The sequence below is a fragment of the Schistocerca americana genome, chromosome 8 (genome assembly GCF_021461395.2).
Source record: "Schistocerca americana isolate TAMUIC-IGC-003095 chromosome 8, iqSchAmer2.1, whole genome shotgun sequence".
NCBI lineage: Eukaryota > Metazoa > Arthropoda > Insecta > Orthoptera > Acrididae > Schistocerca > Schistocerca americana.
The window spans coordinates 333551594-333839951 of NC_060126.1; the positions used below are offsets into that span (position 1 = coordinate 333551594).

At 42.6% G+C, this 288358-nt stretch overlaps 1 pseudogene; it reads right to left on the bottom strand.

The window, feature by feature from the left end:
• Nucleotides 1–113262: 113262 nt before the first annotated feature.
• On the bottom strand, nucleotides 113263–113379 carry LOC124546186 (annotated as a pseudogene).
• Nucleotides 113380–288358: the final 174979 nt, after the last annotated feature.

Sequence of the window (288358 nt, forward strand, 5' to 3'; positions counted from 1 at the left end):
CGTATTTCAGTTTCCAGTGACCGGTTCACTGAAAGAATTGTTCACAGTTACCAGTCACTTGAGTTTGCAGCTCGTTTAATACCCATAATGACTAGGAATTGCCTCTGTGGTATCACTGTTAACAATGTGGATAAAACTGAATTATTTTCTTTGAGATTTGTTTGTATAAGTAGCTAACTGTCATTGTGCAGGTTCCAGAGTTTCATAATAATGTGAAATCCAATTATGGTTTTCTTCTCCTGTAGACCTTCATATATTATTTATTAGGTAATTCCTTTGGAATTAATTCCAATGATGTTGAAACTTCCTTAGAAATTTTGAAAACATTAGGAGATACATTAAATAACTCGGTAATTTCATGAATTTTAGTTCAATTGATGACTGTTGTGGAAATTCAAGTCCAAGCTCAAAGAAAAAGTGTATATTAATAGCTTGCCGTGAAAAACAATGCCTGTCAATTTTTTCGTTAAATGAAGCAGAAATAAAAACGTTTAATTTAAGCACTGTGCAAGTCTGGTTTTGTGTCATAAAATCTGAACGTTAATTGTATGAATGAAAGAAAGGTTTGAACAAAACTCTCAAAAGCGTGAAACAGAAAATATCTGAAAGATTTAGAACTGTTAGCGAGAGTTAGTGAACCCTTACTGAGGAAAATCTACCAGACGGAACGCTCTGAATTGTAAGGGAGACGAACACTACTGATTCCCATAATTCTTCAATCTGATTAAAACGATTCAATAAATTATACGGATAAAGAAGTCGCAAAATTATTAAGTTTACCTCAAGTAAACGTGTATAGGAGATGTCATTAACGAGCAATACTATACAGAAATTCGTAGCTGACAAGAAGACGATGCTTCTTCTTATCTCACTACACCTGCCTACAAAGCCAGTCACTCAGGTTTCGTGCAAACCCCATTTTATCATTTCGAGAAAAACGAAGTTCCTAGTATGGTCGATGAACGCCACACATTCGCATACAGCAATGCCAATGACTCTTATCATCATCATCATCATCATAATTTAAGACTGATTATGTCTTTCAGCGTTCAGTCTGGAGCATAGTCCCCCTTATAAAATTCCTCAATGATCCCGTATTCAGTGCTAACATTAGAGCCTCTTCTGATGTTAAGCCTATAACTTCAAAATCATTCTTAACCGAATCCACGTACTTTCTCCTTGGTCTACCCCGACTCCTCCTACCCTCTACTGCTGAACCCATGAGTCTCTTGGGTAACCTTGCTTTTCCCATGCGTGTAACATGACCCCACCATCTAAGCCTGTTCGCCCTGACTGCTACATCTATAGAGTTCATTCCTAGTTTTTCTTTGATTTCCTCATTGTGGACACCCTCCTGCCATTGTTCCCATATACTATTACCTGCAGTCATCCAAGCTACTTTCAAACCCGTAACCTCAACCTGAATCCACCCAGCTTTCGCTCCCATGCAACAAAGTTGGTCAAAAGATTGAACGGTGCACAGATAACTTAGTCTTGGTATTGACTTCCTTCTTGCAGAAGAGAGTAGATCGTAGCTGAGCGCTCACTGCATTAGCTTTGCTACACCTCGCTTCCAGTTCTTTCACTATGTTGCCATCCTGTGAGAATATGCATCCTAAGTACTTGAAACTGTCCACCTGTTCTAACTTTGTTCCTCTTATTTGGCACTCAATCCGTTACCATTGACATTACTTTCGTTTTGGAGATGCTAATCTTCATACCATAGTGCTTACATTTCTGATCTTGCTCTGAAATATTACTTTGCAAATTTTCAATCGAATCTGCCATCACAACTAAGTCATCCGCATATGCGAGACTGCTTATTTTGTGTTCAAATATCTTAATCTCATCCAGCCAGTCTATTGTTTTCAACATATGATCCATAAATAATATGAACAACAGTGGAGACAGGTTGCAGCCTTGTCTTACCCCTGAAACTACTCTGAACCATGAACTCAATTTACCGCCAACTCTAACTGCTGCCTGACTATCTATGTAAAGACCTTTAATTGCTTGCAAAAGTTTGCCTCCTATTCCATAATCTCGTAGAACAGACAATAACATCCTCCTAGGAACCCGGTCATATGCCTTTTCTAGATCTATAAAGCATAGATACAATTCCCTGTTTCACTCGTAACACTTCTCCATTATTTGCCGTAAGCTAAAGATCTGGTCCTGACAACATCTAAGAGGCCTAAACCCCCACTGATTTTCATCCAATTTGTCCTCAACTAATACTCGCACTTTCCTTTCAACAATACCTGAGAAGATTTTACCCACAACGGTGATTAGATACCTCTGTAGTTGTTACAATCTTTTCTGTTTCCATGTTTAGAGATTGGTGTGATTACTGCTTTCGTCCAGTCTAATGGAACCTGTCCCGACCCCCACGCCAAACCAGTTATCCTGTGTAGCCATTTAAGACCTGAAATTCCACTGTATTTGATGAGTTCCGATTTAATTTCATCCACCCCAGCCGCTTTAATGCACTGCAATCTGTTGACCAGTTTCTCCACTTCCTCAAATGTGATCCTATTTCTATCATCATTCCTATCCCATTGTACATCGAAACCTGAAACATTACTGATCGTATTTTTACCTACGTTGAGCAACTCTTCAAAATATTCCCTCCATCTGCCCAAGGCATCAACATGATTCACCAGCAGTTCTCCTGACCTGTCCAAAATACTTGTCATTTCCTTCTTACCTCCCTTTCGCAGACTGCTAATTACACTCCAGAATGGTTTTCCAGCAGCTTGACCCAAAGTCTCCAACCTGTTTCCAAAGTCTTCCCAAGGTTTCTTCTTGGAGGCTGCAATAATCTGTTTGGCTTTGTTTCTTTCTTCAACATAGCTTTCTCTGTCTACCTGAGTTGTAGCCATTTTTGATACGCCTTCTTTTTCCTTTTACAGGCTGCCTTGACTGTGTCATTCCACCAAGCTGTTTGCTTCATCCTACCTTTGCACACTTCTGTTCCAAGACATTCTTTAGCAACTTCTAGTACTGCGTCCCTGTACCTTAGCCATTCCTTTTCCAATGACTCTAATTGACTACATTCAACTAACTGGTACCTTTCTGAGATCACTGTTATGTACTTGTGCCTGATTTCCTTATCTTGAAGTTTCTCCACTCTTATCCTCCTACATTGGACCTGACCTCCTGCACTTTCGGCCTCACAATACCAATTTCACTGCAGATTAAATAGTGATCAGTGTCATCAAAGAATCCCCTGAATACACATGTGTCCCTCACAGCCTTCCTGAATTCCCGATCTGTTATTATATAGTCAATGACAGATCTGGTTCCCCTGTCTTCCCAAGTATACCGGTGAATGTTCTTATGTTTAAAAAAGGAATTTGTCATTACTAAGCCCATACTGGCACAGAAATCCAAAAGCTGGTTCCCGTTCCTGTTGGCCTCCCTATCCTCTCCAAATTTACCCATAACCTTTTCATACCATCCTGTTCGATTTTCAATCCTGGCATCAAAATTACCCATGAGCAGAACACTATCCTTGTCCTTTAATAACTACATCACCGAGTGCGTAACAAAAACTATCCATCTTATCTTGATCTGTCCCTTCACAATGCGAATATACTGACACAATCCTAATTTTCTTGCTAGACACTGTAAAATCTATCCATATCAGTCTTTCGTTTATATACCTTATTGCAACTAAGCTGGGTTCCATTTCTTTCCTGATGTAAATCCCTACACCCCATTGTGCTATTCCTGCTTTGACTCCTGACAGGTAGACCTTGTATTCTCCCACTTCCTCTTCTTTCTCACCTCTTACCCAAATGTCACTAACAGCTAAAACATCCAACCCCATCTTACTTGCAGCCTCTGCCAGCTCTACCTTCTTCCCAGAGTAGCCCCCATTATAATAATAGCTCCCCATCTCGTTACCTTTCGTTTGCCGAGTCGTACCTGAAGAGTCCCTCGTTTGTCAATTAGAGGTGGGACTCCGTCACCTCCAAAGGTACGAGGTATTTTGCTCTGATTGTAGCCAGCATCATATTTAAAGTACCAGGGAAGCAGGTTGCTAGCCTTACTTGCCCAGGTCCCATTGAGTTTTACCCCTAACGGTTAAAGGGCTAACCGGTAGATTTGGTAGTCTTTGCCGTCTGAGCGCAAAGGTGACCACGACTCAGAATATGTCCGAGATGCCCAGCCTTATTCCAAAGTCACTGGTATCCCGACTGTTAGGACCGCTTACTTGGCCACTCATACGTTGCCCGTGGTTCATAAACTAGGACATGACAACAGGAACCCACACCATGAACCACAACTCTTATCAATGAATTATTTCCACAATTTAATTTCTGTCTTCAGGAATGAATATCAAGCGAAATTAGAACAAGAAATTTAGAATAAAGCTGTTTATTTGCAAAAGTCTTTTAATAGAGATAGTAAGACCTGGAAAAATGAGAGGGAATAATTTTCAATGTCTTATCACCATTAGCGAAAGATAACTGATTGCTTTTGTTGGGCTGCTATCCTGGATCTAGCGCCACCTCTTTAGAAAGATTACGAAAAGCCTGATAATATAATTCAGACTCCACCCTAAGCTAGTAGTGTGCCTAATTCTCTCGATAACAAAAGCTTTCGATAGTGTAAAGCACTTTCCAGAAAATTGTCAGACAACGTATTTCCGATAACCATTTGTCTTTTCAGGTTTATCAGCGGAACAGTATTGTTCATTTCAGGTTTACCAGCGGAACAGTATTATTACACTTCAGTCAGTTTTGCATTGTCTGTTTGCATCACCACATTTTACGAAATGGGTCAAGTATGTCTGGCACGCAGCACGATATGCAGGACAACAGCCACGAACATTTTTTACTCCGTTACTGTTATCTGGCTCAGTGCATTATTTTTTCTTTTATCAGGGATTCCTGACGGAAGAAAAATTTTTGTTTCTGCCATCGAATTGACACTTTGTATTTTTGTGTCGACTACAGGGAACAAACAAGTAACTGTTTAATTGTTAGAACAATATACATTACTCAAAATTGTCACAAGAACTATGCTACAGAAATTATTGTAGAAAATATAATATCAACAAATTTAAGTCCTGATTGATAGCTGACTACTGTTTTATACAAAAAACAGATGGCAATGTTGTAGGGAGGCAACTGGGGAAGACAAATTTCGCTCTATCTCAGAACCTGATGCAATGAAATCAGTGAAGAGAAATTAAATTCTCATACCTGTGTTGTGTTTGTGTAGCAATTATTTGGATTTTTAAGTGAAGATATGCGGCTGTCTACTCCAATAAATTGTGTAGTGATTGAACACTACGTTACAAAAGAAAGAATTTATTTTTAATGCATTTTAAAAGAATATCCTGTTACAAGAAGAATGTGCCAGTCCCGAGTTCGAGTTTCAGTCCGGCACGCAGGTTTAATCTGCCAGCAAGTTTCATATCAGTGCGCACTCCGCCTCAGAGTGATAATCTCATTCTGGAAACATCTCCCAGGCTGTGGCTAAGCCATGTCTCCGCAATATCCTTTCTTTCAGGAGTGCTAGTTCTACAGATTTGCAGGAGAGCTTCTTTTAAGTTTGGAAGGGAGGAGACGAGGTACTGGCAGTAGTAAAGCTGTGAGGACGGGGCATGAGTCGTGATTGGGTAGCTCAGTTGGTAGAGCACTTGCCTGCGAACGGAAAAGCTCCCGAGTTCGAGTCTCGGTGGGGCACACAGTTTAAATCTGCCAGGAAGTTTCATATCAGTGCACACTCCGCTGCAGAGTGAAAACCTCATTCTGGAAATTTGAAACGTGTTTAACACTGACGGACTATTGAAGATTTAGGCTCTTGGTTCATTAGTTTTAGTAATAGTTACCTTTCATTGTTCTCATGTCCTGGCGATAAGACGTGCTGTGTAATTACTACTCAAATTGTGCTAAATTATGAAACGAACTACTGAAACAGCACCATTTTCTCATTTACGATATCATGGATCCCAGCTCCTGTAACTCAGGAAGGTTAATACTATTTAAATTTTTTATGGAGAATTTAGCTGCTCAACAATAGAGGTAAGTGAATGTGTTCATCTGTTTCCCTTCGTGACCGCCGATGTCAATTTCAGTAATTAGGTCATATTTGATGGGACATTTAGAACCTGCAGTGTTTCTTTTCGTTATTTTACGAAGTCGGATTATTTTGTTTCTTAGGTGAATAAATGCGTTTTATCCACAATTCTTTTTACCCAGGCCACGGGGAATGATAGAACGTACGTGCCTCTATCCCGATCGTACGTTCGCATATAACTGAGTGTGGACCGACGTAAATATACTTATGACCCATTTCCCTTACAGTATTAATTCTTATTTTGAACCCCTTACTCGCGAATGTCCGCCCCCGGTAGCTGAGTGGTCAGCGTGACAGAATGTCAATCCTTAGGGCCCGGGTTCGATTCTCGGCTGGGTCGGAGATTTTCTCCGCTCAGGGACTGGGTGTTGTGTTGTCCTCATCATCATCATTTCATCTCCATCGACGCGTAGGTCGCCGAAGTGGCGTCAACTCGAAAGACCTGCACCAGGCGAACGGTCTACCCGACGGGAGGCCCTAGCCACACGACACTCGCGAATGTACGTGCCCTCTTACTTTGTGTAGTCAGTCGGGTGTATTTCTTAATAACGTTACTTTTAATATTCAGTGGCTTAGTTGACCTTTGCCTGTGTCGCAACGGCGCTTCAAGTGAAATATTTATTACGTCACATTCGTGTGAACTCAAAATTACGACACCGGCTGCCTTAGTTTCTATTTAAAGGGGTGATTGCAATTTTTGCTATTCACCTTTAACTTCATTTTATATTTCTCTTCGAATGCCCATCGTCCTACAACACTGTATTTCCTGCTTCCGCTAAGATTACATGAAGCGATGTTTAAATGCTCACATCAAAAGCCTATCATGTGCGTTTGAAGGTTATAGGCAGTGAAAGGCGGTTGTAGTGCTCAGATGCATATTTTAGTTGAAAATAAGTGTCGAAGAGCAGGGCTAAGAATCTATCCGCTATTATTTATATGTTTGCTGCTCAAACAGTGACTGTAGCATGCGAATCGCAATGAAAAAAAAAAAAAAAAAACATTAAGCCTTAATGTCGCATCGACGACGAGGTTTCTAGGGAGGCTGCACAAGTTTGCACTCGGAAAGTATGGAGAAGGAAATCGACCGCCTACTTTACCCCCATTTATACTAGAATATTTAGGGACACCACGAAATGCATGAGTATGGGTGGCAGGAATGGAGTGTTGGAGTGTAACATGTTTTCCGCAAATGGCAAATACGGTGAAAAACAGGCTTACTGTTGCTTAAATCGGCGACGGCACAGGAAGCATGTTTCACAGCCATTTTTAGACGGTTTAGACGGCACCAACAATATTGATTGTCGGTGTAAACATGACTGTCACATTAACTGAATTCATGATTCACTACGACACAACAGCCATTGTGAAACACTTTAATTTTCTGTGTGTTTAACCTGATCAGAACAGAGGTTCTGGACCACTCTTTTATCTTACTAGTGCTTTACAGCTAGAGTGCTTTTTATACAGTAATCACGTCAGAAAAAGAAAATTCTGTCGGACTAACATTTTGCGGCAACCTTCTCCGAATCCATGGTGGGTGAAAAACTTTGCTATTGTGCTATTGATTGTCACTGATATTTGGAAGGGAACAAAGAAAAAATTTATTAAAAACATTTGTCCTTGATAAGCAAGATTCGTGATCTTACTCTTACATAGTATTTAAAGAATCCTTTTTTCTTAGATTTATTGTTACCAAGAATTCAGCCTGGCGTGTACACTGATGTAAACGCCCGTTCCTGATGTTCAAAATGTTGACTTCTGAGAAAGGCTGTCAAATTATTGGAAAAAGTTTCCACGTTTATTCGGTTCGAACAACAAAACCGTACCAAATATATCATCTCTGTTTTTCGTAACGAAAGACTTATGCGTATCATTCATCTATGGTACCTTCTTTATCCATCCAATATTTATGACCTTTAATAGAATTTATCAAAGAAAGATTATAAGCCATGATTATTACGTCTTTCGCCGTGATACCGTAGCAAAGATCGACTGCTTGAAGAACGTGTTGCTTTAATTGCTCCTCGACATCATAGAGAAAACTTTTTCTATTTAGAAACTAATGTCTCTCTGGGAAATTTTCTTACAGTTTCTTGCTTAAGCTGGACAAACAACTGCAGCTGTATGAAGTGATAACCCCTCCGTTTTAACGTTACTCACTATTGCAAGCTTGATGTCTGGAGCGACGTTTCCTCAGTTTGTGTTTTTTATGATTTCTCAACATATTTCCCTGAAGCTACTTAAAAAGCGCGGGGATAGGCGGCCTCGGGTGACAACCTTCCACGAAATTATTGTAACAACCAACAAGCAAAAATTTTAGACAAAAACTGAGCTGAAAAAACGGACCTTGAACCCTTCCTCAATATTCTTAAGTAATATAAAATAGTTGTGATATAGATGTAATTGAATGATAAGTGAATAATGAGAGTTAATTACACCAATAAATGAAAATTCTCAACTGCAATAACACGAAAGTACTAAGAAAATGTCGAAAGCTGTCCCCAGGAACTAAAAACTTAGTGTGTCCTACTTAGAATATTGTGATTTGAGTTCAGACAGCCAGAAAGCAACGGAAACAAGAATCTTGACGTTCGAAAACCAATGTTGCACAACAGTACTTCTTCAAGACAGTAGTGAATGACATATCCTGGGGCCCCAGAAACTGTTCTGTGTGTGTTACAGCGTTCTGAAAAGATGGGATAGGGATTTTCTAAATTGTATGTAAATTGTAATGGCGTGAATGGCGAAACCGATAGGTATTGTAAAGTAAAATAAATAATATATCTATCGCAGTTATATAGTCTTTGCGGAGTAATGTCGTTATTCTTGGAAATTATTGAGGCTGTGGAAGTCGAACGTATGAAAGCCTGTAAAACATTCAGCTGCCCCTTAACACAACAAAAAGTATCATAGTGCTAATCTCACAGCCATTGTTGGTTTATTGCGCATGGGTATAATGATAATGACGACGAAACAGAGCTGTGGGAACTAGACACTTACTTTAACAGGATGTGCACACACACAACCCCCCACCTCCAACCCCCCTCTCCCCCCCCCCAACACACACACAAAACGTGTCTTGTTTCAGACCTTATAACATAAAATAAAACAGTGCAGTACATAAAAGAGAACAAATTAAAATACTACAACAGATATATGTGACTGGCTCATCACTAACCTAAAATACCGCAAAAAGTTAACACCCTCGAGGACAACGTCACTTTATTGACAGCTGATGTGGCAGGTAGTTCACCAGTGTAGGAGTATATGGTAGCAAACTCAGACAAAATGAAACACACATGTCACAGTGAAGGACGCTCAGTACGCAGTGTACCCTCCTCGCATGCAAACGATCGTAAATGTGCTGAATGGCATCCTGTGATAGACTGACCCAAGCGCCTTGCACTTTCTATTGCATTTCGGCAATGGTTCTTGAAGGTTCTGGAACTTAAAGTTTAGCTCGCACTTCGCCATGTCCCACAATTTTTCAACTGGTGACATATCTGGTAATCTCGCTGGCCAGGGCAGTTGTTGTAATCCGTGACGAGTACGCTGTGACGCTGCAGCCGTATGTACGCGTGTATCGTCATGATGCAGAAGCACATTACCTTCCCATTGAGGAAGTGTCTGTAGCACGAAGAATCCAACCAAAGCTATGTAACGAGCACTGGCTTACCTTATCCTGAAGAGACACCGCCTCACCAAGTTTTTGTTGTCCATTCCTTTGACTCGAGGTCTGGAGACCACGGCCGTTCACTATTGTCATAAAATGAAACGCCTAAAGCCGTCTTATTTACTGTATAGCTACCAGCTTCGGCGCTTCAGTGCGTCATCTTCAGGCCCCAGTTGATGCTGATTGGGTTATCACGATCCATATATACGCTGCATCAGTGGCCAACAAAATTGGTTTACGCAATCATCAACTGAGATCTCACCACTCCAACCATCAACAGTTATCACAGTTACAGATGGACGGCTGTAGCCGTTTCATTTTCTTATCTCATCAGATGGACGACGTTTTCGTGTAGGTCCATCACTCACATACACACAGAAAACAATGACACTCTTCAGCCAACTTTTTCATGACACCAGAGTAGCCATCTTTAGCGGTGTCCTGGCTCGAAGCATACGTGATTTTAATGTTGCTGCAAGTATACAGTTTCCAATGGTGCTTAGTGACACGTCGGGTGCAACACGTGCCCACATTTCTTCTCTAGATGATGGTCGTTTGATCCATCGGTCATTGCCGCTCTCAGAATGGGTCAATCTTAATGTGCGTTTGTTCTAAGCGGACATCCAGAACCTGGTCTACGGGTCTGGCAGTGCTCCACAGGCAACTGAAAGCAGCTACACACCAGTCATACGTGTACAGCAAATCGCCGGTAAGTCCATCCACTTCCCGCAGGCCCCCAATACTACCATATTCAAATGGCTGTAGTTGTTTAATAGGAGTACGTATTCGGCAGCAGCCGTGAAATAAATGTTGCATATATTGTTCCGTCTAAACTCATCACAGTTGCCATCTGCCGGATTATAACAGAGGCCTTCTGTGCACCGTCTGATCTTCGATAACCGTGATAAATGGATCACTAACCTTAAAACCCCTCAGAATGCACTTACAAGATCATGGTGCCACAGAACACAGTCCTTCAGGGTGTTGCATACCTTTTCCGGTAACGTATAGTCAAAGCTGCTCTGCAACTCACTCAAGCATCTCCCATAATAGTTTAGGACAGACATAGGGCAAAATGCAGTCTTGCACTTAAACTTATATATCTCCAAAAATGGTACAACTAAAACAGTAAAACTCGAGAACATTATGTAAAACAAATGCTTGGTATTCTGCGCAACTTTTGTTTGAAACTGCACATCGACATACTGTTTATAAGGATTTCAATTTTATTTCCCATTGTTTCTATTATTACCTTTTCTCGTAAACTAAACAAGCAACAAAACGTGTGAGTTGCATGTGTGTGTGTGTGTGTGTGTGTGTGTGTGTGTGTGTGTGTGTGTGTGTGTGTGTGTGTGTGGGTGTGGGTGTGTATGCTAATGTGTGTCTTGTGTTGACGAAGGCCTTAATGGCCGAAAGCTTTAACTGTGAGATTCTTTTTTGTTGTGCTTATCGAGCAATAAAACGGAAAATTCACCGTTTAAATCTGCATAAGAGCCTAATTAAATGTGTGGAAAAGATTTCTATATGCTCATGGCTGCCTTGAAATTAATTTTTCAGTTTTGCCTCCACAACTGCACTATTTTTCTCAAATTTTAAGGGAGAAATTTCCCCAGAGAAAAGATAAGGGAAGAATGCTGCACAGTATCATTCAGTAAGTAATTCTGAAGAACAATGTTAAATTTCAGAATGTTAGCTCTTATAGCTCCTGAGAAGAGGTAAATAACAGCTCAAAGAAGTCATTTTACAGCAATTCGCATTTAAAATTTTTATTTCAGTTTTTGAGAATGTTGCTATACCTATAGTGACTAACATAGTCCATATCCACAATTTTTTTCTCTTCCTCATCTTCAGGGAATCACCTGTTCCCCTGCCTCCTTTGCCTAGCCAAATTATGCGTTTTTTCTTCTGCTGCCTGAGCTGTCTACAGTAGCACTTCATCGATGCTCCTGAGTATCTTGAGTTGAATACACTTGGGTGGAAGCCTCGTCTCTGCAGGCACTTAATACTGCCTACATTTCTATTATTGAACACTAGACAGGCATCACAGGCATCAATCTTCACAACAACTGAAAATACAAGTACTGTTTTCGGACAATGCATCCACGTAAGGTGATTGTACAATTTCTGTATTTTCCCATGTATACATTTTGCAATAGTTCAGGAATGGCTAGGTATCTCTAAGTTGGTTTTATAGCATCTAATATAACATGTGACAAAGCGTGTTTGTGTGTGTATGGCTTTGTATTGGCGTCTGTCTCAAGATACGTCACATTACTATCAGCGGAAAGTTTGTGAAAGAATATTGCCCACACGCCTTGCTGGATTGTTTTCACACTATGTGAATTATCCCTGATAGCTTTTCCACAAGATATTTCTAAACTATTGCCTTGTCTGTCAGTCTTTAGCACCTGGCAGTGGCTTTCCATCATCGAAAAACCACGTTGTAAACAAATGAAAAGACAATCTTTCTTACGGACTTCGAGAATCATCTGCAGTTCGTTTCGATTGTGTGAACGAAATATTAGCGCACAAAAAATTTCTGGCGTACAGAAGGTGTGGATCACTGTATAGAAAGAGGGGGCGTGTAAGGCGCAGACGACCAAAGAAACTTGTTTAAAACATATTTCTAGTCAGGTAGCGATTATCAAACTTTGCGATGATTTTTTTAAAAATCAGTCTAATAAATTACGCCATAAAAATACGAATTTTTCGCAACTATGCCCTACATTTGCCCTTAACCTGAATAATTAAAATAATTAAAAAGAATTCAGGGTGTCTCTTTTAGACACGCCTATTTTCTTTCTGCCTTTTTTTTAACTCAATAAGACGTTGTTGTTCATTTCGTAACGGTGTCTGTTAATTGTGTGAAGTTGCATCAAGCAATTAATTAATTAATACATAGTTTGGCAGCAGGCCATATGCATTTCTTTGTGTATATTCCCTCCTGACGCAGCCCTGTATAGTGCATACGAGGGCTATTGGGAAAGTAAAGAACGATAGGTCGCGAAATAGAAACCACAGTGAAAATCAAAACCGTTTTATTTACAACAGTTAGCTACACCTTCGCGCTACTTCTGTACACAGTCGCCGCTTCGATTTAGACATCTGTCGTAGCGTTGTACCAACTTTTTAATTCCCTCGTTATAGAAGACAGCAGCCGGTGCTACTCGACAGTTTTCTACTCTGGACTGCAGCTCGTTGTCTGTGTCAAAATACTGTCTTCATAGCCAGCGGTTCATCTGAGCAGAGATGAACCTCAGGGGTAGCCTATTACGGGCTGTATTGTGGGGATCAAATACGCTGCAGGAGCATCTTCATTGCCCCTGCAGAGTGCGGCGGAGAATTTTCGTGTAGAAAGAACCGCATGACAGTTATGTTATGTGGATTGCATAGCTTCGGGCGAAATCTTCCGCCAGGCCCTCACACTTGGCGGGAGACGCTAATTTCTATCCATCTTTACGTTCTCACTATGAGCTCAGAACTGAAAACAGCGACATGATGCGATCGACGGGTGTACTGGACACAGTCCCCAACGCATCTATGCAAAGGTTCATCAGATTTTCACTGTATTTTCCATTTCACGACCGATCGTTCCTTACTTTCTGAATAACCCTCGTACAATGAAGAGGCTCAATACTTACTTTTCATTTCCTGCTTTAGTCGTCGGTAATTGAGTTTATTCGGCCGAGTATGAATACACGGTTGAAGTTAGGAACAAAAGTAGTTCTCGAAAACTCACATGTCTTACTTGGATACTCGTTACAAGAATACAGAATACTTGGGAGCATTTCGATATGAGTTGCTGGCACGTTTTTGGCAACGAATTCGGGATTGCACTGAAGCATCATCTATATTCCTGCCAGAAACTGCAGCCAGGAAATTGAGTTTACGAGAGAGATGACCCACTCCCCTCGTGGGAAGACGGAGGGTCAGATGGCTTTGAGGACACACTCGTAGCGCTCAAGTTACTCCAAGTCCGCATTTCGTGGAACGTGATATCGCTCTATGTGAATCGCGTTACATCTGGTATTACTTGAGGCAGTTGCGGCCACATTGATAATCATAGCAGTTAGGGGTGTAGAATTTTGTTTCCTAAGGAACTGTACAATCGAGTGTGAAGATTATCACAATAAAGGGTGTTCTCATTCTCTGCTTTGGAGGAAAGATTGTTTGAGATCCATTCCATTTTATTCCTCGCAAAAGACCACTTGTGGTTCAATAACAAAAAATCACACTCAGAAAGCAGGGGCAGGGACTGGGACACTCTTGGTTCAAAGAATCACCCAGAACTGTCGACAGAGAACATTTCTTGCATCTTTAAAAGGATCTGTGCTTAAAGCATATATCAACTGCCACGAGAATGCTGTAAAATTCTGGGTCCAAAGTAAACCCCCTAAGCGGGTCGAAGTCTTCTATTGTCACTCATAGATTAGTTTGGGGTGGTAATAGAAGGCAGTCAATGGAATCTGAAGTTCTCGAGTTGAAAAAAATCATTTATGCAGGAGAATCGTACAGACATTCCATTGCTTGAACGCCGCACAGACTCCTTCATATAAAACATAGAAATAAGCATCCTTGGCGTTGAAAAGCAGCTGAAAATGTTGAAAACGAGTACGTCGCCAGGTACTGACGCAATCGCAGATCGGTTTTCCAGACAGTACTCATCAGCGTTGGCTCTCATACTTATACTGCATTTATTGCAAATCTCTCATCCAGTGGAATGACTCAAGCTATTGGCAAAAAACGTTGGTGACATCCCTACACGAAAATGATAAAACAACACATCTACAATATTACAGACCAATACCTTTAACATTTCTTTACTGTAGAATTCTTGAATATCCTAAACATCTACTAGATTATATTCTATTCTATTCTAAACATCTAGTGACAAATCAACATGGATTAGAAAGTATCGCTCGTGTGTAACTCACCATGCTCTTTACTGGCACAATACCCTGCGAACGATGGATAAACAACAGGGAGATTCCATATTCCCATACCTCCATACAACTTTTGATATAGTGCCACATTGTGGACTGTTAACGAAGATCTCAGCGTACGGAATACGTTTTCAGATATCTGAGTGGTTCGAATGCTTTTATACAGTAGAACCCAGCAGATTGTCCTGGACGACGGGTGTTCTTGTGAGACTAAGATACCGTCAGGAGTGCCCCAGGAAATGTGTGATAGGATGTCTGTTCTTCTCCTTCGACACGGAAACGATCACTCGGATAGCGTGAGCCGAAGATTGCTAATTTCTGTGTGGTATGATTGATGGCAGCTTTCTTCAAATGCCCGAAAATTTGAGGAAATACAGATCAGAAGGAAAAGCAATCCTGTAAGGTCAGAATAAAGTAATAATTGTTGACCTGTGAAATAATTTTGAGTCTGTTCTGATAAGTCAACTGCAGGTAATATAAAGTACATATAAATATTTATTAAAAATTATATATTTTGTACAGTAGCACCAAATATTAGCCTCACTGTAAGAAATCGATAACTTTCTGTCCAATATGGTTAACTGTAAAACATATAAACTGCGGACATTATTCTTTGTCAGACTAACTTAATTTTTTTAAAGTTCTTTTTTCAAAAAAACTTTTTGAAAGGAATGCTAACAGTATCAATGTGATCTTCGTTTACCTTCTGTCTGTAAATCTCTATGTCGCAAACATCAATATACGAGAATGAATAAATTCGTGAAAAACAACGTATTACCCTCCATGCGAAAAATAGGTCATAGCGAAGGCTACCTTTGTTGGGAATTTTACTATCTTTTGGAAAGACGTGGTGGCATCAGAAGGTGTGAGGGTAGTGCTGGGTGTGAGCAGAGATTCATCGGAGCCAATAAATTGAAATGTGATGATGTACGCGTCTAAGTGAGTTACCACTGATATTAAAAGATTAATTAATGCCAGCTTAAAGTTAGGATTTAAAATTAAGATATTAAAATCATTTTTCTTTAAAAGCAATTGATAAGGTGTTAAAACTCTACGTGTTACAACTAAACGATGTTTATATCTTCAAGTCGGACAGAATCAGAACTGACGTAAAACAATGCCTCTCCAAGCAGTAAACTGTAAACGGCATATTCTTTAACAGTTGGAAACTCATAATTTTTTGGGACGTACAATCGCTGCTGACTAGAATTTCGAATGTTTTTGTTCATTTATTTGTGTGACAATGAATATTTCGGTAACAAAACTGCTGTAACTACAATGCAGTTTTTAGGAATTTGATGCGTATTAGTGATATTGAGATTACCAGAAGTGTAACGTAACGTTACGAACTCTTTGAGGTAATGAAAAATTAAATATAAAAATAAATATTTATATTAATGATATTGAGCCTAGGACCAATGTAACGTAACCTTGCAAACGTAACCTTGCAAACGTTGTAAAGTAATGACGAATTAAAAGTTAAATAAATTAAGCTGTGATGTTGAACGTTGATGTAATTCAGTTTATTTACGCAGCTCACAACTCTTGTACATATTACACTACTGGCCATTAAAATTGCTACACCAAGAAGAAATACAGTTGATAAACTGGTATTTATTTGACAGATATATTATACTAGAACTGACATGCGATTACATTTTCACGCAATTTGGTTGCATAGATCCCAAGAAATCAGTACCCAGAACAACCACCTCTGGCCTTGATACGCCTGGGCATTGAGTCAAACAGAGCTTGGATGGCGTGTACAGGTACAGCTGCCCATGCAGCTCTACACGATACCACAGATCATCAAGAGTAGTCACTGGCGTATTGTGACGAGCCAGTTGCTCGGCCACCATTGACCAGACTTTTTCAATTGGTGAGAGATCTGGAGCATGTGCTGGCCAGGGCAGCAGCCGAACGTTTTCTGTATCCAGAAAGGCCCGTACAGGACCTGCAACATGCGGTCGTGCATTATCCTGCTGAAATGGAGGGTTTCGCAGGGATCGAATGAAGGGTAGAGCCACGGGGCGTAACACATCTGAAATGTAACGTCCACTGTTCGTTTGTGTAACATTATTTCCAGTGCGTTATATATCATCTGATTTTTATTACTAATCAGGAAATAACCAGAAAAATAACAACTGGGTGATACGCCAGTATGGCGATGACGAATACACGCTTCCAATGTGAGTTCTCCGCGATGTCGCCAAACACGGATGCGACTATCATGATGCTGTAAACAGAACCTGGATTCATCCGAAAAAGTGACGTTTTTGCCATTTGTGCACCCAGGTTCGTGGTTGAGTACACCATCACTGGCGCTCCTGTCTGTGATGCAGCGTCAAGAGTAGCCGCAGCCATGGTCTCCGAGCTGATAGTCCATGCTGCTGCAAACGTCGTCGAACTGTTCGTGCAGATGGTGATTGTCTTGCAAACGTCCCCATCTGTTGGCTCAGGGATCGAGACGTGGCTGCACGATCCGTTACAGCCACGCCGATAAGATGCCTGTCGTCTCGACTGCTAGAGATACGAGGCAGTTGGGATACAGCACGGCATTCCGTGTTACCTCCTGAACCCACCGATTCCATATTCTGCTAACAGTCATTGGATCTCGACCAACACGAGCAGCAATGTAATGATGGGATAAACCGCAATAGCGGTAGGGTACAATCCGACCTTTATCAAAGTGGGAAACGTGATGGTACGCATTTCTCCTCCTTACACGAGGCATCACAACAACGCTTCACCAGGCAACGGCGGTCAACTGCTGCTTGTGTATGAGAAATCAGTTGGAAACTTTCCTCATGTCAGCACGTTGTATTTGTCGCCACCGGCGCCAACCTTGTGTGAATGCTCTGAAAAGTTAATCATTTGCATATCAGAGCATCTTCTTCCTGTCGGTTAAATTTCGCGTCTGTAGCACGTCATCTTCGTGGTGTAGCAATTTTAAAGGCCAGTAGTGTAGTAAAATTATGTGGTCAGTTGATCGTGCCTTCTATATTCTGCGACCTCTACGACCGAAATCGCGTGACAGACCACGCTTGCGTAAAGAATCTAAACAATTATAGCAGCTGTTATGATTTACTTAAATATATTTTCAATAGATGGCTCCTTCTACATTGAATTTATAAAAATTTCTTCAACTTATTTTAACTTAAACCAGTTTTGTATTTTTCGTCACTGTTGGTGAACGAAATCTTGAAAACGATGCCAGTCATTAAATTTGAGTCATAAATATGGGAGATGTGGCTTAGCGCCAACATGCACCATTGAGAACAAATATATGTAATTGGTGTGCTGCCTGCATCAGCCACGGCTATTAAACATTGGGGCGTAACTGTTGCGAAGCCACGTGAGATGAAAGGAGGAAGTAAAATCCGTAGCAGGGGAGGCGATTGGTCGACTTCACTTTATTGGGAGAATTCTTGGAAAGCGTAAACCTAGTTGACAACACTTGTGCCACCCATTCTTCTGCACTTCTCTGTGTCTGGTGTCTCCAACAGGTCGAATTAATTGAAGATATCGAATGAAATCAGAGATCTGTTGCAAATACACTTCTTGGGCGAACGGCATTTTTGAACTATCTATCTTACATACAGATTTGTTGCTCGTTCCTGTTGGTACTGACAATTACGCGGGTATTACGGAGACGAGAATCCCTATTCGATAAAACACTAATGAGAAAGTTTAGAGAACATGTGATTGCGACAGACTGCAGAACGATCTTACTGCCAACAGCGTACATCTTCTGTTAAGGAAGGCAAAGACAAGAGAACTCAGTGCTTGCATGAAGGCACGTAGACAGTCGCTTTTTTCTCGCTCCGTTGGTGAGCGGGACAGGAAGCGCAATGATTGGAAGTGGTACAAAGTGTACTCTGCCGTGAACCGTGTGGTGTTTGCCGAAATATATATATAGACATGTGATGTAGAATCAGGAAGCTTGGGAAGAACAACAGGAAAACTTGGGTGGAACAGCAGGAAAACTTGGGTGGAACAACAGGATTAACCTTTTTTATTTTACATTTGGAGTAAATTATTGCTGAAAAACTATGTAAACCTAGTTCGTGTATCTGTCTGTGTGGTTTAGAAAGTAAGTCGATGACTTTTTGACAGATATAGTGTGTCTGCCACATGTCGAAGCCTGTTGAGCATGCCATAGACGGTCCGGACCCCCCCAATTCACCTAAATTAAATTACACATGACCCAGTTGCCGTGTAGTGAAATTTTGAAAGATATTTTGATTTTCAATCGTACGACGAAAACGGGATATGCAGTATCGATAGTCATCAAGGTGAGCGATAGATTTAAACTATCTATACCTACACTGGTTATGACCCATCCCTATTTCAACCAAGTTCAGTTATTGCTCTGGTTCAGCATAGGTGCCTTGTTAATAAGTTTCGTTCCAACTTCCAGAATTTAATAAAAGTGGGTGTCGTTTATTGCTTTTGTGCTATGAGCTTTTGTGATAGTTTCTAATTATCGAAAAGTATGTCACATGGTCTACAAGAACCAAACATTAAGTAGTGTGTTCACCATTATCGAGGTGAAACATAAATAAAAATGACTGTATGTGACTCAAAATGAACTACAAACATTGATTTATCTGCGAAAGGTAATAACACTAACTGTAAAAATATACAATATAGATCGATAAATGCAGAAAAGACATTATTTTTACTGTATGAGATTATAATGTGATTATCTTTGTCAGAGTATAAAATACAATGCAATGCTCATTCTTCTGTCTAGTCTGTTTAGTTCTGTTCGGTCTGGTGTTAGCTGGAATAAGGTACGCAAGCTATTGTGCTGCGCTAGCATTTGTTTCTGTCGTAACGTAATTGCAAATATTTAATGGTGTAAACTGTGTCCTAGTAAGAATATATTAGTATAAAGTGATCTCCGTGTGTTATTTCAAGAACCTACGCCACATTAATCTTATGAAAAGAATATTTAACGAAAGTTATTTAGCATGTTTCCAGCTACTGCGGAGCGAGTAACAGTGATCTCTGACTGTCAACATTTAGCCACCATACCTCTGGGTATGACCATGCGGTGCATCTGACCTGCGGTCGTCGCAAGGTGACGCTGGCAGCAGTCCACATACGGAGAGGTGTGTTGGTGCATGTCAGAGTACGGTGCATGGAGTAAGTGTGTAGACGTTTTCAGACGTGTTAATGGTGACTGTGTGGAAAATGGCTCAAAGAACACATATTGATGACATTATGAGGGTTAGAATACTAGGGCGACTGGAGACTGGTCAAACACAGCAGATCGTAGCACGGGCCCTCCGTGTGCCACAAAGAGTGATCTCAAGATTATGGCAACGATCCCAGCAGACAGGAAACATGTCCAGGCGCTACAGCACGGGACGTCCACATTTTACCACACCACAATAAGACAGATATCTAACCATCAGTGCCTGCAGACGGCCACGGAGTACTGCAGGTAGCCTTGCTCGGGACCTTACCGCAGCCACTGGAACAGTTGTCTCCAGGCACACAGTCTACAGACGACTCAACTGACATGGTGTATTCGCCCAGAGACCTACAAGGTGTATTCCACTGGCCCTGGTCTCAGTAGAGCCTGTAAAACCTGGTGTCAAGAACACAGTACCTGGTCATTTGAACAGTGGTCCCAGGTTATGTTCACGGACGAGTCCAGGTAGAGTCTGAATAGTGATTCTCGCCGGGTTTACAGATACCAACCGCTTAACGTCCTTGAAAGGGACCTGTAAGGAGGTCGTGGTTTTATGGTGTGGGGTGAGATTATGATTGGTGCACGTACACCCCTGCATGTCTTTCACAAAGGAATTGTAACAGGTCAGGTGTATCGGGACATCACTTTGCACCAGTATGTCCGCCTTTTCAGGGGTGTAGTGGGTCCCACCTTGCTCCTGATGGATGATAACGCACGGCCCCACCGAGCTGCCATCGTGGAGGACTACTTTGAAACCGAAGATATGGAGTGGCCTGCCTGTTCTCCAGACCTAAACCCCATCGAGCACGTCTGGGATGCTCACGGTCGACTTATCGCTGCACGTCTTCAAACCCCTAGGACACTTCAGGAGCTCCTACAGGCACTGGTGTAAGAGTGGGAGGCTATTCCCCAGCACCTGCTCGACAACCTGATCTAGAGTATACCAACCCGTTGTGCGTCCTGTGTACGTGTACATGGTGATCATGTCTCACATTGATGTCGGGGTACATGAGCAGGAAACAGTGACGTTTTGTAGCACATGTGTTTCGGGACGGTTTTCTCAACTTACCACCAATACCGTGGACTTACAGATCCGTGTCGTGTGTGTTCCCTGTGTGCCTATACTATTAGCGCCAGTTTTGTGTAGTGCCAAGCTGAGTGGCACCACATTCTGCAGATATCCTTAATTTATAACCATGAGTGTAGTAGTTTAATGCTAGCACCGGATTCATTAAGTGGATGGTCGTAGAACCTTAGCGTAGCGATATTTCAATACTTCACGAAGCAGCTGAGTGGTTAAACATCATTACAAGTAACATTAAAGCACAGTCAGTGCAGAAAATTGCACTTAGATTTGTCTGTGTTACCCAAAAAACTCGTTGATCAAGAAAAATATCGTCCAAATAGTGATAGTTGCATTTGTTTGAATAAATTAGCTCAATATACTTTCACTAATAGCCCAAATGGCAAAAATCACCCAGTCTGGTCACATGGCGATACTCTATTATGAAAATCAGTTCCCATACGGAACGATATGGAGGGGTTTATGGGGAGTAGGAGGGGTATGGGATGACAAAACAGTTCGTTCCTTCTCTAAAAGATTTTTTTAGCAGGCTGCTTGAATTCCTCCGAAGCGAATGTGGTCTGAGTCACGCCCTCCCCCTTTCGTCGAAAATCTACTTACATTCTTGCAATATTATAATAACTAAAGTTAGAAATTCCATGTGCAAATAAATCTTAAAATATGAATGCATTCATGAACTGTCAAATGACCTTTTTTTTTTTTTGATCATCAGTCTACCGTCTGGTTTGATGCGGCCCGCCACGAATTCCTTTCATGTGCTAACCTCTTCATCTCAGAGTAGCACTTGCAACCTACGTCCTCAATTATTTGCTTGACGTATTCCAATCTCTGTCTTCCTCTACAGTTTTTGCCCTCTACCGCTCCCTCTAGTAGAATGGAAGTCATTCCCTCTTGTCTTAGCAGATGTCCTATCATCCTGTCCCCTCTCATTATATCAGTGTTTTCCACATATTTCTTTCCTCTCCGATTCTGCATAGAACCCCCTCACTCCTTACTTTATCAGTCCATCTAATTTTCAACATTCGTCTATAGCACCACATCTCAAATGCTTCGATTCTCTTCTGTTCCGGTTTTCCCACAGTCCATGTTTCACTACCATACAATGCTGTACTCCAGACGTAAATCCTCAGAAATTTCTTCCTCAAATTAAGGCCGGTATATGACATTAGCAGACTTCGCTTGGCCAGAAATGCCTTTTTTGCCATAGCGAGTCTGCTTTTGATGTCCTCCTTGCTCCGTCCGTCATTGGTTATTTTACTGCTTCGTGACCATCAATCCTGATGTTATGTTTCTCGCTGTTCACATTTCTGCTACTTCTCATTACCTTTGTCTTTCTCCGACTTACTCTCAAACCATACTGTGTACTCATTAGACTGTTCATCCCGTTCAGCAGATCATTTAATTCTTCTTCACTTTCACTAAGGATAGCAATGTCATCAGCGAATCGTATCATTGATATCCTTTCTCCTTGTATTTTAATTCCACTCCTGAACCTTTCTTTTATTTCCATCATTGCTTCCTCGATGTACAGATTGAAGTGTAGGGGCGAAAGGCTACAGCCTTGTCTTACAACCTTCTTAATACGAGCACTTCGTTCTTGATCGTCCACTCTTATTATTCCTTCTTGGTTGTTGTACATATGGTACAGGGCTATTACAAATGATTGAAGCGATTTCATAAATTCATAGTAGCTCCATTCATTGACATATGGTCACGACACACTGCAGATACGTAGAAAAACTCATAAAGTTTTGTTCGGCTGAAGCCGCACTGCAGGTTTCTGCCGCCAGAGCGCTCGAGAGCGCAGTGAGACAAAATGGCGACAGGAGCCGAGAAAGCGTATGTCGTGCTTGAAATGCACTCACATCAGTCAGTCATAACAGTGCAACGACACTTCAGGACGAAGTTCAACGAAGATCCACCAACTGCTAACTCCATTCGGCGATGGTATGCGCAGTTTAAAGCTTCCGTATGCCTCTGTAAGGGGAAATCAACGGGTCGGCCTGCAGTGAGCGAAGAAACGGTTGAACGCGTGCGGGCAAGTTTCACGCGTAGCCCGCGGAAGTCGACGAATAAAGCAAGCAGGGAGCTAAACGTACCACAGCCGACGGTTTGGAAAATCTTACGGAAAAGGCTAAAGCAGAAGCCTTACCGTTTACAATTGCTACAAGCCCTGACACCCGATGACAAAGTCAAACGCATTGAATTTTCGGCGCGGTTGCAACAGCTCATGGAAGAGGATGCGTTCAGTGCGGAACTTGTTTTCACTGATGAATCAACATTTTTTCTTAATGGTGAAGTGAACAGACACAATGTGTGAATCTGGGCGGTAGAGGATCCTCACGCATTCGTGCACCAAATTCGCAGTTCACCAAAAGTTAACGTGTTTTGTGCAATCTCACGGTTTAAAGTTTACGGCCCCTTTTTCTTCTGCGATAAAAACGTTACAGGACACGTGTATCTGGACATGCTGGAAAAATGGCTCATGCCACAACTGGAGACCGACAGCGCCGACTTCATCTTTCAACAGGATGGTGCTCCACCGCACTTCCATCATGATGTTCGCCATTTCTTAAACAGGAGATTGGAAAACCGAAGGATCGGTCGTGGTGGAGATCATGATCAGCAATTCATGTCATGGCCTCCACGCTCTCCCGACTTAACCCCCTTGCGATTTCTTTCTGTGGGGTTATGTGAAAGATTCAGTGTTTAAACCTCCTCTACCAAGAAACGTGCCAGAACTGCGAGCTCGCATCAACGATGCTTTCGAACTCATTGATGGGGACATGCTGAGCCGAGTGTGGGAGGAACTTGATTATCGGCTTGATGTCTGCCGAATCACTAAAGGGGCACATATCGAACATTTGTGAATGCCTAAAAAATCGTTTTGAGTTTTTGTATGTGTGTGCAAAGCATTGTGAAAATATCTCAAATAATAAATGACGCGTCTCTCCCTTTAGCTTACCCCTACTGTTTTCAGAATCTCGAACAGCTTGCACCATTTTATATTGTCGAACTCTTTTTCCAGGTCGACAAATCCTATGAAAGTGTATTGATTTTTCTTTAGCCTTGCTTCCATTATTAGCCGTAACGTCAGAATTGCCTCTCTCGTCCCTTTACTTTTCCTAAAGCCAAACTGATCGTCACCTAGCGCATTCTCAACTTTCTTTTCCATTCTTCTGTATAATATTCTTGTAAGCAGCTTCGATGCATGAGCTGTTAAGCTGATTGTGCGATAATTCTCGCACTTGTCAGCTCTTAGCGTCTTCACAATTGTGTGGATGATGCTTTTCCAAAAGTCAGATGGTATGTCGCCAGACTCATATATTCTACACACCACTTCCCCGAATGATTTTAGAAATTCTGATGGAATTTTTACCTATCCCTTCTGCCTAATTTGACCTAAGTCCTCCAAAGCTCTTTTAAATTCCGATTCTAATACTGGATTTCCCATCTCTTCTAAATTGACTCCTGTTTCTTCTTCTATCACATCAGACAAATCTTCACCCTCATAGAGGCTTTCAGTGTATTCTTTCCACCTATCTGCTCTCTCCTCTGCATTTAACGGTGGTATTCCCTTCCACTCTTAATGTTACAACCGTTGCTTTTAATGTAACCAAAGGTTGTTTTGACTTTCCTGTATGTTGAGTCGGTACTTCCGACAATCATATCTTTTTCGATGTCTTCACATTTTTCCTGCATCCATTTCGTCTTAGCTCCCCTGCACTTCCTATTTATTTCATTCCTGAGCGACTTGTATTTCTGTATTCCTGATTTTCCCGGAACATGTTTGTATTTCCTCCTTTCATCAATCAACTGAAGTATTTCTTCTGTTACCCATGGTTTCTTCGCAGCTACCTTCATTGTACCTATGTTTTCCTTCCCAACTTCTGTGATGGCCCTTTTTAAATATGTCCGTTCCTCTTCAACTGTACTGCCTACTGCGCTATTCCTTATTGCTGTATCTATAGCGTTAGAGAAGTTCAAACGTATCTCGTCATTCCTTAGTACTTCCGTATGCCACTTCTTTGCGTATTGATTCTTCCTGACTAATGTCTTGAACTTCAGCCTACTCTTCATCACTACTATATTGTGATCTGAGTCTATATCTGCTCCTGGGTACGCCTTACAATCCAGTATCTGATTTCGGAATCTCAGTCTGACCATGATGCAATCTAATTTAAATCTTCCTGTATCTCCTGGCATTTTCCAAGTATACCTCCTGTTCTTGTGATTCTTGAACAGGGTTTTCGCTATTACTAGCTGAAACTTGTTGCAGAACTCAATTAGTCTTTCTCCTCTTTCATTCCTCGTCCCAAGCACATATTGTCCTTTAACCTTTTCTTCTACTTCTTCCCCTACAACTGCATTCCAGTCGCCCATGACTATTAGATTTTCGTCCCCCTTTCATACTACATTACCCATCCAATATCCTCATACACTTTCTCTATCTGTTCATCTTCAGCCTGCGACGTCGGCATGTATACCTGAACTATCGTTGCCAGTGTTGGCCAGTTGTCAATTCTGATTAGAACAACCCGGTCACTGAACTGTTCACAGTAACACACCCTCTGCCCTACCTTCCTATTCATAACGAATCCTACACCTGTTATACCATTTTCTGCTGCTGTTGATATTACCCGATACTCATCTGACCAGAAATCCTTGTCTTCCTTCCACTTCACTTCACTGACCCATACTATATCTAGATTGAGCCTTTGCGTTTCCCTTTTCAGATTTTCTAGTTTCCCTACCACTTTCAAGCTCCTGACATTCCACACCCCGAGTCGTAGACCGTTATCCTTTCGTTGATTATTCAATCTTTTTCTCATGGTAACCTCCCCCTTGGCAGTCCCCTCCCGGAGATCCGAATGGGGGACTATTCCGGAATCTTTTGCCAATGGAGAGATCATCATGACACTTCTTCAATTACAGACCACATGTCCTGTGGATACACGTTACGTATCTTTAATGCAGTGGTTTCCATTGCCTTCTGCATCCTCATGCCGTTGATAATTGCTGATTCTTCCGCCTTTAGGGGCAATTTCCCACCCCTAGGACAAGAGAGTGCCCGGAACCTCTATCCGCTCCTCCGCCCTCTTTGACAAGGCCGAGGGCAGAATGAGGCTGACTTCTTATGCCGGAAGTCTTCGGCCGCCAATGCTGATTATTTATCTAAATTTAGGCAGTGGTGGGGATCCTTTTTTTTAGCGGGCAAGTGGTCTACCAACTTTTTTTTACTTTTTTTTAAGAAAACAAATAAAAACCTCTTGTGTATGAAAATAAAAGACGACGATCTTCGTAAGATAACACAATGTCGTTTGAAAACGTAAAGCATAAAATGTAGCTATATTTCCGCAAAGGCCTTCTTTTTTATTGTTTTTTATTTTTATTTTTTTTGTTAACATAAATGAGTATACAGTCTCACCATCAGCAGCATTTTTTTTTTTTTTTGGGAGCACAGGAGAAAGAAAACAAATAGACTGCAGATAGAGAGCTACGTGTGAAAAGGATAAACATGTGTAAGGAGAAAAAAAATTAGGAGGAGACAAGAGAAGTGAAATAAAATAGAAATACTTTCCATGCCATGCTCCACTTTGGCGCGCCATTAGAACAAAATGCATTCTATCATTGACCATTGAAGGGGAACGTGGATCGTCCAGTCTTGACTGGCACGGTTCGTTGAGATTCCAGCTGTGAGGTGGGTTGGTGAAAATACCATGTAAATAGTTCGCGAAAGTGGCCCGATAGTGTTGATGCCGGCGAAGGGTGTGGTGATGTACTTGGAGGCGTGTCCAAAAGTCCGCCGGATCGACGATGTCGTCCCGGAAGAGGTAGTTGACAGCAATACCACTGATCCATGTGATAGCGTGCCACTTAGCCGATGGAAAGTAGGTCGTGTCGGGATATATCACCAGGGTGGGAGAAACGTGATGTGGTGGTAGTCGGAGGTAGAAAGCCACAATCTTCTGTACGAGGGTCCAGACATCTGGTGCTGGCCCAAACTCAAATGATGTAAATCTGTATCTTCGACATAGCACTTGAGGCACAGGGGTGAGTCCACCAGTGCGATGCGATGCAGTTTCTGCCTTATAGTATACTTGCCGTTGACGAGAAGGTACCACATAGAGGTAGTGTCAGTGGTGTGATACGGTTGGTGGATCGTTTTCCAAACTGTAGGCCATGAAACCTGGGGTGACGTGTTTCGACGGGGTTGCGAGGTGGAGACTTTCGGAGAAGGCAGTAGATGTTGCGGGTGGTTGTCTTCCTGGTCCTGGGGAGCACGGTGCATATGTAGCTGTACTCCAAAAAGAAACGGCCGATATGTGACATCGGAGGTGGGATGTGTGCCAAAGACGTCGGTGGGCGTGTCGAAACAGGTGCGAGCTCGGTGGTCAACATTCCAGTAAAACTATCATTTTGGCTTCTCCATAACCGGAGCATAGTATTGGTGTAAAGTGCCGTAGTCCTGGCTCTCACATTAAGCAGATCGAGGCCACCATCCCGCTTCGGTAAGGTGAGAGCTTCATACTGGGCTTTGAAGATGTGTCCAGAACAAATGAAATAGCCGAAAGCCGCCTGTCATCTGGCGACCATTGTCGTAGTGATGGGCAGAATCTGCGCTACATGGGGTATCCGGGCTGCCAGATGGGTATTGACGAAGGTGACTCTCTGGCACATATTCAGCGGGCGTAGTATGTGATTTTGTATGTTGGCCCGGATGCGTTGCAGCAGCGCCCGAAAATTGATCGCCGAGGTGCGGTGGGTGTCTCGCGTGTACACTAATCCGAGACAACGAAAGGTGTCCACCAGTTGAAATGGGACTACGCTGTCTGCGGGAAGGCCGCGGCCGATCTTCATGGCGCATGATTTTGCCACGTTCATAGCGCTCCCCGCCCCTGCACTGTAACGGGTAATCCACTGCATCGTAGCTTGTACGTCAGCCGCTGAACGTACGACGAGGGCCAAGTCGTCCGCGAAAGCTCGGCAGCGGAACATATGATCCCGGAGTGGAATACCTGTCAAACGTTGCCGTAATCCGCAAATGAGTGGTTCCATCGCAATGGCATAAAGCACCGTCGACAAAGGGCAACCCTGCCGTACTGAGCGTTCAATCCGTATAGGTTCTTCAAGTCTGCCGTTGACGAGAAGTCTGGACGTTGCTCCACGAAGGAGCCGCATAATCACTTGCGTGAACGTCGGGGGAATTGCCATTCGGTCCATCACTGCGTTGAGGAATGCATGATTGACGCGGTCAAACGCTTGTTTCAAGTCGATGGAGATTAAAGCGCCTGGCAGTCGCGTGTGTGTTGCCACAGCGATCACATCTCGATATTCACTGTATATTACGATCGCCGCCTAAGGATGTTTGTTCGTGGGAAACAATGTTCCGTAAGACACGTTTGAGTCGCACTGCTAGAAGGCGTGTGAAAATCTTGAAGTCGGCATTGAGTAACGTGATCGGCCGATAACTGTCGAGTCGTGTTCCTCCTGCGGGTTTCGGGACTGGTACAAGTAAGCCTTCCATGAACATGGGTGGCGGGTTCGCCGCGCCGGACAAAAGTTCCCAATACATGTCCCTCCATCGTGGCATCATCAAATCTTGGAAGGTTCTGTAAAATTCGAGAGGTAAACCATCTGGGCCGGGAGATCGATTCAGAGACCCTTTGGGCACAGCGCCTTGGACGTCGTCGGTGGTCACTTCAGCAGTCAGGAGGGTTGCAGCTACTGCGTTTAGAGTACCAAGTGTCTCCTGGGCAACCTCATCAATGGCCTCTGCACCGGCAGTTACTTCTTGATAGAAAAGTCTATAGTACGTTGTGAATGCATCCGCAATGGTAGCTTGCGAAGTCAGCCGTCGTCCATCAGGTAAGTCTAAAGTTGTCATTAAAGCCTGTCGGCGTCGACGAACATTTTGAACAATATGATGCATAGAAGGTTCTTCACCGTTAATCCTATTTTGGCTGTGTGCTCGTACAATAGCTCCCTCTAGACGGCATCTGGTCGAGGATAAAATCTTTGCCTTGATGCGTTGAGCTTCTTTTAGTCGATCCGGGGATGGAGGATGATCCATGAGTTCACGTAGAGCGCTATAGTAGAAATCAGTTGTATGGTGATTCCAACTGGCTTTGTCTCTGCCATAATGTGTCAATGTGCGTCGGATGGCCGGTTTGGCGCACAGCAACCACCACTGCAGTGTGGTCTCGTAACGCATAATGCGTTGAACACTGGTGTGCCACGTGTCGGTGACCAGTTGTCGACATTCAGGGTCCCGCAGTAGTGCGACATTGAGTTTCCAAGGTCCTGCACTGCGCCATGTAGATTGTCGACGTAGGTTCATGGTACAGATGTAGATGTCATGATCCGAAAAGGCAGACGGCCAACGTTCTGCGTCGAGGAGAACTGATTTTAGAGCGTTAGAGATGTATATTCCATCAAGTAGGCTGGCGGAGTGGCTCGTGATGTGTGTATACCCCGGGCGGTCGCCGTGTACCACTCGCCAAGTGTCGAGGAGACGAAGGCGGCGGACGAGGAAGCGAAGTTCGGGACAGGTGGTGAAATGGGGGTATTGGTCTGTGCACCCGAGAACACAGTTGAAATCTCCACCTACGATGAGATGACCGTATCGGCCGAGGAATAAAGACGTGATATCTTCTGCGTAGAACTGGGAGCGATCACTCCGTTTATCAGTGCCTGATGGGGCGTAGAGATTTATGATTTTGAGTCCTTCAACTGTTATGGCCACCCCTCGCGCTGTTGGGAGGTATGCGACATCGGAAACTGCAATTCCTTCTCGGAGGAGGATGGCTGCGCCTGTGTGTTCCATAGCTGCAGGGGCGGCGTACGTCTCATATCCATAACACCCAGTCAAAGTCGCTGTCCACAGTTCTTGTAACAGGGCGATGTCGATGTCCGCTGCTCTTAGCGTGTCACAGAGCAGTTGAAATTCAGCGTGGGAGCCGATATTATTAGTATTGATAGTAGCTATTCGGTACGCCTGATGGGAGATCCGTGCTGCCGATAGCTTCGTAGCTGGTGAAGATTGTTGTGGTGGATGCTGTAAGTCCATAGAAGTCGCAGGAGTCGCCGTAGAAACTTCCTCCATTTTAGTGTTGGTCTAACGGAGAAACAGATCTCATTTCCGCATCAGATGGAGGTGGGAAATCCGTGACATCCGCCCATGAAAAGTGTCCGACAGGTTTGACATCGGCGAGAGGTGGCAGCGCTGGCCGAGTCGGCTCAATTGCGTCGGTGACAACAGGCGTGCTATGTTCCATGGCTTCTGGGCGCGGGGCATGCGCACGATCTCTGTTGGACGGTTCACCGTCTTGTGGATGACGCGTCTCCGTGGCAGAGGAGCAAGTGTTATCGTGTTCTCCGTCGGAGTGATGTGGCATCTCTTCGTCCTGCGGAGGGGGCTCAATGGTCGAATCTGATGTCTTGCGGCGTTTTTTTCGTCGTTTGGGCGACTTCTGCTTTCGGAAATGAGTTTCGGTGTCTGAGGAAGGAAGAGATTCACGTCGTTCCGGTACAAAAGCCGCGGGTGCTATGATGCGGTCGTCATTCTCCAGAACACTTTCATTGGTATCCTTGTGATCTTCTAGCGTGGGTGTGTCCGGCTGTTGGACATGTTCACGGGCGGCATCGCCGGTGTCAAGGTGCTGGGACGCCTCCGGGTGTATCGGACCAGAGAGACGCTCATGAACGGCGTCTTGTGAGGGCTGGACGTGCAGTGTCGCCGCATAGGTGACTGGAAGGGTGGTCGTGGTTCTGTCGCTGTTCGTATCGTCGGGGCTTAGTTGTGTGATGCGGCGTTGCAGGCATTCATTACGGACGTGGCCTTCTTTGCCACAACCGGAACATGTTCGAGGTTGTCCGTCGTAAATGACCACCGCACGGCAGCCGCCGATAGAAATGTACGATGGAACGTGCCGTTTTAGATCGATTCGGACTTGTCTCACACCATTAAGCACCGGATACGTCGTAAACTGTGCCCATGTCACGGCTACTGAAACGTCCCCTTAGAACAATTATACATGACTGTGCTTAAACTGACACACAATATTTTTGCGCAACGCAAACTGACTTTCAATAATCCCTACAAAAGAGTGGCCCTGAGTAACATTAACCTATACCTTTCACAAATCACTTATGTCACAAAATCTTCATTACTCGAACTACTGCAATACAGCGAGCGCCACTACTGCCAGCTATATGAAAGATTCAAACTACTGAAGGCACTAACTACTGATAGGCATAGTTAGCAAATGAAAGATTTTGATAGAGAACAAACAATGTATTTACCTAACTAGTGTTCAAAAGTCATAATACATATAGCAGTTCATGACATCCAGTCTTACATATTTCAAAACTCCGTCATTTCTCTCCCCACATCTACCACTGCTGGCGGCTCACCTCCAACTGCCAACGCTACGCGCTGTTAACATCCAGCTGCCCTACACTACAATGGCAGATATTCCAACAACAATGCAAACCAGCCACAGACTGCACACAGCACAGCCAGTGATTTTCATACAGAGCGCTACGTGGCGTTACCAATATAAGAACCTAAACAGCCTACTTACATAGCCCCCATGCTCCCCAGAAAAAATTTTACAAATTGTTTTGGGCACTGGCCAATACGTATTTTTTAAAATTTTTTCACAAGTACAATAACAAAGAATTCAAATGCACACACTTACTGATACAATGTTGGTCAAAAGCTAAAATTTTCTCACAGTCCATAAAGACAGTCCTGATCGTTCATCACAGTAAAATTGCAGTGTTTTTCTCAAAGTCTGAGCAGTGAAAGAAAATGCACACGGAAGTAGTGGATTTCCATAAAGTCAGAAGAAGTAGTGTTGTCCTTCCAATGGAAGATCAGTGCTGACTCTTGACACGCAGACAGGTAATGGGCCAAAACAGAGCAAACCCACAGCAGAGTCCGTCGAAGTTTGGAAGAATATTGGTAGGTAGGTCATCACAGAGAAGACCCACTGTAGTCCTTGTAGGGATGGCCAGCAGCCATCTGCTGCGACTGTGCAGGTGCACAATCACCATCGAAGAGTCTTGCAGAGAATATAGCAAGTCCATAAACCACCACTTGTGCACTCACACAGTTTTTGGAATTGTCCTTAGAACCAGCAATGCTGTTATCCAGTCCCTTGCTGAATAATTAACACACGTGCAAACACTAAAAGTCCCTACTTCTCACATATTCGGAGTTTTGAAATATGTAAGACTGGATGTCATGAACTGCTATATATATTATGACTTTTGAACACTAGTAAGGTAAATACACTGTTTGTTCTCTATCAAAATCTTTCATTTGCTATCTATGCCTATCAGTAGTTAGTGCCTTCAGTAGTTTGAATCTTTTATTTAGCTGGCAGTAGTGGCATTCGCTGCATTGCAGTAGTTCGAGTAATGAAGATTTTGTGAGGTAAATGATTTGTGAAAGGTATAGGTTAATGTTACTCAGGGCCACTCTTTTGTAGGGATTATTGAAAGTCAGATTGCGTTGCGCAAAAATATTTTGTGTCAGTTTAAGCACAGTCATGTATAATTGTTCTAAGGGGACGTTTCATATGTCGACCCTTAGCTGAGGATACCTCACTGGAATCTTCTGATTTTTTCTTGTAGTTTGTGTAATTAGTGTAGCGTTAGTTTATTGCTAGCGCGTAATTGTAGAGATAATCTCCTTTGTAGTTGCAGTCTTTCATTGTTGTACAGTAAAACAGTTGTGGCATGCATGTAAATTTGCACCAAGTATTTCGCAGCTGTGCTTGCAATTAACTAGATATTTTTTTCAGTGCTATGTTAATGTGTTCTCTTACTTTTGCTCTTCAAATTGTGCTTTTCTGTGTTATCGTGTGAAATATTGTGACAACAATGGCGTGTGAGAAACGTAACACTAGGCTCCAAAGTAAACTGAGAAATAATAGTGACGACAAGCGTAGCTTATCAGCACCACTGTGCAATGAATTAACAGACATTCAAAGTAGTTATTTGGTTATTGTGCATAGGGAAATGGAGCGGGCGGCAAATAATTGTGTAGACAGTGAAATAATTAGTGAACAGGGAAGCATTATCGATCGATAGGTCGGCAACAGCTCGCCTCAGGATTCCGAAATGACAGGACACAATATTGCAAATACTGTAGACTCAGCTTTTGGGTCCTCACCGTTTTCTCAAATGAGTCAAGACACATTTTCCGCTTGTCAAAATGTGAATGTTGCCGGTGCAAATTCACTGCCGAAAAGCACCGAAGAACATGTTTCAGACACCAGTGCATTGTTATTACAGTTAATGCAACAAATGGGACAAAGGCTACAAAAGTTAGAAACAATGGAACAAAATCTTCAAAAGTTAGACACAATGGAACAAAATCTTCAAAAGTTAGACACAACGCTTGAATAAATTCAGAAACAAATGGGACAAAATCTTCAAAAGTTAGACGCAATGGAACAAAATCTTCACACCACGCTAGAACAAACACGTGAAGATTTGACTACTGAGTTACATAAAATCGAATCGAAATCTCAAAAAGTCTGTAACGACGTAAAAACACAAATTTGTGAGCATTTCCAACCTATTTTTTCACGTCATGAAAATGCATTACGGAATCACGAAGCAGCCATAAAGGAACTGCAAACTATTGTTCATGAAAATCACGACATCTTCCAAGCTAAAATTGACTCAGCTGCATCTACCGATTCGGTTATGCAACTTGCAAAAACTCAGGAAAACTTAATAGACACAGTAGATACGATTTCAACACAAATGGACACACTGAAACTTGGTTCAGAAAAACACACAGACGAAATAATTTCACTAACGGATAAAGTAGCCGAACTTTCAGATCAGTTCACTAACTTATCTACAAAGGTAGATGATGATCTGAATGACACAAGACCTGTAGCCTTCACGGACACTGAAGAGTATGAACAAATTAGAAAATTCAAACAAAATCAAAATCAAATCAATACACAGTATAAAAGAGAAATCCGGGAAGTACAAGATCAGTTGGCACAAACAATACAAGAATTACATATTTCAGAGTACACTCGCGCTCCAGTACGGGAAGAGGGACATAGAAATACGGAACAACCACAAAATAATAACACAGGACACTTCCGAAATTATGAAACGTCCCCTTAGAACAATTATACATGACTGTGCTTAAACTGACACACAATATTTTTGCGCAACGCAGTCTGACTTTCAATAATCCCTACAAAAGAGTGGCCCTGAGTAACATTAACCTATACCTTTCACAAATCACTTACGTCACAAAATCTTCATTACTCGAACTACTGCAATACAGCGAGCGCCACTACTGCCAGCTAAATAAAAGATTCAAACTACTGAAGGCACTAACTACTGATAGGCATAGTTAGCAAATGAAAGATTTTGATAGAGAACAAACAATGTATTTACCTTTCTAGTGTTCAAAAGTCATAATATATATAGCAGTTCATGAGTTCCAGTCTTACATATTTCAAAACTCCGCCATTTCTCTCCCCACATCCACCACTGCTGGCGGCTCACCTCCAACTGCCAACGCTACGCGCTGTTAACATCCAACTGCCCAACACTACAATGGCAGATATTCCAACAACAATGCAAACCAGCCACAGACTGCACACAGCACAGCCAGTGATTTTCATACAGAGCGCTACGTGGCGTTACCTATATAAGAATCTAAACAGCCTACTTACACTACGTGGCTCTGGACTCTTCCGAAGGGGCTTAGCGCCGCGATGACTTCATCTTCATTCACCTCGAAAGGCAGTTCGAATACACGGATCGTCCGAAGGCCAAGTCCTGCATGGTTGACATCCACAGGCCCGACGTTTCCGTCGGAGTGCCGAAATTTTAGTCCATGTCGCGTCCTTAGAATAATCTCGTTGCAGGCAGCGTCGGAAGTCATCTTAACATAAACGACGCTGCTAATGATCGATAGGTGTATGCCAATGAGTTCGTCACGGGGGATCTTCACGTTTTCGCGTAGGAAGCGTTCGACGGCCAGTGCTTTGGGTCGGGCGTATTCATTTGAGAAGGTGAACTTGTGAGTGTTCTTCCTGTAAGATTTGGCCATTAGAACTTGTTCGACTGAGAAGCGCTGCGACGAGGAAGTAAACAAAACACTCCGCGCGCGCAGCGGCGTGGACGGCCGAGCGCGGTGCGCACTGCTGCCCTGCCGAACGCAGACTGTGGATCGAACCCGGGACCGAAGACGTTTTGATTATGAATCAAAGTCGCTACCCCTAGACCACGGGTACATATGACTACACGTGCATAATTAAAGGTAAAACATACAATTTCAGAATTCAATCTTTTGTGGTGATGCATTTTATTTAGTTTTAGGACAATGTGAAGCAACCAGTTTTTTCAGATTCTCCACCGACTTGAGATAACTCTGCATGTTGGGGCGCTGAGCTAGTAATCCCCGGATTCGGAAGGTGTGGTGGTTCGAATCATCCGCCAGAATCTTGATAATGGTTTTTTGTGGTTTCCCATTTGCAGCTTAGGTCGGTGTCGCTCCCTTACAATAGGCCATATCGAGTTTCTTTCCGATACATTTCTTTCCTGCAGGATTCCAATTTCCTAAAAGATGCAACCCCTCTGCTTAAATGAAAAGAGCTGCATCGAGCCAAGCTGCTCTCTGGAGACTCCCGGCACTAAAGGCCATATGAGAAATAAATTTTAATCCAAATTATCCTCATTTAGGCTCATGCAATTGTCTGTCGGGACAGTCTTAAATGCAGAAAATGATGTATCTTACATTGCAAGAAGTGAGAGATGCTTAATTAAATGAGGAAAGTTGGGAAATCATCCCCATTAACTTGGAAGAAGTGAAGAAAAAATGAACTCTGATAACTAAATCGAAAGAATGTAGTATAATCTAAAGTGAATATCCGGGAAAAGAAATAAAAATTTAAACTTTGATATTTGCTTATGGCATTTTGATTCTGTCAGAGAAAGCAAAAAACTTCGGGACAAAGTTGTACAGAACTGTCGGGGTTTTGAAAGGAAGGTTCAAGATCAACAGTGACAAAACCAAAACAGGGTTAATGGAATACAGTCTAATTAAGTGAGGCAATGCTAAAGGAATTACATTACGAAATGATAACACTAAAAGCAGCAGATGAGTTTCGCTATTTGGGCAGCGAAATAACTGACGATACAAAATGCAAAGTGGCAATAGTGAGCAAAGAATTCCTGTAAAAGAGGGATCAAATATAAATTTAAGTGTCAGAATGTATTTTCTGAAGGTATTTTTATCAAAAATGGTTCAAATGGCTCTGAGCACAATGGGACTTAACTTCTGAGGTCATCAGTCCCCTAGAACATAGAACTACTTAAACCTAACTCACCTAAGGACATCACACACATCCATGCCCGAGGCAGGATTCGAACCTACGACCGTAGCGGTCGCGCGGTTCCAGACAGTAGCGCCTAGAACCGCTCGACCACTCCGGCCGGCGTATTTTTATCGTGTGCATCCGTGTACGGAAGTGAAACGTAGACGAGAGTATTTCACATGAGATGACAACAGAAGCTTTGGAAATGTGGTGCTACAGAACAATGCTGAAGGTTTGGTGACATCACCAAACTAATGGGGAAACATTGAATGGAGTTGGAAGATTGGAAAGAAAAGAACTTTATGACATAAAGTGACATCACGAAATCCTCAGTTTATTGTTAAAGGGAAGTGTAAGATAGAAGTTGTAGAGGGAGACCAAGAAGTGAACAGAAAGTACGTTCAAATTGACGTAGGTTGCAATAGTTATCCGGAAATGAAATGGTACGCGCAGGATTACCTAGCACGGAGAACTGCATCAAATGGGTATTTTTATGACACCGTGGCCACTGTTAACATAATAAAGGAAGACAGACACCGTAAGGTTCACTTTAAGTTTATTCTGATTACCAATTTCGGCTCTTGCCACCGGTCACGGTCACATTCAGGTCATTAATGAAAGGAGGACAAGAGGTATTATATTACACAGCTGACCAAAATGTTACAGAAATATACATCCCAGAAGTGTTTGCATTTTTATGTCACACTACAGTAAATTTTTTGCTGTCCTCTTTCATTATGCCGGGGGCGTGACGATTTCCTATGGCAAGGGCGGAAACTGGTAATCCGAATAAACATAAAACTGACGCAGCCTATGTCTTTTCTCACGTCTTCATCGAATGACACAGTGACTAATCATTCGTAGGAAAACGTGAAGACAAGCAAAAGTCTGAAACTAGTTAAGGATTCATGCGTTGTTCGTTTAATGAATGTATTTCTTGTTGGAGAGTGTTCCTCTCAGACAATTAAAATATGAGAGGATAGTCATACATACGAAGACCAGCGGTCAGGTTTGTCAGACGGAGACCGGATAATGCTTCACCTACCATGTCACAAATACATTATCGAATCTGTCACGTGTATTATTACCCTGATACTAAAGTGGAAATAATTTAGGATTCAAGAGAAATAATTCAGGCGAGCTGTGATAGATGGCTCTGAGCACTATGGGACTTAACTACTGAGGTCATCAGTCCCCTAGAACTTAGGTCTACTTAAACCTAACTAACCTAAGGACATCACACACATCCATGCCCGAGGCAGGATTCGAACCTGCGACCGTAGCGGTCACGCGGTTCCAAACTGACGCGCTTAGAACCGCACGTCCACACCGGCCGGTCGAGCTGTGATAGACACGAGCTATTCATTAAGCGGTGACAGCTGACAAGGACTGTCTCATGGTTATTGACGGTACAGCGGCGAGAGTGGATAGACAAGCACCAACATACACACACCCACACACCCACCCACCCACCCACACACACACACACACACACACACACACACACACACACACACACAAATACACACGAGGCCAACAAAGGAGAAATGTAGAGCGAATGTTGATGGTAAGCGATACGACAGGTGGGACAGAATGACGCAAGGATTCACACGCATCATCCCAGTGGTGGAGACAGGAACCGACAATAAGTGAATTAACTACATGTGCAGGTATAAAAGCTCTATGATGATAAATTTCGATGTGTCACGTGGCTTTTAATGATACAAAGATATTATTGTCTTTCATTCTTTCGGCTTTGTCGGCATTGATGCCGTTTCGTTGTTTCAGTATTCCTGTAATTCACTGTTTTTCCCGCAGGAGTTGAATAACAATAGTGGCTAATCATCTCTGTAAATACAGAGATTTTTTCAAAAAGTGTCATATATTCGTACCAAAGATAATACTATTGAAATGTAAACAAAAGGTCCTGTAAACAATGGCCCAGTATAAGAATACTTGTTACTATATGTATCGTTTGAGCAGTATCAAGAACTGTCCATACTCAGTGGTGTTCCTGCTGACATCAACTGTTCGTCTCTTATTGGTTGTGTTAGTTTATGTGTTTGGTACTAAGGCTGTGACGCTGCTGCCAGAGACAGCCCATTCTACTGCCTCCTACATCACCTGCTCCGTAAGTGTCTTTATAAGGTTTCGTTGGCATGAGAACGTTAGTTATTTCGTAGTGTATGGACAGTCTAAAAATTGAAATTGATTCCTTGCAACAAGTAGCTGACATTACGCAGGGTGCGTCAGGGGTGAAGGTACATGCTTTGGTGGGTGACAGTGTTAGTAATTGTAAACAAAAAACGTCAAATGAACATATGTCCTGTTCTTGGAATAGGCCAAATACAGGCGACTGTAGTGAAACATTGTGACCTAATGTTCTCTTAGGTTTTGTACATTTCCTCACAAAAGATGTTCAAAAGGTCCACCGCGAACTACAATGCATTTTGCAGCTCTCGTAGACTGCTACTGTGTTCCCGATCTGAGCCCATTCGTACGTAGCGCTGTATTCCATGTATTCCGTGTGTCAACATTTACCCGCTGCAACTATCAGGTGTGGGTAGGTGAAAATCTGGACGCTACTGAGAAAATAAATTGTCAATAATGTTTCTCAGTGAATGTGTAGAGCCGTGTTATTGACGAGCAGCTCATCGGTCCAGATGTTGTAGAATTGTCTTAATGGATTACATTTTCTGGATTTCCTTCAAAATGTGTTGTGATTTTCAAACGGCTTTACGTCGCATTCGGTTAAGTAGAGGGCATGTGTTCATTTGAAGTTTTTTGTTCAGAATCAGCAATACTGTCACCCGTGACTGACCCTGTATTCTGCTATGGTTTACCCACGGTGTTCATGGACAGCCACTTGTAATGTACCCGAAATTATGTCCTCAAGGAGTTTTACGTAACAAGGACAAAGAACCACGATAGATCTCACACAATGGGAATGCCGGATACGCGAGAACTGATGATGCAACGGGCGGAATATGATCCTGAACAAGTGTACGAAAAATTTTTGTATGTCGCCATGCTAAATCAGACTCCTGTATACTGACTCTCTTAATTCATATCATTTACAAGGTGTAGAAACTCTTAGCCCACTAGATTACCATGTTAGATTACTCATCTGATAGTCGATTGTAAGATGGAAGGCTGGAATTCCGTAGTTCATGCCATTTTAGAGTTAATAAATAACGACAATTACCACTTGAAAACAGACGAAATTCCTCAAATGGTGAAGGAAGCAAGGCATCAAGTTCGGTTTGATATCAACGTGTGGACAGGGAACGTGGGTTAGAGTCATTCGTCCATATACCTTAGCGGATAAATTAACAGGTACTGTTTAACATGAGCTTCGATGCGACAAATTACTCGCGAAATTAAATAACGTTACTCTTGAAGAGAGTCAAGGGAGGATGTTTATACACAACGGGGCACCTTTTATTTTCTGCTCGTCGTTGGGTGGATCTATCGTAGTCTATGACCAGGAAGTCTAGTAGCACGGCATTCCCATTCTCCTGTCCTTATCTCTTAATTTTCTGTGTGTGGTGACATTAAAAGGCATTGGTGTACGGGATATCTATCTGCGATGTGCACATGTTACAGGATGTGCATATCATGTGTCTGAAGGCATGGAGACGTGGCTATGATTGAAGGACGTGTACGAATCGGTGGCCACAATATCGTGCATCTCTTACGGGAGGTAGTGTCCATGTCGCGGCAAATACGTGTCGTATGTGCTTATAGGGCTTATTTTTTCTAATGTTTATGTTCTACCTCGTACAATAATATGGGACTCTGAGTGCCGTGTATGTAGTACGTTACCACTAACGTGACGTACATCATCACCATTATCATCATTCATCTGGAAACCACTGTTCGATGAAGGTCTCCCCAGACCCCCCATAGAGTTAATGTCTTTGTCATAAGTACAAACTGTTCATACACACTGGCAGTAACCGTTATCGTTCAGAAATATTGGAACTCTTTACTCTATTAGAAGCACTCCCCCTCCCCCCCCCCCCCCCTGCTCCATGTCCTTCAGTTGAGAAAATTGTCAACTGGCTATAGACGACATTGATAATTTGTACAGTTTTGTTTTGGACGTGTTTGTTGTACATCACTTTTAACGTAAACGATTTTGAGACCGACTTTAAGTCTGCTCTGTTTATTTCCGTAATTATTTGTTCAACGTTACCTGTACAAGTGGCAAGGAGTGCTACGTCATAACTAAAACGAATGTTGTTGGGGTATGTTCCGTTCACTAATATTTCTACTTCTTACCACTAGTTTAGTGTTTTGAAAACATCACATACGGCTGATAAGAGTACTCGGTACTACCGCTTCCGGTTCCTACATGTCATAGGGAATCATTGCTACAGATGATACAGAGAAGGAATCAGACTCCGGAACAAAAGTGCACATTTACAATTTCGATGGGCAATACAGACGTCGGCGGGATGAAGTAAATTCACGAAATAAGTAATTCTTAATTTATATAGAGTACAGTAACAAGATTGTCACCCAGCCTTACGTCTAAATGTTACTGGTAACACGCATTAAGTGGTTTAATCGATAACGTATTTTTAAGTAGTGTAGGTGATCTAGTTTTGCATACCACTCACGCACATGAAAGCATTAAAAAGGCGAATTAAGTGAAAGCGAATAATAGGCAACGGAAAATGAATCGTTGATTCATTAGCAACAGAGAATTAGTCCTTATTACTGCGAAATGCTGCACTTGGTGAGGAATATGCTCCTCTTGTTAACCCATCAAATATCACTGAGAAGTAGTTACAACTTTATAGAGATTATCAAAAAGAGTGATTTTTAATATACCGGGGAAAAATCACAACAAAGTAAAAAACAGTAGCAACTCCGGAAAACTAAAGCACATGAGACGTAAGTTAAATATCTTAACACAGCAGTGCTGTGCAAACTTTAGGTATATAAACTAAAATGACAGCAATCAATTCAGTCAAGTGTACACAGCAGACATGTGTTTGTGTGCCACTAAAAGTCTGAGTGAGACCGAGGGATTAGAGGGCTTGATAGAACTGATTCGAGATTAATTTCATGAACAAAGTGTTACATACGTCCACTGGCAGATTGTAGAGAGGTTCAACAGAGGCACAAGTGGCTATGTGGTTAAATATTAGTCCTCCCATTGTTAACAAACTTTGAAAGAAATTTCTAATTGCAGAGCTAAGACGAGAAACATTACAAACACTGTTATTGGCACTCGCAGCAGCCGTGGAATAGAAGAACGGTAGGGAAGCCGTCTGCCTGTTGGATGTGACATTTATTAGTGGGTAGCAGCGACCATAAAATCTTTTCAGTTGAAACTATATTCATGCAGCTCTATAAAGATGAAATCATAATATCGCACTCGCCATTAAAACTGCATTATCATGAAGATGACATGCAATAAACGCCTAACTGGTAAGACGTGTAGTAAGTGTTTGGATACGCAAATGAGTAGCACTTCATCGCAACCGGTAAAAGTACCTTGGAGGTGATAAGGCGATACACATTCCGTATAAGGGGGCGGCTCTAAATGTGGGACGGCACGGAGTAAGGGCCACTTAGTATTTCTTGGATTTGTTGTGGAACAGTGAAAGTGTGCAGCGCTCGGATTAAAAGAGCGACATCACTTCGCACTTTGCTAGAGCTTGGGTAGTGTACAGCTCAGCTCTCAAGTTTGCATGAATTTTATTTATTTTTGCGTGTCAAAGCAGGTGAACGGTGTAATTTTCAGCATTAGCTTATACTTGTAAAGGCAGTATTTAAGTTTTCAAATGTCGATCGTATTTTAATAATGAAATTCCACTAACCCAAGTCGGTCTCTGTTTCGGCCGTTTTAACGCGAGATGTCAGTCGGACAATTTGGCCCACACTAAAGTCGTGTGATTGCAGACGTACAAGAAACATTTTCCTTTTTTATTTCAAGGGAAGGCTGAAGAAAAAGCACGTCAGTGAGAGCCGATGGGAGTGATGCTACACTCCAATGAAGCGAGCAGTTTCAAGTGATTTGGTAGCTCAAACGACCGAAACTGCTGCTTCCGATCGATTTAATGTTCCTAAAAATACATTCCAAACGAGGTTGAAATCATTATAGGGAATCAACAGACATCTGTGACCCCTCTGATGGGGTTTCTCAAACCAACATTTAAACAAAAGGAAATGTTTGTAGCACACACAATAGTTTTAGACTCCAGGTTAATGCCACCAGTTAAGAATGAGTTTCAAAAGTTTGCTTACTATCTGGCAAGATGTATAAAACTATCTCGAAGATTTAACAGAAGAAAGAAATTGACAGGCAGAGAGTTCTGTCATATCTTTATGAAGAAGCACCCAGAACTAATAGAAAACCTAAAGTCTTGTATATTTGATATATAAACAGATTTACTTTCTTTACACCAAAATAAATGATGAGGTAGGATTTTGTGCAGTTACGCTTTATTTCAAAACAATAAGTGTTTTGTACCATTTTTGGCTTAAGTTCCCATACTACCTGCCGCTTCCGTGTAACTTTAGCTTAGGCACAGGGTTTCTCATTCAGAATTCGCATTTGAGTGTTGGAGGTATGTGAGGTCTTAACATGCTGCGTGTAAGAATAAGAAAAATCTACCAATATCTATCGGAATTGCGAGAGCAGTGACATACATTTGTCCTGCAAAGGACCTTTCGCCTGGTACTGGGTGTATTCTCGTCTGGCGTTCGTTTGCAAGAGAAATACGGGAGTCCAACATATGACTGTTAATTTGTCTCGTGAGAGAAAAGTAACTGAAGCCGTCATATCAAGTACTACCGTTTGTAGTCTGTTAGTTATTTGTGACTTCAACAAGACAATGCTTCCAAATTGTTTCCTAACTGTTTCAGTAACATGTGATTAAGGCAGCCGTGGCACACGCCGTGGACGCCCATGCCATGGGTGGGGGGGGGGGGGGGGGGCAGTTTTGTGGGGGGCAGTTTTGTGACAGGCGCAAAGAATGAGGAAGAAAGGGGAATAGACAAAGTGAAGTAAGAGGGGAAAAAGAAAAAGAAGAAGGAAGAAATTATGGCAGGCACTAAATAGGAAGGGGTGAAAAATGTATGAAATAGAAGTTTGAGGAGATTCAGACTGAACTTTAATGAGCAGCGGTTCCCAAACTCAAGCCTTTCATTGATGCTGAGGTGCTCGCAATTTGTTTAAGGGTATCAGACAGAAAAAATCTCGATTCAGCCAGCCAACGCAATAAAAGTGCTACTAGATCATTTTCAGGTTATTGTTTTATTTGTTACTGTTTTGTATTGACCGGCAATGAAACATTAAAAAAAAGTATTGGTTAAAGTTGCAAGGAATGTTACTTTTGACAGTGGGTTATTTCATAATATTAACTCTATCATATGTACGAGAATTTTTATGCGTGTACTACCACCGTAACATCAAGTTGATTGCTATGAACTAAACAGCATGCTAAGCAGCAATGGGGATTAGACAAAAACTGTATTGACGTCATGAAGGTTGAGCAGTAGGGTAGGCGTGGGAGCGGGGATAGGGGCGCAAAGCAGAAGTATGCCTGCACGCCTGTTTTCCCAGTTACGCCACTGGAAGCGACAGAGCTGACTCGAGTCAGAATTGGTTTGTGACAATGTCAGCGCTCCGAAGGTCGATGCCACGACGCGTGAATAAGGCGCTTGGGAGTAGTAAACGTTTAAGAGAAAGGTTTCTTAAAATCAGTGGTTCTTGAGTGAATATCTTTTGCCCTGTGTTTACTGCTACTGTTCCCAATTATAGGAAAACTCATTTGTCTGTAACTGTGTTGCCTTGTTTGATTTGTAATGTGTCGCATACTCTATTACAGTCTCAGTCTTCGATAGATACGGTACATACACTACTGGCCATTAAAATTGCTACACCACGAAGATGACGTGGTACAAACGCGGAATTTAACCGACAGAAAGATAATGCTCTGATATGGAAAAGATTAGCTTTTCAGAGCATTCACACAAAGCTGGCTCCGGTGGCGACACCTACAACGTGCTGACATGAGGAAAGTTTCCAACCGATTTCTCATACACAAACTGCAGTTGGCCAGCGTTGCCTGGTGAAACGTTGTTGTGATGCCTCGTGTAAGGAGGAGAAATGCGTACCATCACGTTTCCGACTTTGATAAAGGTCGGATTGTAGCCTATCGCGATTGCGGGTTATCGTATCACGACATTACTGCTCGTGTTGGTCGAGATCCAATGACTGTTAGCAGAATGTGGAATCGGTGGGTTCAGGAGGGTAATATGGAACGCCGTGCTGGATCCCAACGGCCTCGTATCACTAGCAGACGAGATGACAGGCATCTCATCCGCATGGCTGGAACGGATTGTGCAGCCGCGCCTCGATCCCTGAGTCAACAGATGGGGACGTTTGCAAGACAACAACCATCTGCACGAACAGTTCGACGACGTTTGCAGCAGCATGGACTATCAGCTCGGAGACCATGGCTCCGGTTACCGTTGACGCTGCATCACAGACAGGAGCGCCTGCTATGGTGTACTCAACGGTGAACCTCGGTGCACGAATGAGAAAACGTCATTTTTTCGGATGAATCCAGGTTCTGTTTAGAGCATCATGATGGTCGCGTCCGAGTTCGGCGACATCGCGGTGAATGCACATTGGAAGCGTGCATTCGTCATCGCTATACAGGCCTATCACCCGGTTGTTACTTTTCTGATCATTCCCTGATTAGTAATAAAAATCAGATGATATATCACAACTGGTGTTACCCATTCTTTCTTTACTCTTTTCATCTGTTTGACTCGAAACGTTTCCTTAGCAGCCCTTTTGATCCCATTTTTAAAACGATCCCATCTTCCTTCCTTGCATTCCGTTTCTGCCCTTGCATCATGATATCACAATGTGCATTCTCTAATTTTTCACAACTCCCTTTGTATTTCAGTTTCTCAAAGTTAATGTGCTCTCTCTTCTATCCTTTTCAGGTTCTTTTCAGTTTAACTAGAACCTCAGCTACTACTAATATATCATCTGAATAAATATCTGCCCCTGGATAACTTTTGACACTCTTTAGGAAATTTCGGTATATTTGTTGTATCGTTATGTAATCCATTTGATATATTTTGTTGTCAAATCGAGATATCCCAGTATACTGTCGCCTTTTGTGGTTATCAAATAGACTATTTCCAACTACCATGAAATTTTCATTGCAGCATTCCTACAATCTTTGCCCTCTCTCATTTCTTTATCCCAGTCCAAATTTTCCCAGAGCTTTTCCTTCCGGTCCTTCACCAACTACCGCATTCCAATCACTTATTATGACAATACATGCATTTCTTTTCTCTCTCTCAGTTAAGTTTTCTATCTTCTCAAAACATTCTTCTACCTATTCATCTGAATGAGTACTAGTTGGCATATAGACCTGGATGATAACTAAGTCTTTCTTTCTCCCTTTCAGTCTCACCATCATTATTCTTCCACTAACATATTCAACTTTGATAACGTAGCCTTTCAGTCTTTTGCCTATCAAAATTCCAACCCAATACATTCCACCAATATCTCCACCTGAATAGTACAATCGAAGTCGGCTCTTTCTAGTAGTCAGCAACCACCCCTTGTCACCTCACACATTCGAATACATCCAATTTGGTTCTTGTTATTTCATGTTTGGTGTTGTCTAATTTCCCTTCCTGGACAATGGTTAAAACATTCCAAGTCCCAATCCTCAATAAGTCTTCCTTCTTCTTCCCATTCTTTTCTTTTCCATTTACCCTACTCTCTGGAGTCCTCATTGTATTCCCCCTCCGGAGATACGATTGAGGGGAAGCTTTACCTCCGGAATATTATACAAGAAGGTCCATTCCATGAACGTCTAGGGAAGTAATTCCATTGGCGGTTTCCCGTTGCGTTCCGCTTTCCTCCACATCATGGCGGCACGCTGACCCAGTTTCACGCTGGAGTTGGTTACCCAACCTTACACTGGGTTGCTCAGATTAACAGGGGCACCACGTATAAGTAGGATTGTGGAGAATCGAGGTGCCAGAGGCTAAGAGAATGCTCTTGTTGAGTTCTTATATTAGCATCTCATCCACATTTTTAGCCAGAGTCGCAAGGTTGTAGCAGCGACTCCCCCAGTTTATCTCCCGGGCCTAAACATAAGTATTAATATTAAAATGAAATATAAGAAGGTGGGAATTCACAAAGATTGTAACCGTTGAAAATACCATACAAAGTGACACTTGTTGTAAAATCCAGCTGTAATTTTGCAATTAATATAAAACCCTTGTATTCCCTTACTCGATTAGAAAGATTAGTGGGGGTAACGTACGGACATGGGTTGATACTGTTGTGGTCTCCTGTCCAGAGACTAATTTCATGCAGCTCTCCATGCTTCTCTAGCCTGTGCAGCTTTCTTCATCTCCGAGTAACTATTGCAACCCACATCCTTCTGAATTTTCTTAGTCCATTCATCTATTGGTCTACCACTGCGATTTTTACCCTCCACGATTCCCTGCAATACTAAAATTTGTGATCCCTTGGTGCCTCAGAACATGTCCTACCAACCGGTCCCTTTTTTTAGTCAGACTGTGCCACAACTTCCTCTTCTCCCCAATTCTGTTCAGTACCTCCTCATTAGTTATATGATTTACCCAGCTAATCTTCAGCATTCTTCTGTAGCACCACATTTCGAAAGCTCCTATTCTCTTCCTGTCTCAACTATTTATCGTCCATATTTGACTTCCATACATGGCCACACTCCATACAAATACTCTCAGAAATGACTTCCTGACACTTAAATCTAACTCGATGTTAACAAACTTCTCTTTTTCAGAAAAGCTTTCCTTACCGTATGAAGTCCACATTGTATATCCTCTCTACCTCAAACATCATCAGTTTTTTTGCTCCCCAAAATACAAAACTCATCTACTACTTTAAGCGTCTCATTTCCTAATCTAATTCCCTCAGCATCACCTGACTTCATTCGACTGGATTCCATTATCCTCGTTTTGCTTTTATTGACGATCGTCTTATATCCCCTTTCAAGACACTGTGCATTCCGTTCAACTGCTCTTCCAGGTCCTTTGATGTCTCTGACAGAATTACAATGTCATCGGCAAACCTCAACGTTTTTATTTCTTCTCCATGGAATTTAATTCCTACTGCAAATTTTTCTTTTGTTTCCTTTTACTGCTTGCTCAGTATACAGACTGAATAACATCGGCTATAGACTACAACCTTATCTCACTCCCTTCATAATCAATGCTTCCCTTTCATGCCCCTGTAGTTTTATAACTGCCATTTGGTCTCCGTACAAATTGTAAATAGCCTTTCGCTCCCTGGATATTACCCCTACCACCTTCAGAATTTTAAAGAGAGCATTTCAGTCAATATTGTCAAAGGCTTTCTCTTAGTCCACAAACGCTAAAAAATTAAGTTTTTCTTTCCTTAATCTGTCTTCTAAAATAAGTCGTAGGGTCAGTATTTCCTTTCGTGTTCCAACATTTCTGCGGAATCCAAACTAATCTTCCCTTCCATTCGTCTGTAAAGAATCGTGTTAGTATTTTGCCGCCATGACTTATTAAACTGACAGTTCGGTAATACCTGCTTTCCTTGGGATTGGAATTATTACATTCTTCTTGAAGTCTGAGGGTATTTCGCCTGTTTCATAAATCTTGCTCACCTAATGGTAGAGTTTTGTCATGGGTGGGATGATTAATGTGTAGATACATTAAAAAATACTTAAATAAGTAAATAAAAATCTGGGTTCCAGTCGCTGTCCTGCATGGACTTTCAGCTTTCACCATTGAATTATTTCAATGCCCAGTTGCGTCTGATGTTGGTACCCCCCTTGAAATACTAAAACTAAGAGTGATTAGGAATATTAATGGTGGTGTAATTTTTATGCCGAATATTTATGTTGAGCATTTTTGCTCGTTTTAAGGTAATTCAAGGTAGCAGAGTGAAGTTAGAATTACTCGTACGTGACGAGAAACCTGTCATAGCTTGATCTATCGAATTTAAATGAAGCCACAGTAAATCAGATATAGCTTAAAGAGATCATCGTGCAACAGTTTTCCATACGTTGTATACATTTTTTGAGTCTTTCGAGGAAATCACCCTTAACTTCCAGTACAACTACATTTACACAGTATGATAAACATTTACTTTCTCATAAACCAGTCTTTACTGCTGTTTTACACATAGCCATAAACGTGGGTATACATATTTACGTTGCAAATTACACAGCTTCTAAAGTGGCAGCTGGAAAAGTGCAACTGCAAAAGAGACAGCCTTTTTAAAGGGAGCGGTTCTAGCTTCCGCTGGAAATACTCTTGTTTACTCAAGCACATGGTAATGAACTTATGAGGAGAACACAGCAAGAGCCATAACCGATTCAGCAGAAACTTTCGCTTAGAAGAAGAGGTGTTAAAATAAGCGGACAAGTGTCTCGGCTTATCCGGAGATACTAGACCGTTTCTGATTTAGATCCCTTTTAGAGTAGGATAAGCTCAACGACAGGTGACACAGTGGTTAGCGTCGTGGCACCCTTCTTTTGCATCTCGTGTTCGAAATTCGATTTCCTCGACAGACACAAAATTTATACAACGTACGGAAAAGTGTTGCACGATGACCTCTTTAAGCTATACTTGATTTACTGCGGCTTCATTTAAATTCGATAGATCAAGCTACGGCAGGCTTCTCGTCATGTACAAGTAATCTAACTTCGCTGTGCTACCTTCAATTACCTTCAAATGAGCAAAAATGTTCAACAGAAATTTTCACCATAAAAATTAAACCATCTATAATATACCAAATAACTCTCAGTTGTAGTGTTTCAAGGGAGCTGCCGGCCGAAGTGGCCGTCCGGTTAAAGGCGCTGCAGTCTGGAACCGCAAGACCGCTACGGTCGCAGGTTCGAATCCTGCCTCGGGCGTGGATGTTTGTGATGTCCTTAGGTTAGTTAGGTTTAACTAGTTCTAAGTTCTAGGGGACTAATGACCTCAGCAGTTGAGTCCCATAGTGCTCAGAGCCATTTGAACCATTTGAACCAAGGGAGCTACCGGCGTCAGACGTAACTGGGCATTGAAATAATTCAATGGTGAAAGCTGAAAACCCGTGCAGGATAGCGACTGGAACCCTGATATCCTGATCCAAGCAAATGGTCCCCTTAACCACTTAGGCTTCCCGAGTGCGCTTTCTAATCTTTTCTTAGATATCTGGCGTACTGCAGTTAAAGTTAGATATCGAAACAATTACGTTTGTCATCTTCAAAATGATTCATTTGTTTTTTACACGGAATTTCACTTGCTGGTCTGAAGACACAGTATTGGAAAATTCCGATTTGTGCTTCGTTGTCGACAAATTATGATTCATTTAAACATTGGGTTAGGCATGTTAGATTGGAAATTTTGAAACAATAACTACTTGTTTTCTTCTTGCTAATTTGTGAGTTAATCCCTTGGTTGACAATATCCTTATTATGCTCCCTGAAACATGCTACTGTTATTGAATTTGGGTAATTTGTTTACTAGAATTGTTGCAGTCGTATTCATCATACGTCGTTATTTATCAGTTATCACGAGAGTTGACTTTTGTGTACTTCCTTTCAAGCATAGCGTTTAAGGTTTTGTGGAAAAGGTAATAGAATTTTTGATTTTACTGTAGTGAGCACTGGGCCAATCAATTATCAAATGAATTCAGAGGATATGACGTAAAAGATGATCTTCGACACCAAAATTTCACCTATCCGTACATTTAACGTCTACTCACTTTTGAGTTTTAATTGTGCTAATCGTTTTGACAATTCGTATTGAAGAAGCAAAATAGTAGGGTAAATTTCCTTCGTTTGTTTACAAACCTAAGTGAAAACGTGGAAAGGAGCATAATGTATTACAGACTACAGGATTGTGACATACACAAGATCAGACGTTACGGAATTCTGTCTGGAAAGTGCGATTACATAACATGTAAGAAACGTGGGAACAATACGAGCAGATTGGCTCAGGCTAAGAACAACAGTAGGTGAAATAGTTAACGATCTTTCGCATAGGTGAAGCTATTTCGGAAAATAACGGTGAATCTAAATGTAAAATGTAGATGGCCAGATGGTGGTTTGTACATACAATCGGAATCGTGCTAAGGTCATAAATTGACTGTCAGCTCAGACTCACTTGTGCACTCACGTGTGCAAAGGTAGGCTTTAGTGACGATATCTTTATTGGGGGCAAACATCAGATTGTCGAAATTCCTACTATTTTTGCAAATCTGGTTGTGCCTGCAGATAAATTTATATTTAAAAAATTGTCCACCGTTGCAGAAAATCACTGCTCTGGTGGTTTCTTACACCATAGAGCGAGCTGGGCCCTCAGAGATGCACTTTACTACACTTTCTGTGAAACAGTGAAGTAACGTTTCTTTTTCATCAGTATTATGACTCATATCATACGACCCATCCTATCCTCAGAGTAGCACTTACATCCAACGTCTATCATTCCGGCTCTACCATATTCCATAATTTCCAAATTTTCCGTTCCTCGCCAATTATTTGGAGAACCTCTTCATATCACTCTACTCATCTCTACAATTCTCTGTAAGATCGAAATTCCGTTCTGTTCTTGTCTGTTGTTTCTCTTTGAGAACACGTCACAAAAGCTTTAAGTGAGAGTGGGGGTTCTCGTAATACTACTGCCGAACATGGAGGCGCCAAAATTGCTTTAATAAATAGAGCCTATTGACAAAATCACTACAGTAAATTTACTTGCGCCAGTGGAGTGATGAAGGGGAAACTGATTTTTTTTTTTCAGGATCTCTGTCATAAGAGTACCAAGAGTCGTCACCTTCACATTCAAGGATATTCAACTTCTTGTGAAAGTTGACGCTGCTCTAATGATTGCCACATAATGTGAATAGACTCTTTACCTGACTGGCTATTGCTAGCCGAATCAGCGTTCTTCACAAAGACAGCTTAAGGTCAGTCGCAGACAACCAACTTTTAATTCAGCAACTGTCTAGAGCTGGGAAAGGAGATGGGACACCATGCATGGTTGCGTGCTCTTTACGCGATACTTTCTGTACAGAAAGGTAGTGCAAAATTATGGATTTGTGAGATCCGCAGCACCTAGATCCTCAATAAACGTAAACATGTCTACTTTTTACTTGAAATTAAGAGTGATTTGAAAATGACATTAAGTATAGATATTACAAATGCGCTTGACTGTGACACTTAGTCGAAATTAGTTAAATGCAGGATTAAATAAAAATCGCGTTACTGGCTAATACGGACCACACTTACATTTATTAAAAGTCATGTAGTTAGACAGTAAAAGTGTCGACGAACTGTCGAATGACTGCGACCAAAGAGTCGTACAAGTATAAGCCGGCAGCTATATGGCTATGTACCGGCAATCCCGTAAAGTCTATTATGCAGTATGCTATCGTTATGAAGCGCTTCAAGAATCTGAAAGAAATGTTACGTTCTGTGATAGAGGCCTCGGAGGAGTGGGAACTTCGACAAGCTATATGGTATTTTCAATTGATTATGTGGAAAAAGAGCCTACAGAGTTCAATGGTCCAGTGTTTAGCACAATGGTTTCGCAATCTGAAAAACGACGGTTGAAACCCGCCTCCGGCCATCCAGATTGAGGTTTTCGGTGATTTCCCTAAATCGCTCCGGCAAATGCCGGGATGGTTTCCTTGAAAAGGACGGGCGACTTCTCTCCCCATCCTTGACAGGTTACGAACTGGTGCTCTGCCTCTAATGATCTCGATGTCGACGGGACATTAAACCCAATCTTCCTTCCTTTTTCCTATCAAAGAAGCCTAATCTCTGTTTAAAACCACTGATTTCGATATCAATATCAATTATTTGAAATGATTACGTGAAGAGGTGTCTTTGGCAGTCGTACTCACATTAAAAAAACTTTTGCATCACCTCGGTCCGAGAGCTCCGGAATATGTACAGAAAATTGGAACAGAGATCAACATAAACATCATTTCCGCCCTTTATATTGCTCATGAAAACCAAAAATTGAATGTTGTACCACCATACATCGAGACCTTCAGAGTTCGTGGTCCAGATTGGTATACACGCCGGTACCTCTAATACCCAGTAGCACGTTACCCAGTAGCACGTCCTCGTGCATTGATGCATGACTGTATTCGACGTGGCACACTATCCGCAAGCTCATCAAGGCACTGTTGGTCCGGATTGTCCCACTCCTCAACGGCGATTCGGCCTAGACCCTTCAGAGAGGTAGGTGAGGAAAGTCGTCCCGAAACAGTCCTTTTCAATCAATCCCAGGCATTTTCGATAGGGATTATTAGGGATTATGTCTGGAGAACATGCTGGCTACTAGCCGAGCGATATCGTTATCCTGAAGGAAGCCATTCATATGATGTGCACAATGGGGTGCGAAATGTCGTCCATGAAGACGAATGCCTCGCCAATATGCTGCCGATATGGTTGCACTATCGGTCGGAGGATGGCATTCACGTATCGTACAGCCCTTGCGGCGCCTTTCATGATCTCTATCGGTGTACGTCGGCTCCACATAATGCCACCCCAAAAACGTCAGGAAATCTCCACCTATCTGCACTCGCAGGAGAGTGTGTCTAAGGCGTTAAGCCTGACCGAGTTGTCTCCAAACACGTCTCCGACGATTGTCTGGTTGAAGGTATACGCGACACTCATCGGTGAAGAGGATTTGATGCCAATCCACAGCTGTCCATTCGGCATGTTGCTGGACCCATCTGTTCCGCGCTGCATAGTGTCGTGGTTGCAAAGTAAAGATTGACCTCGCCATGGACGTCGGGAGTGAAGTTGTGCATCATGCAGACTATTGCACACATTTTGAGTCGTAACACGGCGACCTATGGATGCACGAAATGCGTTATTCAACGTGATGGTGTTGCTGTCACTGTCAGGATTCCTCCGAGCCATAATCCGTAGGTAGCGATCATCGACTGCAGTAGTAGCCCTTGGGTTGCATGAGCCAGTCATGTCATCGACAGTTCCTGTGTCTCTGTATCTCCTCTATGTCCGAACAACATCGCTTTGGTTCACTCCAAGACGCCTAAACGCTTCTCTTGTTGAGAGCCCTTCCTGGTACAAAGTAACAATGCGGACGCAATCGAACCGCGGTATTGACCGTCTAGGCATGGTTGAACCACAGACAACATGAGCCGTGTACCTCCTTCCTGGTGAAATGACTGTAACTGATCGGTCGTCGGACCCCTCCCATCTAATAGGCGCTGCTCATGCATGGTGGTTTACATCTTAGGGCGGGTTTAGTGACAGTCAAAGGGACTGTGATGCAATATCCACAGTCAGCGTCTATTTTCAGGAGTTCTGAACCGGGGCAATACAAAACTTGTTTTGGTGTGTGTGCTGTGGTGGTCCATCTGGATGAAAAAGTAATAAATTAATAAATTTCATAACTCCACCAGGAAGTGTTACGCATTATTTTTCATAACTTGCAATGTGTTGATTATAAATATGTTCCATATACACTATCTCATCAAAAGTATCCTGACAAATATTAGTGGATATTAATATGGCGTATGTCCACCCTTCGCCATGATGATATTCTCAACTGCTAGGGGCATTTTCAGCGCGGTGTTCCAATTTCTGTACAGAAATGACAGTCCCTTCTTCTTCAAGTGCTGCAACTAAGAAAAGCAGTGATGTTGGACGCTGGGGTCTGTTGCGAAGTCAACGTTTCATCGCATTCGAAAGGTGCTACTTTGGTTTCAGTTTGGGACTCTGGGCAGGCCAGTCCATTTCAGAAATATTTTTGTCCACAAACCGTTGCCTCGTAGCCGAGACGCACTGTCATGCAAGTACAAACAATCGTCGTTTCCGAACTGTTCCCCTACTGTGCACGGTACACAATGCTGTAAAGTGTATTCATATCCCATCGCATTTATTGTTTTCTTAATCGCAGTGAGTGGACTATAGCCCCAACGACGAGAAACGCATCCACACCATAATCCCACCTCGTTCGCACCTTGCTGATGGTACTACACAAGATGACAAGTAACGCTTCCCAGGCATTCCCCACGCCTAACCCTTCCATCGAATTGTCACAGGGTAGAGCGTGATCCTCCACTACAAATCACTCGTTTCCACTCATCCACTGTCTTCCTCAAGCGTCGCTTTATATTCACTACAGAAGTTTCAGACATTTAAAGGGCTGCTCAGCCTTTGTACTCAACTCTTTAATTCCACAAGCACAGTAATTTTGCCAGCTGGGCTACTGATAGCATTCTGGAACTTGACGATGATTCCTTCAGCTGATTTCATCCGGTTTTTACAACTGCGCCCCGCAATTCTATGGTCCCTATCCTCCGATACATGAGATCTGGTTTGTCTGGATTTAGCCATGGTTGTTTCATTCATGTTTCCATTTTACAGTCACCAACATTCGACTTGGGCAGCCTTAGAAGTATTGGAATATTCCTGATGGATTTGTTTTGCAGATAACATCCAAAGGCTAGTTCCCGTTCAAATCAATTAGCTCCCAGACCGAGTCAGTCTACTGCTACTGCTCCTCTACTGACCGTAATATACTCCCAGCCTTCTTGCACCACACTGGTGTTGCGATTTGATTAGAAACGCTACTGCCGAGTGTAAGTTTACACCCTGGTAGCGATCAGTTCAGCTTGTAAGCCTTCCACTTGTCTGTCCCACCATGCGTCTGCTAAATTGGTTCTGCATTCTGACAGTGGTAGCTGTTGCTAGCCTGTTTTTGGGGTGTATCCCATTTATTGGAATCTGAAAGCTCGAATGCTGAAGTAATTTAATGAAATGGTGCCCATTTCATTATTGTAGTCAATTATTGATGGGTGATTACTACGAGTATATCAGCAGAGGATTAACATTTTATATAACAAATGCCAAAGTCTGTTGACAGTAAAATAGGAAAAATAACACAGGTTAAACGTGATGACACATAAATGAAGAACAGTTGGCAACACAGATCGAAACAACAAATAATTAGCACTCGTCCGTGTGGCGTTTAGTTGGTAAAGACTAAGGTTTATATGTTTACTCTTTCTGCCCTGAATCAAAACATGGATAACCCAATGAAATTATCTAACGCTGAGTTGACTTTGATGAAATAATTCTTCACGGAAGTTGTACTACATTGTTGGAATAAGTGACGAGACAGTGATTGCCCTCACAAGCCAGAGTAGCAACACAATGCTCTTTCTCAAAGTGTAGCATTGTCTCAGGTGATGGTCATGGTGCAAGCGTCTGCAGAGTAGCGATGTGCAGTTCGTTATCGTGGGCAAAATATGCGAAGTCGCAGACTGGCGATGTGTTAGACGGATCGCAATTACTCTCTGATGGATCCATGAAATCTCGGCAGATTCCAACATATGACACTCTCATTTGGCAGTCATATCATGGGCTAATCTGGCTCACTTATATGGCAGTTTGTACAAGAAGATCAGTCGTCAAGGCGGCAGACCTGATACGAATAATACGGCACAGCGAGTTGTGCGAGATGACTGGGGTCTAAACTGACGCTGCAGCTAAGACTTCACCACAGGCTCCTCCGTCAAGAACAGTGGCAGTGTAAAGACACGTCTAGGACAAATGTCCAAGTGCAGCCGACTCATAACAAGAGTCAAGACCAGGATATCCTCTCCAGACTGGAGACTGAATCAGAAGCCCCATTTCTCCACTCGTCTCTTCCCATAAAACCTCAGTAAACTGGAAAAGCGCCCCCAAAAAGGTTTCGTGCCTCTAGCTTCCGTCTAGCTCGTCTGCTCAATCTTCTGACCAATCCGAATCAAAGTTAATAATATAATTTTCCATCCTGAAGAAGCAGTCGATTCCTGTCTTGTAGATAACTGCACAGGGTTGAGGAGACACACTCTCGAACTGTTTTTCCAACAGCCACACTAAGCACCACGTTTTGCGTTTCTGTTTAGCCCTAAAGTGAACAACACATTTATCACATAGGTCATCATCAAGACAGGCAGAACATCGTAGTATGTCCGACCAGTGATCTCGCCTTAAGTACACCACTGGCCATTAAAATTGCTTCACCACGAAGATGATGAGCTACAGACGCGAAATATAACCGACAGGAGGACGATGCTGTGATATGCAAATGAATAGCTTTTCAGAGCATTCACACAACGTTGGCGCCGGTGGCGACACCTACAGCCTGCTAACATGAGGAAAGTTTCCAACCGATTTCACATACACAAACAGCAGTTGACCGGCGTTGCCTGGTGAAACGTTGTTGTGATGCCTCGTGTAAGGAGGAGAAATGCGTACCATCACGTTTCCGACTTTGATAAAGGTCGGATTGTAGCCTATCGCGATTGTGGTTTATCGTATCGCGACATTGCTGCTCGCATTGGTCGAGATCCAATGACTGTTAGCAGAATATGGAATCGGTGGGTGCAAGAGTGTAATACGGAACGGCGTGCTGGATGCCAACGATCGTATCACTAGCAGTCGAGATGACAGGCATCTTATCCGCATGGCTGTAACGGATCGTGCAGCCACGTCTCGATCCTTGAGTCAACAGATGGGGAAGTTTGTAAGACAACAACCATCTTCACGAACTGTTCGACGACGTTTGCAGCAGCATCGCCTATCAGCTCGGAGAACATGGCTGCGGTTACCCTTGACGCTGCATCATAGACAGGAGCGCCTACGATGGTGTACTCAACGACGAACATGAGTGCACGAATGGCAAAACGTCATTTTTTCGGATGAATCCAGGTTCTGTTTACAGCATTATGATGGTCGCATCCGTATTTGGCGACATCGCGGTGAACGCACATTGGAAGCGTGTATTCGTCATTGCCATACTGGCGCATCACCCTGCGTGATGGTATGGGGTGCCATTGGTTACACGTCTCGGTCACCTCTTGTTCGCATTGACGGCACTTTGAACAGTGGACGTTACATTTCAGATGTGTTACGACCCGTGGCTCTACCCTTCGTTCGATCCCTGCGAAACCCTACATTTCAGCAGGATAATGCACGACCGCATATTGAAAGCCCTGTACGGGCCTTTCTGGATATAGAAAATGTTCGAGTGCTGCCCTGGCCAGCACATTCTCCAGATCTCTCACCAATTGTAAACGTTTGGTCAATGGTGGCCGAACAACTCGCTCGTCACCATACGCCAGTTACTGCTATAGATGAACTGTGGTGTCGTGTTGAAGCTGCATGGGCATCTGTACCTGTACACGCCATCCAAGCTCTGTTTGACTTAATGCCCAAGCGTACCAAGGCCTTTATTACGGCCAAAGGAGGTTGTTCTGGGTACTGATTTCTCAGGATCTATGCACCCAAATTGCGTGAAAATGTAATCACATGTCCGTTCTAGTATAATATATTTGTCCAATGAATACCCGTTTATCGTCTGCATTTCTTCTTGGTGTAGCAATTTTAATGGCCAGTAGTGTAAGATGTTTTGACTTTAACAAAGGTGCGAAGCAAGGGGTTAGTCTCTCCACTGTCCTATTCAACATTGCCCTGCATAGTGCAGTAAATAAAATCAACAAAAGAGGCACCATATTTATGAAAACTAGCCAGATATGTGCATACGATGATGACATTGCTATAGTAGGAAGAAATACCAATACACTCCTAGAAACATACCGGGCAATGGAAACAGAAGCCTTAAAAATTGGCCTCATAGTAAATGTAAACAAAACAAAATATATTGTAATGTCACAATCTGAGGCCAGAAGAACCCCTAAAAACCTAAACATCAATGGGAAACGCTTCAATGGAGTGTCCTCTTTTAACTACTTGGGAGCCCTAATAACAAATGATAACAGTATTGGAAAGGCTATAAGGGAAAGAATACAAGCAGGAAACAGAGCTTACTTTGCAAATATGCAGCTTTTCAAAAGTAGCCTTGTTACAAGAAAAACTAAATTGCTAATATATAATTCCCTAGTCCGCCCAGTTATCACATACGGCTCAGTGGTATGGACGTTGTCAGAACACGATAAAAATGCTCTAAGAAGCATTGAGCGGAAAATACTACGCAAAATCTATGGGCCAATAAGGGAGGAAGAAGGCTACAATGCTGAATTACAAGAGTTAATAGAAGGCAGGGACATAGTAAAATTTGTTAAATCACAGCGAATACGATGGCTAGGACACTCGGAGAGAATGGCAGAGGATAGAATTCCAAAGAAAATGATGAAAGGTATGATCCATTCAGTTAGGCGAAAAGGGAGACCTAGAAGAAGATGGATCGATGAGGTAATAATGGATATCAGGAATATGGGAGTCCGGTGGTGGAAAAGAGCAGTAAATAACCGAGAAGTGTGGAGGAAGATTGTTGAAGAAGCCAAGGCTCACCAAGGGCTGTAGAGCTACTGAAGAAAAAGTGTAAGATGTTTAATCAAAAGTACCCAGACACCAACATGTAATGCGGAATTGACTAGCTATCACGAAAGGTGAACAGAGCAGTATAAAAGGATAAGAGAACAAAAGTCTCTCTCTCACACTTATTTTCATATTCAATGCTACTCTTTAATGTTGTTATTACCCCTTATACATCATTAGTGTGAGATGACAGTAAGTTATGAACCTAAGCAGGCACTGATGGGTACATGTTCAATGCTAATGCATGTGGGATCTTTATGGGAGATCTACTTCAAATAGTATTTTGTGCAGTTGAGAAAAAACGGTGAGTTTCGTCATTTTACAGTAAATGTCACAATGAACTTCTGGCCCAGAACCGTCTTGCAGCTTACAGGGAGAGAAATATCTCGAACCGGGGACAGAATCTTGGTGCCAATAATGTCTTGCACTGGTGTTCAGACAATGCTGAAAGCTATCCACAAAAATTTGTATGCAGTAATGAATATGAACGCCTTATTCAAAATGCAACAGGATTTAATGAATTATTTATAATTTAACTTTCCTTACTATCAACTAAATGGCTTAAACATCTCTGATACCAGCTGATAGGTTTCCTATTGTTGTACGAACAGAATCATTTTCAGTGGACCCATCTCGATATGATGCAGAGGGCGTAAACACAGGCTGGTGAGATATGTCACGGCGCATCCAACAGCACATTTACTGTATTGTTTGTTATCGCTGCGTGTATTTTCTCTTTGGTTGCATTTGCTGACATCCATTTAATTACGATATCAAAATGTTAAATTCTCATGGGTTCCTCTGCTGGGATTAACTTAGAAATGGTTATTTGCGCTGCGGGAATTAAATCAATATGTTTAAATAACAGCGGACACTGGTGAGAGCAGACGAACCGGCGTATCGTGCAGTTCGAATTTCAAATATACTCAGTGACAGGCACAGTTAACATAGTTTGTGATGTTATTGCATTCCTGGTGAAAAGACAGATCAAGTGGGATAGAAAACAATGATATGAAATGGCGACTATAATTTCTGGGGCTATAGGAACTGCATAACGTCAGTGTAATACGATCCGTGTCTACGTTACACCAGGTTTCGGGCTGATTTTCAATTCTGATGGGAGAAATGGGCGATTTGGGGAAGGTCAATTTTTTAAAGCCCTCTCCTCCAAGTACAGTTTTCTTCGACAGATACCTTAACTTAAAAAAACGACAAAAACATGTATAATTGCAATAATTTGCTTACATGGTGGTCAGTATATTGCTTCATCATAACCGAAAAAACCAGCAATGCAGATAAATAGATTATCCGAAAAACATTTGTCCAGAATTTATACAACAACCTGTTTCATGCTATAGTTTTAACAACTATAAAAACGATATACTATCACAACTTTTACCTCTTAATTTACATCGTTATTTAGCAGCGGAGAATGCTCCTGATGCCGGCCGCGGTGGTCTCGCGGTTCTAGGCGCGCAGTCCGGAACCGCGCGACTGCTACGGTCGCAGGTTCGAATCCTGCCTCGGGCATGGATGTGTGTAATGTCCTTAGGTTAGTTAGGTTTAAGTAGTTCTAAGTTCTAGGGGACTGATGACCACAGCTATTAAGTCCAATAGTGCTCAGAGCCATTTGAACCAACCATGCTCCTGATGTTGTCTTCTGTCAGTTGCATGCAATGTGTCGGTTCCGTCTGTGGACCCACGAACCGTGTCGGACTTGTTATGGGTAACATATGTGGTCAGCCCGTGAATGGACTACATTTGCTGGATACAATGATTTTTACAACCAGTCCAGTGGGCTAAACCTCTAGAAAGTTACCGAAAATTGCTTTGTGTTAGACGATGAGTGTAATTATTTAGTTTCTTGCCATTTTCGAGATACTTGGTTCTCATGATACTGTACTCCCCGAAAGGTAGCTGAAAAGAAATTATTGTATATGGAGAAATACAAAGGCGTTAATGAAAATGTTGACTGAGAGATACCTGATCCCCACGACGCAACAACCACTAGGATTGTCTATGGACCTAGGGTTAATGAATAAACGAAAAGCCACCCCAGCTGTTGAATTACAACTGTATTAAGTCCACACGTCCTATTTCGGCCTACATATTAGGCCATTATGAAGTATATCTGAAACTGCCAAATGTTAATATACAGTATGATGAACATATATGTATTTTTATAATAAGAGATGAGAGAGAATGTTCACATATGTACAGTACAGACTGCAGAAAGAATATAAAACTTACATTATGCTGCAGAGAAGAGCTTCAAATGGTAAAAACAGTCAAAATCAAACAGATTTAGAACAAATTCGACCCAGTGACATTATGAGATGATGACCTGGTCATCATTATGTGAAGTTTATAACCCGATACATGAAAACTTTTAGAATGCAGAGTTATTTTCTGACGTGTTTCAGAATTACAACTGCATGTTTTTTTTTAAACCTATTAAAATAGCTGTTTAAAATTAATAAAAGTACCACCCATGTAAACCTGAACTACTTTAATGAGTTATAACATGTTAACCAACATTCCTAATAATGGGACATATTTCCAATTTTGTGAGATGTTGATACACAATTGGGAAATTTCATACATACATATAAAATCCTCACAGTAAATGTTGGAAGTTCCCTCCACCAGGGCAACTGTACTCGTTTCACCATATTCCTCGAGGTTCTGTGAAGTGCGTCCTCAGCAATATTGCTTATCTCGTATGTAATGCCCTCACGAAGTTCTGCAGTTGCCCTTGGTCTATTATTGTGCAATCGGCTTTTATGAAATCCAGGGGAGGGACGAGTGGAGGGGAGAGGCGGATTAGGTCAGGTGAACAGGGGGAGGGGGGGGGACGAGCACAAATTTTTGTCATTATTCGGTTTCCAAAGAAGCATGGAAGCGTTACACGTGTGACACTGCTCCATCTTGTTGGAAACAAACTTCATCGAGCTGCTCCACAAATGTATTGAAGATGCCCGTATAAACTGTAGTGTCTAAGGTCGCATCAAAGAAAATGGGCCAAAACTGACACCGCGCACCAAACTCCAAGCTTTTCAACATGCTGTGATATTTCGGGGATCATACGGTGGTTTACACCAGCCCAGTATCTGCTGTTTTGTGTGTTGATGTAACCTGACAGATGGAACCATGCCTCATTTGTAATCCCAGTTGTGGAGAGAATGTCTGGACCTTGAATTAGGAACTCCTGAAACTACCAAAGGTAACGCATTTTTCCTCCTGATATGTTTCTTGCATTGCTCTGTGTAGTCACAATGTCCGTTTCTTCGCAGTAAATTGCCTGTTTCCTGGGTCAATCGATGCAACGCGTGTCTCCTGACTCAATCGACGGAACGGCTTCCTTGGAGAGTTCTGCGAGCGTCTTCGGACGCTGTCAGTTACCTCTGCTATCTGTGACGGTCTATGTTCACCACTGTCACTGCGTAATGCACCAGTTGCCTCCACCTTCCTTTCGGTCGATAAAGACTTCGTTAGAACATAGCACACCGGGCAGGAATCCTGCACATGTGCGGTGCACTTGCACGCGTGCAGTTAACAGGTGTTCCGCGTGCACACAGGGGCATGCTGGCCACCCGCTTATCTCCCATCCCCACCATACCTTCCGTCCGCTCCTTCCTCTGTAATGCGTTTTGTTGCCTAGCTTGCTTTATTGAGTGTATGAATAAGGTTAGTAGGAGTGCTTGAAAGAAATCATGGTTTGAAAGAGTACCTATTACCTACGGTACGTTTTATTTAATTACCACAGGTGGAGTTTACAATACGTTTAATATCTGGAACAAAATTTCAACATACAGACAAACACAAACAGTTACGTAAATTTTCATCACTGACGTTTGCTCTTAACCGAGACTTATTAATTCAGCAAATGGTTTTCCAGCTCTCGCTATATTAAGCGCAGTCTTATAACTTGCGCATACCGCTGGGCTATTATTGTTGTCGTCCTGAAAACTTTAAAACAGTGCTCAGTTAGATGAGAGACATGACGAGAGAAAGTCACAGATCTCTCGTGACAACAGCAACTACGACAAATTCAAATGGCTCTGAGCACTATGGGTCTTAACTGCTGTGGTCATCAGTCCCCTAGAACTTAGAACTACTTAAACCTAACTAACCTAAGGACATCACACACATCCATGCCCGAGGCAGGACTCGAACCTGCGACCATAGCGGTCGCGCGGTTCCAGACTGTAGTGCCTAGAACCGCTCGGCCAATCCGTCCGGCCAACTACGACTGATTCATCTGGTATCGTCAGATCGCTCTTCTTAAGCTCAGTCAATTCCCCATCCGCTCAGAATCCGACGATAAATTGTACACGTCCTTGGGAAATTTATTATAATGGCCTTTAATACTAAACTTCCGTTGACCAGCGAGAATACTGCCACATCTTAAACATTTCGAATTTTCACGTTTTTGCAGAAAGAAAAAATGATTCTCCCATTACTTTTTAAAAGATAGCAAATCTCCACTTCTCCGTTTCTTGAAATACAACTTTCACTACATAGTGCTCGCTTCGCATCAACGTCCGCAGCTTAGCCTGGCACTCTACACTGCAGCAAACTGCCGGCTGTCGCCACAGCCCCGGTCGACGCCTGCACGCGAGCAGCACACGTGCAGCGCTGTGCGCTCATGAGCCGCGTGCAACGTTTGCCCGCCCCTGCTCTAAAGACTGTCAGTTGTGTTGCAACCAAAGTGTCTGTCTCCCAGTATGTTTTCGCAATAAAAAACCACTTTCGAAGTCTGTACTGCATATTTATGCCAGCTAATGACTGCAAACGAATCACTAATTTTCTCGTTATTTACTGTCCCGCGCCCCGAACTACACACTCACAGACTTCACAACACGCGACCAACGAGGATACGAACGAAATAACGTGAGCCGAGCAAGTGTGGCACTATACCGGACAAAGGACCTCATGCGCCGAAACAACAATCAGCTTACCAACGACAGCCGGTACTTCTGATACTCCCAGAGCTACTGAGATCATTAGAGCAACTTTCCCGTTTCTACGAGCTTTCGGAGAGAAATTATGCTCCACTGAAGTAGTTCTGGTTTTTCGGATCCCCCTGTAGTTGCAAAGAACAAGGCGCCCTGGTCCAACGTTAAGGTACAATATCAAACAAACAGAATTCGAGCCAGGACGCATCGTCCATTGCTTACAAAGCTTTGTTGACAAACAACTAGCTACAGCTGGGAACTTGCGGAATATTTTTAAATCAAATTGTCAATACTAAGCAGCAGATAACCAAGAAATCCGTATTCCTTAATGTGCATTGGTCATTACGCGTCTTTATCTTGGCTTTCTTCACGTGAGTGTAAGTTCCTGTCCATACATAAATGTCCATAAAGTAGCTTTTCTTCGTTGTACACACGGTTACAAGCTTGTTTTCGATGGTGTGTGCCTTGAGGCTAACTTATCAGTGTACCTTGAGACTATCTAACATGAGTTGAGCTGAAAGCTACGTTCCTTTTGAATTCCGTCTGTTCGTTATATCGTGTTTTTAAATTTCTTCCAGTTTGTGCAATGTAGTTCGTCCCATAGCCAGTGCAGTGAATTATGTGTATGGCACTATTTCAGCTCTGGCCGTGCGTTTTGTTAATATCGTAAATTAAAAGGCGTAAAAAGTGTCAGTCGAGATTTATATGAGATTTGGACATCTATTTTTTTAAAAGCGTACTTATTCTGTTTGAGAAGTGAGCATTGGAAGGTAATGAAGCAATTTTTTGTGAAGAAACAAGGCCGGCCGGAGTGACCGAGCAGTTCTAGGCACTACGACCGCTACGGTCGCAGGTTCGAATCCTGCCTCGGGCATGGATGTGTGTGATGTCTTTAGGTTAGTTAGGTTTAAGTAGTTCTAAGTTCTAGGGTACTGATGACCTCAGAGGTTAAGTCCCATAGTGCTCAGAGCCGCTTGAATTTGAAGAAACAAGTTTGGTGTCAAATGATTCTTTTTAACGTTCGTCAAATTGTTCTTTTCATCCATAATCGTGCTTTAATAGTCGTTATTTCGCGGTGTATTTTGCAACCAGCCAAGAACCTTCTCAACTTACTGAATATTTAGTGGCAGTTTAAGGTCTGTTCATGGCAAGATGAAAAATACCTTTTTATTCTGAGCAGAATGGAAGCATGTGGCTAGAATAATTACGTCGCAAGATGTAATCGTATAATAGATTCCCTAAACTTGTCTGTCTTCATTGGTGGCAACGGAAAGATCTAATAAAGTATACTGTCATCCCGCTGGTGCTCGACCGGGAAAGTAATATGACATCATTGGGAACGAAGCTCCTTTAAATCCCTTTGACATTTATTGTTTTATCGTTTACTATTGGCAACTTATCTGAAAAAAGTTTGCGATGTAATTGTGATTTACGTCATATAGCTCTTTTCATGCCAAACAATGGTAACAGTGTTAAAGCAGGTGGTTTTACAGCTTTTATAATTACGACACGGTCATTTATCTCATGACGTTTAACAAAAAAAATGGCTCTGAGCACTATGGGACCAAGCCCATATTCTCCGGTAACCCTTTATTCTATTCCTTTCCCTACAACCGTATTCCAGTTCCCCATGACTATTCATTTTAATCTCCCTTTACGTACTGATTTACCCACTCAATATAGTCATATATAAGCTATCTAGCTCTCCGTCTTGCGACGTCGGCATATGTGCCTGAACTGTCCGTGTCAGTGTTGGTTTCCTGTAGATTCTGATGAGAACCACCTTATCACTGAACTGTTCACAGTAACTCATATTCTGTCCTACTCTCTTATTCATAACGAATCTACTCCAGCTTCACCATTTTCTGCTGCTCATCTGATCAGAAATAGGTGCCTCTTTTCTGGAGATATAACGTCACAAAAATACAAGGATGGGTAAAAACTGCCGCATCATGCTTTACGTTTAGTTTTATTACTTATTAGCTACTAACTCTATTCGCAACAAATCTTACAGACAGTATGCACATATGCAGCTGAATGTACCTGTGAAATGATACCGTACGTCACACAGTTCACTAGATATGGCGTCACTAGATATGAGCTGCATGAAAACGATAATGCATGCCGAAATTCTCTATAGGTACAGGTTAAGTATGTGTACAGTTATACGTGAAATATGTTATACATGTTTGAAATATATTGTAAGTAGGCTGTTTAGGTTTTTACGTTGGTAACGTCATGTAGCGCTCTATATGAAAATCACTGACTGTTTTGTGTGCAGTCTGTGGCTGGTTTGCATTGTTGGAATTTGCTATGGTAGTGTTAGGCATTGGCGTAGCGTTGCGCAGTTGGAGGTGAGCCGCCAATAGTGGTGGATGTGGGGAGAGAAATGGCTGAATTTTGAGAGCATATATATATATATATATATATATGATGACTTTGGAACATTATTAAGGTAAATACATTGTTTGTTCTCTATCAAAGTCTTTCATATCAGTAGTTAGTACCTTCAGTAGTTAGAATCTTTTGTTCAGCTGGTAGTATTGGCGCACGCTGTGTTGCAGTAGTTTGAGTAACGAAGATTTTTGTGAGGTAAGTGATTCATGAAAGGTATAGGATATTGTTAGTCAGGGCCATTCTTTAGTAGGGATTTTTGAAAGTCAGATTGCGTTGCGCTAAAAATATTGTGTGTCAGTTTAGAGTTGATCAGAATAGGTACAGAGCGAAAAGTTTGAGTACGTTCATTTCTGCTCAGCTGTTTGAAAATCAAATAATGTAAGAGGTTTATCAGCACAGTCATTCATAAATTTTTCTAAGGGGACATTACAATATATGTGACATCTGCGTACCCTGACCAATAAGCGGGCAGGAACCTCCTCCTAAAGAACTGGATCGATTTTCTTACCAGCTGCAAAGATATATCGTGGATATGGGGCGTTTGATGGAGGTGTCATAACTTGGAAGGGGAGCGAGGAGGAGAAGACGGGCAGACAAGGAGAAGCTGGAGTTAGACAGAGGTAGAGGAAGAGGAAGTGGACCGAGAAAGGGCGAGGAGAAAATATAGAAAGGGAAGTGGATGAAGTGGATGGGAGAGGAAGGAGCATAAAATGGGCTCTGAGAGGTGGGAAGGAAGTGGTGGACAGATAGAGAAGGAGCAGATGAAGAAAGGCTAGTGGAGATGGACAGAAACGGAGGGGGAGGGGGGAAGAGGAGGAGACAGACAGAGGGGGATGGAGGAGAGTAATACACGGTTTAGGTAAATACATAGCCAGGTGATGTCAGGTACTGAGCTAGTGTTGTTATAAATTTTTCCCAGTACCAGAGTAGCGCCTGATAATTTCTTACATGTTTGTTCTGAAGCCTCAAGGTAGTAAAATTGCGCAACTTTTTTTTTGTTTTGGTGCCGCACTGGCTTCAAAATAGAGTGGTTTTTTGATGGTAAGTGTATTTTCGATTGACGACTTCTCTCCCAGCTCCTCGTTCTCCACCTTCTGACGCGTGCTTCGTGACCCCTAATCTATCACCAGTGTCATTCCTCATTAGTTTTGACTTTCTTGGTCTACTCTCAATCTATATTCTGTACTATTTAGCATAGTCATTTTCTCAGTAGGCCTGGAAATATTTCCTTCGCTTAAAATGTAGATAGAAATGTCATCAGAGATGATCCTGTTCATATTATTTCACCCGAAATTTTTTTCCCGCTACTGAAACTATCTTTTCCTTCCGTCATTGTTATTCCCTTGCAATAATTGAACAGTAGAGGAGGAAAATTTTATTTTTATCCTAAAGTTTAGTCATACCACTGTTTTTTTTCCAATCTTATTGTTTCTTATGGGTTGCTATATATACCGCATTAACTCGTCTTTCCCTGCGGCTTATACCCACTTTTCTGGGAAGTTCTATTGATCTGTACAATTGATTTGTAGGCAAAACCTATGAAAATTCTTGATATTTCTTGTCTTGGTTCTATAATAAGCCTCAACGGCAAACTGCCTCTCCAGTACATTTACCTTTCCTAGAGCCAAGCTCAATGTCCCGAAGAGATGTTGATTTTCTTTCCCTTTCTTCAATACAAAGTTCATGTCAACTACTGTCAAATTACTTCAGTGTTCCACCACTTTCCATACTAATTTTTCCAAATAATTCTCTTAATCTTCAGCCTACTGTTAATTATTTAGTCGTCGTCTGAGTCTCAACCAGCTCCTGGGGGCGCCTTATAATCCAGTCTCTGAATACGGAATTTCTGTCTCTTATGTAATCCAGCTAGTGTCTTCCCTTGGCTCCAGGACTAGCAGATATATCTCTTCCTCTTGCAATTTTTAAAGAGTTTATTGGCTATTATCAGCTGAAGTTTGCAGCTGGGCTCTACTTCCTTCCTCTTCTCTCATTCCTACTTCATATCTCATATTCTCCCTTAACATCGTACTTAATTCTTTCCCCTACCACAAAATTCCTAATCCCATGATTATTACATACGCGAGTTAGTCATTCCATAACGTCAAGTACTCTCTCGCTCTTCATCTTCGGCCTATGACGTTGACATGTATTACTAAATTATTGTCTTAAGAGTTAGCTTGCTTTCGAATTATTGAGAAATTTTCAGAGTACCTCACTTTCTGACCATCTTTCTATTCGTGACGAATCCTTCTCCCGTTATGCCATTATTTCCTGCTGTTGATATTATTTTATGTTCGTCTCGCCAGAGATCGTTAGCTTCCATTTCATTTGAGAGAACCCCACTGTATCTAGGCTGAGGCTGTACTTCCCTCTTTTCAGATTTTCTTATTTCTCTACGACATTCCGAGTTCTGACATTTCAAGCTCTGATTCTTAGAATGTTACGCTCAGATTAGTAATTGATCCTTATTCATGATTACCTCCTCCTTCAGTTCCCTTTGGAAGGTCCGAATGGCCGGGTCGTGACACTTTTTCTGTTACTGGCCACGTGGATACACATTTCCTGTGTAGTTCCCATTACCTTCCGCAGCCTCGTGCTGTTGATCACTGCTGGTTCTTCCACATTTTAGGTGAAGTTTGCCATCCCAAGGGCAAGAGGTACCGTGTCTGCCCCTCTACCCTCTTCGACAGTACCGTTGGCAGAAACAGGGTGACTCCCTCTGCGATGATAAAAATTAAGAACAGGATAGCGGTACGCAAACATATGCAAAAACTCAACGAAGAGCAGAATACAAATACAATTCGACGGCACGAAATATTCAGATTGGTCTTTGTTCCCAATGTCTAAGCATATTAGCATAACTGATTATAACACATCTCATACTTCACAATGTACCAAATATCGGATGCGAAAAACAAAGCCGACCTTTGTGACCGAGCGGTTCTAGGCGCTTCAGTCCGGAACCACGCTGCTGCTACGGTCGCAGGTTCGAATCCTACCCGTGTCATGGATGTGTGTGATGTCCTTAGGTTTGTTTGGTTCAAGTAGTTCTAAGTCAAGGGGACTGATGACCATAGATGTTAAGTCCCATAGTGCTCAGAGTCATCGGAAAAACAAAATTTCATTTACTGTTGGGTGAGTCGGAATTCCAACCTCCGACAGAAACAATAGAAAAAAATCGTCACAACCTATTTTAGAAATACCTTCACGTTGCTCTGTCCTACATATTGCCTCTATTATTCTTAAGAACTAAGCAATCACCGGGACACTAAGCTAACAAGTCAACAGGACAAATGTCAGTACTTTATCGAAGGACACAGTAAGCTCCTATGTATTATGTGGTCTATTACAGTTTTAAATCAGTGAAAATGCAAGCACAAATTCCAGTCACAGGCTGTTTAGTAGATTTTTCGAACATTCAATGAGCATCTTTTTAGTTCACTCTGCCAGTATATAATGTTTTATTGTTTATAAGAGATGTCTTCGGAATCCATGTTGTTCTCTCTTGAAGAAATCACTTTGTTTCATATGCTTCCTTATATTTCAGTATAGAATATGGTCCATATTTCTGCCAGAAGTGGAGATTAACAATATAGGACACCGGTTGATCGGATCACTTAATCTTTTTTATTTGAAATTTAGTGTTATCTTGCTCATGTCTTGTCGCAGGGAACAACTCTGAGGTCATCATAGAATCATCGGTAGGTTGTGGTAAGGTGGGGAGCTAACTCACATGTAACGAAACTGAACGTCTGACGAGGCTTGTGTTCTTGTGGAACTATCAATTTTAGCTGCTTTTCCTCACTATTCACACTGATTACACAGTCCACAGAAATTATGTGTTGATAGTATTATTGGATTTATCTGAAGGGTCATCCGACGGTAGACTTCGAAATATGTAACTTTCGTTTCTTTATTATCGGTTTCAGCTCCTCACCTGTCAACAAGTGCCTTTATTTTTCCAACGACGGAAAAGAAATATCTTCAGTCTCATTTTCCTTTTTCTATTCAGCTGTAGTTATTGTTGTCAAACAAGGGCCAAACGATTCCATTACAAGGTTCTGATATCGGTAACATGTAAATTAGTTCAAGATAGAAAAGGGGAAGAAAGTATTAATTTTCCATGTTTGTAGTCCTTACGAACTGAAGTCCCAACTATCATGAATTACCAAGGAGACTACTAAAATTTCGTTAGTGAACGCTTCACTTTCTGATATGCTGGAACGTGCGTTTCCTTCAAAAACCTTGCATTTGTGACTTTCTGCGCCACTTTGCCCTTTTGTTGATCAACAAATTTTTCAGTACCATTCGTGCATGATGGGAGTGTACAGTTTCTATCGATTTAAACAGTCAACATATTTTTTTTTCTAGACTTTTATCGACTTCATTGGACCTGACGCACAGTGTGTCTTTCCCAAGTTAAAGGATTCTGATCATTGCCTCAGAGGTGAAGTAACATATTACATGTTGATAACCTTATTGGTTTATCAATTTATTTTTTAAAATCTTTGTAGACTGATAATGAACTAAGTTTCCACGCAATAACCTGGAATTAAACCGACTCTATTTGTGGTCTTCTACTCAAACACCCTTCCATAATTCATTTACGTCTAAAGCATGTCTTATAAAAGGAATTGGGTGCACTCAGCCTTTGTAAGGCAAACTGACGAGCTACTTGATTGAGAAGTAGCTGAATCGGTTTCGTAAACTGACATACGCTGACCACGTGCCCCTCCATATCCGCATCCGGTGACACCTGTGGGTTGAGGATGACACGGCGGCCGGTCGGTACCGTTGCGTTTTCATGGCCTGTTCGGGTGGAGTTTAGTTTTAAATGACAGATGTTAATGAACAATCAAAGATTGCATCTATTAAACGTAAAAGAGAAAACTCTGTAAGAAAAACTACTCTCATATTTCTAAGAACATGTTCGGTTGTGCAAGAAAGCAGTCTTCTTATAATTCATTTCTGTTTCTAAATTCGATATATTAAGGGCTATGTTGTCGAAAGGCCTGTGTTATAAATTTCTTTATGGAATAATCACTGCCCACACATATTAGCGGGCTAGACGTGCAAGAAGAGTCAGTGAGGTTCTGGAAGATATACATCTGTCCTTTTGGACCCTTTCCACCTCTACATACAGTGTGTTTTTCCACACCATGGTGATATCTACTAGCGCAATGATAGTTCATTCAGTCGGACGATCAAGTCATGACTGCTAAAGTAATGGCCTAAAACTACTTTGTAAGTGTTAGGCTCACCAATAATGGACAACATTTTCAAATAATTTTGGAACCCAGTACTCGATATTCATTGTCATCCTTCTGATTATTTTTACAATACAGAAGAAGTCTAACAATAACCTTCAGTACTACATAAGGCTCATAGTTTATGTTTATAGCGTACGATTTTGAATCTGCTTTCTAGGATAATGACCATAGTAACTCATAATCATTTCATCAACTGCTAGATTTTCCTGAAAAACTCCGAAACTGCGACAATTTTGTAACAGAGCTACTACTAGTAGTTTTGTTCGAGTGATTTGTCACTTTTGTTTCCACTGACCTGTTTATTAGCATTGTAATGCAATACAGATTTCAGTTCCAGTTACCTATCGCGAATCGCATCCTTCACTGTTTCAACTTCGACATTATCTGTTTCACTGACAACTAATGATAGCCAGTAAAGATAAAGAATCAAACAGATACACGAATCTCATAGGACAAGAAGATTTCTTCCCTCAGTCAGGAAATGAGAAAATTTGGCGATCAATGACAATTAAGTCTGAAAAAGACCGAAAAGATAACATTTACCACGTAAATGAGGAGAGCAAGTCTTAATGCACTGGAGCACGAAATGCAATAAAGTATGTCGTCCTTCACTATTGTGCGCGTCATTTACGACGGCGGCCGAGTTTAGGTTCGTTCTGCGCATCTGATATCACAAAACACAGTCAGCCAATGAACTGAGAACGACGTTGCCAGAGCTCGACTTCAGTGCAGAGTACGGACGAGTGTCTTCAGTTTCAGAAACGTTCAGTCATAAATAAAGTAGTAGAACAAAAGCAATGCCTTGATAGCAGACTTCCTTTCATAGAGGAAAAAGCATTCTTTATACCAATTGATTCATATTCTATCAATTAATTAAACCAAACAAGCAATAAGCCTCCTAATTCAGGCGATAGCATGGAAAAGTGTTTGTATAGATCTCACGAACCGCTTTTTTGCTATAAAGAACAGCGGTAATTGTTTGTTTCCTATTTTACTTCGGCGAAGCGTGAGTAATTTATAGTCATACCAACAGTGTTTGTCGGTATTTTGCGTGACGCTTTACAGAATTCAAGGAGATTTATTGCCAGATGGGCTGCGTTAGCGTAATGGTTAGGTGTTGCGGTGCTATGCGGAAGGTAATGAGTTCAAATCTTGTGTGGTGCATAATGTCTTCTTTATTCAAAAACAATATCGAAGTGTCTTACTTCATGAATTTTATTCGTTTGAATGTAATTTTTTGAAATTTCTGGTGCTTTGTCTCTTCATTAACCCTTTCGCTGCTACAGAGACGTGCTCCCCGGATTCCGCGCGGTGCGCGATTTTATCATCACTGAACTGATCGCCTGCGCAGACACATGGTGTTCCGACTGCTTGCAGGCACGGTTACTCAGCGTGTTCGGTCAGAGGGTTAGCAGCCCCCTGTAATAAAAAAAATAAATCTGAGTTAATAGATAAACAACGAATTGAAACGAGTGTATTTCGGCGTCAGCCACGAGCAGATGCAAAGAACGAAAGTCAACAAAATGAGATTTAAAAAAAAGAGTACCCTTGTGTATGTGCCTTACCTTTCATTGATTGAAATGCTTTAAAATAAAGCCAAACGTGCCCCTTGTAAATAAAACTTTTGTTACAGTCGCGAAAGATGGAATATTTTTCAATATTACATACGACACCTATCTGGTACTTAAATGAAGTGAGATACTGTTATACAGTAAATTTTATATGAAATTTAGGTATCTTGTCCACATGTCATTCTCAACATTGTGGCAACTAAAATCGACCATAGGGAAAGTATACGCTATGGACTTTTACCTCTGCAAACTCTTCAAAATATCGTGCAATGGTTTACTACATTTAATGCTGCATAATAACTTCGTTGAACATCGGAACAAAATTAAGTCATTTATGGGGTTAAGGTATCAGTCTACAGGATGTGTAAAAATCAAATTTTTGGGCCAAATAGGTTTTGTGAAATCGAATGATAAGTGTGTCAAAGCAGTCGGAACACCATGTGTCTGCACAGGCGAGCATTGTAGTGTTGACGATATCGCGCACAGCGCGGAATGTGGGCAGCACGTCTCTGTAGCAGCGAAAGGGTTAATGCGGCCGTGGTGGATTTACTTCATGAACTGCGCGCTCCCCCCTAAACGTAAGTTTGCGAATACTATACTATGGCGCTGCTTCTTTTGGCGCGTGCAACTGGCAACACAGCAATCTCCCGCCAAGATAAAAGAATAGAACTATAGTTCCAAACAGTATTACATTACACAAAAGTCAGAAATGACAATACTCTCACCTTATACATAGCTACTCTAATGAAAATAGAAGAAATCAGCGGACTCTGCAAAAGCGCCCGTCATGGATTGGGCGGACCCTGAAGCCGGAGGATCGAGTCCTCCCTCAGGCATGGGTGTGTCTGCTGTTCTTAGCATAAGTTAGTTTAACTAGTGTGTAAGTCTAGGTACCTATGATTTTGGATTGGATTGTTTGGGGGAGGAGACCAGACAGCGAGGTCATCGGTCTCATCGGATTAGGAAAGGCCGGGAAGGAAGTCGGCCGTGCCCTTTAAAAGGAACCATCCCGGCATTTGCCTGGAGCGATTTAGGGAAATCACGGAAAACCTAAGTCAGGATGACCGGACGTGGGATTGAACCGTCGTCCTCCCGAATGCGAGTCCAGTGTTCTAGCCACTGCGCCACCTCGCTCGGTTAGGTACCTATGACCTCAGCAGTTCGGACCCTTAGGTATTCACACACATTTCAACATTTGAAATAGGATTCAGTGCATTTCGAATCACAAGAGGAAACAGAAAAACAAAAGCTCTCTGTCACCAGGGGACATTTTCAGCTCAGATTTGACAGAGAGAAGGAAATTTTGGTCGCAAAGAATAATAAAGGTGTTGCACTAGCAACTAATTTTGATACCCTGCACCCTACCGTCAATGTCTAAAATTGCAATTCATCCCCGAAAGAAAAGCTCAGTGCTCAATAATCATATTCACTGGATAGACAAAATAATTCCATTAGAGATGTCGATCTAAACGAACGGCTAAACCAGAACCATACAATTGCCGTGAAATGCGTATCTGTGATTTGAAGAGGTGTAATAATTCTTCTATAGTGAAAGAATTCAAAAACAGATTGTCAGAACATACCCGGAGAAAGGCCTTGAAATAAAGTTAACTAAGAGAAGAACAAAACTCGTCTCATCTTCCAAAGCTTATATACCAGCCATACGACATGACTAGAACCTGCACGTCATCCAGAAAAGAAGATGCCAGTCTAACAACTGTAAAGAGAGCTTACATTATAGCCGGAAGTGTAACGTTACGTGCTGTATAGAATGCTTTACCAAATATCATATCAGGAGCTAATAATTCTGATTTTGTAAAGATTTCCCCCTCGCTCCCCATGAACCATTGACCTTACCGTTGGTGGGGAGGCTTGCGTGCCTCAGCGATACAGATGGCCGTACTGTAGGTGCAAACACAACTGTTGAGAGGCCAGATAAACGTGTGGTTCCTGAAGAGGGGCAGCAGCCTTTTCAGTTGCTGCAGGGGCAACAGTCTGGATCATTGACTGATCTGGCCTTGTTACACTAACCAAAACGGCCTTGCTGTGCTGGTACTGCGAACGGCTGAAAGCAAGGGGAAACTACAGCCTTGATTTTTCCCGAGGGCATGCAGCTTTACTGTATGGTTAAATGGTGATGGCGTTCTCTTGAGTAAAATATTCCGGAGGTAAAATAGTCCCCCATTCGGATCTCCTGGCGGGGACTACTCAGGAGGACGTCGTTATCAGGAGAAAGAAAACTGGCGTTCTACTGATCGGAGCGTGGAATGTCAGATCCCTTAATAGGGCAGGTAGGTTAGAAAATTTAAAAAGGGAAATGGATAGGTTTAAGTTAGATATAGTGGGAATTAGTGAAGTTCGGTGGCAGGAGGAACAAGACGTTTTGTCAGGTGAATACAGGGCTATAAATACAAAATCAAATATGGGTAGTGCAGAAGTAGGTTAAATAATGAATAAAAAATAGGAGTGCGTGTAAGCTAGTACAAACAGCATAGTAAACGCATTATTGTGGTCAAGATACACACGAAGCCCACGCCTACTACAGTAGTAGAAGTTTATATGCCAACCAGCTCTGTAAATGACAAAGAGATTGATGAAATGTATGATGAGATAAGAGAAATTATTCAGATAGTGAGGGGAGACGAAATTTTAATAGTCATAAGTTACTGGAAATAGATAGTAGGAAAAGGGAGAGAAGGGAACGTAGTAGGTCTATATGGATTGGGGGTAAGAAACGAAAGAGGAAGCCGCCTAGTAGAATTTTGCACAGAGCACAACTTCATCATAGCTAACACTTGGTTCAAGAATCATAAAAGAAGGTTGTATACATGGAAGAATCCTGGATATACTAGAAGGTATCAGATTGATTATGTAATGGTAAGACAGAAATTTAGGAACCGGGTTTTAAATTGTAACACATTTCCAGAGGCAGATGTGGACTCTGACCACAATCTGTTGGTTATGAACTATACATTAAAACTGAAGAATCTGCAAAAATGTGGGAATTTAAGGGGATGGGACCTGGATAAACTGACTAAACGAGAGATGTACAGAGTTTCAGGGAGAGCATAAGGGAACAATTGACAGGAATGGGCGAAAGAAGCACATTAGACGGATAATGGGTGGCTCTGAGGGATGAAGTAGTGAAGGCAGCAGAGGATCAAGTAGGTAAACTGATGAATGGAAAAAATATAAAAATGCAGTAAATGAAGCAGGCAAAGCGGAATACAAACGTCTCAAAAATGAGATCGACAGGAAGTGCAATATGGCTAAGCAGGGATGGCTATAGGACAAATGTAAGGGTGTAGAGGCTTATCTCACTAGGGATAAGATAGATACAGCCTACAGGAAAATTAAAGAAGCCTCGAGGGAAAAGAGTACCACTTGAATGAATATCAAGAGTTCAGATGGAAACCCGGTTCTAAGCAAAGAAGGGAAAGCAGAAAGGTGGAAGAAGTATAAGAGGGTCTATACAAGGGCGATGTACTTGAGGACAAAATTATGGAAACGGAAGAGGATGTAGATGGAGGTGAAATGGGAGATACGATACAGCGTGAAGAGTTTGACAGAGCACTGATAGACCAGAGTCGAATCAAGGCCCTGAGAGTAGATAACATTCCATTAGAACTACTAACGGCCTTGGGAGAGCCAGTCCTGACATAACTCTGCCATCTGGTGAGAAAGATGTATGACACAGGCGAAATATCCTCAGACTTCAAGAAGAATATAGTAATTCAAATCCCAAAGAAAGCAGGCGTTGTGAAAATTACCGAACTATCTGTCTAATAAGTCACAGGTGCAAAATACTAATGCGAATTCTTTACAGACGAAAGGAAAAACTGGTAGAAGCCGACCTCCAGAAAGATCGGTTTGGATTCCGTAGAAACACTGGAACACGAGAGGCAATACTGACGACTTATCTGAGAAGAAACATTAAGGAAAGGCAAACCTACGTTTCTAGCATTTGTAGACTTAGAGAAAGTTGTGACAATGTTGACTGGAATACTCTCTTTCAAATTCTAGAGGTTGTAGGGGTAAAATACAGGGAGCGAAAGTCTATTTACAAATTGTACAGAAACCAGATGGCAGTTATAACAGTCGTGAGGCATGAAAGGGAAGCAGTGGTTTGGAAGGGAGTGAGACAGGGTTGTAGCCTCTCCCCGATGTTATTCAATGTGTATCTTGAGCAAGCAGTAAAGGAAACAAAAAATTCGGAGTAGGTATTAAAATCCATGGAGAAGAAAGAAAAGCTTTGAGGGTCGCCGATGACATTGTAACTCTGTCAGAGACAGCAAAGGACTTGGGAGAGCAGTTGAACGGAGTGGACAGTGTCTTGAAGGCAAGATATAAGATGAACATCAACAAAAGCACAACAAGGATAATGGAATGTATCCGGGTGATGCTGAGGGAATTAGATCAGGCAATGAGACACTTAAAGTAGTAAAGGAGTTTTGCTATTTGGGGAGCAAAATAACTGATAATGTTTGAAGTAGAGAGGATTAAAATGTAGACTGGCAATGCAAGGAGAGCGTTTCTGACGAAGAGAAATTTGTTAACATCGAGTATAGATTTAAGTGTCAGGAAGTCGTTTCTGAAAGTATTTGTATGGAGTGTAGTCATGTATGGAAGTGAAACATGGATGATAAATAGTTTGGACAAGAAGAGAATAGAAGCTTTCGAAATGTGGTGCTACAGAAGAATGTTGAAGATTAGGTGGGTAGATCACGTAACTAATGAGAAGGTATTGAAGACAATTAATAGAATTGGGGAGAAGAGGAGATTGTGCACAACTTGACAAGAAGAAGCGACCGGTTGGTAGGACATGTTCTGAGGCATGAAGGGCTCACAAATCTAGCATTCGAGGGCAGCGTGGAGGGTAAAAGTCGTAGAGGGAGACAAAGAATTGAATGCACTAAGCAGATTCAGAAGGGTGTAGGTTGCAGCAAGTACTGGGAGGTGAAGAAGCTTGCACAGGGTAGAGTAGCATGGAGAGCTGCATCAAACCAGTCTCAGGACTGAAGACCACAACAACTACAACACAGATTTTGGGTTAGATCATTTATAAACGTGATAAGGAAGTCTCTAATCGTCAAGTCGCCGTGAAATTGTGCCTTTAATGTACAGTGGCTTATAATTTCATTAAACTAGGCGCATGATATGGACGGAGCGGAAAATATGAGCGCTTGCTTTGCGCAGACTTAGCCATCTGGATGCCCCAGATAATTTTTTTTTTTTTTTGCTCATATTTTGTTTTGGCTCTGGAGGCAATAACTATGCAGAGTTTAGAGAGTTTAGAAGTGAATATTCACTCAAGGGTACAACCATGCTCCAACAACTAGTATGTACTCGCGTTTTGCGATCGACAGATGTGCGCAATGTATTTGCTACATAGTATGAGATCCTGTGTACTGATAAGTGTAGTCAAATGGCATTGCAATTGACGCCAGTATTACAGCAATTAACAAGACATCAACGATTCAGACGGGTCAGCCTTTAAACAGGGATGCCACTCAGTAAACACCTTGGCCCGATACATAGAAGGAAAATAAGAGCGACGGCCTAAACGAATGAAAGTAATAGGGGTTCAATATTATTCTAAAAGGATTAATTACATTTCATTATTAACCGTATTGCACAATCCATAACATATCTTTGCGGATGCGAAAGCATACTCATGAACAATAGATTTTTTATCAATTTAAATATTTTTATCAATTTTAAATGCCCGTACGGAAAGACACGTTACACGTCTGGCCCATACACTATGTCACTCATAGTGCCGTAATCTGCAGCGTTTGAATGTGTTCCAGAGTGAAATTTGCTCGTCATTTTTGGTCCACTCTGTGGGGCCAGAATTATTCAGGCAGAGGTCACAGTTACTCATGCGCCATTTTATTTATCCGTTACCTATTACATGATTCTACATTTCGTTCGGCGCATTTCGCGCGTGGACAGAGCGACGTTTAAACCTGACACGTTGCATAATACCAGATGAAAGCTTCACAAATAGATACATAGCGCACAAAGCTCGGCCAACCCTTTGAGTCCGTCATTGTTTAACAAATGTGCAAATATGGTCTCTTTGTCAGGCATGTGCGACTGGTAAACAAATGGAACGCTCTGAATATTTTAAAACGCCCGTAAATCCGTAATTTTTTTATTGACTTGTCGACTGGCTACATCAAATGAGTTACAAATGAACCGTTTTTAATTATTTCCCTGGTTTAATTCACGGCTACTCACTGTCAGGATGTCTCTATTGTGCTGCTTAGTCGGACTCCAGCCCTCTTTCGCAAAGTCAGGCGTTGTCGGCAGGAAATGCAAAGTGGACTGAAATTATATCTCTCGTCAAAAGTTTTAGCTCCAACTGCTGATGCAAACAGTTCATTCATAAATCAAAAGAAGTATCGAAAGAAACATTTCTTAACTCATTTCAAAAGTTTTAAATTGTTAATTAACTGTGTTATTTGACCTGTGTTTAAAATTTGTTTATAATTCCCTAGCCTGAAATTAAAAACGCTTACTGTACCGATTAAAACACACTGCCGAGAAACGATAAATAAAAAGAGAAACATCATTAAACGTCCTCAAGTTTCACTGCCACCAGGGTATAATATCTGCATACGGATGGATTGTAGTCTCGGTGATTCATTTGTCATGGTCATCGCCGATCAGATGGCGCTCAGAGAGCCTGTCTGCGCACTCTTTGTTTTGAATATGCCATCAATTACTATACTGAGTTTAGAAGTGAACAGATTTAAACATTCACTCAGGGGTAGAACCATGCTCCACCACTAGTACGTACTCGCGTTCGACAACTTCAGCCATTTTGACGTGGCCGCATTGTGGGCCTGTGGGCAGCTGAGTGGACATACGGTAGTGGAAATCTGCGTAAAGCCATGGATACTTGTAGGAAAATTAACAGTGTCGTTTGAAACAGTTGCGCACAATGCTGTAGTATGAGATCCCGTATACTGACAAATCCAGTCAAATGGCGTTGCAATTGACGCTAGTAATGCAATAATTAACAAGAGATCAACGATGCAGATGGGACAGGGTGGAATTCGGTATAAAGGCAGTCGGCTATGTGCGTTGTTAGTGAGTGCGTATATGTCTTTTCTGCAAACAGGAAACAGAAACCATTAGTGTCGGTGAATATAGTGTACATAAATCACGATTTTGACGTTACCACGTGAAAACACAAAAATCAGTGTGTAGAAGTCCGCCCCCGGTAGGTGAGTGGTCAGCGCGACAGAATGTCATTCCTAAGGGCCCGAGTTCGATTCCCGGCTGGGTCGGAGATTTTCTCCACTCAGGGACTGGGTGTTGTCCTAATCGTCATCATTTCATCCCCATCGACGCTCAAGTGGCCGAAGTGGCGTCAAATCGAAAGACTTGCTCCGGCCACCGGCCACGGGTGCCCCAGTCACACGACATTTACGTTTCTAAGTGCGTAGTAGGGATGGGACTCTTTAATTGTCCAAGAAATTGAGGCTTTCAAGTACAGTGATTTATAATTTCAATAGATGGTGCGCACGATATGGACGGAACGGAAAATATGAGCAAGGAAAAAAAAATCTGAGGCATCGAAATGGTTACGTTTCCTCAAAGCAAGGGGCCACAGACCGTTATTTTCCTCAGCTTGTTGCTGATTTACAGTTTCCAGTAGGTTTCAGACGTGTACGACAAATTCTGTGAAATGATTTAAGAACCACAGAAACCTGCTCCAACACCCAGATACAAAGAGAATAGATTGGAGTTTTCTGAAAACGTGTGGATTTGAGGATGGGATAAAGTTAACTTCAGTGATGAGAAATTGTTTCATTCAGATGGTTCAGATAAATTTCAGAATGATTGTCGTGATTCGAGAACAGAGCAGTAGATAAGAATGTGCAGAAATTTTGATGGTGTAAGTGCTGTGATTTGGAAAACCTCCTGTAATAAAAGTGAGTCAAGAATTCCTTAGCTGTACACTAGGCTGGTTCGGTGATTTGGGGGAGGGGACCAAACAGAGAAGTAATCGGTACCATAGGATTAGGGGAGGGTGGGTAAGGATATCAGCCGTGCCCTGTCAAAGTAACCATCCCAGCATTTGCCTGAAACGATTTATGGAAATCATGGAAAACCTAAATCAATATGGCCTGACGCAGGTTTGAACCTTCGTCCTCCCGAAGGCGAGTCCAGTGTGATAACCACTAAGCCATCTCGCTCGGCCAGCTTTACACTAGAATGAAATCTAACATGTACACTGAGATGCTTAAGACAGAGTGAATAAGAATGTATGTGGTCCTAGGAGACGAAAGTCTAATGTTTCAGCAACATAATGCGTCTGTTAATGTTTCTGCTGAAACAAAGAAGTAGTTTGAAGATATAGATGTCGATAACTTACTCTGGTCTGCACGAATCCTTGATGTGAACCCCTTGGGAAAACCTTTGGAGAAGACTTGCAAGTCCTGTTTATAGCAATAAAAGGCAGTTTAAAGCTGTATATGAGTTGGAAATAGCGATACAAGAAGAGTGGGCGATAATTTCAGTGCAAGAACTACAAAACTAACAGAACCAATGCTGAAGAGAGTTTTTGAGCTAATTAGGAAAGACAGAGGTTGGACGATTTACTACCAGTGTATCAACATAACAGGACAGTTAGTGCCTTTATGATACTTTCTATCTAGGAAATGCAAACGTCTTACTTTGTCACTCGTGCTATAATGGAAATTATGTAATTCCGTCATGATTTTTTTGTCTTATGTGTTTCTACTACTTATATAATAAATTCGAAATACGTATACTTCAGGCATTGGATATTACTTTCGTGGGAACGTGACGTTACACTGATTTCCACTATTGTGTAGATGGATTGCTGGTCATGTTGGCCACGATGTATCGGTGACGCGTCGCTACTCACCTGTGGAGCAGGTTCTGGACCTTGGTGTAGTGTAGACACATTGTGCGAGCAGCGGTATTCCTCAGATCGTCATCCAAGGACGACATCTGGGTACACGTAGCACCTTCCGCGTCATCAGGGTCCACTGGGAACCGCCTGCTGGCAGCAGGAATAACATCACGTGTACTGTACCTGTGACAAGGCTACCACTGACACTACGACACCGTGAAGCATGGCTTTTCTGGTGTCTTGAAAGAGTTGACTGCTGTGTGGAAAGCCGCTCTGGCGTCTTCACTGATGAGAGTAGTTACTGTCTGTATGCGAATGGTGGACTTACACGTTTGTAGCTGCCCACTAAAGTGTGCATTCGGTGACGGCACACAGTCTCTTTCCAGGTTTCATAGTGTGGGAGGAGTGAGGCCATCAGTCACCACCCACGTTCACATCTGATATTTCTGCATGATAAAGTAACCAGGTTACCGCTACACTGAACATGCTGTTATCCAATGCTACATTCAGTTCTTTGACAGGAAGTTGATATGCTTTTCCAGCAGGATTATGCACGCCCACGTACGGCTACTACGACGAAACATGGTCTTCCTGGTGTACAACAACTATCCTGGCCACCACGATCATAAGATGTCTCACCAACAGAACACCTATGGGACATGACGAAGCGGGAACCTATACTTTCTCCAGATCCTCCAAGAGCCATAGCTGAATAGCAACCATGAATACACGCCTGCGTTGTCACTAGAAGGGATGAACTGTTTATCGATGGAATTTGCTTGGAATTTTGTGAATGTGTGGTGTCTGTTCTTTCGGACATGTGTGGAACAGACACCACTCGGATTCCGCAGATGTTATACGTATTATGTAAATTGAAAGTCGAGGGGGAGAAAGGAAAGGAAACGGGAGGAACTATAGATGTCAGCTGCATAAGCACTATATAAAGAATCATGCGACTGATTCGTCTAAATGGGTTATGAATCCACCACCTTCAGTGTGGTTGCACAGTTACGTTCGACCTCTTGCGAGAATCTCAAAGTAGCGAGCATGGAGCTCATGGGCGGAGAATGAAGACACGTGGTGCTGGGTGGGAGTGTGGTTCGGCCAGGATGCGTCCTGAGATAGTAAGCGCAACTGCGATAAACACTGTGTCCGGACGGTGAGGTTTTAACTCAACTGCCTAGTTAGCAGATCCCGGGTCGATCCTGGTCTGGCATTCATTTTCATGGACTGTGCGGCATGGGTCTGTGTGTTTGTCCTTAGGATAATTTAGGTTAAGTAGTGTATAAGCTTAGGGACTGATGGCGTTAGCAGTTAAGTCCCATAAGATGTGACACACATTTGAATATTTGAACACATTTTCACTCGGGATCCCACGAAAAGTTCAAAATCAGCTGACATCAATACTTCCTTTCCTCGCTCCCCCCCCCCCACCCACCCACACCTCCAGTTTCAATATACATAATTTGGTATGACTTTATTATCATATACCTCTACAATGTCAGTCAAATGTCCTTATCTTTAATGGTGCTACATTTTCTTTTCCTCGTGGCAGTGTACATCAATACCAAGAAGTGTGTGAGATTAAATTTTTCGTCTGATGACGCTATTTTAATTTTCTTCAGGAACAACAGTTGTTTAGAGACAATTTAAATGACAATAAAAACAGTTGTGGTAAACGGTGTTGCTCTGTTATTCTGTTATTCTGCGCAACGGATTAATCTGAGATGCTCCTGCAAAATGCAATTTCCACCCCCACACTACTGCAGAAGTCAGACAGACGCCTCTAACGTTCTAAAGTGAAATGCCTGAAAAACGTTCACCAATAAATATCTTCTGGAGTCGTCTGCTGTAAGGAAATGACACAAAAATTCACAAAATTTCTTACGTAACTAGTGGGATACTTGGATACTGGAGTAGTGCTAGTTAGCGTAAGAAAAACATGAAACTAACGAAAGTTATTATTTATTTTGCAAAAATTTTGAGAAATCACAATGGCACTTTTAGTTATGAATTAAACAAGTTACATCCTGGTTCTTTCCGGAATGTGTAGTTACCTCTCAAGTATAGGATTCCGTAATTAAATTTCTATACACAGTTTAAGATGGTTGTTGACTTGGCAGAATGGCTGGGAGGCGCGCCTACTGAACTTGAATAATTATCCTTTAGAATGTTGCTAGGTACGGTCGAGGCTGTTGCATGTGAAATGCAGTGAAGTGTACTGTTGTGGAGGAAATATGGGGCTCGCAATAGCTGTAGCGCACAATACTGTAAGCTGCAATGACTGCTGTCTGCGCCGCTCGCTGCTGACAAATAATAACTCTCTATCTGGATTGACCTTCGCCAATCAAACTCTCAATATGCCTTGATGAAGTAAAGGATTCCTATTCGCCCCTAGTGTAACTATTGGCGTGGTACACTGGTCAGATAACCAGTCCACTGCGATGCCACTCAAAATTCGCTCGCAGGCGTTTAACTATAACTCTGTCCGTTCACACCGCACAGTAAGTGTGTCAGCCAACACAATGAACAACGCTTAATCACAAGGACTCAGTATAGAGTAGCACTTCGATTCGCTTTCGATTGAGGTGCTCTCCCAGTGAAGTACTGAGGAGAGACTTCTTCCTCACTCCAAGAGCAACAACGGAATGGCCCGTCTCCACGCCAGACGTGAAGGGGTATATCTTTCAGTCTCTTCCATTATTCCTTCAGCTCAAGGCATCAGAAATATCGTCTGCCAATCAGCATTGCGCTCCTAAAACGGGAGAATGACGTTTCGTTTAAGGCGACCAATCCGGAAATGTGTAGCATTGGCGTTTGGCGTTTGCTGTCTCCCTGTGAAAATCTCTGAAACTGCGTGCTGTGTGCAAAGAATGTGTAGGCTGGCCGCTCCCACACAATGTAGCGGAATTTGCTTTTAAGCCAAACACGGGGTTGTTCCCCCCTTTCACTCGGGCCCACACTGTCCGCTACACATAGGCTGGATCGTCCGCTGAAGGGACGGGCGTCCCGTTGTGCGGTTTCTCTCCCGATATAAAAGCTTCTGTGACCGTCGTGTCTGGAATGTATGTGTGTACACCAGCCTCGAGTATTTCAACCACGGTGCGCTTACTTGTTAATTGCATATCATTTACATGAATTCATACAACATTGACTTCATCTTATCGAGTTTGGGTTCGAATGAAGCGTCTTGATCTGCGGAATATGATTGTGAGGCTAGAATATGTAAGCAATGAAGGACAGGAGACCACGACGTCTTACACAATGAGATAGTCCTTCCTCGGTACATTTTCAAAATTTTCGTGTCTGTACCTCAGGTGATGTGGCTCCTGCTAGCCTCATTGAAAAAAGACATAGTTTAACAGTTCTATCAACTCTCCTGCTACCGATCGAAAGATGGATGACTGATGTCTCGATTCTGTTGTCACCTTTTATTTTATTTCTTCTGTTGTTTCACGGTTACTTTTCGCAACTGTCTTTATTTACTGCGGTTGTTTTGTATGTATGGTGCTAGTTGAAGCTTGATAATAAATTCGACCGAGGAGAGCTTACTACAGAACTGCTAAAATCCCCACGCAAATTTTTATTTGGAATGCGAAAGTTGCTACAAATATTTGATTCTTTTGTATTGTCATACAGTATCAAATGTTTGGAAACTCATCAAATTTAGCTAATATTCCCGAATCCAGAAACATTTGGTATGAATTATTTGTGAAACGAATTGTAGAACCTCCTGTAAACGCCTTTTCAAAGACCACACTGTAGTAGCTATTGCTGATCCTTAATGAAACGATCATCAATAACACATCTCTACATCAAACCAAGAGAACTGTTCACAGAATCAATACCATCAATAAGACTTCTTCTCACGTTGGTCCAGAAATCTGTTCATTATAAGAGAGAACTCATTTTCGAAATCTTATATCAACTAGCTACTAGTATAGTTTATGAAGTATCTAAAGGGTACTTTTGAGACCTACTTTGGTTTCATCGATGGACTTCTAAGCAAAATCAACTGATAAAATTTATTGTTAACTATGTCATGGAATCTGAACTGTACATAATATCTATGATGTCACAGTTTCATTCCAATAAACCTATCTACGTAAGTAAGCCGTGCAGACTGCTTTTTTTGTATTTGATGATGTTCGTCTAAGATTGCTTTTTAATCATCATTTTCATTTTAGTGCACATAGATTGAAATATTGATTATAAGAAATTTAATTAACCTGTAAATGTAAAAATGTACATAATTTAATTTCTCTGTCCTTATGCACCATCCAATAACGAGCAGAGGAAAGAACATTGCCTTATTGAATATGTTGTTTTGTCTCTCTGACATGTTAGTTGTCGTCGAAGACCATAGAACTGTGCGTACACGGCACTAACGAACCAAATTTAAGGTGGTCTGATCTACTCTTTATTAGGGTGGCCCATGCATTTTAAAGTCATCATTTTATCAACAACGAGCAGGCATACCCAGGAACAAATATAGAATATCATAATACAGTAATGATGAAGAGTAAACTAAGTTTAAGCGAATCATCCGGAAGAAGCGGTATGGAAAGATGTGTGATATTGAAGTACTGATGTATGATGAGACGCCTTTGAAGTTCCCCAGATATGTGGATGCTGCGGTAAGAAACATCACAGTAGGTAGTTCAGTTCAAGAGGAGTGCACGCCTTGGTTTCGCTGCACTTTCTATTTACTTTATCCCTAAGTGATTTATGTTTCTGTATTCCAGCCATGACGTGATAATTTTTGTACCTACTTGTTTAATCGATCAACTGAAGTATATTTACCGTTGTCCAAGATTTCTCCGTAGTTACCTTGTTTGCACCATCTATTATCTGTAGTCCCTAAATCGCTTCAGGCAAATGCCGGGATGGTTCCTATGAAAGAGCACGGCCGATTTCCTTCCCCATCCTTCCCTCACCCGAGCTTGCGCTCCGTCTCCAATGACCTCGTTGTCGACGGGACGTTAAACACTACTCTCCTCCTCCTCCTCCACTTTAAAAACAGGAACTACAAATAATGGATGGTGCAAACAAGGTAACTGCGAAGAAATCTTGGACAACAGTAAAAATACTTCAGTTGATCGATTAAACAAGTAAATACAAAAATTATCACGGAATGGCTGGAATACAGAAACATAAATCACTTAGGGATAAAACAAATAGAAAGTGCAGCGAAACCAAGGGGAAATGGCTACACGAAAAAATGAAGAAATCGATAAAGTAATGATCGTCGTATTGAGTAGCTCATCAAACAGAAAAGTCAAAAAGAATTAAAAGCAAGGGGGCAACATTACGAGTTTTGTGGGAATTCCAGTGCTCAAAGCAGAGGAGAGGGTGGAAAGGTTGAAAGTGTGGGAGGACTTGTATCATGACTTGTTAGAGGAAGGAACTGGACTCGATGTGGAAGAGACGTGCGATTCACTTTTAGAGTCAACCTAGGAAGTTTAAAGAGCGTGTAGGGCAGAAGATAGCATTTCGGAGGAATTTGTAAAATTATTGTGGGATGTAGCAACCAGATGACTAGTCAAGTTTTTGCGTAGAATCTATGAGACGGACGATACAACATAGCTCTCGGAAAAGCATCAGCTCCAAAAATGACTAGATAGCAAGCGCTGTTAGATGCAAGAACTATTGCAAAATTCCCTTAATAGTTAATCTACCCAAGTTTCTGACAAGAATAACATTCAGAAGATTGGACAAACAAATTGAGGATGTGTTAGATGATCAATTTGGCTTTAGGAGACATGTGCGCTCCAGAGAGGCACTCCTGATAAATCAAGACACGGTTGTAGGATTTGTAGATGTAAAGAAAGTGTTCGACAATGTTAAATGACGCAACATGATCGTTATTCTGTGAAAAATTATCATAAGCTATAGGGAAAGACAAGTAATACACTCCTGGAAATTGAAATAAGAACACCGTGAATTCATTGTCCCAGGAAGGGGAAACTTTATTGACACATTCCTGGGGTCAGATACTTCACATGATCACACTGACAGAACCACAGGCACATAGACACAGGCAACAGAGCATGCACAATGTCGGCACTAGTACAGTGTATATCCACCTTTCGCAGCAATGCAGGCTGCTATTCTCCCATGGAGACGATCGTAGAGATGCTGGATGTAGTCCTGTGGAACGGCTTGCCATGCCATTTCCACCTGGCGCCTCAGTTGGACCAGCGTTCGTGCTGGACGTGGAGACCGCGTGAGACGACGCTTCATCGAGTCCCAAACATGCTCATTGGGGGACAGATCCGGAGATCTTGCTGGCCAGGGTAGTTGACTTACACCTTCTAGAGCACGTTGGGTGGCACGGGATACATGCGGACGTGCATTGTCCTGTTGGAACAGCAAGTTCCCTTGCCGGTCTAGGAATGGTAGAACGATGGGTTCGATGACGGTTTGGATGTACCGCGCACTATTCAGTGTCCCCTCGACGATCACCAGTGGTGTACGGCCAGTGTAGGAGATCGCTCCCCACACCATGATGCCGGGTGTTGGCCCTGTGTGCCTCGGTAGTATGCAGTCCTGATTGTGGCGCTCACCTGCACGGCGCCAAACACGCATACGACCATCATTGGCACCAAGGCAGAAGCGACTCTCATCGCTGAAGACGACACGTCTCCATTCGTCCCTCCATTCACGCCTGTCGCGACATCACTGGAGGCGAGCTGCACGATGTTGGGGCGTGAGCGGAAGACGGCCTAACGGTGTGCGGGACCGTAGCCCAGCTTCATGGAAACGGTTGCGAATGGTCCTCGCCGATACCCCAGGAGCAACAGTGTCCCTAATTTGCTGGGAAGTGGCGGTGCGGTCCCCTACGGCACTGCGTAGGATCCTACGGTCTTGGCGTGCATCCGTGCGTCGCTGCGGTCCGGTCCCAGGTCGACGGGCACGTGCACCTTCCGCCGACCACTGGCGACAACATCGATGTACTGTGGAGACCTCACGCCCCACGTGTTGAGCAATTCGGCGGTACGTCCACCCGGCCTCCCGCATGCCCACTGTACGCCCTCGCTCAAAGTCCGTCAACTGCACATACGGTTCACGTCCACGCTGTCGAGGCATGCTACCAGTGTTAAAGACTGCGATGGAGCTCCGTATGCCACGGCAAACTGGCTGACACTGACGGCGGCGGTGCACAAATGCTGCGCAGCTAGCGCCATTCGACGGCCAACACCGCGGTTCCTGGTGTGTCCGCTGTGCCGTGCGTGTGATCATTGCTTGTACAGCCCTCTCGCAGTGTCCGGAGCAAGTATGGTTGGTCTGACACACCGGTATCAATGTGTTCTTTTTTCCATTTCCAGGAGTGTGTATAATAAGTACAGGAATCTAGAGAAACCAATATGATTAGAAAACCAAGAACGAAGTGCTGCAATGGAGTCTTTCACCCCTACTGTTCAGTATATGTATCCAATAAGCAACGAAGGAAATTAAAAAAAAGTTTCAAGACTGCGGTTATAATTCAGGCTGAACGATATCAATAATAAGATTCGCTTATGGTATTCATGCCTCATTGAAGGTAAAGAAGATTTACAGGATCTGCTAGGTGAAATGAACATTCTAATCGGCACAGGCTGTGGTCTGAGAGTAAACTGAAGAAATAGTAAAGTAGTGAGAAGTAACAGAAATCAGAACAGAGAGAAACTTCAGAACTGGGGATCACGAAGTACACGAGGTCAAGGAATTATGCTATCTAGGCCGCAAAATAACCTGTGATGAGCAAGGAAGCAGAACACGAAAAACCAGATTGGCACTGGCAGAAAGGGAATTCCTAGTCAGGAGAAATCTATTAGTATCTAATGTAGGCCTCAATTCGAGCAATAAATTATTGAGAATGCACGTTTGGTGCACAGGATTGTGTGGTGGTGGATCATGAACTGTAGAAAAGCCAGAACAAAAGACCATGCAAGTATTTGCACCGAGTGAGATGGCGCAGTGGTTAGCACACTGGACTCGCATTCGGGAGGACGGCGGTTCAAGCAGGCGTCCGGCCATCAATATTTAGGTTTTTCGAGATTTCCCTCTATCGCTCCACACAATGATGGTTCCTTTGATAGATCACAGCCGATCTACTTCCACATCCTTCAGACAATCCGAACTTGTGCTCCGTCTCAGAAGACTTCGAAGGATTTGACATGTCTGAAAACTAGTTAGACTGGTACTGTAAGGAATATGGAGATCCTCCGCAGAATCAGGGAAGAAAGTTACATGTGGAAAACACTGACAAGAAGAAGGAACAGGATGGCAGGAGACATCTGTTAAGACGTCAGGGAATAGCATCAACGTTACTAGTAGAGGGAGCTGTAGGGGATGAAAACTGTTTGGGAAGATGGAGGCCAGAATACATCCAGCTGATAATGAAAGCCAACGTTGCAAGTGCCTCACGGGAAGAAGTCGTTGGCGCAAGGAAGGAATTCGTGGCGATCCACATCAAACCACTCAAATGACCGATGACTTAAAGAAAAATCGGTGAGTATTTGATGACATATTCAACGACCCAGTAGACATGTCATTCTACCAGCGTGAGTTTTGTATTATGTTACCAATCATTCTGAGTATGATGTGTAATATTTTACAGAGCTATAAGTTTCTGAATTTTATGTTGCTGTGTTTGTCGATAGATTAGGTAGCCTAGGAAGCTCTTTGGTTTGTAGCCGGAGTAAACTGCTAGTAGAAGTGCCTAGCAGTAAAGGTGGTTCCTGCTGTGATTTTATTCATTTATTGTACTGTGTTTAAGTGATTGCCCGACTGTAATGTGCTATGAGAGGAGAGTGATAAAGTTCTACCTTCTGTTCTGTTGTTCTTGGTTGGTGCCTGCTTGGGAGTCACATGAGCTGAAACGACTATATATAGTATTGCTTAGAAAGATTATTTTTATTTTATTACTGTGTATGTACATGTTCACATAAACATTAACTCTGCACTCCGTCTTCAGGCCACGAGTGGCCTACCGGGACCATCCGACCGCCGTGTCATCCTCAAAAGAGGATGCGAATAGGAGGGGTGTGGGGTCAGCACACCGCTCTCCCGGTCGTTATGATTGTACTCTTGACGGAAGCCGCTACTATTCGATCGAGTAGCTCCTCAGTTGGCATCACGAAGCTGACTGCACCCCGAAAAATGGCAACAGCGCATGGTGGTCGGATGGTCACCCATCCACCTAACACCGTTTAACGTCGATGACCTCATGGGAACCGATGTATCCACTGCAGCAAGGCCGTTGCCGAACATTAACTCTGGCTAGAATATTATTGATTTGTTAGTCCACATTCCGTGGATCTCATTGTGTTTAGGTGAAAATGTTTAAGCTTTCGAAAATAATTTTATAAAATAAGCTCACGCCAGCAGAGCCCCCGGACCATATCTTACTCCACCTAAATTACATCTCATTTGTGTCAAGAAGCAGCTGAAATCGAACCTTAACTACTCACCAACGTTGCATCATAATGCGAGACCCACCAACACACTGCCTCACAGCACACAGTTTGTGGGTCAATGCACTATCGCAACGTCCGAAAAAGAAAGGTTCAATATTAACCAAAGCTCCGAAGGTTAAGAAATGCAAAATATGAAAAAACTTTTAGCTTTCATTGTTGTGTGTGCCTTTGTATCTAAGTACACGACATCGGGCAATCTTTTAATGAATGCGAATCGACTGACGGAAGCTATTTTAATTTTGTCCCCAAAAACCTTCCTCTTCGGCAAAAATGTGCGTGACCTGGTGCCCAAATAGCTAATGGCACTAATGTAACTGTAAAATAATCAGTAACTTGTGTCACACATTTTATTTTGAAACGAGAGTTTTCCGATCAATAAAAAGTATGAAGGCTGTTAGGGAACTACGTTAGGTCTCTACTATACATTCCCTGAAATATGATTTAATGTACCTTCTGTGGAGGAAATCAATGTGGACTCAAGATGACATATGTCTATTACTCGTGTAATATGTGGATACGATGTGAGACATTTCTCGTATAACAAAAGGAATGAATGGATTTCAATGATACTTTACAAGAAAAAGTCATATGATAATAAAAGGAAATAAAGCGTAAGGAAATTCTGTAAATTGAGGGAAAAATACGAGGGGAGAGCTAAACAGAACAGAAGGGAAGAAAGTTTAATAGACAGAAGAAAACAAATAATGTTTCAAGCAGCGAACAATGTTAAGAGCTGAAAGTGTTTCCCATAAGCGTAATGTAATATGAAGAGCTTATGTGCCTATGACTATTTTGGAAGTTAACTATGGCAGTAAAGTAAAGACTGATTTTAGGATGTTGATTTAGTGAAGAATGCGGAAGAAACAGTGCACATCTCAGATGAAAGAAAGATACAAACACCAAATGGAACAACTGTCTCCAGGAGAAGAAAAAGGTGATAAACTATTTATTACATCACTCAAGCCAATCGATTGCTGTGACTGATGAAATTGTGGAGGGAAGAAAAAAAAATAAGCGTAAGAGACAAGTACTTGGACGTCATTAAAGATGGGGAAAAGAAAATATATCAGAAGAGACTAATTTTTGGGAGTAAGAAATTCTGAGCCTAACGATCTGTATATTAACGAGAAAAAGAAAAGAGATGATTATCGTATTAAGTGGTCATAACTGGAGAAAACTACGTTACATGGAGCGGTGTGTTGTGGATATAGCTCGCTGATTCGCCTATTTCCTCGGTTGACAAATTGGCATATCGACGGCTAGTGGGTGGGCCTGTTGTTTTGGGATATTATTGACGGGAGCAATTTTCAGGAAAAGCTCTCGAAACTGATTGGTCCGAGTGACACTTCATAAAATTAACCCCAACCACGGCTGTCGGCAGCTGTGACGTTAAGAGCATATTGAAAGCTTTTAAAACCTGACCTGATATCTGTGTCAATGGCTCTTCCGTGGTTCACGTACAGTCCGGTCTCTCAACGTTAGAGTACTGATGGTCAATTTTCCACAAGTGAGTCCCCTTAGCGTATCCTAAGTACTCAACATGCCTCATACATTAATATTCCTGAGTTCCGCTGTGGACATTCATCGCGGTTTTTTGCAGCTGGTGTTTTCGCTATGCCAATTGTGACAGTTAAACTATGTCTCTAATTGTTGACAAAACAATGCTTTTAATAGAAATGATAGGCGTATTCCGAGAGTTTATAGATGTTACGATAATGCGAATATAATAAACATAAAAAATATTACCATTTGTTGACTTGTGTTTGGGTTGTGAGTTACTAGAACCCTGTTGATCCTTCTTAGGAAGGCGCCACTCAATCGGATGTGGATTTATACCGGTTCCAGTGTGGCAGCCTGTCGAAGCTTCGGTTATATTACATGTACCCCTGTAATGTGGTTGCATTGTGGTGAGAGGCAGTTCATCTGAAATCTGGCAGTCTCCAGCGAATGGACGCCGGTTTGTTGTTCTGTTAAGAATCGCGTGAAAATCTAGTAGCGAAAGCGTTTCGTGACTGCAAAAATTAGTCATACAGCATGGGTTTCTCTATACTCTAAAATTTAGCACATAAAGCTATGATACTGCAGATTTAATGCTTTAACTCGCATCGATGTAACATTCATAATGCCGAGGAATATCTAATGAATGAGTCGGTTGCCTCTACAAATGGAGCAGATTTTTATGTTAGATATGTAAAAGATAACAGGTACTAGAATTTGGTTATCCTCTTCTGATGATTTCTTTATTTTGAATCATCAGTCTTCTGACTGGTTTCATGCGGTCCGCCACGAGTTCCTCTCCTGTGAAAACCTCTTCATCTGAGAGTAGCACTTGAAACCTATATCCTCAATTATATTCCGAATGTCTGTCTTCCTCTACAGTTTTTGACCTCTACAACTCGCTCTAGTACCATGGTAGTCATTCCCTGAAGTCTTGACAAGTGTTCTCACATTCTGTCCTTTCCCCTTTCCAGTGTTTTCCACATATTCCTTTCCTCTCTGATTCTACCCAGAACCTACTCATCCCTTACTTTATCACATTGTTTTGTTGCACTACATCGCAACTGCTTCAATTCTCTTCTGGGTTTCCCGCAGTCAATGTTACACTACCATATAATGCTGTATTCGAGACGTACATAATCAGAAATTTCTTCTTCAAACTAAGGCCTATGCTTGATAGTAATAGACTGCCGTTGGCCGGGAGTGCCCATTTAGCGTGCTAGATTGCTTTTGATGTCGTCCTTGCTCCGACCGTCTTTGATTATTTTGCTGCCTAGGTAGCAGAATTCCTTAACTTCATCTACTTTGTGACCATCAATCCTGGTGTTAAGTTCGTCACCGTTCTCATTTCTGCTACTTCTCATTACCTTCTTCTTTCTTCGTTTTACCCTCAACCGGTATTCTGTACTCAACAGATGTTCATTCCACTTAGCAGATCATTTAATTCCTCTTCACTTTTAGTCAGGTTAGCAACGTCATTAGCGAATGGTATCATTGATATCCTGTCACCTAGAATTTTAATTCCCCTCCTGAATCTTTCTTGTATTTCCAACATTGCTTCTTCGACGTACAGATTGAAAAGTACACTGCACATCTGTCTTACACCTTTTTTAATCTGACCACTCTTAATATTCTCTCTTGGCGCTTGCACGTATTGTACATTACCTGTCTCTCCCTATAGCTTACCCCTATTTTTCTCAGAATTTCTAACCTTTTGCACTATTTTACATTGTCGTTTTTATTTCTAGATCGGCAAATCCTAAGGATGTGTCTTGAGTTTTCTTTAGTCCTTCTTCTATTATCAACCGCAACATCATAAATGCCACCCTGTTGCCTTTACGTTTCGTAATGCCAAACTGATCGCCATTTAACATCTCCTCACTTTTTTTTCTGGCACTTGTCAACTCTTTTAGGCTTCGGAATTGTGTGAATGATATTTTTTTACGAAAGTCAGATTGTAAGTCGCCAGACTTACACATTCTACCCAACAACGTGCAGAGTCGTTTTGTTGCCAGTTTCCCTAATGATTTTTAGGAGTTTTGATGGCATGTTATGTATCTTTTCCGCCTTATTTGATCTTATGTTCTCCAAATCTCTCTGACGCTAATACTGGACCCCCTACCTCTTCCCTCCTTTTTCTATCACATTAGACAAGCATTTCCCTCATGGAGGTCTTCAATGTACTCTTTCCACCTATCCGCTCTCTCCTCTGCATTTAATAGTGGAATTACCGTTGCACTCTCAATGCGTCCACTCTTTCTTTTAATTTCAGCAAAGATTCTTTTGACTTTTCAATATGCTGAGTGAGACCGTTAACCAATCATTTCTATTTAGATTTATACCCATTTTTCATGCAGGCATTTCGTCTTAGCTTCCACACACTTCCTATTTATTTCATTCCTGAGCGATTTATTTCTGCATTCCTGAATTTCTCTGAACTTTCTTGTACTTCCATCTTCCTTCGACCAGCTGAAGCATTTCCTCTGTTTCCCATAGTTTCTTCGCGGTTTCCTTCTTTGTAGCTATGTTTTTCTTTCCAACTTCTGTGACTGCCTTTTTTAGAGATACCCATTCCTCCTCAAATGTACTGCCTACTAAACTATTTCTTACTGCTTTATCTATAGCCTTAGAGAACATCAAGCGTATCTCGTCATTACTTAGTACTTCTGTATTCCACTTCCTTGCATACAGATGATTCTTTCTGACTAATCTCTTAAGCTTCAGCCTACTCGCCATCACTACTAGATTGTGCTCCTGGGAATGTCTTACAATCCAGTATCAGATTTCCGAATATCTGTCTGACCATGACAGAATCAAACTGAAATCTTCCTTTATCACCAGGCCTTTTCCAAGCATACCTCCTCCTTCTGTGATTCTTGACGAAAGTATTCGCTATTACTAGCTGAAATTTATTACAAAACTCAATTAGTCTTTGACCGCTCTCATTTCTTGCCGTCAACTCATATGCGCTTCTACCGTTTTCTTCTACCCCTCCCCCTACAACTAGATTCCAGTCCCCCATGACTATTGGCTTTTCATCTCCCTTTGCGTACTGCATTACCTTTTCAATATCATCATATACTTTCCTATCTTTTCGTCTTCAGCTTGCGACGTCAGCATGTATACCTGAACTATCTTTGACTGTGTTGGTTTGCTATCGAGTCTGATAAAAACAACCCTATCATCGAACTGTTTACAGTGACACACTCTTTGCCATACCTTCCTATTCATAACGAATCCTACTCCTGTTGTACCATTTCCTGCTGCTGTTGATGTTATCCTATAGTCATCTGACCAGAGATCCTTGTCTTTCTTTCCATTTCACCTCACTGACCCACACTGTAGCTAGATTGAGCCTTTCCAGTTGCCTTTTCAGATTTTCTAGCTTCCCTACTTTCATTCAAGATTCTGACATTCCGTGACCCGACTCGTAGAACATTATCCTTTCGCTGGTTATTCAATCTTTTTCTCATGGTCAGCCCCTCCCGGAGATCCGAATGAAGGACTATTCAGGAATAATATACCAATGGAGAGACGATCGTGACAATTTTTCAGTTACAGGCCATATATCGTGTGAATACATGTTAGTGTTTAATGCAGTTGGTTTCATTGCCTTCTTCATCCTCATGCCGTTAATCATTGCCGATTCTTCCGCCTTTAGGGTCAGTTTCCCTCCTCAAGGACAAGAGACTGCCCTGAACCTCTGCCCACTCCTCCACCCTCTTTGATAAAGCCCTTGGGAGAATGAAGATGACTTCTTATGCCGGAAATCTTCGGCCGTGAATGGTAATTATTAATCAACATTTATGCAGGGACGTGTTTAGAACCTGGGAGCGAGGACGCTTTGATTACTAATCAATGACGCCACCCCGCCCTAGACCACGGGTTTGAGGATAGCTTGTGTTTTTTCACTTTTATTGCAGGGAATTACCTGAAACTTGAACGGTAGGTGACAGATGAGCTGTGATTTGAAAAAAGGAGCGTGGAGTGTCACAAATACCACTCGCACTGTAACGATGAATGTAATGGGGTATGGAGGTGTTTCACATGGGCTGACGAAAAAAAAGTGAGACACCCACTAGGGGAGGATGAAACGAAATGAAACTTTGCGAGTTGGTAGGAATGTAACGTTATTATAGTGATTCCAACATCGAATCAAATTTGCGGAAAACTGGGCATTACAAGCCAACTTATCAAAACTACCACAGTCTAATATATACAGTCGCAACACTGACTGCTGTGAAAACGGTTACCATCTGACAGCTAAAACGACAGTACCGCCCCTAGCGGGGAGAAAGTCAGACATAAGATTAATGTCTGTTGCCCTACTTAATTACCTATGTAGTTTTTATATTTGCATTCCATATATTAGCAAATGATCGAGAAAACATGAATGATTGTGAAATGAATGTAAGACTATCCGAATCTCACTGATTCAGTGACATAAGCTACAACTTGTTAATGACGAAAACGAGTACTTTCGAATATTTTTATAACTGCAGCTTATTCCGCTCAAAGCAAGAAAATATGAGCACTTAGTTCATGAGTGAGAAGCATACACTTTTTTTACTGTCTGTTCTTATTACAATATGCACTGTTTTCGAAACTTAACTATTTTGTATGGGCTGTAAATGATTAGCAATTTCTTACACTTCTCTCGACTATCTAATACACGAATATTTTTGCACTTTATTTCACTTCACTCGACTATCTAGAATTCAAATGGTTTTTTAATGTAATTATTTTAGCTTCAAAAGCGAATATATTGAAGATTCTTGCCGTTTTTGGGCTCAGATACTGCAATAATTGTGGAATTGCTTTCTTCTGTGATGGTGAAAGCTGTATAGATTTTGACATTTTATCATCATGTATGTGTGGTTATCCCTTGAACTCCAGTTGGGGTGGCTTATTTGGTACGCCAAATAACACGGGTATTTGCATTCCATAAACGTTTCCTGCTCTCAGTATTCACTGATGTGACTGTGTGTGAAATAACGAAAGCTTCGTGTCACTGACTAGGTATACGACGTCTTTCTGCAAAAGACCATGTCCTCTGCTGCTTCCTAGCCAGTTTTTGTTATCATAGGTAAACGGTATTCTTCAGAGGTATCGTAAATACATTGTGATGTAATCTGTTGTTGTTGTGGTCTTCAGTCCTGAGACTGGTTTGATGCAGCTCTCCATGCTACTCTATCCTGTGCAAGCTTCTTCATCTCCCAGTACCTACTGCAACCTACATCCTTCTGAATCTGCTTAGTGTATTCATCTCTTGGTCTCCCCCTATGATTTTTACCCTCCACGCTGCCCTCAAATACTAAATTGGTGATCCCTTGATGCCTCAGAACATGTCCTACCAACCGATCCCTTCTTCTGGTCAAGTTGTGCCACAAACTTCTCTTCTCCCCAATCCTATTCAATACTTCCTCATTAGTTATGTGATCTACCCATCTAATCTTCAGCATTCTTCTGTAGCACCACATTTCAAAAGCTTCTATTCTCTTCTTGTCCAACTATTTACCGTCCATGTTTCACTTCCATACATGGCTCCACTCCATACAAATACTTTCAGAAATAACTTCCTGACACTTAAATCTATACTCGATGTTAAGAAATTTCTCTTCTTCAGAAACGCTTTCCTTGCCATTGCCAGTCTACATTTTATACCCTCTCTGCTTCGTCCATCATCAGTTATTTTGCTCCCCAAATAGCAAAACTCCTTTACTACTTTAAGTGTCTCATTTCCTAATCTAATACCCTCAGCATCACCCGACTTAACTCGACTACATTCCATTATCCTCGTTTTGCTTTTGTTGATGTTCATCTTATATCCTCCCTTCAAGACACCATCCATTCCGTTCAACTGCTCTTCCAAGTCCTTTGCTGTCTCTGACAGAATTACAATGACATCGGCGAACCTCAAAGTTTTTATTTCTTCTCCATGGATTTTAATACCTACTCCAAATTTTTCTTTTGTTTCCTTTACTGCTTGCTCAATATAGAGATTGAATAACATCGGGGAGGGGCTACAACCCTGTCTTACTCCCTTCCCAACCACTGCTTCCCTTTCATGTCCCTCAACTCTTATAACTGCCATCTGGTTTCTGTACAAGTTGTAAATAGCCTTTCGCTCCCTGTATTTTACCCCTGCCACCTTTAGAATTTGAAAGAGAGTATTCCAGTCAACATTGTCAAAAGCTTTCTCTAAGTCTACAAATGCTAGAAACGTAGGTTTGCCTTTCCTTAATCTTTCTTCTAAGATAAGTCGTAAGGTCAGTATTGCCTCACGTGTTCCAGTATTTCTACGGAATCCAAACTGATCTTCCCCGAGGTCAGTTTCTACTAGTTTTTCCATTCGTCTGTGAAGAATTCGTGTTAGTACTTTGCAGCTGTGGCTTATTAAACTGATTGTTCGGTAATTTTCACATCTGTCAACACCTGCTTTCCTGCTTTCCGGGGGGTTGGCATTATTATATTCTTCTTGAAGTCTGATGGTATTTCGCCTCTCTCATACATCTTGCTCACCAGATGGTAGAGTTTTGACAGGACTGGCTCTCTCAAGGCTGTCAGCAGTTATAATGGAATGTTGTCTACTCCCGGGGCCTTGTTTCGACTTAGGTCTTCCAGTGCTCTGTCAAACTCTTCACGCAGTATCATATCTCCCAATTAATCTTCATCTACATCTTCCTCCCTTTCCATAATATTGTCCTCAAGTACATTGCCCTTGTATAGACCCTCTATATACTCCTTCCACCTTTCTGCATTCCTTTCTTTGCTTAGAACTGGGTTTCCATCTGAGCTCTTAATATTCATACAAGTGGTTCTCTTTTCTCCAGAGGTCTCATTAATTTTCCTGTAGGCAGTATCTACCTTACCCCTAGTGAGAGAAGCCTCCACATCCTTACATTTGTCCTCTAGCCATCCCTGCTTAGCCATTTTGCACTTCCTGTCGATCTCATTTTTGAGACGTTTGTATTCCTTTTTGCCTGCTTCATTTAGTGCATTTTTATATTTTCTCCTTTCATCAATTAAATTCAATATTTCTTCTGTAAGCCAAGGATTTCTACTAACCCTTTTCTTTTTACCTACTTGATCGTCTGCTGCCTTCACTATTTCATCCCTCAGAGCTACCCATTCTTCTTCTACTGTATTTCTTTCCCCCATTCCTTTCAATTGTTCCCTTATGCTCTCCCTGAAACTCTGTACAACCTCTGGTTCTTTCAGTCTATCCAGGTCCCATCTCCTTAAATTCCCACCTTTTTGCAGTTTCTTCAGTTTTAATCTACAGGTCATAACCAATAGATTGTGGTCAGAGTCCACATCTGCCCCTGGAAATGTCTTACAATTTGAAACCTGGTTCCTAAATCTCTGTCTTACCATTATATAATCTATCTGATACCTTTTAGTATCTCCAGGGTTCTTCCATGTATACAACCTTCTATCATGATTCTTAAACCAAGTGTTAGCTATGATTACATCTACATCTACATCTACATCTATACTCCGCGAGCCACCTTACGGTGTGTGGCGGAGGGTACTTATTGTACCACTATCTGATCCCCCCTTCCCTGTTCCATTCACGAATTGTGCGTGGGAAGAACGACTGCTTGTAAGTCTCCGTATTTGCTCTAATTTCTCGGATCTTTTCGTTGTGATCATTACGCGAGATATATGTGGGCGGTAGTAATATGTTGCCCATCTCTTCCCGGAATGTGCTCTCTCGTAATTTCGATAATAAACCTCTCCGTATTGCGTAACGCCTTTCTTGAAGTGTCCGCCACTGGAGCTTGTTCAGCATCTCCGTAACGCTCTCGCGCTGACTAAATGTCCCCATGACGAATCGCGCTGCTTTTCGCTGGATCATGTCTATCTCTTCTATTAAGTTGTGCTCTGTGCAAAATTCTATCAGGCGGATTCATCTTTCATTTCTTAGCCCCAATCAATATTCACCTACTACGTGTCCTTCTCTCCCTTTTCCTACACGCGAATTCCAGTCACCCATGACTATTAAATTCTCGTCTCCCTTCACTACCTGAATAATTTCTTTTATTTCATCATACATTTCTTCAATTTCTTCGTCATCTGCAGAGCTAGTTGGCATATAAACTTCTACTACTGTAGTATGTGTGGGCTTCGTATCTATCTTGGCCACAATAATGCGTTCACTATGCTGTTTGTAGTAGCTTACCCGAATTCCTATTTTCCTATTCATTATTAAACCTACTCCTGCATTACCCCTATTTGACTTTGTATTTATAACCCTGTAGTCACCTGACCAGAAGTCTTGTTCCTCCTGCCACCGAACTTCACTAATTCCCACAATATCTAACTTTAACCTATCCATTTCCCTTTTTAAATTTTCTAACCTACCTGCCCGATTAAGGGATCTGACATTCCACGCTCCGATCCGTAGAACGCCAGTTTTCTTTCTCCTGATAACGACATCCTCCTGAGTGGTCCCCGCCCGGAGATCCGAATGGGGGACTATTTTACCTCCGGAATATTTTACCCAAGAGGACGCCATCATCATTTAATCATACAGTAAAGCTGCATGCCCTCGGGAAAAATTACGGCCGTAGTTTCCTCTTGCTTTCAGCCGTTCGCAGTACCAGCACAGCAAGGCCGTTTTGGTTATTGTTACAAGGCCAGATCAGTCAATCATCCAGACTGTTGCCCTTGCAACTACTGAAAAGGCTGCTGCCCCTCTTCAGGAACCACACGTTTGTCTGGCCTCTCAACAGATACCCCTCCGTTGTGGTTGTACCTACGGTACGGCTACCTGTATCGCAGAGGCACGCAAGCCTCCCCACCAACGGCAAGGTCCATGGTTCATGTAATCTACCATTTCTTAAATCCCAGGGTGGGTAGGAAAATAACTAAACAAAAATGTTCAGGAAATTGAAGGTGGGGGTGGGAGGTATAAAAGGAAAGAAAAAGGAAATGTAGAGAACTATTGATGTCAGCACGTATTTTCACTCGTCGCCACTGATTCTGCACAAAGCCCTGATGCAGCTGACATCAATCGTTCCTACCCTTTCCTTTTCTTTCTCCCCATCCACCTTTAATTTACATAACACGTGTTGCAGCTGCGGATCTCGCGTGTTGTCTATTCCTTCGGACGCGATTGATTACTTTTTTAGTCATCAGTCTTCCGTCTGGTATGATGCGGCCCGCCACCAATTCCCCTCCTGTGCCAGACTCTTCATCTCGAACTAGCACTCGCAACCTACGTCTTAATTTATTTGCTTCGGTGTTCCAATCTCCACTATCATGGAAGTTATTCCCTGATGGCTTAACAGACGTCCTAATATCCTGTCCTTTCCTCGCCCATTCTCCGACGAATCTCCTCATTCCTTACTTTATCAGTCCACCTAATTTTCAACATTTTTATGTAACACCTCATTTCAGATGTTTTGGTTTTCTTCTTTTCTAGGTTTCCCACAGTCCATGTTTCACTACCATACAATGCTGGGTTCCTAACGTTCATTCTCAGAAATGTCTTCCTCAAATTGAGGTGTATGTTTGTTACTAGTAGACATCTCTTGACCAGGAATGCCCTTCTGCCACTGTCACTGTGTTAGACTGTGATCTGACATTGCGTCCCCTCTGGCGTGGATGCGTGCACTAATAAGAAAGTATGTCATAAACCCTCAGTGTCCTCTCCTCAGTGAAGCTGGACAGTAACTATTGTTGCTGATACCCTGGCTGCTGGCAATCGGTTCGAGGTGATGTCCAAGCAGATCTCACTCATGTACTACCAAGGACGATTGTGGCGATCTTTCAGGTAACAGAGTACCTCAACATCGTGCAGCAGGTTCATAGCCACACGCGACATGTGTGGGCGAGCATTGTTTAGTTGAAAAATGACGCCACGTACTGTCGCATGACAGGCCCCAGGAGATGAAGCAGAATCTCCGTGACGTACCATGGTACCATCTGAGTTCCCTCAATTAATACCAGTATTTATATGAAGTCGTACCCGATTTCTGTCATGCCGTTTAGTTAGGAGTAACACTGCATAGGGATGGGAAAAACTGCCTAGTTAATGCCGATACTGGTAAACTACTGGCCATTAAAACTGTTACACAACGAAGGTGACGTGCTACAGACTCGAAATTTAGCCGACAGGAAGAAGATGCTGTCATATGCAAATGATCAGCTTTTCAGAGCATTCACACAAGGTTGTCGCCGGTGGCGACACCTACAACGTGCTGACATTAGGAAAGTTACCAACCGATTTCTCATACACAAACAGCAGTTGACCGGGGTTGCCTGGTGAAACGTTTTTGTGATGCCTCGTGTAAGGAGGAGTAATGCGTACCATCACGTTTCTGACTTTGAGAAAGGTCGGATTGTAGCCCATTGCGATTGCGGTTTACCGTATCCCGACATTGCTGCTCGCGTTGGTCGAGATCCAATGACTGTTAGCAGAATATGGAATCGGTGGTTTCAGGAGTGTAATACGGAATGCCATGCTGGGTGCCAACGGCCTCGTATCACTAGCAGTCGAGATGACAGGCATCTTATCCGCATGGCTGTAACGGATCGTGCAGCCACGTCTCGATCCTTGAGTCAACAGATGGGGAAGTTTGTAAGACAACAACCATCTGCACGAACAGTTAGACGACGTTTGCAGCAGCATGGACTATCAGCTCGGAGACCATGGCTGCGGTTACCGTTGACGCTGCATCACAGACAGGAGCGCCTGCGATGGTGTACTCAACAACGAACCTGGGTGCACTAATGGCAAAACGTCATTTTTTCGGATGAATCAAGGTTCTGTTTACAGCATTATGATGGTCGGATCCGTGTTTGGCGACATCGCGGTGTACGCACGTTGGAAGCATGTATTCGTCATTGCCATACTGGCGTATCACCCGGCGTGATGGTATGGGGTGTCATTGGTTTCACGTCTCGGTCACCTCTTGTTCGCATTGACGGCACTTTGAACAGTGGACGTTACATTTCAGATGTGTTACCACCCGTGGCTCTGCCCTTCATTCGATCCCTGCGAAACCCTACATTTCAGCAGGATAATGCACGACCTCATGTTGCAGGTCCTGTACGGGCATTTCTGGATACAGAAAATGTTCGACTGCTGCCCTGGCCAGCACATTCTCCAGATCTCTCACCAATTGTAAACGTCTGGTCAATGTTGGCCGAGCAACTGGCTCGTCACAATACGCCAGTCACTACTCTTGATGAACTGTGGTATCGTATTGAAGCTGCATGTGCAGCTGTACCTGTACACGCCATCCAAGCTCTGTTTGACTCAATGCGCAGGCGTATCAAGACCGTTATTACTGCTAGAGGTGGTTGTTCTGGGTACAGATTTCTCAGGTTCTATGCACCCAAATTGCATGGAAATGTAATCAAATGTCAGTTCTAGTATAATATATTGGTCCAATGAATACCCGTTTATCATCTGCATTTCTTCTTGGTGTAACAATTTTAATGGTCGGTAGTGTATTTTAGTTTTTACGGTATTTGTTTGGTCTCGGTTATAACAGGTATTCTTCTGTTCTACTATTAACCAGGTAAAAAGAAATTTTGATGATCCAAATCATAATGCTAAAATTTTTGTTTTTAAATAAACTTTTTTAAAGAACGAGTAAATTTATTCCATAATATGCACTGCTTTCAAATACTGCGTTATTATAGAAAATGCGGAAAAGCTACCAGTGCTATTCCAGTAAGAATGACAACAGAAACGAGCAACAAGCACATGGCGCAAGAGTTGGTACAGCATAGCTGGGGCAATAATGTGTCTGTTGCCATGTGACGTGGCCCATTTAGATAGTACGCCTGAACGTGCAGTGTTCTGCACTTGTCCCATCTGGTCTATATGGTCGTATCTCTCTGTCATCGACTGACGTCAGCTGTATTACGGAATAGCAGCATCCCACGTCTGAAAGGATTTTAGGAAGTGCGGTATCAATGAAGTTCAATGGTCCATTTCGTTTAAAAGTTTGTAAACGAGAGGAGCCACAGCAAATCTTCAACATAATATACGGTGAAAACTTGAAATTTAATAGCTTATTCATGGTTTAAATTAAAAACAGAAGGCAGCTGATCTGTGGCCTGTGTCTACACACCATACCTTTATCTGGTTTTAGCCTTTGAACGGACAAATTAACACGAAAAATGGAGTTCAGCAACCTCAGTTTTCGCCCTTTAGCACTGACTATTCGTAACGTCGAAATAGTGGTAAGACCCGCGGGTACAAGATTTTTTAACGAAGTTTCAAAAAATTTGAATCAATGGGAGAACACTGGTGATTTTTTTAGTAATCAACCACTTACAACTTTTCGAGAAAAGCGGTGAATAGTGTAGCGAATAAGTTTTCTTCCGTTTGCCTATTTAATTGAATATTTTGATTCTTGTTGTCTTGAAGCTGAGAGAGTTTCAATTTTTCAATCTTTGTTCGATTGCTATGTTTACTACAGGAAATAATAGGAATAGAAAACTGAAAGTCAATTATTTCAGGAAAGTTTGAGCGGTTTTAATAATCCGGTTAAACTTACAATGGAAAAAAAGACAATCTAACGGAAAACTGTGTTTCAGCGATAACTGTCTTTCGTAACACCGCTGTGCGTCTCCAAAACATTTGAGGAGTGGGACCTCTCCCCAGGTCATCGCAACACTTGCCGGTCATCCGCGTTTGAGCAGATCCTCAGCGGCCAATGCTTAACAAACACGACATCACTCCATAAGCAACATTTGTGTTGCAGGGTTAACTGGAGTCTACCCATAGGGCACTGATTGTCTGGGTTGATTGCTGCTAGTCTCCATCCACTGGTACAGTATGACGCAGAATGTTCCAGGGTGCCCATGACCTTGTAACGTAATTTCCCCACTCTGTGTCAGTTCAGTTATATTTATTTCTTCAAATGGGCAGTGCAGACTATTTTGTGGTGGCAGAATGGCTGTCACATAAGCAAACAGATTCCACGACATCCCATATTTAGTGGGTAGTGCAGTAGAAAACCTTGCCCCAACGTAGTTGGTGTGGGGTCTTGCCCACTCGTTGCAAATACGGTGCCTATGGGATGCAGTGTTCTTCGAATGCTATACAAAAATTCTAACTAATAACATTTGTAGTTTTATTTCCAGAAAGCAAATGACAATACTTAAGTTTGGAGCTTTGCAATCAGTAGTCGCAAACGAGGGGCGACTTGCAATATAAGTTAGAGTCTTTGACATGTGAACTGTTCAGGCAAGTTGACACACGTCACTGATAACTGAAGTCCGCGATCCGAGCGGCCGATCTGCGCACCCGAGGCTAGCACGAGCGACATCTATATTCACTTTTTCCAGATGTCGCTTCTCGCGAGGCGCGCTCCAGTTCCGTGCACATTGGCCGACGTTTCCTCACCGCCTTCTCTGCTCTGCGTTCCGCATCTTGTGGTTACGCTAAAACAGTTTGCATTCTTTGATGGCTCTCTGGGCCTGCTCTGCTTTTTCTGTGGTTGGTGGGTCATAATGCCTTACATGCTTCTGCGAAGACGATGCAGCCCCCCCCCCCCTCCCCATATACACACACAGTACACACTTGTGAGTATAGATACTAACTAGAATCCCACATTTTCGTTTCCATTAAATGTCAAAGCTTACTCCTGTTTAGGCAATCTGTGTATTGCCTCCCCTTCTATACACTGTGTACGCCACGTCAACCAATAGTAAAAGACAGTTCAAACTCGGTACCAACATAATGAATTGTCTGTGAGTATTTGCACGCCATATAAGGGAAAGTTTTGCACCATTCGACTTCGTTCCCTTGTTCCGAAGCTTTTTCACATTTGTCACACGGGATACAAGCATGTTGCCACCACTACAACGGAATCTGAGTAGAGAACAGAGAGCTTTGAATTCTAATCATTTCCTTCCTCGCTGTCGTCACGTGCTGACTGTGCAGTTTGCAGATTTCACTTTTTCCTATAGCATGGTTTCACATTTCAAAGACTGTACTCTGTGCCGCTCGTATTTATCTGGTGGTCTGTGCATTTTTGATGCGGAGGTCACTGGGTTATTTACTCGTTAATCTGAAAATGCGAGATGAGCAGTCGTTTGGTCTTGCTGACATATCGAAATCCATGTAACGAACTTCGATCGTTCTCCGTCTTGCTTGTTCAGGAGTCTCATTGCAGTAAGATTCCATGCTAGTTTTGAATCTGAATAAATATTTGGTATTGTGATATCGACTTTCATTTACGAACCCAACTTCTTACAACTACTATTGATTAAGTGCCCTTTGCTTTATAAGCACAACTAGCAATACTCTTTCTTGTTTCAATGTAATACGCAGTGGCTAGATTATTAATCAGGTAGCGTAGTCGTATGAAGCAGCATTGTCAGCAGCGAACAGCGTTTGAAAGAGGCTTCATTGTGGGTCCCCAATAGGCGGCGGGTCGAATCATTAAATATCCAGCTTTGTGAGGCACTCAGATACGACTGTGATGCATTGTCGGGATGCATGGAGACGTGAGAGCAGTTATACTCAGTGTCAGGATTCCAGTCGACACGTCTGACCACCATAATGGGCTTTCGCCACTGGAGCCGTGCGCCGCAACGCTAACGGCCGCATTGGGAGTGGTGCCATGACATAGGAGCATGGACTGCTGACGATTAGCACCGCTTTGTGTTCGTCAATGAATCGTGGTTCTGCACTATCCGGCATGACCGTCGTTAGCGAGTATGTGGATTTCTGGGGAGACGTTCCATTCGTCCAATGTTTTGGAGGGACACACCTGGTATCGTAGTGTTGGCAGCCATCGGATGTGACTGTAGATCATGGCTGGTAGTGACTGTAGGAACTCTGGCGGCAGAGCAGTAATTCACGGACATCCTCCGTCGTCATGTGTGAGCCGTGCGTGGCTCGTGTTCATGCCATATCTCATTTGGCATCCTGTTTTTACTGTGCTACCACCTCGCTGCGTTAATTTCAGTTACAGGTTTCACTGAGTTGCCGACTTGCCGGTCCGTCAGCGGCAACAACGGCGTTTATCGATATAAGCCCTGGCGTATTATCTATACCGACTGCTGTTACTTCCCGGTTGTAGTGTGTTGTGAGTTAGTTCGGCTCTGCCAGTCAGTTGGAACGTGCCAGCAGATTGTTCGGACCTGGCAGTGTTGGAGTGGTACGCGGCACAAGTTCAGTGGGGCGCGGCTGCACTGAGTTCCGTCCCGTCATGACTGGCCCGACGGTTACCAACACACATGATTGAAGTGAGGACGACTTTTGTTGATAGTCATTCGGTCGTCTTGCCGGACGACGTGTATTTGGCCGGCGATCGCTTATGGGTTGGCTGTGTGTGCCGACTCGTGATTCGTCCATGTTATTGTACAGTCACTGCCGTTAGCGTGCAAGTGTTCGTGAAACTGTGTGTAGTTTGTGTGATTGTGACTGACAAGTTATTTTAAATTTTGTCGGCGTACTGGCTTTGGGGAGTCGGTCGGTTGGCTTGGAGCAGTGAGGAATTCTCGGCGGGGCGTAGTTTGGCCGGGGCAGCTGGCGGTCTCTACGCGGTGTCGGAGAGTGTGGCGCTGCTCCCATTGCTACGAGGTCCGTGGCTCACCGACCCTGGACACGAAAGTTGAGTTCTGATTTGACCTGCCAGCAAGTCAAGACTGTTCACACTGTGGAGTTCATTGTCGGCTGTTGGGATATTCCCGCGAGCAACGACGTGGTTTTCAAGTTGGAAAATTCTAGCCACTCTCCGGCGGAGTTTCACTGCATTTAGTTATTTGAACTGAAGTGCACCAGCGGAATCTTCTGCCTCGTGGCCGTTAACGTTCCGGTCATCTGCCCTCGGCGTTGACGTGAATTTCAGGCAGTGTACTTTCCTCATCGTGTTGTCACTGTCCAGCACGGTGTGTAGTTCGACAACTCCGTGTATGATTGGTTGTGGGCGCCAATATCTTCTACGTTGTTCCGCTGAACTCCCTGTTGTGCCCTGGTCGGGTGAAGTCGAAGTTATCTTGTCGGTGGGTCCGCTGACTGTCGGTCGGTTGGGTTGTCGTCGGATCGTGAATGGTTGCCCTGACTGCCTGTCTCACCTAAGCGAGCGTTAGTGTTTGAATTACAGGCAGACCCTCGAACATCTGGGCGCCCTTGTGTGGACTGCCGTATTTCTTTTTTTAATTCGTTCGTGTTGTTGGTACTTGTATGGCTTCTAGGCGGTTTTGTGTTTTAAATTAGAGTTGTTTCACTCTCAAGGCCTTCAACCTAGTTTAAACTACAGCTGCCGGCCGCGGTGGTCTAGCGGCTCTAGGCGCTCAGTCCGGAGCCGCGCGACTGCTACGGTCGCAGGTTCGAATCCTGCCATGGGCATGGATGTGTGTGATGTCCTTAGGTTAGTTAGGTTTAAGTAGTTGTAAGTTCTAGGGGACTGATGACCAGATGTTAAGTCCCATAGTGCTCAGAGCCATTTGAACCATAAACTACAGCTTCACGTAAGTCCTTTGGCATTTAAATTTTTTTTTGAATTTTGAAGTCCTCGGCCTTCAGCAGGTTTGAGTGTGAGTTGCTTGTTCCTAAGGTTCAAAGGGCTCTGAGCACTATGGGACTTAACATCTTAGGTCATCAGTCCCCTAGAACTTAGTACTACGTAAACCTAACTAACCTAAGAACATCACACACATCCATGCCCGAGGCCGGATTCGAACCTGCGACCGTAGCACTCCCGCGGTTCCGGACTGCAGTGCCTAGAGGAGGAGGAGCTTAGCGTTTAACGTCCCGTCGACAACGAGGTCATTAGAGACGGAGCGCAAGCCCGGGTGAGGGAAGGATGGGGAAGGAAATCGGCCGTGCCCTTTCAAAGGAACCATCCCGGCATTTGCCTGAAGCGATTTAGGGAAATCACGGAAAACCTAAATCAGGATGGCCGGAGACGGGATTGAACCGTCGTCCTCCCGAATGCGAGTCCAGTGTGCTAACCACTGCGCCACCACGCTCGGTCAGTGCCTAGAACCGCGAGGCCACCGCGGCTGGCTTGTTCCTAAGGCCTTCAGCATAAATTAAAGAACTGTTTCAGGTAAGGACTTTGCAATTTTTTAAAAAAATAAATGTTTTGGAGTTTTAACTTGTTTACTTCAGCCTAACTAAAGAACTGTTTTAAGATAAGGCTTGCCTTTTAAATTTCTGGTTATGTTTGCGTTTTAAGTTATTGGTCTTCAGCCGTTTTGAAATTAAAGTGGCTGTCAGCCGGTAATTTAAATCCCAACGAGTAAGCCTTCTGTTTAAATTTTTTTTGGGCTCTTGTAATGTTTGATTAAATAATGAAGTTGTATGTTCGAGTGTAACTGACATCCCCTTATTATGGCCCCTTTCCACAATTTATTCTGTGTCCTGTCCTGCAGGTTTAGCAGGGCGTTCCAGTGCGTTACCTCACATGCGACATTACCGAGGTGCTTAACGAGCTGCCACTTTTCAATAGAACAATGTGCGCCCACACGTGACACTGTCTGTGTGATGTTGAGGTTCCCATTTCGTTAACAAGATCTCCATATCTGTCCCTGACAGAAATTGTGTGGGACCATCTAGGACATCAACTCCGTCCCAGTGCCGGTATCTAGGATATAAAGAACGACTTACTACTTTCGAGGGGCAGCTTGCGCCAGGTAACGGTACAACAGCTTCCCAGCCGAATCACTTAACGCATCTCTCCCAGAACGGGTGTTACAGCATAGTGATGAGTCAGCTCCTAGTGTCACGGTTTATATGAATTTGGCTATGTTGTAGTCACTGAAATAACATCAAATAACCTCCCAATCCGCAAAGTTTCAATTCGTTTTCTGTATCTCTTCTGGCCATTCAAATTTTTTTACATGAAGAATATTTCAGTTGCAGGGTGGATCCTTTCGATATGATCCCCTTCTGATGTTCATGGGTAGTAAAAACCACACAGTATTCCAAAAATAATCGCCCAGGGATGTAAGATCTTGTGACCGTGATGGCCATGAAACAAGTACCTTTCCTTCAAACCAATTGAGGCATATACGTAGCGTGTGTATCTGAATCAAAATTAGCTGGAATTCACTCGTTTTGCATCCTCAGTCTCCAGTAAATCGTTACTGACGTCTCATCCATTACAATAGGAAGAACATCTCAGGATGGTTAGAGATAAATCAACCTTGCCTACTTTGTTGCATTAGAAACGACAGAGTGACCTGGTCATAAATTATAGGAGGGTTTATAATGAAGAGATTACGTGGATTTCCTCTACCCAGTTTTGAGTGAAATGCGATCTCACTGTGACATCTCGACAGACGGACCAATACTCGGAAACGGTGGATCGGGTAAGGATCGTTATTAAACACAAACGCCGGAACGAAGAGGCGAAACGACAGACCCGAGAAGGCAGTGAAGAATCGGAGCCAATGGTGCGCGGAATCGGACCGTGCCGCGACTAGCGCCCCACCTGCAACAGCTGCATATAAACTCAGCTCATGTAGCGTCAGCCGCACAAAATCGGCCCGAGTCTGCAACGTGATTAGTGCTCCGCTGTCAGATCTGTAAAAACTGGTTCCTTGGACTTGATGTAAGTGTAACAAGAACTGTGCTGTTTTCATGTCACCTCTCACTCGTGACATTTGATGTAGTAACAGTTAAGTATTGTCAATTTGCTTTTCTGGAAATAAAACTACTAATGTTGTTTGTTTGAAATTATTGTACGGAATTCCGAGAACGCTGCATCCCGTAGGCCACTAAGGTGCGAAATGTACTCGTCATTGGTAGCCCTCCACGACTACTAATTTAAATATCTGATGCAGGCTTGGCTGTTAGGCTTGCCCGCAGACCACCCCCTACCCTTTAGGATGAAATGCCATTTATGGAGTACTGGGTTGAGGTTCTTATTCGAAATGTGCGATCCTCTCACAGGTTTGGTTCTGAGGGTAGACAGTTTGTACCTCATTACGAAACCTTTCACGAGATAGGTACGCAGAGCAGATGATACAGTAAACCGAAGGTCTCTCACACACACAGTAGGCCGCGTACTTGTTTTCTTTTTGTTCATTAAGTTTTTTCTATATTTTTTATAGAACTATTATTTTTATTTTAGGTATTCATTATTTAATAATTGAATATAGAGTTTTATTCGAATGGAAAATCCTTCATTTAAATGGTTCTGTGGTAGCAATAACGTTAATTTTAACTTTGATATCCCGTACATTTATATCTTTTGTTATATACGTTTCTTCTTTGGAAGAATTTCAGTCAGTACCACACAATACCGTGATATATACAGAAAAGTGTAACAAGCACAAGGAAGTCATTCTGCTATATAGTTCTAGAAGAACTCTTGGCCAAAGGTACGGCATCTTCTGGTAACTTTCTCCGGTCTCTCATAGACTTTCAAACGTCGAGTGATGTGGCGCATTTCTGTAAGGAAATCTTTGAAATACAACCGCACGACATTTTATCCGCTGTATGAAGAAGAAAATATATCATTTCATTACTTGTGTGAAGTTACAGCTCGTAATTCTCTCACGAAGGTTACTGCATTACTACGCAACGGATGTATCCAATAACGAATACACGAAGAACAAGTAGATGACGTAGTCCATACTCAGGGATTCTCTTAGGTACTGCCCATAACTCCATTTTCCAACGACATCTTGTCGGTTGCGTGGCTTATAAGGCAGAAAAAGAGTAATATGGAAACACACTGACGTCATCGTTTTCTAATTCGGACGCATCACAGGGCTCAAACTATGCGTTAGCGGACAGAGGTTCACTCTTGAAACATGACGTTTGCCTTCTCACAATGTCGTAACAATAGGAAGGACCTCAGCTTCAACAGCTTAAAGGGAAAAAAAGGGAAAAAATGAGATTTGGCTGCTCAGCCACCCATCAGTGTCATCCATATATATCACTGGATCGTTTTCAACAAAACTTAGTACACGTATGAACCACTATATAGAAAGATATAATTGACAGTAAGAACCAGAAACATGCTATGTAGTGGGAATGCTGATATGGAGTGAGGAGGGGGGAGGAAAAGGTGGATAGGCAGAAAGGGGGAGAGAGGATATGGACAGAGATAGGGAGAAGAGGAGATGGAGGGAGATATGGAGAGGAGAAGATGGACAGAAGATCGGTAGAGGAAACGGACGGAGAGGGACGAAGAGGAGATAGACAGAAGAGCAAGAGCTCATGGACAGACGGGGAGGAGAGAGTTAAGACCAGGAAGGGTAGGAGGAAGTGAACAGAGAGGGAGGAGTGGAGGAGATGCTGAGAGACAGGGAGAAGGAGATGGAAACAGAGGGGCAGGAGAAGATGGAAGGGAAAGGCAGTCCGTCGTCAGGCCACAAGTGGCCCATCGGGACCATCCGACCTCCGTGTCATCCTCAGTTGAGGATGCGGATAGGAGGGGCGTGTGGTCAGCACACCGCTCTCCCGGTCATCATGGTTTTCTTTGACCGGAGCCGCTACTATTCGGTCGAGTAGCTCCTCAGTTGGCCTCACGAGGCTGAGTACACCCCGAAAAATGGCAACAGCACATGGGGGCTGGATGGTCACCCATCCAACTGCCAGCCACGCCCGACAGCGCCTAACTTCGGTGATCTCACGGGAACCGGTGTATCCACTGCGGCAAGGCCGTTGCCTGGAAAGGAAAGGAGGAAGGAGTAAATACACACAGGGCAAAGCTGTATACTCAGCTACTTTGTCTATAAAATCTGGATTTGTGTATAATCGATGTCTCAAATAAAGTTAACAAATGCAAGAAACCGCTAAAGAAATAATTCCTAGTAATAGCTAATTATGTCCTGCGAATTCTTAAATGCGGTATTTTTTGGCAAAAGGCGAAACATTTGCTTGAAGCAATATATGAAGACATGCTCGGAAAAACGTAAAAGCTTAGAGATGCCATCTGTTGCTGGATGCGAGAACTATCAAAATTTACATTGGTCTCGCCCCTAAATATCACATTAGGATATTTATGGGTGAGAATAAGCCGGCCGCGGTGGCCGAGCGGTTCTAGGCGCTTCAGTCTGGAACCGCGTGACTGCTACGGTCGCAGGTTCGAATCCTGCCTCGGGCATGGATGTGTGTGATGTCTTTAGGTTAGTAAGGTTTAAGTAATTCTAAGTTCTAGGGGACTGATGACCTCAGATGTTATGTCCCATAGTGCTCAGAGCCACTTGAACCATTTGGTGAGAATAATGTGTTTTGATAGTTACCGTGCCCAGTAACAGACGGCAACAAAGTTTTACATTTGAGGGTTAGCCCGTTTTTCCTTGTATGTCTTAATATGTTAACACAGGTAGTAATATTTCCCACGATGGAAGTTACTGTGGTGTAGCACGCTCTTCTCCTACACTCCTGGAAATTGAAATAAGAACACCGTGAATTCATTGTCCCAGGAAGGGGAAACTTTATTGACACATTCCTGGGGTCAGATACATCACATGATCACACTGACAGAACCACAGGCACATAGACACGGGCAACAGAGCATGCACAATGTCGGCAGTAGTACAGTGTATATCCACCTTTCGCAGCAATGCAGGCTGCTATTCTCCCATGGAGACGATCGTAGAGATGCTGGATGTAGTCCTGTGGAACGGCTTGCCATGCCATTTCCACCTGGCGCCTCAGTTGGACCAGCGTTCGTGCTGGACGTGCAGACCACGTGAGACGACGGTTCATCCAGTCCCAAACATGCTCAATGGGGGACAGATCCGGAGATCTTGCTGGCCAGGGTAGTTGACTTACACCTTCTAGAGCACGTTGGGTGGCACGGGATACATGCGGACGTGCATTGTCCTGTTGGAACAGCAAGTTCCCTTGCCGGTCTAGGAATGGTAGAACGATGGGTTCGATGACGGTTTGGATGTACCGTGCACTATTCACTGTCCCCTCGACGATCACCAGTGGTGTACGGCCAGTGTAGGAGATCGCTCCCCACACCATGATGCCGGGTGTTGGCCCTGTGTGCCTCAGTCGTATGCAGTCCTGATTGTGGCGCTCACCTGCACGGCGCCAAACACGCATACGACCATCATTGGCACCAAGGCAGAAGCGACTCTCATCGCTGAAGACGACACGTCTCCATTCGTCCCTCTATTCACGCCTGTCGCGACACCACTGGAGGCGGGCTGCACGATGTTGGGGCGTGAGCGGAAGACGGCCTAACGGTGTGCGGGACCGTAGCCCAGCTTCATGGAGACGGTTGCGAATGGTCCTCGCCGATACCCCAGGAGCAACAGTGTCCCTAATTTTCTGGGAAGTGGCGGTGCGGTCCCCTACGGCACTGCGTAGGATCCTACTGTCTTGGCGTGCATCCGTGCGTCGCTGCGGTCCGGTCCCAGGTCGACGGGCACGTGCACCTTCCGCCGACCACTGGCGACAACATGGATGTACTGTGGAGACCTCACGCCCCACGTGTCGAGCAATTCGGCGGTACGTCCACCCGGCCTCCCGCATGCCCACTATACGCCCTCGCTCAAAGTCCGTCAACTGCACATACGGTTCACGTCCACGCTGTCGCGGCATGCTACCAATGTTAAAGACTGCGATGGAGCTCCGTATGCCACGGCAAACTGGCTGACACTGACGGCGGCGGTGCACAAATGCTGCGCAGCTAGCGCCATTCGACGGCCAACACCGCGGTTCCTGGTGTGTCCGCTGTGCCGTGCGTGTGATCATTGCTTGTACAGCCCTCTCGCAGTGTCCGGAGCAAGTATGGTGGGTCTGACACACCGGTGTCAATGTGTTCTTTTTTCCATTTCCAGGAGTGTATTTCTCGTTATGAAAGTGGGGATTACAAGTTTCAGTGACACGATGAAACACAGTGGGCTAAGACAGTCACCACAATAGACATCGTTTCGGTGTATACACACTACAGTAGTTCAATATTAGAAGCCGTAGTCATCACACTGTCAACGTCTTTGCCAGAAGCTCTTCCGTTCCGCTGTGTTCTCACCACTGCGTAGAAATACCTCATTAGCACGAATGGCGGAAGAGCATACGAAAATACAATAATTTCTATTTTTGAAAATTTGACTCAGACTATTACATGTGTTAAAATGTAGTATTCCAAGCAGATTCTTAGCTTTTGGCTAAATAAAACACCGTTAATGATTCTTGTACATCTGATTGTAATTGTCTGTTACACGTTAATGTTTGTTCAGTGAATTGTGCTTGTGTAGTGTATTGATTTTTTACACTTCGAACACGCATTTTATGCAAATAGAGAGTTCCACCCGAAAATGATCGTGATGAACAGTACAAGAGGTATATCTCAGTATCTGGAAATAATTGTTACTCGGTTACAGGCGTTCGAGAACAGGTACACCCTTTTTAACTGTTGTCGGTAAACGATATCGCAAGGTGTTAAAAGTACTTGTGACTGAGAGAGAAAGACGAAAGGCACGTAAGTAACTTTTATGTTACGAAGACATCAAAGGCAAGGAGATTATGAAAACGAAGTATAGGACTGCTAATAAGCTGAAGCAGAACGTTTTATCGAAAGCATTGCTTTGTTTGTCAGTAATACAACAGTGCCCACAGTTATTATCTGGACTGTACATATACTAGTATTAAAGAACAACACTGCTAGCTAGCTGTATTGACAGCTATGTTCATTATATTTAGTACACTTTTAAGACAAATTTGATGTAGACAAGCTTCGAAATATTGGCTCGTGTACGTAGAATGTGAATAAAAACACGGAACAGGGCAGCAAGTGTTGTTCCTATGTCATATACAAAGTGCTAACCACACCAGTAAACCGAGAAAACCCTAAAGCCATTCTGCTGGTCCGTGGTATGTCATGAACCTATGGGAGAAATAAAACCAGAATATAAACGACTTCACGAACGTGTGTTGACTGACACGCTAAGCGACGGCACACAGAATGAATCACACAGAAAAATACACTGGTGCTGAGAAATTTTTTCTGTGGGACAAAAGAAAAAAAGTAACAGATGTACGTAGGTCCCACAACTTTACACATGTATAAAAAAGTACGGACAGAAAAAGTTCTCCCATTTCGTGCGGTCTCGTTGCTTCCACGAGCGCCACGAAGAACAGCCTGAAATATGAAACAGTAACGACGCAATTACAACGCCTCTTACTTTCTAGAAAAATCGTTGGTTTGTGCTTACGTGTCGCCGGCGCTTGATATGTTTCCAGAAACCATACCGCAACTACGATACGACTGAGAACTGTCTCATGTGCCGATGAGCGTCTCTGATCGAATCCCGACATCGATTATATAACCACATAATCCAAGTTGCAATATTTCAGGTTCCGCTACGGCTTTACTGTATCTCGGAGAAATGCCATTTAACTTGGAAAATGTAAAATGGTTTCAATATGTATCTTTTGTCCACTTTTTTGGTGTAGAAATATTCTGTCGACATCTGCCATTCTCTAAACTTTGGCTCTTCCTTAAAGATGTACGTCTCGCGAATGTATAAGCTAACAAAATTTTCTCGATCACCTGCGTCAAGTGATTAAAAATTCCCGATTTTTCGGACAAGAACTTCTTGGCCATTGTCAAGTGATTCGACGACACTGCTGTGGTTTTACTTATGCACGATCCGACGTCGTTGCACTTTTAGTTTGCTGGAGAGTATTTTAAAGAAAGAAAAGGCGTCTAAATGGGGAGCATCTTAATCCGGTTATAACCAATACTTGTTTATAGAGCTTTGTGGAGGCCTTCGATATGAAAAAAGCTGTACTCCACAGAAAGATACCACTGGAATTCTCATGTCGTTGTCTATCATTGTCTGTTTGACATGTCACATGACGCTCTTTCGAACTGAAAATTATTAGTTTCATCGTAGATGCAAACTTTATTAATGGCCACCATGTTAGCAGTGTAGCCTCAAAAGTCTTCCTCCTTCCTTATCTACTACTAGACTTCGTATTTCTGTTCATTTACCACTTTTTGTCTTAGAAGGTGGTTCCGCACCTAGTGACCATGCTGTAGTATTAAATATGGAAACGCGATCTAGACTATTTTGTTCATAAAATACACTGCCGGAAACAATAACGCAGCATTCTCAAACACTAGGCCACATTATTGCAAGTGATGTGGAAGGCGGTAATTAACTGTAGTAGTATATGATAACAGTTTCACAACAGATGAATTACATAGGTCAAAATAAAGAGTGCACAAAACTTGCATGAATACGCAGTGTACTTCCCTCTGGCAGCAAAGCTGGCCTGTATTCTCGCATGTCAACGATCATAATAGAGCCGAATGGCATCGTGCGATATATTGTTTCAAGGATCTTTACGCCTTTTGTTGTAATTAGGGACTGGTTCTTGCAGTCCATGGAGAAACAGAAGTTCCCGTTTCATCATCTCCCTTATGTGTTCAATTGTCGGGAGATCTTGCGGTCTTACAGACAAGAGCAGGTGTTGTGCACCACGAAGAGCACAACTGCAACACAGCAGCCTCATGTGAAGTGCACTGTGCTGCCGAGAAATCACACTACTTTCCAGTCGAAGAAACGGCAGTAGCAATGGCATAACAGTCTGTGCATTGTAGCGGCCGCTGATTACTTTACCTCAAGAAACACTAAAGCTGTAACATATTTCGCCGTCCCCCACCCACCCTCCCACCAACCCACACGCGCACACACACGCACACACACACACTTCATAAAGCCTGGAAAGGGACCTGTGTCGAGGGCGAGTGCATTCTGGAATAGGCAGCTCACCAAGTTTACGACAAACACGATTACGTTCGTCAGTAGCAGACAGGCAGAACCTACTCTCAGACAACGGAGCACCAGTCCGCTCTTCACTCCTTCACGACGCCCGAGTAACCGTGCTTAGCGGTGTCGTGGTATGAATGGTAGTCTGGCGAGAGACAATATGAACTTAGTCCTGCTGCGAGCAGACGGCTCACAATGGTCCCTGAAGAGAAGGCATGTGCAACATATACATGGGTTTCTTGCCCAGATGACGGTTAGTCGGCCACCGCTGCCCGCACAATGCGTCGATCTTGACGTGCGTCTCTACTACGCAGACGTCCAGAACCTCGTATACAGGTCTTGTGTATTCCACAGATCACAACTAAGCGCAGCGCTACACCACCGAGGTATCATGCCCAACAAGTGCAGCAGTATATATATACATCCATCCAGTTTCCCACACATCCACAATACGACGCTGCTCAAATGGCTGAAGCTGTTCAACAATAGCACATACTCCTCGGTGGGATGTGGTTCTACCCGAGAGTGAATGTTACGCTGTTCACCTGTAAACTCAGCCCAGTAACTGCCTGCACAGTCAAAACTGGGGGCGCAGGTATAGACCTTCTGAGCGAAATACGCTAGCCAATAGCAGCGACAAGTGAATCACTAACCTACAATCTCTCAGTATACACTTATAACCCGGTGCTGTCGAACACAATCTTTGAGTATGTTGCATTTCTCAGGTTGTGTATATTACATTATTATACAGCGTTTCTTTTTTATTATTATTATTATTTATTTTATGGCCTTCATTGGACCACTCGAGTCAAAAATACAAAGTTCTAAACAAGTTGTTACACAGGGATACAATTTGGTTCAACAATAACTTAAGATGATATTTAGATATTGTAATTATTAGAGTCTATTCTTATATGAAAGGTGTTTTGCTCTTCTGTCTGCCCAATATTTCTTCATTCTTTCCGATATTTCCTTTCTTTCTTCATCTGAGACAACTCTTCCTGTACTCCTTTTAATGATTTTCATTTGTAGTCTGGTTTGCGGGTCTTGCAGTATTCTGGTTTTCTCTGTCTTGTTTTTTAGGTCCTCTACTGTAATTTGAAGTTCTTTTATATCTTCCTTAATTTCTGTGATCTATTTAATGTCGCTCTTGCTATTCCACAGTTTTTGTATTATTTTTTTACTAATTCTGTTTTCTGGAATTCTCATCAGATGTCCAAAGAATGAGATGCGTTTCTTCCTGATTGTACTCATGACTGGTTCTATTTTCTTATATACTGTTTCATTTGATGCTATTCTCCAATGTCCATTTATTTTATACTGTTTATTTATACATGTCATAATTATTCTTCTTTCTATTTTTAGTATTCTGTCAATTTCTGCTGTATTAGTTGTTTTGAAGATAGTTTCAGCTTCATACGTTATTTCTGCTTGTGTAACTGTTTTATAGTGTTTTAATTTTGCATCTATAGATAGGCTTTTTTGTTGTATGTAGTTTTGGTAATGTAATTTGCATAGTTCAATTTTCTTATTCTATTGTGTCATGATGGCTTCTCATTTAGGTTGTATGTTATTATTTCGCCTAAATATTTAAATTTATCAACAACTTTGATTTCCTGTTCTCCTATTGTAATTTTGTTTGCAAGTGGTGGATCAGTTAGCATAATCTCCGTTTTTTCAAATGATATTCTAAGGCCTACGTTCTCTGCTATTTCTTGTAGCGATTTCACTTGTTGCCTGGCTTCTTGAACGGTGTTGGCTAGGAGAGCAAGATCATCAGCGAATCCCAAGCAGTTTAAGCTAATATCATCATTTGCACTTCCAATTCTTATACTCTTTGGGTTGTCCGTGTACCATTCTCTCATTATGTATTCCAGTGCACAGTTGAACAATAATGGTGATAGGCAATCACCTTGTCGTAAGCCTGTTTTTATGAGGAATGGTTCCGAAATTTCTCCTCTAAACTTCACTTTTGATTTAGTGTTGGTTAGAGTGAGTTGTATTACTTTAATTAGTTTTGGATGGAGTCCTAGATTTCTTAAAATTTTTAATACTGACGGTCTGTGGAGACAGTCATATGCCTTCTTAAAATCTACAAATGTTATTGCCAGAGGTTTGTTCCGTTTCTTGTAGTATGCCATGATCAATTTTAAACTAATTATCTGCTCTGCACAGCTTCTCCATGGTCTGAAACCTCCCTGATATTCCCCTAACTCCTGTTCTAATTGCTCCTTGATTCTTTCATATAGGATCTTGGATAGAATTCAAGTGCAATCTAGGAGAGAGATTCCTCTGTAGTTGTCTGGGTTGCTCTTATCTTCCTTTTTGTGTAATGGGTGGATGATAGCTGTGGTCCAATGTTCGGGAAATCGTTCTGTTGCCCAAATTTTTGTTAGAGCCATGTGTAAGGAGGTCTTGACTGTGTCACTTGCATATTTCCACATTTCAACAAAAACCTGATCTTCTCCACATGCCTTATCATTTTTTTGTTCTTTAAGAATTTTTTCTACTTCTTGGCAAGTTGGAGGGTCTAGTTTGTTAGGTTTGGTTTTTATTGGGGTATTTATGTTGATTTGTAAGGGTTCTTTGGGTTCCTTGCAATTCAGAAGTTTGTTAAATGCTTTTGCCATGATTTCTGCATTTTCCTTGTTACCGTGTGTCATTCTTCCATCTTCATCTTTCAGTATTACTGTACGGGCCTCATACTGTTTTAGTTGTTTCCCAAAGATTTTGTAGTAGTTCCTGGAGTTGGTTTTATGATAATTACCTTCTATAGAGTTTATAATACCTTTATGAAATCCTCTCTTGATTCTTCTAATATTTTGAGTGAATTTTCTTCTTTCATTTTTTAGGTTGATGGCATTTTCTTCAGTTTTATGTGTTTGAAACATTAACCATGCTTGGTGTCTATCTTCATGGAATCTGTCACATTCTGATGTCCACCATAAATGTTTCCTTCGTGAGTTCAAAGGAGCTAGATTCTCTGCTTCTTTTTTAAGACTAGGCACTAGTTGTTCTAGATCAGCTGTTAATTTGATGGTTTGTGTTATTTGTTGGTACTTATTATTTTTAATTAGCTGATGTGGGCCAAACCTCCTTTTTATTTTATTAGTTCTTCCGGTCCTCTTCTTTAATGGAGTGAATTTGATTTTAATTTTAACCATATAGTGGTCTGAACCTGTGTCTACTCCTCTCAGTACATTAACATTGTGGATCTCCTTATGAAAATTTTCGTCCATACAGACATGGTCTAGCTGGCACTCGCCCTTCCTCCAGTCTCGATGTTTCCATGTTTTAAGTTTACTTGGATTCCTCTTAAAGTATGTTGACTTAGATATAAGGTTGTGTTCTTCGCAGAGTTCTACAAGTCTCTGACCGTTTTTGTTCGTAAATTTATGTGGACTCCATTTTCCAATTATATCTTTATATTTCCTTTCTTTTCCCAACTGAGCATTGAAATCTCCCAATAAGATTTTTACATTCTTTTTATTTACTCTGTTCACAGTTTGTTCTAGAAGGTCCCAAAATTTGTCTACCTCTTCCTTCGTTTTTGTTAGACAATTTTTTTCATTTGTTGGGGCATGAGCATTTATTATTGTAAAGGTTTTATTCATTGTTTTAAAGCGTAGAGTCGCAAATTCTTGGTGATACTGCTTGGAAATCCGTTACTGAATCTATTATTTTCATGTTTACTAAAAACCCTGATCCAAACTGGGGACATTGTTTCATTGCCTTCGGTCTTGGTTTCCCATTATAAATTCTGTATCCTTGTGATTCGAATGGGCCCTTTGTGGTGTTTTGCATTTCTTGGATCCCTGTTATGAAAACATTTAGTTTATTTAGTTCATCTGTGACCTCCTTGAGTTTTCCGGTCTGAAGATGTGATTTTATGTTGTGTGTTGCTATATAATTTATTTGCCCAGGTTTAATCTTCTTTTTGTGTTTTAGTGTGCATTTGGATCGTTGCAAACGTTCCGATTCGTTGTTGTCTTCTAGTTGACTACCCACCGAATCCGATGTAAGCTTTTCCTGCCTTTTTGAGCAGGACGGTGGAAATTTTTTCCTAAAAGACCTTTCCATTTTTCACTTTCGAAGGTTGTCAACCTTAGTTGGAGCAAGCTCCGATTTACAACTACAGTTGGTAACCGCAGAGGGTGTGTTTGGTCAGCGAGAGCTATTTTATTTCACTCAAGTCCGCCAGTAAGCCGGTGAGGACTTCCCTATCCACCACCTGGGACGCGCCACGTAGGAGTATCACCTCTCCTCCTATTATGACAGCATATTAGGTTTCTATTAACATTTAAGCGTATATCTCTTGCAGTTGTTCGAGATTTCTCCACAGTGCAGGTGAAGGGAAACATTTACGTTAGCCCTATCAGACAAATGACAAGCGATAGGAGATAATTCGGTGAACGTTGGCAGATCGAAGAGTTACTGCCAAAAATGTTCTGTTTTTATGTTTCGTCTGTACGATTGTAACCGGTGACGAGGCGTGTCTTCTGTGGTCACGGGAAGGCTCCAGATAGTCGTCACTCATAGTGGCGCCAGTATTGTCATTTCCTTGGAGCGTGAAGTCGCAGATCGGAGAGCGCTGCATTCCTAAGAGGATAATTATTTTTCTAATAATGTCGACGCATGTTAGATGATGTCTGAGGCAGATACGTGAAAGACATTTTTATCGCCATGAATGCGAGGAGGTGGTGTGGCAATGGGATGTATTGCACAGTGTGATGGAGATAATAAAGGCCTAATCGCTCCATGCAGCACATTTCCCTTTCGAGATTGTAGATTGCAGATTGCTGTCATTTGCCGTCTAGTAAAGTCATCAGACGATCAAAACGAATTGTGAAATTATTTAGATAGCAAATCTCTAAGGTGCAAAAAGTGGTAGTTAACTCCAAATGATGAAATGTGTGAAGTCAACCTAGGGCTCCACTAAATTTCGGTGACACGATAAATCAGGCAAATCTAAAGGCTGTGAACACAAATAATTAGATAGGAATTACAATTACGACTAACTAAAACTGGAGCGATCACAAGGTTGTGGGGAAAGCAAACCAAATACTGGGGTTTATTGGCAGGACACTCACGAAATGTAACAGATCTAAAATAGAGATTGCTTACACTACCTTCTCCGCCCTCTTCTGAAGTTCAAATGTGCAGTGTGTGATCTGCATCAGACTCGTTTGACGGAGGACGTTGAAAAAGCTCGAAGAAGGGCCGCTGGGGTTGTATGACGGCGAAATAGGGGAAAGAGTGCCACGGACATGATAGGCGAACTAGGGTAACAATCATTGAAACAAAAGCTTTTTTCATTGCAGCAGAATCTTTTCATGGAATTTCAAACACCAACATTCTCCTCAGAGCCTAAAAATACTTTGTGGCCGCCCAACTACATAGGGAGAAATGGTCATCACAATAACAATATGAAAAATCAGAACTCGCAATGAAAGATTTAAATTTTCCTGTTTCCTGTGCTCTGTTCAAGTGTGGAACGGTAGAGAAGAAGCTAGAAGATGAAAACCCTGCCAGGCACTTAACTGGGAAATGCACGGTAGTCATGTAGACGTGCATTCAGTGTTGTAGGGCAGCTGATGCATATGTTCTTGTTGTTCAGGTCTTCAGTCCTGAGACTGGTTTGATGCAGCTCTCCATGCCACTCTATCACGTGCGAGCTTCTTCATCTCCCAGTACTTACTGCCACCTACATCCTTCGGAATCTGCTTAGTGAATTCATCTCTTGGTCTTCCTCTACAATTTTTCCCTCCACGCTGCTCTCCAATGCTAAATTTGCGATCCCTTGATGCCTCAGAACACGTCCTACCAACCGGTCCATTCTTCCTGTCAAGTTGTGCCACAATCTCCTCTTCTCCCCGATTCTATTCAATACCTCCCCTCCGGGAGGGGACTGCCTAGGGGGAGGTTACCATGAGAAAAAGATTGAATAATCAACGAAAGGATAACGTTCTACGAGTCGGGGCGTGGAATGTCAGAAGCTTGAACATGGTAGGGACACTAGAAAATCTGAAAAGGGAAATGCAAAGGCTCAATCTAGATATCGTAGGGGTCAGTGAAGTGAAGTGGAAGGAAGACAAGGATTTCTGGCCAGCTGAGTATAGGGTAATATCAACTGCAACAGAAAATGGTATAACAGGTGTAGGATTCGTTATGAATAGGAAGGTAGGGCAGAGGGTGTGTTACTGTGAACAGTTCAGTGACCGGGTTGTTCTAATCAAAATCGACAGCAGACCAACACCGACTACGATAGTTCAGGTATACATGTCGACGTCGCAAGTTGAAGATGAACAGATAGAGAAAGTGTATGAGGATATTGAAAGGGTAATGCAGTATGTAAAGGGGGACGAAAATCTAATAGTCATGGGCGACTGGAATGCAGTTGTAGGGGAAGGAGTAGAAGAAAAGGTTACAGGAGAATATGGACTTGGGACAAGGAATGAAAGTGGAGAAAGACTAATTGAGTTGTGTAACAAGTTTTAGCTAGTAATAGCGAATACCCTGTTCAAGAATCACAAGAGGAGGAGGTATACTTGGAAAAGGCCGGGAGAACGTGAAGATTTCAATTAGATTACATCATGGTCAGACAGATATTCCGAAATCAGATACTGGATTGTAAGGCGTACCCAGGAGCAGATATAGACTCAGATCACAATATAGTAGTGATGAAGAGTAGGCTGAAGTTCAAGACATTAGTCATGAAGAATCAATACGCAAAGAAGTGGCATACGGAAGAACTAAGGAATGACGAGATAGTTTGAAGTTCTCTAACGCTATAGATACAGCAATAAGGAATAGCGCAGTAGGCAGTACAGTTGAAGAGGAATGGACATCTCTAAAAAGGGCCATCACAGAAGTTGGGAAGGAAAACATAGGTACAAAGAAGGTAGCTGCGAAGAAACCAGGGGCAACAGAAGAAATACTTCAGTTGATCGATGAAAGGAGGAAGCACAAACATGTTCCGGGAAAATCAGGAATACAGAAATACAAGTCGCTGAGGAATGAAATAAATAGGAAGTGCAGGGAAGCTAAGACGAAGTGGCTGCAGGAAAAATGTGTAGACATCGAAAAAAATATGATTGTCGGAAGGACAGACTCAGCATACAGGAAAGCCGAAACAACCTTTGGTGACATTAAGAACAACGGTGGTAACATTAAGATTGCAACGGGAATTCCATTGTTAAATGCAGAGGAGAGAGCAGATAGGTGGAAAGAATACATTGAAAGCCTCTATGAGGGTGAAGATTTGTCTGATGTGATAGAAGAAGAAACCGAAGTCGATTTAGAAGAGATAGGGGATCCAGTATTAGAATCGGAATTTAAAAGAGTTTTGGAGGACTTACGTTCAAATAAGGCGGAAGGGATAGGTAACATTCCATCAGAATTTCTAAAATCATTGGGGGAAGTGGCAACAAAACGACTATTCACGCTGGTGTGTAGAATATATGAGTCAGGCGATATACCATATGAGTTTCGGAAAAGCATCATCAACACAATTCCGAAGACGGCAAGAGCTGACAAGTGCGAGAATTATCGCACAATCAGCTTAACAGCTCATGCATCGAAGCTGCTTACAAGAATAATATACAGAAGAATGGAAAAGAAAATTGAGAATGCGCCAGGTGACGATCAGTTTGGCTTTAGGAAAAGTATAGGGACGAGAGGGGCAATTCTGACGTTACGGCTTATAATGGAAGCAAGGCTAAAGAAAAATCAAGACACTTTCATAGGATTTGTCGACCTGGAAAAAGCGTTCGACAATGTAAAATGGTGCAAGCTGTTCGAGATTCTGAAAAAAGTTGGGGTAAGCTACAGGGAGAGACGGGTCGTATACAATATGTACAACAACCAAGAGGGAGTAATAAGAGTGGACGATCAAGAACGAAGTGCTCGTATTAAGAAGGGTGTAAGACAAGGCTGTAGCCTTTCGCCCCTACTCTTCAATCTGAACATCGAGGAAGCAATGATGGAAACAAAAGAAAGGTTCAGGAGTGGAATTAAAATACTAGGTGAAAATATATCAATGATACGATTCGCTGATGACATTGCTATCCTGTGTGAATGTGAAGAAGAATTAAATGATCTGCTGAACGGCATGAACAGTCTAATGAGTACACAGTATGGTTTGAGAGTAAATCGGAGAAAGACGAAGGTAATGAGAAGTAGTAGATATGAAAACAGCGAGAAACTTAACATCAGGATTGATGCTCACGGAGTCAATGAAGTTAAAGAATTCTGCTACCTAGGCAGTAAAATAACCAATGACGGACGGAGCAAGGAGGACATCAAAAGCAGACTCGCTATGGCAAAAACGCATTTCTGGCCAAGAGAAGTAGTGAAACGTGGACTGTGGGAAAACCGGAACAGAAGAGAATCGAAGCATTTGAGATGTGGTGCTATAGACGAATGTTGAAAATTAGGTGGACTGATAAGGTAAGGAATGAGGAGGTTCTACGCAGAATCGGAGAGGAAAGGAATATGTGGAAAACACTGATAAGGAGAAGGGACAAGATGATAGGACATCTGCTAAGACATGATGGAATGACTTCCATGGTACTAGATGGAGCTGTAGAGGGCAAAAACTGTAGATGAAGACAGAGATTGGAATACGTCAAGCAAATAATTGAGGACGTAGACTGCAAGTGCTACTCTGAGATGAATAGGTTAGCACAGGAAAGGAATTCGTGGCGGGCCAGTATTAAACCAGTCAGTAGACTGATGACCCAAAAAAAAAAAAACCTCCACATTAGTTATGTGATCTACCCATCAAATCTTCAGCATTCTTCTTTTCGAAAGCTTCTATTTCATTCTTGACGAACTATTTATCGTCCATGTTTCACTTCCGTACATGGCTACACTCCATACAAATACTTTCAGAAACGTCTTCCTGACACTTAAATCTATACTCGATGTTAACAAATTTCTCTTCTTCAGAAAAGCTTTCCTTGCCATTGCCAGTCTACGTTTTATATCCTCTCTACTTCGACCATCATCAGTAATTTTGCTCCCCAAATAGCAAATGGTTCATATGGCTCTGAGCACTATGCGACTTAACTTCTGAGGTCATCAGTCGCCTAGAACTTATAACTAATTAAACCTAACTAACCTAAGGACATCACACACATCCATGCCCGAGGCAGGATTCGAACCCGCGACTGTAGCGGTCGCTCGGCTCCAGACTGCAGCGCCCAGAACCGCACGGCCACTCTGGTCGGCCCCCAAACAGCAAAACTCTTTTATTACTTTAAGTGTCTAATTTCCTAATCTAATTCCCTCAGCATCACCGACTTAATTCGACTACATTCCATTGCCCTCGTTTTGTTTTTGTTGATGTTCATCTTATATCCTCCTTTCAAGACACTATCCATTCCTTTCAACTGCTCTTCCAAGTCCCTTGCTGTCTCAGACAGAATTACAATGTCATCGGCGAACCTCAAAGTTTTTATATTTCTTCTCCATGGGTTTTAATACCTACTCCGAATTTTTATTTTGTTTCCTTTACTGCTTGCTCAATGTTCAGATTAAATAACATCGGGGAGAGGCTACGACCCTGTCTCACTTTCTTCCCAAACACTGCTTCCTTTTCATGTCCCTCGGCTCTTATAGCTGCCATCTGGTTTCTGTACAAATTGTAAATAGCCTTTCGCTCCCTGTATTTTCCCCTGCTACCTTGAGAATTTGAGAGTATTCCAGTCGACATTGTCAAAAGATTTCTCGACATTGTCAAAAGATTTCTCCAAGTCTACAAATGCGGGAAATGTAGGTTTGTCTTTCCTTAATCTTTCTTCTAAGATAAGTCGTAGTGTCAGTATTGCCTCACGTGTTCCAATATTTCTACGGAATCCAAACTAATCTCCTCTGAGGTCGGTTTCTACCAGTTTTTCCATTCGTCTGTAAAGAATTCGTGTTAGTATTTTGCAACTGTGACTTATTAAACTGATAGTTCCGTAATTTTCACATCTGTCAACACCTGCTTTCTTTGGGATTGGAATTATTATATTCTTCTTGAAGTCTGAGGGTATTTCACCTGTCTCATACATCTTGCTCACCAGACGGTAGAGTTTTGTCAGGAGTGGCTCTCCCAAGGCCCTCAGTAGTTCTAATGGAATGTTGTCTACTCCCGCGGCCTTGTTTCGACTCAGGTCTTTCAGTGCTCTGTCAAACTCTTCAAGCAGTATCTCCCATTTTATCTTCATCTACATCCTCTTACATTTACATAATATTTTCCTCAAGCACATCACCCTTGTATAGACCAGCTATATACTCCGTCCACCGTTCTGCTTTCCCTTCTTTGCTTAGAACTAGGTTTCCATCTGAACTCTTGATATCCATACAAGTGGTTCTCTTTTCTGCAAAGGTCACTTTCATTTTCCTGTAGGCAGTATCTACCTTATCCCTTGTGAGATAAGCCTCTACATCCTTACATTTGTCCTCTAGCCATCCTTGCTTAGCTATTTTGCACTTCCTGTCGATCTCATTTTTGAGACGTTTGTATTCCTTTTTGCCTGCTTCATTTACTGCATTTTTATATTTTCTCCTTTTATGAACTACATTCAATATTTCTTCTGTTACCCACGGATTTCTACTATCCCTCGTCCTTTTACCTACTTGATCCTCTGCTGCCTTCACTACTTCATCTCTCAGAGCTACCCATTCTTCTTCTACAGTATTTCGTTCCCTCATTCTTGACAATGGTTCCCTTATGCTCTCCCTGAAACTCTGTACAACATCTGATTTAGTCAGTTTATCCAGGTCCCATCTCCTTAAATTCCCACCTTTTTGCAGTTTCTTCAGTTTTAATCTAATCAGATGCAGTGGATATAGGATAACTGCGTCTGACGAAGTTCGAGGCAACAAACGTTTCACTGACAGACATAAGTACGAAGAAGTGATGATTTGTGATATGCAACAGCCGTGTCACCATAAACACATAAGTGTTTTAAATATATTTCTTACTTTCACCAGATCTATTACATTGAAAGAGAAGCATTTAAAAGGAGAAAGAAATCTTTACATTTCAGGTTCTAAAATAACGTGTAACGCTAAGTAATAATGAGAGCAAAACGTATATTTATAAGAAAACGCAACATATTATTGTACTGCAAGAAACAAATTAAACATAATCAATAACGGCATGCTTGGTATGACTCTACTGCACTGGCTCCTTACATAGCCTGCATTTATCGCGAATCTCTTGCCCAACGTAAAGTCCCGAGCGACTGGAAAAAAGCGCAGGTGACACCTGTATGTAAGAAGGGTTGAAGGACGGATCCTCAAAATTACAGACCAATATCCTTAAGATCGGTTTGTTGCAGGATTCTCGAACATATTCTCAGTTCGAATATAATGAATTTCCTTGAGACAGAGAAGTTGCTGCCCATGCATCAGTACGGCTTTAGAAAGCATCGCTCCCGCGAAACGCAACTCCCCCTTTTTTCACATGACATCTTGCGAATCATGGATGAAGGGTATCAGAGGATTGCCACATTCCTTGTCTTCCGGAAAGGGTTTGACACGGTGCCCCCTGCAGACTCCTAACTAAGGTACGAGCATATGGGATTGGTTCCCAAATATGTGAGTGGCTCGAAGACTTCTTAAGTAATAGAACCCAGTACGTTGTCCTCGATGGTGAGTGTTCATCGGAGGAGAGGGTATCATCTGGAGTGCCCCAGGGAAGTGTGGTAGGTCCGTTGTTGTTTCCTATGTACATAAATGATCTTTTGGATAGGGTGGATATCAATGTGCGGCTGTTTGCTGATGATGCTGTGGTGTTCGGGAAGGTGTCGTCGTTGAGAGACTGTAGGAGGATACAAAATGACTTGGACAGGACTTGTGATTGGTGTAAAGAAGGGCAGCTAACTCTACTTATAGATAAATGTAAATTAATGCACATAGGAAAAAGGATCCCGTAATGTTTGAATACTCCATTAGTAGTGTAGCACTTGACACAGTCACGTCGATTAAATATTTGGGCGTAACATTGTAGAGCGATATGAAGTGGGACAAGCATATAATGGCAGTTGTGGGGAAGGCGGATAGTCGTCTTCGGTTCATTGGCAGAATTTTGGAAAGATGTGGTTCATCTGTAAAGGAGACCGCTTATAAAACACTAATACGACCTATTCTTGAGTACTGCTCGAGCGTTTGGGATCCCTATCAGGTCGGATTGAGGGGGGACATAGAAGCAATTCAGAGGCGGGCTGCTAGATTTGTTACTGGTAGGTTTTATCATCAAGCGAGTGTTACGGAAATGCTTCAGGGGCTTGGGTGGGAGTCTCTAGATGAAAGGAAGCGTACTTTTCGTGAATCGCTACTGAGGAAATTTAGAGAAGCAGCATTTGAGGCTGACTGCAGTACAGTTTTACTGCCGCCAACTTATATTTCGCGGAAAGACCACAAAGATAAGGTAAGAGAGACGAGGGCTCGTACAGAGGCGTATAGGCAGTCATTTTTCCCTCGTTTTGTGTACAGGGAGAGAAGATGCTAGTTGTGGTACAAGGTACCCTCCGCCAAGCACCGTATGGTGGATTGCGGAGTATGTATGTAGATGTAGATGTAGATGAGCAGAAAAACGTTAAAACGTTAAACGTACTCTGACATTACATTTCTTCCACTAGCTACGTGCTGATGACTTTATTTCAACATATCCTCTTCTTTTTTGAGTTCCTCTATTTTTACAACCATGTGACTCATTCCATCAAACTGGAGCTCATGTACTAGAGCACTGAAGTGCAGGGCTCGTTCAGGCCCTTTCGGTGGCGTCTCTGACCTCCTCAAATAAAACTTACCAACTTCTGTTCAAAAATTTACATGAGGAATTATATTTCCATTGCTGCTGTTGAGTATCAAGGCAGTGTGTACTGTGACATCATACAAACCAACGGTAAAACAGTCCTGCATTTTTATGTTATGAATGTTTATCTTTGACTTACATTTTGATTCGTTCATTTCCGCCCATGAAACTTCCTGGTATATTAAAACTGTGCTGGCCCGAGACTCGAACTCGGTACCTTTGCCTTCTGCGAGCAATTGCTCTACCATATTTTTTATTTTTTATTAATCCATCTTTCATTTTCCTTTCCTTTCTTTGCTCGGGCCTCCCATCTTCCCTCATAGCCCAGCCATGCTCCCACTTTTTGCGCTTTCGTCGCTTGGCTTCTTACATTAAGTTTCTGCCGTTGCTATGGTTACTTTGCTTACGGTAAAGATGTTATGCTATTTTCATTTGTATTCCATCTTACTGACTGCATCTGAGTTCGTCTGCATAGAATTTTGCTTTCACAGTTTATCCAAAACCTTTTTATGATTGTATTGTTCTTCCGTTTATTTATTTGTGTTTCACAAATTCTGCTTCTCGTAACTCTAAAGGCAGCAGCTATCAGAACAGGACAGAGCTCTTGCTTTTTGTTCTTCCTAAATTCATTTAATATTTCTGTGTCTTTTTGTAATGATGTATCCATTGTTCTTGACAATTCAGCGAATTAAATAAGTTTTTCCTCAGGAAAGGAATCTTCAAAAGAGTTAAATTGACATTTCAGCTTCTTGTCTCGATAGCCTCTGATGAGACGTATATGATGAATACAAATCAAGGCATCTTCTCGCCCTTAATGTACAGAAATAAACGCAATAAGTGAAGTTAAGACACATAATAAGGAAAAAATAATAATAATAAAATCCTAGTTTTTTGGGAAAGTGAAAAGTGAGATAATTTGATTCTGATTTAAATTCTAGTTTTTAAATCTTAATTCTGGATTCAAATATGATATTTTAATCCTAGAGCTACTTCTAGGACATTTTTATAGTTTTTTCTCCAAGTTCTTGTTTTTCAAAGTAGACGCACTTACGATGCGATATGTATACGGAACTCGGTCCTACATTTGGTAGCATCTGACTTTAGATAATGGACTGAATGTCCCATCAACCAGTTAATTCCGTACCCTAACACAAAACGGAATTAATTCCGAGTGCAAGAAGACCTCAAGACTAATGGTATACGGGGAAGTCCTTGTGAAGATTACCATCTCGTGTCGAAGGAAGGTTCAGACGTCTTTAACATTGGTGCACACAAAACGATGTTCATCGCCATCTATCATGTTGCACATTGTGAACAGCGGTGAGTCCGCCAAAAGTATGACACGAAGCTTAGAGTTGGTGTGTATTTTTCGGTTGACTGCCCATTACCAAGAAGCTTTCGCTTTCGTTGGCAATTCACGGGAGAGTATATACTTCCAGGCTACTGGCCATCTGTGGTTTAAGTTTTTTTGTTTGATAAAGTTCCTGTTGTTTTCCATCAGCTTCCTGTAAACTGACTTCACATCCATTTCTGGAATGTTTGACTTGACGTAACTGAGCCCAATTAAAACGGATCGTAGGCGTCCCCGACTGACTGTCTCTTCCACCTTTCTAACTATGCCAACCACATTTTGCGCGCGCTGCATGCTTCCGTTCCCGAGGGGAACCACAACACCTTTTACATACAAAATAACCAAGAACCGAAGTGAAGGTCAGCAGTTTACATAACAGCAAACAATCACTTCAAACAAACCATATAATTTACGCATACTGGTTGTTCTACACAAAATTATGTAAATAAAATTATTCAGTTTCAAAGACAACCAAAGAGATTATGCGAGAAAGACAATTCATATCATTAGCTCATGTTGTGCATATTACAGAGATTACACTTCATTACAGTATCGAATTAATCATACACTAATTACACATATTCAACGATGGGATATTGAACAAAACAATCAACAAAAGGTATGTAGTGTCTAAGCTGTGGTGTTACAAACCCAACCCAATCCTGTACCTCCTTTAAGAATTTCACGTATACAGTAAACTGTGGTGGAAATCCCACTGCGGTGCTCATTAGGTACTTTTGGTTAACACTATCGAATGTGTTTGCAGAATCAAGTGACACTAGAGAACACTTGATTTTGCAAGCATGTGCAATGGTGATGACATCTCTGTACTCACGTAAGTTGTGGACGATCTTTTTGTCAATAACGATGCAAGTCTGGTAGCGACCGATAAATGTATGAATTAACATTTTCAGTCTGTGAGAAATGATTCGTGCCATGATTTTATAGTCACTATTCAGTAACATAAGCGGTCTAAAATCGTCAGTGGAACTGTGTGTGGTTGTTTAGGGATTAAAACAGTGATAGCTGCCATGAGCTCCTTAGGGACTTTAAAATTCGGCTGCAGTAATTCATTATACACACATTATCATTTAGGCTACGATTCATCTTGAAAAACATGGTTAATTTCTGCAGTAACGCCGTTGGGTCCTGATAATTTATTTTTAAGGCTCTGTGATACAGCATGTTCAAGATCCTCTTCATCCATTTCTTGCAAGAGGTTTCCAACTTGAGCACCGCTAAATTTTCTCTGGAGGCTTTACAGAAATTCTTGCTGTATTCCAGCGTCGGTGTGCTTCGCCGCCAATAACTCTTCAGGGAGTTTATGGATTGCGGTTTTGATTTCGTTTTGCTGCAGGACCGTTTTGCCATCACATAGTTTGATGTGTGTGCTGATTTTCCTCCTCTCTCATTTACTTTATCGCATATATGGGCTACAGATGGTTGCTCTTGTTCTACCAAATTCTGCGATGTTCGACCTTATTTTGCAGCCTTCCGACCGCTGTCGCTTGAGTTTTACAAGTTTTACTTTAACTTTTTATATAATCGGTGTTCATCTCTGAGACAAGTAAAATAAAATTCAGTTGTGTTCTTTTGCCGTGAATACTTTTCTCTTCCATAAGTTCTAAACGCGTATTTCAGCCACGTAACCAAGCTGAATTGTGTGGCTTTCGTTTCGCACTCTCTCCACGTGTCGTTCAAGGCTCACTGACATTTCATATATTGGAAATGGCTGTTGTTGAGTTTCCATGTACATCTTCCTCGAATTTTCCTTATTTGTTCATGTTAATAGTGCATATGTATGTGACATGATCAGGAAAAATTGTCGGCCAGATTTCGGAGTGTTGGATTTCGATTGCCAGTTGCTACGGAACATAAACTCTGTTCAGCTGACGGCCCGAGTGGTTTTGTTACGTGCGTGAAACCATGGATCGTATCGTGCGTCGTGTATTCCGATGTACCAGTTAAACTCATATCGTAAACGAAAATTTCCAATAACTGAAGTCAGACACCTGGTATTTTAGGCTCAGCACACAGTTGAAATCTCCTGATAATATGAGATGGCCATGGTTTCTTCTAAAAAGTGGGACTATTTCTCTCTTAACAAAATCTGCCAGGCCTCACCAACTGCTACCACCTGATTGAGCGTACACATTGATTATACGCGTACAATAGACAGTGACCAATGCGATACTTATATTGTTTGGTAGTTTTCGACGTCTACCATAGGTAATCCCTTCCTTTGCAAAAGGGCTGTCCCTAAAGCCGCTCCAGTGCCCGGATTAGAGATAGCATTGTGGCGTCAAGTTACTCGTTCCAGCTCAGTGGCAGCTACTTCTTGTAGTAACAGAATGTCTATATATGCAGCATTTAAGAGGTTTTGTAGATTGCGAAGGAGCAGATAGGAATGGACTTCATTTATATTTGAAGTGGCAGTTTTATAGACTTGAGGCTGGATCGTGTTGCAAGCTACGTGTTGGGAGGTTAATGTTTTTTACTTGAGTGACAGTGTATAGAATGATCATATCCCGAAGTCGGTGCATCCATGGAAAGCCCACTTGTGGTTCTGTGCTGCTCCGATTGGGTTGAAACGGTTTTCCCTCAGTTCACAGGAGTGTTTCGATTTCGGTATTCATATCCATTTCCTCTGTTTCCTCCATCCAAATGCCTGTGTGTGTGTTCTGGTTCAACATGTCTCCCATTTTCATATTTTCCCCAGTTCGTGATGATCCGGTGGTGAATATTAAAATGGTTTCCCGATCATGTCACCAAGCGCCTATTGGTGTCAACCGATTACGAAGGCGGCTGTCGTATCAACGTGCTTTTGAACTGATGCAGTGCGGCAGGAGTCATTCGTTTCAGAAGTGTGTGACTCATTTGGCTACACATCCTTTCTTTTTTTCCGCAAAGTAGTGGGGGTACTTGATTTGCACCCTCATGCGCCAGTATCCGTTTCTTTCGGGAGGAGTTCACACGAGGGCTCGCAGTTTCCCGAGCAGGTATCTGATCCAGGCGTCGTTCCAAGCACTGCGCGTCAACATGACCTGGAGCACCACAGCCATCGCACGCACGTCCTTGGCTGCGCGTCGTATATCACTCTGCCACGGCACCCACTGATATTAATAAACGAAGGTATATACAGGGTGTTCCATCTGAAGTTTCGGATGAGATTATCTCGAAAACTACACATCAAGTAAAAATAGTGGGTAAGTCAAGTTCGTAAGCTCAAAGGGGGACATCAAATGATTCTACACGTGAACCCCAGCCCCGCCACCTTCGGTGGGGCGGGGAGCAACTTTTAAATCTTAAATGGGAACCCTCTTTTTATTGCATTTCGGATTCTCCGTTAAAAAGTAACCAGTTTTGTCTCAAACATTTTTTTAAAACATTGAGAAATGGCGCTGAAATCGAGAAAAATTGAGATTGGGGAAGAACTCCGATTTATTAAGAATGATTCGAGAAGGACGCATCAAATCGTTACAAAATGTGCACCAATTCTTTGATTATGCCAAATTAAGTTTTTTTTTTTTTTTTTTTTTTTTTTTTTTTTTTTTTTTTTACAAAATGTTTCCTATCCGCCACAGTTTTTGATAGAGGGACGTGGAATGGTATTATTAAAATCTCGTTGGGGAACTCTTCACAATTGAATTATTCACCCGACTGTGGCGTTACCGTGGCCAGACTGCGAACTATGGCTGAGTATAAAGGCCGGTGCAAAGCGATGAGACGTCACTTCAGTTGCAGATTGTGAGCCGTTAACATCAACTGATGAAAGTAAATTATTCTTTAGCGAAACATAGCTATCTTTCCACAGAGATTGTTGATATGATGTTAATTTTAGGTGAATGCCATAACAATTAGGCTGCAGCTGCGTAATTGTATGCGGATCGTTTCCCAAACAGTCTACATCCAAGCGAAAACATTATTCGAAATTGCACTCAACGAGATCGAAATGGATGCATGCACCATCCACCTCGTCATCGCGAATAGAATTAAAATGACGCTCGTACTCTTACCGTTCTCGCCTGTGTTCAACTGGATCCCGAAATTAGTAGTCGTGCGATTCAGAGACAAACTTTAATACCGAAATCAACTGTTTTGAGGATTTTGAAGGCACATAAATATCATGCGTATCATATCACAGAGACACAGGCATTAACGCCGAAAGATAAGCAAATACGCGTGCATTTCTGCCAGTGGGCCTTGGAAATGGTAATAGGTTCAAAAATGGTTCAAATGGCTCCGAGCGCTATTGGACTTAACATCTGATGTCATCAGTCCCGTAGAACTTAGAACTACTGAAACCTAACTAACCTAAGGACATCACACACATCCATGCCCGAAGCAGGATTCGAACCTTCGACCGTAGCTGTCGCGCGGTTCCAGACTGAAGCGCCTAGAACCGCTCGGCCACAACGGCCGGCCTGAAAAGAGGTGAGAATGATTTTTTTTTTTTTTTTTTTGATATGTTATGTTCACATTCAAAAACAATGGCGAATTAAATTGTCATGATTGTCATTTTCGGTACCCTGTCAATCCACACTGGAACATACCCGTTGACAAGCAACACAAATGGTCGTTAATGGTCTGGTGTGGAATTTTACACGGTTACATGATAGGACCGTATTTTTTTCTTTTTTTTTTTTTTTTTTTTTTTTACTTAAATGTTACTTGGGAATCTCATTTACAACTTCTCCCCGATGATTTGTTGGAGCTAATGGAAGATGTTGATTTAGAAACTAGGCAATGAATGTGGTTCCAACAGGACGGAGCAGCTCTCCATTATGCGAAAAGTTTGCGGAACGTTTCAAATTTACCCTAAACTGATCGGTGGAGAAGATGCGGTGGACCAGTTCAGTGGCCTCCACGTTCACGAGACCTAACATCACCCGATTTTTTCTTGTGGGGTTATTTAAAAAATATTGTTCATGAAAGACAGCCCACAACCAGAAACGATATGGAGCAACGCATTCGAAGAACGTGTGCAGCCGTATCATGGGATGTGCTGCTCAAAACTGTGAACAACTTTCGCAGACGATTGGCTTTATGCATTGTAGCTAATGGGGATAATTTTGAACAATTTGTTCGTGGCTAATTTCATTAATTAAGCACCCCAAATTGTGAGAGGCAAGGGGACTCACACTAATGAAGCACCCCAGCATGTGAGAGGCAAGGGGACTCTCACAAATGAAGCACCCCACTGGAACCTCATTCTACTACGTCCATGTCCTGGTTCCTGGGTAACGCTAAGAGTAGGATACAGTACATTTTGTACAAGAATAGCTTAATTTGGCGTAACGAAGGAATTGGTGCATATTTTTAATCGATTTGATACGTCATTCTCGGATAATTCTAAATAAATCAGAGTTCTTCCTCAATCTTACAATTTTCTCGATTTCAGCGCCATCTGTCAATGGTTTAAGAAAGGTTTCTGACAAAACTTGGTTACTTTTTTATGGGGAATCCGAATCTGCAATAAAAATTCGTGTTTTACATTTAAGATTTAAAAGTGGACCCCCCGCCCCACCCAGTGGGAGGGGGCTGGAGGTCACGTGTAGTATCATTTGATGTCTCCCTTTGAGCTTACGAAATTGTCTTACCCATCATTTTTACCAGATGCATAGTTTTTGATATAATCTCATCCGAAACTGGAGATGGACCACCCTGTATATCTGTAGATCATTCTTGAGATTCAGTATTCAAAATTCGTGTGCTGTAGACGACCTTCCCACAAAATTATTATTGACACAGAATTTATTTGTTGTAATTTCGGAGGGAAGTTCGAAAATCCGCATACGCGGATGCCAAGTCCCGCATGCGTGATTGTAACTTCACTGACATTTCCATCTCTATGCTTAAATTTCGAAATTCCTCCACTACATTCTATTACTTTGTTACACATGTCGGAGTTCGTCCGTTTAACGAAAGAAGCGCTACTCACTAAAGAGAAATTAATTCCTAGAATGTCGTGGGAAGTGATCTAGGCCGTTACTTCAAATGAATTTGGTCTAGAAAAATTTGTATCAAATGTAAACTTCAACGTATATTCTCTGTTTGACTGAATCATAATCGTCCTTTAATTTACGTCAATAGTCATAAACTTTTTGTTAACAGATTACCGGTTTCGGTCTGTAATGACCATCAACAGATCTGTTTTATACAAACAAATCTCATGATGGTCATTATAGACCGAAACCGGTAATCTGTTAACAAAACGTTTGTGACCAAAGATGTAAAGTAAAGGAAACTTGTTATGTAAAAAGGTCATTGTTTTATTCGCGACAATGACGCAGCTTGTGAATCAGTTAGTATGCAACAGGGGACGTTACAAATATGGCTCAGGGATCGCTGTAGGGTCGACGTAAACACTTCCATCAAATGGTTCAAATGGGTCTGAGCACAATGGGACTTAACGTCTGAGGTCATCAGTCCCCAAGAACTTAGAACTACTTAAACCTAACTAACCTAAGGACATCACACACATCCATGCCCGAGACAGGATTCGAACCTTCGACCGTAGCGGTCGTGCGGTTCCAGACTCCGGCCGGCAAACACTTCCATCCTCAGCGAGCTGCACTCGACCGCACACCGTCGCTGCCGCAGGCAGACTGTGAGCGACTGAACTATCCTAGCACAACTGACGACGCGTCCTCACAGAAATCCTCCTGTGAAACTTGTGGGCTAGCACTCCTGGAAGGAAGGATACCAGGCGGTAACGGCTTAGCCACTGCCAGGTGGATTTTCCCAGGATGACATTTTCACTCTCCAGCGGAGTGTGCTGATATGAAACTTTCTTGTAAACTACAACTGTTGCCAAACGGGGACTCGAATCAGGAATGTTGCCTTTCGCTTGCAAGTGCTCTACCAACGCAATTCCAGGAGTGCTAGTCCAGCAAGTTTAGCAGGAGAACTTCTGTGGAGTTTAGAAGGTGGGAGACAAGTAGTGACGCAGCTACTTGATGTGAGGACAGCTCGTCAGTCCCGCTTGGGTAGCATAGTTGGAAAGCATTTGCCTGCGAAACGTAAATGTTCGAAGTTCGAATCTGCGTCCAGTACACAAAATGGCTCTGAGCACAGTGGGACTTAACGTCTGAGGTCATCAGTTCCCTAGAACTTAGAACTGCTTAAACCTAACTAACCTAAGGACATCACACACATCCATGCTCGAGGCAGGATTCGAACCTGCGACCATAATGGTAACGCAGCTCCAGACTATAGCGCCTAGAACCTCTCTGCCACTCCAGCCGGCTCCGGTACACAGTTTTAATCTGCTATGACAAACGTTTGTAAGGAGCTAAGTTTTATTCACTTGACATCTTGTGGATGAGGGTCAGCGTAAAATAAACATTTTTTACAATAAACAAGCTAAAGATCTGAAGACGACAGCAGTGACTGTTGAAACCGGTAGTCTTAGGTTAAGAAAATTTATATACGATCTTGGCTTGCGAATGGTTTTCAACGAAAGTTTTTTTTCTAAGAAACGTGAAGAGATAAAAACTAAACAAGTAGTGAAAACAGTAGTAAAAGCAATTAAAAATACCTCATTAGCGCTTATCGCTACTTTTGGAAAACGTTGAAAATGTAGCACTGGTTCCTGCGATACAAATAAGTTTGCATCAGTTTCCTTGACTGTCGTATGAATGGTTATATATTAAGAAACTATTTACAGTTTCTGGACCTGAAAGACAAAATATCCTGATTGTTACATTTACTCTACATCCCTAGTGTGATGACATACCCGCTGTAGGAAAATGTTTAAACTTCATTGCCAATTGTTTCCAATAATTGACTGCTTCTCAAAACAATTAAAGGGGCTCTCACGCGCTGAACATTTGTTGCGAAGTACTGAGAACTGCGCAATAATATTGATCTTCTTACTTAGTGCGGTATTGGCGGTTAGTGCAATATACTGAAGAAGACTGCAGAGTTTTAAAAATACTGATGTTCCTGTAATATAATGCACGAAGTCTAGTATCATGTAAGGGTGAAATTGTGCTGCACACGGCGGCTCTTGCCCAGATTTTGTGAACTGCGAACATACAAACAGTATGATAAAGCAATGTCATATGAACATAAGATACGACAGAGAGATGAAACGAACCATATACTGCATTGCATTCAGAGCAGCAGTTAGATTCCACATTTAACACTTACTCAGTAATCAACTGCAAAATCAACCGTCGAAAGTGTCTGATTGCCACTGCCTGTTTGTTAGTTACAGAAGATTGAATTATATTTTGCAGAGATACATAACAGTCTACCTACCGACGCTCTACATTAATGTATCTTACTCTTCTCAGATTTACACATCGGTTTCAGAATTGTGGAAAATGAAATCGCCCTAGTATGCGAATAGTATCTTTTCGGTATTCATAATGTATAAAGAAGGTCACCAGTTCGTTGAAAGGTCCCATATTCACTCTCAAAAAATTTCAGACAGTCATCTGCCAACGCTACATGTAGTCTTAGCATGTTAGTATGGCTGTTTGTAAAACGCCTTCCATGCCACTTTTTCGCCTATCGCTGCTTCCTGTTGCTGTTGCTTTTCTATTTGCAGAACGTAGCAGCTGCAGTCGCAACAAAGGCGAGTTCATCATCATCGAGCGCCGAAATGTTCGCCACGAACATTCACTGTAGACCAAAACAGTTCCTTTTTCACAGGTTTCCTGACTCGTTTGATTCAACACACAGTGGCACCTAAAGTATATGCACTCAATTATTTGCGGGATGTATCACAATCTCTGTCTCCCTTTACAGATTTACCCTCTACAGCTTCCTCTAGTACAATAGAAATTATTCTCCGATATCTTAACAGAGGTCCTGTCATCTTGACCGTTCTTCTTATCTGTGTTTTCCATATATTCCTTTCATTTCGGATTTTGTTGGAAACATCTACATTTCTGACATTATAAGACCTTCATAATTTTCAAAAATCGTGTCTAGCACCACATCTCATACGCTTCGATTCTCTTCAGTTCCGGCTTTCGAAAAACTCTTATTTCACTACCATACAATGCCGTGCTTCAACCATACGTTCTCAGAAATTAATTCCTGACAATATGGCATATGTTTGATACTCTTGGCCAGGAAAGCCCTTTTTACACTATTGGTCTGCTTTGTCCTCTTTGCTCCATTCGTCAGCAGTTATTTTGTTGCCTAGGTAGCAGAATTCTTTAACTTCATCTACTTCTTGATCACCAACACTTTTCTCATTTCGCTTTTAGCAAAAACGCCCTGAGGAAGGACGTTTACATTAGTGGCCGGAATGTCAGAAACCTATGCCCACTGACAGTATGATCATATACCCAGAAGAATTGTTTGACTGTGTCAACGACCGCGGAAGCCTACGCTTACAGTGCTGATGATAAGTATTTTCATTTCAATAATTTCATTTCCGCTATTTTTCACTACTTCTTCAATTTACTACCAATCCACATTCTGTACTCATTACACTATTAATTCCAGTTAACGATAATATCAATCCTTCATTTTCACTGAGGCTAGCAATGTCATCAGCGAATCTTACTACTGATAAACTTTTCACCTTGAATTTTAATCCCACTCTTGAACTATTGTGTTATTTCCATCATTGCTTCTTCTACATATAGACTGAACAGTGGGAATGAAAGGCTACATCCCTTACAGCCTTTTTAATCTGAGCACTTCCTTCTTGGTCTCCGACGCCTGTGGTCACCTCTTCATTCCTATGCGTACTGTGTATTATCCGTCTTTCGCTACAGATTACCTCTATTTTCTCAGAATTTCGAACATTTTCACGCCATTTGACATTGTTCAACGCTTTTTTCGGGCCTAAAAACCCTGTGAAAGTGTCTTGATGTTGCTTTATTCTCGCTTTCACAATTAACCACAGTGTCAAAACTGCATTTCGGATCCTGTACCTTTCGCAAAGCCAATCAGATTGTCTTCTAACAGATTCTCAACTTTCATTTTCATTCGACTGTATATTATTCTTGTCAGAAACTTAGATGTGTGAGCTGTTAAGTTGATTGTCCGATAATATTTATCTCTCTTCAGCTCTTATAATCTTCGGAATTGTGTGAATGACATTTTTCCGAAAATCTGGTGGGACATCGCAAGTCTCAATAATTGTGTTACGCTACATTTCGCACATTCAAAGATGTTCTTATACAAAACGTGGTACTTAGCCACAACTGTGACGAACTCTGAGATCTGCAGCTGTTGGCGCTGGGCTTTCCGGACGTCAATCGCTGTCGGGCAGTGGAGAGAGACGTGCCGCCCTGTAGCAGGTGCGGCCGCTGCCGCGCCTCCCACGCTACCTCGTGACGTCAGCGGTCGGTCATCCCCACGGGCGAGGCGTGGAGAGGCAGACGGGACGGCGCGGCTGTAACGCAGTTTGTGCTCGCTGTGTGGGCGGCATATCTGGGCCCGGTCCTCGGTGGCGCCGTTGCGCCCTGGCCACGCGTGACCAAAAGGCTTCAGCCACAATCACACCAGTAACCTCCTTCTCGAACTTACTTTGTCGTCTCAGCGTGACAAAGTTGAATATTCAAGAACAGTTACCCCAGCACTACCTACAACTACGAGAAAAAGAGAAGAATCGGAATGTAGAGAATAAAATTTAAGGAATACATTTGTCTCGGTAATATATTTAATCGAGTAACATCTGCAAGACCACAGGTTAATGTATGCGTGAGATACAAACAGAAAACAAACGGCGTCCGAACAGGCCTTGCAGACCCACTGTACCGAATGTCGCCGTGTCATCCTCAGCTCTTAGGCGTCACCGGATGCCAATACGGAGGGTCATGCGGTCAACACACCGCTCTCCAAGCCATTGTCAATTTTCGTGACCGGTGGTGCTAATTCTCTATCAAGTAGCTCCACAATTTGCCTCACCAGTGAGTGAACTTGGCTTGCCTACAGCAGTCGGTAGAACCGTACCGTGACCCATTCCAGAGCCAGAGAAGTCCAACAGCGCTTAACTTCAGTAACCAGACGGGGAGCGACGTTTCCACTGCGGCAAGGTGTCAGGAATTAATTTCTGAGAACGTATGGTTGAAGCACGGCATTGTATGGTAGTGAAATAAGAGTTTTTCGAAAGCCGGAACTGAAGAGAATCGAAGCGTATGAGATGTGGTGCTAGACACGATTTTTGAAAATTATGAAGGTCTTATAATGTCAGAAATGTAGATGTTTCCAACAAAATCCGAAATGAAAGGAATATATGGAAAACACAGATAAGAAGAACGGTCAAGATGACAGGACCTCTGTTAAGATATCGGAGAATAATTTCTATTGTACTAGAGGAAGCTGTAGAGGGTAAATCTGTAAAGGGAGACAGAGATTGTGATACATCCCGCAAATAATTGAGTGCATATACTTTAGGTGCCACTGTGTGTTGAATCAAACGAGTCAGGAAACCTGTGAAAAAGGAACTGTTTTGGTCTACAGTGAATGTTCGTGGCGAACATTTCGGCGCTCGATGATGATGAACTCGCCTTTGTTGCGACTGCAGCTGCTACGTTCTGCAAATAGAAAAGCAACAGCAACAGGAAGCAGCGATAGGCGAAAAAGTGGCATGGAAGGCGTTTTACAAACAGCCATACTAACATGCTAAGACTACATGTAGCGTTGGCAGATGACTGTCTGAAACTTTTTGAGAGTGAATATGGGACCTTTCAACGAACTGGTGACCTTCTTTATACATTATGAATACCGAAAAGATACTATTCGCATACTAGGGCGATTTCATTTTCCACAATTCTGAAACCGATGTGTAAATCTGAGAAGAGTAAGATACATTAATGTAGAGCGTCGGTAGGTAGACTGTTATGTATCTCTGCAAAAAATAATTCAATCTTCTGTAACTAACAAACAGGCAGTGGCAATCAGACACTTTCGACGGTTGATTTTGCAGTTGATTACTGAGTAAGTGTAAGCGGGAGGTAACCCATTGGAAAAGTGCTGTAACAGCCAGAATGTTGAACAGAAGCATGCAATCGTGCATGTTTTACGCTATATGGGCGTCAGATGTCTGTCTTTGGGATAGAATTCCACTCCTGTTGCTCTTGGTCGGTCAATACAGGGAGGGTGTGTGCTAGTTGTGGAAGAAGCAGGAGTAGTCGTTGATGATGTCCCATATGTCCTCCACTAGAGACATATCTTGTGATCGAGCACGGCAAAATAACATGTCGACACCTGTGATGTACAGACGGTAGCTTAGCCAGGATGGGGAAGGTGTAGGCACATTTATTTGGTCCAAGCCTTGTTGACAAAAATTTATTATTTAGCAATAATTGGTTATACATCCAAGTTAATACAATCAACAGTTTAAAAGGAAATTTTAGCAATAAGATTTTTTTAAAAACAACATTCTCTAGAAGAACATGCAGCCCCACTCTGAAACACTACATAAGGTACTGTTAGTAAAAGGTATATTATATCGTACAATAATGCAACATGTACCAATATTAACAATTACACCAGAAAAATATTGAACTTGTGATTTGTACTACATGTAAATCAAACCTTAAAAAATCCAATTTGGCGAGAGTGCAACAAATTCCCTACTGCCTACTAAAAAAAATGTGGCAATGATAATACACAAAATTTCTAAATTATTTTATATCAGTTAAGTAAGCTACAAGACAGAAATAACATTAACAACTGGTGACATGAGTAAACACTGTCAAGTTTTCAAATTCACGACGGTTGTGTTATCTACGAAATTTTCATTTAAATCGAGAAGAAACGCAACTTAATACACAAATATGGCAATATCAAGAAATAGACAGGTTTATCCCAAGCAATATTAGTAGAATTAGGAAATTTGCAATTTAAACGCACCAATTTTTACAAAGTCTAATGTAATAATGATTTGGACAGAACTTTCATAAAATGATCGATGATAGTGGATACCGTGCCATACACTATGAAACAAGAATTATTCACAGCAGACACCTGGCACATGACGATATTCTCTGAAGTATTTCAAATCAAAAAATGTTGGCTACAAGTACCAACCCCATAATAAAGTAACGATCATGAAATATAATAAAAGTATATGAAAATTTCGGCCTTAGACAGTGACAAGAACCACACCAATGCAGTTTCCTGTTACACTCGAGTCCTAGACCCAACAAACAGCAGCTGGTCATGGAGAACGACGCTAAGCAAGCGAGCATTCCGTCCTCCCCACATGCTCGCTAACAGCCACACTCATCGCAGTCCTTAATCGGCAGGCACCAGTTGACTCCCCGCCGCTTCCGTCCTGTCGCCATCTACCGACCGAGCAGTCCTCCAAAATCTGTTGCTTCGCACACCAGCGCCAACTGCGCTAAGCGATCACGCCCCCTATCGCAGCGGCGAAAACAAGTGAAATAATCTCGCGGGTAAATGAAAAATGCTGAGCCGTGACACGGCTCAACAACCTTTAGAACATGTTGGGTTACAACAGCGGTATGTGGGCGAGCGTTATCCTTTTGGAAAACGCCCACTACGATGCTGTTCATGAAGGGCAACACAAAGGTCTAATCACTAGATTAAAGAACAGATTTGCAGTGAGACGAGTGTGCTTCTGCTGTCATTCGAAAGTGCACGCTGGACCATAACTTCAGATGTAGGTCCACTGCGTGAAGCAAGTAGACAGGTTGGTTGCAGGCCCTCAACTGGATTCCTCCTAATCAACACAAGCCAATAACTCTCACCGAGGCAGAAAAATTCATCAGAAAACTCAACAGACCTCCACCCCGCCCTGCTACGAGTTCCTGCTTGACACCGCTGAAGTCGTAAATGGCGGTGGTTTGGAGTCAATGGACTGCACGGTACAGGGCCTCTGGGTAGGAGCTGTCCTTTAAGTAGACGATCTGTAACAGTTCGTTTAGTCACTGTGGTGGTAACTGCTCATATTGCTGCTGCAGATGCAGTATGATGCGCCAAATCCATAAGCCGGACACAATGGTCTTCCATCTCGGTAGTGCCACATGATCGTCCAGAGCCCGGTCTTCTTGCGACCGTCTATTCTCGAGACCACAGATGGAAGCAGCCATTGACAGTGGCTACATTCCTACCAAACCTTCCTGCAATAATCGCGGCAGTAACATAAAGTTTATCTAGGTCTATTATACGTCCAATTTCAAAGGTAACTAAGGCCCACAACCATTACATCGGGTATTTGAAGCAAACGTGATAAGCCACCTGATGGTGGTTCTGTTAGCGCCACTCTTACGCCAAAGGCGCGAAATTTTCCTGTATATTATCTTTCATATGTGGGAACAGGTCTACAAACTTTCGTTTATGTCACACAACTCAATTCTTGGTGCAGCGATTTTTTCTCCGTTAGTGTGTATGTCTATATAGTACACACGAAACAGTCATTATAATAAATTATGTTTACCAGAACGATATTATTTCTCTGCAGCGGGGTGTGCGCTGATGTGAAACTTCCCGGCAGATTAAAACTGTGTGCTCGACCGAGACTCGAATTCGGGACCTTTGCCTTTCGCGGACAAGTGCTCTACCATCTGAGCTATCGAAGCACAACTCATGCCCCGTTCTCACAGCTTTACTTCTGCCAGTACCTCGTCTCCAACCTTCCAAACTTCGCAGAAGCTCTCCTGCAAACCTTGCAGAACTAGCACTGCTGGGATATTGCGGAGACATGGCTTAGCCACAGCCTGGGGGATGTTTCCAGAATGAGATTTTCACTGTGCAGGAGAGCTTCTGTAAAGTTTGAAAGGTAGGAGACGAGGTAGTGGCAGAGGTAAAGCTGTGAGGACGGGGCGTGAGTCGTGCTTGGGTGGCTCAGATGATCACAGTCCGGCTTTCGCCGTCGTGCAGTGCGGACGTGTTGTTTCCGCCTGCGGGTCGCGCGCGCTCGCTGTTATTTACATTTCAGCGGCCATCACTTACGTGTCACTTACGTGTACTAGAACCATGGCCAACCGCTTTAGAAAATCAACACTACGATTTAACTACTGCAAAGACTACGCACGACCAAAGGCCTTGGAAGTGGAACCCTTCCTACGCGACGTTGCTAAGATCCCAGCTTCCCACATCTTGGGCATCCATTTGTCTATATAAGCAGTACGGTGTACGTCAGAGTCGTCAATGACGCGACATGTGAAAGAATACTTTGTGACACCAAACATGGATTACGCTTTTTCCACGCGCCGACGGCAATGTCGGTGCGGTCACTGTCGACCATGCAGGCTTAGGCATGCGCACCATACAAGTTTTCGAACTCCCGTTCGAGCTCCAGGCGGAAGACGTTATCGCGGCTTTCCGCCCCTATGGCACTGTACATGGCCTCACTGCCGAACGCTAGGCACAATTCCAAACGTACCCCGTTCTTAACGGTGTACGACAGATCACCATCGATCTCCATCGTCACGTGCCATCTTACCTTCAAATTAGCGGGTGCCGCGCGGTTGTCATTTACGACGGCCAACGCAAGACCTGTTCTGGGTGCGGCAAAGAAGGCCACCCCAGATCTGAGTGTCTTCAGCGACGAATCACCTAATTGCCTGCCTCTACCGTGGCACATCCGGCTCCGACGACCTACGTACGCATCGGCGCTCTCTTCTCCTCCCACAGGCCGCCGTCCGTCGGGCCATGTACCGGTGACCCTTCCTGCTGCTACGGATACCGCCGGGGCCGCCAGGTCGCGCTCACAGCTAGACGCTACTCCGGCGCCACTACCAACAGCGACGACTTCCGACCCCCCACCCGCTCGATCATATGGACACCCCTTCACTTGACATTCCCGTGACGGCCTTCATCCCAGAGCGCCGCTATTCTCTTCCGTCTTCCGACTCAGAGGGACGAACCCGCAAACAACGTTCACCTAAGAGGCGCAAGAGGAGGCGCCGTACGGTCTCGGAACGAGACGGATCACCTCCCCCTGATGCTCCAGAGGCCGTCCGACCGGACGAGGCCTCGGAGAACCTGCATGACTATACGAATGACGACAACATGACGCCGACTGTGGCTGTGTCGATGCCTACTCTACCGGCTCGCCCGGGTGTTCCTGAACCAATGAACTCCACCTTTGCGACTGCCACCGAGACGTCCTCCGCCCCTACGACCGAAGTGGAACGTACGACCACAACAACGACAGCGCCTGCAATGGCGTGGAGTGAGGACGTCGATGAAGGCCCAGACCACACGCTGGAGACAGAGTTACCCCAGACGAAGCCACGTTACGCCGCTGACAGAGCCGTCAGGTGGCGTACGGCACGACTCGCCGTTGCCTCACCCTCTTCATCCTCCGCTGGTGGCGTTCCCTTCCACGGCGGGGTACGGCTCCAAACCTACCGAGTAGCGACGATCAGCACTAACACCATTAGCTCATCCGTGGAACTTCAACTGCTGCGAGAGGTGATATGGGCGTCGGACGTCGACGCCTCGCTACGACAGTAAGTACTCTTGGCCACACTTCCAGATGTCGCGGGATATCTTATCCTTCTCCTGGTGACCACCGGGGCGCGGCGTAGCCATCTACGCCCGAGAAGGCATTCCAGTGGCTGATATCACATGCCTTCCATCCGCCAGAGGCATGGCCGTCACCGTCATGGGGACGCGTATTTTCAACATTTACGCTCCGTCAGGCTCCACCCGCAGACGCGACAGGGCACTCTTATATTGAGAAGAAATCGCCCCTTTGTTTCTTGGACGCTGAGACCATTACTTGCTTGGGGGTGATTTTAATTGTTCTTGCTCCCTAAGGATCAAGTGCCCCACTACAACACCTGTCAAGAACTGCGTCTTGTCGTACGAGATCTGTTGCTCCGCGACACTTGGGAAGTTCGACACGGCAACGCGCCTGGACATACTTACCAGACGAGTCACTCCGCGAGCCGCCTTGATAGGATTTACGTCTCTCGGGAACTCACCCCTGCAGTCCAAGGTACAGAACTTAGGCCCTTGGCCTTTTCGGACCACTGTGCCTACATCTGCAACATTCCCCTCCCCCAGCAAGTGGTCTGGCGTAGTCGCGCACCGTGGAAGCTCGAACCGATAATAGTGGCAAAAATTCTAATAATCAAGGAAGTAAGGAGCCACTAGGATCGGGCGGGGAAGCAGGGCCAAGTGCTGGTAGGAGTAACACAATACCTTACTTCTAACGCATTTATAAAATCTAGCTAAAATACAATATACAATCTGCCAACATAATGAATATAGGGAGAATCAAACCTTCAGAAACTAGTTCATTAACAATTTAACATTGTACCACACAACATAGTATTGAGTATGCCTTAATGGCTGCAATCACAAAGAAAGCCTGAAGGGCCAATTTATCAAGAATACATATAACGTTTTCAGCCTGAAGGGCTAGTAAATTTGCAAATCAAAATTCACTTCACTTCCAAATTTAAGATATAAAAGGCCGATAACAAAGACAAAGAAAATATTCAAACATAAACGTATGAACAAAAGGTTTGTGCCTGAAGGGCCACCAAAAATAGTTAACTAGACTTTAGTTAAAGAACAGATTTTCCAACAGTTTAGGCAAGGCAGTGTGAAACAATAAAGAGACCCGAAGGGCCGTGCAGCTTCTAAGTAAGGGCCTGAAGGGCCAAATTAACAAGATAAGAAAATCTTAAAAATATCAACTGGAAAATAACAAGTGCTTATTAACAACTCGACCTTAAGGGCCAGGTAATAAATGAAATTCTGCAATAAGAAAGTAATGGCCAGGAATTTATCAGTAAGCCGGTCTTAAGGGCCCCAGTACACTAACAAGGGAGGTTAAGTATTAAAACTGGATTTCAAAGCATTAAGGGCTGTAGAGCATCCAAAAGGGGGCCCTGAAGGGCCAATTCATCAAGGTACTTAATAAACAGCTCAGCCTGAAGGGCTGGCCGATGGTTAAGGTTAGGCAAGTTCTCAAAAATAGAAGGCAAATCAACAAATTTATCAGTAATCGAGCCTTAAGGGCCAAAGTATATTTAGAATCCACATTAAGCATTAAGAACTAACATACAGCGAAGCAATTCCCTAAAACTTAGCAACCTTACATAAATCAATTGATACTATCCAGCTTAAAACCTAGGGACAACAATACATGCATACACTCCTACAAGGTAAACTTGCACAAAATCTAAATTTAAAATGGAAACAATCGCACACCAACATTGCCAGCAAATTTACAAAAGTTTAACCACAGTTGCTGAGTATGAAATACAAGCAGCCGCAAGGCTACCAATCAATCATCGTGCTCCAATACCATGATTTACAATCTTCAGGTAGTACGAAACAGGAAAAATATAAGGCGAGCCCCAAAGAGGAATTAAATGATGCCCTTCAATTGCAAATCATTAAACCGCAGCGTAAAGCTGCCACATTTCACAAACTGGCGTAAAAGCCACCAGCTCAATCGACACTGTTCATGTAGGCAAACATACAAATAAAATTCTCTAACCCTGTAAAATTTTCAGTCTAAGAGGGGGCTGATAATAACATACGGTATTAAAACAATCTTTAAGATAAACACATGCACCAACAACTTTTAAGGTGTGCACAGCCACGTACTTCACAAATGTCTTGTCTTTCTCTCACATACATAGAACACGTAGGCTTGGAACTGACTACCAAATTGGTCACAAGAATCAATAGATAGCCACCAATATATCAGCACCTAATTAGACAGTCACCTAGAGTGACATGACAGAGCAACAGTTCACATTCACAGCCTTTGATTCAACATATTCTACTATCCTCGTTGTACAGCATCGACCATGCTCGGAGTGCCTACTGCGAATTTTAATCAAGCAATTCACGCTCACGTCGACGCGTAACCGAGGAACCAGCCTAGCAGTCCAAGAACAACCTACACACTCGAAATCAAACTCCGCAAACGCAGAGCAGAAGTAAAATTCGACCTTTTCCTTCATAGGCTCAGAACCGGCCAGCTAAAGCGGTGGACGGAAAACACACAATGTCGGCGGCAGCAACATAAAGGAAGTCGCAAACACCACCCTAATACAAGGCAATAGCAAGTCAAAAGCACAACTGCAATAGCGAAATATACTCAACTTCAGTCCGGGAGGAAAACCTGCCGCCCTCAGTGCTCAAAACATTCCCGGAGAAACCGTCCTCGGCGACTCCCACTATTCTCCGGAACAGCAACATCACAGCTCCTTGTTTCAATTCTCTTCCGACTAGAACAAGCGTAATCGTAGCTAATGGCTTCTCCGAGTCAGACACGCTATGCCGTAGAACTTAACGGTGGCATGAGCCGGCCGACACCACAAAAACCACCGCAAGTAAGACAAACAATCACTTCCGGAGTCGATGGCGTACTGCCACGCTTCACGACTCAGTCCACTTCGCTGCACCGACCTAGGGGGCGGGGCATGATACAAGGAGAACAGACGGCGCCGGCACGCGAAAAAGCGCCGGGGGGAAGCCAAGGCGTAACAAGGGCGCGTGTTCAAACGAGACGGACAGAAGCATCCCGAATGTCTTCAACGTGTTATGGAGACATGGGCCACCTGTGAACGTCGCTTACCTAAGTACTGCACGACCTAGACCTGGTGGCTGGAATGTGTCAAACCTGCCATTCGACGTACTTTTATTCAGTATGGCAAGGAAGTTGCTACGTGACGCCGGCACACTAACGACTATTTCTACGCTGTTCTCCGCGACCTGGTCGCCCAGCCGCCCACCCCCGACACCCAGAGGGAACGCACCAGGACTAAGGTGCAAATTGTAACGTTGACACGCCGTAGACTGCAGGGGGCTTTGGTGCGAATCCGACGTCAAGATTTGGCGGAACAAGAACATCCCACCATGCATCATATCGCCTACGATAAGAAACAATGACGACAACGACTCATCACCGAGATCACCACCTGTCGCGCCCAGCACGTCACTTGCCAGGCCGAAATCGTCAGTGCCTTTGCAGACCACTACCGCACAATGTACCAGGAGGAGACTACCAACAACCACGATGAGGAGATGTGTTACCACACGTAACTCGCACCCTCGCCTGCGACGAAGCGGACGAGCTGGTGGAGCCAATTACGCGTGACGAAGTCCACGATGCAATCAACAAAGGTGCTCTGAATAAGTCACCTGGAGTCGACGGATTGCCGATAGAATTTTATCGCGCTCTCCTCACACTAATGGCGTCACGGTGGACGATGATGTTTCATGAACTGATGACGATGGGGAACGCCGTACCGCCGTCCTTTGTCACGGGAATTATTATACCCATCCACCGGGTGTGACGACAGCACATTACCGTCCCTTGACTCTGCTTAACGCAGACTATAAAATTTTTACACGCTTACTGGCGACGCGAGGCCGCAAGGTCCTACCTAACATTCTCTCCCCGGAACAGACAACACCGAGTGGTTCAGTTAATATACAAACAGCCACAGGAGAATGTCACGATTTCATTGCACTGGCAGCGGCGTGTTTCCTCCGCTCCGCGGTGGTTGCCATCGATTTTGACAGCGCATTCGACAAGGTGCGGCGTCCTTTTCTGTTCTCAGTGATGAACGGCATGGGTTTTCCACCAGCCTTTATCGATGTCATCCTGGGCCTGTACGGCAGCGCCGAATCACTGATTCAGGTTGATGGTCGTGTGACGAGACCAATAGCGATACGGCGTTCCGCAAGGCAAGGTTGCCCACTTTCGACCCTACTCTATGCCAAAAGCCTGGAGCCAGTCATCGGGAGTCTGACGAGCCACCGTTCTGGTCTCACTTTGCGACAGCACAGTTTTCGATGTCGTGCGTATGCGGACGACGTCCTCTTCATGGTCCGCTCACGGAGCGAAACACAAACGGTACTTGATTTGATATCAACGTACGGAACTGCAGCGGGCAGTAACATGAATGTGACAAAACCCGCGGCGATGTCCATTGGACGCGGCCTCTCACACGACGACTTAGCACTTTCCGGTGTGTACAAAAACTACGATACCTTGGTATCATTTTCACCTCCACCGTGCGCCGCTCCTCTGCTATCAATTTTCGGCGTGCGCTCCAAACTATCCGCACGACGGTGCGAGAAAATCTTCTCCGCCGATTCGATTCTTTACAACGTGACCAAGACCTGAATCAACATGTGGCGTCCAGAATGGTTCACATCGCACAGGTCCTCGCGCTGCCATCAACTATTGGACACAGTCTCCAGGCTGCTTTCGGACACTTTCTTACGCCGGTACGCTCTTCAAGGTCCGCTACGACACACTCACACTTCCCCGCGAGCGGGAGGCCTCGGCCTTGTCAATGTGCGACTCCGAGCGGCGCCCTTGTACATGACTACCATGCACAAGCAGTGGCACGGGGCCCTCCCTTACGCGCAGCTTGCTGGAAATTCTTGTGCCCGCAACCATAACACCACCCAGTACCAGTCGGACACATGAAGCACCATCTGACGCACATTTCAGTTTTCGTCGTCGACTTCAGTTATGCCCACACACACTTACCAACCACGTTCTCCTCGACCTAAAGATTTTTACATCCCACTGCTTTATTCCATATCCAGCAACAATATCGAACTTAGACATCCGTCCAAGAGGTGGCCCATTGCTGGCGTCATATCCTCCAACCTTTCCTTCCCTCCAACGTCCGGGCACCATGGTACCACGTCGCAAGTGGAAAATTCACTGCCAATCAAAGTCTTCACACCATCAGACTAACGGACTCTCCACCTTGTTCCATTTGCCACCTCATGGATGACGATGTCCACAAACTGACTTGTGCTGCCACCAGTGACGACTGGAAACTTGGCCGACAGTTCGTTGCCTGTACCTCCGCATTCCGCCGGACTCGATTGACCCATGGAATTTTATCCATCCTGAGGATACTTATTTCCCCACCACCAAAAAACATGCAATTGTACGAGTCAAGGGATGGACGATCATCTACATGTTTAATGATGGCGACAGATCAGGCCTTGGTTTCTGGCAGTACTTACAAACCGCCCACAGTGAAGTCGAGCACCGGCCGCGCTACCGCGCCTTCTTCGCCAATTACCTACACGTGATCTTTACTTCACCCCCGCTCAGTAGGACGGTGCCACACGCCGACCGCACTCCCGCCATCCCTTGCTGACATCTGACACTCTCCCCGCTATTTTCTACATTGTAACCCACAGTGGAGTAGGCACATGGACACGCGCCTCCTTTCTTTTGTGCGCTTTACTGGAACGTGCTGGTTTTTCCCTCAGTCCACTGTCTATTGCTTCACACCTCTTAGCTCACATCAGTATTATTATTCCTTTTTCCTACACCTTGTTAATAAAAAAATTGCTCGCCTTGTACGAGTGTAATGTCTCGTCTTATTTCCGCCGGGAAGATGGCATTTCTGTTGTATTTAAGCTTGTGCCAATAAAGATATTTTGTTCATTTGTCCTGTTACTGGTAAAAAAAAAGATGGCAGAGCACTTGCCAGGAGAGGAATACGAATCTATTAATCAAGGCGTCTTCTCTACTGGCGGACATACAGAGTGAAACGTCCCCTTAGAAAAATTATAAATGACTGTGCTTAAACTGACGCACAATATTTTTAGCGCAACGCAATCTGACTTTCTATAATTCCTACCTATACGTTTCATGAATCTCTTACCTCACAAAAATCTTCGTTACTCAAACTACTGCAATACAGCGTGCGCCAATACTGCCAGCTGAATAAAAGATTCTAACTACTGAAGGCACTAACTACTGACAGGCATAGTTTGCAAATGAAAGATTTTTGCCTTAATAGTGTTCAAAAGTCATTATATATATATATATATATATATATATATATATATATATATATATATATATATATATATATATATATATCAGTTCATGACATCGAGTCTTACAAGTTTACTGTCTCTGATGGACACAAGTCCAGATCATCCGCTCTCAAAACTCCGCCATCTCTCTCCCCACATCCACCACTGTTGGCTGCTCACCTACAACTGCGCAACGCTACCCGATGTTCACATCCAACTGCCCAACACTACAATAGCAAACTCCAACAATGCCAACCAGGCTCAGACTGCACACAGCACAGTCAGTGATCTTCATACAGAGCGCTACGTGACGTTACCAACATAAAAACCTAAACAGCCTACTTAACAAGAGAAACCTGCGCAACACAGAAGCCCTACCACCTCGGCTGTATGGATAGCCCAAGATCCATAAGAACAACGTTCCACTGAGACCGATCGTTAGCGCTCCTGGTTCACCAACGTATAAACTGGCAAAACACTAGGCCTCTCTGCTCCAGCCACTCGTGGGGAAGACCGACACATACATAAAGGACTCAGGAAATTTTACTGAGAAGCTGAAGAAACTGAAACTTGCGCCAAACTACTTCCTGGTCAGCTTTGATGTTGTTTCGTTGATTACGACAGTGCCACTCAGTGACGCTCTGGAGCACATCGGTTCCATTTTCCCGCAAGACATCCAAAAAGCTCTTCCATGCATGTCTCACCACGAGCTATTTCACGTGGGATGGCGATATCTACGAACAGCTGGAAGGCTTCGCCATGGATAGTCCTCTTAGTCCAGTGGTGGCCAACTTTCTTCATGGAACAATTCGAAGCACAGACACTGGACTTGGCGACTTGCAAACATAAGGTGTGGTACAGGTACGTCGATGATACTTTCGTGGTGTGGAGCCATGGTGAAGAACGGCTCGGTGACTTCCTAAGACACTTGTATAGCCTCCATGCCAACGTAACATTTACCATGGAAGTAGAAAAGGACAAGAAACTGCCATTTCTAGATGTGCTGGTCAGAAGGTTCGGCGAAAACCTGGGACACAGCGTGTATCGAAAACCGACACACACACGGACCGATACCTGCACAAACTGTCAAACCACCACCCGAGCCAAAAAAGACGCATGATTAGTGTTGTGGCGTAGCAAGACAGCCACGCCACAGAAGTAGCCGAAAGGCACGCGCGAAGGTCACGCAGATGGGCGTGAGGTCTGAAACAGGATACGTAATGAATGCTATAAAGAAAAGTACGTAGCTTCTGGAATACTTAACTTTAATCCATACTTGTGGTACATCGCTCTTGACGAGACTCTGTAGATGCATGCAATGTTACTAATGGCGCCTTGCTAGGTCGTAGCCATTGACTTAGCTGAAGGCTATTCTAACTATCTGCTCTGCAAATGAGCGAGGCTTCGTCAGTGTGCATCGCTAGCTACGTCGTCCGTACAACTGGGGCGAGTGCTAGTCCGTATCTCGAGACCTGCCTTGTGGTGGCGCTCGGTCTGCGATCACACAGTGGCGACACGCGGGTCCGACATGTACTAATGGACCGCGGCCGATTTGAAACTACCACGTAGCAAGTGTGGTGTCTGGCGGTGACACCACATTCCTCCCCCGCAAATCGGCGAACGGTCGTGTTATAAGGCTTCCGCCCGCCGTGGGGAGGACCCCATGTTGACGTATGCGATGAGGTGGGGAGCCTAACAACAGGCGAGGCTGTGCCACCCGCACCCGGCCATTCGGTCCGAGGGGAGCTAGGAAACGCCAGAAAACCTAATCCAGGGTGCACGTCAACATGCGGTGTATGCGCCCGTAAAGAGACAGGAGGGGCCGAAGTGTCGACCTCCATTGCGTCGGGGTACCCCACGCGCGATGACGTCATGTGGTCCGGAGCGGGCAAGAGTTCCATGGCGGAGGACAGCTGGTCACGGGAAGCGATCGGCGGCTGCAGCGAAGCGTCCACTGCGGGCGGCGCCGGCTGGAGGACAGGCGGTGGCGGCGGAGGCGGCGGAGGTGGCGGAGGCGGCGGCGGCGCGTCGCCATGGGGCAAAATGGAAGGCATCGTAGGTAACACCTGGGGATGAGGCGAGCCAGTAGATGGGTCCCCAGGGCGCTGACCGGACGGCACCGTCGCTGAAAGCAGACGAGGAGCGGCAGAACCCGTGTGACGACATAGGCGCAGCTGATTGAGATGCCGACGCACCTCACCAGAGGCCCCCAAAACCAAATACATCGCGCGGCCGAGGCAGCGAAGAATGCGCCCTGCTAGCCAACGCCGTGAACCTCGATAGTTGCGATAGAATACAACGTCGCCTGGAGCAAAAGCAGGAGTCTGCCGCTGCACAGGAACCTGATGCGGCGGGTGCAGCTAAGACATCAATGTTCGATGAGGACGACCGTGGAGCAACTCAGCCGGCGAGCGACCATCTCGGGACTGAGAGCGATACGATGACAAAAAGAGCAACAACGCGTCCTCCCGAGAATGCGACTCTTTCAACTTCAACATCCGTGACTTGAAAGTCCGGACCAAACGTTCAGCGGCACCGTTTGACTGAGGCGAAAACGGCGCGGATGTCAGATGTTGAATACCATTGGCCTGGCAGAATGACTGAAATTCTGCGGACATGAATTGTGGGCCATTGTCAGAAACAATAGTGTGTGGAAGACCTTCAATGCAAAAGATAGCAGACAACGCTTGGATGGTGGCAGATCACGTCGTGGAAGACATCTGGACAACAAAAGGAAAATTACTGAAGGCATCTACCACAACCAACCATCTGGCATTCCAGAATGGACCAGCAAAATCGATGTGCAAGCGTTGCCAAGGGGAAGTGGCTTTTGGCCATGCAAAGAATTTCCGCGGCGGTGCGGATTGTTGTTCGGCACACGCCAGGCAAGAAGAGCACATATTCGTAATCGCAGCATCGATTCCGAACCAAGTACAGTGCTGACGAGCAAGTTGTTTCGTTCGCACTATACCCCAATGTCCTTGGTGGTGAAGCCGTAAAACAGAGGACTGTAACGAACGTGGGACAACGACTCTGGACTGATCATTATCTGAACGCAACAACAAAACACCACGTCGTACAAAAAGTCTCTCCTTGTGAGCAAAAAATCGGCGAACCAACGGATCCTCGATCCGTGACTTTGACAAAGGCCATTGCGTAGCAACAAAACGCAAAACGGTAGCAAGGATCGGGTCAGCAGCTGTGGCTGTAGCTACACGACGAAAATCAATCGGAAACGATTCGACCACGTCATCGGTTTCCGAATCAATGAACATGCAAGCAAGTTCGGAAGAATCGAATGCTCTATCCTCAGCAACAGGCAAACGGGACAACGCATCGGCGTTTCCGTGCTTAGCAGTGGACCGATACAAGATATCGTAGCGGTACTGCGAGAGGAAAATAGACCAGCGAATGAATTTCTGCGCTGTACGTGGAGGTACAGGCTTGTTCGGATGAAAAAGTGACGTCAAAGGTTTGTGGTCTGTGATGATAGTAAAGTGACGACCATACAAGAAATCGTGGAACTTAGTAACACCAAACACGAGATCCAAAGCTTCTTTCTCGATCTGTGAATAATTTCTTTGCGCAGACGAGAGCAATTTTGACGCAAAGGCAATAGGGCGATCATGCGATCCATCTTTGTGCGCAAGCACAGCACCGATCCCGAAATCCGATGCATCTACCATCAACAAAAGGGGTTTCTGGGGATCGAATGGCGTAAGGCAAGTATTAGAAAGCAACGCCGATTTCAACTGGCGAAAAGCGCGTTCGCATTCCGTCGTCCAGACCAACGGAACACCTTTACGGCGTAAACGATGAAGTGGAGCTGAAATGGAAGAGGCATGCGGGATAAAATTATGATAATAGTTACGTTTTCCCAACACACTCTGTAGCTGCTTCAAATTCTGCGGCGATGGCAAGTCGTGGATGGCACGGAGGTGCTCTGGACTGGGGTGTATGCCTTGAGCATTGATGACATGTCCCAGATATGGTAAGTCACGAGCAAAAAACACACATTTGTCCTTCCGCAAGTGAAGACCATGTTGTCGCAATACCTGAAATAATGTTCGAAGATTTGCTAAATGTTCATCTGCTGTCTTTCCGGAGATCACAATATCGTCCAGATAGTTCGCAGCAGTAGGGACCGACACACAAACAGTTTGTAAATATTGCTGAAAGAATGCAGGGGCGGATACGCACCCGAATGGCAGTCTTTTGAATCGGTACAAACCAAGATGCGTGTTAACCACCAAGACGCGCTGGGATTCGGCGTCCACTGGGAGTTGCAAGTATGCATCTGCTAGGTCCAACTTCGAAAAATATTTACCCGGGCACAGTTTACCAAAAAGATCTTCCGGGCGGGGTAAGGGAAAAGTTTCAATCACTAGTTGTGGATTCACTGTTGCTTTGAAGTCCACACAAAGTCTCAGTTTCCCGGAAGGTTTTCGCAAAATTACTAAGGGTGAGGCCCAGAGAGAAGCCTGCACACGTTCAATTACTCCTTGTGATTCTAAATTGTTTAATGTTCTGGTGACCTCATCACGCAATGTGTGGGGAACATTGCGCGCTCTGAAAAATTTCGGTTGCGCATTTACTTTCAGTTCCAAATGTGCTTTATAGTTCTTAGCGCAACCCAGGCCCGGTGCAAAAATGCCTACAAATTCTTCACATACCTGAGAAACACTGGCGGAAGGCACAATCTGATTCACTGATAGGACCTGATTTACAATAGACAAGTTAAACAATTGAAATAAATCGAAACCAAACAAGTTCACTGCAGAAGAAGAATGAAGAACGTAAAATGACACTAGTTTTGTTTGTCCCTTATATGTTGCAAGAAGGCTGCACTGTCCGAACACAGGGATATTCTGACCTGAATAACTATTTAACTTAACATTTGTGGCACGCAACGGAGGTTTGCCTAGTTGTTTGTACGTGTCGTGATTGATCAATGAAACAGCAGCTCCGGTATCGAGCTGGAATGCTATCACGTGGCCATGAATGTCCAAATCTACAAAAAGTTTATTGTCCGGCTGACGACAAGAGCGACTGTCTCGTGCAATTTGAACTGACACTGGTACAGAAGCACTTGCGACTTGACGCGATTTCCGGCGACGTCGACGCACACTTGTTGTGGGACGAACACAGTCACTGTTAGAAAGAGTGGCACTGGATGGTGTGGAATTAACTACATGAATGTCCATGGGTGAAGGTTCACGAGCCTGAGTATTCTTGGTTCGATTCCGGCGCGAAGCAAAGGGCCTGGAATGATTAAGAGTGTCTGATCTGAACTTTTTCTGGCAAACACTTTGAACATGTCCTTTCTTATTACAGAAAAAGCAAATAGCTTGGCGTGACGGGCAATTTTCACGCGAATGTCTAGTAGCACACCGCGGGCATGATTTCACTGCATTTGTATGCTGGCGCGGCACACCTGGTTCAGAGCGTGGCGGCAGCTGCGTGGACGTGCGCGAGGGCAGTTTACCAGTCCGTGCAACGCGCCCGGCGGCCCGGTTAATGTTACACACGGCTGGCGAAGTTGCAAATGATTCCTGAGCAAAGTCAAGCGTGTCTTGTCTATCCAATATGTCTGTCACTTGTTGAAGGGAGGGATTGACGAGTTTCAAAATCTGTTCCCGTATGCGAACATCAGAAACGTTCTGTGCTATCGCATTACGTACCATACTATCTGAATAAGGGAGTCCACATTCACACTCAAAAGCACAATCCCTTGTAAGGCCTTGCAATGTTGCAACCCACTCCCTATTAGTTCGACCGGCCGTACGTTTTGTACGAAAGAAAGTATACCTTTTTGCAACTACATTAACTGTTTCCTTGAAATAGGCATCTAAAGGAGACAAAATTTCTTCGTAGGACAGAGTTGCTACGTCGCGTCGGGGAAACAATTTCACTATCACACGGTAGGTGGACACACCGACACAGGATAATAAGTGAGGCTGCCGCTCATTACCTTGAATTCTGTAGGCGGCGAGATGGAATCCAAATTGGCGTGACCACTCCGTCCATGTTTCCTGCGCCGCATCAAAGTGCCGGAATGGGGGCGCAACAGCATGGTGTGGCTGCGGTAGTGGTGAAGCGGCGGCTGCCGCATCGATTTGCATTGCACGTTGACCCTGGGCGAGCTGTCCAAGGGCATCCAATAACGCCTGCGTCTGCTGATTCTGCAAGCGATAAAATTCGGAAAGTACATCTGGAGGTTGTGGCGAAGCCATGACACAAGCAAATCAATACCAACGCTAAATCCTCTTTTAAGCCTCGTCGCCAACTGTTTTGGCGTAGCAAGACAGCCACGCCACGAAAGTAGCCGAAAGGCACGTGCTAAGCTCATGCAGATGGGCGTGAGGTCTGAAACAGGATACGTAATGAATGCTATAAAGAAAAGTACGTAGCTTCTGGAATACTTAACTTTAATCCATACTTGTGGTACATCGCTCTTGACGATACAAGTGAGACTCTGTAGATACATGCAATGTTACTAATGGCGCCTTGCTAGGTCGTAGCCATTGACTTAGCTGAAGGCTATTCTATCTGCTCTGCAAATGAGCGAGGCTTCGTCAGCGTGCATCGCTAGCTACGTCGTCCGTACAACTGGGGCGAGTGCTAGTCCGTATCTCGAGACCTGCCTTGTGGTGGCGCTCGGTCTGCGATCACACAGTGGCGACACGCGGGTCCGACATGTACTAATGCGCCGCGGCCGATTTAAAACTACCACCTAGCAAGTGTGGTGTCTGGCGGTGACACCACAATTAGTAACGAGAGCAGTACGAATATGTGAGCCGCAACACCTTAAACGAGAAACGAGAAATGCAACACCTGGAAACTGTCCTGAGGAGCAATGGGTACTCCACAAATTATACTGGAAGTGTAACAGAACCAAACATCCAGCGAAGTAAGTAATCAGAAAATGACATGTCGGGTACGGCCTTTCTGTCATACATTCCCAGAGTGACAGACCCAATCGGCCGTATACTGCGCAAACATGGCGTAAAGATGATTTTCAGACCGACAAGGAAGATCAAAGAGTGTCTTAGATCGGTGAAGGAGAAAAGAGACCCACTTTCAATGTCGGGAATATACCGTATACCATGCACATGCGGAAAAGTTTATGTCGGAATGACTGGACGATCCATCAACACCAGGATCAAAGAGCACAAGCGACATTGCAGGTTGGGTCAGGTGGATAAATCGGCCGTGGCATAGCACGCACTGAATGAGACCGACCGCGTAATAAAATTCGCCGATACGGAAGTTCTGGCTGTAGAGAAGCACTATCACACGCGCTTGTTCAGAGAAGCTGTGGAAAAACAAAAACACGCGAACAATTTCAACAAGAAAGAGGGAAGTCTTGGGGTAAACGGATCCTGGTTTCCCGTACTGCAGCGAACGACCGTCGCAGGTAGCAAGAGGAGAACTGCACCGGCAATGACCGCGGAGAAGCCCTCGGACGTTGGCGCGCCAGATACAAATAGTCTGCGGCCGCGAGCTCGGCTCCAGTTCACCACCGGCAATGGAGGGTGAAGCTTTGACAATGCCAGCCACTCGTGCTGGCGAAACGTCAGTAAACCCATTAGATGAACGTCGGCCTAAGAACCCGAGACGGAAGCCAATGGGCAGTTTGTCAACAAGTAGCCACGAAAGCCTTAACAATTTTGTATTGCATCTTCTCTTGAAAAAATTAGTATGAAGTCTTCGGCGTATATCTTGGTTTTACATTGTTGTTACTGCTCGACTTCTATTGGAGAGATGCATCGTCGATGTAAATACTTATAACGTTAAGGATAATCTACAACAATGTCTCATACCGTTATTCATTTGCATCGGTTCTTTATACATATGCTTCAAAGTCCAAAATTAGTTTCGGAACAGCGATTTTGGAAGCTGATACGAGCTGCAAAGGGTAAGGTCTGAGCTTGCTCCGTTGTTCTCCACTGCGTTTCTCTATCTATATTACCAAAATATTTCTCAAAATCTGGAAAGCAGTATGTGTCTTGTCTTTTTATTAGCCTTTCAATAAAAACTATCGAAAAATAAATACTACGTCAGTCTTTGATCGTCCCTTTGCACATCCCACCTGTTCGTCCACTCGTAAATATTATGTTACTGTTTACAGTCTTGTGCTTAAAAATATAGCATGTAGTTTATATGCTGTGTCAACTACGCTTATCCCATTATAGTTTTCACATTTATTTTTCATACTTTTGTATATGTCACTTTCGCTTTCCCGTTCTTCCTATTTCATCTTTTCGTTTCCAGTACATGTGAACAAATGTAGTAATTCAAGATTTAGTAATAATCCTCCTAATGTAATTAACTCTGCATTAAATCAGTGTGAACAGATTTCTTTTAAATATTTTGTGGTTTCCAAAGATGCTGTGCGTTCTTTTAATTCTGTTTCTGGGTATTTTTCTGTCTCATCTTTGATGTTAGTTGAGCCGAGCGTGGCTCTTGTTCGTGCCATATCTCATTTGACATAATGTTTTTACTGTACTACCACCTCATTATGTTAATTTCAACTACTGGTGTCACCGAGTTGCCGCGTTGCCTGCCCGTGAGCAGCAGGAGCGCTTATCGATATAAGCCGTGGCGTATTATCTTAGCTGACTGCTATTACTTCCCGGTTGTCACGTGTCCGCAGTTAGTACGGATCTGCCAGTGAGTTGGGAGGCGCTAACAGTGCAGTTCGGACCTGGCAGTGTTTGACTTAGGACGCGGTATTTTAGTCGGTGCGCGGCTGCAGTGAGGTCCGGACAGCCATGACTCGCCCGACGGTTGCCGATACGTATCACTTGAGTGCGGACCACCTAGGCGGGTCGTCGGTCGGTCTTCTTGTCGTAAGACGTGTATGTTGGCCGGTGATCGCTTATGGGTTGCCTGCGTGTACCGACTCGTGGCTCGTCCTTGTTATTGCACGGTCGCTGCCGTTAGTGTTGTCTAGTCCAGCGTGCAAGTGTACGAGAAACTGTGTGTAGCTTGTGATGTCGACTGCTCAGTTATTTTAGTGACGTCTACGTGCTGATGTGTGGGAGTCGGTCGGTTGGCGTGGAGCAGCGAGGAAATCTCCACGGGGCATAGCTTGTCCGGGCCACTGGCTGTCTTTAAGCAGTGTCGGAGTGTGTGGGGCTGTTCCCATTGCTACTAGGTCCGTGGCTCACCAACCCTGGACATGAAAGTTGAGTTTGGATTTAATTTACCAGCAAGTCAAGACTGTTCACACCGTGCCGTTTGGTTATCGTTGTTGGCTGTTGGGACGTCCCCGCGAGCAACAACGTGTGTGTTCGAGTTGACGAAGGTGTAGCCACCGTCCGGTGGAGTCTAACTGTATTTCGTTATTTGCAATTGAAGTGCACAAGCGGAATTTTCTGCCATTAAAATTCCGGTTACCTGCCCTGGCCTTTGACGCAAATTCAGGCAGTGTCCTTTCCGTACCGTATTGACGCTGTCCAGCACGGTGAGTAGTTTGACAGCTTATTGTATGCTTGGTTGTGGGCGTCCATGACCTTTTAAGTTTTGCGTTGAACTGCCGGTTGTGTGCTGGTCGAGTGGAGCGCAGGTTACCTTACCGGTGGGTTTGTTGACTGTCGTTTGGTTGGGTTGTCGTCGGGAAGAGAATGGTTGGGCCGACTGCCTGTCTCACCTAAGTGATCACTAGTATTTCGAGTGCTGGCCGACCCTCGAAACTTCTGAGCGCCGTTAGCTGCAATGCCTTTCCTTATTTTCTGTTGTGTGTTTTTGTATGTCTCATAGCCGATGGTTTTGAATTAAAGTTGAATTACTTTTAGTGGTGTTTTAGGTCATAGGCATTCAGCCGCTTTAAAATTAAATTTCATTGTTTGTCAGGTGTTAGATTTTTTGGGCCTTAAGCCAAATTATAGAACTTACTTAACGTGTGGTCTTCTAAATATTCTCTTTGGCGTCTGAATTTTGAGTCAATGGCTTTTAGCCGCTTTTTTAAAATTAAAGTGATTGTGCCCGTAAGGCATAAGATAGTGTAGCGTATTCAGCCGATAACTAAGTTCAAGAATTTGTACTGTAATGTTTGGTCAAATAAAGTTATATGTTTTAGAGTGTAACTGACAGCCGCTCATTTTGGCCCCTTTCCACAATTCCTACTACCTGTCCTGTCCTGCGGATTTAGCAGGGCGTTTCAAGTATCATACCATAAGTGTTCACGATATTTTATTCAATCATTGTTTGCAATAGTACTAAAATGAATGGTATCCTTTTTTATTTTAATCAATGTTTCCAAAGCCTTACATGCTACGCGCTGATGGCCATGAATATCGTGACCTACGTTACTGGTCTGTCTTTCCAGGCTTGCTGGTGCTCTCTTTTAGCTTCAACTTGGGAGTAGTTCCTTTATTCTTTACATATTTGTTTATTTTATAGGATGGGCTTTCAAAGATCTTTCTTATACGCTGTTCAGTTTTCTGGGATTGGTTCTGTAATTTCCGGTGACACAATTTTTAATCTACGCTCTCGGCTACATTTAGTTTTCTTTCCTGATGCCTCATTTGAAGATTTTTCAATTGTTTCTTTTTTTCTCGAAATTGTCCATTGTTCTTTAGTAGTAGCTACTTGATGTAATTCTTTACTGAAGCTAATCTGAAATATGCAGGTCTATAGGCTTTCGTGGCCGTTGTTACTGAAGTGAAAATCTTCCGGGTTTTAAGGAGGCGTCGTATTTCTTGTCGACCGTTCACGTTTTTACCCCTCTGCTGGGATGTTCTAAGGTATCTTGTGTAATTTCCGCGACAGACTAAACATTGTCAATGAGCAGTGTCGCGTTCTTTTATAAAAGTGAGTTTTCCTGCGCCATTACTGAAGAAGTAGGGTTATTCCAGAATGAAGTTCCTGTGAATACAATTAGTGAGGCGTCGTCATTGGATAGAAAGAGAGCTCTCCAACACTTATATTACTAGTTAGATGTTAGTTGCAATATTTCCTGCTACTACTGGTGGGCTATCTTCATTGGAAAACGAGACAGCAAGAGAGGGCGAGTGTGTATCAAAAATATTATTGTGCAAAGAAGTTGTTTGTATCAATAAACATGCTTCGTCTGTTGCGTGATACAGCTCACTCGGAAAACAACGGGTTGTTTAAACCACTTTCTGATGGTGATTCGAACGAATGCGTTGGAGAGTTTTCATCGCCTGTCTTGTAGTTGTGACTGGGGAAACTGCCGCAATTAACTGTCGTGCGATAAGCAAGTGCCATGTACAAGTTAACGGTTGTCATCGTGAAAAAAATAAGAACAATATCTGTTCCATCTGGAAGACATAACGTGAGGCAAAAAGTAGAAAAATGGGGAATTTAAAAAAAGAAGTATTATCTGGTAGCAGTTTTACTCTAGTAGTATTAGGCGAAGTACTTACAGGAGATTAGCCGTCCGGGGTGGCCGATCGGTTCTAAGCGCTACAGTCTGGAACCGCGCGACCGCTACGGTCGCAGGTTAGAATCCTGCCTCGGGCATGGATGTTTGTGATGTCCTTAGGTTAGTTAGGTTTAAGTAGTTCTAAGTTCTAGGGGACTGATGACCTCAGAAGTTAAGTTCCATAGTGCTCAGAGCCATTTGAACCTTTTGAACTTACAGGAGGTCGAATCGGTTCGATGAGCGGAAATACATGAATCCGTTCCACCTTCAAATCCGGAGCCGGACACAGACGCACACTGTCAAGTACACTGCAAGCCGAAATGCAGAGGGATGTGCCCGCGGGGTGACTGCAGCCGTTCCGGGCCTCTGGCGGCTTTGTTATCGGAACGAGCGATCGGCGGTTCCGCGCGGGCAGCGCAGCAGAGGCGATAACGGTTTAGCCCGCAGCAGGGAACGGCGCCGCACGTGAACTTTAATGGCGGCAGCCACTGGCGGAAGCCCGTCCGGCAGGTATCTGCCTTCCATAATCAAGCGCTATTAGCAATTAGCCGGCCGGCTCGTTACGTGCAATCTCGCCGCACGCGTCGTCTCGTATAACGCCGTCGACTAATATTGGATAGCGTGCGCCGAATTCAGGATTAATCAGAAGCCGCCGCGTTGCCTGTTACAGGCGGAAAGTAGTGTAAGTACTTCTTACACGGGCTGTATTTAGATACACGATGCAGGGGATGTCAATGAATAATCACTAGTGGACGCTGTTAGAGGTATATCAGACCTTACGTATAATGGGTAGTGAAATGAAAAAGAGACAGATGGGAAAAAGTAAGTACTTTGTTCATGACTTGAAAATGACAGTCAATAACCGTTAATACATTTATCCCAGTGCTAGACAAACCGGTTCGTACTTTCACGGAAAAATTTTGGCGGTCGCCTACCAAACTATGATAGCACCCAGGCGTGCAGCTGTTTTTCAAGATCAAACCGACGACGATGATTGTCTTTCTCCATGGCTTCAGAAATACGTAAATCGCATGGGGAAATATCGGGAATGTTTAAGAACTTCCTAGCGAAACTTGTGCAGCGTCGTCGAAACGACCTTTCAGAACTTGTGGGCCCGCCAACATGTTTAGCTGGGAAGCTCTGACACATTCTCCGTACACTGCCGATCTCTGTCCAGACCATGCGATTTCCACCATTTTAGGTCCCTGAAGGAAAGCTTTCATGGCCGTCGATTTGATTTGGATAAACAGGTGCACGTCTGGTTACAATCAACCGGAAACATTTTTCCAAAAAGGAATGAATAGTTTTGTCTCACAGTGGTATGTATTAACAGTTACTGCGATTAATTTTGAAACAATAAACGGATTGCTCAAGTGTACTGCCGGTCTATAGTGTCCAGCAGGCACAATATTTCGGCCATCAGACATGTCGCCATCGTCAGGTCGCTGACGAACTGAGCTCCTGAGGGCGGCCGGCCGTCTTAAATCCCCTACCCCTGCGAGGCGATCTCTCTGCGGTCCGCGCCTACGTCCAGACGTCGGCGGTCGCTAAAACGCTGGCATCGGCGTCTGTGGTGGCGTCAGTGTGGTTGCTCCCTCCGCCCTGGTCGCTCGTTCGTTTTCTTTGCTGAAAGTCTTTTTAATTATACTCAATGCTGGTTCCCATGACTTGCTGAGGTTATAGCGAATTTTGATAGCCTCTCTAACGACGCTGTCCCAGTATTTAGATGTCTTTGCCAAGACCGTGGTATGTTGGTAGTCCAATTCGTGATTTTCGGACAAACAGTGCTCTGCGACTGCCGACTTGTTGGGGTACCTGAGCCGAGTGTGCCTCTGATGTTCTCGGAAACGATCTCCGATGGTGCGCACTGTCTGTCCAATGTAAGTCTTCCCACACTGACACAGAATCTGGTATATACCAGCCTTTCGCAAACCGAGATCGTCTTGAACACTTCCCAATAACGCTCGTGTTTTATTGGGTGCGTTGGTTGGGTTGTTTGCGGGAGGAGACCAGACAGCGAAGTCATCTCAGTAGGGAAGGATGGGAAAGGATGTCGGCCGTGCCCTTTCAAAGGAACCAGCCAGGCATTTGCCTGGAGCGATTTAGGAAAATAAAACCTAAATCAGGATGGCCGGACGTGGGATTCAACCGTCGTCCACCCGAATGCGAGTACAGTGTGCTAACCACTGCGCCACCTCGCTTGGTATTGGGTGGCCAAAAGACAGTTCCTACAATGTTTTCCCTCAATATTCGTCCTGTTTTCCCCGATAGTCCGCCAGTATACGGTATATAGGCAGTGGCTATCTTTTCCTCCGTGACTTCTTCCGTCTCCACATGCTGTACTGAAGAGGTGGGGAGAAGAGCGCGTCTGATCTGCCATTCCGAGTACCCGTTTTTCCCGATTGCTGTTTTGAGGTGTTCCAGCTCATGGGGCAGACTCTCTGCGTGAGAGATGGTGCGCACCCTGTGCACCAGTGTTTTTGGCACCCCATTCCACACCGAAGGGTGGTGGCAGCTATCCGCGTGCAAATACAGGTCGGTGTGCGTTTTCTTCCTGTATACCCCATGGACCAGGCTGCAATCCACATTTCTTTTCACAGTGACGCCCAGAAAGGTAGTCTTCCTTCTGCTTCGGTCTCCATAGTGAATTTGATGTTCGGATGTATGGAGTTCAGGTGTGTAAGAAAGTCTAGGATCTTGTCCCTTCCATGATGTCAGATGACGAACGTGTCATGTACATTGCGGAGGAAACAAGTAGGTTTTCATTTGGATGATACCAAAGCTTCCTCCTCGGAGTACGCCATATAGAAATTCGCGACCGCAGGCAAGAGTGGGCTCCCCACTGCGACTCCTTCGGTTTGTTCATAGTATTCTCGATTAAAAAGAAAATACGTGGAGGTCAGAACGTGCCTGAAAAGGTCCGTCGTATTCTCGTCAAATTTCTGTGCAATAAGCTCAACTGGCTCTCGAAGAGGCAGACTAGTGAATTATGAAACAACGTCAAAACTCACCAGGATATCTGTCTTTCAGCTTGAAGTTGTCGAGATGTTTGACGAAATCCACAGAATTAGGAACGTGATGATGGTATTTACAGACATAAGGGGATAGTATTTCCGCCAGGTATTTGGCCAGCAAATATGTAGGTGCCCTAATGTTGCTGACAATTGGACTTAGCGACACCCCTTCTTTGTAGACTTTAGGGAGTCCATAAAGTCTTGGCGGTACCGGTCCGTGTGGTGTCAATTTCTTGGCGACACTCTGTAGTAAATCCGCGTCCTTGAGAAGAGCCCTAGTCTTGTTCTCCACCTTCTTTGTGGGGTCAACATTGATATTCCTGTAAAATTCGTCATTTAGCAGGCTCTGCATCTTCTCAACGTAGTCCTTATGGGAAAGAACAACCGTTGCAGCGTGCAGTTGAACAGGTCGCTGCACGGCTATCACCTGAAGCAGCTGAAGAAGTACGCCGGGAAACCTGCCGTTCTCTGACGAGAACTAAACCGATCTAGTCGAATATTACCAGCAGGTAGAGGGCAGCCATTCGAGACCTGAGACAGAGCCCTGACATTGTTGTCTTACCAGGCACTTTGTCAGCTGGTAAGACAACAATGTCAGGGCTCTGTCTCAGGTCTCGAATGGCTGCCCTCTCCCTGCTGGTAATATTCGACTTGATCGGTTTAGTTCTCGTCAGAGAACGGCAGGTTTCCCGGCGTATTTCTTCAGCTGCTTCAGGTGGTAGCCGTGCAGCAACCTGTTCAACTGCACGCTACTGACGTGAATCTAGGTGTGGTAGCAAAATTAAATCCCTTCTCCAGAACACAAACTGCATCCCTAGTCAGCTCAGTGTCTGTCAGATTGATGACCGTCTTGCGTGGTGCCTCCAGCGATGGTTTGTCAGAGAGACCAGAGAATTTAGATATCTGAAGTCCCGAGGCCTTCTTATGTACAGAATCGGCGGTCAACCAGGTAACACCATAAATCCAGTCCTAGGTCCCGGAATTAAAATTATTGGCTAGTTGTAGATGTAATTAAAGTAGTTTCTTTGAGTTGTACTCAAGGCTGCGGCTGGTAAAGTGCAACCTTTTACAAACCAAAGCGAGGCTAGCACTCTTCTTAATTCTTTTAACTGCTGCTGAATCCATGTGACACACTGTAAACAATGAAAATGTGTGAACAATAAAGAAAAAAATGATGTGAATTAAATATGTTCTATCTCGGAAACCATTCATAACACAGCATATGTCCATATGAATTTTTTCTTCAGAATCTCTAATACTGTTAGCCCTCCTCCTGCTGCAACCTGCGTGTCAAGAGGAATAACTGAAGAAATACTATAATTATGTCCAGAAGTATATGGATTGACCAAAGAAATTTAAGGAAATTATGGAAATCTTAAGAGTGGAAGACGGGAATATAGTAACGGGCCTCCTCCCGAATAGAACCGCAGCTGAGGCGGAGTTGGGGAGGTAGCGCTGCCCACTGCATTCTGTGTCACTTGAATGAGTGTTCACACATATCCCAGTCCTTGTGGGGTGTCCTGAAGTGTAAGGCTTTCGTGAAACGTCCCGCGTAGGTTCTGCGCGGGACACGAAACGACTTTTGGGCACTGCTAACAATTCGAAATATAATGTATATTCAGCTAAAAAGTGGTCGAGTCCATGAAATTTTCGAAATGAGTTTGTGAACCCATCGATGGCGGTAAACGAGTTAGAACGTGTTTCGCCAAGGCGTCGCGATCAGCCCATGTACTAAAGGGAGGCTTCTGCGCTTGCCCGAACTGCACGTTTCGAAAACACTCAGCCGTATGGCTCCCAATATTGTGTTGTTAGCGCCACGTCGCTGCATTCTGAACAGGTTCTAGCTTCTCCTTGCTCTCATCCACTGGCTAGCCGCGACTTTTTAGTAACGCGTCTTCGAATTTTTATACGAAAGATTATAATTATTTTTATTAATCGTGATCGTAATAATACGTTATTTCTTAGTTGTTTATCAGTTTCAATTGCGGTTCAAGCAATTAAAGATTATTAACTTTTTTTAAATAAATGTTTCAGAAATAGATTATATCGCTTGTTTCCATAACCTGATGATGTCACATTTTACACGCAATATACCTATTTAGGCAAGTGAGATTAGTACAACTCTTCACAGTTAGAAAGAAAAGTGCAAACAGATCATTCAAAAATTATATATGTTTGACATTGTGTGAACTTTTTGGGGCGATCTGAATTGTTTTCTTATTCTTAAAGAAAGGAGTTCACCAAGATAGCTTTTAAAGCTTTTTAATGATTACCCTATTCGATAGATTTGTACTGTCATCATCGGATCTAGTAATACGTTACAAGATCTGATGATGGAGTACAAATCTGTCGAAACCGGTAATCAATAAAGCGATTTACAAGCGATCTTTCTGTCACAGATCTTTTTAAAGGAAAAGAAAACATTCAGAAACCTTTTTAACCAGACCCATAGAACTAAGTGTCACTAAAGTACGCCAAAGTTGAGATACCGAATAAGTCTGCGTTAGCCCAAGTTGTTAGAGCTGAGAGCGAACTGCTGTGGGTGGAAATGCAGATATGTGATTAACATAGAACAAAAAGCTTTCGTAAGCGAAACTGGTTATAATGTGTAAACTCATGTATTATTGCGCTCAAGACAGTTAAATAATATGTATGTAGTGTCTGTTCTTTCAGGCATGTCCAAAAGAACAGACACCATTTGATCCACCAACTACCGCAAATTAAAATGTATTTCAAACAGAAAGTCCTGGAAGAGGTAGGCAACCTTGACAAATATAATACACTGCCTATTGGCTTCTGTCTCGGGTTCTTCGGCCGATGTTCATCTAATGATTTTTCTGACGTTTCGCCAGCACGAGTGGCTGGCATTGTCAAAGCTTCACCCTCCATTGCCGGTGGTGAACTGGAGCCGAGCTCGCGGGCGCAGACTATATGTACCTGGCGCGCCAACGTCCGAGGACTTCTCCGGGGTCATTTCCGGTGCGGTTCTCCTCTTGCTATCTGCGACGGTCGTTAGCTGCAGTACGGGATGCCAGGATCCGTTGACCTTAAGGCTTTCCTCTTTCTTGTTCAAACTGTTCGCGTGTATTTGTATTTCTACAGCTTCTCTGAGCAAGCGCGTGTGATAATGCTTCTCTACAGCCAGAAATTCCGTGTCGGCGAATTTTATTGCGTGGTCGGTCTCATTCAGTGCGTGCTCCACCACGGCCGATTTCTCCACCTGCCCCAATCTGCAATGTCGCTTATGCTCTTTGATCCTGGTGTTGATGGATCGTCCAGTCATTCCGACATAAACTTTTCCGCATGTGCATGGTATACGGTATATTCCCGACATTGCAAGTGGGTCTCTTTTCTCCTTCACCGATCTAAGACACTCTTTGATCTTCCTTGTCGGTTTGAAAATCGGCTTTACGCCATGTTTGCGCAATATACGGCCGATTCTGTCCGTCACTCTGGGAATGTGTGGCAGAAAAAGAAAGGTCGGGTACGGCCTTTCTGCCACAAAAAGAAAGGTCGGGTACGGCCTTTCTGCCATACATTCCCAGAGTGACGGACAGAATCGGCCATATATTGCGCAAACATGGCGTAAAGCCGATTTTCAAACCGACAAGGAAGATCAAAGAGTGTCTTAGATCGGCGAAGGAGAAAAGAGACCCACTTGCAATGCACATGCGGAAAAGTTTATGTCGGAATGACTGGACGATCCATCAACACCAGGATCAAAGAGCATAAACGACATTGCAGGTTGGGGCAGGTGGAGAAATCGGCCGTGGCGGAGCACGCACTGAATGAGACCGACCACGCAATAAAATTCGCCGACACGGAAGTTCTGGCTGTAGAGAAGCATTATCACACGCGCTTGTTCAGAGAAGCTGTAGAAATACAAATACACGCGAACAGTTTGAACAAGAAAGAGGAAAGCCTTAAGGTCAACGGATCCTGGCATCCCGTACTGCAGCGAACGACCGTCGCAGGTTGCAAGAGGAGAACCGCACCGGAAATGACCGCGGAGAAGCCCTCGGACGTTGGCGCGCCAGGTACATATAGTCTGCGCCCGCGAGCTCGGCTCCAGTTCACCACCGGCAATGGAGGGTGAAGCTTTGACAATGCCAGCCACTCGTGCTGGCGAAACGTCAGAAAAATCATTAGATGAACGTCGGCCAAAGATCCCGAGACAGAAGCCAATAGGCAGTTTGTCAACAAGTGGCCACGAAAGCCTTAACAATTTTGAAATATAATACAAATTATTCTAAAAATGCATCTTGGTTGCTGAAAAGATCTCGTAGCTGTTTTTGGAGATTTTCTTCTATTTCCACTTTCAGAACATGTTTCGGGCCCAGCTCATCGAATGATGATACCCCAGCAATTAAAATTGTTGGATTACAAACTTTCCCCGTAGTACAAATTCAAGTACATACTACTGCAAGTTTCACAAACGTACAAAAATAACATAAAATCGAAGATGTCAGAATAGACGAAAATATATGTACCATGTGCCCTTACATAAGCTCAAGAGGCAATTGTAAATTCCATACATCAAGAATAGCTTTCCACTCGCACAAACAGGAACTTAATGTACCAGAGCCAGAGAAGCAGTTAACGCGCGCGGGGGCTGATTGCTTGGTCCAGCGCAATGCCAGGTGGCGGAGTAGCCGGCATCATAAGGAAATTTAATTTAAATTGTCTGTTCAGATTACTATCAATGACATAAGTAAAGCCCGAAGACATAAAATCGTGTAAAATATGACAGTGAATATTACAAATGTGAAAATTACAGCATATGAAAATAAACTCAATATTGAGGCAAACGTCACTGTACATTTGGTGTTACAGATAGTGGCCACAAATGGCGCACGATTTTTATTTTCAATGGCGATTGAGGACAGTGTAAAAATATGAAAAATCCATCTGCTGTTCCACTGATCTGCTTATTAAGTTATCAAGGAAACGCTGTCTATATGAGAAAATTTATACGTCTTCCACGACATCCATATAAACCCTTTTATTCTCTTAGTGGAGAATCTGTAAATTGTTGTCGATGTTACGAAGCGGATGACTGTACAGAGGTAAACGAGCTCCTAGTGCACTACCACAGTTGCGGTAACCCTGTTCCCGATATCGCGTTCTAATTTTCCTCCAAATCTGCGAGATGTAAAAGCTCCATACTAGACCCACCCATTGCAAAACTTGTTAACAGGCTGCTCTGTACAGTGTCAGAGGAGCTTCCTCAATTTGATGACAGAATTGAACCGTTCCATAACGTTATGCTTTTTAAACTCATTACTAATCCTCAGAGAGTGTGGGCCAACATACATCATAGCACCATATCTTTCTTCTTCGTTCTCTACTCCGGTCCCTTGGAGAATCTGTCACAGAATGTTTTCACTCATTTCGCTTTCTCTAGATTCATTTAATCTGTATCTGTATAACGGTGGCTATTTTGCTATAATTTGCCTCCAGGCCAAGTACAAATCTTTATAACTTGTGGGACAGTTAAGGAAGAAATGCTTCCTTCTGTGAAGAGGCATGGTTAGAATTTGCTGCAATAATTACATACGAGGTTGTTCGTAAGCCAACAGATGTCAGACACGGGTCATCTGCTTACAAGGCAGATACTCTGACCGCCAAGCCATCCGGACGCATTAGTCATAGCACCTGGACGGATTACCCCAGCTCGCCTGCCGGCAGACCCAAACTCTCAACTTATCCACACTCTACCAATGTAGTGTTTCTGCCCATTACTTCCGTTACTCAAGGCATTTCATCGATTCTTGCAAGAGTTCGAGCCTGGTGCAGCCAGTAACCGTAATTCCTTTTTGTATTAATTCATAGTGGGTACTGTATCAAAATGGTGTCTATTCTTTGGGACATACTCGAAAGAACAGACACCACACGTATATAATAGAGGCCAAGATGGCCAGTTTCTTCTTCAGTGCAGATATACACACCAGACTCGAAGCCTTACAGGAAACGGCGAAATGCCCTGTAACGAAAATAATGGGCAGGGGCACTACGATAGTATTGTATGGATAAATTGAGAATTTGGGTGAGACAGGAGGTGTGGTAAGGCATTTTGTGCTATGACCACTGCGTCACGATGGCTTAGTGCTATTTATTTATTTATTTATTGTTCCGTGGGACCAAATTAAGGAGAAGTCTCCATGGTCATGGAACGAGTCAATCTTCAGGGTCTCCATGCAAACTTGCACTCAGAGGCTCGAAGATAGTGGACTCGGGTTAATAAACTTCTATGCTAAATTTAATGACTGAATCTGGTTTCGCAATTAAGTTGATAAATCTCTGCAAAGTATACATGGATGAAAATACAAGCAGAGTTGCACTAAATGGATTAAAGTCCGGCCATTTTCTAAATAAAACCGGGTTAAGACAGGGAGATGATCCGGCTCTCCTTCAATATAGCATTTGAAGGAGTTGTGAGTAAACTTAAGTGGTACCTGCTGGGATCCTCCAAGAAAGAAAAATTAACGTTTTAGCATACGCAGGCATGACATGGTGTTCATTGGAAACACTGGAATAGATATTAGGCAATTACGTGTGAAGCTTGCAACAGAAGCATCAAGATTTGGCTTGAAAGTAAATGACGAGAAAACGAAATACACGACAGTTCAAAGATGTAGAGATCAATGAGATAACCAATCACATGTAATAGTTGCTGAACACAAATTCGAGCGTGTTGAACAGTTAAAATTTCTCTGACCAGTGACAGACGAACAAAATCAGAGACAGGTAGAAATGACGGCGAGACTGCAAAATGTTAACCGAGCCTATTACGCAATACAAAATCTCTTACGATCCAGACTGGTTAATAGGGAAACTAAAATTTAATTATGTAATACAATTATCAGACAAGTTGTAATCTATGCGACAGAAACATTGAGCCTAGCGAAAACAGAACACCACCATTTACAATTGTTTGAGAATAAAGTTTATAGAAAAATCTTTGCTCCATATTATGACAATGAATCACAATGCTGAAGAGAAGACACAACATAGAATTCCACGAGCTAACACAACAACCAACGATAGCGAACATAATTATTGCTAGAAGACTGCAGTGGGCTGGACATCTGATGAGAATGAAAGAACACCAAATTGTGTTAAGAATATTCAAGGAGAAGCCATATGGCAAAAACCAAGGGAGAGATCCAGGAGTATTTGGCGCAATGAAATTGATTGTATGTGCGAAAGACTGGGAATAAATAAATGGCAAGAGGCAGCACAGGACAGAAGCATGTGGAGGAATCATGTGAGTTCGGCACGGGAACTTCGAGTTCCTTAGAAGCTTACAACAACAACAACAACAACATCAACTACTACTACTACCACTACTCCTACTACTACTATGCTAAATGTGCGTCACGTTTCATCAAACGCACCAAACTAGTAACTGAAAATGATTTTTGCAGTCCAACACTATCATTATTTCATAAATGCCGGCAACAATCACTGGATGCCCCAGTCCAACTCAGCAATACCCCGTATGCTCTGAACTTCGCGCGTCGGCTTTACGTCGACACCAGCTACCTTCTACATAGCGGCCAGCGAGGGGACGCAGAGATATCACTACCACACTTATTGGATCTCCACTCGGTTATAAATGGGAGTTAATTAATTTAATTTGTGGTAAGATCTTATGGGACCAAACTGCTTAGGTCATCGGTCCCCAAGCTTACGCACTACTTAATCTAACTAAAACTAACTTACGGTATGGACAACATACACATCCATGCCCGAGGGAGGACTCGAACCTCTGACGCAGGGGAAGCCGCGCGGGCCGTGCAAGACGCCCTAGACCGCGCGGCTACTCCGCTAGGCTAAATGGGAGCTGCGAATGCCACAAGTGGAGAACTTTGTGGATAAATCTAGCCTCAAAGGTTCTGTCTAAGGGTGAGTGCGCAACGTGGTACAAGGTCGTAAATCGTACTATTCCGACAAACTCTCAACTCTATTCATACTCTTCGATACGCTTGGGGAAGAGGAAGCAATTGAACATTGTTTTGTGTGCCGTAAATTTCGTGTCATCTGGGACACCGCAAGAGACATGCTGCGTTTTATAAGCATGGTCGCTATCCACCACATCACACTGTCAGACGCCATCATACCACTATGGAAGCCCTGAACCAGAATAAAGACAAATGATACTGCCTGGATTATGAGACACACAATTAACGATATAGTCACCTTAAAATTGTCTGATAAATTGGATTTAATCGAATATTTGTGGAATGAACGTGGCAAGGAACAAACACGGAAGAAATATAGTGAACCCTTAGCAAATCTCCGGAAAATACTATTGCAAGAAGCGTTGTCTTCATTTAATGTGGTTTCGTGATGTCTGAAGTTGGTTTTTACTTTATTACGCTCCATGAGTTGACATATTTTTGGTACGTAACATTTTTATTAGAAGAGCACTGACAGAAACAAAGACATATACAACTTGCCTCAAGAGTGTTTTGGACTTGCTTGGTATGGAGCTCATTATAATACGTGCCTCCTTGTGCACTAGAGACAGGCGGCTGGTCTCCTGAACGACACTGCCCAAGGTTCGACCCGTAAAACAGGTGGAAAATATTTCTGTTTCCTTTATTTAAGAAACATACTACTGTATTTCGAAGCAGGGTGTAAACACTGAGACTGTCAGTGAGAATGTCTGCTGCCGGTTTAGGTTATTTTATATTCCATATATCCGTCAGGAGTTTTTGATTTAGAGTGTAATTATTTTTTATACATGGAAAAAACCTTTCGACGAAGTGCTTACATAACGATTATTATTTCTATTATTATTGTTATTATTCTTGTACTGCGTCCAGTTAATATTTTATTTTTATCTGGCAACCAAGTAATAAACCAAACTTAAAACTCTATTGGCGGACTATCAGTTCGCCATCTCATACCAATTGTGTTTTGTGCTTTGTTCCGTTATTTTGAAATAAAAAGAAGAGTACGTGAATATATTCGTGTCTATATTTATATTATGAAGAAATACACATTATGTTCTTGCTATACATCGTGAAGCGTTCATATCTAAACAGGTATTTTCGTCACGAAACATGGAATCTGGGGAACATTTAGAATTTCCTTTCATACCATATATTTATTGATTACGTTCTTTATTGCTATAAAGGTAAGATGACTGTGAATCACCTTTTGTGATATACGCTGTAATTTAACTAAAACACTGAAGCTCCCCGACAAAGGCCTTTTATAGAATGACGGGGAGTGCTGGAAGGGGGGAAAAGTTCGCCTAAAAAGAAAAAAAAATGTGGTCAAGAGCGTCTGCCTATTAATCAGGAGCCCCTGTTCCAATCCCGGTCTTCCAAAATTTTTCAACTTAACCCGTTGATTTCAAGCGATGCCCACTCGCAGCCAATGTCCGTACTTACTTTGTGTTACAGTTATGTAACTTTATAAAAAGTTTTTTTTAGGTATACATCAGATGGCTTGTCCCCATTACCTGATGGTGTCAGGCTATTAGGGCTTTGTGTTGAGCTGTATGAGTCGGCAGTTTATTATTACCAGCCAAGAGTTGGTACTTGCAGGGAACAGAAGAGTACTTTCGACTATAGTTGTACCAGTGTGTCAACATTTTTCTTTATGTATTTCAAGCAAATACTTCTCTAATGTTAAATAATTCATGACTTTTTTGTCTGTTTTGTTTCTTTATATCTTTTAGGTCTTAGTCCTGCCTAATATTTGACCGTGCATTCCTAAGTCTTGATTTTCTGCAGATTGAATCTGGCAACCCTAGTCAGAGATAATTAGTATTATACATAAGAAGTCTCCATGGCTATAATCATTTATTATTATGAACGAGTAACGATAAAAACATTAATTTCATTATCATAAACTGTATACATCAACAAATTCGTTTTACCATAAGATAGAGGACTGTGAAACATGTGTTTTTCTCTGTTGATCACGCATGACACTCCTCATCCACAAGACTTTCCCGCTAAATTTCGTCTGACAGGGCTGCATTGAGTTCGTGCTATTTTCAGTACCTTTCGTTAAGTCTCCGGCTGTTTGCTCCCATCATTGTTGGCTTTCAGTTACGAAAAATACATTGTTTATGAAACATTATTATAGTCTGGAGAGCATTGGACATCCGCGCGAGCTCTGCTTCCACAATCTGAAACAAAGAATGTCTATATTATTTTATTGCTTTACTAGATTCAATCGATCTTTAATGTGCGTAAATTTAGGCGTACTGAAACTGATTGCAGTTACTTTGCGTGTTACCTAGTATTCTTTTTATTTTTAGATTGTGGAAGAAACATCAAAGGCAGAAAAAAAACATCGGAAAGAGTTTAGTAGAGATCCTAATGTATGGCTGGAATGGTTCAATGAGCTGAGTGATGAAGATGCTCACAGTAATAACGCTGACTCAGAGAATGAGGATTGTGTTCATGAAAGTGGTCATCATTCAGGAACAGAACAAGAAGTGTCAGAAAATGATGAATATGAGTCAGAGGAAGTAGTAAACAAAAGGATGCATTTTTTTAGGGAATGATGGAATAAGTAAGTGGAGGAAAACTAAACATCCTACCAATGTTAAAAGCAGATCTTGTAATATTATTACGTATTTGCCTGGACCAAAATATCAAGCACGTGTAAAAATGACATAGACATTCTGAATTTGTTCTTGAATGAAAACGTATAAGTATTATCGCAATATGCACTAATATATACATCAATGAAGTTCGTGGTAAGTTCTCTAGGGTAAGGGACGCAAAAGAAACAGATGCGATAGAGATCAGAGCGTTCATTGGTTTGTTGTATCTGTATGGATCTTTGAGATGTTCAAGGAAGAATATGTCGAAATTGTGGGATAACTCAAAGGGAAACGGTCTAGAATCATCTTATTTACGGATGAGTGAAAACCGATTCAGGTTTCTGTTAAGATGTGTGAGATCTGTAAATATCCGTGATAAAGGTGTTCGCATATGGATTGATAAATTGGCTGCTATCAGAGAAGTACTTGAACTATTCACGAATAATTGCCAAAATATTTTTCACTTAGTGAATACCTTACTGTTGACGAACAGCTTTTTGCATTTATAGGAAACTGTCCATTCAGGTAACATCGGCTGTCAGTTCCTTTCTCGCACATTTCTTTATGTATCTTTCCCTAACATTGCTACCAATACTACTAGTAGTTCTACCATTTATTGCCTCATTTATATGCTGTACCATAACTACCGAGTGGAAATCATGAAAGAGCGCAGCTGTGTTTAGAGCTAATGTGTCAGTAGCTTTATTTCACAGAGCTGGGCACAAACACCAACTAAAACCTTACAAAGTGAGTATGACTAGTTGAAACACGGTTTGTATTGCAGTTTGTGCGAGATGGAGATGTTGATTCTGCAACGCCGATTTTCTTCATAAGGCAAAGTTTCATTTTGGGGATACTTAAACTAGCAGAGCAATCGACGTTTGAACTCTCAAGTTGTTCTTGAGTTACATAAAGATCGTCTATGTGATTTGGGCAGAGGACTGTGGTTTGCATTTGCGGAAGCGAATTATTAAGCCGTAATTTTTGCATGAAAACACAATTTACGATGTGTATACGCACAGCATAATGCAACGTTTTACTGAGAACCACAAGTAACGAGAAGGCCTACAGTAAAATCACACAGGAGTACGCAAAAAGAGACGCCATCAACACATCAAAATCTGTAAGGTTTTTGGTAAAATTACTGTATATTAAGTTTTGGAAAGGCAACAGATCACTGCTACTTCTATAAACTATTGTTTTTAGCGTTCTGTAGTTCAGAACGGAACCTTTATAGGATAACTTTGCACTCCGTCTGTCCGTCTGTCTGTCCGAATGTTCGGTACACTTTTTCTAAGGTCTGGGGTCCCTTGGAGGAATAATACAAGTTATAATCTAAGCAAATGAACCAAAAGATACGGCCACTTGTGTCATATATTTCCATACTCGCGAACTAGCACATCAAAACCTATAGGGTACTTTCCGTTGACCTAGAATCGCGCAATTTGGCAACGAGTAAGGTTTCACCGTACAAGGATAGATAAAGTCTGAAAATTGTTAATTTGTAACTATATCATACGAAGATACCTTATTTGTTGTCAGATTGTCTGTCTGTTCCTCATTCTGTTAAGATCATTTTTCCTCAGGGACGAATAGAAAGTTGAAGTTCATGTCACATACTGAGGCCTGTAGTCATATGGTGGTGTAAAAATGTTAAGTTTGTAAGTCAATGCAATCGAAAGGTACTGCAATTCAAGTTACGTATTTTGACACTCGCAAAACATTCATTAAATTCTATAGGCTACTTCTCATTGACGTAGAATCATGAAATATGCCAAGAAGAATAGTATCAAAGTAAAAGTAAAGGAAGAACATAGAAAATTATTAATCTGTATGTTTATCAAACGAAAATAATATACCTTGTTATCGGACCTGAAACTTGAATTAAAAAAATTTTTCGGAAGTCTTGGAATCCTTGGAGCCGGAAGCGATGTATTCCCGGTATAAACGCCGATAACGGGCAAAAATATGGAGATTCTGGATTCCCATAATGGATTAACTGCGTATGTATTTAATTAAGTTTGTACGGAACCTTCAGCGGGCGAGTCCTACACGGATCTGGGAAGTTGCTTTCTTTCAAATTAACTACTACATAGATATATCTCTATAACAAATAAATTTGTAAATTTTTTTCCAGTTATAAGGAGCAATAATTCACTTCCATTTAAGGTTCCTATGAGATCTTGACTATATTATATTTACGTTCTGATGAAGACTTCTGGATATGATCCAAAGACTTTGTTTTATCAAGTATTTTCATTGTAACGATGAATGAACGTAATGACCCATTATATAATCCGAGGGAATTGCAGTAATTAGAGACCGTTAGCAAACAGCGCTGTGACTACACGTTTTCAAGTGAAGGAAAGAAAGGCCTTTATATTACGAAACGGGTGGCAGTGAATCTCACAATCATGGTAATCTGTGTTTTGAATCCATTTTATAATTTCGCATGGGGAAGATGCGCTTTGGCCATGTCGTACAACAGGTATATATATACCATAGAAACCACAGTTAGCGCTTATGATTATTTGACTGAGACAGATAAAAAGAATAGAGTGTCAGTTAAATAGTTATTTAAGCACTGAAGGAATGGAAGATATGCAGAAAATGAGAGGGGACAGAGACTGCTGGAGTTCTGTGATACGAAAAGACTGACTGTAGGGAACAACTTGCTCCAAATTTGTACAGGAAGAAGATACGCTTGGAAAATAGGGGGGAAACAGAATACATCAAGCAGACAGCACAATTGTTACACAAAGGTTGAAAGTAATATCCCACATTGCAAAGTTTATCCTGTTGACGAATAGACTCAGATCTTAACCTAATAGTAATGAACCCTAGGCTAAAATGGAAAAGACTGTAAGAAAAGTAATACAAAATGAAATGGCAAACTCGCGAGTCGCTACGAGTAGCTGCTATCATTAGTCACTATGGTAAATCAGTCTTACAGTGGGAAAGGGTTTCTGCGTTCTGCACCCACTTTAAGCCTCTTACTGATTAATTACAGCAGTTTGTCTGAAAGGAGGGATGTATTTGCAGTACCAGCGGAAGTCTTACAAGAACAGGTCATGAACACTTAATTTTAGAACTCTAGAGAATGGTGACTTTATCCTAGAGACCCAGGCAGGGAACACAAAGTCAGCATCTGTGCCTCCAGCTGACAACATTTTGGCTGATGGTCCTTTTGAGACTGTCTCAGAGACGATAACAGAGGCTAGAGCCGAACTTGTAACTTCCAGCTGCCACAATTGTCATTCTCTGCAACTGAGTTTTAAAACGATGGTAACAATGTGCATCATTTGTGCATGCAATAACAAGCTGGTCATTATAATGACATATTGTTATTTTACTCCTTCTTTCCTGTTTTGATAAAACTATTCTTAAAGAGTAAACACAGTACTCTACGAAGTGCGTTATTTGTGATGAAGAAATGACTAGTCTGACTGTGAATTCCTTTATTTGTGATGAATAAATAACTCATGTGTACGAAACAAAAGGTCATAATGCTTAACGTTTGAAAAGTGAATTTAATAACTATAGTATCTATGTCCAGCAAATCCATATTTTGTCTGACGTGTTTCAATTGTCTCTCCCTTCAACTTGCATCCTTCAAGCCGCGGTTTGTGAAGATGCATGTAATAAAGTGAGTTTATTAAGCTAGAAACGTTCATTTATTTTGTGCCGCTAATACCCTTGTTGTGTTATTGAGAGCATTTACTGTTACAGTACAGGTGAGTCTTATTGCATGAACAGAAATAACCGGCTTAGGGGAAATCTGCTTAGCCGCTATTGCGACTATCTCGCCGAGATAAGTACGAACTGTAGGAGCTACTCAGAACCTGTTCGTTATTAGCTTCATTAAGTCCAGTTAAATGGTTGGAATAATACTGGCACAGGTAAGATATCCCAAAGTTTCACGATCGTGAAAATACGAAGCCAAGCTAGTTATTCCTAAGCAGTCACATCTCGTGGATTAATCTGTAAACTTGTTGTCAGCTCAACTCACCCACTGTATAAGGGGGAGTTAAAATACGATGCTAAATATTTTGAATTAGGGTCTTGCTTTCCAGAATTAATTCATTCAGTTAGCTAGTTTAAGTGAAATAGCACTTAGCCAAGGGTGCTCAGATGTACTTTTCTGGGTCTTTCCTCTAATATGTTAACTAATTCATCAACCATTGGAAAACTTACTTTCCATTTCTATCCCCCATCCCCCGGTAATGTCATGTATGTTAAAAAATCCAATTTAACCATTGTGCACCTAATAATTTCTTACGTTTGCAATAAAAAAGATTTTTGTTGTGATGTATAGTTTCATTCGACAGTTTGATGAAACCCTTTAGAACTATGCTACCGACATTTCACTTTTATCTGGGCAACCCTTGTTCAAGTACAGATGGTCAATGACATCCACTGCCCGACTTTTTAAAAATTTTCCACATGATCTTATGTGGAGCAGTCTCTTCGTTGTAGAGCTCACCGGCTTTAGATCTTGTTAGCTTAAAGCTCAACAACAGTCTCACTGTATACATGATTAATGTTAACAGTAATGAACCTAATTGTTGATTTGTACTGTTAATCATGCCGTCATAATTTGGTACCTTTCTGATATTTTATGTTATTGGACAAATGAGCAGAAGCTTTTGGTGATGTGTACTGAACTTCTTTTTGAGCCACTGACAACTTAAGAAACGCGCAATGATGATCTTTTTCCCTGTAGTGTTGTAGAAGTGAACATCACTATTCTTCTCAAATTATAAATGGAACAATGAAAACTGCAGGTTGGAATATCAACACTGTTGGGGAAAAGGATGAGATTGCTACACTGTGAAGACAGTAAGTTTAATTGGAGACAGGCACAACGAAAAGACTTTTACACATTACAGTTTCCGGACAAAATTATTTTCCGCTCGGAACTGCTGTTAGTAGCTGTCATGCCTGAGTGTGATTGCTTGTGTGAGTGTGTGTGTGTTATCTTTGCTGAAGAAGACATTGGCAGAAACCCATTATGTGTAAGTCTTTTCGTTGTGCCTATCAGCAACTCAATGTTGTAACCTCCCCACCGAAATTTAAAAGACAGAAATAATAAATGAATGGTAGCCAAGCGTATCCTCCCTAGCAATTAAATTTAATGACAATAAAAATGAGAATCGCAATCTGACTCAAGGTGTAAGCTGTCACGAAAATAATGAGAAACAATTCAATGCTAATGAGACTTCATTGACAATGTAAACTCAATTAAACCAAAATATCGGTCTTTGGCCCTGTGCAAAAAAAATCATAATTAATTTCTTACCTCATTCGAAACTGCATGTCAAAGTTCTGCTCTTATTGTTGGCCACGGCTTGGAGGAAATGCATTGCAAGTATTATTTTTATTAATATTTTTTTTTGAAATTTAATTGAAACTTTTCTTTAAAGGAAATGGAAGGAAATCGTTCGTTCAATTAAATAGTTCTTTTGTTAAAAATATTGCTTTGAAAACCAAAATTACTATTGGGGCGATTATTGCACAAATTAGTTACAGTTAATTTACATTACTAGCTGAGCGCATTTAAAAATAATATACCTCATCCTGAATCTTGACCAGAGTGCCATGTCGACGCCCGCCGACTCCTCACACACATCTGCTCTGGGCTGCTACTACCGACATACTGCTCTGCCCTACTGCTACTGACAGACTGCTACCGACAGAGTACTCACTGACTACTGCTCGCAACTGTACTGCACGACTACTACTGACAGAGTACCGCTCGCAACTCTCGCGCGGTCAATCGCAGACTAGCCACGATAAGTGGCTCTCTGGTCAGAGACTCTGCAATGCCTCGCCATCGCCGCCACACAACATACGTGTTTCATAACCCTCCACTGAGGGCGCAAAAATATGGCAGCGATGGTGAGTCATTTGGACTTGCCAAGCGCGGCAAATTTTTTTTTTTTAATTAATCAACTTGTACAATTTACAGAATATTTAGATACATGAATTAAATGTTGGGCACATGCACCGAGTACTAAACATTTCAAACAAAGACAAAATGTGAGTACAAAACATAGTAGCAAATCAGAAAACTGTATATACAAATTATTTGACAGATAACAAAGTGCACACGCACTGAAAAAATTCTTTAGCATAAACAGAATGGCAAAAAATCATGTTGACGAGTGACATGAGTGCACATGCACTGCAGTTCAGAACATATCAGCAAATGACGAAATGTATATACAATGAGTAACAAATGACTGAAGTATTGAACATACAGAATGAGTACAAATCATATTGAAAAATGAGAAAAGTGCACAGGCACTGAAGTTCAGTAGAAAACATATTAACACATAACATAAGTGCACATGCACTGTAGTTCAGAACATATCATCAAAATAAAAATGTATATACAATATAAAAGACAAGAGTGCACATATACTGTACTTCAGAACAAATCGAAAAAATGTCTTTAGCATTTTCACAACAAATAAACATAATGGCAAAAAAAAAATCATGTCGACAAGTGACATAAGTGTACTCGCACTGGAGTTCAGCAAATCGAAAAAAATGTATATCCCATGAACATAAATGATGCTAGCAAAAAATGATTTTCACAATTAGGATAGGAAAGGGAAGGATTGCATCATGGTTGTAGCACTTTAGATTGCACACAGCTGTTCTGAAAGTCCATATCTTTCCACAGAAGTACAACACCAAGTGACACAATTTGAAGTTCTTTTCCCATCAGAATTTATCAGCGTAGCCAAGACACTGAACTGTCGTAGTAGTATTCCATGTTTTCATTTTGGCAGTACATTAGGTACACCAAACAGTGGGAACATAATAACGTCTCCATCGCTCACGGTGGTGGACAGCATGTCGTGTCAACACCACGCTCTTACAAGGCACACCAACGTAGAATTAGTGCAAAAACCAAATATAGTGCTCCATGATCATGAGGATGGACAGGACAAATGGATATTGCAGTAATTCAGGGTAGTTAGCTCATAAGGGGAAGGACATTAAGTCACATAATAGGCTTCATTGAGAATTACAGTAGTAGTTTGCGGCATTCATAGCCCAGTTATTGAACATTTATGTACCAAGTATGTAGTATTGCAGAATAATGTTCATAAAATTAAATTATTGGCATCATGGGTAATCGTATTACAATAAACAGTGGCAGTCCTTGGCCAGTTACAAAGCATATTTAGTATGACAGAATAATGTTCATCAGAAGTCTTAATTGAAAAGGAGAGTCAATTATTGGCCTAGCATTAACATAATATTTAGTATGACAGAATAATGTTCATCAGAAGTCTTAATTGAAAAGGAGAGTCAATTATTGGCCTAGCATTAACATAATACATTGAGTGATACAAATTATTGGCACTCATTGGCCATTTACCAAAACATGAAAAGTCAACATTGAAAACAAGAGCTAATTAATGGCATAATTAATAACATAATTCATCTAGTGACATTAATTATTGGCACTCAGTGGCCAGTTATAGAACATGAAAAGTCATAATTGAAAACAGGAGCTAATTAATGGCATAATTATTAACGTAATTCATTTAGTGACATTAATTATTGGCACTCATTGGCCAGTTACCAAAACATGAAAGGTCATAATTAATTAAATTAGATTAATTATTGGCACTCAGTGGCCAGTAAGTATTGAATAGTATAAAACATTGTTCATCATTCAGTATTATTCAGAACTTTCTTAAATGGGTAGCATTATTTGAAACTGGTGATACACACCATTAAGAAGTCATGATTAAAAATCAGTTAATTACAGTCATAGTATTAATAATCATGGGCATTATAAGTAGTCTCATTACAATAAACAGTGGCAGTTATTTGCCCGTTACAAAGCATTATTTTATATATATATTTTTTTGTATCATTAAGAAGTCATTACTGAAGTGACATACTATTCAGAGCTGATCAGTATTATTCAGAATTCTCTTAAACTAGTAACATTATTTGGGACTGGTAATACATTTTTTTGTTAGCAATGCATTGCTTAGGGGAAAGCAAGAGAGAAGAATTTGCTTCTGGGTTATTGGTATAAATGAAAAATGTGTAACGTCATTCGTCATAAGTCAGCTGTGGCAAGATTATGTAACAAGTAGAGTATATGTAACCACATTCATAGATTTAATGAACAACTACTTGTAGCACATTAATCTCATAAATAATTTCTCCTGCAAAAAATGTATAAAAATGGATTATTAAGCTGTAAAGAGAAATGCATTTTATGCTGAAAAGTAGTGAACTTCGAATTAACAGGTAATGAAATGTGTATAAAAATGTGTTCCATAGCTGTCCTTTCCAAAACCTTCAGTCATTATACTGTGCAATATAACACTTGCTATCAAAACGAACTGCAATAAATACTTAAATAACTACAAAGTCTAAATATAACTTCAACATTATCCTCATCTGCAAAGAAAACTTCATTATCCATATCATCAAAAACTCCATTATCATCATCACCTGTAAAGAAAAACTTCATTATTCATCATTATTCATCAGCATTCATTATCATCTGCAAAAAATCACTTCATTACTCATTACACAACTATTCCTTATCTCTAGCATATTTCATCACTAAAACTAAGATGTGTAGTTCTGTCTGACAGCCTGCATCAATCACCTTGTATTCTGAAAGAAAAAATTAGTTAAGACTGCTATTCTACGATGAGTATAGTATATTCTTGTTAATGCTTGTTAATCCTGATCCATTTACTCTTCCTCATAAAGTTATTGCATCTTCTTTCGTTTATTCCGTAGGTGAAATTCCCATTTCTGTTGAATTTATTTCTTACACGCATCATTTCTTTCTGAAATTGATGAACAGAGATTAATGTCTTGCATTTAAATCATATACCCACTAAATAATGACTGGTTTATGGTGACATAATTAACCATACAGCATAACATGACAGTAAACGTAATATGTCAAAGACATTGACAGTGTTCAGATGCAAAAATATACACAGAATAATACAATGCAGCAGCAAAAAACGTAAAACAGTCACGATCTTGAGATGTCATAGGGCAAAAAGAATGTCAAAATCAACTGGTGTGTTATACCTTAACTATTTCACAGTGCATATAAACAAAACATGAAAACAATCGTACATAAAAAGACAAAATGTGACGTTCGTTGTGTTCAGCTTGTATGTACTGTAGTTAATAGAGGCGAGAATTAAAGACTTTAATGGAGAGAGAATTTGATAAAATTAATACGTCATTACATAGAATTGCATAATTATTCACAAAATACGTAAATTCATCTGGAAAAATATGCACGTTGTGATGTGTAACGACAATAAAAGCAACCTGCTAACCTTACTTTGCCGGGCACTTGCCAAGAAAAATACGATAATCATCAATAATTAGTCATGTGAATATAATTGCATTAGTAAATGGCATCATAGTGTGTTGAATCATACAGTGTCTTCATTCAATAAAGGGTTTAATATTTGACCAATGGTGGTTGCCTTTCGATTTTCTGGTTCTCAAAGTTTCGACGTGTACCACTTTGGGATGAGGAATGCTGCGAATCCGATATGGTCCTGCGTATAGAAGTTCAAATTTACTGCACTTACCTTTTATACTGCTGGATAAATAGGGTGTACGCACTGTGTACTCAACATATGAATGGTGTAATGAAAGTGAGAGAAACATTAAAGCAAGCTAAACAGTCATGCGGCTCTAATTGAGACAGAAACCTACTAATGTGCTCCCCCGTAAATCCTGAGCACGGAAATCGTGGAGCAGATAAACGAATGATCCACTGCACGTCTCGTACAGCCAGAGTACAGGGATCAGCTATGCTGATCATGATAAAATCGACATTTTCCACATGTCATGTCGAAGCAATAAACTAATATTATTCCGCATCCCACATTTGGTTATGGTCTGCTGTAACGAAATGCGTCGCGAATGCCGTTACTAGTTCCACCTTCACGCTCGAAGTTCTCCGTGTTGTTCGCGCGATCGTACATTCGCGAAATTGTTCCATCGTCGCTGCCATTAAAAGCTTTGTTGCAGAACGCCTGTATCGGAAGAGGCGCACGGGAAGGCCGCCGCCGCTGTCGTAAATTATACGAGCACGCATGGCTGTCTGTAATTTATGTGGCCCGCATAAAAACACGTCGGCTCGGCGGTGCGCGCTCGCTCGTCTCGCTACGGGTAACCCGGTTTCGTCCGCCGCCTTTCACGTGACTGTGTGCCGCCGCTCCCTGGCCCCCACCTCACCCCCCATAACCGGCCGGAACAGGAAGGAATATCGCGAGATTCATACCGGTTTTTTGCTTTGTCGTTTTTTGGGACATCGGGGCTCTAATGCCAACTGATCTGATTGTATCCGTGAGTTATACGCTTCCAATGATAATAGCTCCGTGCGTCGATGGCTTTCGCTTCCTTTTAGTCAAAAGATGTTGCGTCTTCTCTGATCACACTGTTCGTACGAAACGGCAATGGAAAAGTTGGTGTAAGTAATTGGCTACAGCTGTGAGACATTTATAAACCTAGTACTTTTATTTGTCATCAGCTATGTAAAGTATATTTATTGTTGACCGGTTTCGGTTGTTCCAGTCATCATCCACTGTAAGACTGTACGAACAAAAGAAACCATGTGTAATATATACTGATACTGATAAAAATAGAAAAATTAGAAGGAAGGAACATTGTGTTTAACATCCTCATTAAAGAAGGAGCTCAAGATCGGCCTGTGTCAAGGATAGGGAAGGAAATCGGCCGTGTCCTTTCACAGGAACCACCCCAGCATTTTCCTGCAGCGACTTAGGGAAATCACGGAAAGCCAAAATCTGGATGACGGGACGCGCGTTTGAACCGTCGTCGTCCGAATGCGAGTCTAGTGTGTTAACCACTATGCCACCTCAAAAATGGTTCTAATGGCTCTGAGCACTATGGGACTTAACTTCTGAGGTCATCAGTCCCCTAGAACTTAGAACTACTTAAACCTAACTAACCTAAGGACATCACACACATCGATGCCCGAGGCAGGATTCGAACCTGCGACCGTAGCGGCCGCGCAGTGCCAGACTGTAGCTCCTAGAACCGCTCGGCCACTCCGGCCGGCTGTGCCACTTCGTTTGGAGGAAAAATTAGAGTTGTGCCTCTGAACATCACATCTGCCGTACGTGCACAGAACTTCCAAAGTTACAATATTTGTTGGTCTCAAAATACATATTTCTCATACAAGACGCTTTCATGTAGAAAATATCTCAATGCCGAATCGTGGAATGCAACACATCCAGATTTTGACAGTATCTTGAAAAGCTTAGGTTAATCACAGATACATTCCTGAGCTGCACGACTTTGTTATTGTAGACTTGCCTCATTCTTTCTTTTCGAATATTCTGTCAAGAAATTTAGCATCGTATCCACTGCATACCGTGACATATCTGAAAATGCACAGATCTGTCGCTACAGTTTCCACACTCACTGGGACGTTAAATAATCCTTTAATCATTGCATCGAAATAGTCTCGTGTACACCGAAAGGGACGACAAGAAGACTCATGAATGATTCCATAAGTGGTGGTAGGTTTTCTAAAAATTTTGAAAGAATGCTTGTTGTTTTCTTTGGAAATTGTCAAGTCAAGAAAATTAATCTTACTTTCTTTGTCGTTTTTGTTGTAAAATTTTAGTTTGGGTATACACTGTTGAACAAGTAATACAATTCATGTATATGTTCAGCCCCATCAGACAAAATTATTGTACCTCCTACATATCTGCTGTAATATAATATTTTCTCAACAATATCCGAATCACTGATCATTACTTTACTTTCTACGTAATCTATGAGAATTATGTTTTTGCTCTGCTTATTAAGCTCTCTGGATACCTGAGGGTACATATGCCTCAGCTGGTAGTCCCTTTTTACTGTCATCATTGTATGTGTAACTTATGTAAGCTCTTCAAGTTTGTGCCAAAATCTGGTTTGTAATTGCTACGTTTTGTAATTGCTACATTTTGTACTCGTATATGAAACGGTATTCTATTAAAAATTTGCATTTTTAGATACCAGATATTATACATTTGTTAAGTACTGTATGTGATGTTGATGTTCAGAGGTGGTAAACTCTAATTTTTGTCAGTATATGTTACGAATTGTCTCTGCTGTTCGTTCAGACTTCCAGTGGATGATGGTTGAAACTATCAAAACTGGTCAAGTTGTACAGCAGATGTCAAATAAAAATTTCAGTCCCAGTCCAAGACTAATTATTTACGTGATGTAATAAAAGGAAATAAATAAAAATTGTGTACATTTATTGTTTTCTATTTAATTGCAGTGTTGTAAAGCTTATGTTAGTGTCACAAACGCCCAAAGAAGGTACGCTCAAGCTGCAAATTTCAAGAAAAGTTCTAAAACGTCCTACTTTCCTTTGTAATCAGGACTTTAATAAAAATGGCAAAAGTAATGTTAATCAGAACTCAGGGAGGAACTGGGATCTAAATAACAATACATTTATTCATTCTTAACATCACTAGACAATAAATCGCTAGTGGAACGTCACACAAACATTTTTATTTGACAAAGGCTTTCACTAATACGGTGTCTATGATGGACAAAGCGATCAGCTGGGGATTAACACACGACACCAACCAGAACACTAATCGCTTTATCTGACTTCATACACGTGAATCCGGGGTATGGCACAAGAACTACGCTATAATCAAGCATCTATACTCTACTATTCCATAAAGAAAAATACGGTTCCAAAGAACAGGGCACAGAGGAGCATATATTGGAGCCGTATGCCCTATCAGCGAGTACTTTACCCTCCTGCTGGTCAGGACGCCACACCATGATGCGTTTGGCGACTGAAGTCATGGACGGCAGCGGTCTGTTATTAATGGCACGCGTCCGAAAAATGCAAGTACACGGTCTCGCGTACGGCTAATTCGGAATGCAGGCACTTCCCTAGGAGCCTCTGAAACCCTGGTGGATTCCAGTGTGTAGGTGGACCCATTCCCTGGTCTGCCAAACCAATTTGACTCCGTCCCAAGGCTATGAGTGATGGAATATGTCATGTTTAGACGGCAGACTCAAAACAAATAAGTACACCCATGCGTCACTCGTTGTGTGCGTGATGCTAGAAGCAGTACCTCTGATGGTTCAGAAGGTGACTGGCACAGGCTCTAAGTGGCACACTAGCAAAGGACACAAGCATCACTGTTTAGGTAAAGCCCAGCAGTTCTACACTATTGAAGCGCCAGTGCAAGACTGTCCTCCTCTCTTTCTCTCAGCTCTCCTGCCCAGTGCGGTAGCACAGCACATTTACATCTTATGGTACTCTCACTTCAGCACAAGCCAATCACGAGCTGGAGCGCCGGGATTCGTAGATGGGAGACTGCCCCTTGCTCTGCATACACAGATTTGATCAATAAGAGACTTTAAAGTTAACTGGGAGAACAGGGAAAGAGATTCAGTTTCACGGCCCCTTTCCGACAAGTGTACACCACATCTTTTGCTAACAAAATGACGTGGTTGGAACCACAGCCTTCCATAAAAAGATTGTTAACTCCCTTGTAGTGTCCGTTTCGAACTTTCCAAAGAACGGCCATACACTCGCTGAAAGCTTGTTGCCTTCACAAATATGTTTTGTAACGGTTGTAAGAAGGCGCTTTATGTTTTCTTATTGGCAACCTTACGTAGCGCTCTGTATGAAAATCACTGGCTGTGCTGTGTGCAGTCTGTGGCTAGTTTGCATTGTTGTCTAACTTCTGAAGATTTTCTTCCATTGTGTCTAACTTTTGAAGATTTTTGTTCCATTGTGTCTAACTTTTGGAGCTTTTGTCCCATTTGTTGCATTAATTGTAATAACAATGCACTGGTGTCTGAAACATGTTCCTCAGTGCTTTTCGGCAGTGAAGCTGCACCGGCAACATTCACATTTTGACAAGCAGAAAATGTGTCTTGACTTATTTGAGACAACTGTGAGGACCCAAACCCTGAATCTACAGTATTTGCAAGATTGTGTCCTGTCATTTCGCATTCCTGGGGCGAGCTGTTGCCGACCGATCGATCGATAATTCTTCCCTGTTCACTAATTGTTTCACTGCCTACACCATTATTTGCTGCCCACTCCATTTCCCTATGCACAATTACCAAATTACTATGCTGAACATTAGTTAATTCATTACACGGTGGCGCTAACACACTGCTTTCGTCTTCACTGTCATTTCTCAGTTTACTTTGGAGCCTAGTGTTACGTTTTTCACACGCCATTATTGTCACAATATTTCACACGACAACACAGAAAAGCACAATTTGAAGAGCAAAATAAGAAAACACATTAACATAGCACTGAAAATAATATCTAGTTAATTGCAAGCGCAGCTGCGAAATACTTTTTGCAAATCTACATGAATGCCACAACTGTTTTACTGCACAACAATGAAAGACTGCAACTACAAAGGAGGTTCTCTCTACAATTACGCGCTAGCAATAAACAATACCTACACTAATTACACAAACTACAAGAAAAAATCAGAAGATTCCAGTGAGGTATCCTCGGCTAAGGGTCGACATATGAAACGTCCCCTTAGAAAAATTTCTCAATTACTGTGCAGATAAACCTCTTATATTATTTGCTTTTCAAACAGCTGAGCAAAACTGAACGTACTCAAACATTCACTAAAGTGACACACATTACAATTTGAATCTTTTATTTAGCTGGCAGTAGTGGCGCTCGCTGTATTGCAGTAGTTCGAGTAACCAAGATTTTTGTGAGGTAAGTGATTTGTGAAACGTATAGGTTAATGTTAGTCAGGGCCATTCTTTTGTAGGGATTTCTGAAAGTCAGATTTCGTTGCGCTAAAAATATTGTGTGTCAGTTTAAGCACAGTCATGTATAATTTTTCTAAGGGGACGTTTCATACAGTGTCTGGACGTCTGGGTGCCAGTGACCTGTCCCACAGAAATTCGCATATCCTCAGCGCTAGTCAGCCTACCTGGATGTGGCCACCGACTGACCAGCGCCATTAAATGTGTCTGCATAATGAGACCGCGGACCTCGACAGTCTGCAAATGTTTCCACCCAGGTTCCACAGAAGAAACCCTCCCCTCGGCACTCAGCCGCTGTACGCTTTAACTCCAGTCGTTTAAATCAGCACCCTCTTCCTTTGAATGTAGATAAACCTTAACTCTATTCCTTCACTAGAGCACACAAGAAGGAGTGTTAACTACTGCCCACCATTTCATCATGATGTAAGACATCAGATCGTATCCAGGTATATCAACCAATTAATAAAGATGAACTTCCCTAAGGACATTACGCAGCATAACACCATATGAGAAGTGAAAGTGAACTGCAATCTCTCAAAGTTCCATTTTGCTAATACACATGGTGTTAGGGGCATAAGTGCAGATAATTATGTTGATGACTGAGGACAATGCACTCACCAACAATATGCAAACTAATAACGACAGCTATTACAGGTAGTATGTTTTTAGGTTGGTTAATACCTTCAACTACGCGTGGCACAAGGAAGCCATTAATATTTATTGTCCCCTGTGCTGTATATCAGATACTGTAGATGGATGCACGGGCACTAAAAGCCTAGCTCCATACAGGCAGGCATAGGCCGCTTCGTGGACCAGTTACGACCATGTGAAAAACATCAGGTAGTAAATTATGATATGTATTTGTAGGGAGACTGTTTGAGAAAAAAAACCTAACACACTGAACTGGGTACATGTTGAAGCACCAATGATCACAATAGATGTGCCTGTACCCCTAACAGCCTTATATGAGTATGACACAATTATATAAAAAAGAATGTATCTTTGTCGCGTATGGATTCCTACATCATTCATCTGATTGCGACGAAACTTTGTTATACTGTTTCTAAATTAGTATATACATTTTACGTGGTGCTAACGTATTTCAATAGTTAAGCGGCAGTTCGTGAGTTTAGGTGTTTTCAGTGTAAGAGTGTGCATGCTTGACGTAAGTGAAAATAATCAAATATAAACTGTGTCATTATATTTCGTGTGTGACATAACAAGTGGTATTCATTGTGAAATTGGTGTTCCAAACGAGATTAGATGATAGATGTAATACGTATTATCTTTTCTTTCTCCAAATAAATACATAATAGTCATTACGAAGCATTACGTTCTCTGTCAAATCAATTATACCGTAAAAAGACAATCGATTAGCAGACCTACAACTCAAGCACGAAAGAAAATTTCATCAACAGCTTCAGAAAGAGACTAGCAAAATGAAGCAAGCCCAGAAAGCGTTAGAGTTCACTCTATTGAAGTCTATTCATCCGAAACTCATCAGCAACAGGAAGTATGATTGGATGCCGTTCGAGTATTCGGTCCAGGCGAGCACTGTACTCTGATTTACATCTTGGTGCATTCGATTACGATACCAAATGTGGTTACGGTTTTTTCCAAGTCTAGAGAAATGTATAAGTTATGCGTGTTCTAGTTCCGTCAAATTTAAGGTTGAAGCATCAGGACTGTGAGGCGTGAGAGAAAAATTAAAATAGCCAGAATTATATTTAACACCAGAAACATTACGAACGTTGGTATAGGATGACACAAGTCAATCTAAATATTTCTTGACAAAGCTACGCAACTACAATACCTATTTCTAAATGACATCGTTCGGCGCAGCCAATATCGTGCGCGAGGATTGCGTGACAACATCCAAAGTGCTAGGGCAACTGTATCATCGTGGAGGATCACTAGTACCGTTCTCGAATTCCAATTATAAATTTTTTCAACTTTATTTAATGGGAAACATGATAAAAAACCGATCAACGTTCTCTATTCAACACGAGCACTAAACGAGAAATTGTTACTGCATTACAAACTTGTTCAATAGAACGAAATTATTTCGTTGTTCAGATGTGCTCTAGAACCAGCAACAGATGATGACTGCAGTGTTGTAGCTAGAGAAGACAAAACACCTGTCGTCCATGCATCAGAAATAGCTGAAGTTGGGATCGTTAAGAAGGTGAAGGATTTAACTCACTTAGTAACGATATTCATCACTGAAATGGTGTTGAACAAGTTTTCCAAATTCATCGCTAATGCCACGGATTTCCGTGCCGATTTTGGCAAGGAAAAGAGGGATATCATTTCAACATCAAATTGAGAAATCTAGTAACAGACGAAGAAACAAATGGAAAATCAGTGCCATGAATTAATAATCATATGGAACAATGTTTTGTGCAAATAATGTATATCATATCGTGAGATATCGACAGTGGTTTCATCAATACATTGTCGCTATGTCCGCGAAAATATAAACCACACGACTCCACTACATTCGACTGATCAGACCAAGTGCGTGCCGAACAGTACATTGAACTATGTACTGCAGTTTTTAATGCTACTCGCTAGTATGGAATAGTTAACTTCTCGTAAGTGAAAGGGAATGTAATTGATCATGCGTGAAAAATGTCATTGTAAGAAAATTGATATGCGTAGAAAGGCCGTACTGTAGTCTATTTACAAAAACAAACGTATGAGCAAATGAAGGGGTGAAGAGGAGGGGGCGTTGCTATTTTTTGACAGGGGAATAAGGCACTTATAACGAGTCATATTACAAGGCAGAAGACGGACAGTAGTTGAATTTTCGGGGGGGGGGGGGGGGGGATGAGGAGTGGTGTGAGGGGACGTTGACTCTTTTCCAGTGAAGCAAAGCACTGAGTGAAACTACTGCCTAATTAGTGTGCGAAAGGTGTAAGTGAGGTCGGATGCGATGTTATTTGGGTATGTTACGTGACACTTGGAACTACTAATTCAGGATACCGTGGACATAAACCAGGACTCATAATTCTATATCTTTCGGTGATAAATTCTCTCAGCCGATCTGAGAAAAAATCTTAAAAGAGGTATTGGTCTTACGTAAAATCAGTAAGCGGTTCCAAACACACTATCCATTCTGTCTTAACTGGCACAGAAACTTAAGATAACTGAGAGAAGGCCGAAATACTGTATTCGGTCTTTCGGAACTTATTCACCGTGGAGGATCATAACATGGTCACTCTCTTCTTGGCAGGTATTTAGATAACCGATCGCGGAATAGAAAAAGAGCTGCAATCGGTTCGCAGAGGAAAGACGTCAGAACCAGATGAGATAAATGTAAGTTTGCACAAAGATTTTTTTAAGAACTGGCACCTCTCCTAGCAGCAGTTTATCGTAGGTCACTGGAGCAGCGAAGCGTACTTAGAGACTAGACTGAAGCACAGGCTATTCCCATTTTCAACAAGGGCAGTAACACAGATGTATATAATTATAGGCGTATATCTTTGACGCCAATCTGTTGCACAATTGTAGAACATATCTTATTCTAAAAATTGTCAAATTCTTGGAGACGGGAACTCCTCTATAAGGCTTAAGATGGAGTTCGCAAACAAATATATTGCGTAACTCAGCTCGCTCTGTTCCTCCGTGAGATCCACAGAGCTGTAAGCAACAGCGCTCGAGTTGGTACCGTTTCCATCGACTTCAGGAAGGCAAATGACACCGTCCCGCACCGCCGTTTAGTGAGAAAAAATACGAGGATACTGGCTAACGGATCAGATCTGCGACTGGATTCAAGACTTCCTTGGAGACAGAACTCAACACGTCGTTTATAACGGAACAAATTCGACGACGTAAAGGCAATTTCCGGAGTACACCAAGAAAGTACGATAGGGCTGTTACTGTTCAAAATAAATCTAAATAATCTAGTACAACGCGTCGGAAGCTCTTTATGACTGTTTGCAGAAAGGTAGTAATGCCAGACAACAGCATCGAATTGCTGAATGACCTGCGGATGATTCATTAGTAGTGCGGCATCTGGCAGTTGATGAGCAATACTGGGGCTCGCGTTGGTGCTGTTTGTAGGTTTCCGTTCTCCATTGGAAGCCATACTGTATCGTTTAGTTGACATGGTTGCAGCTGTTTGTCTTCTTCTCGTGTTGACTGGCGCCACTTGGTTTCACAAGCGTTGCCTGTCCGCTAGTGGCAGCAGCAGCGGTTATCGATATGTAGTAACTGGCGACGTCGTGGTTCTTCCGGATCGAGTCAGTGGGCAGTTCGGTTGGGGACTCAGGAGGAGCGCGAACGCGCCAGGACTACTGATGGCGGGCGTGGGTTGCTGGATTGAAGGCCTGTGGTCACGAGGGTGCATGACCTTGTCGTAAACCGGATCCTGCAAGCTTTGAGTTGAGTGAATTTTGATTCAAGTAGAGAAACCTCGATTATTGTGAGATCTTGCAATTCTCCAGTGACTTGGGTTCGGATTGCTGCTCGTAGTGTTGCTGAGGCGAAGAGCAGAGAGTGGAGTGCATGGGGAAGGCGGATCTGATTAGCTTTCCTAGATTTCTGATTACTATTTATTGCGTTGAGTTTGTTACTATTTGTTAAGTTCAACCAGCGGTATTTTACCTGCCTCGTGGCCACTAACGCCCCAGTTACCTTCCCTGCGGTTTAGTGTATGTAACGGCGTGTGTACGTTACCTCGCAGTGCCGATGCTGTCTGGTGAGGCGTGTAGTTTTGACAGCATTCTTGATTGGTGGTTGGTTGGCGATTCTTCTACTCTGGTGCTAGTGAATCCTTTCTCGTTGCAGGCGCTCTAAGCACAGTATTCCGCGGAAGGAGTCTTGACCGCCGGTTCCGGCTTTGGCGTATTTGTACATCTTTGTGTTTGGTTTATTGGACATCAGGTAGCCTCAGTAAGATTATCATTAATCAATCGTTAGACTGCCACCAGTCTGAGTTACCATCTTGTGAAGTGAATGAAACTCTTGGCTGCCTATCTTATTGTTCACGAAAGTGTTTTTTGCCCGACCTACTCAGAGGTCAATTCCTGTAGCACCATCTGTGACAAGCCCTTGTGTTTTATTATTGTATTTGCTGTTTTATTGTATGTTTCTAATTTTTTTATGTAATTGCCATTCCTGGCGTTACAGCATGTTCATATGGTTGTGCTACCAAGTTTACCATCATTTTGTCAGAGCTGCTTGGTGATCAGTTGCTTGTATTTTTTAATTAACCTTTGGTATTGCATTGCTGTTTTACAGTATGTTTATTAATTTTTTATAATTGCCATTCTTGACGTTAAAGATCTTCAGCCGTGACTGTGGTTACTTGCCTTAAAATTCTATATGCGATCACATTGGCTTGTTTCTAAAAACATTATTTGCTGTGTCTGTGTTTCATGCTCATTTGGTAAATTGTAACGCACTGAAAGCACTATTAATAACACAGTTATTTGTTCTTTCTTTAATAGCGTGTGATGTCTTTATTTATTGCAGAGTCTGGAATTATTGTTTTAAAATAAACGTGTGTAATTGCAAAAGGGAACCAATACTAACTGATCACGGCCCCGTCCAAAATCGTAACCGAATCCTGCGTTCCTTGACTACCAGGTTTCAGTTGACCCCGAACAGAAATAAATGTAACATATTGCGCCGGCCGGGATGGCCGAGCAGTTCTAGGCGCTTCAGTCTGGATCCGCGAAACCACTGCGGTCGCAGGTTCGAATCCTGCCTCGGGCTTGGATGTGTGTGATGTCCTTAGGTTAGTTAGGTTTAAGTAGTTCTAAGTTCTAGGGGACTGATGACCACAGATGTCAAGTCCCATACTGCTCAGAGTCCTTAGAACCATTTGTAACATATTGCGCATACATAAGAAAAGAAATTCACTATTTAGCAGCTACGCTACTGATGTCATATTTCGAGAAACGGTATCTGCCTTAAAATACCTAGGAATAGCTATCAGAGCGATCTTAAGTGGAATGACTACACAAGATTCGAAAAAGGTTCAAATGGCTCTGAGCACTATGTGACGTAACATCTATGGTCATCAGTCCACTAGAACTTAGAACTACTTAAACCTAACTAACCTATGGACAGCACACAACACCCAGTCATAACGAGGCAGAGAAAATCCCTGACCCCGCCGGGAATCGAACCCGAGAACCCGGGCGTGGGAAGCGAGAACGCTTCCGCAAGACCACGAGCTGCGGACTGAAGACTACACAAGACTAATAGTAGAAAAAGCGGGTGCCACAATGAGACTTACAGAAAACGTAGCTCTTTTAAGAAATAAGTCGCTTGTTTGACCGATTCCTGAGTTCTATTGGGCGACCTGGGGTCCTTACCAGGTAGAACTGAGAGGAGAGACAGAGAGAATTCAACGAAGAGCGGTCCGTTTCGTCGTGGGACCGTTTAGCCGGCTCGAGAACGTTTCATGGATGTGTTTACCTGTGATTTCAGAGGGTTCAGTTTAAGAGAAATGTTCTGTTCCACTATTGACAACAAAGATCATAATTCATACCAAATACGGCTACAGGAATGTTTCAGGACTGATTCAACAGGATACCATGGTTACAAGAGTGAAAGAGAAATGAACTATCATTGTTATACAGCGAAAAAAGCAATGGAGCAAAACCGGAACCACAAGGATCTCTAGAGTGTACATGTTTCCATGAGGACTTCTCCGATCCACAGATGACCCATTATAATCTGTTTCTCAGGTAGCTATCGCAGGTTGGTGTAGCACTGTTATAGAAATTCAGCTGTTTCATTTTGACATCTAATACACTACCTGACAAAAGTTTTCGGTCGCTTATGATAAAAACTGAACACTTTAAGTCAGTGTACAAACAGATCGTACAAACCAAATAGACCAACGAAATAAATATTTTATCTCTTAACGATTAAGTAAAATAAAACTATGTTTAGATTTTAGCCCCTTCAAAGTACCCTTCCCGTGCCCACAGAACATAGAACGATATTCCTGATGAGGAGCTACAATTACAGCACAGTCTACAATTCTCATCTTCTGCTTCCGTCCTATTTGTAGGTAATAAGGTATGAAGCTGATCAGGTATAGTAACGTACCGCTAGGTGCACCCAGTGTTCTGTAAACGAACTGACTGCTACACAGTCAGTCTTAGGAATGGATCAGTCTTAGGAAACGACAGGTCAGTGTCGTTATGGATACTCATCAGTGCCCCTCTATGTAACCAACCAGTCATATACACAACGGAGGCGCTTCGTCTTGATGCATTTCTACCTGTTTTACTATCAGGACGGGGACATGATAGAATACTCGAAACGAATTCCCTGATTTAACCACAAAGACTCAATAGTGGTAGGTAATCAAAAACTTTTCACCGTTAATGTGTACCGAAATTAACAGTTTCAAAAGGCTTGCTGCCAGTACGGATGGATCCGGAAAAATGTAGACAATCTTTGATAGTTAACTTCTTTGGAAGAGAACGACATATAGTTGCAGTTTTGTACGGTAGCATAGTTCATTGTTTTCTGAATAGATCTTGGCTCGCGTTGTCCAGCAGATGACAGTGCAGCAATAAATGAAGTGAGATAGTCGCTTGAGCAACGGAAGGCTGTATTGAAGCAGTACTGAAAGCACGAAAAAACGATGGAGGTACAACTGTAAAATGTCAGGCAAATCCAACACCTTCCATGAAAACCCTGACATGATAGCAAATCCGGCTGTATGTCACATAGCTCCGAATAAATCCTGACATTAAATTATCGAAATTAAAACGATCAACGAGTGAGCAAATAGAATACCACAGACTAACACAAGAACACCTAAATGCATGTCATATCTTCCCACCGAGAAACAGACTCAGTTCCGAGGGGGGAACGAGAAGCCGAGAGCAGAATCGTGTAGGCTAGGAGGCCCCTACGATAAGGGACGGACACCCACGTCGCCAGCTGACCGTCAAAACCACCCCCCCCCCCCCCCCAGCCCACGTTAAAAGATAGAGCCCTCCAGGAGAACGGTATAGATCTTACGATAACACTAAAAGGGCCACACCAGCTGCACGTTTTAGCGTGACACTTATTCGCCTCTCTGTTACGTTGCAAACGTTAAAAACATTGTCCCACCACGAAAAGTATAACGTTTCTCATTGGATAGACAGAATTTTGTAGGCGGAGCTTAAGGTTAACATTGAGACCCTGATTGATCAGTTGAAAACACAGCCAGATAGCTTTTTTGAAACCAACTTCGGCAAATTGTAGTAAGGAGAAGTTAGGAGAGAGCTGCTTCCGAGACGGTGAGGTGTGGAGCTGCGGCGCCCGCCGCCCCCTGACGCTGCCTAACCAACGACAAGGTAATGAACGTACGCGATGCCGCATAACAGTGCATAAGGCTTCACTCAGAACTACAGAATTCTCATCTGTTACATCCCATTTTTACGTAATACTAGTGTCGATCGTCAATTAAATGTCATGGTATTCACATTTGGTACGTGAAGTAAAAATCTGAAACGCGATGATTTTTCTGTTACATAATTATTGTGAAGCCACATCAGCCACTGTAATTTACAAGTTAGATAAGTAATTAAAGATAATTGGGGGTCACTGTAGACCATTTTGATCGTTTTCTCTTTCATGAAACTTAACTTAAATCTAGATTATAGATGTGATATGGCATAGGTCATCCTTCGATCCATTGTAGAACTTGGAAACCCATTCAGAGAATATTCGTTCACATTTTTGTTGAACACAGTTGGTTTTTATCATCCTGTATTAAAATATTTCCTTTTATCAATAGTGCAATTTATAAACAATGTTTTGTGAGTAGAATAAAATTTCCAATGGTAAACTTAACTGTTTTTTCGACGTTATTTTACCAGCTAACTAAAAATAGGAAAGCCTTGAACCCCTTCCACTAAATTTAGTTAGTATTAAGATTCTTTTACAGGGAGTGCAGTGGAGCTGACACTGAAATCATGAAGTATTTGATTATATCATCACTAGTCTCACTGAACTCTTCTGAACTCTACATGTCATGTATTGTCTGGCGTCTCCTTACCAGCAACAGGTCCCAGGTTCAAACTAGTCAGTACCCTAAAAAACACACTCAGGGCGTCGTTGCGCGAAAGTGGTAGGGAGAAACCACTTAGAAAAAACAGACGCCACGCAGAATGTTAGACAACGGCAATGGCGCAATGTGTACAGAACGCAATCACCAATGTGTAAAACAATGTATCTCATTCGGTATAAATTTGAAGCCGACGACACTTGTGTAAGTAGCCTGTTTGTATAAAACTTTGAACATAGCTGCTAAGGTTCAGTGACCGTCTCAGAATTATATTGGAAAAAATAAGCCCTGGGTCACAAATATTAAGTCAAAATTGACCTGGTTTCGACGCTACTATGAGCGTCGTCTTCAGAATTAGACTAACTATTCTAAAACATATTAGGTATATAGTACATTAATAAAATTAAGGCTTGTACTGACTCGAAAAGATGCAGTACTTACAAGTCACATATTAAAAAAGATCTAAGCCGGAAAGGCGACGTTATGAACAGTTGTGAGATGGCGAGCCGCTGACGGCTGCTCGTACTGTGAACTTTTTTAATATGTGGCTTGTAAGTACTGCATCTTTTCGAGTCAGTACAAACTTTAATTTTATTAATGTACTATATACCTAATATGTTTTAGAATAGATAGGCTAATTCTGAAGACGACGCTCACAGTAGCGTCGAAAACAGGTCAATTTTGACTTAATATTTGTGACCGAGGGTTTATTTGTTCCAATATAAGCCTGTGTATATGTTTGTATGCTGACAGCGCTATAGACTGCATTAATATCACTGACAGCGCTGCGCGCCCTCTGTAATAGACTCTGTGGCTGGTCGGACTAGCAGTTACAAGTTAAAAGTTAACAGTGATGGAGGTTGGAGGCAGTGTTAACACGAGCGGACGGTGTGACGGTGGCATGAACATTTTCAGTGAGGTAAGTGACTTACGAAGTGTATGGGTTATTGTTAGGATTTCTTCTCATTCAGAGCCATCCTTTATTTAATTAATAGTCAGATTGCGTTATCCTTGTGTATTGTGGGTAATACATGAATAAATCTGCGTTGTGTTTATCAGGAATATTACTGTAGGTCAGGAATGAAATGATAAGAAATAGCAAACTGCTAGTACATCAGTTTCACTTATCAGTTTTAGAAGGTTCAGTTGCATTAAGCAATTGAAGTAAAAACGTAGAAGTTACACCTTAGCAGTTATAATTAAGTAAGAAAAATATATTTAGAAGTTTCACCTGTGGACCTTTAGCCGAGGATACCTCACTGGAATCTTCTGATTTTCTTGGAGTTTGAATAATTAGTGAATGATTAGAAGGATGACCGATGCATGATTAGAAATTAGTTATTGTTCACTGCTAGTGCGTAATTGTATATGGAATTTCCCTTGCAGTTGTAGTTTCTTATCGTAGTAGTGTAGTGTAATGAGTAAAGCAGCCGTCTGCTTGCGCTAACAGTACTTCTAACCTCCATCACTGCTAACTATTAATTTCTAACCTCCTTCACTGCTGACTGTTAACTTCCAACTAAGAGTCCGACCAGCCACAGAGTCTCTTGGCAAGGGCGCCGAGTACTGCGATATTAATGAAGGCTATGGCGCTGCATAGCGCTGCCAATTTACAAACACATAAACAGGCTACTGGGTGAAGGTTTTTATGTAATTATGAAACTGCTGAGAGAAACTGAATGCAAGTGAACTTTCTCAAACTGCTGAGTGAAACTGAAGTACAGTCGCTTTGCTTGTCTTTATCGTTTGAAAACTGACCTACAGAATTTCCCTTGACAAATACAGCTCAAACTTATTCTATTCATTAATGACCGACAATATACAAATATAACGCAATCTATTAATTAACACAGAAGAATGGCGCTGGTTTAGAAGAAATTTTAACAATAACCCATACGTTTCGTAAGTTACTTACCCCACAGAAAATCTTCATGAGACGAACTACAGCAAATGCAGCAACTATACAGCAAGTTAAATAGAAATATGTCTGGTAGCTGAGTGGTCAGCGCGATGGAATGTCGTACCTAACGGCCCGGGTTAGATTCCCGGATAGGTCGGAGATTTTCTCCGCTCAGGGACTGGGTGTTGTGTTGTCCTTATCACCATCATTTCATCCCCATCGACAGGCAAGTCGCCGCAGTGGCGTCAACTCGAAAGACTGGCAACAGGCGAGCGGTCAGCCCGATGGCAGGCCCTAGCCACGCGGAATTTACTATAGAAAGATTATAACTACTATAGGCTCTAACTACTAATAGGCATGTGGTTAGCAAAGGAAAGATTTTGCTGCAGAGCAAACAATGAATTTAGCAGATTTTAACTAAATCATGTGACATCCAGTTCCAAAAATTATATGATCGTCGTGACATCTAGTTCCAAAAATTATATGATCGGCAGTAATTCCATGTACAACCTATATTAAATTTCCGTGACAAACACCCGCCAGACCGTCTTCTCGCGCTAACACTGCTTCTAACCTCCAACAGTGCTAACTATTAACTTCAGAATCTAAGTCCGACCAGTCACAGAGCCTCTTACAGAGGGAGCACAGCGCTGTCAGTGGCATTAATGCAGTCTATCGCGCTGCACAGCGCTGCCAACATACAAACACATAAACAGGCTACTTTCATAGCCAGCTGATCCTCTCAAAAAATTTTACAAAATGGCTTGGGCAGTGGTCAAGACTAATGTCTTTAAAAAATTTTATATTAAGAATATCAAATAGATCAGATGCACAAAACTAGTAATATACTGTTGATCAATAAAGCAAAAATTGTCCTCACAGTCCCTAAAGACAGTCCTAATAATTCATCAGAAGAGCAGTCTATGGCAGTTTTATGCACAAAGTCTGAGCAGTAAAAGAAAATGCACATGTAAGTAGTTGACTTCCATGCAGTCTTGAAGAAGTAATGTTGTCCTCCCAACGGAAAGACAGTGCTGACTCTTGACATGAGGATATGAAGATTGGTAAGAGGCCACAAAAGGGTAGACCCACAGTATTCGTTCTAGAGACTATGGTGGTAATGGGCCACCATAGGTGCAGATCCACTGTTGTCTTTGTAGAAATTATGATAGTAGTGGGCCAGCAAAGGTGCAGACCACTGTAGTCCTCGTAGAGATGGCAAGCAAAAAAAAATGGCTCTGAGCACTATGGGACTTAACATCTATGGTCATCAGTCCCCTAGAACTTAGAACTACTTAATCCTAACTAACCTAAGGACATCACACACATCCATGCCCGAGGCAGGATTCGAACCTGCGACCGTAGCAGTCGCGCGGCTCCGGACTGAGCGCCTAGAACCGCTAGACCACCGCGGCCGGCGAGATGGCAAGCAGCCATCCGTTGCGACTGTGTGAGAGGTCAATGACCTATAGTTTTTACAGCTGTGCGTGTGTTTGCGAGAGTGCGGTGTGCTTCACAACAGCTTGAGCAACACCATTGAATTTGAAAGATAACACAAGAATGGGTTTTTCCACGTGGCTTGCACACAGCCAGGCACAGCGAAGCATTGCATCAAGGCCACATACACTCTTTACCGAAATATTTCGACAACCGTGTCAGCTACAATGACAATTTCATACAAATAAAAAATTTCACAGGTTGAAAATTTAAATTGGAAATGTATAGAAACGAAAACTCATCATAACAGTTTCCAAAAATTTACGTCTGCATTCTGGTACTCACATTCACCTATATTCTGTATTTTCGTAACTATTAAAGTATGATTCTTGATTTCCAAAATTTGTTTCCACAAACCAGAGTCCGTAACACCTACTCATTATTCATATGCATAAACGTGAATACTGCTTCAATACTTCATCACACTAAACCCGTAGCATAACCACATTCCTCATATAGCACCGCCTTAATGATCAAAATCTCAACATCATAATACTCATCAACATTATAACATTATCATAACATATCAATCAAATCTCAAAATCGTCGTAACATCCTCCAATAATCTCAAAATCTCTGAAAAAATGCTCTCTTGCTCGTTTCCATAGTGTCATCTACTTCAATCGTACTTCAAAAATCATTATCCTATACAAAATACATCTCTCAAAGCTCTCACAGTATAACAATGGTTCCGAAAATTTATGAACACAAAGTACAGGCAAACCACAGTTCATAAATGCAAAGCAATCGAACTGTGTAATTACGGAAATATGTGTCAATGATGTAGTAAAATCCTTATTTCTCTCAGTTAAGTGACCAGGTAGCTGTGTAATTCTGCGGTAGAGAAATATAGTAACGATGTGTAAAACTGTATAAGCAATTCCAATATTAGCTGTGGCTCCTTGTGCTTGACACATTCATGGTGCACAAAGTAGGCGTACCTCCGTAGGGATAATGTAATTATACCTCAGATGCTACAGATTAAAACTGCGGAATGAAATGTCTTACCAAAGACCTTCTCTGTATCACTGTAATTCAAAAATTTTTCAAAAAATATTCCCAGTACAAAAGGTAATCACTCAAATGCGTGTCATGTAGCGCTAAACTATACTTGTTGTAAGATAATTTCTGTCATTGGCTAACAGTAAAAGTATCGTAGTTATAGTCGTTCACAAGCAAAGTTCTTCAAAAACCAATCTACGTACCTTGTCATATACAAAAGTAAAGAGCTATGCGTATAAATGTCATAGTTATTACGTTCATTGCCGTTACCTTGAAAGTACTATAGTGTAATGTTTTGTTGTGTTACGAAAAATACCTGTCTCAGTGTAGCTGTGCCACAAAAGTCATTACCGAAAGATGTTTTACTTTCCAGAAGAATGTAGAAAAAGTGAGCAGATATAAAACAGATATATCACAAAAGCAGTAATGAAGATTGTGTCACTCCTAAGCAGCGTCGTACTAATTGTGCAGCTGTCAAACAATTTGAATACTCTGTCATCTGTGCCCTCTCAGATTGTACTTTAAATAAAAACTGTAAAGTAAACCAAAATTTAGCAGTAAAACCTCATTATCAGTTATACGTTCCAAGAATGTGAGGGTTATAATTATGACGCAATTGTGCAATTAACAACCAAAAATGTATACACAATAAGACTGTATCGTCTGTTCCCTATAAAAGTGAACTCGTGAAACGACTGTATTAAGTGATATTAATGCCAACTGCGTCGTCAGTTACGTAGATACATTTTGTGCCTGCAATGTGAGTCATTGTCTATTATCTCTTTGTTGTTACTGGGATTTGGAAGTCTAATTTCTACAACGTCAGCTTCTAGAGAGGGCCCTGCCCAATTTGAATCATGCCAATTCTGACTAAATTCTGGTCTGTTGTCATGACTATAGGGTCTATCGGCAGGTTGGTAATTTCTGTAATTTCTTACTCGTCGATCACTTGGTGGAAAATTTCTCCCAGAATCGTAATTACGAGGTGGACTGTTGCATCTGAAGTCATTTTGTTTCCGTTGATAGTAATTGTTCTGGTTCGCATATCGCATGTCTCTACGGTTATCTCTGTCACAGTCATTGCTACGGAAATGTGAGCTTCCTTTGTAATTGTTATTATTCTGCCAACAGTTGTCATACCGGTGGTGTCTGTTTTGATCACGATTTGAGTTACAAGAGTAGCCTTGTCGTGTCCAGTTATTATTTCTGTCGTCACGCAACTGTGATAGATGTGACCTATAATTGTTGTTTTCCTGTTTCCGCATCATGTGATTGTCTGTGTCGATTTCCAAATCTTGCGAAAGTCCCTGAAAAGCTTCGATGTCATCTTTACAACGCCCTGCCAAAATAATACGTAATAAATATTCAGGCAACTTAATTATGCAAATGTGAATGAATTCCGATTGGCTGTATCGGTTTGACAAATACTGATTCTTATGCAAGACATCTTCAAAATATTTTAACTGGCTGGAAAATTCAGAATGTTCGAAATGGTTTATATACTGTGTTTTACAAGATCTTGAGTAGCATGAGACCAATATGCAGAAATGAAGGCATGATAGAAATCTCCTTCACTGTGACTACTGCGAATAACCGATCGCATTCTAACACCTGATTCATTCTCTAAATGGCCACAAATGAATTTCAATCTATGCTCTAATGACCAATTGGGAGGAAAAAATGAGAAAATTTGATGAAGTCGAGCTTACGGATGTTTATCATTACTGGAATCGTTGAATGTTTTAAATTTACGCGTTCTAATGAAGAGGTTATAGTCAAAATCATCGTGTCGACAAGTCGCAAACCGATCATTGTTACGTCGTGTCGGCCGGTCCATCTCAAGATTCGGTGCACCTTGCCAACTGCTTTCAAAATCTCCGAAATAGTCAGGTTTAAAAATGGCTCTGAGCACTTTGGGACTTAACTTCTGAGGTCATCAGTCCACTATAACTTTGAACTACTTAAACCTAACTGACCTAAGGACATCACACACATCCATGCCCGAGGCAGGATTCGAACCTGCGATCGTAGCAGTCACACGGTTCCAGACTGGAGCGCATAGAACCGCACGGCGAAATAATCTGTGTTATTACTTCGTGACTTTTCCGTGTTTCTAAATCTCTCTTCCCGTGTCGGAGCGCGAGTATCCTCTGAAATATGTAATTCTTGTATCACATGAGCCAACTGAACTTGTACTTCCCGCATTTCTCTTTTATGTTGCGGATTAATTTGATTCTGACTTTGTTTAAATTTTCTTATTTCCTTGAACTCCTCTGTGTCAGTAAAGGCTACCGGTCTTGTAACATTCAAATCATCATCTACCTTCGCAGATCAATTTGTTATCTGATCTGAAAGTTCGGCTATTTTTTCCCATAACATTCTAATTACCTCTGCGTGCTTCTCTGAACCAAGTTTTAAAGTATCTGCTGCGTCTTTTAAGTTTTTCTGACCTTTTACAAGTTGCATAACCGTATCGGTAGTCCGCCCTTGGTAGCTGAGTGGTAAGCGCGACGGAATGTCATACCTAACGGCCCAGGTTCGATACCCGGCTGCGTCGGAGATTTTCTCCGCTCAGGGACTGGGTGTTGTGTTGTCCTTATCCTAATCATTTCATCCCCATCGACACGCAAGTCACCGAAGTGGCGTCAACACGAAAGACTTTCACCAGGCGAACGATCTACCCAACTGGAGGCCCTAGCCACACGGCATTTCCATTACCGTATCGGTAGGTGTAACTGAGTCAGTTTTAGCCAGCACGGTGTCGTGATTTTCGTGAGCAATGACCCGCTTTTGTGGCTGCTTCATGATACTGTAATGCGTTTCATGTAGCGAAAAAGTAATTTGAAAATGCCCAGAAATGTGTGTTCTTACATATTTACAAATTTTTTGACATTTTGATTCCATTTTAAGTAACTCAGCGGTTAAGCCTTGTCCTGTTTTCCCAGTGTTTGTTCAGTTATATGTAACTTTTGGAGTTGTTGGTGTGTTAGTTTCTGATTTTGTTCTATTTGTTGCATTAATTGCAATAACAATGCATTAGTGAATGAAACATGTTGCTTTGTGCTTTTCGGCAGTGTATTTGCACCGGCTATATTCGTATTTTGAAAAGCGGAAAGTGTGTCGTGACTTGATTGAGGAAAATTTAATGACACAAAACCTGAATCTACGGCATTTGTAAGATTTTGTTCTGTTGTTGCGCATTCCTGAGTCGGACAGTTACGTATCGATCGAGCAACAATTGTTCCCTGCTCACTGATTGTTTCCATTTCTACACTGTTATTTGCTGCGTGGTCCATGCCCCTTTTCATAATTATAAAATTATTGTCTCGAACACTTGTCACTTCATTACTAGGTGGTGCTAACAAGCTACTCTCGTGGTCACTGTAATTTCTCAATTTGTTTTGCAGCCTAGTTTTACGCTTTTCACACACCATGATTGTCGCACTGTTTGACACGAAAAGATACAAAAGAACAATTTGACGAGCAGAAAAGAAACGACACTCTAAAACAGCCCTGTAGTTATTAACATCTAATTAGTTGCAAACGTGAGTGCGAAATGCTTAGTGCAAATCCACGTGCATGCCACAATTGCTTGCTCACTACTATATAGTACAACAATAAGAGACTACAACTACAAAGGAAATTCTCTGTATACAATTACGCACTAGCAGTAAACAATAACTAACTTCTAATGATGCACTAATTATTCAAACAAAAGAAAATCAGAAGTTTCCAGTGATGTATCCTCGGCTAAGGGTCGACAGGTGAAACTTCTTTTTTTAATTCTGAAACTGCTGAGAGTACTGTCACTTTGCTTGTCTTGTCTACAGAATTTTCCTTAAGGAATAAAGTTGAAACTCATTCTATTCATTTATGACCCACAATATACAAGGATAACGCAATCTGACTATTAATTAACACAAAAAATGGCTCTGATTTAAAAGAAATGTTAACAATAACCCAATTTCATAAGTGACTTACCTCACAGAAAATCCTCATGACACGAAACTGCATCGAATGCAGCAAGTATATAGCAAGCTAAATAAAAAAATTCTAACTACTGTAGGCTCTAACTACTAATAGACATGCTACTAATGTGCTTTGATGGAGGTTAGAAGCAGTGTTAGCGCGAGCGGTCGGTCTGGACGTGTGTCCGTCATGAAGATTTAATATTGGTTGGAAATGTAAAATATGGGTAATGGAATTATTGAAGATTATATAATTTTTGGAATTGGAAGTCACATGATTAAGGTAAAATTTTCTAAATACATTGTTTGCTCTGCAACAAAATCTTTCCTTTGCTAACCACGTGCCTATTAGTAGTTAGAGCCTACAGCGGCTAGATTCTTTTTACTTAGGTGGGTGAATACCTGCTGTATTTGCTGTAGTTCGTGTCATGAAGACTTTCTGTATGTGACTTATGAAATGTATGGGTTATTGTTAGGATTTCTTCTCATTCAGAGCCATCCTTTTACGTTAACTAATAGTCGGATTGCGTTATCCGTGTGTATTGTGGGTAATAAATAAATAACTTTGAGTTGTATTTGTCAAGAATAATTCTGTAGGTCAGAAATGGAATGATAAAAAATAGCAAAGTGACAGTACATCAGTTTCGCTCAGCAGTTTTAGAAGCTTCAGTTGCATTTGCATTAAGCAACTTAAGTAAATACGTAGAAGTTTCACCTTCTCAGTTATTTTAGTTTAATTAAGTAAAAAGAATGTATTTAGAAGCTTCAACTGTTCAGGATGTGCATATGGAATGGTCTGACCGAGCAAAAACATCAAGTGTAGCTTATTGTGCTGCTGTGTTGCAACATTTCGCTACGTCACCTCACTGATCTGTGTAGCATGGTGCACGTGAAAGCGGTGTAAGCCGATCAAGCGCACGACGAATTCTGAAGGGTGCAAAGTGGATTGTGTACATTCCAAGATCGCTGCATGCTATGAAAGAGGACGACCTGGATTAAAGGTTGGGATGCTGTGAGTGGTTTGAAGGCATTTTCCCTAAAGTTTGTAGGGATGGTTATCTGGCCTTACGAGGCGCAATTCAAACTGAACGGTACTGTAAGCCACCACAACTGCGTCTACTGGGCACCTGCCACTCTCCACGTTCACATGGACTAACATATTAATCTGTTTGTGGTGTGGTTAGTCATCACTTAGACTGATTCGACCATTTTTCTTTGCAGACACCGTAACTGGTGATGTTTATCTTCAGATGCTGGAGACATCGATTTTCTCTGCTATCCGAGAGGTGTTCGGAAATCATGGACCTTACAGTTCTTGACCTCTGCCTATGGGCGGACGTTGTACAATGAAATTTATCCACAGGATTCAGCTACAATGAACGAGCCACGGAAACCATCAAGGCATTCTGTACGGCTATCACACTAACAACACTGCCAGCCGTAGTGTGGTCAACAGTTCAGGGGTCACTATGAACACACAAAATAACGCTTCCTCCGTCCAGTAATTGTAATCGTATGTCATTTTGTTCAAATGGTTCAAACCGCTCCGAGCACTATGGGACTTATCATCTGAGGTCATCAGTCCCCTAGAACTTAGAACTACTTAAACCTAACTAACCTAAGGACATCACACACATCCATGCCCGAGGCAGGATTCGAACCTGCCACCGTAGCAGTGGCGCGGTTCCGGACTGAAGCGCCTAGAACCACTCGGCCACACCGGCCGGCTGTTATTTTGTCCCATTAACACTGACGTCCGCACGTCTCGTACAAATTTATTCGCTTGGCGCCGGCAGCGCTAATTCGGAGTACTTGGCTTGCGCCGGCCGCTTGTCACCTTTCCGTTTATGACAAGCTTCAAACACATTGACTTCTGCGAGCTTTAATTTTTCCGAAAATCCTCTATTTTGCCGTATCGCTCCACAAAATCGAATTTTTCTTTTTAAGTAACTTCTCTGCACGTACTACGCTGTTCTAATAGTTATCCATGTAGGGGTCATGCCACTTTCCAAAAGAAGGTGTCAATAGTTCCATCACTGTTTTTGCTAAAGGTTGTCCAGCGCCGGAATACATCTTGAATGAGGAAAGGTATCCCGTACTCGAATCACACAGCATCCGAATGAGTATGCCTTATTTCGTAATTTTTGACGGATTGTAAACTTTAAAATTTAACTGTCGACGCCACGGTATCATTCCTTCATCAATTGGATGTTTTGATTTATAATAAACGTTTCTTTAAACTTTTTGGAAAAATAATCAATTACGAATTGCATATTGAAAAGCCGGCCGACATTATCCAGTTGATTGTTGTTGTCAGAAAAATGTAAAAATGATAATATTTGTCTGAATCGGTTGCGGGACATCGTTTTACGAAATATCGGTGTGTCTATCAACGGATTCGTTGACCAGCGATCATCGATCGTTGCTTTTTTTACAGTTCCCATAAGGATAGCAAGTCCAAACGATTTTCTAAGTTCGGGTACCATAACGTCGACAAATTTGGCATTTTTTAAATCCCGTTTCCTTCTATTGCAATTTTGACTGTAATACTTGTTGGTTTCGTTGCTAATGTATTGAAATAGATCGTTGTCAAGATATAGCTTTACGATATTCACGACGCTCTGGGTATCTTTGTGAAATATGTGTGGACCCGGAGATCCTACAAATTTATTATTGGTCCTCAGTAAATCATTGTCCGTCTTCTTCGCCAGATTCATCCGAATCAGTTGGCAACCGTAGCGTCCGCCGAATTCTGCTTGGGCGTATTTCACTATCTTCCGACGATTGTGCTTCACTTTCGTTTTTTATATCCAATGTCTTCTTCCCAATCGGCCTAGTCGTCCCGAACGTCAGACAAGACGTCCGCGCATTCATCGTAAATAATCGTATCGTTGCTTTCGTCTGACATGATGAAAGTGCACAGGTACTTATAAAAACAAAAAAGTTGTTGACGTGTGTAACTTATCGTTACCTAAGCAGAACTCCAAAAGAATGCAAAAGATACTAAAGTGCTGTCACCGGCCACTGCGCGATACTATGTTCACGACACCACTGTGCAGTCGCCGGCCACTGAGCGATACTATGCACACGACATCATTGTGGTGTCTCCGGCCGTTGACCGCTATTTCGCGCACAACACCACTGTGTTGTCGCCGAATGGCAAAATGTTAATATCGATTCTAAAAGAGTGTCTACATTTTTATGGACCCCTCAGTAGTGTTAAAATGTTTTTTTTTTTTCACGGCTTTCCTCAGAATTTTTCATGTCTTCAGTCACTGTACGTAGAATCTGTTTGCGGAAGCCTGGATCTTATAACATCTGTCAGTTGTTCATCAACATTGTAATCCAAGCCGGCGGGAGTTATGCTGATCAGCTTCCATTCGCCTGGAATTAAAACAGACTGCACAGCGTTTCGCGAAGCACAGCTCCACGCTCCGCGCTGTTGAGGGTAACTGGATCTTCTCTCTCGATTTCCCAACGCCGGCAGAAATTCTGGACGCGCTTCGGCGTTTGGGTACGGCAGAGTTACTGCATTTATCGCTCCTCATCAGAGTGGAATAACCGTCAGCCGTAAACATTGGTGATACGTGATTCGCGTGTGAACACAGTGAGAGTTACGGCAGCGAAGCGGAGGGCGAACGGTAAACTGCAGGCCGCGTTATGCCAACGCAGGTCTGACAGACGCAGCAAACTCGGCGCAACGTGGCGCAGAGGAAGGGCGCCCGCAGAACGCGCGTCTCGTTCGTATTGTGCCGCGACACGTTGCGCCGTGAGCGTAGAACAACTCCTTCACGCCACAGAACACATCGTGGATAACAAGGTGCAAGCCGTACTGCTAAATTTAGTGAAAATATCTGCTACCGTATTCAGAAATGCACGTTACGGTGTGTGGTGCAGGGTACTCCGGATGGTATTATCATTTAGTCCCTTACCCGTTACACTTGTGAACAGTATGCTGGAACACGACTTTCAGGATGACTTCGTGTGAACTCGAATAACTCTTCTTTTCTGTGAAGACAGATTTGCGGGGTGTAGATGGCGGAAAGAAATACGTTATCTGAACTCTTTGGACGCACATTTTATTTGTACGCTCTTTCAAAAAGATTCATTATTGTTCACCGCAATGAATTTACATAAGTGCAGGCAGAAAGTTGAGGTTAAATTCTCTAACGTTTGCATTTTCAAAGGGACCATCCAGTTTTAACAGGATGTATCAATTACATGCAAGCACTGGCAAAGTTAGAGTAAGGAAGACTGCTGTACCCTGAAGATTGTTTACCTAGGAACATATGGCGTATCATGGCCGATGTGTGTGTATGGTTGTAGAATCACCACGGAATGAACTGCAGAGACTAAGAATTTTTCGGCATTTTGTACGTTTTTGTTGTAGTGAGTGTGTGTGTGAAATCTTATGGGACTTAAGTGCTAAGGTCATTAGTCCCTAAGCTTACACACTACTTAACCTAAAATATCCCAAGGAAAAACACACAGACACCCATGCCCGAAGGAGGACTCGAACCTCCGCCAGCCGCACAGTGCTGTAGTGAGACATGAGGTGTTTTTTGCAGCATTCGTAGGTATCTAGAGTTCTGCACATAGAATTCCTGTATAAAACATTGAAGTTATTTAGAAGATGGTGTTAATTCTTCAGTCGCAGAATTTTATAATAAGTAATACTCCATACTTCTTAAAACTACTTATATAACGTGTGAGTGGTTAAGCCATACATCGCCGGTCTCGTACCTCGAAACGGAATATGTGGTATTTGCAAATGAACTGAGTTTCTATAATATCTTAACAATTTCACTTGTCTTGAAATTGGAAGATGTGTACTTTGTAGTAGCTTATATTTTAAGATGTATTTAACTTTAAATTTTGTTACGATAGTACTCCTACTTAATTCTCTTTCACTCAGTGATTATTGGTCTGTAGAAGAGTGATAATGTAAGTGATAGGCTAGTAAGATCGGTCGTGACAAAAACTTTTCGACTAACGCACTTTCAAGTTTTAATGGAGACTTGTTCCTAGGTACACAACCACATAGCACCGTGGAACAATTTCTGACATTTCGAAAAACCTTAATTTTCGGGAGTAATTATTGAGAGTGGCTAGAGGAGAAAGCCTGAAAATTGTTCCAAGGTCGACACTCTCATTTACGGCATACAATTACGCATAGAACCAAACTTTTCATTTACTTTTCGAAAGGTTTACGCAGGACAGACAACCTGACGCTAAGTCAATCTCGTCCCACACTTTGCCGGCATTTCTGAAATTACCACAGCGACAGCTGTGCCACAGCTCATGCGAAGTTGTTGGAAGAGAATGTACACAGACGGAATATTTTACAAAACCCCTTAAAATACCAAATATCGTGAGGCCAGGTGAATCGTGAGACGAGGTGACAACAGTCGGTCGCAGTCCTAAAAACGCTGGTCAAAATTAAGAAATTTCCTCCACTATGGCCAAAAGTAGTTTAATGGAATTCCTTATTCTTCCGTTAATGACTTTTTACTTCAAAATTGGAAACGCAACACGGACTATAGAATATGACAAAAAAAATCTGTAAGAAATTAAGGAAGTGGAAAAATTTTTTCTTAACATTTAAAATTTTGATGATAAACTTTTTTCTTACAAAACTGACTCTATTAGTGTCTTCATCACAGAAAATATGCATTAGTACAAAAAACTAAATGGGCCGAGCGGTTCTAGGTGCTTCAGTCTGGAACAGCGCGACCACTACGGTCGCAGGTTCGAATCCTGCCTCGGGCGTGGATATGTGTAATGTCCTTATGTAAGTTAGGTTTAAGTAGTTCTAAGTTCTAGGGGACTGATGACCTCAGATATAATGTCCCATAGGGCTCAGAGCCGTTTGAACCAAAAACTGAATGTTTTATAAAACATTATAATATTCTTCGACTTGGGCTTATTGTTTCTCATCTTCATTTCCTTCTTCATCTTCTTCTTCACATTCATATGTATCCTATTCGTCATCCTCAGCACCTCATTTCTTGTAATCCTCTGCAGCAGGTGCCAAGAGGGCAACAGCTTAAGACGATAACGCTTTTATTTTCCTCAGAGATGGTTTCTACAAAGAATAAGTACGTAACAGCAATATTCTATTTAATAGAATTAAATTTATCAAGGAAAATCTCATAAGCATGAGATTTTACAGTGATTAATTTTATATCTTTAATAAATTAATGTTTTTACATTTCGCAATTATATTTTCGTTTTATAATAGTTTATTAGCATTGCTATAGATATAACAGCTGTATGGTTACGTGTCTGAATGTGTTTTTTTCGTATTTTAGCAACTTTTTCAATTCTGTTTTCTCAATGTAAATAACAGTATTTTGCAACTGTCACTTAGAAAAAGTGGCTCAAAGACGAAGCTGCGTGTAGTAGCTGGATTTTGAGGACTTATTCGCGGGGGTAATAGTACATACTTAAGGACGTAACGAGAAAGAAGGCGGAATGTCATGGAATCTATAACTTATATCTTTTTTCCTCTCATGTTTTACAATTTTTTTGCTTGCAATCCGGCAGAAAATTAACTAACAAAAACTAATCGTTACTGAATGATTAAATAGTGAAGCAAGTGTTCGTAACTATGTACATAGCTTTCAGAATTCCCTCCATTAAAAAATCGTGTGAACAGAAATATTTCATTCAAACGAAATTCAGCCATCGCTAGAAACAACTGACAGTTTCTAAGACCGAAATTCAACCGCTTCAAGATTACTCTAGCCAACCTGTTGAACGAAATTCTGGACTTTTTTTAAATTTAATGGCCACAATTTCGAATTTCAGACCCAATGCGCGACGCTGGACGCCAGTGGGTCAATGCGAGAACGTTACGTCCTCGTGCTATAGGAGCTTATTTTCATACTCTCGACGTGAATTACAGCACAGAGGTATAACTGTCCAAACTGAGAACGCAAGACGCTGTCTTTGCTTCGTTATCATCACTCTGCGTACAGTGAGCTATACCAAGGAGTCCCCAACCACCCAAACAGGCAACGTAAAACTAGCATCATGGGAAATCAGTGTAGATGCGAAATTTAAAATTGTTCTCAGGTTTCTGCTTTCTGTCACTTAGAAGATATTGCCTTATAAAACAACATAAATATTTTAACCACCATGTTTAGACGTCCGTGTTGTTGTTGTTGTGGTCTTCAGTCCTGAGACTGGTTTGATGCAGCTCTCCAAGCTACTCTATCCTGTGCAAGCTCCTTCTTCTCCCAGTACATAACGCAGCCTACATCCTTCTGAATCTGCTTAGTGTATCCATCTCTTGGTCTCCCTCTACGATTTTTACCCTCCACGCTGTCCTCGAATGCTAAATTTGTGATCTCTTGATGCCTCAGAACATCTCCTACCAACCGATCCCTCCTTCTAGTCAAGTTGTGCCACAAACTTCTCTTCTCCCCAATCCTATTATGTACCTCCTCATTAGTTATGTGATCTACCCACCTAATCTTCAACATTCATCTGTAGCACCACATTTCGAAAGCTTCTATTCTCTTCTTGTCCAAACTATTTATCGTCCATGTTTCCCTTGCATACATGGCCACACTCCATACAAATACTTTCTGAAACGACTCCCTGACACTTAAATCTCTATTCGATGTTAACAAGTTCCTCTTCTTCAAAAACGCTTTCCTTGCCATTGCCAGTCTACATTTTATATCCTCTCTACTTCGACCATCATCAGTTATTTTGCTCCCCAAATAGCAAAACTCCTTTACTACTTTAAGTGTCTCATTTCTTAATCTAATTCCCTCAGCATCACCCGACGTATTTGACTACATTCCATTATCAAATGGTTCTAATGGGTCTGAGCACAATGGGAATTAACTGCTGTCCCCTAGAACCTAGAACTACTTAAACCTAAGTAACCTAAGGAGATCACACACATCCATGCTCGAGACAGGATTCGAACCTGCGACCGTAGCGGTCACGCGGTTCCAGACCGTAGCGCCTAGAACCGCACGGCCATTCCGGCCAGCCATTCCATTATCCTCGTTTTGCTTTAGTTGATGTTCATCTTATATCCTCCTTTCAAGACACTGTCCATTCCGTTCAACTGCTCTACCAAGTCCTTTGTCGTCTCTGACAGAATTACAATGTCATCGGCGAACCTCAAAGTTTTTATTTCTTCTCCCTGGATTTTAATACCTACTCCGATTTTTTCTTTTGTTTCCTTTACTGCTTGCTCAATATACACATTGAATAACATCGGGGAGAGGCTACAACCCCGTCTCACTCCCTTCCCAACCACTGTTTCCCTTTCATTCCCCTCGACTCTTATAACTGCCATGTGGTTTCTGTACAAATTGTAAATAGCCTTTCGCTCCCTGTATTTTACCCCTGCCACCTTTAAAATTTGAAAGAGAGTATTCCAGTCAACATTGTCAAAAGCTTTCTCTAAGTCTACAAATGCTAGAAACGTAGGTTGGCCTTAATCTTTCTCCTAAGATAAGTCGTAGGGTCAGTATTGCCTCACGTATTCCAACATTTCTACGGAATCCAAACTGATCTTCCCCGACGTCGGCTTCTACAAGTGTTTCCATTCGTCTGTAAAGTATTCGCGTTAGTATTTTGCAGCTGTGACTTATTAAACTGATAGTTCGGTAATTTTCACATCTGTCAACACCTGCTTTCTTTGGGATTGGAATTATTATATTCTTCTTGAAGTCTGACGGTATTTTGCTTGTCTCATACATCTTGCTCACCAGATGGTAGAGTTTTGTCAGGACTGGCTTTCCCAAGGCTATCAGTAGTTCTAATAGAATGTTGTCTACTCCCGGGGCCTTGTTTCGACTCAGGTCTTTCAGTGCTCTGTCAAACTCTTCACGCAGTATCGTATCTCCCATTTCATCTTCATGTACTTCCTCTTCCATTTCCATAATATTGTCCTCAAGTACATCGCCCTTGTATAGACCGCCTATATACGACTTCCACCGTTCTGCTTTCCCTTCTCTGCTTAGAACTGGGTTTCCATCTGAGCTCTTGATATTCATACAAGTGGCTTTCTTTTTCCCAAAGGTCTCTCTAATTTTCCTGTAGGCAGTATCTATCTTACCCCTAGTGAGCTAAGCCTCTACATCCTTACATTTGTCCTCTAGCCATGCCTGCTTAGACATTTTGCACTTCCTGTCGATCTCATTTTTGAGACGTTTGTATTCCTTTCTGCCTCCTTCATTTACTGCATTTTTATATTTTCTCCTTTCATCAATTAAATTCAATAATTCTTCTGTTACCCAAGGAATTCTACTAGCCCTCGTCTTTCTACCTACTTGATCCTCTGCTGCCTTCACTACTTCATCGCTCAGAGCTACCCATTCTTCTTCTACTGTATTTATTTCCCCAATTCCTGTCAATTGTTCCCTTATGCTCTCCCTGAAACTCTGTACAATCTCTGGTTCTTTCAGTTTATCCAGGTCCCATCTCCTTAAATTCCCACCTTTTTGCAGTTTCTTCAGTTTTAATCTACAGTTCATAACCAATAGAATGTGGTCAGAGTCAACATCTGCCCCTGGAAATGTCTTACAATTTAAAACCTGGTTCCTAAATCTCTGTCTTACCATTATACAATCTATCAGATACCTTTTAGTATCTCCAGGATTCTTCCATGTATACAACCTTCTTTTATGATTCTTGAACCAAGTTTTAGCTATGATTTAGTTATGCTCTGTGCAAAATTCTACCAGACGGCTTCCTCTTTCATTTCTTACCCCCAATCCCTATTCACCTACTACGTTTCCTTCTCTCCCTTTTCCTGCGCTGGAATTCCAGTTACCCATGACTATTAAATTTTCGTCTCCCTTCACCACCTGAATAATTTCTTTTATCTCATCCTACATTTCTTCAATTTCTTCGTCATCTGCAGAGCTAGTTGGTATATAAACTTGTAATACTGTAGTAGGCGTGGGCTTCGTGTCTGTCTTGGCCACAATAATGCGTTCACTATGCTGTTTGTAGTAGCTTACCCGTACTCCTATTTTCTTATTCATTATTAAACCGACTCCAGCATTACCCCTATTTGATTTTGTATTTATAACCCTGTATTCACCTGACCAAAAGTCTTGTTCCTCCTGCCACCGAACTTAAAAAAAAATGGCTCTGAGCACTATGGGACTCAACTGCTTAGGTCATTAGTCCCCTAGAACTTAGAACTAGTTAAACCTAACTAACCTAAGGACATCACACACATCCATGCCCGAGGCAGGATTCGAACCTGCGACCGTAGCGGTCTCGCGGTTCCGGACTGCAGCGCCCAGAACCACCGAACTTCACTAATTCTCACTATATCTAACTTTAACCTATCCATTTCCCTTTATAAATTTTCTAACCTACCTGCCCGATTAAGGGATATGACATTCCACGCTCCGATCCGTAGAACGCCAGTTTTCTTTCTCCTGATAACGACGTCCTCTTGAGTAGTCCCCGCCCGGAGATCCGAATGGGGGACTATTTTACCTCCGGAATATTTTACCCAAGAGGACACCATCATCATTTAACCATACAGTAAAGCTGCATGCCCTCGGGAAAAATTACGGCTGTAGTTTACCCTTGCTTTCAGCTGTTCGCAGTATCAGCACAGCAAAGCCGTTTTGGTTAGTGTTACAAGGCCAGATCAGTCAATCATCCAGACTGTTGCCCCTGCACTTACTGAAAAGGCTGCTGCCCCTCTTCAGGAACTACACGATTGTCTGGCCTCTCAACAGATACCCCTCCGTTGTGGTTGCACCAACGGTACGGCTATCTGTATCGTTGAGGCACGCAAGCCTCCCCACCAACGGCCAGGTCCATGGTTGATGGGGGGGGGGGGGGGGGGGAGACGTCCGTATGTCGCGTTATTAGTCTCGTGCAGGATCTGTCGCTGTAGCTGAGAGCTGTCGGGACGGGATGCTCGCTAAAGGGAAGCTGGACGACACGTAAACAATTAATTCAGTCTTCACTACTTATTTTGTTAATTCCTCCTGGTGAAGACTCCAAGCCAACAGGCAATACTGAGAAACCAGATGTGTTTTATAACCTACATCTTCCGTAGATGAATTACGTTCTTTCGGACGCTTAAAAGTCCCCATTAGGCATGTGGTTTTTGGAAACTAATTATATGTTGTTCTGCTTCAGGACACTCCGCACAAATACTCCAAAATATTCAGCAATTATGATTTTTCCCAGCGACTGAATGACAATCATTTCATTGAACAGTCTGGGTCGCTGCCCGTCTATACACAGTGAGCTTTGTATGTTGACGGATAGTTACAAGTCACAGCTCCTAGCGTCCGTACTCTACGAGTCTTCAGGCAATTTGCTATTACTTTCCGGCATTGCGACGTCCTATGTACTATAGATTCACCGAGCTCTTTACTTTAAACACCAGTTAACTTACACTGTGAGCAGAAGCTGCCCTATGACACCCTCTTAGGTTACGGTCAAGATAAATTCCTCATGTGTTGATTTCGCCTTGTCTGCCATGGTGATTTCTGTTTGATAAGAAGGCCTGAATTCTGTTTGATGTCCCGTAAACTAATAGTTTGCTCACCAGTCGACATTAGCATACAATGTCCCGTTTTCTCCGGAAGTAACGAAAAGCTACTTCAACTTAGGTGCTATTATGTATTGTTATCTAGAAATCACGCACGGAAATAACCGACTTATATTTAGATGACCACCTTAACGTTTTAATTCGCACACCTGATACTTTCAGCCGCCATAAGTCTCGTAACAGGTGATAAATATTATCATAGAATCAATACAAACATCAGCTGCAACCAAATGTGCACTGCACATTGAAAAAGCAACCGAGAAAACGGACGGTAGATATTTATATTTATTAGCATTATGCAGGCGAAGCGCTAGATGTTAAACTGTATATGCTCTTCGTGCAGAGGTGAGGTTGTTGCCAAGATAATTATAGTCAAGGAATTCAGATACAGACGTCATAATATCCTCCGATCCTGTCCTGTTAGAATAGATATTTTTATGCCACTCTACTCTAGCGTTTGGTTTCGGCATTTGAGTCACTGTCGGCAGTACTCCAAGCAAGGCACAGTTCATAAAATGTAAAATCTACAGAACTACACAACCTGTAGCGTAACAGCATAGAAAGACACATTGCTATTTGCAGGGAACGAAATGCACTTACCTCAGGCGTACACAAGATTGAAATTTCAAACAGAGTCAAACAGGTCATCCCTAAAAAATCTGGAATAAGCAACGATATCTCGGTGCAGACAATGTCACGAATTTCCTGAAGTAAACAAATAGTTTTTGATGTCCAGAGTTGCCGAATTATGACATTACTTTGTTTTACAAATAACCAGACCTCGGTAAGAAACGTGTCACAAGATAAAAAAAGTACTGTTCTTAATGTCACCGAAAAATAAGTATAACGATTTATAGAATTCTTTAATTCGAGTGTCCTCACGTATTACATTTTTGATTTGCGTCACTGTTCTTGCTGAGGTGCGGTATTTATATTATTATTCTGCGGCATAGTAAGGAGTCTCGAAGACGACGTGATGTGTGCGGAACTTCATTACAAAAGAACATCTCCGCGAATTACTGTCCCATCGTCAAGAAAAGTCGTCCCAAGTATTATGCTGTGGACGTCTACATTTTCTACTTGCCAGCGGTAGTCGGTAACAACTACCTCACACTATCGAGTGGTTTCCTCTAATGTGTTATGGAATTTACTAAACGTAATCCGGTGACGGAACCGAATGCAGTCGGCCGCTGTGGCCGAGCGGTTCTAGGCACTTCAGTCCGGAACCGTGCTGCTCCTACGATCGCAGGTTTGAATCCTGCCTCGGGCGTGGATGTGTGTGATGTCCTTAGGTTAGTAAGGTTTAAGTAGTTCTAAGTCTAGAGGACTGATGACCTCAGATGTTAAGTCCTACAGTACTTAGAGTCATTTTTTAAACCCGAATGCAATATATGGTACGTGTCTCCGGGAAAACTTTAAGAGTCACAGAAATACAGTACGAAGTATAATTAATACACTCATGGAACAGAAACCCGAAAATGATAGAAAATAAAGGCGAGGAAAAGCCTCATACGACATACCAGTGAAACATATCTACACCCAGTGACAGGTAGAATGGAGGATGTAGCAGTTCAGCTTCAGATAGCACGTGTTAACAACACAACTTCTCCTCGTGGTCCAACATGTAAGAGACAGCTACAACACGATCAATAAACCAGTGCAGTCTTCGTAGACGTTGAAATGTTTGTTTCCCGTCTCTGACCCTATCCACAAACTCAGAGACGCTGTTTTCCCTGATTTTATCTTACACACTCATCACATACACAGATCTGTCAAACACACTGAGGGAAGTCAACACAATGATAACAATTAGGCCGGAGTATACCAAGGTAACGACATGAGATCTCGGCGGTCTCACCTCAATATTAATGATATCACAGCGACTCATAACACGATGGTAGCCTTCCACGTTTGTGACAGAAAATTCGTGGAAGTTGTCAACTCATGAATACATATTGCATTCCGAACCGTTGACCATTGGTTAGAGAAATGGCACGCTGTAGGAAACTGTACGGAAATCAACACTGTAGACAAATGAGGTATTGTACATGACCAATACTACTCGGAATGTCCGGTATTTGGCTGGACAAGATATTTAACTGCATGCGTCATTGGGGGAGAAAGGGATTACCACATACATGTAGCCGGCCGAGCAGACGCGACTTTCAACCTACTCTATCCAACTCATAACGGCGAAATATTATAAACAGAATGGCGTCAGTATCCTTATACACTGCTCTTTTTTATTGATCTCATTTTGTTCGTTATTGGTCGTTGTATTTGTTCGGGGCGGACATCCCATGACGCTTGTTCAGGTTCATCGTTGATCCATTAGCTCTGTTCTTTTATTACAGAGGACGGCTAACCCTCTGACCGAACACGCTGAGTTGCTGTGCCGGCGTCTTATTAGATAGTGGATGTCATAAGCATCTAGTGATACGCAGTTGCAATACATCCGCACCGCCTGCAAGTCATGCGGGGAAAACATCCACCGTGGATAGGCTCAATGTTTCGGTCCCGATCTGCATCTGAAGGAGTTTAAATAAACGTAACAAACTTTTCTTAAAGAACTCATTACATCAGAACATCCATTTTATTCAGTATCTTGACTTTTCGGGTCACAACAATTATTGGAGACCCAATCGATATACCAGGATCCCGGCAACAACGCTATGCTAATATTTCCTTGTGGCCATGCATAGACTGTCGTTGCTGCCAAATATAATCCATCAGCCGGTATGACGAATGGTTCAAATGGCACTGAGCACTATGGGACATAACATCTGAGGTCATCTGTCCCCTAGAACTTAGAACTACTTAAACCTAACTAACCCAAGGGCATGACACACATCCATGCCCAAGGCAGGATTCGAACCTGCGACCGTAGCGGTCTCGCGGTTCCAGACTGAAGCGCTTAGAACCACTCGGCCTCTTCGGCTGGCCCGGTATGACACTCACATACACTGTGGCAGAGGTTATTTCCAGCGGAATGCCGTGGCACTTTTTTTTCTGAAGGTGGGGCTTGAAGCTTTTTCTCTGTATCCTGAAGCACTACTTTAAGAAGCTTTGTATGTTTTTCTGTATGGAACTATATTAATGACTTACACAAATGTATGAAAGTCGATGCAGGCCGGCTACCTGTGAGTCTTTGGCAGCAACTAATTCTTTCGTTGAGATGAAAATCATCTTGTAATGGCTCATACTAGTTCATAATCTCAAGAGAATTTGGAGCATGTGACAAATAATTTTCTCTTATACAAATACTTATAGAATTAACAGTAGGACTTGTGATAAGTTTATAGACTGTAAGGGGCAACGCGAACGTTACTTCAGGGAGTTGTATAAAGAATTCATTTAATGCTCATCTCCACATGGAGAGGAAATCAGTGCATGATAACGGTTCAGGTTTTGCACAAACACGCTAATGTTATAGAGCTGAATATTCGAGAAGAAGCAGAAGTGCATAGCTACGGTCGCAAACACACTCAAGTGATTGCAAAAATCACACAGACGGTTCAGTCTTTAAGAACTGCAACACAGCAATACGTAACTTTGTTGTGGAACAATGGAACATATTTTATTTATGACGACTTTCCAGGAGACTGAGCTAATACTGTGTTAGACTGAGCCTGTATCTCTCAACCAACGGATCTGATAAACCCCTATTGCTCCCTGGATTCATGCGTTCTAAAGGACTGCCAATGGAGCTACACTGCGACACACCAAGGTATTACGCCATAATTGTCTCCCATTGCTATATAGAAATTAAAAATTTGGCTGAAAGCTGCCTACAACCACCCACTGCAATGGTGAAACCGTAGCGCTCTGCGATGCTACCCTAAGGCTCGGCGACGGTTCAGACAGCGAAGTGTCGACACATGCAAAAGAAGGCCAGATATCACAATGACGCCACATTGGCTCAAAATTTCACTACAGCTCTGCCCAACAGCACCGCGGACATGTCACACGACGGCAACGTCGTCACGCCTCCTCTTGTCCACACTCTAGCCCTTCTTTTGACGCTTGTATAATGCTCACAACTGCGATACCGAGAGTTGATATCACGCGCTTTTCTTACGGGTGACAGAGATGAACATTTCAGACAAATCGCCGGCCGAAATTGAAAGGAAAAGGCCTTAGGGGTGACTTAAAGTGAGTCAATGACACCACCCCTTCCCTCTTCCCTGGGGTGTTGATTCCCACATATTTCTTGAGCGAAAGTAACAGTTCGCAGAACGATGAGCAGCAGGAGCACGTTCTTGACACCATTCGGCACTTGTGCCACCTCCTAGTCGCGCAATTCCTGGTTGCTTTTACCCCTCTCTAAGGGCACTGTGGCCAGAAACAACACTGAACATGACCGCAGCGTTTGGGACTGCAACTACGCAGACATTTTTTTCTCTTGTGTACAGGGTGGAACCACAGGCCTCCTGATGTATGCTGTTAACATGGACAGCGTGCGACACTGCCACATGCGTTAATAAAACGCAACTAGTTCACAAAAGAAGGCGAAGTAAATATTCAAGAATTCGCATCAAGAACAGCCCCCAACATGAGTAACGTAGTAGCAAATCTCCTCGGAGTAGTGAAGCAACTTAAATCACTTAAGAAAACCAAGTCTTCTGGCCCAGACTGTAGACCAATTTGGTTCCTTTCAGAGTATGCTGATGCATTAGCTCAGTACCTAATAATCATATACAATCGTTTGTTCGACGAAAGATCCATACCCAAAGACTGGAAAGTTGCACAGGTCACACCAATATTCAAGAAAGGCAGTTGGAGTAATCCACTAAATTACAGGCCTGTATCACTAACGTCGATATGCAGCAGGATTCTGGAACATATATTGTGTTCGAACATTATGAATTGTCTCGAAGAAAACGGTCTATTGACACATGGTCAACATGGGTTTAGGAAACATAGTTCTTGTGAAACACAACTACCTCTTCATTCGCATAAAGTGTGAATGCTATTGACATGGCATTTCAGATCGAATCCGTACTTCTGGGTTTCCGGAAGGCTGTTGACACTGTACCACACAAGCGGCTTGTAGGGAAATATCGTGCTTATGAAATATTGTCTCAATTACGTGACTGGATTTCTGACTTCCTGTCAATCAGGTCACAGTTTGTAGTAATTGAGGGAAAGTCATCGAGTATAAGAGGAGTGATTTCTGGCATTCCCCAAGGTAGTGTTATAGGCCCTTTGCTGTTCCTTATCTATATATACGTTTTGGGAGACAATCTGAGCAGCCGTCTTAGGTTGTTTGCAGATGACGCTGTCGTCTGTCGACTAATAAAGTCATCAGAAGATCAAAACAAATTGCAAACCGATTTAGAAAAGATATCTGAATGGTGGGAAAATTGGCAGTTGAACCTAAATAACGAAAAGTGTAAGTTCATCCACATGAGCGCTAAAAGGAATTCGTTCAACTTCGGCTACACGATAAATTGGTCAAATCTAAGGGCCGTAAATTCAGCTAAATACGTGGGAATTACAATTACGATCTACTAAGGAGACTGCCTACAATACACTTGCCCGTCCTCTTTTAGTATAATGCTGCGCGGTGTGGGATCCTTACCAGATAGGACTGACGGAGTACATCGAAAAAGTCGAAAGAAGGGCAGCACGTTTTGTATTATCGCGAAATATGGGAGAGAGTGTCACTGAGATGATACAGGAGTTTGGCTGGACATCATTAAAAGAAAGGCGTTTTTCGTTGCGACGGAATCTTCTCACGAAAGTCCAATCACCAACTTTCTCCTCCGAATGCGAAAATATTTTGTTGACGTCGACCTGCATAGGGAGGAACGATCACCACGATAAAATAAGGGAAATCAGAGCTCATACGGAAATATATGGATGTTAGTTCTCTCCGCGCGCTGTACGAGTTTGGACCAATAGAGATTTGAGAAGGTGGTTGTATGAACCCTCTGCTAGGCGCTTAAATGTGATTTGTCGAGTATCCATGTAGATGTGGATGCGGATGTATATACACTCCTGGAAATTGAAATAAGAACACCGTGAATTCATTGTCCCAGGAAGGGGAAACTTTATTGACACATTCCTGGGGTCAGATACATCACATGATCACACTGACAGAACCACAGGCACATAGACACAGGCAACAGAGCATGCACAATGTCGGCACTAGTACAGTGTATATCCACCTTTCGCAGCAATGCAGGCTGCTATTCTCCCACGGAGACGATCGTAGAGATGCTGTATGTAGTCCTGTGGAACGGCTTGCCATGCCATTTCCACCTGGCGCCTCAGTTGGACCAGCGTTCGTGCTGGACGTGCAGACCGCGTGAGACGACGCTTCATCCAGTCCCAAACATGCTCAATGGGGGACAGATCCGGAGATCTTGCTGGCCAGGGTAGTTGACTTACACCTTCTAGAGCACGTAGGGTGGCACGGGATACATGCGGACGTGGATTGTCCTGTTGGAACAGCAAGTTCCCTTGCCGGTCTAGGAATGGTAGAACGATGGGTTCGATGACGGTTTGGATGTACCGTGCACTATTCAGTGTCCCCTCGACGATCACCAGTGGTGTACGGCCAGTGTAGGAGATCGCTCCCCACACCATGATGCCGGGTGTTGGCCCTGTGTGCCTCGGTCGTATGCAGTCCTGATTGTGGCGCTCACCTGCACGGCGCCAAACACGCATACGACCATCATTGGCACCAAGGCAGAAGCGACTCTCATCGCTGAAGACGACACGTCTCCATTCGTCCCTCCATTCACGCCTGTCGCGACACCACTGGAGGCGGGCTGCACGATGTTGGGGCGTGAGCGGAAGACGGCCTAACGGTGTGCGGGACCGTAGCCCAGCTTCATCGAGACGGTTGCGAATGGTCCTCGCCGATACCCCAGGAGCAACAGTGTCCCTAATTTGCTGGGAAGTGGCGGTGCGGTCCCCTACGGCACTGCGTAGGATCCTACGGCCTAGGCGTGCATCCGTGCGTCGCTGCGGTCCGGTCCCAGGTCGACGGGCACGTGCACCTTCCGCCAACCACTGGCGACAACATCGATGTACTGTGGAGACCTCACGCCCCACGTGTTGAGCAATTCGGCGGTACGTCCACCCGGCCTCCCGCATGCCCACTATACGCCCTCGCTCAAAGTCCGTCAACTGCACATACGGTTCACGTCCACGCTGTCGCGGCATGCTACCAGTGTTAAAGACTGCGATGGAGCTCCGTATGCCACGGCAAACTGGCTGACACTGACGGCGGCGGTGCACAAATGCTGCGCAGCTAGCGCCATTCGACGGCCAACACCGCGGTTCCTGGTGTGTCCGCTGTGCCGTGCGTGTGATCATTGCTTGTACAGCCCTCTCGCAGTGTCCGGAGCAAGTATGGTGGGTCTGACACACCGGTGTCAATGTGTTCTTTTTTCCATTTCCAGGAGTGTATCACCATCCAATTCGGCAACAACCACGGTGCCCACACCCATTTTTGATGCTCATGTTAAAAACGTGCCTGTACGTTAAGAACCAGTGAAGAGTATCCTAGGTGTTTGCAGGCACACTAGGCTGTTGCTAGTAGATGAAGATGATGATGATGTTCGGTACAAAGACCCAATTTTTACACAACGCAATCTATCCATTGTCACGAATTATGATGATGATGATGATGATGATGACGATGAAATGATGAGGACATCGCAAACACCTAGTTCCCGGGCAGAGAAAATTCCCAACCCGGCCGGGAATCGAACCCGGGCCCCAGTGGTCCAGAGGCAGCTACGTTCGCTGCGAACTATTGCTAGTAGACCACCTGTGAAAGGGGTTGCCTGCCGGCAAGCGCCTAGTTTGCCTCTGTTAAGGTATCTTTTTTACTCAAGAAAGGTAGAGGGATGGCACCGAAACTGTTGCGTAACTGGACGGGTCTTAGAAGAACCCTTTGCCGTCTTATCCATATACTCTGCGACGTCGCACCCCCGTATGATCACGCCGCAGGAGGGTGCAAAACACCACACTAGAATTGAAAAAGAGCAAACACCCTTTGCTGCTTCTCATCACAATCAAATTTCGTCGAATGGTTTTGAACGGTCCATAGTGGTTCCGCACTGCACAAGTCATCAAGAACTGTGGTTACTTTGGACGCCGAAGGGGAGCGATCGCTTTGAGTGCAGTTACTGGCCCACGATGTCCCGTGTGTCAGCAGTACAATGGGTTGTCCTCATGTTTTGCATCACACTGCGAACTGTCATTTTAAACTGCGAAATGTGTGTGAGTCTATGTCCAGGGGGAGGGAGTGGTTTCAATGACACTCTTTAATCCACCCCCAATTGTTTCTCCGTGCCGATTCTGGGCGGTGGTGTGTCTGAAATATTTTCCTCAGCCACCCATAAGAAAACCGGTGATTTCAACGCTGGACCTTGCAGTTCTGACTCCATCGCAGAGGCGTCAAGAGAAGGGGGGTGGAATGTGGGTGAGAAGGTGGTCAACTATCTTCCCATCGTGTGTCACGTGCACGGTGGCTTTCGACAGAGTAGTGCTTACTGTGACATCACTAACCCACCCCACACCGCACGTGAACTCCTGAGCTGTGACCATTTCCTTTTGTGCATCTGTCGACTCCTTGCTGTTTGAAGCGTCGCCTGGCCTGTGGGTGAGGTCGCAAGGTGTTACGGTTTTTCATTATTAGTTAACCCGGTTGTAGACACCTCAAGGCAAAATTTCTAACTTGTGTCGTAATGGGAGACAAGTACGGCGTTTCGAATAAGCTAGCCTTTAATTGTGTTGCGCAGTGTATGTTTTTTCCGGAAAGTCCTCTGTACAGTTCCGCGCTGTAACGAAGTGGGCACAATGTTTACAGAGAACCGGATCAGGAAAGTGTGCTGGAGACGTTCTAAGGAATAGAAATCTGTTTTCTGTTTTTAATGGCGAGATATTTACAGACGCGATTGCAGCGTTCGACGTACGTCAAGAAAACGTGACAGAAGTTATTTTACGTTATGATTTAAAGCCGCGAGGAGGCTTCGCAGATTGATGAAAGGATTTGCAGCTAACTCCAAACGTAAATAAGAATTCCTTATTGCACAGATATACATCAAAGTAGCCAGAGTCATTTGAAAACAGATCGATCAGTCATTGGAATCAGAAGGGACCATTGGTCTTTTGGGGTATCTGTCCGTATTGATTGACCATGTTTTATCGACGTGATGTGGAAAAGCGTTATTCGCCCAACAAGAAAATCGTTTGTAACATCATCCACTGACCAAATCTTGAGTGTCATACGCATGTATGGCATCGTTGGTAACTGGGAGTAGCCATTAAATAGAAAAGATTTTTTAAAACTTTGTGGTTTTCCATAGGTTGTTTATTGAGCACTTTAGCTTCAAGGATTTTCTCCAAAATCGCCAACTGTAGGCGTTGCGAGATAGAAGCCGCGCTTCATGGACGGTCTTACACTCTTAATCCTGAGAACCAAATTTGAGGATTATTCAAATAACATATATGAGTTCCTGTAAAATACATCTTAAGAAGTGCAGTGAAATTAAAACGAGACAGAGCGTAGAAGAGTAAGTAAGCTGTTAACTACTTCAAATGTAATCTCTATAGCTGTTTTACACACAAATGTTTTGCGGTTGCCTAGGAAAATGTGACTGTACTCAGGCATGCACCTCCCCGTGTGAAGCATATCGACAGCAGCGAACGTCTTCCTTTAGGACTCCAGAATTATGCAAATCGCATGGGGATGCGTTGAAACTATATTGAGATGTTTAAGGATTTCCCAGCGAAGCTTCTGCAGGGCAGGGCAACAACTGGGCCCGCCCTTACACATCCTCTGTACGGTCCCAATCTCTCCCCACATGATCTCCATATTTTTGTAGCCATCAAATGAGACATTCGTGGGCGTCGATTTGCTTTGAACGAGGAGGTGCACGCCTGGGTGCGATCATGATTCGGTAAGCATCCGCAAACATTTCTGCGTCGAGACAATGGTTGCCTTATCTGATGGGGGAATAAATGTATTAAGAGTTATGGCGATTACTTTTGAAATGATAAACACCTTACATGTTCCATCCGTCTCGTTTTTTATTTGACTCCCTATCATAGCAAAGCTCCTGCAGTTGAATTACCGAAAATTTATTTTTAACCTTGTGTAAATTAGTCGGCCTGTTAGCAACGAAAATATACTCTAGTGAAATTTTTCGTTTCTTTTGTTATGTTTATTAGTGTTGTCCTATCTACGACGTTCAGTCATCTACAGCTGAACACAAACGGAAAACCTGGCTAACATATTTGAGTAGGCTAATGAACGTGAACACTTAGAAGAGAAGATTTTATATAATGAACATGTATCCTTGCTAGTAAACTTTCACTTTTAGCAAAGATCGTATTTCAGCTAATTACATGTTTCAGCTTTTCGTTTTCGAGAGAAATGAACTTTCATTGCAGCATGATAACACTTGCCGTGACGTAAATGGCGTTTTGCAGCGTTTCTCGATTCAGATGTTACGCCACATGTCCCGTCCATCCTACTGCAAATATTAGAAAAACGCCAAATTTTTTTTTCTGGCTCAGATCTGGTAGTCACTTCCGTCGAATTCCAAAGGATTGTAGTGCTGTTGTGTTTCATTTAAATTTTGCGCCGTTTTCAAAGCAATGACATCCTCCTCTTCTTGATCAGTTGATCAATTTTCTCGGATCCCAGTTTCGAGGTTTACAAAACAATTCTTCGACAGATGTCCAGGTGTACTCATCAAATTAGGACCCTTGCTAGTATGGGTTACTGGTGACCGACAAGATCCACTGACAAGCTTCTTGTTTAGTCATGGGTTTGTTTCGCCGGCATCAGGGAAATACCGATATGCTACTTCAGCGGCAGGCGCCATATGACAGGCATTTTTCATTACGGAGAGGTACGTTATTGAAATTCCAGGAGGGTACATTAGAGAGAGGGTAGGGCAACATGTTAATTCCTTGCAAGTAAGTCTCGTGAAATGACCACAGCGAGGGAGCCCGACAGATTGGAGTTTCACCGACGGTCATTCCTTACACGTACCATTCGCCTATGGAACAGTGAAAGGTAGGCGTGGCAGGTAATAGGGTCCGAAGCGACTTCCACGAAGGTGTTTTGCGAAGCATACCAGTACTATGCAAGACAAGGGAATGCAGCAACATCAGAGACAAGGCCATTTCATTGACAAGCGATGCGACAGGTGGTTCACCATCGTAGCAGTACATGATGGTTTCAGACCAAATGGAATACACACGTCACAGTAGCGAGTGCTCAAACAGTCGCAACAGTATATAGCATACCCCTCTCTGGTGGCAATGTAGGCATGTGTTGTCGCATTCATAAGATCATAAACAGGTGAACAGCGTCCTGCGACAAACTTTCCCGAGCATCTTGTGCCAGTTCAGCAATGGTTCATGTAAGGTCTGGAGAACGAGTGAATTCCGACGTCGCACTGTCCCATATCAGTGTAATTGTCGAGAAATCTGGTGATTTCGCTACCTAGGGAGGTTGTTGTACACCACGAAGAGCATGTTGCGTCGCAGTAGGCATATGTGGAGATGCATTATCCTTCTGGAAAAGCACATCACCTTCCGTCGAAGAAATGGCAATACCGCTGGGATAACAGTCTGTGCATTGTAGTGGGCTCCCTGCAAAAACAGTACATATGTACGGCTATGACTCCCTTACAGACAGAACCTGCTGTCACCACTGAAGACAACCAGGAGCTATTCCACTCTCATTCGTAACTTTCACGACACCAACGTACTCGTAGCTGTGTAGGGTGGTGTTGTCGTGTCAATGGTAGATTGGCAAGAGGAACACGTGATGCTGCAAGCTTGGTGAAACAACAGGTACAATATGTGCCCGGATATCTTCCCAGGGAGATCTTAGGTCGGCCAGCGCTGCTGGTACAGTGCTCGTATGTACTACGCGGACCCTTCAGAACGTGGTTTATACGTCGCTGGTGAAAGCAACGACTCACCACGTGTGCAGCAATCCGTCGATACCTCATCAATTTTTCCTCAGGCCTGCAAAGCGAGCCCGGTCAAATGACTGAAGTTGTTCAATAGTAGTAAGTAGTAGGCGGCGGAACATTGTTCTACCCTACAATGAAAACTGCAAACACTGCTCAGCTCAAAACTCAACGCAGCTACTGCCTGCGGAATTAAGGCAGAGGGCAGAGAGTTGAGCGTCCAGAATACCATCTGACTGCCGATGACCGTGAGAAACGCATCACAAACATTATAACCTACATGGATATGTTACACCCGATGCCATTGGCCACAGTCATGGACAGTGTCACATTTTTTTTTTTTTAGCAGGTGTGTGGATGAGGCCTGTAATTGGTTTGTTGCATACATACAAATGTCACGGTGACCTATGACTTTATCGGGATTCGACGAAGATCGGATAATGTTTTGATGTTTATTTAGCGAGCAGCGCGTGCTGTAACCCATCACAGCGCACCGTAAGTATGTTATTTTGTATATTCGATACAATAATATAGTGCGTGCTGGATTGAATCAAGTTGAGGCTGACGGAAAATATTTTTATTAGCGCTACAGCCCGACAGGTAAAACGTACTGGCTGAACCGGCAAATATACCACAAAAGGCAACGCGGGGAACGAAACTGATAAACGGAAACGGAAGCGTTAACTAAACATTCTCTGAAACCAGCAAAAAGCAGAAGCCTTCTTCCCGTTACGAAGCGGCTGCATCGGTGCTGCTAATCTGAAACGCGCTTTTGATGTTTGGACGCCGCGCAACTTTCGCCTTTCCACGCAGCGCGGTACAATATTCTGCGGCGAGGCGGACAGTGGTGTGGCGCTGCTCCGCTGGCAATCCGCAGGCAAATAAAGACAGGGCCGAAACAACTGGCTCGTAGCCGGCGGGGATCCGGTCTGGAGCGGCAAACACTGCTAATGAAACACAGGCATAAATCAATCAGCGAGGACGCGCGTAATCCCGGCGCGCACACGGCTCCCATTTGTCTTCCTTTGTCTCGCCCGCCGGCAGCCTTCACTCCCGCGTCCGTGGGACACCCTCCGGCTTTCTTCGCGCGTGTTTTCTGCCGTATCACCTGTCCAGTGTAAATATGAGGCAGTCGGCTTTGCACCAAGGACAGCGACCGCCTTCTGTTACCTTGCAGAGTCAGCCTGAATGGCGCTCGTAAAAGTACTCACATTGAAGAACAAGGCCGTCTCGGAGAGATTTGGATCTCGGATCCTTGAGAGAAAATTGTGTAACTTTTTGTAACACAAAATTTACCGACTTCATTCAACGAACCTATCTCTAGAATCTCCGATCCGCACGAGCGTCTACACAAAAAATGGAAACCTTACTACATATGAATGGTGAGCATAAGCAGGTACTAGCAAAGCGTGCATAATTGCACTGTTATATTTAACCACGACACCTGTGTAATGCAGTCGATACGTTTCATGGTCAGAACAGTGAGCTGTGACGTTAGTAGCGCATTATGTCGTAGCTAAACGAATTCGATCATGGGCGAATTGTGGGTGCCTCGTAACCATGGCACCCGAAGTGTTCAGTGTGTAAGTAGGCTGTTTAGGTATTTTTATTGGTAACGCCACGCAGCGCTCTGTATGAAAATCACTGGCTGCGCTGTGTGCAGTCTGTGGCTGGTTTGCATTGTTGTTTGCTATTGTAGTGTTGGGCAGCTGGATGTGAACAGCGCGTAGCGTTGCGCAGTTGGAGGTGAGCCGCCAGCAGTGGTGGATGTGGGGAGAGAGATGGCGGAGTTTTGAGAGCGAATGATCTGGACGTGTGTCCATCAGACACTAAATTTGTAAGACTGGATGTCATGAACTGATATATATTATGACTTTTGAACACTGTTAAGGTAAATACATTGTTTGTTCTTTATCAAAATCTTCCATTTGCTAACTACGCCTATCAGTAGTTAGTGGCTTCAGTAGTTACAATCTTTTATTTAGCTGGCAGTATTGGCGCTCGCTGTACTGCAGTAGTTGAGTAACGAAGATTTTTGTGAGGTAAGTGATTCATGAAAGGTATAGGTTATTGTTAGTCAGGGCCATTCTTTTAAGTCAGATTGCGTTGCGCTAAAAATATTGTGTGTCAGTTTAGTGTTGATCAGAATAAGTAAAGCGAGTAATGTCGCAGTACGTTCAGTTATGCTCAGCTGTTTGAAAAGCAAATAATTTAAGAGGTTTATCAGCACAGTCATTCATAAATTTTTCTAAGGGGACGTTTCAAGTGTTCCAAGAGGCACCGCACGCAGGGAATCATACGTCCTGGTGGCAGTAAGATTGCGAGGAAGGGTCGTTAGTCGTGCTTGAGCAGCTCAGTTTGTAAAGCACTTGCCAGCGAAAGGCAAATGTCCCGTGTTCGAGTCTCAATCATTCACACAGTTATAATCTGCCAGGAAGTTTCATAGCAAATTTAAATTTTAAATTTGCGGTAAAGTCTTGGGGTACCAAGCTGCTGAGGTCGTCGGTCCCTAAAGTTTCATATCAGCGCACACATCCCAGCTGAGTAACGTCTCATTCTGAAATGGGGACAAAAATGTGTGCTGGCTGATCGTGACACACGTTCATCGAAGAGGACTGTGACGGAAAATAAGAGGACGAGAGGTTCGAAAGTCACTGCCCAACTGACTGTCGCACTCTCGAACACCGTCAGCACCAACACACCACGAAGAGAACTCCATAAGATGGTAACTGAGGGGCAACCTGGAATTCCAAAACCACTGACTACTGACGCAAATACGCGCCACATCAAAACGTATTGCCGAAGCCATAAAATCTTGACTATGGACCAATGGAATAGAGTCGCCTCTGTGGCCGAGCGGTTCTAGGCACTTCAGTCCGTAATAGCGCCGATGCTACGTCCGCAGGTACGAATCCTGCCTCCGACATGGATGTGTGTGATGTCCTTAGGTTAGTTAGGTTCACATAGCTCTAAGTCTAGGGAAGTGATGACCTCAGATGTTAAGTCCCATAGTGCTTAGAACCATTATTTCTCGACTCACTCAGTTTCCAACTTCCGGCCGAGTCTACGTCTCAAGACGGAACAACGGCGGAGGTTTGATGACGACTTGAATAGCCATATCGCGGTATTTCGTCGACCCCTGATGATTCTGCAAGGTCGCTTTTCTTATAGCGATTATATTATCATTTTGGCTGATTAGGTCAATCCCATGGCACACAAATATGTGCTCTCGATGGCTAGATAGAGTACCAACACTGGAGGCGAAATAAAACAAAGAAACAATATTTCTTCAACAATGCCGCCACGAACCACAGCATAATCCAGCCGTTAATAACAACATTTCGTTACGAGATTAACAGCAGATGCATAGTAACAGATGCTTCTGTACGACACACCACTGGCAAGAGAAGATTAGGGATTCATTGAGAGACAATAGCTTGTAGGTGGAGACTGGTCGAAATGCCTGGTAGACGAACCATCCGATGCCTACTGAGTGTGTCAGCACTTATCTGACAGCTCTCCACCTAGATGTGGATATTACCTTTTTTTTAACATTGGGTTTTAGTTATAGATCTTTGATAATTCGTAGCATAGCTCCTGAAGATTCTCCTATGTGAATATGGATTGGGGGGAAGAAATGAAAGAGGAAGCCGCCTGGTAGAATTTTGCACAGAGCACAACTTAATCATAGCTAACACTTGGTACAAGAATCATTAAAGAAGGTTGTATACATGGAAGAAGCCTGGAGATACTGACAGGTTTCAGATAGATTATGTAATGGTAAGATAGAGATTTTGGAACCAGGTTTTAAATTGTAAGACAATTCCAGGGGCAGATGTGGACTCTGACCACAATGTATTGGTTATGAGCTGTAGATTAAAACTGAAGAAACTGCAAAAAGGTGGGAATTTAAGGAGATGGGACCTGGATAAACTGACTAAACCAGAGATTGTACAGAGTTTCAGGGAGAGCATAAGGGAACAATTGACAAGAATGGGGGCAAGAAATACAGTAGAAGAAGAATGGGCAGCTTTGAGGGATGAAGTAGTGAAGGCAGCAGAGGATCAAGTAGGTAAAAAGACGAGGGCTAGTAGAAATCCTTGGGTGACAGAAGCAATACTGAATTTAATTGATGAAAGGAGAAAATATAAAAATGCAGTAAATGAAGCAGGCGAAATAGAATACAAACGTCTCAAAAATGGGATCGACAGGAAGTGCAAAATGGGTAAGCAGGCATGGTTAGAGGACAAATGTACGGGTGTAGAGGCTTATCTCAGTAGGGGTCAGGTAGGTACTGCTTGCAGGAAAATTAAAGAGACCTGTGGAGAAAAGAGAACCACATGTATGAATATCAAGACCTCAGATGGAAACCCAGTTCTAAGCAAAGAAGGGAAAGCAGAAAGGTGGAAGGAGTATATAGAGACACTATACAAGGGCGATGTACTTGAGGGCAATGTTCTAGAAAGGGAAGAGGATATAGATGAAGATAAAATGGGAGATATGATACTGCGTGAAGAAGGAGTAGACAACATTCCATTAGAACTACTGATAGCCTTGGGAAAGCCAGTCCTGACAAAACTCTACCATCTGGTGAGTAAAATATATAAGACAGGCGAAATACCCTCAGACTTCAAGAGGAATATAATAATACCAATCCCAAAGAAAGCAGACGTTGACAAATGTGAAAATTACCGAACTATAAGTCACGGCTGCAAAATACTAACGCGAATTCTTTACAGACGAATGGAAAAACTGGTAGAAGCCGGCATCCGGGAAGATCAATTTGGATTCCGTAGAAATATGGGAACACGTGAGGCAATACTGACTCTACGACTAATCTTAGAAGCTAGATTAAGAAAAGGCAAACCTACATTTCTAGCATCTGTAGACTTGGAGAAAGCTTTTGACAATGTTGACTGGAATACTCTCTTTCAAATTCTGAAGGTGGCAGCAGTAAACTACAGGGAGCGAAAGGCTATTTACAATTTGTACAGAAACCAGATGGCAGTTATAAGAGTCGAGGGGAATGAAAGGGAAACAGTGGTTTGGAAGGGAGTGAGACAGGGTTGTAGCCTCTCCCCGGTGTTATTCTAAATTGGCTCTGAGCACTATGGGACTCAACTGCTGAGGTCATTAGACCCCTACAACTTAGAACTACTTAAACCTAACTAACCTAAGGACATCACACACATCCATGCCCGAGGCAGGATTCGAACCTGCGACCGTAGCGGTCTCGCGGTTCCAGATTGCAGCGCCTAGAACGGCACGGCCACTTCGGCAGGCCCGATGTTATTCAATCTGTATATTGAGCAAGCGGTAAAGGAAACAAAAGAAAAATTCGGAGTAGGTATTAAAATCCACGGAGAAGAAATAAAAACTTTGAAGTTCGCCGATGACATTGCAGTTCTGTCAGAGACAGCAAAGGACTTGGAAGAGCAGTTGAACGGAATGGACAGTGTCCTGAAGGAAGGATATAAGGTGAACATCAACAAAAGCAAAACGAGGATAATGGAATGTAGTCGAATTAAGTCGGGTGATGCTGAGGGAATTAGATTAGGAAATGAGACACTTATAGTAGTAAAGGAGTTTTGCTATTTGGGGAGCAAAACAACTGATGATGGTCGAATTAGAGAGGATATAAAATGTAGACTGGCAATGACAAGGAAAGCGTTCCTGAAGAAGAAAAATTTGTTAACATCGAGTATAGATTTAAGTGTCAGGAAGTCGTTTCTTAAAGTATTAGTATGGAGTGTAGCCATGTATGGAAGTGAAACATGGACGATAAATTGTTTGGACAAGAAGAGAATAGAAGCTTTCGAAATGTGGTGCTACAGAAGAATGCTGAAGATTAGTTGGGTACATCACGTAACTAATGAGGAGGTACTGAATAGGACTGGGGAGAAGAGGAGTTTGCGGCCCGACAAGAAGAAGGGATCGGTTGGTAAAACATGTTCTGAGGCATCAAGAAATCACCACTTTAGTATTGGAGGGCAGTGTGGAGGGTAAAAATCGTAGAGGCAGACCAAGAGATGAATACACTAAACAGATTCAGAAGGATGTAGGCTGCAGTATGTATTGGGAGATGAAGAAGCTTGCACAGGATAGAATAGCATGGAGAGCTGCTTCAAACCAGTCTCAGGACTGAAGACCACAACAACAACATAGTTTTGTGACGCTCATATTTAATGTACAAAAAATACCTTCGAATTTGAAGTAGTGTTTCCGTGTTATATAAGTCAGGGTGTGCCTACAGCGGTTCGACAGAAATTTGGAAACACCTAAAACATAACTGCTTGTTATGTACGATTCGGTGTAGGAAACCAGTTGCCATTATATACAGCACCTAGTCGCCTCGGAATAGATAAAGATAGGTGCTGTATGGTTTTCAAGCTAACCTTAAATGTCGTCCTGCGAAACAACCCTAAGTTCAGGAAACGATGATGGATGTGGATTACGATCACGCACTCTTCGCTCCAACGTAGACCGTAAAGGCTGAATCATATTCAGATCTGGCGACTGCGGCGGCCAGGGGACGTACGAGAATTCATCCTTGATCCAGGGTGTGTGAACAGTGATAATGCTGTGGTTCATGACGAACGAAGGGAATCAAGTTACGTTGGCCACTCATCCAGCATATATAGGGATCGTGTCAAATCCTTCAGCATCAATTACAGCCTGAAAACTGATGAACTCCATGAAGTAGTTTCTTACTGACATAGAGCCTGGCTGGTATCGTGTTGTTAAGTGGTCGAAGGTTGTTCTGTAACAGACTATTCTCCCTTTAATTCTGCTATGTTAGCTCGTTAAATGGAGGAGACTCCACTTTCCCTTATGGTGACACGTGTCGTCTTTGGACATAGTAAATTTTCATTTTATTCTGTTTTCTTGTAATTTGAATTTTTGAGCTTTTTCATTTTCTCTTCTGTATCGACTTCATGATCTACTTGTTTTTGAATATCACATAAGGCGATGTCATAATGTTCGACGATATCTTTTCTGTCTCTGTAAATACCATGTGAAGGGCCTTTATAAATCGTATAATACCTGGTTCCGCCACCTTTTCCCTCTACATGCGAAATTGTTCTCGAGAATTCTCTGACGTTAATTAAAATTGCGTGGCGATGAGGTGTGCAAAACTGTATGACTTCATAGCTGTCTACGTTGAATGCATTTCTTTTTCCCTTTCTTTACTGCTTGCTTTGTCTGTTTCGAATAAGGTACTGTTGTTATTTTGCATTTTCGCAGTGAGGGTTTTAAAAACTGTCGCACTGTAGAAGAAGTGCCTTCAGCGGTCAAAGTTTCGTCGTCGTATTTGTTTTCTGCGCTTTCAGACTAGCCAGCTTTACCTGTGTTTCAATTGTTATTTGCTTTTATTAACGCTTGCTATCTCCACATCCTCTTCCATTTCCATAGACACATTCAAACAGTTCTCATCCTGTGTTTTGTCAGTGACGCTGAGAGTATTCTCGTTGATTGATTCACTTTCATTGTCAGTCTCATCATTTTTCATTTCGTTCTGTTGCTCCACGTAAATGTTTTCTGTGACTTCCCACTCACATTCCTCTCACTCCTATTCCCTGATGTGCCCGTAATGGGATCACGCCACCGTGAGAGGACGGCTGCATTAATCGTTTTTATTGCTTGACATTTTTCAATAAGTAGGTTAATTGTAAAGGGTGCCTGTGTTCTCACATTTCCTCAGGTGTTCAGTTGAATTGCAGATGGAGCTTTTGTTGCATTTGTTTTCATACCACAACATACATCCTATGAGAGCATGCAATCACAAAAGGCGGTATGTGCTTTTATAATATTCTACTTACTCGACTGCCATTGAACCTGCCACGCCAGAAGTTTTCAGACCACACTACTTCTCTAATATTGTAAACTGTACCATACAAAGTACAACTCTGATATATTGAGTGGCACTTTCAAGGGGGAATTACAGGCTGCCAATGGTCTTAAACCATGATCTCAGTAAGTCATTGATACCGTGGTAACAGATTTGTTTTTATGAGAAAATGTTGCGTTATCATATGTGTTTCGAACTATTCGTTCACAGACTTTGTTAATTATACATTTAGCACAAACACGATTCGCAACATTGCTAATCTGATTGCGTACCATTTCCTAATCAAGCATCTTTACATCAATAATCAGACATTTCCGAACAGACTGTAGGCTTTTCGGGTATTCCTTTTAAAATTAAATTTCAAGAATTGTCTCCTCGGGAAAATGTTTGTTACAGCTGAGTAGACACTACTTTTTAGCTCAACTGCACAGTAAACGAGCGTACCGCTGCATACAGCAGCAGTGTATTGCTGCACGCCACGGCGTCAAAATACAGGAGTCGAAATACGGATGGGTATCTGTCATTCATTTTCTAAATGCAAAGAAAGTTAAACCAAAGGAAATTCATCGGCAAATCTGCGAGGTTTATGGACCAAATGCTATGAGTGATGCAGTGGTTAGAAGATGGGTCAGACTGTTCAATGAAGGACGTGACCAAATGCACGATGAAGAACGAAGTGGACGCCCATCTGTGGTTACTGATAAACTGGTTCGCACAATTGCAGAGAAGATTAAGCAGAACCGTAAGTTCACAATTAGTGCCTTGCTATGGAAGATCCGCAAATCTCACGATCACTAATTCATGAAATTGTTACTGAAAAACTGACATTTGGAAAACTTTGTTCACGTTGTGCACCCAAAATTCTTACTGGACAACACAAAAAACAACGGATGGGCAGTGCATTTGAGTTATTGACACGCTACAATGAAGAAAAGTTCAAATGGCTCTGAGCACTACGTGACTTAACTTCTGAGGTCATCAGTCGCCTAGAACTTAGAACTAATTAAACCTAACTAACCTAAGGACATCGTACACATCCATGCCCGAGGCAGGATTCGAACCTGCGACCGTAGCGGTCGCTCGGTTCCAGACTGTAGCGCCTAGAACCGCACGGCCACTCCGGCCGGCTACAATGAAGAAGGCGATGGCTGTGTTTCTCGGATTGTCACGGAGGATGAAATTTGGGTATAGTACGACACCCCTGAAACAAAACGGCAATCAATGGAATGGAGGCACACTTCGTCCCCAACGAAGGTTAAGCCTAAGCAAATCTTGACACCTCGAAAAGTCATGTGCACTGTTTTTTGGGACAGAAAAGGCATTTTGCTGATTGATTTCTTACCATGAGGCTAAACAATCAATGCACATGGTTACTGCGAGACCCTTACAAAATTGCGCCGCGCAATACTGAACAAGCCCCAATGATTACTGTCAAAAGATGTTTTTTTTTTCACTATAATGCCGGACCTCACACGATGAATGTGACCAAACAACTCTTACGGGAATTTCACTGGGACGCGTTTGATCATCCTCCGTACAGCCCGGACCTCACTCCTAGCGACTTTCATCTCTTCTTACACCTAAAATTTGTCCTTGGTGGTCAACACTTCAACGATGATGCCGAGCTGAAAGAACATGTTACCACATGGTTGAATACACAGGCGACAACCTTCTATGAAGAAGGCATACAGAAGCTTGTGCCACGCTATGACAAGTGCCTACAAAATTTCGGAAGCTACGTGGAAGTGTAGTTTAACAGTTGTAGATTTTTACACAATAAATATTTTTTCTTTATATGTACACGTCTGTTTTATATAACCAAACGGAACTTAACTTTGTGGACGACCATCATATTATCTTGGGACGCATCTTGCGAATTTTAGACAAAGTTCAGAATCTTCATAACGTTTCCAAGTCCTTCAACATTGTGGTTACCCATCTACATCCCCAGGTTTTTTAAGCGCTTACTGCAATCATTCCTCCATGTGGCTGGCCTTTCCTTCTCCCTTGAGTCAAGGCAAAGCCGCATCCTCACTTTGCCACGTAGTTGAGTGGTGGACGAACCTCCTATTCTCGGAAAGTAATCCCAGCTCGTAACTCTTTCACGGAACGATATTCCATTTCCGTCGACATTTATATCCCTCGGCACAACCGTGGTTGCCTCGCTTATTTGTCATCCATATGCGAGTGTAATATCCTACGAGAAGCCAGTTTTCTATGTCCGCAGTGCACGTATTTCCTGTTTCTTCTGCATCAGCTGTCTTGTAGGCCTCCATACTACATTAAATTTAGTGTCTGCGCCAGCAATTGTTTTCCGACAGGCTTATTTGTCGTTGTTGATAACTGAACGCATGAGAATGTTTTATTGGCTTCTTGCGTCTTTTACACGGCAGTCAGAGATGTTTCTTCACGCTTAAGGTGCACATGCCCTGTATTTTGTCTTAATTTTCCCCATAGTTCTGAGAAGTGCATGCCAATATGAAACAGATTAAGAAAGAACCCATGATCCCAGCCTGCTCATGGTCATCACAAAAGAGGCATGTCTGGTTTCGCATGTTGGTCGAGCACAAAAATTTTTATCATATAATTTTAACCTCTACCGACTTCACTACTGGTGGAAATCAGTTTGAGTTCTTTTTGTGTCTTCGTGTTTTGTCAAAAATTACCTCAGATTAAAAAAGGTAATGTCGTTCGGTATGAATGGCTGGGGTATCCCGAAGTGAAGGATCAGTCGCCTAATTAGAAAGGTTATCAGAAAATGGTTCCAAGCAGTATGGGACTTAACATCTGTGGTCATCAGTCCCCTAGACTTAGAACTACATAAACCTAACTAACCTTAGGACATCACACACAACCATGCCCAAGGCAGGATTCGAACCTGCGACCGAAGTATCCGAGCGGTTCCGGACTGAAGCGTCTGCAACCTGTCGACCACAGCGGCCGGCTCAGAAAGGTTTTTCCCGTCCTTCGTGTCCTCAGGCACATTCCCGTTTCGAAATATGAGCTGCATCTGTAAGTGTTGCTTTACGTGGGAAGTGACTGTAATGTGTGTGTGTGTGTGTGTGTGTGTATGTGTGAGTATCTCGTTTTCGTAATCATGTTGGAGATGATGAGAGAAGGGAGAGTGTGAAACCCACTGCCGGTCCATGGCCTACTTCCCTCGAAAAGCACCAATGGGGCCTCCGAGTTTAATGTCCCCATTCGACGGGGAGATCAGCACCAGCAGTATCACATGCACTCAGTGTGGAGACGTTTGGATTTTAACCTAGATCAATGGTGCAAAGACTGATGATCAGGAACCTTACATCACCATCTCTCCTCTCCTTGCAAGCCAATAACTAGTGGTGAAAATTTCATTCGCCTCCAGGATTCGAACCGGATTAGCCCCGCATCGAGTGCTACCACAAGCATAGGCCTAGATTGACGACTTCGGATACGGAATCGGATATAACGTATCGGTTTCAAATTCTAGGCAGACACAGGACTTTCGATCAGATCATTTCAAGTTCAAACATACCAATACTAGCTACTGGTGAAACAATTCCATTGTTAACCGCCGTTTGTGGGTAGCCCAGAATGACGATACATCAACGTCTACATATGTGCATGGTTAGATTAGCAGTTAGGACACACCTTTTCTTCACGTTATTTCTAGTTAAAAGGTGTCTATTCGTAGTCATAAAACAACAGCAATAGTGGCCGGGTTGGAATCCGTGCTCGGCAAAAAGTTTCGTCTAGCCATCTCAGGTTCAAACATCTCGCCATTAAAAATAAAAGTACAAACCACCAGGTTTACTAAGGAATGTATTATTGTTTCAAAACAGTACCTATGATGTATCAGAAAACACAATTAGTTTCTTCATTCTTTTAACTGAGAAGACTGAAAGCGGTAGCGTGATGGTCTGGAGTGATAAGGTACTGAGCCACAACAAGTTTATTGTACTTTGAACGATTATAAAAACAAGCAAATAAAATTACATTAAGCAAACTCCATGACAAGCTTATGAACAGCACCTACCATTAGAATTCGTTAATAAGATATTACCAAAAGGCAACTGGTGGTATTACATACTAAAAATCAAAAGAAAGCATAATTTACTCTTGTTATTTTATGAGAGCAACACTCTGCAGTTTTCATACGAACAGAAAATTAATGACATCAGTATTAAGCGTCACTGCCAACACGATTTTGCAGTCGCTGCTTAAGAAAAGCAACTGTTGACACAAAAAATTTGATTAACCACTGAAAATAGAATTTTCTATACAAGTTTATCAAAAGGAACTTCTGGAGGAATTTGACACAATGATGAAATAACAAACTTAGGCAACAACGGCCAGCAAGGAACAACAACAAACTATTGACGTAATTTAAATTTAGCATTTTATTTTAAAGGTCCTTCTTGACCACAGAAACTTCTACACTTCACTAATACCGGTTTCGGCTACTGCCATATTGAGATTTGTTAGAAACAAAAACAGTGGTGTACCCAAGTTGAAATAGCTGAAGCTATATGTGTAACAGGCTCGGTGATCGGTAAGGGAAAATTGTCTATTACAGGCGCTATATATCTGACAGCGTACTACTGTACAAAGGTAACGAAAATGAAATACCTGAGGTAACAGAAAGAATGGGTGGGCTGTAGGAAAAAATTAAGTTCGTAGTAGATCTGGAAGGAGAAAGAAGCATAAGTTCTTTGGATCTTAGGTTAAGTAAAAGGAGAGGAGGCATAAGATCAGCGTATTTAGGAAGACGACGGCTATCGACACCATTATAAATGTGAAATCCTGTCACCTTAAGAAGCATAAATGGGCGTAGTTCTGAGCCACGATATACAGGAGCTACAACTGACCCCTAACGACGAAGTGGAGAGTTAAATGAGATTAGACAAACAACCAAGACAAACTGGTGTACTGACGGTGATGTAATGAACCTTGATAATAAACTAAAGTAAAAAATACGTGACAAGGCGGAGACAATAGATCAAGAGGGCCAGAAGTTTGTTGCTTTGTCATACAATGGTGCATTTTCCGACAGAACTGTACAATGATTCAGAAAAACGAAAGTTACAACTGGATCTCAAACGAAAGCAGTAACAAATATTTGTAATCTGGTGTGTATAAGATCAGCTGCCAAGGCTGAAACGTTTTATGTTCATCAGGCGAGAAGGAATTTCCAGACTCGTTTTAGAGAGCGTACATGCAGAAAAAGGGCTCTTTCGGTACACAGTTAGATAAAGGAAAACATGCGGAAGAAACATAAAAAAAATGGCTCTGAGCACTATGGGACTTAACTTCTGTGGTCATCAGTCGCCTAGAACTTAGAACTACTTAAACCTAACTAACCTAAGGACATCACACACATCCATGCCCGAAGCAGGATTCGAACCTGCGACCGTAGCGGTCACGCGGTTCCAGACTGAAGCGCCTAGAACCACACGGCCACACCGGCCAGCGTTGCCAGTTTTCCCACAGTCCATGTTTCTCTCCCATTTAATGCTGTGCTCAAGATGTACATTCTCAGAAATTTCTTCCTCAAATTAAAAAGCATGTGTTTGATACTAGTAGATTCCTCTTGGTCAAGAATGCCCTATTTGCCTGTGTGGGTCTGCTTTTGATGTCCTCCTTGCTCCGTCCATCATTCGTTATTTTGATACCTAGGTAACAGAACTGCTTAGATTCATTTCCTTTCTGACCATCAATCCCCGTGTTACGTATCTCGCTGTTCTAATTTCTGCTACTTCTCATTACATTCTTCTTTTTTCGATTTAATCTCAATCCATATTGTGTACTCATTATATGGTTCACTCCGTTCAGCATATATTGTAATTCCTCTTCACTTCCACTGAGGATAGCAATGTCATCAGCGAATCGAATCACTGAGATTCTTTCACCTTGAATTTTAATTCCATCATTACTTCTTCAATGTACAGATTGAACAGCAGTGGGGGAAGGCTACATGCCTGTTTATACCTTTTTTAATCTGAGCGCTTCGTATATTACTCACTATATCATACTGCTATTTTTCTCAGAATTTCGAACATTTTGCACCAAATTACATTGTCGAACGCTTTGCGAGGTCGACAAATCCTATGAACGTGTCCTGATTCTTCTTTAATCTTGCTTACACTATTAACTGGGACGTCAGAATAGCCTCTAGGGTGCCTTTACCTTTTCTGAAGCTATACGTACTGTCATTTAGGACATCCTCAGTTTTCTTTTCCATTCTTCTGTATATTATCCTTCTTAGCAACTTGGATGCATGAGCTGTTAATCTGTTTGTGCAATAATTCTTGTCACCTCCTGGAGTAACGGGAAATGTGCTGATTATATTTCTCCGAAAGTCGGATGGTATGACGCCAGACTCATACAATCTACACACCATCGTCAAGAGTCGTTTTCTTGCAACTTTCCCCAATGACCTCAGAATGTGATGGATTGTTATCTATCAATTCTGCCTTATGTGATTTTAATCCATCATAGCTCTATTAAATTGTAATACTGGATCGCCTATATCGTCTAAATTTACTGTTTATTTTTCTATCACATCAGACAAATATTCCCCCCTCATAGAGGCCTTCAGTGTACTCTTTTCACCTGTCCCAACTCTCCTCTGGATTGAACAGTGTAATTCCCGTTGCACCCTTTATGCTACCATCCTTGCTTGTAATGTCACCAAAGGTTGTGTTGACTTTCCTATATGTTGAGTCAGTCCTTCCGACTATCATTTCATTATTTCTTTTTCGATTTCTTCACATTTTTCATGCAGCCACTTCGTCTTAGCTTCCTTGCACTTCCTATTTATTTCATTCCCCAGAAACTTGTATTTCTGTATTTCTGAATTTCCCTGAACATTTTGTAGTTCCTTCTTCCATCGATCAACTGAAGTATTTCTTTTGTTACCCATGGTTTCTACGCAGTTATCTTCTTTGTACCTATATTATTCTTAAAAATGTCTGTGATTGTCCATTTTAGACTAGTCCATTCCTTTTCAATTGTATTGCCTACGTAGCTATTCCTTATTTCTGTATCTATAGTCTTGGAGAACTTCAAGCTTATAGCGTCATGTCTTAGTACTACTTTTCCCACTTCTTTGCATATTGATTCTTCCTTACTAATCTCTTGAAATTCAGCCTACTCTTCATCACTACCATATTGTGATCTGTGTCTGCTCCTGGGTACGCCACGCAATCCAGTATCTGATTTCGGAATCTTTGTCTGACCACGATGTAATGCACCTGAAATCTTCCCGCATCACCTGGTCTTAACCAAGTCTACCGCCTCCTCTTGTAATTCTTGACCAGAGTATTCCCTATTACTAGCTGAAATTCATTACTGAATTCAGTTAGTCTTTCCCCTCTCTCATTCGTTGCCCCAAGCCCATATTCTCCTGTAACCTTTTTGTTCTACGTTTTTGCATACAACTGCATTCCAGTCCCCGTGTATTGTATTATCCTTTTAACGTCCCCACATACTTTCTCTATCTCTTCATCTTCAGCTTCCGATGTCTTAATGTGTACCTGAATTGTCTTTGTTAGTGTTGGTTTGCTGTCGATTCTGATAAGAATAACCCGATCACTGAACCGTTCACTGTAACACACTCTTTGTCCCATCTTTCTGTTGTTGTTGTGGTCTTCAGTCCGGAGACTGGTTTGATGCAGCTCTCCATGCTACGCTATCCTGTGCAAGCTTCTTCATCTCCCAGTATATACTGCAGCCTACATCCTTCTGTATCTGTTTACTGTATTCATCTCTTGGTCTCCCTCTACGATTTTTACTCTCCACGCTGCCCTCCAATACTAAATTGATGATCCCTTGATGCCTCAGAACATGTCCTACCAACCGATCTCTTCTTCTAGTCAATTGGTGCCACAAACTTCTCTCCTCCCCAATCCTATTCAATACCTCCTCATTAGTTATATGGTCTACCTACCTAATCTTCAGCATTCTTCTGTAGCATCACATTTCTAAAGCTTCTATCTCTTCTTGTCGAAACTAGTTATCGTCCATGTTTCACTTCCATACATGGCTACACTCCATACAAATACCTTCAGAAACGACGACCTGACACTTAAATCTATACTCGATGTTAACAAATTTCTCTTCTTCGTAAACGCTTTCCTTGTCATTGCCAGTCTACATTTTATATCCTCTCTACTTCGACCATCATCAGTTATTTTGCTCCCCAAATAGCAAAACCCATTTACTTCTTTAAGTGTCTCATTTCCTAATCTAATTCTCTCAGCATCACCCGAGTTAACTCGACTTCATTCCATTATCCTTGTTTTGCTTTTGTTGATGTTCATCTTATATCCTCCTTTCAAGACACTATCCATTCCGTTCAACTACTCTTCTAAGTCCTTTGCTGTCTCTGACAGAATTACAATGTCATCGGCGAACCTCAAAGTTTTTATTTCTTCTCCATGGATTTTAATATCTACTCCGAATGTTTCTTTTGTTTCCTTCACTGCTTGTTCAATATACAGATTGAATAACATCGGGGAGAGGCTACAACCCCGTCTCACTCCCTTCCCAATCACTGTTTCCCTTTCATTCCCCTCGACTCTTATAACTGCCATCTGCGTTCTGTACGAATTGTAAATAGCCTTTCGCTCCCTGTATTTTACCCCTGCCACCTTCAGAATTTGAAAGAGAGTATTCCAGTCAACATTGTCAAAAGCTTTCTCTAAGTCTACAAATGCTAGAAACGTATGTTTGCCTTTCCTTAATCTAGCCTCTAAGATAAGCCGTATAGTCAGTATTTCTACTAGTTTTTCCATTCGTCTGCAAAGAATTCGCGTTAGTATTTTGCATCCGTGACTTATCAAATTGGTAATTTTCACATCTGTCAGCACCTGCTTTCTTTGGGATTGGAATTATTAGATTGTTCTTGAAGTCCGAGGGTATTTCGCTTGTCGTATACATCTTGCTCACCAGATGGTAGAGGTTTGTTAGGCCTGGCTCTCTTTCTGTACTCGCGTTACAACATTTTTGTGGTGTTGATGTTACTCTGTACTCGTCCATCCAGAAATCCTTATCTTCTTTCCATTTCACTTCATTGACCCCTACTATAACTACACTGAGCCTTTGCATTTCTCTTTACAAATTTTCTAGCTACCTTGCCACATTCAAGCTTCTGACATTCCACGCCCCGACTCGTAGAACGTTATCCTTTCGTTGATTATTCAATCTTTTACTCATCGTCACCTTTCCTTTGATAGAATAAGGGACTATTCAGGAATCTTTTGCAAATAGAGAAATCCTCACGACACGTTTTCAATTACAGGCCAAATGTATAAATGTGTGTGAAATCCTAAGGGACCAAACTGTGGATGTCATCGCTCTCTAGACTTACACACTGCTTAAAGTAACTTAAAATATGCTAAGAATAACCCATGCCCGAGGGAGTACTTGAACCTTCAGAGGGCGCAGTTACAGACCACATGTCCTGTGGATACACGTTATGTGTATTTAATGCAGTGGTTTCCATTGCCTTCTCCATACTCATGCTGTTGATCTTCGTCGATTCTTCCGCCTTTAGGGGCAGTTTCCAGCCGCAAGGACAAGAGAGTGTCCTGAAACTCTGTCCACTCCTCCGCCCGCTTTGACAAGGCTGTTGGCAGAATTAGGTTGACTTATGGCAGAAGTGTTCGGCCGCCAATGCTGATTGTTAACCAAAATTTAAGCGGTGGCGTGTTTCGAACCCGGGACCGAGGAAGTTTCGATTATTAGTCAAAGACGCTACCCTTGTTCTTTTCTGATATCATTTTATTCGTTATTGTTGGTTCTGGACGGACGTCCCCTGCCGCTTGTCCAAGTTCTTCGTTGATCCATTATCTCTGTTTCTTTATTACGGAGGGCAGCTAGATCATGGATGCTACTTCGTTAATTGTTTTCCCACTTGAAAGTGCAACATGTTTCCGAATCGCGTAACTGAGCTATCGTCCCAGTATTCACTTAGTCGAATGGGGGAACCACCTTAAAACCATACACAGACAGACTAACTTCGTCTCTAATCTCGCGTGCTGTTTCGATCTGGGACCGAAGCGGCTTCCCGAATCCTGGAAGCAGCGTGCTAACGAGAGCAACTATCCAGGCGGGTCAACGTTGTGCTTTTGGTGAAACTGACTATTCCATCAGTCCCTACAGAATGGGTTCATATTGACCGGAGAGTATCTACAGCATTTTCCAAGCGTATCTATATTAATCTCATTTGTCTTATCATTTCTTAGAGAATGCATTTTTTCTGTATCTGCGATGCGATCTGTCCTTTGATATTCATCGCACAAAGAACTAAATGTAACAGTGTGTCTGTCTTTGTTACTGTAATGACTACCATAAAAATTTCACAAGCACCAGCTCTTCAAATATTGTTTTTCCATATGAACGTAACTGAAACAAATTTGTTTGTTGGATACAGTCAGCATATTTGCAAGTGAACTTCCCGACTACGACCGAATTGCTTCAACGACCGAAGAACCATATTTACATATCTGGTAAAGAACAAGTTTATGTGAAATAAAGAATTCTTGTGTTTAAATCAAGTGCGTCTAACTTCAATAATATTTAATAATGCAAATCAGAAGCAAATACAACACATGATAATAACCATTACATACAAATGAAAGAAGGAACATATTATCAAGCTGCTCTAGTCATGACCAACATCTTGCAATTTAAACTACACCGAGTGTCGCAAGCAGATTATCGCTTTCTGTGCAACAAGCAGGGTGTAGCTGAGAAGCCAGTGAGTGAACAATGGTCTGTGAGTATCCGCAGTCACATTTGGTGGTATTCACAGGAAAGTACCGTTCCTGGAGGTTACTCCTAAATCTTGCAATACAACAACGATCCGATTCTGTTCATGCACAGGTGGGAGTTTCCTAAGGGAGAGGCAAGGTGGAGTAATTTTCAAGTTCAGTATACAACGCTCTTTTGTTGCTGTAGTTACTGTTGTTTGAAGACTGTCGCTGACTTGAGGATACTTCTTCTGGAACTTTATACTGGGGTTGCTGGAACGTGCCCACGTAGTTGACGGTATTTATGACGAGCCTAATTTGTTCACTCCGTGATGGCAACGATCAACTTGCAACTTCTGTCATTCTGTATTGTTGAACTGTCTTTCGAAGAATAATCTCGAATAACGTTACCTTATTTGCAAACGTCCAACAAATTTAATGTAATGCTTGAGATTTCAAGCACGGCCATTTTTATTTAACTCACACAGGACAGTGTTAGATGCAAACACCATCGACGAACATAAGCCCCTCCATCAGTTTATCATCCAGTGGGTATGTTTGAAACACTGCAATAGTTTTTGCGAAGAGTGAACTAAAAAGGTACTGATTCAGTCTCCAGAACGCAAAGTGATTCACTGTGGTGTACTTTTAAAGATGCAGTTTACAGGCTGACTAGATGAAAGTATAGAAATTCCTTAATAAGTTTTCTCACAGGACGCAGTGATTAGTCGCTAATGACAAGCGGCTGGAGAAACTCAGTTATACGATAATGGTTAAACCGTGTCGTTTTGATTTACGTACATTAAATATCAGAGGTAATGAAGCATTTAGGCTAGCTGCCGCAAGATTACTGCGTTAATACTGCTTGACAATGTTGCCCTATGCGTGGTAAACGTGTAATATCCAAATGAGAGGAATAACACTTCAACGGAAAACCTGCACTGCATTGTGCCCCTCATTAATAAGTAAACAGCAGTTCGAAGGATATTCTTGTCAAGAAGGAAAAATATGGGCCAATGGACGGTGTCTGCTTTGAAGATGCGTTATGACACCTGTATCGTACTTGAGAGACTATGATACGATGTTCTTAGTTCATATGATGAGTTTCTCGTGATGTTATTCATATCCAGCTTCTCTTATCCCCCACTGAAGAACGTCTAAGTGCTATGTAAGTTGGGGCGTGGGTTGTTGCGACTTCATTTGCTACATTGAGCTTAATGTAAGTCACGCAGAGTAACTTTCAAATCTCAGATCATAATCTAAAACTGTATAGCATCAGGCGATGATAATAAGAAAATGATCTAGATCAATTAGAGAACTATTTTCTATCCATTTCTTCATAATGTTTATGTTTAAACACAGAAATATGAAATTGGTAACACGAACAGTCGAGTAAATATTCCTTGCCTGACCGATATATTAACTTGAGAAATATCGAACGTTTGCGGTAGCTGTCATGACTCTGAAGGTTGTATGAGCCACTACCGAAATCACAAGTTGAAGCCTAACATTTATATTTGGTTAATGGAACGGAAAGAGAGAAAGGTAGAAGGAGAGAAGACGTGTTACTTCTAGGACAGGCGCACAGTTTCGATGTGGTATGTATCGTAAAACAGAAAGTCAGCTTCTCGAAAATTCGGTTAAATGATGTTCCAAAGGCGTGAAGTTTATACTTTAACGGCTTAATGTTTTCGAAAAGTGAGGTGTGGTGAAAAAGGGACTTAAGCCATTCCGCTTACGATCTGCAACAAGGCGCCTGAATATCGCTCATCATTTTTGAACGTGTTAGTTTAGAAAGGTGTTCCGTCATGAGAGCCTGTGATATCTGCATTCCTGTTTTTTCTTCTATTTTTTTCATGGGCTGTGGTCCAGCAGCGGTAGAGCGAACTTTATCGAATAAACACACGAGCGCCGAATCTGTTGCGTGCAGCGCGGTTACGAGTTACGGCACAGCAGGACCAGCTGTTACAGCATACAACTGTATTTGCATAATCTCATACACATGCACTAGCTCACTCCTGTTTCCCCACTCCGGTCTCTGGTCGACAAAACTGCTGTTCTTGACAAAAGACAAAAGCACACTGGACGCCTGGCCAGAATAACAGCTACGAAACGAATACACATTGTTAATTTTTTCTTATTGTTGCAAGGAATGGGCACTTACCTATGCATCTGTATCGTTCCTCAGACGAGCGGTCACCAGGTTTTCTGCAACTTTCATTTGCACGTTGTGTGCTATACTGCGTGAGAGTGAGACTGAAATGCTGCGGTAGTACTGCATACTGTGACGAAGGATACATGCAGCAGTGGCCGAAGCCTAAGAATCTCCATTTTATAACCGGATGCAATCAGAAACACAAAATAGCGATGTTAACTTTGGAGAACCAGATCGATGGAGGGCAGATATATTCGCTTCGTTTCAGAGACGAGCTGGAGTTACGTGAATCATCACACGGCAATATTGCAGTTGTTTTTTCGACAAAACAACGCTTGATTCTTAACCATTGTACTTGTAGAACTTATTAAGTATTTGGTACTTCTAAATGAAGAAAAAAGTCATATACGAACTCATGACTAAGAAAATGAAAAAAAAGAAGATTCGGGCTGTTCATCATCTGGAGAAGAATCATAATGGATGAGATAAAATGAGTACACTTTTAAAAAATAGTCCGTACCCTATCCCCATTTGAATTTAGCAAATAAGCCACAGCATCTACATCAATCAGAAGATGAAACTAGCTGGATTACAAATACAACGGCGTACAACACTTCTATCATTGTCCACAATGTTCTTGCCTGTCTTATGTGTTCCCACCTCTCGCCAAAAGGGGTACTTCCAGTATTTTCTAATATGATCGTTTTGGTGGTCGATATGTTATGGGGTGGGGAGGAATAATGTTGCGTGGGCGTACTGATCTCCAGACTTATGTGCACGCCACACGACCCATCAACGTTATTAGTACCCTTTATTCCTTCTCCGTGTGCGTGTTTTGAAGTGTGCATTCGGCCACGGCTTTATTTGCAAGGATCACTATGCGCAACCGCATCGAACTGTGCAGGTGGAGTAGCTTTTGGAAAGAGTCAATATTCTACATCTACATCTACATTGATACTCCGCAAGCCACCCAACGGTGTGTGGCGGAGGGCACTTTACGTGCCACTGTCATTACCTCCCTTTCCTGTTCCAGTCGCGTATGGTTCGCGGGAAGAACGACTGTCTGAAAGCCTCCGTGCGCGCTCTAATCTCTCTAATTTTACATTCGTGATCTCCTCGGGAGGTATAAGTAGGGGGAAACAATATATTCGATACCTCATCCAGAAACGCACCCTCTCGAAACCTGGCGAGCAAGCTACACCGCGATGCAGAGCGCCTCTCTTGCAGAGTCTGCCACTTGAGTTCATTAAACATCTCCGTAACGCTATCACGGTTACCAAATAACCCTGTGACGAAACGCGCCGCTCTTCTTTGGATCTTCTCTATCTCCTCCGTCAGACCGATCTGGTACGGATCCCACACTGATGAGCAATACTCAAGTATAGGTCGAACGAGTGTTTTGTAAGCCACCTCCTTTGTTGATGGACTACATTTTCTAAGCACTCTCCCAATGAATCTCAACCTGGTACCCGCCTTACCAACAATAAATTTTATATGATCATTCCACTTCAAATCGTTCCGCACACATACTCCCACATATTTTACAGAGTAACTGCTACCAGTGTTTGTTCCGCTATCATATAATCATACAATAAAGGATCCTTCTTTCTATGTATTCGCAATACATTACATTTGTCTATGTTAAGGGTCAGTTGCCACTCCCTGCACCAAGTGCCTATCCGCTGCAGATCTTCCTGCATTTCGCTACAATTTTCTAATGCTGCAACTTCTCTGTATACTACAGCATCATCCGCGAAAAGCCGCATGGAACTTCCGACACTATCTACTAAGTCATTTATATATATTGTGAAAAGCAATGGTCCCATAACACTCCCCTGTGGCACGCCAGAGGTTACTTTAACGTCTGTAACGTCTTTCCATTGATAACAACATGCTGTGTTCTGTTTGCTAAAAACTCTTCAATCCAGCCACACAGCTGGTCTGATATTCCGTAGGCTCTTACTTTGTTTATCAGGCGACAGTGCGGAACTGTATCGAACGCTTTCCGGAAGTCAAGAAAAATAGCATCTACCTGGGAGCCTGTATCTAATATTTTCTGGGTCTCATGAACAAATAAGGCGAGTTGGGTCTCACACGATCGCTGTTTCCGGAATCCATGTTGATTCCTACATAGTAGATTCTGGGTTTCCAGAAATGACATGATACGCGAGCAAAAAACATGTTCTAAAATTCTACAAGAGATCGACGTAAGAGATATAGGTCTATAGTTTTGCGCATCTGCTCGACGACCCTTCTTGAAGACTGGGACTATCTGTGCTCTTTTCCAATCATTTGGAACCCTCCGTTCCTCTAGAGACTTGCGGTACACGGCTGTTAGAAGGGGGGCAAGTTCTTTTGCGTACTCTGTGTAGAATCGAATTGGTATCCCGTCAGGTCCAGTGGACTTTCCTCTATTGAGTGATTCCAGTTGCTTTTCTATTCCTTGGACACTTATTTCGATGTCAGCCATTTTTTCGTTTGTGCGAGGATTTAGAGAAGGAACTGCAGTGCGGTCTTCCTCTGTGAAACAGCTTTGGAAAAAGGTGTTTAGTATTTCAGCTTTACGCGTGTCATCCTCTGTTTCAATGCCATCATCATCCCGTAGTGTCTGGATATGCTGTTTCGACCCACTTACTGATTTAACGTGAGACCAGAACTTCCTAGGATTTTCTGTCAAGTCGGTACATAGAATTTTACTTTCGAATTCAATGAACGCTTCACGCATAGCCCTCCTTACGCTAACTTTGACATCGTTTAGCTTCTGTTTGTCTGAGAGGTTTTGGCTGCGTTTAAACTTGGAGTGGAGCTCTCTTTGCTTTCGCAGTAGTTTCCTAACTTTGTTGTTGTACCACGGTGGGTTTTTCCCGTCCCTCACAGTTTTACTCGGCACGTACCTGTCTAAAACGCATTTTACGATTGCCTTGAACTTTTTCCATAAACACTCAACATTGTCAGTGTCGGAACAGAAATTTTCGTTTTGATCTGTTAGGTAGTCTGAAATCTGCCTTCTATTACTCTTGCTAAACAGATAAACCTTCCTCCCTTTTTTTTGTATTCCTATTAACTTCCATATTCAGGGATGCTGCAACGGCCTTATGATCACTGATTCCCTGTTCTGTACATACAGAGTCGAAAAGTTCGGGTCTGTTTGTTATCAGTAGGTCCAAGATGTTATCTCCACGAGTCGGTTCTCTGTTTAATTGCTCGAGGTAATTTTCGGATAGTGCACTCAGTATAATGTCACTCGATGCTCTGTCCCTACCACCCGTCCTAAACATCTGAGTGTCCCAGTCTATATCTGGTAAATTGAAATCTCCACCTAAGACTATAACATGCTGAGAAAATTTATGTGAAATGTATTCCAAATTTTCTCTCAGTTGTTCTGCCACTAATGCTGCTGAGTCGGGAGGTCGGTAAAAGGAGCCAATTATTAACCTAGTTCGGTTGTTTAGTGTAACCTCCACCCATAATAATTCACAGGAACTATCCACTTCTACTTCACTACAGGATAAACTACTACTAACAGCGACGAACACGCCACCACCGGTTGCATGCAATCTATCCTTTCTTAACACCGTCTGTACCTTTGTAAAAATTTCGGCAGAATTTATCTCTGGCTTAAGCCAGCTTTCTGTGCCTATAACGATTTCAGCTTCGGTGCTTTCTATCAGCGCTTGAAGTTCCGGTACTTTACCAACGCAGCTTCGACAGTTGACAATTACAATACCGATTGCTGCTTGGTCCCCGCATGTCCTGACTTTGCCCCGCACCCGTTGAGGCTGTTGCCCTTTCTGCACTTGCCCAAGGCCATCTAACCTAAAAAACCGCACAACCCCTGCTACCCGTGTAGCCGCTTGTTGCGTGTAGTGGACTCCTGATCTATCCAGCGGAACCCGAAACCCCACCACCCACCCTATGGCGCAAGTCGAGGAATCTGCAGCCCACACGGTCGCAGAACCGTCTCAGCCTCTGATTCAGACCCTCAACTCGGCTCTGTACCAAAGGTCCGCAGTCAGTCCTGTCGACGATGCCGCAGATGGTGAGCTCTGCTTTCATCCCGCTAGCGAGACTGGCAGTCTTCACCAAATCAGATAGCCGCCGGAAGCCAGAGAGGATTTCCTCCGATCCATAGCGACACACATCGTTGGTGCCGACATGAGCGACCACCTGCAGATGGGTGCACCCTGTACCCTTCATGGCATCCGGAAGGACCCTTTCCACATCTGGAATGACTCCCCCCGGTATGCACACGGAGTGCACATTGGTTTTCTTCCCCTCTCTTGCTGCCATTTCCCTAAGGGGCCCCATTACGCGCCTGACGTTGGAGCTCCCAACTACCAGTAAGCCCACCCTCTGCAACTGCCCGGATCTTGCAGACTGAGGGGCAACCTCTGGAACAGGACAAGCAGCCGTGTCAGGCCGAAGATCAGTATCAGCCTGAGACAGAGCCTGAAACCGGTTCGTCAGACAAACTGGAGAGGCTTTCCGTTCAGCCCTCTGGAATGTCTTTCGCGCCCTGCCACACCTTGAAACGACCTCCCACTCTACCACAGGTGAGGGATCAGCCTCAATGCGGGCAGTATCCCGGGCAACCACAGTCGTAGTCCGGTCAGGGGATGCGTGGGACGAGCTGGCCGTCCCCGACAAACCCCCATCCGGACCCCCACAGTGATGCCCATTGGCAACAGCCTCAAGCTGTGTGACCAAAGCCAACACTGCCTGAAGCTGGGAGCGAAGGGATGCCAACTCAGCCTGCATCCGAACACAGCAGTTGCAGTCCCTATCCATGCTAAAAACTGTTTTGCAAAGAACGTCTGAACTAATCTACAGAGAGCGCAAAAAAATCGACAAAATTTAAACGGTTATTAAAATACAAGATTGCCTAGTAAATGCAGTAATGCTGCTACTTGCGCACTGCTGACACTGCTCGGCGGCGGAAGGAGACTAAGCGAAATTACACTATTCAGGTACTAAAACGCGATGCTACACTCTCAAACACTATAATACGCCCGAAATTTATGAATTAAACAATGCAAGTACCAAAAACACGCAAAGAAATTAAGAATTAAACTATGTAACAAATGAGTGAGCTAGGAGTATACGACTTGCTGCTCAGCTGCTTATCCAACGGCGGCGAATAGACTGGCCCACGCGTTCTAGTCAGTATGGAATGCGATGGGGAGGTGTACCGCAGTACGTCCATATCCATCGAAGACCATCCAACATTGCCAATCGCGCTCGTTGGGGAACTGATCTCCTTATCACAAGAACGATTTACCAACATTATGGACAGGATGAAAGCACGTTGCAGAGCATGCCATGGCGACCCTTGTGACCACACACTGTATTAAGAAGAATATCCCGCCATTTTCAGTGTCCAGGTGACCATCGTGAATTGTGGAGACTCTGGTGTAATTATCGTCTTTGAATAAAGGCGTCGATTCAGTTCGTCTCATTGCGTATTTCCTTCTGTAGCTTTCTCTACTACACTGCAGCAGTTCTATCTACATATGATCCAGGTTCCATCAAGATATGTAGCTTGTCAGTGACACATCATGTGAAAGATACTATTGCCTACAGCTTCGCACACCAGTGTAGCGGAAAAGAGTTTTGCTGTAAAGCGACGTCTGTAAAATTTAATCTCGTCACCGCTAGATGTATGCATGCTTGCAAAACTGTGAAATATACTTACAAATATATTGCCCTGTCTGTGAGTGTGAGGTCATATGGAGGATGATTTGTAGTTATCTCTATAAAACAACTATTCCACTAATCTTTATATAAGAAATTGATGAAGTGCTTCAAATAAAACATGGGAGCTATACAGACAACTGTTATCACAAGAAGTTAAGAATTAAACAATAATGGAATTTCTATATGTTTATTCCCTGTTTATATCTAAAATATATCTTACAATATGTAATGTTGACGGTGATTATTATGACTTAGTTTTTTTACAGGATATGCAATTATTTGGAACAGTCTAGCAATACTTAATACTGACATTTCTGCTATGTTTGGCGTTACTGCCTTTTGGGAATATCGTACACCTCTTTTTAAGGACTCCCATGATGCTCTGTAGTGAATGTCGGCCGCTTGCAAGCATTTCATTCTTCGCTGATCAGAAACTTTCAATTTTAGTTTTGTGACTGTATCAACTGTTAGATGTTGGTCTTAGGCACTGAGAATAAGTGTAAGGCACATTCAAAAGGTAACAGTTTATTACCAGTAAACTCCCGATTCCTTACTGAATGGAACTCCCATGTATAAAAGAACTTGAAAGTTCTGATTACCGTAGAAACGAGTTGACGTAACACATGTAATTGACAGAAAATATAGGACAGCTATGAGAATATGTTTTCTCATTACCAAATAATGGATGATTATGTTCAGGGTAATTTGTGTCCTGATTTAAGCAAATGCTAAGTTCTCACGCATTTCAATGTTTATGACGTCCTGTCTCCTTATCTGTGTGTCGTTCGGTGATAAAACGTTGCTGGTACACTCACTACTATATGTGAAAACAGTCTCAATTTTTATTTGGTTCATCAGCCTTCTGACTGGTTTGATGCGGTCCGCTGCGAATTCCTCTTCTGTGCCAACGTCTTCATCTCAGAGTAGCACTTGCAACCTACGTCCTCAATTATTTGCTGTATATATCCCAGTCTCTGTCTTCTTCTACAGTTTTCGCCCTCTAAAGTTCTCTGTAGCACCATGGAAGTCCTTCCATCATGTCTTAACGGATGTCCTATCATCCTCTCCTTACCTGTGTTTTCCACATATTTCATTCCTCTCCGACTCTGCGCATAACTCCTCATTTCTTAATCAGTCCACCTAATTTCCATCATTCATCTGTACCAAGAGTTAGTAGTAAAGAAGTTATAAATTTAAACGCCATGTTAGATGCGACGTTTCACTGCTTGAACATCCAAGGTGTAGTGATTGATGAACTGTTATCTTTCATCATCTTTTGTGGGTTGTCAGCGAGAAAAAGTTTCGTTAAGGTTATAAATTATGCGCAAGTCGCTAAGTGCTCTCTTTCTCCAATGCTGGATGAATATAATTTGCGTTTTTATGTGAGGTGACATACTTTGCTTCAAGACATATACACAGTTTTGTACTGTAATACATGGTTTATTGTGTCAAATCTTCGACATAACATTTTACTTCTTAGAGAACAGGTTATGACAACATTTCAAAATTTTAAGTTCGGTCAATAATTCTATGAAATATTGGATAATCATATTTTTATTGCCCCTTGAATCCGTGAGATAGGTAACCTACAACTGTTATGGGGTGATTGTGCACCTGTTTCTTTTTCTATCTTTTATTTTTTTGAAAAAAAAGAAATCATGTAAAACTGGTTTATTTGTCATCACAGAGTACAAAATAATGCCACGTAGTATTAGTATTAGTTAGTCGTTCAGTGGCATAGATATGCTGGCCGCTTTTTAGCTGGAGACTTTCCTTTCAGTGAAAGAAAGGAAATTCCTCCAAGTTTGGGTTATATTGATATCTATAGCTACATTCTGAAAAAGCGGTTTTTGGTTTTTCTAAGTGGTCTTGCGTACTCGGTACTTGTTCATTAAAAACTTTGCGTGTACCCTTAGAAATATAGCCAGACGTCCTGTTCTCCATAGAAAAATGAGTCAGAGGCCGAACTAAGAACTGAGCAGTAGTCCGAAGGCATGAGAAATCTCTCAATATAAGAACAAACAAAATCTGTGCAAGACACTGCAGTTCACTTCAAAGGATGACACAGGTAGCAGTACTGAATGTTCCATCCCGATGTATAGTCTTGAAATGGACTTCGTACCGTTCGGAAGACGACAACGCTGGATGGCTTATTTCAGACGGACAGCTTTCTGAATTTAAACAGTGAGAGATCAGTGTGCAAAACTAGGCGTGATCTCTGGGATGCAACCACCCTTGCGCTGGCGCAGAAAACGCAGTTTATATTTGTGATTTCCGCCAACAAAATAGCGTAAGCAGTAAACACGCGATATCAATTTATCGACGTCATGTAGCTGTAGATGTGGAAGACTGTTTACATCATTTTTCTTGCGAAGTGTCAGCCTTGTGTTCCATATTACCCAAGTATTTCATAGAGCACTTCACTTGTCAAGTTTTTATTTCACTTATTTTTAAAGACAAGAATATTTATAAATTATTTCTTCGCAAAATATAACGACAATAACTCACAGTCCATATTTTATTCTTTTTTCTGGGAGGTGGGCATTTTAAGTGTTCCGTTAGTAAACTGCGCTCGCAAATGTTTATCGTATTCAGTTCTCCAATCCCTTACATTACTGTGTGTTTCTGTTCTACACTGTAAGTATTGTAGATGTGTGCGTAGCTTGTGATCTGTGAGCCAGCTTTTCTGTTTTCGTTATTTCACTAACAAACAGTGTTAAACATTGGCAGCATATCTTTCAGTTATATTTGCAAAACACTGAAAATTATAAGGAATCATAACACCGTCTTTCGGTTGGCTGTGTAACAAGTTTTTAAATTCAGCTTGGACAAAACTGTTCGAAACATTTCGAAACATTTACTTCTCATCTAATGATCACTTAATCAGTCTCTGAATTTGTCAAATACAGCTACCATACTATAAATGAGGGGTCTATTTCAAAAGTCCGACAAGTTAAAAAACGGAACTTTCGAGGTGATACCACCTCGCTCGTCGGTGTCACCACGTCTATTTCAACTATCGTATTATACACCAGGGATTTACTAGAACAGCCAGACCAGTCCAAAGAGGACTTCAAGATACTACCGCTTTCCTCGTCTGGGTCATCACGTCCATTTCATGTTTCGACAAAAGCCGTGCACATCGAAGAAGTATCCATTTGAAGATCTTGCTATCTACTGAAAGTAGACTAGTCCCTTGTTATAACTACAAAAGTCGGCCAGTCTATGATTCGCTGGTTCCCTATGTTCAACTTTCTGGCATGATTACTGTGCACCATGTTCAGAGGTAGTGTCTCAGGGTAGTAGTTCTGCAACTACATTCCCTACAAGTTGAGAATTGCGGGTAGGGATATACCAATTTGTGAAGTATCATTCCATAGCTTTCATGGAATAACCAAACACAGACTGCACAGCATCCAGAACAGTATTGTAACGTATCAGCAGTCTCCAAGAGACAAATGAGGTTCCCATAAAAACTGGCCAAAAAAAGATACCAGCACCGATTCTTCAGGTGACTGAATGTCGTATAAAGTCCTTTAAAGCAAACCAGTTACATGTCTGTCTGCTTGATAAACTAAATCGGAAATATCTGCCAGAAGATTTGACCATAAGCGATATGCGTCTTGATTTCTTACACATATTATCTTTACTTATGAAAACTGTTGGACGGTGTATAAAACTTTTAACATAGGTCTGAAACAGCCAATAAAAGCTGAGGAAAAAGACTCTGAGAAGAATCAATTAGTAGCGCAAAAGAAATAGCTCTGGGAAAGTGCAGAAGCTTTTGTATTCTAAAAGCAAAACGGCGGTAACTGTATTTTATTTGATTGCATGGAAAACTTGCCCGTAACGCATTTGTAGTCAAATGCTATTTACTACGGAAGGCAATGTAAAATGGTACAATGTCCATGAGATACACGGTATAGCAGGTGACTCAGTGTCAGGTTACCACCATCTCACCCATGGAAAAAGTGAAGGACCTAATGAAGTCACATCCATGATTTTGATCTACATAAATAACAATCGAAGAGATGAGCTTCTTCAGCTTGGTGATGGCTGTGCTGGGAAGAATAAAAATACAGCTATGTTTCAGTTTTCGTACACTCAAGGGCTTCTTCTGAAGGTCTACAAAAGGATCGCACACTTGTTTCCAGCGCTAGGACACAGCTGTTTACCGCATGACCAAAATTTTTCATTGATAGGGCATAAGAAGAGGAAGACAAGACTGCACGAAATTCCTGACACTAGGGACACCCAGTCCACTTCAGCTGAAAATAATGAAACGTGATGATTTCGTAGATATTAAATGTGCTACTGAGCCAATCTGAAAACGCCAAAGCCTCCACAGGAGGTGGAGCAGGTAGGAACGGTTCGTAATGATGTAGAGAACAGGATTTGTGTCTCATTGCGAAACTCTGTTGTGGTCCTTGGAATGGACATCCTTTGTAAGGGAAGTCCTACTGGAGTATATATTACTTTGGATCTACATCAGTTGTACTACCTTAAGCCAGGTATTGAGCCAGCTAAAGTTAGAGAGATCTTCGTAAATCGATACGGTTCCTGGAAGAAGAAAACAAAGCCTTCTTCATGGACCTCCGTTTTTGGTACATAAGACGTAAATTCTAATGAAGAGGAGGAGACCTAGGTGTCAATGATGATAACAGTGATGAGTGTGAGGACCCATAACAACAAATAAAGGGAACAGGAGAACGTTCTAACCCATATTTTCAGTTCGTTTAAAGGAAGATAATATAGTCTTGTATTCACTATAACGTACTCCCAGACAACAGTTTGCAAACACAAGGAATTAGTCTAGGGAAGAATATTAAAGCTTTTCTTCTTAATTTATCGGACATATTCCCCCCCCCCCAAATGCTACTTAGTAATTAACTATAAACATCGGTGAAAAAAGTGTTCCTATTTAACTCGCTGCTGTACCTCTTGACGCTTTTTAATGTCTCAGATTAAATGCTGAACTGTTTTTTCTTTCGGCTCCTTATACGAATGTGTCTGATTCCTTGTTTGAAAACGGTGCAGCTTTTCCTCATGTGGAAAACCGTCGAAAGCTTCCACTTTTGCGTGTGATCACTACGGTTTTCTAATAGACTTTTCTTGTGCCACTTTTGGTGTCCCCAGTGTACTTTGTTTTCGTAAATACAGGGCTATTACAAATGATTGAAGCGATTTCATAAATTCACTGTAGCTCCATTCATTGACATATGGTCACGACACACTAGAGATACGTAGAAAAACTCATAAAGTTTTGTTCGGCTGAAGCCGCACTTCAGGTTTCTGCCACCAGAGCGCTCGAGAGCGCAGTGAGACAAAATCGCGACAGGAGCCGAGAAAGCGTATGTCGTGCTTGAAATGCACTCACATCAGTCAGTCATAACAGTGCAACGACACTTGAGGACGAAGTTCAACAAAGATCCACCAACTGCTAACTCCATTCGGCGATGGTATGCGCAGTTTAAAGCTTCTGGATGCCTCTGTAAGGGGAAATCAACGGGTCAGCCTGCAGTGAGCGAAGAAACGGTTGTACGCGTGCGGGCAAGTTTCACACGTAACCCGCGGAAGTCGACGAATTAAGCAAGCAGGGAGCTAAACGTACAACAGCCGACGGTTGGAAAATCTTACGGAAAAGGCTAAAGCAGAAGCCTTACCGTTTACAATTGCTACAAGACCTGACACCCGATGACAAAGTCAAACGCTTTGAATTTTCAGCGCGGTTGCAACAGCTCATGGAAGAGGATGCGTTCAGTGCAAAACTTGTTTTCACTGAAGAAGCAACATTTTTTCTTAATGGCGAAGTGAACAGACACAATGTGCGAATCTGGACGGTAGAGAATCCTCACGCATTCGTGCAGCAAATTCGCAATTCACTAAAAGTTAACGTGTTTTGTGCAATCTCACGGTTTAATGATTACGGCCCCTTTTTCTTCTGCGAAAAAAACGTTACAGGACACGTGTATCTGGACATGCTGGAAAATTGGCTCATGCCACAACTGGAGACCGACAGCGCCGACTTCATCTTTCAAGAGGATGGTGCTCCACCGCACTTCCATCATGATGTTCGGCATTTCTTAAACAGGAGATTGGAAAACCGATGGATCGGTCGTGGTGGAGATCATGATCAGCAATTCATGTCATGGCCTCCACGCTCTCCCGACTTAACCCCATGCGATTTCTTTCTGTGGGGTTATGTGAAAGATTCAGTGTTTAAACCTCTTCTACTAAGACACGTGCCAGAACTGCGAGCTCGCATCAACGATGCTTTCGAACTCATTGATGGGGACATGCTGCGCCGAGTGTGGGAGGAACTTGATTATCGGATTGATGTCTGCCGAATCACTAAAGGGGCACTATCGAACAATTGTGAATGCCTAAAAAAAGTTTTTTAGTTTTTGTATGTGTGTGCAAAGCATTGTGAAAATATCTCAAATAATAAAGTTATTGTAGAGCTGTGAAATCGCTTCAGTCATTTGTAATAACCCTGTATTGTCAACGTTCTCAGCTTTTGCCTTCACTTGTTTTTTGTCTAGAAAAACGAAGTAACTATGACTAACGATTCAGTGATAGTTTAATAGACAAACATCCCACTAGGTGATCAAAAATCCCATTCCTCTCCTCAATAGAGTCTACATAAAAATACACATATACAGCTCGATCCCGCCCTCCCCCCCCCCCCCCCCCGCACCCATACACACAAACACACTCACACACATGCATGCATCCACACTAACCCAGACCTATACCAACACATGTACAGTCAGACAAAAAACAAGTGCAAGCATGACCCAATGAACTTGGCAACATATATAGAAACAAGTAACATTCTAGACACCGAAAATTAAAGTTGGAATGTTATATAACTAAATCACAGTGACTATAGCAAAAAATGCTTTGAACTGGTGTCCCGCATGAGGGAAAGCTACATGTATGTCAAATAAGGAACAACACAGTTTCCATTTTGTTTTAAAAATGTCCATGAACAGTTTTAAAACTACAACCAAAAAGTGAGAACGAAAATATTTTCTTATGTTCTAGGACACTCACTGAAGATGCCTCGTTAAAATGTTGAAACACGCCCAGAAGCATAAATAAAATAAAAAATAAGAGTGAAGTACGCAGTGGCCTTTCTCTTGTAATATATTACATTTTATAGCTGCTACGAAAAGAGACCAATACAAGGAAGTAGTTACTGCTTTTCAGTTCTTAGCACAACGTTCTCTGTTACAGCTTTAGTATGTCACAATAAAATTACCACAAAATCGCAGCCCCCCCACCGTTCAGTTCCATAGTTCAAAAGTAATTTGCGATCTTATTTCGCACATGTAAATACTTGAGCGTCTTATAAGTTACCGTTCCATTCTTTCGTATTATTTATGAGTTACGCTGCGAAAGTCATTTCGCAAGAAAGATTTACGTTGTCTGTTTTCCTCCCTTCACTTTTATTACATTATGTACGGTAAATACCTTAGAGAAATAAGTGACATATCAGTAACAAATATTTTGTAGTTGTTGCGTTATGACTTCACCCTTGTGTGAATGATATAATATTTCAGAATGACGAGAAAGAGCAGAGTCTGAGAGTATTGAGTAAAGTCGTCGTCGAAGTTGTGATTTAAAAGTAGCTTATACTTGTACCAGTTGGAACTTCTTTGGTTCGAAAAAACTTCGTAAAGTGGAGCATCACCGAGAGATATTAAATCTTCTCTGGCAGCAGCTGCCCCTGTAACCCATAAACTATGCCTCGGTCAGAGCCTGAGGCCACGTTTCTACGCATAATCGAAGCTCAGTGTCGATAATCTCTCGTCTGTTCTTGTTGACACGAAGGTGTGCTATTTATGAAGTTGTCACGACTGTATCTCTCATTTGGAATACGACGTGAGTTTAATTTACGAGCTGAGCAGTGTTCTGAATATCCGTACAGATGTGTTTACTCTCTTTGCCCTCAAGAGTTTCCTCGGAGAGTCGGTATATAACATAGTCTCAGTGTTCTGCTTTCTTTATAACGAACTTCATTTAATTGATAATATGGTTTTCAAAACTAACATCGACATCTGCTCTCTGGCTTCCAGTTTTGAATATCCACCATTATAATTCTGCTGAAAGTGTTTTTGTTCCAGGTGACATAAATGAAAATAAATTATCTCGAATTCATACAAGGTATCAATGATATTACATCGGATACTGCGCGACTGTCTATCTCTGGGTAACTGTCCCAAGCTACCCTCACATGAACCTATTAACTGTAGTCAAGCCTTCTACATTCCCTCTATCACAGGACTCTGTATCATTTGATAGCTCAGGATTTGTGCTATTAACTATCACTCACTCAAGTCTTTCCATAAATTTCCTTTTTCTGCTAATCGAGTAATCATTCATAAATGATTCATTCTTTCCATCAAGTCTTCAGCATTCTTCGGCGACACAATATTTCAGACGCCTTTTTCTCTTCTTCTCTCTACTATTTGCTGTGCATGTTACACTTCCGTACATGCCTACACTAAACACAAATACATTCCGGAAACAAACTACTATTTTTCAGAAAATCTTTCCAAGTATCAGATAACATTTCGCTATCTGTATTATGTCCTTGATAACTTAGCAATTTGAAACTACGTATTCCGATCACTGGTGTCAAAAGATTTTTCTAAATCAACAAATTATGTAAACGTAGGGTTACTGTTTTTATGTATTTTTAATAGAAGTCAAATGGCTAGTATTGCTTCAAGTGTTCATCTTTTCGGAACCCAAATTGATCTTCCCTTTAGTAAATTTCCGTCAATGGCAACAGATAATTCATTATACATTGATGAAGAGATTAAAACTATTTTCACGTCTGAACCAGAATATTTAGCAAAAATTAACAGGAAATGTTGTCACGTAGTTTGGTCAGCCTAGCTAGGTTATGGCTTGACCCGCTGTACGTGTAAATGTGCGTATATCACAAGTTAGTCTAGTACTCAACTTCCTTTCCAATACTTTCGTGCACAATCGCAGCAATTATTGCAGACTGTCCTCTTAAATAACTACACTCCTGGAAATTGAAATAAGAACACCGTGAATTCATTGTTCCAGGAAGGGGGAACTTTATTGACACATTCCTGGGGTCAGATACATCACATGATCACACTGACAGAACCACAGGCACATAGACACAGGCAACAGAGCATGCACAATGTCGGCACTAGTACAGTGTATATCCACCTTTCGCAGCAATGCAGGCTGCTATTCTCCCATGGAGACGATCGTAGAGATGCTGGATGTAGTCCTGTGGAACGGCTTGCCATGCCATTTCCACCTGGCGCCTCAGTGGGACCAGCGTTCGTGATGGACGTGCAGACCGCGTGAGACGACGCTTCATCCAGTCCCAAACATGCTCAATGGGGGACAGATCCGGAGATCTTGCTGGCCAGGGTAGTTGACTTACACCTTCTAGAGCACGTTGGGTGGCACGGGATACATGCGGACGTGCATTGTCCTGTTGGAACAGCAAGTTCCCTTGCCGGTCTAGGAATGGTAGAACGATGGGTTCGATGACGGTTTGGATGTACCGTGCACTATTCAGTGTCCCCTCGACGATCACCAGTGGTGTACGGCCAGTGTAGGAGATCGCTCCCCACACCATGATGCCGGGTGTTGGCCCTGTGTGCCTCGGTCGTATGCAGTCCGGATTGTGGCGCTCACCTGCACGGCGCCAAACACGCATACGACCATCATTGGCACCAAGGCAGAAGCGACTCTCATCACTGAAGACGACACGTCTCTATTCGTCCCTCCATTCACGCCTGTCGCGACACCACTGGAGGCGGGCTGCACGATGTTGGGGCGTGAGCGGAAGACGGCCTAACGGTGTGCGGGATCGTAGCCCAGCTTCATGGAGACGGTTGCGAATGGTCCTCGCCGATACCCCAGGAGCAACAGTGTCCCTAATTTGCTGGGAAGTGGCGGTGCGGTCCCCTACGGCACTGCGTAGGATCCTACGGTCTTGGCGTGCATCCGTGCGTCGCTGCGGTCCGGTCCCAGATCGACGGGCACGTGCACCTTCCGCTGACCACTGGCGACAACATCGATGTACTGTGGAGACCTCACGCCCCACGTGTTGAGCAATTCGGCGGTACGTCCACCCGGCCTCCCGCATGCCCACTATACGCACTCACTCAAAGTCCGTCAACTGCACATATGGTTCACGTCCACGCTGTCGCGGCATGCTACCAGTGTTAAAGACTGCGATGGAGCTCCGTATGCCGCGGCAAACTGGCTGACACTGACGGCGGCGGTGCACAAATGCTGCGCAGCTAGCGCCATTCGACGGCCAACACCGCGGTTCCTGGTGTGTCCGCTGTGCCGTGCGTGTGATCATTGCTTGTACAGCCCTCTCGCAGTGTCCGGAGCAAGTATGGTGGGTCTGACACACCGGTGTCAATGTGTTCTTTTTTCCATTTCCAGGAGTGTATATACACGAAGAGCTATCGAGTCTTGTAGCGAGTGAATTGAATTCTTTTTTGCGTAGACCATCCATTAAAGAGTTACAAAGGCCGGCAGTACATTCATTCGGACATTTGAGTACTATCACTTAACACCATGTTTTCTCGTTATCCCTATGTGTTTACGTTATATCATATGTATGCTACTTGGTGGCGAGTATATGCTTCGTTCTTTCTTCAAATACCTTAAACAACTTTAGATTCTAGGACATTAGCAAATAAACGCACACCATACGCACACTGTGAACACTGATACCTCGATAGTGACTACGTTAATAATAATAGTAATAACAATAATAATCCCGTGTGAGGTTGATAGATCCTCCATCGGGCGCCTCCCCAGGTGGCAGATAGGGGAAAGCCTCCCAGATATGGGTGGCACCGAGGAAATCAAATACTCGGGGCGCACCTAAACTATCACATCCTCGAGGATAAGTACCCGGAGTAAAAACCGGCGAAACGAAGAAAACTGACACAAAAGCCCAGACACGTCTGTGTGGTAACCACCGGTACTCTGGCCAGCGTCTGTCACCAATGGTGCGGCTGATACGAGCTCCAGGAACTGAAAATCCCTGGTTCTACCAAACTGGCGCAAGCCAGACGAATTACAAGCATAATGGCAAGTACACCTAAAAACAACATTACCCCAGGTGGACGATCCACCCGTCGCAAGACGGCAACCAGGCACTCGGATTCTGGGGGACCTGGAGATGTACTAAAGGGCGAGTCGGAGCGCTCTGGAAAACTACCCAAGAAAACACACACATACTTTGGCACCTTCAACATACAGACACTAATACAAACGGGAAAATTACACAATCTAACAACGGAACTCACCAGTCAAAAGATCTCGATCCTAGCGCTACAAGAAACAAGATACACGGATTCAGACACAATAGACTACGGAAACTACAGATTCTTCAAGAGTGGAACCAACAGGAAAATCGGCAAAGGAGGAGCACTCCTCGGCATGGCCTTCGCAGTAAACAAAAACATCCTAGACTCAGTAAAAGAAGTCAACGCGATCAACAACAGGCTCATGACCATGCGAATCAAACACGCCAACAAGAACTACACCCTCATCAACGTACATGCCCCCACGAACGCAGACAACAAGGACAAACCAGAAGAAACAGACAAATTCTGGGACAAACTTGAAACCACCCGGGCAAAAATACCCCAAGACAACGCGAAAATTCTACTAGGCGATTTCAACGCACAAATCGGCAGAGAGAAACGCTACAGAAAAACAGTAGGAAATTTCCCTGCACACAAATTCACCAACAAAAACGGCACCAGACTGATCGAACTCTGCCAGCAAAACAACCTCAAAATCATGTCAACCTCCCTGATGAAAAAGCCCAAGAAACAAAAGACGTGGCGATCACCAGTTCACTCACTAGGCGAATTCCAGATAGATCACGTGGCAATCTCCTATGAATACCAGAAAGAAATCCACGACGTCCAAGTGAGAAGAGGCGCCAACATAGATTCGGACCACTACCTAACAAGAATCAAAATCAAACTCACAGCAAGAAGACAACACAAAAAGAAATTGACCTCACCGAAATTTGATACAAGAAAGATCAGAGAATCGAACATCACAGAACACTGGGAAAAACAAGAGGCGAAAGATTGGACCAGCTTTAAACAAAAAATTGTGAACACAGCCAAGGAACTGATCCCGCTGACTAGAAAACCCAGGCACCCTTGGTGGAACACTACCTGCAAAATCGCCCTACAAAATCGAAGAACAGCTTTCACAAACTACAACAGCAACAAAACACAAGAAACACAGGACAACTTCTATGAAATTCGAAGACAAACATCGAAAACAATAAGACAAGAGAAACGCAAATACATAAACGATCAGCTAAACTCCATCGAAGAAGACTTCAGAAATTTCAACACACGGGATTTCTACAGGACGTTCGCCAACCAAGTCAAAGGATACTCACCACAGAACCTCTGCTTCAGAAAAGAAGACGGAAAACTGGCACTTACCAACAAAGAAAACTGTGAAGAGCTCGCGAAGTACTTTTCAAAATTACTAAATTGCCCGGAACCTAACTCAACTTTCGAACCCCGAGAACCGGCCAACGCACCGGAAGACTCACCATCACCAACAAAAGAAGAAATCCTCCACTGCATAAAGAAACTGAAAAACAACAAGGCAGCCGGTGAAGACGGAATAACGGCAGAACTGCTGAAGAACCTAGGACCAAACTCGCTAAACGAAATCACACAAATCATACAGAACACCTGGACAACCGAAATCATACCTGACGACTGGAAGACCGCACTCATTCACCCGCTACACAAGAAACGTGACAGGACAGACACAAACAATTATAGAGGAATTTCCCTGCTACCGGTCATCTACAAAATTCTATCAACCTGCCTTCTCACCAGAACGCAAGGACAACTGGAACCCGCCATCTCGGAATACCAAGCGGGTTTCAGACCCAACAGAGCCTGCCCCGAACAAATCTTCACCCTGAAATCAATCATAAAATCCCACATGACAAGCCCCAAAAAAATCATCTGCACTTTCGTCGACTTCAAAAAGGCTTACGACTCGATCGACAGAAAGTCCCTCATCCAAATCCTCAGAGAAAAAGGCCTAGACCAAAAGACCCGAAGACTAATCGAACAGACACTAACCAATACAAAATCCAAAGTCAAATTCATGGACGAAATCTCGGACCCCTTTGAAATCCACACTGGCCTAAGACAAGGAGATCCCCGCTATTGATCAACATCGTCCTGGACAAAGTAATGAGCGAATGGGAAGCTGAAGTCAGGAGACAAAACACCTGGAGACCAGTCACATTGGGAAGGAGAAGACTGGAAATCCCTTACCTAACATTCGCAGACGACCTAGCGATACTGACCTATGACCCAACATCAGCAAAAACACAGATCGAAATCCTGAAAGAATGCGCCGAGAAAGTCGGCCTACAAATCTCTTTTGAAAAAACGCAAGTCCTAACAAGAGAAGGCGACGACATCACAACCAAGTACGGCAAAATTAAAGGGGTCACACACTTCAGATACCTAGGCGTAATCATCGAACCGACCGGAACAGAGAAACTGGCCTACGAAGACAGACAACAGAAGACACGGAAATCACTAGGCATGGTACGAAACGTCTACAACAAACAATGCATTTCCAGAAACACCAAGATCAGACACTATAGCACAGTGATCAAACCCGCCGTACTGTATGCCAGCGAAACACTAGCACTCAACAGGAAAATCAAAATTGAAGAAATCAAAAAAGAAGAACGCAAAATCATGAGGAAAATTTTAGGAGGAAGACCCACACCAGATGGCTACAGACTACAGAAGAACTCAACAGTAGATGCATATTCGAACATCGAGAACGATATGAGAAAAAGGCGCCTTAAATTCTATGGACATTTAGATAGACTCCCTGAAACAAGACTCACCAAGAAAATTCTAGAGCACATCAAGACACTTAAAGTCTCGACACCCTGGATGGAAGGAGTCCGAAAAGACCTACAAGCAATTGGCACCACAAACACCACAGACAGAAGCACCTTCCGAAAACACATAGACAACTGGGAAGTAAAGTCAGAAGCGCTAAAACAGCGGACCAAACAAGAATGGTCTGAGGAGAGAAAAGAGGCCCTCTCCAAGAGAATGAAGGAGTACTGGAAGGACAAGAAGAACAAGCCTTCACAGTCATAAGCTTAACGATTTCCTTTTAGGGAAAATTCGCCAACAATAACAATAACAATAATAATACCACAGGTGGAAAAAAACCGCTTCAGTTGTAAATTTGTTTTATTATCACGACCGGTTTCGGGCTCTCATAAGCCTATCCTCAGGTGTCTCAACTATGCTGTGGCCCCCGAGCGCCGCGGTGGACGTTTACTAGAAGCGCTGTGCTACGACCGACACCGGTCGTGATAATAAAGGTAATTTACAACTGGAGCGGTATTTTCAATCTCTGGGATAATGCTCCGTTGCGGATGTTCTTCCAAAAGGGTTGTTTGTATTAATAATAATAGTGATAACAATAACAGAAATTTATATCTGTTTTGTATAAGCAAATATTATTTGAAATTCAACTCGTGTTATTGTAATACAGTTTTGCTGCCTGTTGGTATGCTATGGACATAGGAATAATCCACCCGTAATTCATCTTCATGGAAATGATAATGATATCGAGTTTCTACACACTGTCAGGAAAGTAAATTTATAATCTATTGTGACAGCTTAAAGCAGGGAGTAATGGCATACATATTCGCCCTGTTTTATTATAAACTTACTAAATGTTGGATCTGTATCTGTTTCTGCCACTGTAGAATCCAGACAAGCTATCACGTTGCGTAAAGCATCCGGAAATGAATGATGCACTATTCAGTTCTTTATATGGACGTTTTATTGTAGCTATAGATCAAACCAACAAATTTCTCTTAGTGTTTCTCCATATGCACCAGACACTATTCCTCTATCACTGCCTTACATTTTCAGAGGAATATAAATTATTCATACTACCCTATCTTTTACACATTACGCTAATATAAATTCCTCTACAGAATAGAAGGAGTTGTGTAGGAGAAACTTCCTCAATTTGCTATCAAATTTTCCCTTTCTGTCTGCCAGCCATTTTATATCACTGGGTAATTGATCAAAATGCAACCTTAATATGGTGTAGTGAATGTAATTCTTCCTTATGGTATATTAATTATGTACCTCATCGTTCCATTTCAACTGTCCTACAATAAACGTCATGAGGGATTAAATATACAGTAAAGCAGAAGTCAGAATGCTGAACTCCATAAACAGACAAGATAATCGTGCTGAGCACCACATATTATTGTTGCAGCACGTTTTTGTGCAATGTAAACTTTCGTTCTTAAAGATGAGTTACCCCAGAACATTATTTCATTAAGATATGATTGAATGAACATTTGCAAAATACGTCAACTTACTGACATGTCTCTCTGCAAAACTTGCAACTATTCTAAGAGCAAATGTGCATGTACTAAGTTGTTTTAGGAGTTACAAAATGTGTTTGTCCAATTTAAATTATCGTCTATATGGACTCCTAAGAATTTTGAAACTTACACAATTTTTATTATTTCCTGACTACGTGTTACACTTGTCATTGGTATAGTACCTCCAGATGTGCAGAACTGAATATGTAATTTCTTTTTAAAATCGAGAGACAGACCGTTCACAGAAAACCAGCTAATGATTCTTTTAAGAATTTTGTTTTCCTTTTCTTTCATTTTTGTACTTACGCTTGGACTGTTGACATTAAAAGTGATATCTGCAAAAAGAACTAGCTCTGCTTGCTGTATACTACACAGAAGATCGTTTATATTATGAGGAAAAGTAGCGGACGTTAAAAAAAATGGTTCAAATGGCTCTGAGCACTATGGGACTTAACTTCTGAGGCCATCAGTCCCCTAGAACTTAGAACTACTTATACGTAACTAACCTAAGGACATCACACACATCCATGCCCGAGGCAGGATTCGAACCTGCGACCGTGGCGGTCGCGCGGTTCCATACTGTAGCGCCTAGAACCGCTCGGCTACTCCTGCCGGTGCGGGCGTTAAGATTGAATCTTGGGGAACCCCATACATGGCTTCTCCCCAGTCAGAATTATGTCCATGGACTATGTTGCTGGAACTACTAAGTAGAACTTTCTTCATTTTTTAATCTGATATGAGATTATCCAGTAATTGGCTATATCATGCGTAACCAACGTATAGTATGAATAAATAAGACTTACAGAATTAGAATATAAAGAGCAATCGGAATCTAGTATGTTCTGTTAAAGATTGTGAACTAAGAGAGGAATCTCAGTGTAGTTCAGTTTACTCTAGGAGATGGGCTAGCATGTTTAATTTTTTGAAATATAAAATTTTTATATGATTTTTCTTACACTGCAAGTTTCAGTGATATAAAAGCTATATATACCGCATTTCAACTACACGGTATAATATCTACGCGTTGCTCACTTTGGTCAGCTTTATCTCAAAATAGTTAAGTTTCTAAGTTTGAAGTGTTATGTACTAATGGATTTCTCATGTATTTCTTTCAACTTTTGCAGACAACTGAACTACATAATGGGAATTAAAACAGGAATAGGGCTTCTACAAGGGACGCATAGGTATGAGTTCTTGGGAGCACGGTTCTCTTCGAACAATATAAACGAAGTTTTTATAATCCATCACTAAAAGTCAAAGAAACATTTTGGTTGCTGCTAAAGCTACCAGTACTAAACTAAAAGGAGATGTGAAGTAAAGCAAATATCATCTTAAGACGAAGGAGAACATTAGTGCTGGCATACAAAACATGTGCAAGGAATACCAAGATTTGGGCAAAGAGAAACCGAGAAACACGAATAAAGTAAAAGTGAAACAGCAGATTTGGAAAGGTTATGTCATCAAGTTGTTTGACATTTCCCAGCAAAATGTGTTGAAAATGACTACCTTATCACTAGAATATAGAGAATGTCTTACGTGACAAATAAAAGATTGTATGAATTCATCAATGAGTGGTTTTCGCGTCGAAAATAGGAACTAAGTGTACAAGAGAAGAAAACAAATCTTCATACAAGAATAAACTTTACGAAGCCGCGCAATCTTGGGCGCCTTGTCACGGCCCGCGTGGCTCCCCCCGTCAGAGAATCGAGTCCTATCTCGGGCATGGGTGTGTGTGTTGTCCTTAGCGTAAGTTAGTTTAAGTTAGATTTAGTAGTGTGTAAGCTTAAGGACCGATGACTTCAGCAGTTTCCTCCTTTAAGACCTTACCACAAAAATAAAACAGTTATACTGTAAGATGCATCTCAACCATCATCAACACCGAGTGATAAGAATACTGAGTATTCTCCTCCAGGAGCGAAAAAATTATCTTCAAGTTCTAGTTTAAAACCTCTTTATCAGACATTTACGTGTCCTTGGTATCTAGAACGACTCCTTATTCGACAAGCAAGTACTTCACTTACAGCAACCGCAAAGAGCCCTATCCACGATGTTTCAAAAACTTCGGTACCTCCAGCTACAGTTTACCGAACTCTGACGATCAGCAGAGGTAAAATAGCAAAGAAAATCGAAGAGTCACTCTCTGAAAATCCTTCTCATACGATCATCATTGCAATGGTAAACATCTGCTCTAGTTTCCCTTGCGAGTGTAAAAACTCTGGAAGGCAGAATTGGTGTTATAGTTACTGCAGAGATTTTGAGTGTTTTCTTGGTGTACCTGTTGCCCTGAAAGGCACTGCTGAGGAGAAGGCTGAAGTAGTTATCCAGGAGGTGGACAGATTTGGGCCACGTGACAACGTCATCGATACATCTTTTGATACTACAGCATCTGATAAAGAACTGGTCCATTGGGCATGTACCAGAACTGAAAGGGAAGAACATTGTTGTTGTTGACTTGCAGCCGTCACACCCTCAGACTAACATGAGAAGGATTTTTTCAGGAATGTTGTGGCATATCATGAAGTGCTCATGACACCCAGATTTTTTTGGAAGTTCCAAATGCTGTGAAAGTAATATACGACCGCGGTGGCTGAAAAAAGTCTCCTTCAAAGCTTTCTATATGAACGACGAGTCGAAATGGTTAACTACAGCCAGAAGTACCAAAGCAGGGAGATCATCTAAGAGAAGATTTCCAGGAGTTATTACAACTGCAACTCCTGTATCTAGAAAGTTGGTCTGAAGTGACTTCAAATTCAGGATACTAGCTGCTCTACATCAAGCAAGACGTACGGCGAAGGCAATATATGCACATAAAACTTTCTTTACTTAAAAGTCGAATATTCCTCGACAATAATTGAAAGGAATGAAACGGTTCCACACTTTGGCAGCTTGACATATGTTCGCTTCTGTCATGAGACACCTATCAAACGATAGGCTCCAAACAATTATCAGAATATGCTCCTGCATCTGAGCAGTTACCCAGGAGTGTACGTGAAAGAAAAATTGCTCTCCCAGTCACTAAGATGCAACTTTCTTATGTTTCAGAAATATACGTAGGTATTACTCAAGGTGTTGTACCACCCAAATTACAGAAATCCTAATAAACAACCCTTTGTTGTAAAAGAAGTAGGAAAATTATGACAGTGATCGCAGCCTCTAGCGACAAAATTTACGCTTGTGACAATTTTATCAACAGGAATGTCATGTGAATAATAATATTTATCATGAAATAGAGACTGAATGAAACAAGATGGTAGGATACGCAACAAAAACATCAAAGAAAGAATTACAAAATAATTAATAACGAAGGTTAAAGCCCAGTTGGTAAACTGGCCAAAGATAACATTTACCATAGAAGAGAGTTGTTGCCGCATCGTAAAAGAAGTTCCATGGGACTACAATGTAACTCGGAAATCGAAATGTTAGCTTCAATTGCTATCTAGTCGCTCTCTAGTACTATTGCGATAATAGCATGCATGTAAGCGCTACTAGATTGTTTTAAGGTAATCAGAAGTTTGAAAGTTTTGCGATACAGACTGAGGTATTATTCAGAAGTCATACTAAAGCAAAGTCATCTTTAGCGTTAGCAAGGTAGTGGGATACGGAGATTCGCGACAAAATGAAATCGTGTGAGATTTGTGATGGTACTTAACCTTCGTGATACTGAATAAGCACGAACATTGAAGGACACTGAAAAAGAAAGATTTCCGACAGAAAAACGATTATTAGTCTCGAGTAGGTAACAGACAAATGGGACACACGAAGAACGTACAATTGCACCGAGTTGTCAGAAGTTGTCGTCAACGACAGGATCACTGATGCAAACGGATGCAATTCCCTGAGTGAGAAATTGGTTTGCGTGCTCAGCGTAGGGACCATTAATTACAAGGAACAATAAAATTGGATTCAAACTTTTATTCTTCGTGTCACCTACATAATTGAATACACATTGTCCTGTGTATTAGTGACAATTAGTAGACTATTAGAATACCATGAAGTGAAAAGTTAATTGATGATTATTTAATAGTGAACAGTCATCGATTTGTCCCAAGATTACGACACATTCTGAACATTGCATAAGTATCTCTGGAATTACGTCGTTTAGTTATTGAACACGCGACGTAGCGACGTCTTGACGACGGAATAACAATTTATCAACTTAACATCCTAGCAATTCCATAATGTGGCCACGACTTGGGTGATGAAGATTCAAGACTTTATATTATTAATATTCAACATCCATTATCTAACCGGGCATAATAAAAAGAAGAACTACAGTTAGCCAGTTCGTGCAAGCTGAAAAGTCTGTCGCGGACCCAGAACAAAAGAAAAAGACGTGAGGAGTTTGTGTTTTTCTACTAGTTTCAGGGTGGCGTTGTCGTGAGCGACGGACGCCGTACCACGAGAATAAGAAACAATCAGTTCACGACTTGACATAAATTACCACCTGAAAAACATCTCGACAGACAAATATTTCTTAAAACATGATCCTGCACAGCACGACAAGAAATCATGAGATTTTTTCTATAGCAGTAGCTACTGACGGAGTGAGCATAGGTATTATTAAAAACTATACCGAAAATTTTATCCCAGTTATCACAGGCGTCTTCATTGTCTTAATTCAACTAGTACCCAATAATGTCAGTACAGTCTGTATAGTGTGAAAAGTGGAAATTGACCCCGAATAAAAAAAAGTGTGAAGTTATTCACATGAGTACTAAAAGAAATCCGCTAAATTTCGATTACGCAGTAAGTCACACAAATACGAAGGCTATAAATTCAACTAAATAGTTAGGGATTGCGATTGCAATTACCCTAAATTGAAACGAACACATAGATAATGTGGTGGGTAGAGCCAACCAAAGACTGCGATTCATTGGCAGAGCACTTAGAAGATGCAACAGGTCTAGTTAAGAGACTGCTTACACTACCTTTGTCCGCCCTATTCTGGAGTACTTCTGTGCGGTGTGGGATCCGCGTCAGATGGGACTGACGGATGACATCGAGAAAGTACAAAGAAGGGCAGCTCGTTTTGTATTATCGCGAAGTAGGGGAGATAGTGCCACAGACATAATACGTGAATTGGAGTGGCTATCATTAAAACAAAGGCGTTTCTCGTTGCGACGGGATCTTCTCATCAAATTTCAATCACTAGTTTTCTTCTCCGATGGCGAATACATTCTGTTGGCACCCGCCTACACAGAAATGACCATCATCGTCAAATAACAGAAATCAAGGCTAGCACAGAAAAATTTAAGTGCTCGTTTTTCCCACGCGCCGTTAGAGAGTGGTTAATTGAATCCTCTGCCAGGCACATAATTTTGAACAGCAGAGCAATCACGCAAATGTAGATGAGGAAACTGCAGTCCATTGGCAGAGCTTTTATTTTCGCTCAGGGGGTTCGTGTGTATAAGATTCCCGACGTGATTATGGCTGCACGAGAGGAATTAACGGACTTTGAACGCAGAATGGCAACTGGAGCTAGAAGCGTGGGACATCCCATGTCGGAAATCGTGAGAGAATTCAAAATTCCGAGATCCACAGTGTCAAGAGTGTGCCGAGAATACCAGATTTGAGGCATTACCTCTCACCACGAACAACACAGTGGCCGACGTCCTTCACTTAACGACCGAGAGCAGTGGCATTTGCGTAGAGGCGTCAGTGCTAACGGACAAGCAACACTGCGTAAATAACAGCAGAATTCAATGAGGCACGTACGACGAATTTGTCCATTAAGACAGTGTGGCAGTGATCGGCTTAATGGGCTATGGCAGCAGACGACTGACGCGAGTGCCTTTGCTAACAGCACTACATCGCCTGTAGCCCTTCTCTTGGGCTCGTGACCACATCGGTTCGACCATACACGATTGGAAAACCGTAGCATGGTCAGATGAGTCCCGATTTCAATTGGTAAGAGCTGATGGTAGGTTTCGAATGGGGCGCAGACCCAACGAAGCCACAAGCGCAAGTTCTCATGAAGGCACTGTGGAAGCTGGTGGTGGCTCCATAATGGTGTGAACTTTGTTTACATGTAATGGACTGCGTACTCCGGTCAAACTGAACCGATCATTGAATGGTTGTTGTTGTTGGTTGTTTTTGGGGAAGGAGACCAGACAGCGAGGTCATCGGTCTCATCGGAATAGGGAAGGACGGCGAAGGAAGTCGGCCGTGCCATTTGAAAGGAACCATCCCGGCATTTGCCTGGAGTGATTTAGGAAAATCACGGAAAACCTAAATCAGGATGGCCGGACGCGGGATTGAACCGTCGTCCTCCCGAATGCGAGTCCAGTGTCTAACCACTGCGCCACCTCGTTCGGTCATTGAATGCGAATGGTTATGTTCGACTACTTGAACACAATTAGCAGCCATTTACGGACTTCACGTTTCCGAACAACGATGGAATGTTTATGGATGACAATGTAGCACGTCACAGGCCGCAATTGCTTGCGATTGGTTTGTAGAACATTCTCTACAATTCGAGCGAGGAGTTTGGCCAACCATCGAAAATTTATGGGCTGTTATGGAGAGGTCACTTCGCGCACAAATTGCTGTACCGGCAACGCTTTCGTCCTGTACGGATACAGATGCACCATGGCTCAGTATTCCTGCGGGGCTTCAAATGGTTTGTTGAGTGTATGCCACTTCATAATTGCTGCACTACGCCGAACAAATGGAAGTCCGACACTATTCTAGGTGGTATCTCACGACGTCTGTCACCTTAGTGCGTATCGACGAGGTTGCATCTGTACTTAAGTGCCTTAAATGCCAGTTGCAAGCTGATAATATCCAGTCGTATATCTGTCTTAGCCCTATGAATATTGTTGCTACCTTGTCAGGTACATCGATGGACACAAAACATATATCTTAAATTAAGCTTAATTAGTCAAAGGTCATTTTCATAAAATCGAATGCTGGTCAGCAGTATTTCCCTGAAACATTTACCCCAATACTTCTCATCGGTAAAGAAATACAGTTTCACGAAACAGTAAAATACCTTGGTATAATCTTTGTCGGGAGTCTCAAATAATAGTAACAAACTGTTGCAACTTGCAGGTATACTCGCTACTGCTTCTATGCAGCTCAACGATTTTGAAAAACTTTCAACCTCAAACGCAGGCTCTTCCTTCTTTATGTAACCGGCTGTTATCTTAATGTCGAACTCGTAATGAGTATCTCTGTCACATACTAAACTGTATGTATCGCTCTCATCTCTGTCTGTTGCTGTTTCCTTCCTTCAGTATTATCTGCTAATTGTAACCTGTTGAATCTCGATCTTTGCCTGACTAGGAACTTATTGTCTCACTGTGATCCCTTCTATATCGTTGACGCTCATTTCTGTTATATGTCATCATCAACATTCAACAAGATCGAGATGAGGTGACTGTCTAATAGTATGTTAATAAGACATGTTATTACCGTTATCATGTTGCTCTTGCACTATACGAATTATAATGTTGACTCACTAAAGACATGTCGTTTGATATGAGAAAGGGCCAGAAGGCGAAAATCTTGCAAGCTGAAATAATTGACTAAAGAAATGAACAAATATACATTCGAATTTGTGATGTACGTTTGACGAATAAATCTGATATATTACGTTGAACTGATAATAAGCTACAAACCGTCAAGAACGCGCTACGGATTGCAATAAGCTGACTCATTTCAGCTATCAAGTTCAGCTTGCAAAGAAGGAACACACAGGACATTAAGGGGCTACTTCGTGTGTTCTGAAGTACCTCGATTTCGCCACGATTACTTTCATATAAACGAAAAACTCGTTCCCAGCGTAAAACTCAGAGGCACTAATTTTTTGTGCTTCTGTGCATCGTGAGCACCAAGATAACGTTGATCATAAATAACGTAGGAACGTGCTGAATTAGAAAAATACCGATGCATAAAGAAGTGTAATTTCGCGGATGATCGGAGTTCTCAAGTTGTTCAATAACTGAACTTTGCAGAATTTCGCTTGCGGGCACGATGACATATGGCAAAATCGCTGGCGATTCTTGAATAGTTTCTGAAATTAGTATTTCCCTCATTCGCATAAAATTTCACGCTGGTAGTGTTCGCTATATGAGAACTCCGATTAGTGTCTCAGAATAATCTAGATTAGCACTGCTATCAGTACGAGAAAGAGTTGTTTTTTGCTATGTGTTTTGTGATATAAGCTGCAACACTTAAGATTCATGGAAATGGAAAACAACTGTATTTTAATGCATCAGCGTATGGGTCTATGAAACTTTTATTACGAAATATGTCGAGAACAGTGATGCGAAAGGATTTTCTGTTCTCAGGAGTGAAGTAATTTATATTACAAAGCTAGAACGGCACATGATAAAATGAATATTCAATTCGAGATTAGTGCGCGTCTCTAAAAATGCTGTCCAAACACGCTGAAATTCGGATTTTATTAACAGTGAAGTCTCCAATATAAACCACTTCACTGTATATCATTATGTTCTCTATGAATATCAATTTATCTTGTGCCTTACCTTTTTTTAATCAGGAAATTTTTTTAACATTATGATGGCTTTCTGTGCTGATGAATAGCTGATCTGGCAGGTGGATGAGAACTATAGAAGATTAACTCTCGACTGAAGACAGAACTGCTGAGCCTGCTGTTCACATAGTGTCAATGGGCTGTCCCTCAAACCTTGTAGACCGTAAGTGACAGAACACATCTTGATCCTGCTGCTAAGAAGGCGAGTACACCGTTCGTTTGTTCTATATTTTTAAAAGCTTCAAGCAGAAGTGACTTATTTATTTACAGATACCTGTGTAGTTACTAGATTATTTTTGTAATTTCTTGCATCTTTGAGTGCCTAGCAGGCACAAACTTTTATTTTAAAAACAGTGAGGCATACCGTGCTGCCATTGCTATCGACCCTTATATCGACCCTCGTATCGAACAGGCTTTTGTTTGTTTCTGTTAGTGTAGCTAAGTGTCATTCAGACTGTTAGTGAGACAGCACTTCGATTTCCTGCTGCTATTAAGCCGAGTACACCATTCGTTTGTTGTGTATTTATACGAGCTTCAAACGGGAGCGACTGCAGTAATGGATAGGAATTGTGATTGCAGTGTACAGACGCAAGCTGAGTTGGCGACCCTTCGTTCACAGCTCCAGGCTACGTTGGCTTCCGTCACACAGCTTGAGGCTGCTGCTAAGGGGCATCACTGTGAGGGGTCAGACATGGGGTTGCAAAAGAGGTCGAGCACGTCTCATGTGACCCCCATTCGGTCCACTGCTGTGGCCGCCTAGTTTACTGCCTGAACTAAAGTTAAGCCCCCACCCATGGTCGAATGGGAGATCATTCCAAAGTCTGGCAGGCAGCGAAGAACTTTCTGAGGTGCCGATCGTAGGGCCTCCCCCTTTCTTTTGAGGAACAGGTTTCGGGCCTGCAAGGTGTGGACGTTCACAGTGGTAGGAGTTGCTGGTAGTTGGGGGCTCCAATGTTAGGCGCATAATGATGCCACTTAGGAATATGGGAAGGAAGCCAGTGTGCACTCCGTCTGCATACCAGAGGGGGGGGGGGCGGAAGGGGAGTCATTCCTGATGTGGAAAGGCTGCTTGCGGATACCATGAAGAGTATAGGGTGTCAGCCAACTGCAGGTGGGGGCTCATGACGTATGTCGCTTTCGATGAGAGGAGATTCTCTGTGGTTTTGGGCGGCTAGCGGAAATAGAGCGTTGATAGAGCCGACTGTGGTCCTTTGGTGCAGAGCCGAGTGGAGGGTCTGAATCAGATGCTCAGGCGGTTCTGTGACCGTGTAGGCAGCAAATTCCTGGACTTGCGCCATTGGGTGGTGGGTTTCCGGGTTCCGCTTAATAGGTCAGGAGTCCGCTACATACAGGAAGTGACTACACGGGTAGCAGGGGGCTGTGTGGAAAGGATTTGGCGGTTTTTTAGGTTAGAGGACCTCAGGGAACCACAGAAAGTGCGTCGGTCTAAGAGGGGGCAGGTAAAATACAGCAAGTTAGTTGTAGAAACGTAAATTGTCGTAGCTGTGTTGGAAAAGGAAAAGAGCTCCAAGCCCTAATAGAAACCAATGAAACTCAAACAGCTACAGGTACAGGAAGCTGGCTAAAGCTGGAAATAAGTTCAGCAGATATTTCTTCTAACGATCTAACAGTTCTTAGAAAGGATAGATCACATAAAATTTATTGCTGTCGGAAGTAGTTTGCCTTGTAGTGAAATTGAAGTAGATAGATCCTGCGAAATAGTATGGGTAGAGGTTATACTTGACAATCGGGCCGGCCGATGTGTGCCGAGCGGTTCTAGACGGTCTGGAACCGCGCAGCCGCTGCTGTCGCAGTTCCGAATCCTTCCTCGGGCATGGACGTGTGTGATGTCCTTAGGTTAGTTAGGTTTAATTAGGTCTAAGTTTAGTGGACTGATGACCTCCTGTGTTGTGCCCCATAGTACTTACAGCCATTTGA